This window comes from Brachionichthys hirsutus, unplaced genomic scaffold, assembly GCF_040956055.1.
Source record: "Brachionichthys hirsutus isolate HB-005 unplaced genomic scaffold, CSIRO-AGI_Bhir_v1 contig_200, whole genome shotgun sequence".
Lineage (NCBI taxonomy): Eukaryota > Metazoa > Chordata > Actinopteri > Lophiiformes > Brachionichthyidae > Brachionichthys > Brachionichthys hirsutus.
In genome coordinates this window covers 282258-570615 of record NW_027180317.1, presented here as the reverse complement: position 1 = coordinate 570615, position 288358 = coordinate 282258, and the positions used below count along the sequence as shown (strand labels likewise).

At 39.9% G+C, this 288358-nt stretch overlaps 5 protein-coding genes and 1 non-coding gene across 6 annotated transcripts; 4 read left to right on the top strand and 2 right to left on the bottom strand.

Moving 5' to 3' along the window:
* Window positions 1-17714: 17714 nt before the first annotated feature.
* Window positions 17715-19644, top strand: LOC137912602 (prepronociceptin-like). Its single transcript, XM_068756740.1, has 2 exons — window positions 17715-17834; window positions 19036-19644. The coding sequence occupies exons 1-2, from the start codon at window positions 17715-17717 to the stop codon at window positions 19642-19644; spliced, it is 729 nt and encodes a 242-aa protein (XP_068612841.1).
* A 1831-nt stretch (window positions 19645-21475) lies between these two features.
* LOC137912585 (pyruvate dehydrogenase phosphatase regulatory subunit, mitochondrial-like) lies at window positions 21476-29778 on the top strand. Its single transcript, XM_068756723.1, has 18 exons — window positions 21476-21562; window positions 22011-22272; window positions 22361-22494; window positions 22833-22914; window positions 23359-23522; window positions 23710-23831; window positions 23930-24047; window positions 24385-24534; window positions 26096-26288; window positions 26515-26639; window positions 26748-26903; window positions 27063-27196; window positions 27480-27628; window positions 27708-27820; window positions 28246-28340; window positions 28471-28560; window positions 28694-28876; window positions 29370-29778. Exons 2-18 carry the CDS (start codon window positions 22022-22024, stop codon window positions 29775-29777), a joined length of 2667 nt encoding a protein of 888 aa, XP_068612824.1. The 5' UTR covers window positions 21476-21562; window positions 22011-22021; the 3' UTR covers window position 29778.
* Window positions 29779-31200: 1422 nt separating this feature from the next.
* Window positions 31201-34277, bottom strand: LOC137912586 (small ribosomal subunit protein uS11m-like). Its single transcript, XM_068756724.1, has 6 exons — window positions 34119-34277; window positions 33757-33909; window positions 33539-33637; window positions 32918-33047; window positions 31996-32061; window positions 31201-31375 (listed from the first exon to the last, which is right to left on the bottom strand). The coding sequence occupies exons 1-6, from the start codon at window positions 34205-34207 to the stop codon at window positions 31268-31270; spliced, it is 645 nt and encodes a 214-aa protein (XP_068612825.1). The 5' UTR covers window positions 34208-34277; the 3' UTR covers window positions 31201-31267.
* Window positions 34278-34761: 484 nt separating this feature from the next.
* On the top strand, window positions 34762-39157 carry LOC137912599 (large ribosomal subunit protein mL46-like). Its single transcript, XM_068756736.1, has 4 exons — window positions 34762-35022; window positions 36383-36584; window positions 36940-37110; window positions 38871-39157. Exons 1-4 carry the CDS (start codon window positions 34762-34764, stop codon window positions 39116-39118), a joined length of 882 nt encoding a protein of 293 aa, XP_068612837.1. The 3' UTR covers window positions 39119-39157.
* A 56502-nt stretch (window positions 39158-95659) lies between these two features.
* On the top strand, window positions 95660-213292 carry LOC137912584 (NT-3 growth factor receptor-like). Its single transcript, XM_068756722.1, has 16 exons — window positions 95660-95901; window positions 118354-118428; window positions 120060-120131; window positions 139498-139566; window positions 147746-147900; window positions 153914-154056; window positions 155687-155828; window positions 158955-159260; window positions 163588-163643; window positions 165086-165188; window positions 186172-186360; window positions 195624-195754; window positions 198524-198696; window positions 200173-200416; window positions 210388-210546; window positions 213107-213292. Exons 1-16 carry the CDS (start codon window positions 95660-95662, stop codon window positions 213290-213292), a joined length of 2445 nt encoding a protein of 814 aa, XP_068612823.1.
* Window positions 213293-275838: 62546 nt separating this feature from the next.
* trnae-cuc (transfer RNA glutamic acid (anticodon CUC)) lies at window positions 275839-275910 on the bottom strand. The gene has a single exon. It is a non-coding gene; the product is annotated as a tRNA-Glu (tRNA).
* Window positions 275911-288358: the final 12448 nt, after the last annotated feature.

Below are 288358 nucleotides of genomic sequence, written 5' to 3'. Positions count from 1 at the left end.
GTTCCACGGCCAGGACGAAAACCACATTGCTCCTCCTGAATCCGAGGTTCGACTATCCGGCGGACCCTCCTCTCCAGTACCCCTGAATAGACCTTACCAGGGAGGCTGAGGAGTGTGATCCCTCTGTAGTTGGAACACACCCTCCGGTCCCCCTTCTTATAAAGAGGGACCACCACCCCGGTCTGCCAATCCAGAGGCACTGCCCCCGATGTCCATGCAATGTTGCAGAGTCGTGTCAACCATGACAGCCCTACAACATCCAGAGCCTTAAGGGACTCCGGGCGGATCTCATCCACCCCCGGGGCCCTGCCACCGAGGAGCTTTTTGACTACCTCGGCAACCTCGGCCCCAGAGATAGAGGAGCTCACCCCCGAGTCCCCAGGCCCTGCTTCCTCACTGGAAGGCATGTCGGTGGGATTGAGGAGGTCTTCAAAGTAGTCCCTCCACCGATCTACGACGTCTCGAGTCGAGGTCAGCAGCGCACCATCCCCACAATACACAGTGTTGACCGTGCACTGCTTCCCCCTCCTGAGATGCCGGATGGTGGCCCAGAACCTCTTCGAAGCCGTCCGGAAGTCGTTTTCCATGGCCTCACCGAACTCCTCCCATGCCCGGGTTTTTGCCTCAGCAACCACGGTAGCTGCACTCCGCTTGGTCTGTCGGTACCTGTCAGCTGCCTCCGGAGTCCCACAGGCCAAAAGGGCCTGGTAGGACTCCTTCTTCAGCTTGACGGCATCCCTCACCACCGGTGTCCACCAAGAGGTCTTGGGATTGCCGCCACGACAGGCACCGACCACCTTACGGCCACAGCACCGATCGGCCGCTTCAACAATGGAGGCACGAAACATAGTCCACTCGGACTCGATGTCCCCTGCCTCCCCCGGTACATGGTCGAAGTTCTCCCGGAGGTGGGAGTTAAAACTCCTTCTGACAGGAGATTCTGCCAGACGTTCCCAACAGACCCTCACAATACGTTTGGGCCTGCCAGGTCTGTCCGGCATCCTCCCCCACCATCTGAGTTGGCTCACCACCAGGTGATGGTCGGTTGACAGCTTCGCCCCTCTCTTCACCCGAGTGTCCAAGACATGCGGCCGCAAGTCCGGTGAGACGACTACAAAGTCGATCATCGAACTGCGGCCTAGGGTGTCCTGGTGCCAAGTGCACATATGGACACCCTTATGCTTGAACATGGTGTTTGTTATGGACAATCTGTGACGAGCACAGAAGTCCAATAACAAAACATTAATGAATGTTAATGAACATCAATACAGACAAATCTAATAGATGTAAATATGCCGGATTTTAGCAGAAATGCTCATTTACATCCGTAGTCCCTAGGCAGGTAAAAGAAAGACACAACAAGACTTAAAAAAGAAGAGATTACAGTGAAAACACGGCGTAATACAGTAAATTACTAAAAGGTTTAGAGCTAGTGGTTACAGGACTGGTTTACTTTCAACCACTGTGCTTGAGGTGAGTTTTGAAGGTTTGTAATGTGGGACGCTCCCTGATGGCGAGTGGAAGACTGTTCCAGATCTTACTGGCCTTTACAGAAAGAGCATTTTGTCCAAAGGCTGTTTTTCCGAGTGGGACCTCACAGTCCCCTCTAGAGGAGGCTCTGGTCCTGGAACCGCTGTGAGCCCTTTTTTTAAAAAGTCCGACATGGGTGGCGGGCCAAGTCCATGTAACACCTTGTACATTAGACAAGCCATTTTAAAACTTTTAAAATTCTCAAGGCTCAATAAATTGTACTTTTTAAAAATGTTACAAACATGGAATGACATTGGTTTTCTATCAAAGACCTTGAATAGAGTGATTCTATGATTTTGCATGTATTTACACCTGCCAGCGACCAACATGTAATGAACACTTGACTCAGAGATATAAGACAGCACCCCAAGGGATGAGGAAAAAATTTACTTGACATCGCTAAAGAGTAATAATGATAGAAAACAGGCACATGTAGAGTCACACACCACAAGAGGATCGATAAGTGATGACGGAGTCCTTCGCTTTTGACATAATTAACCTTTGGACATATTCAACTTGGATAGCAGTTGCCACTTTGACATATGTATTATGTCAAAGTGCATTTAAACTGGGTTGGTCAAAAGGTGACATTCTGATTAATCGTGGATGGGTGGAGACTAGGTCAAGCACTATGAGGATTCATAGTGCTTAATATCATGAATTCTTCAAATCAAATTCACCGCAGCAGATATGGTGTAAGTGTGGGACATGTCCCATACGCTTCCTGTATCTGTGACATGTATGTTTTTGCATGCATGCTAAAGAGATAACTAGTTATTAAGGAACTATGATCGAAAAGATAGAAGCAAATTTGAGATTAATTTCCACAGTTATTACATAACCTACTTCTTAATTTCTACTTTAAATATCTAATTTCTTTACAGTTCTGAAATCATAGCTACGCCCCATCTAAAGGTCACACACAGTCCAGGTTCATTCAGTGACATAGTTTGGGGCATGGTGGCCGTCTTTCTGAGGAACATTAATTACTACAGTGTCTTATTTTTGAATGCTGCAGGGACATTACTATGGATAAAAAAAAATTCATTGAAAACATATATTTTTAAGTACCGGTAATCTAAAGCATGGATTTCGACATCAAGTGATCCCAATTGAGAAATATATCTGTATTTAACAAAATTATTTCCTTCAGTGATTGACATAACAAAATTAAGTAGCATTTTTCTTTCAGTGTATATTAAATCTTTGGGTACATCTGGATATCTGTGGGAGGCTTAATCCTGTATTTATTTTGCTTTGCTCTGAGTGCGTGTGTGTGTGTGTGTGTGTGTGTGGATGTGGTAATGTGAGAGATAAGGATTGAGGGTGGAGAGGGACTACTGATTTCTTATCTGCTCCTTCATTGAGATGACATGATTACCGTAATTGTTCCGGCCAGTAATCAGACCAAATAAGGAGATAGTGTCCGTGTGTGTGTGAGTGCTGATTAGCTGAAAGATGGGTCTTGAGGATTCTCAATATTATCAGAGTAGGTCTACATGACAGGTAGTTTTATTTGAGCAACCTGATTGGTCAAGGCTGTCTGTATTATACTAAAATAAACCTTTAATAAACTGGTTTGATCCCCTTTCTTTCAATTAAAGTCAATTCATACTGTATGTTTCTATTTGAATAAGTTCAGTTCTTTTATTGATTTATTTTACTGCCTTTGTTCAGATCTTGTGTGCTTTGCTCAAAGACATGCTGACAGTTAAAACAAGGGATCAGGTTACAAAGGCATGTTTTTCTCTCTGTGCAGGTAGTGATAATGCGATATATTAAATACTCCACATGCAGTGCACATTAAGCAGCATTTCTTATTTCCTGGTCTGTCTACAGACAGGTAGACAGCACTCACTGCAGCGGTGCAGTTGAAGTACAAATAGCTAGTATTCCGTCCTTGTTTGACATGGGTGTAGTTCCACCTGCGTCATCCATATTGGAAAGCAGCAGTATTCAGTGAGGTTTAACATCTAAACGAGTGGTCCACATGGTCATGACCTGAGTGATGTGATGCCATCCTGTCCGTTACAGAAGCCAAAGCAATGCATCAAACCTACCGCATATCCCAAACCTGAAGCACCAGCCGACTAAACCTTAATGGCATCCCAAATGGTTGCTTAATATAATTGTCTTTATTGCCTAGATTGCCTCTGCATAGGGCATAGTGGGGAATGGGACTGCATTTAGTGTTGGGCGAGTGCATGCAGAGAGGGGAGGGGGGTTGGAGGTATGAAGCTAAAAGCAGAGCCAGAGGAGATTGCGCTTTATAGCCTCAGTGACAGAAGCCAAACTGCCGTCCATTGCAGCAGACTCTATAAGGTTAATAACTTTAGCAGTTTTATGGCCATGAGCTCAATACTTAGACAGGCCAATCTAATCAGCATCTACGCAGGTGACCACTGACAAAACAAGATGGTGTGTGGGTAAAAATATCCCTGATAGTTTCCCTGTGCTGAAATGGGGACACAGATTTACATTCATATACATTTTTTCCAAACCACATACTGTACTTGTAGTGACTTTTAATGACAGGAGGGGAGGACTGTATTTCCACCTGATGACTCAAATATATTTTGATGCACATGTTCTGACAAAATTGTAAAGTTTGCTGAAATATCTGGCATAACATCTGAGTGTGTTTGACGATATGCATGCTTATACAGTATGCAAGATTCTGTGGGTAAATTTTTTGTAGACACAGAATCTGTAGGCCCCACAAACAGGCCGTGATGGAAAACAGCAGCAGTGGCGTAATTGACTTTTCCAATATAAATTCATCAGCCTGCCGTGTGTTGGGGCTTCCTGGGTCTGCAGTGTTCAGCTGGGAGATGCAAGTGGTTCGTCTCACACATTCCCCTCCGTATTCCAAAAATCAGCATTGTTAATTCAGGCAGTTTTCAGGCCAAGGGTGTCAGCAGCTCAAGTGAATCATTGCTAACATACTCCCGTTGGAGAGTAGATTTTCCAACATGCACATTGTTCCTTTGCTTCATTGTGCTATGCTCAATTATGGGAGTTCAATGAGTTGGTTATAAGAAAATGTTTCACCTGACAAAATGTAATTCAGCCCCATCAAAAGTCTTGTCACATTTCAGATGATCAGTGTTTCGATGTTTGACTATTCACTGCAGTCAGCAAGAAGGTTTAAATCCTCCTACAATCCCGCAAAGGATGATTTAAGAGAATACAAATGATTAATTTAAAAGAAGATCAAAGAAAGATGCATATTAAGTGTGCAGCGAATGGAAATAAAAAAAACATGCATCAAGGCTCTGCTCACTATTATACCCGCCCTACACACAATGTTAAATGATAATGAGCTTTAAACCCTCCCACGGTGTAACTGTCAGACCCTCATCAAAGATGGCCGGTTCCACCCGATGATCGGTCAATCTGCCCGATTAATGCTGTTCTCTTTAGCAACAGTAAGTGCAGCAAGGTAGACACGTATCATCTCCACTCAACTTTCTGCTAATTTGAAAAACCTTTGTGGTTTTGATATTATTATTAATCTTTTTCTTGTCTTCCATCTTCATCTTTGACAGAAATACCAGTCAAAAAGCAGAATTGGTTCTCTTTGTTCCAGTTCTGAAACTCCTCTCTGTCTTATATTTTAGCCCGCCTTCACACTTTCAAGAGAATTTAAACTTAAATGAAACGCTCAGTGCAACTTGAAAGGTTTGACTACTGCTGCACCTCTGTGTATGTGTGTGTGTCTGTGTGTGTGTCGGACATGCCAGTAGAACCAAAGCTCCCTGGGAATACTGGCAGATAACAGAGTGTTTCTGTTCTCTGCTCTGCTGAACACCAATCAAATCCTCTTTCGCCCAGAGCACTTGGGAATGAAAATAGATAGGGAGTGTGTGTGCTTCAAGTGTTTTATGGAGGGGTGTGTGACAATGAACCTTCTATTGTCTTAGAGGACATGTATTAAATATTTCTGCAGTTTTGCAGATCTGCCTATTCTTGAGCATCTTATGTGGGGGGGGACCAAAGTGCCATGGACCTCTCTATCCCTGATGCTTTGGCCTGCTGTCCGCTTCCAGATTTCCTAGCTAATGGCTCTAACCTCTATTAGTGCCCTTTTTCCATCACAGACTCACCTCTTCTATCCTCCTCCGTGTGTCATGGCTTCCAGACCTCCCGTTTCTGAAGTGCACTCTTTCCTTCTCATCTGTCCTCACCTAATCCAAATCAGAATTATGAAGAAGAATGCTACATTTTGGGCACTAACAATTCTCCAGGTGGCATGTGCAGGTCACACATGATATAAATAATTTATATCATTAACACCAGTTCAGTAGTTTATAAATATTCAGGGTTGTTTATACATTTTTCCATTGGATCCCTCCTATAAATGTCACAATACCAAATTAGTATTTATGAAACATTCAGAATTTCTTTTTTTTTTTAAAGAAGAATGTGCTGTCACCTAACATTTCCCAAATTGGCCTTGTGGCTTCTCTCATTTGCCCAATTTGAGAATTGTTGTTGCTGGCCAACCTCTTCCCCAAACCTTCACCTCAACCGATTAATAGAGACCTTAAACTCTATTAATCCGCTGCCTCTCCTCCAGATAAAGGAGCTCTGTGGGCCGGGGGAGGGAACAAATCAATTCATTTGACGTAGGAAGCCCAGATGTGTCATTGCGGCCCGTTTATCTTGTAAATAAGGTGAGTGTTGAAACCCTTTTCCTTTTCTGTCTGTTCTCTCCAATGCCATTCTATTGAACAACGGTTGGCGACATTATTGACGCTCTCAGTATTTCCCAGTTGATGACTTCCTGCAATGAATAATGTGAATTGCATTGAATTTACAGCGCCACACCAGACATCATTAAATTCCCTATAGATGCAACAGGCCATCCCAGGAAAGCAATGGAGAAATATATTCATCCAATCATTTGCTTATGAGTTCTTGCTGATGTAGCCATCATGGCGTGGCTTTTACAGGCCGATAAATCAGCCATTGAGATGGAGGTGGGATTAAAGCCTAATTGGCTCCAGGCTCTACGTGTGCTGTTAAATGAAGCAGGGAATGGCGAAGGCTATCGTCACCACAAGCATCAGTCAAGACTATAACGATTAGGCAGCAAGGTTCCTTACTGGTCATATCGGCTTTGATGTCACTGACTGTTCAGATGAATGAGCTGTCACCACCTTCTGTGTGTATTGACATGTTTTTCCCGGGTCATTGGGGTTCCTCTGTGAGCTCTGGTGTAAATGTGAGAGAAGTTAGAACACTGGCCCTAAGGAAGGCTTGTTGGATTTTCCATGTTTTTTGGAACTAGTGTAGAGGAGGAAACGTTGGCTGTAGTATTTTGCAATCTTTCATTGGGCCTACTACTTTAGTTTCTCAGTGTGGCAGCCATGTTATTTCTAAGACCAGTGGGCACATCACAGTCATTTCATGTTACAAATAGTATCCTCATGGTGGAAGGGCATTGCAGAGTTAACAGTCACCTCAACAGCTTGCTTTGCATTGAATTTGAAAAATAGTTCAGTCATTGAACCAAACTAGGGAGTACACAGTTTATTCTCATGCAGTGTCTGATATAGTGCATCAGATGAGAAACTGTACCTTGTTTCTTTTAAATAAAATAAACTTGCACCTGAGATATCCCATAAGCCAATAGCAGTTGTTACTAGAACTTACCACTACCACTACTCCTCATAGATTAATCACGGACAACTATTTTTAATACATGGACCAAATTATGTGTGGGGGCCCGCAAGGTTTGGGGGAAAGTTAAGCCTGTGTCCCCCCGGGAACACAGGCTTCCCAGCGCAAACTCTCCCACATTTCACACACTAAAATACCATTTCAACGTAACAGAGCTTAAAAAGAGCAATTCACACCATCAGCATCTTTGTTTTTCTACTACTTTATATTGAGGATTTAGTTTGAAAGTCAATGAATTCCTTTAAACAGCTCACGATTGGATCAGGCCTCTCAGCATCTGGCTGGAAGAAGATAAGACCTGTTATCTCTTCCAACAAACCTGCAACCTCCCTCTGTCCTCCCCGTGATGGAAACAGAGGAAGATGAAATGAGAATCAAAGAGAGGAAAGACAAAAACATGAGCTAAGACTGATATTAAAAAAACAATAGTGGTAATAATGTTTATAAAAGACAACATAAAGTAGAATGTAGAAAGAGTTTCTAAAATATCTGGACTTCTGTTTTTGCTGTCACAACAGTAGTGTTGACAGTAGTACTGTATTTATTAACTAACTAACTTCAGCATTGAAAATGGGCAATATTCATTAGCAAAGGCAACAGATCACAGGAAGTGGCATAATGCGGTAACAATTGATAACTTTAACTGGCAAAACCAGTCCCCAACACACTCTCTTACTGTAATATGTGTGTAAAAATGACATGGTAATGTTGGAAAGTACACTATTGGCCAGCTGTCTAACGACCATGATGAACCATAGTGAAAGGGGGCATTGTCCCAATTCACACAAGAGGGTAATTAATCCTCGTAAAATTGTCCTCCATCCATTCAGATTAAGGCTCATACTTTCCTGTGTTTATATAAGCCTGGTGGAGACAGACAGCAATCATTGTAGTGGAGTATCGACAGAAACAAAGAAGAAGAAGGCACTACATGTGCATGATTCTGTGTCTATGTGGGCGCGCACACACTTACCAAAATGAAAGAAACAAAGGAGAGGAGGTAAACATGCTGAAAGAAAAGAAAAGGTAAAAAAAACTTCTAAGATGCAGGATTGTGGTTGGTGCCGAGACATTTTATGACTCAACTAGTTTTACTACATTCAAGACGTTTCAGAGTTTGTCCAGGGAGAGAACTTGCCTAGTAGCCTCCAAACGGACATCTGTTTCACTATTAGTTTTACTGGCGAGCTTGGATAACCAATCTCAAAAGGCTGCTTATCACCAGGCTGTATCTGGTAACTGCTACAGAATAATACAGCATATAAGCAAAATACCTGTGCTCAAGAATTTCCAAATGAAAGCTACTCTGCTTCTTTATTACATTCTGTCCTCCGATGGGTTTGAAGTGGGACAAAATTAGCATTCATTGTGGTTTTATCTAATTTATTGTTTAGCTATCAGCCATTTCCCCCAGGAAAAATCTTAATGAGTATTTAATTGAAGACATTGATTCATTTGTTGGAGGAAAATATGCTTCATGGATCAGACACTGAAATCAGACAGAGCAATGTGTCTCACTCTCGCTCATTCTGTCTCAGGCATTCACACGGTTTGACACACACTTCTTTAACTCTCTTTATTGGATTATACTGCTTTCAGCCTGTCTTGTTTGTAGAAGCCCAATGTTTTTGTTTTGTTGTTTGGCTCAGTTAGTGATCAGTGAACTCCATTTGACTCCACAATACAACCTAATTGCTCATTTACCATTTAATTGTTCTTCCCAGTTTGCCAAAATACTAGAATGTGTAATCAAGGGCGGGCACGAGTTGCAATAAGCAAAATAAGTTACCATTGAAAGCCGTCATTACTGTGTGGGTGATCATGTGATGCCACAAAGATCTGTTTCCTAAATTTAATTTGGTCTCTGGTGATGGAGTGTAACTTTGAGCTGAAGCAGATATGCATCCAATGACTCTATCTTTGCTCTCATTATTACGCACTATCTGCTGGCTGTTAATTTGATTTTTGTGTGAGCTAATTCCATATTATTTGATCTGAGCTGAGACGAGTCAAATTGTTTAATTACAGTATTTTGGGTAGTGTTACATGGTGTACCATAAATTTGTACTTTTTCTAATTCTGGAGAATTTCTTGTTCATCTTGTGATCAACTGAGTTCTGGTGAGGTAGTGAAAATCTTAGTCAAAGCTGGATAACAAGGATTTCAACATTTTAAATGACAATGACTGAGACATTTATATTATTCTACGTAATATGCAAATATTACCCACGCAGAAGCACACATTGTTGTATACATTTATCATCAGTGTATGCAGGTAACTAGCCATGCAAATTCACCCAGATCAGTTCAATTAGGATTGATGGAAGCTTTGCCTATTTGCCCTTGATTTTTAGTACGCTGTATTGAAATATGCAAATACACATGAGATATTTCTCAGTTTTAATGATTTAATGATTTAGCATCATAGGAATGATTATATCATCTGGCTCACTAAAAGGAAATGACGAAAGATACACAATAATGACAATGTTCAGAGATGTGAAGCGTGAATTTCAGGGTTGCTCTTAAACAGCTGCTTTTATGATTTATACATACAGTGTATCAATGTGGTTCATTTATTATAAGGTAAATTAATTTACTCATAGGTTTGAATCATACACTTTACATGCATGTCAGTGAATGTGCGCGTCTGTTTTGACCCCTACTGTACTAAATATATAGTTTGCCAGAAGATCAGTGAATATTTTGTCTTAAGATACTGAATTTACTGTTATCCACAAATAATGACACTCTTTTGCATCTTTAAAGTCTGTCTAGGTACATAAAAGTAATTCTTAGGAATGACAGAACCCACAGAATGTCTATCTCCAATCAAAACAATGGATTTATAGCTACCAGCATAATCTGCCCTCTAGGATTGAAATTAGTGTCAGACAAAATACAGAGTTTATTATTTTTCGGTGCTGATTTGTATCTGTGAGCAAAATGACAGTAATACAGTCCTGCAGCTGAGTGAAGAGAGGTTGGAGGACATCAGACTGTCACTCCCACAACATAGTGGAAGAATGTCAGCCAAATGTCCTCCAACCTCTCCTCAAACAAGCGTAAGAATGACGTTCTGTCTTAACAGCATCGACATGTGATTTTGTTATCATATGAATTATAATTAGTTTAAAGAAACAGTAAAAAAAAAGGAACATTGGGCCGTCTGGAGCAGACTATATCGTGTCACATCAACAATCCTTCCCCACATATTTGTTATTTTTGTGGCTGCCATTTGGTTTTAAGTGACCCTGAAACGTGCTCATTTTGACAAGAGCATATCTTCCGAAATACAAATTCTAGCTTCCCCAACCTTCACACAGAAATGAACTATGTCATGCAGCTTCTTACTTTCACCAAATGTACGACACATACACACACACACGTAACCAATGTACTAGCTTGTTTTGTCTCGTGAAACACATCCTGGACCAATCACAAGATGATCTGGATATCACTTCTAAATCCACACTGAATATGGAATAAAGGTCAGCTGATGAATTTAAACATCTTATCAAATGTGATTGCGCAGGTCCAGAGAAACTTCCACTAGTTTGATGTGGAAACATGTTCAGAATACTGAATAAAGAATAACGTATATCTTTTGTCTTACAGTTACATTTTGACATTAACAATATTTCTAAAATATATTTTTCGAAACATGGCTGAAGATCTTTAATTTAAATTTTGTGCTTTTTATTTTGTTCTTACCTGACCTTTAAAACCCTTTACAAAATGTTTAATCAATTTTCTTTCTCCTAACGCAATCCCTCTACCTCCTCCTCCATTTGTTTTTCACCTTCCAGCTTCTTCTTTTTATATGTTTAACTAACCCCCACGTCTCACTCGCCATCTCTCACTGCTTCACACCATTTCCTTGCTCTCCCCCATCTTCTTTCTCCTCCCTCCATCACTTTCTGTCTGTGATGAAGGTAGGGAGTTATGAGAGAAAGAGAGAGAGAGAACCAGAGGAGGAGGTTTGAGGGGAGGGGTGGAACTCTATAAGAGCAGCTGCCTTCAGTCTCCATGAAGCCAGAAAAACCACACTGAGACCGAGGGAGGGAAACATACACCGACGAACCCCAACCTGTTTCTGAGGGACCCCGAGAGGCGACTACAATCTCACGCCAACACAGGTAAGAAGATAAAAGAAAAAGGGAGGGAAATGGTGGAGGCTTGACCTCTGACCTTTGATGCAAATCCTTTGGATTCCCCCCCCCCCCCCTCCCATAATAAATATTTGATTAACAGGCATGAAGAATGTAATGAATTGTAAAAAAAAAAAAAAAGAAAACTGTCAAAATTACCTTTTTAGAAAGGACATACTTTAACATTTACTTTCTCTCCTAGTGGTGCTTCTCCTTCCAGCCGTAATCAGACTCTAATATTTATAAGATTAACTGGAACAATCAGACGCAACGATGAGATGTTTGTAATATCTAGTGAATCCCTTATTTCCCCATCATCAGCGGATGCCAGGTGTTTCTGGTCTCAGATTAAGCGCTGCAACTACTGTTGCAATACTGACCTTCTGACCTTTGACCTCTGCACAGCGGATTTCTTACGACACTAATCAAATACTTTAAGTTGGCCTCAGTGATAGACAAGGTGACGTCTCATCAACTGCTGACGCTTGATGTCATAGAATGAATGGTTTGCCTCTATCAGCGCTATTACAGTCTGTCATGTCCATTAACTACTTGCCCTAGGTTAAATACTGCACACTTGAGTGAGTTAAAAGCATAAGGATGCAGGGATGTCCACACTACTGAGAGCTGCAGGCGACACATGCAGTTCGTTTTTTCAGTGTGTTGGTAAAGAAGGAAATGAGAAACATCGTTCTTTCTGATTACTCATTAATCTTGAAGGCCTGATTTAGCGCTGTGCTCACCTGAGTTCTGACTGAAAGGGTCGTCTTTGCAGAGAAATGCTGTCACTTGGTGTTTACACAATATAACTTGAGACAAATGAATGACGGACAATTTATTTAATTGCATGTTGAGTTAATCATTTAAAAAAAAAAAAAATTCATCACCGATTACAATCCTCCTCCAAGCAGCTCATTCCCCTCGTGATTGGATTTACACCAAAAATGATTTGTATTTTATTTACATTTTTAGATTCAATGACAATAAAGCATACCTTTAGAAATTATATTCACTTAGACCTCATTATTTCAGTAGTTAATCTTAACCTACTTGGCAGAGGTAAAGCTATATCAAATGCATGTATTAAATAAAATTCCTGGAGCCACATGGTGATCCGGATCATCACTAAAAGGTTCTAAATTGTTCTTGGTATCTTTATACACCAACCATGAAAAGCAAAAGTGAATCAGACTTGATGTGTATTTTGAAAAGATTTTTTAATCCATAAATAGGGTTTTCAGTGCTAAAATGTTATAGTTTTTTCCTAACCTCATTCTGGATCAGATCCAGAAGAGATTTTGCATGATTGGCATATTGGCTGTGATTTTTGGTGAATAATTTGTATACATATTTTACAAGAAATGGTCCCCCCCCCAAAAAAAAGCCTCATTTATAAGTAATTAGGAAAGTCCAGATTTTTTAATTTGTTGTGTATCTAGACGGGTATCCGGATCACTGCGGATCAAAATTTAATGGGATCAAAGTTAGACCAAGACCCTTCTTCAGATCTTTTCCGTCCAGCGGTTTTTCTATAATCATGCTAACAAAAAAAACAACAACCGAACAGACACACAAACACAGTCAAAAACATAAACTCCTTGGCAGAGGTAAAAACATTATTAACTTTTAATCTAAGTTTTTTAAAGATAAAAATGAACGCCTGTCGATTGGCTTCAGAATGTTGGAAATTAGATGTTGGAGCATAAACCTTCAAATGTGAAGGTGAAAAATAAATGTATTAAAATATATTTACGTCTCTTGTTGTTAACATTTGGACTAAAATAGGAAGATGTCCAGTACATGAGTGGAGGGAAAAGATTACACAAAACATTTAAAACTTTTCTGCAATTACATGTCCAAAATATTGTTTTCAATCGTTCTCCTCCACATCAGTAAAGCCTGTACTGAGAAGCAGATTTAATGTTTAGCAGAGAAAATGATCCTGCACATCGAACATGGTGTTTGAGATAACACATAGAATCATTTAAAGCACCTGCTTACTCACCATTCAATTCTCTGGAAAAAGTCATTATCATTTAAATAGCTGATTGGTGCATGCATCACGTTTCCTCAATCCAGTTTTTCCCTATTGGCTGCAGGCCCTGCCAAAGTCATTTTATTATTATTTTATTAAGCTTCTGTAGGCTGATATCTGCCTCCAACAGAGACTGACTGAAGCTCTAAAGCTGTGCACTTGTTTTACATGTAAGCTTCAAAATCACTGCTTTCAATTTGTTTCAAGAATGGTCTTTTATTTGTTGCCAAGACCAATTTCAGTTGAGACCCATTTCAGTTGAAAGAATGAGGATACATACACACAAACCTTCGTAGAATATTAAACTTGCTCTGTAAAGGCAACAGGGACAAAGCATTTATTTTATTTTCTCTCGTCTTTTGTCTATGGTAGTAGGAGTTATGTTTAGGATTATTTAGGTTTAGGAAAGTCAGATAAGGAAACTTTGGTGAACTTGTTTTCGTACCTCTTTGATCTTCCTTCAAGCTCCTTTTTGTATTCTCTGTAATCTGGCATTTGAAAAAAATATATATTTTAGAATAGAATTATGACAGCAGACTAAATTTGATGCAATTTGTCACACTACTGACTGTACTGCAACAAAGCATTCCCATAGCTGAACACCATTAAAGAAACTCAGTATATAAACCTATGAAATAATTAATACTAATCACAAATGATGGCTTTTTCAAACATCACGGAGCTCACATAAAGAGATACTGTACAAATGCAATCTAATATCCATCCATTCAATTTCTACAAAAATAAAAAGATATACAGTGAGCAACTAATTTTGCACGTTTACACATGCAATAGTCCTCCAATAAGATTTTTAATTCCTTACATTTATATTTGTTACATCCACCTAAATGGAATGCAGGTGTCAGAAATGTTGTTAGATGGTTATTGAAACTGTTTTTTAAAGACTTTTTCTTAATATCCTAAAACATGTGTTTACATAAATAAAATTGCATATTAATATATTATTATGTATCATATGTAATATGACACTTAATAAAAGTAATGACTGTAGTAGTTGTTTTGTTACTGTCTGGACATTTTTCTGATGCTTTCTCTGATGAAAATTAACCCCAGTAAAAAAAAAAAAAAAAAAAACTAGAAATATAAAGTAGATGTGAAAGTATCAAGTCACAGGTCAGACAATCCCGTTGTATTTTAGGAATGGATTTTGTGAATAGATTAATTTCTGTGACATAACTGGTGACCTCTTCGGCATGTTACATGCTACAGCTTTGTTCCATTTATGTGTGAAATACATCAAATATGACAGAGGAGGAAAGAAAAGAAGAGGTGAGTGGGTAAGACTTAAAGAGGCAGAGATGATGGTAGTGGTGAGGAATCAGGAGGTAGATAGTTTATGTAGGTAGTGACAGACAATTGATATTATAGATTAGATATTTTCAGTCAACCTGAATGGAAGTATAGATTTAGTGTCCTGAAATGTGTCACATCAATGACCAGCTATCAGCATTAAAACAAAGCGCACAATGTGTTTTGAGTGGGTTTGGGACAAGCTTTCAATCACACTGACTTTTCTGACAGATAAAGTAGCCTGTAATCTGGCTCTAGGCAAATAGCATTTAATTACCTGTCAAACTGATCCATCAAATAACAAAACCAACATCACGAACACACTTACTTATTTTTACATGTTAACCATGGCCCTTCTCAGGAGAAGTGATTGTTCCTCATTTTAATTATTATATCATATTTAATCCTACAATGTTTAATAATGTTCAGTACTATTTAATCTCCTTCATTGTTTTAAGCGTATTTCATACCTTTATATATTAAGATTCAGCAAAAGGTTACAACGTAATTAAAATAAAATAATTGGATATTTCAATTGGATATTAATATCGACTGGATTTGAACTACATTGAACTGTTAAATTAGATTTAAATTGAGAAATGAAGGAACTTGCGATGCAAATACCAAACGACAGAATAAGAAGCACCCATACAAGAGAATTAGCCACCCAGGGGCATAGCGTACTAAAAAAAACACTTTAAAGAGATCAAAAGCACAAGATGGAAGTCCAGTGCTGCACCGTTCATCCAAGCGTGAATAATCCAGCGTTAAGTCGCTGTCCAGGCTGGAAGTAATTTATTTTGTACTTCCTGTTCTTGATGGGAAAATGTAAATAAAGGAGGAAAATAATGGCAGAAACAGTTGATAACGGTGTGAGGCAACTTGAATATATTTTTACTTAGAGTGAGTCATGAGTTGTGCAATGACAAGACTTTGACTGGAATATACAGTCTGTTTCATATCGTCTGTTAACGTGTACTCATGGTTCAGATTCAAATGTGCCACAATATTTAGAATTATACCATTATTAAAAAAGACAGGCCACATCTCCTATGCTGATATTTCCACTCATAGAAGTGCTATTAATATTTTGATTGTCTGCAGGGTCTTGAAAAGTATTTCTACTTTCTATAAAAGGCCAAAAGTTATATGTTGATGAAAAATACATCTAAATCTGTTACATGTTTTGATAGGAATCATATTTTTCATATCTGTCCAATAATAAAAGCAACATCCGATATAGTGTTATGTTTCCAGTGCCAATAATTTCGTTGGTGTTATTTTACTTGACACAGGGAGCAAAGTGATGCCATTGTGATGACATCACCATACTGTATGCCCTGGGCACAGTAATACAATAACTGATAAATAAAAAATGTTGTCTTCATGTGAACAAACCTTTTTAACTGTATAATGCTTATTATTGTAATTATTGATAAAAACTGATTATAGAGGATTTGTTTTTACATTATCTAGTACAATGTTTTTGCTCCTGTTGTATTATCAGAGATGTTGTTTCTATGATTTGTCTGAATACTCGAGTATTAGAACATATTAACAAAACAAATCACCATAGGATTTATGTAGCAAAATGCTAATCTTCCAGCACCAGCTCCTGGTATTTGGAGTCAGATATAAAATATCTGACTCCAGAGGTTTCTTTCATCTTCTATATTTGTTATCTGCGGGACTTCAGCACAGTGCCAAACAGTAATCCCTTAATTAATTGGTTAATTTAATGGTTAATCAGGTAATTAAAGAGTAATTGGGCCTTCAGGGCTGTCAAGAAAGTCATCACTGTAAGGCCTCACTGGTCTGATATATGAGGGAATTAAGAAATGTATTTAGAAATCACTCCTTGACTAGTTAGTTATAAAATGATCTAATTCTTACCAAAGAAATTTCATTCTCATTCTCATCAGCCTCAGCCAGTCAACATACTAAGATGAACATACATGACACTAAGAAAGAAACTCAATTTTCAATACATTCACCGGGATTCTCTATCAGGTTTGACATGGTCTGGCATAGAACTCAGGTTTTATCTCCACTATGGCCACAGCTCAGTAGAGATGAGGAGGAGTGAAGTCTCCTTAATGTATTATCGCTAATGATGGCAGCTTATTTCTGGAGGCAGGGTCAGTGAGACGAGGATGGCAGATACGATCTACGGTGGCCAAATGAACATGCCCGAGCTGTTCGTCTAAATCTGAATGCCATCTGCCAGCCTTGTCCCACCCTTATCTGCTCTACAATATCACCGCCTATTGCTGCTCTGCTCCAGTGCCCTTCACTGAAAAACCCATTTTATCCCTGTCAGGCTAGAAATTTGTTCTTTTCTTTATCTCAATGACAGAGAAGTGAATACTTTTGATATATATATATTTTTTAAAGCTGCCACACTTTACAGCCTTTCAACTATAGTAATTTAAAAAAAAATCAAAGCTTTCATAAAATAGTGCTTGATGGAAGACAAACTAATTCTACTTACTGTTTCATAAATAGATAATAACTTCCTATAGTTAAAAGAACAGAAAAGGTACTGTGTGGGTGAATTTTTATTTGACTGTGTCAATCAAGGTACTATGTAATGAATTTCTGTATGCATAATACAGAGAATACATAATATGTGTATGCATCTTAAAAGCTTGAGTATTCATGTACCGGTATCTGTGTGTCGCGTACTTGTGTGACTATTACGTGTGTTTTGTGTGTGCTTGCCATGGTCGTCATAGTAATGTGGAAATAAATGTATAGCGCTTTATATCTTCAACAGGCACTTCATTAAAATATGTACATTTATAACTTTAAACATACATGTTAGGTTAATAATACAATTTCTTATCAAATACAGTTTCTTCAACACAGTGGCTTACATATATGCTGAGCATAAAAATTACAATTTCCAAGAAATTTGTGAAAAGTGAGAAAGGTTGTATCAAATTGTTGTTATGAAATTGTGTGTTTGTTCTGTCCTTTGTTGTGCAGCCGACGCTGGGACCATGAGGACTGTGGTGGCTCTACTGCTCCTTTTTTTATGTGATTCTGGACAGGCTGACTGCCGGACAGACTGCCTGTCCTGCAGCAACATCCTTTCCAAACCGCTCGATTTCAACACCATGGTGAGAAAACATTTTTGGAACGTTCCAGATTAAAAAAAATAAATGAAAAATATCCACATTTGAATGGCTTAATGGGACATTTGAAAAAAACAATGACTGTTATCAGTGATGTCTGTGCTTTTCCAATGTCCAATAGCAAATCTAGCTGTTGTATTTTTATTTTGCAATAGAGGAACATAATAATAATATAAAACATAACATAATATAAAATAAATTAAATGAAGGTTCATTTAAAAGTTATAATCTGGCAAATCTTCCATCTAAAAGAAATCTGGACTGCACCGTCACTCCAAAATAGCCCCTCAAACAGAAGCAAAACAAAAGAAATAAAAATGAAAATGAAAACAAAAAAACAACTCAAAACACTAAAAACTTCCACAGGGCTCTTATAATTTAAAAAAGAAACGCCCTCTTCATCCCAGCCTCCCTTCCCTTCTGTACTGTCTGTGACTCTGTGACTTTTAATTTGTTGTGCCTAATTGATTCCTGGGGAACGATGTGTGTTTATCCTCTCAGTGCTTTTGCCTGGTGGTTGTTTCACTTGATGGCATGTTTGTGTCTCTCAAAGGAAAAGACATCGCAGAGCACGCGACTTCAAACACGAAACACTGCATTGTGTTGCTTAAAGACAGTTGTCAAAGGAGGATGTAATTTGAAAGGTTGCATGTGACCAGCAACCAGCAACCTTTTGAATTACATCCTCCTTTAAAGAATCAAAATTTGCTCCTTATTTCCATCACACTTTTCTGGGTGTTACTTGTAAATTGATAAGGGATCAGAACATGAAAACAACAGCGGATGAACTCAAAGTAATGCAGCATTTCATGCATAGAAAAAGACTTCAGACTTATTCTTTGAGATATGTCCCCCATAATAACAATCTGCACACTCAGCCACTGAAGTGGAAGATATAAGTGACAAATGACATTGAGATCAAATCAATACCCTTCTGTCATTTTGATTTTTGTTGTTAAGGTCTTTCCACTTTCCACACAAATAAAGGTTTTTCATTTATTTACCGGTATGTATTTATTTGTGCATCTATTGTTTTCTACATTCCCCAAGGACATCTATATCTTCCTCAATTTAATTAAGAAAAAAAAAATGCAATCCCCAAGGTTTCATTTCCATTTCCAGTCTTTAATGACTGAGCTGACCTGACCTAAATAAATATATAAGGACGACTTGTTGTCTTTGCCAGGTGTGTCTTGCTGAGTGCCACAACAACATCTCCCCATCCTCCTACTGGGACTTTTGTCGTAAGGTGCTCTCCTCACAAATTTCCTCACTTAGTGGTACCGTGTGGAAAAGATCTCAAGAGGAGGTGGAGGCCATTTATCCTGAGGAGAAGGAACAATTGGATGGAGGTCTGCTGCTCCCAATTGCTTTGCAGCGGTTCGATCATGTGACCGGGCCTCTTGGTGTGAATGAAGGGGCTCTGGGCACCAGGGGCAGCCAACTGAATACTGCCTATAACTCTCAGAATACCCTGTCTCTTGAGGATGAGGATGAGGATGAGGATGAGGAAGGGCTAGGAAAAGGGGCTGATAGAGAGGGCGATGCCGATCTGAAGCTTTCCAAGAGGTTTGGCGGCTTTGTCAAAGGGAGGCACGGTTACAGGAAGCTGTTGTATCCAGGAAGATCTTACCAAAAGAGGTATGGCGGCTTCATCGGCATTCGGAAATCAGCCCGCAAGTGGAGCAACCAAAAACGGTTCAGTGAGTTCCTGAAGCAGTACCTCGGGATGAGCAGTCGGGCCACTGAGTTCAACAGCGTGTCAGCGGACCTGACCCAACAGAATGAAGTTTAGCAGAGGGCACCTCTAAATCATAAAACTAGTTCCTGTTGTATTTTCACTGATTTTATTTTACTGAGTACAAACAAGAGTTAAACAAATTCAAAAATAAAATATAACTAAACCCTTCCTCTTAGATTATCAATCAATTTTACTGATATACAAACAATTTACCTTGTTGCATAAAATCAGACCATTTTAAGGCTCCCTGACCACTAGTTTGTCCTCTTAAGGGTTAGGGTTAGGGTTCTGTGAGACTACAGGCCCCCTGTTCAGCTCTGGATACTATGAGTCAGACCTCACTGCCCTTATGGGATGCACTGTTTAAAAAGTCATGCTTCATTTATTCAGACACCCACAAACTTGACATCAAGAGCTATGAAGAGAGCTCTCATTCAGGGGATTCCTAGAAGTGTAGTTCCAAAGTGATTTGCAGTCAGTTATAGAATATACTTTCCATATTAATGTTATTTGTGATTACTTTGGCAGCGTTATTGCTTTTCTAATCACCTGTACATTTTTGCATATTAAGCCCTGTGTCGGGTCGTCTGTAAGAGTGATAAATCTTGTTCAGTGGTTACCTTTGTTTCTTTTTGAAGGGTGGTCGTACTTTATCTTGAAATTGTGTGAGAATCTGTTCTTCTCTGATGGGACCACTGGGTTTATTATACTACCATCTTTTGGCAAGAAAATGCATAACCCACTCTCTTCTAAAGGACAAAACCATTGTTTGCTCATGAATTGTCATTATGGGTCGGGCAGTGATCTAAAATGTATATGATTTGTGGTAATTAAATGAAAGCATGTAAAATACAACCAAAAGTCTGTGTCAAAAGACATCTGAGTCAGGAAGAAAGATGAAGTGAAGGACTACACAACCCTCAGTATGCATGCATATATGCTACTAATCTCTGCCAAACTGATGTGATTTACAATGTAAAAACTGCGTGTGCTATTATCTTCTTCAGCTTGTTATGGCGTGCTCAGTATGAAAACTTGTAAATAGCTGGACTTAAATATGCCATTAAAAAATAGTTTACTTTTCTTTTCTTTGTGGTTTCTAATGCAGCAACTGATTCTGTGTCATGAAGTGTTTTGTTCTTATTATATAGAAATGCAGGTGAGTTTCTTGAATTTCTGCTTTTTGTAGATCAGTTGTTAAAAGACAGTAAGGCCTATGCCAGTCAGATCCGAGCACCCCTCAGTGGTCAGTCCCGCATGTCTGACAGATTAAAAATAAAGCAATACAGGGGTAAAAGTGGCCCTGTGATGAGCTGGTGTCCTGACCGGGGTGTATGTGACTGTTAATGATATCGCAGGCATTCTAATTTCCCTCCTTATAAAATAAAAGAAGTAATCTAAAATGGCACATAAGCAACTATCTGGGAAAAAATCTGCGACACAAAAAAGAATAATATTTTCTATAAATGTTACCACTATATAGGATTATGGGAAAACATAGTCAGGCTTTTTAACAAATTTATTTGGAAGTCAGAAACATTATTTTATATTGTTAATTTAGCAATTATATTATAATGTAATCTTGTCTGGTCACTCACAGCGAGAAAACCGACTCACATCGAGGAAAAGTAGCCACCTTTTGTTTTTACCAGACATTGGGTGCCAACCTAAAGCTACCCTGATGTTTATTTATTTATTTATTCATTTATTTGATGTACAATTAAATGGAATACAATGGTAAATATGTAAATGCGACATTGCTATGTAATGTGAATTCAAACATAGCTTTATTAATTGGCCTTTAATAGCTAGCGAAGGATTTTATTTTGAAAGTTGCCGCCGGATGTGTCTGTCGATGACGTGTTTCGACGTACTGCCTGCTGTAGCCAAACAAGACTTCTGTCATATCACCGAGCTGCTGGGATTCACCTCTAGCCTTTTAATAACGCAACAACTGGACCCGGTTGATTCGGTGAGTTTGAAGTTGTTGCGAACAAGAAACGTCAGGGAAAAAGACAGCAAGGTTGATGTTTGTTTACAGCGAAAGATAATCAGCATTAACTAGGCCAAGCTATGCTCGCTAGCTACCAGTGCTACTGTCGCTAAAACCCTCGAAGCTAAAAACAAACAAACAGGACAATGGGTTTTTTTAATCGCTTTTGCCCAAATGTGTAGGTTAACAAGTTTTATTATTATGTCAAATAAAAAGTTTATGAAAATATGAATACTTTACATTGTTAGGCAAAGCTAGACAAGTGGCTTTTCTTGATAACCTCAGCGGTGCTTCTGCGCTAACAGACAACGCTAACGCTGCAAATGTCGTTCTTCAAAATCTACAACTTAAGATTTGCGCTATGACTTCGCATTTTGTAGCCTTGACTTCTTGAACGTGTGTGTGTGTCTGGGGGGGGGGGTCTCAGAAAGCACAGCTATGTGCAGCTGTGTGCTGCGCTCCAGGGCTCTGTCCCCAAGGCTGCTGCTACCCCCCAGTAGCTACAGACTGAGAGACAGAGGCTTCTTGACCTCTGGCCATTGTATGGCCGTCAGCGGAGACCCCCAGATGCTGCCATTACCCAGCCAGGCCCGTGTGGTGATCTGTGGAGGAGGCATCGTAGGGACATCGGTCGCCTACCACCTGGCCAAACTGGGCTGGACTGATGTGGTGCTGCTGGAGCAGGGCAGGTGAGACAAATACATACATTTCCACTCATAGTTGGATTCATCTTGCTCTGCCAATGCTGTATTTCCTGCCCTGTTATCCTCTTGGCAGACTTGGAGCAGGAACAACCAGACTGTGTGCTGGTATTGTCAGTGTGGCCAAGCCTATTTCCATTGAATGTCAAATGGCAAACTATTCTATCAGTCTTTACCAACAACTTGAGGAGGAGACGGGAGTCAAAACAGGTCAGCCCATTCGATAAACAATTCCACTCATTTAATTGACCCCATTCATGACGGTTTATGATATAACTAAGTATTAATAGCGCTGGTATAATTTGCTCCAAACATTTTCAGATGCTTTTTATTTTATTTATATTATCTAGTTTACTTCAATTTATAATTTTGTCTTCCTATGATGATAATATTTCAGGCAATAAAGTAAACAGTCACTGAATACAAATTATTTTGGATTTATAATTCTCTTCAAATGAATATATTTGAATTATTAGTATTTTGACATTACTTTTTATTTGAGTGGTGCCTCGAGTTCTTGGTTTTTGTGTCTTTTCTGTGTGTTCTAGGTTACGTGAAGACGGGATCTCTGTGTCTGGCCCAAAATCATGATCGCTTCATCTCTCTGAAGCGCCTGGCATCCCGACTAAAGTAAGACTCAAAAACCTCATCAGTACTCAGTCGCAGTTCCTTGGCATCATCTACAGCTTTTAATCACAATTCAACTCGCGCTCCAAGTTTCACAAGGACATTGAATAAATTTTAATGTCCAGCCACAAATTCTTGACTGAGGTCTTGACTCTATTTTGGCCACTAAGGGACATAAACGTTTTGCTTGGTGGTTGCACCATATTCCAAGTATAGAGCTTAAATATATTAAAAAGGAAGATTATTTTTACACTTTGTATATTTTTATTACTGGTACAAAATCACATCTAAATACAGATATGTGCTTGTCATCTATACTTGAGTTGAACATTCACATCCTAACTAAAGGAGATTAACAGTTTATTGTTTTCATGATGTTGTTTAGGATGAAGTACAATAAACTCCAGCCTGATTTACCCTCATCTTTCTTGTTTTGTCCATCCTTAGAGTTATGGGAATCAGTTCAAACATCATTAAGCCAAAAGAGGTGACCAAACTCCACCCCCTTGTTAATATTCATGACCTGCTGGGGGCCCTCCACCTGCCTGACGATGCTGTGGTGTCACCGCCTGATGTTAACCATGCCATGGCTGTGGCTGCTGCTGGTCATGGTGAGAGAGTCAAACTCACAACTGTCCTTTTTTATTTTTTTTGGTGGATCATAAATAAACCTTCACAGCAAAATGGTTTATAAGCCAGATGTGAAACTCATCGTTTAGTTTAGTCGTCATACATATAATAAAACAAGGATTTTACGTTTGACGTCTCTTACGTCTCTGTTTTTCACATCCTATTCAGGAGTTCAGATTCTAGAACGAACCGGCGTTCAGCAGGTCCTGATAGAGAGGGGTCAGGTGGTGGCCGTGGAGACCGACCGTGGCACCATTGAGTGTGAACGCTTCATCAACTGTGCTGGACAGGTAAAAGTAATGTTGGGATTTGGCATACAACAAGTCACGATACCGCCTCACACTCAGGTGTCTGTGATGATTGAGTCTGACACATGTCTCTGCTTCAGTGGGCTTATGAGCTTGGCCAGGCCAGTGAGAAGAAGGTGTCTATTCCTCTTCACGGCTGTGAACACTTCTACCTCCTCACTAAACCGCTCCAGGAGCCTCTTCCACTCAACACTCCAGGTTTTACAATCAAACCCTTTCTATTGTTACAGGGGGTGTCGATCATTGATTTGTGATTCATTTGCAACTTAATTGACTTTTGCTATTTTGCTACAAGAGAATGATGGAGAAGAATAAAATGCAAACCTGGATTCATTGAGTTCATTAATTTGAAAGTGTTTGGCACTGAAATTATTTACTCGCCTGGTCCTTTTGGTAAAACAGTCTGAACATGGACAATGAAAATAATTGTTTACATTCAAAGTGATTATTTCTGTTGTTGCTCTGTCACATGAGGCAACAGGGTGATTAGAAACAACCACAGGGCAGATGTGCTCATGCTGTGTTTCGTGTTCAGTGGTGGTGGATATGGACGGCAGGATATACGCTCGGCCGTGGCAGGGAGGCCTTCTGTCCGGGGGCTTTGAGAAGAACCCCAAACCCATCTTCACCGAGGGCCGCAATCAGCAGGAGATCCAGAACATGCAGGAGGACTGGGACCACTTTGGTAATGGAGGGGAGGGAGGAGGCTAGCTTCAAAATGAGACTTAGTACAGTGTGATAGAAGTTAGCTTCTGTTTTGTTTTTTAAAGTTGATATTTGATCAAACTAAACTGTCACAAGGTTGTAAAATGTTGGTATTCACCATTTGAGAGAGACCATTAAACACTTCAATTTGAGGAAGAAAAAAATGCTCGTGAATTCTGATCTCAATTCTATGTTTTCCAGATTTGTGTAGCACCAGTTAAGTATTTAATTCTACGTTTTGGTCTGAATCTCTTGGAATCAAATTGTAGTTGACTCCTTAACATCACTATTCTAAATGCGGATTATTCAGCCTCTAATCCTAATGCGTTATTAGAAATGATTGTCTGTCCACCCATCCATTTGCTTGTAGACGAGACGACCTCAATCAACATGGAGAATGGATCCTAAACTTTATAAAGGAACAGGTCACAGATTTATTGGAACACTGAGTATCTTTATTTCACGCTGATATATACGGTTCTGTCTCGCTTAACTTCAAATATTCATTTTGGATTTTATATTGTGATTTGTGACTTATATTTAGTCCAATCTTATTTTCACTCGCCAAAAAGATATCATTTTGGTACTGATGACCTTGGACATCTTTTTATTTTTTATGTGGAAATGAACAAGGCCCTGTCGGCCTTCATTGTTGTGGGAGATTTTGGGTCTTGTGCCAGACAACATTTCTTTTTATAAAAAGGGGTTATGTGGAGCCAGTCCAAATGTAGATGAAAACAGCTTTCTATAACTTATACATTGTTATTATAATGATGCATTGCAGTAAAGAACAACATTTGCTTGTTGCCAGCATAATGGGTCAAAAGGAAAAGGGGCCAGTTTGGGTTTGTTGGTCGAGCAGTTGTTTCAGTACAGGCATGTTCTTGAATGTCACCTACCCTCATATAGCTGCAGACACTCGTGCACACTGTTGGCCTTGACGTTACGCAAGTAATCTGAGAATGCTCATGAAGCCGTGAAGACAGCGGTATATCTCTTTAAAGTACATCAACACACAGTCACCCTCAGCTGACATCACTTGTTACAGTTCTGTTTTTGCTGTTCAAGCGACATGCATTTGAGGGTTGTATTTTATAAGTTGTACTTGACAAAGTTGTTTGTGTCGGTATAAATGAACTTGGTTGGACTCAATACCAGCTCAGTTTACACGAATGACTAGAAGCTTCAATAAGAAGCAAAAACAGGGACGTCTCAGGTTTTTCTCCTCACTTGGTGGATCACATCTGTGAATAAAGATAAATAAGCGTTTCACGTCCGGTGAATCGGTTTGGTGTAGAAATGTCAATAATTAGGGGTTTTTTAACCTAATATTTTAATTCCTGATCATCTGGGTTATAAACATAAATAGTGAAATATAACCATAATATTCTTAATTAAACTACTTCTTGTGTTTTTAGACTGATTTGTCAAAACAGTCGGGGATCGCTTTAACAGAATTATTTGAATAATCATGTGTGCCTGGCAGGTATTCATTTTGGAGAATATCTTAACATAGCAAATTTACTGTCCTTTACCTGCAGAGCCAATGTTGACTGCCCTGCTGAGAAGAATGCCGGGACTTGAGACTGCAGAGATCAATCAGCTGGTCAACTGTCCAGAGTCCTTCACTCCTGATATGCGCTGTCTGATGGGCGAGACGGCGGGTATCTCTGGCTACTACGTGCTGGCAGGGATGAACTCCTCTGGCCTGGCCTTTGCTGGTGGAGCTGGCAAGTAAGCACGGAAATGAGAGGAAAACCTCTCTGGATCTGTGAGGACACGCATGATAAACCAATTTATTGTCAAGACGAGTCTGCATTTTATTCTACAATTGAAGCTCTTTTATGTGCATATAAACCAGCCTCAGTTTTTTTTTTTTTATGCCATTGTTTAGCACTGTGAGCAGAATATGTGTATTTGTGCAAATCGCAAACAAAATCTTTGGTGGGTTTGATATCAGGTACCTGTCAGAGTGGATAACCTTTGGCTACTCCACTGCCAACGTCTGGCCACTGGACGTCAAACGCTTCGGCAACCTGCAGAGCAGCAGAACCTTCCTGAGGCACAGAGTGATGGAAGTCGTGCGTGAGTGAGGAGCTCTTTTTATACTTGATGTGTCCAGTGTGACCAAATGATTTAGGAATAAAGACTTTTTCAGTATCATTTGTCCTGTCATTGTATGTTTGTGTCCAGCTCTGCTGTTTGAACTGAAGGTTCCTCGCTGGGACTTTCAGACTGGCCGCCAGCTGAGGACCAGCCCGCTGTATGACCGTTTAGACACCCAGGGAGCTCGCTGGATGGAGAAACATGGCTTCGAAAGACCTAAATACTTTGTTCCTACAGGGAAAGGTACAGATTTCAAAGCAGAAGGTGGAGCTTTGTGACTTTGGCTTATGATTTAAGGTAGCCGAGTCAAATCAAACGTCTGTACTTTAGTTGAGTATTCTCAACATTTCATTGCATGCGACTGACTGGTATTTCCCTGCTCTGCTGTATACGTGAGTGTAGATCTGCTCTCTCTGGACCAAAGTAAGACGTTCTACAAGCCTGATTGGTTTGACATTGTTGGCGCAGAAGTGAAATGCTGCAAAGAAGCCGTCTGTGTCATTGACATGTCCTCCTTCACCAAGTTTGAACTAACTGTAAGTTTTGGTGCGCCACTTATGAAGTCGAATTAACTGGCAATTCCTCTTGCTTTTCCCCTAATGAGTTCAAATGTAACAGTTTATTGGTTTCAAAACAAAATGTTTATAAAATGATCTGTATTTTGCCAAATAATTCCAACATATTATCAAAAGGTTCTTTCCAGGGAAGGTATCAGTTCTTTGTTACTGATGCAGCAGTAAATTTTAAACGAAGGAACTTGCTTGCCTGTGATGTTAAAGTGATGGAAGTCTAACCCTCTGGTCTGTTCTGATATGCCAGTCAGCAAACGACCAAGCTCTGGACCTGCTTCAACATCTGTGTGCCAACGACCTGGATGTCCCTGTTGGACATATTGTCCACACTGGCATGCTAAATGAGAGAGGGGGGTACGAGAACGACTGCAGTGTGGTCCGCATCAGCAAGAATAGGTCTGCAACCCTACAGACAGTAATTCTAGTCCCTCTGTTTACATATACCATTTAACTAACATACTGGTCTCCTTTCCAGCTTCTTCATCATTTCTCCAACCGACCAGCAGGTGCACTGTTGGTCGTGGATAAAGAAACACATGCCGAACGACCCAAACCTCCACCTAGAGGACGTCAGCTGGAAGTACACTGGTAAGGACACGCACAAATGTTGCTGAGGACCTGAAGTGGTGTCGCCATCTAGTGGTCAGATCTTATTAAAGGGTCGGTGGACGGGTTCAGCATCAAACCTGTTAAGAGAGAGGATCTGACGTCAGCAAGCAGGTGGATTATTAATCTCAACAATGTAATATGAAGGGTTTGCAACAGCCAGCCTATATTCTGTGTTCTACACATGAAACAAAAACTTGAGATCTTGATCCCAGAATCTACCTGTGTCATTGTACAGGATTTACGACCCCCAATATTCTTTTTATATTTCAATGGAAATTCATAGTTTTATGTTTTGTTTTTATTAATATTAGGCTTTAAATGGTAAAAAGAAAAACTCACGGGTTGAATTTTGTTCATTCGAGGGTCTTTCTGCAGCATTTATTGCTCTGCTCCTTTACCCACAGCTTTAAATCTGATTGGACCCCGGGCAACGGACGTTCTAGCTGAGCTGTCGTATGTGTCTATGACGCCAGACCACTTCCCCTCCATGTTCTGTAAGGTAGGAAACCAAGGCTAGATGCAGACTCTCACCAATAATAATGCCTATAATGGTGATATTATGCGTTGAAGTACGTTGAGTGTTGCTAACAGTAGCACAAGTGTTTGACAGTGACCGTCTGTGTTCACAGGAGATGAGTGTTGGCTATGCCAACGGCATCAGAGTGATGAGTATGACTCACACTGGGGAACCGGGCTTCATGCTCTATATACCTATAGAGGTGGGTTCACATCTGCACTCCCATATTAATACATACAAATGTCATCAATATTGTACGGGACGGTTGATAACCGATTTTCAGAAATACAGTTCATGAAGTCTAAAACAGTATTTTCCACTCCTCCTCCTGACAGTATGCTCTGCATGTGTACAACGAGGTGATGTCAGTGGGTCAGAAGTATGGAATCCGTAATGCAGGGTACTACGCACTGCGCAGCCTCCGCATCGAGAAGTTCTTTGCTTTCTGGGGTCAGGACCTCAACACCTTCACCACCCCGCTGGAGTGTGGACGAGAGTTCAGGGTGAAGTTTGACAAGGTTTGTCCGGCGGTCAACAATCGCTGCAATATCAGTGTGGATTATGTTTCTGCTCTTTGAAGATGAGAGGCTGGCTGTAGAATAATAATCAGTAAAATGCCATCTGCTTTGCTAAACCATGAAACATCTGTGTTGTGCTGGAAAAATGATCACCAAGCTGCACCTGCAGGCACAACAGGTGGCGCTTCGCACAAGCGGTGGTAAAGTTCATTCTGAAAATGGGGAAGCGTCAAGTCGGCTTTCTGCTTCACACAGCAAGAATGTCGGAGCAGTATTAATGAACCGGTTTCCCAGAATCCCTTCAGATGATTAGTCACCTGCCGAATCTGTACCTGCACTGTGAAGATGTAGGGAAAGAAAAGTTGTTTACTGGTGCCCTCAACAGAGCTATGCAGTATTAGCATTTATCTTTAATAGTTTTTAGGTCACATCCCATAATAACTGATGCTGCTCTTCCTTTATTTCCACTTCTGAACTCCCCCATTCCCCACAGGACACAGATTTCCTCGGTTGCAGGGCGTTGCTGCAGCAGCGTCAGGACGGCGTGTTCCGCAGGTTCGTCATGCTGATTCTAGAGGACCACGACACAGAGCTCGATCTGTGGCCCTGGTGGGGCGAGCCCATCTACTGTAACGGTCAGCTAGCTGGCGCAACCACCAGCAGCGCCTACAGCTACACTCTGGAGCGCCACGTCTGCCTTGGCTTTGTGTCTCCTCCACCAAGCCCAGAGGGGCTCCCCACACCCATCACTCCAGACTTCATCAATCGTGGGGACTACGAATTGGACATTGCTGGCCAGCGCTACTCAGCCAAAGCCAAACTTTACCCCTTCAGCTCCCTCTTCACCCAGCAAAAGCGTCGCAAGGGTGACATGGAGCTCAACAACCTCCAGGGCAAGTAAAGTAATGGACTGCCTCGCCGTGGTGACGGGCTTGTGACCGACACTCCTTCAGTTCACCAAATCCACTCCTGCACTTGCCTTGCAGTCCTGTTTTCTAGCTCCTAATCCGGGGGCTTTACGCACAATCACTCCTTTCCCGCTAATATTTAACTTCCACTGTGTTTCTCCCTCCTTTTAAAGTGCAATATTTAAGAGGCGTTCAGCTGTATGAAACGCAGAGGGCCTGCATTATTCTGCAGTTCTTCTTCAGCACTCACAATCAGACTCCAGGCAGTGTTGACGACTTGTGCACTGGGACAGCCTGCAGTTTAGTGTCGTCGTCAGGGCAACGTCGACGTGTTGAGGATTCTTTGTGTTGTTCACTTGAAATCTTCCAGGAAGGATCTGGACTGACAATCTTCTCTAGTGGTGCTGCAGTCACTATAAATAGGCATTAATTCTAATGCGCAAATGCCGACAGTCAATGTAATAGATTACTAATCCTACAAATGGTGTATTTGCTACCGTGAAGAATAAAAGTGATGCCATATTTGGATACTCAATACTCCCGACGACGACCATCGCTGCTGTATTGTCTCTAAAAATGAAGGGCTAGCACCTCACAGAATTCCCTTCTCATTCTAGTGTTGAGGCGTGGAAAGATTGTGGAACTCATTACCATTATTATCACAAGTAACACTTTGTGTGCGCTGCCCAGTTCTCCCGAGTCATGTTGAAATGACTTTCCAGGCTCTCGAAATCAAAGCAAAGCAAAAATGACTCTTTTCCTTTGGGAACGTCTTTATCATCAACGTTCAGCTGTCCTGCTGTTATTCAGCCGTGAGCTGAGTTTCTAATGTATTCAATTAAACCAGTTGTGTTTTGTGGTTGTTCTGAAGTAGAATTGTTCTTGATGCCCAGATTGATGCATTCCTGAGTGTTTAGCGAATGCTGAAGGAAGACTGGGAATTTTGCGACTGGATCATATCTCCCATTGATTATTCGTCTGATCCAGAGTTGACGTGTTTGTATAAAGGAGGGACTTCATTTCTATTTGAAATAAAGTGATGTATATTTTGTATAAAAGCTCTATTTTCAGACCTGGGCTTGTTTCCAGTCATTGACTGAATTATCTGTACTCTGGTGTAGTTTTGACTTGTATTTTTTTTGTGCATAATCTCAAATGTCAATATTATCTGTCAGCAGCCGTTTCATGTTTTCCTGCTGGTACAAAGTAAAGTCCTTCAGTCAGAGCTTTAATATGTGGGTGCATATTGTTTTACTCTATCTTATTTATTAGAAGTGTGCTTTAGGAGGGAGGGAAAGCTAAGAGGAAAGTACGAAAAGCACAATTCACACACTGCTGCAGGAACATCAGGAACTCCCAAGTCAATTAAATTAAATCCAGACTATGAATTTAAAATAAAAACAGGAATTTGATACACAAAACACTTTATTAGAATATTATAACAGCCATTTCCTCCTCTGCAGTGCTTTCCAGTTTGCAGAGGTCAAAGTCTTCTAGCTTTCCGTGGGCGGCATCCATTGTGTGGCACGGGGGTGGTGTCAGTGATTGATACAACCTCCAGGCCTCCCATAACCAGGCCTTGGATTGCTGACTGCACAAAAGAGAAAAACACATTCATTAAAAAAATCTAAAAGAAACAGATCGAGGAGTCTAAAACTCTCAAACTCATCCTCGATATAAAAATACATTTGAGGTCTTATTTCTTCAGGGAGAGCCAGGATTATTTTAGTTCCTGTCCCACTGTTACGCCAGTACAGTGGACACTTCATTGCTATGGGCCCATTAGACTTATTTATGGTTTCTAAATTTCTAGACTGGCATTACTTCTGAAGTTACAATGCATTTATTAAAATAATAATAATAAATGGATACCACTAGTTATCAGATAAAACTATAGTCGGTCGATGTAATAAATTAAAGAATAACATTTTATAATTCTAGGTTTTCAATTGTGTGCATTTGCTTCTTGAATTTGTTTTACATCATTAAAATCGTGAACAATTACAAAAAACAATGTAAATTTTCTTTGTTTTGTTCATTTTATTGACTAAATCATTTCAATGACAAATAATCAGTACATTAAAATGAAATTATTTGCTATTTGAATAGTTTGATATTAAATATTTATGACTTTATTAATCCTACAGATAAAGTGAAATGGGCTCCCCAACCAAGAATGCACAATAATAACAGTTTCCTCTGTACACTGACCAGACGTCCGAGACCAAGACCTTGGACCACAACTCGGACAAATTTCACTCCCTTTACTTTGGCTTTCTGTGCAGGAGAGAAAAACAGATCAGCAAACACCGTTTAATAAGAACAGCTACTTAAATTGTATATGGCAGAGCTCATTATGACAAATAAATGATGTGAAAGTTAAAGGTCTAAATAGTCAATGAATGGCGAACTGTAACAAAAAAAACTCAATGTTTTGAGTGCATCTTGTTTCTACTGGCCTGCAGTAACTGGTCTATCCTGAGACTGGCTTGTCTCCTACACGCTTTGAATTGAGCGCAGACGCCATTCAAAGCAGAGCGAAAGTAAATACTCTGTTCATGTAAAACACGCTACTTAAAGCTTTGTAACTGTGCGGACTATTCCCCCCCCCCAGAGCATTTCCTGCAGAATAGTGTGACGTTAACCTTGTTATAGCCAACACTGTTCAAAGGAAAGTACAGATCAACTGCAGCCTATCAGAGTCATAAAGAAGGCAGCTTGTTGAGATATTCCGGTCTCTGTCTTCATGCCTCACATGCTCATGCTGTCCATGCAGCAAATTCACTTCCCATCTGTGCCCCCATGGGGGTGTTGGCCTTAACGTGAGGTGTGGCTCAAGCAGACTGTCGATGGCGTTATTTGAAATGTAAAAAAAAAGTTACTGATCGTCACTGACAAAAATAAATAAATAATCTAAAGTGATGAAAATGACTGATGCTGTGATTTTCAAACTGTTAATAAGGCACTTCAGATAAGATAAATCTGCATCGGCAGCTGAATACACCCTAAAGGAACTGGAGTTTTCATTATTTATGTACTCAGTTTTAAAGAGACAGATCTCAAGATGTAAACACGGGACCTGATCTCTCATTATGGAATTATAGGTTCAACACGGAGCATATGTGGACCTTACCGCCCCAGCAGAGATGCCGGTAGTCTGAGCAGCGATGGGTGTAGATTTCTTAACATTCTTAAAGCCTTCTGTTCCACAAGACACCCTGGTAATTGGCAGTCCTGCGCTGTCAGTCACCTGGATGTGTGTGCTGGCACAGGACAAGACACATTTTCATCTTTCAACAAAAACATATATTTGACACTCATTCACACTGATTGCAAGTTACATATCACGCGCAACTGGTTTGACTGGAGTCGCAGAGCAACTGATATGTGGCACAGCTTAGGATCTGAGTGAAGTGTTCTGTAGTTGCCTGCTTGTCTTCCACAAGCATTTTGTGCTTCATGGAGCTGCACAAATTCCCTTTTACTTAACTCATCAGTCACTAGATCCCCCCCAGAACATTCTAAATATATATTAGATTCATTTGTACTCAACAGTTTCTTCATTAGATCACTTTAGGATACACTGACCTAACTTATGTTGTTTTAACAAAGATTTACTTTCATTAATCTCATTTAATATCTCCACATATCTAAAACTCACGGATGCAGGTTTACACAATGCAAATGATGCTATAATGGAGTGAGAGCACGAGTAAAACTTCACACTGTAGTTTTACAAGCAGGTTCTACTTACTTGTTGAATGTGGCTTTAATGTGTGCGATTGGTAACTCTTCAAAGGTCTTGCCATCCCATCTCAATAAACTTTTCTCACCAGGCATTGGAGGAAAGTAGCTGAGGGACGAAAGACGCGATACCATCTCATCAGACTTACTTTACTGTAGAGAATCCTCTTGTCAGCTGACAGATAGTGGCCAGGGTTTTAACAAGAACTGTTTGTGGACGTGACTGACCTGAATTCCCCGGATGTTTCCTCAGTGGTGGGAGCTGCAGCATCAAGTCTCACAGCAGTGGTGCATAATGTTTCCTCAGTGGTAGGAGCTGCAGCATCCGCAAGTCTGACAGCAGTGGTGCATATAGCTCTGTGCAGCCCATTGCTTCCACATCTAACGACAGGCACAAAACAGTTTATTAGCACCACTGTAAAAAACAAACAAAAAACAGTGTCCGCCGCTAACACGGACATGATTGCCATAAGTGTTATATGAACATCAGCTGATGCTACACAAGTCCCAACATGCAGCAGAATGACTTAATCAGAATTAGCCGTTAGCTGATAAGGATGCTAAAAAGGTATACCCAAAATGACACTTACAGCGAGTTCACATTTGAGTTTAGGGAGGCGCTTAGCTGTCGGTATATGTTATTCGCTGAACTAACCAATATACAATTTAATTTATACATGTTTGACACGTTTAAAAACAATTGTATTGCTAGGTCAGCTATGCGACACACGAAAAACGTGACATTGAAAAAGCTGCAAATCCAGACGAAGTCAGTAATATCTTCGAGGGGTGGAGTGTATAATAAAATTATATATACTTTTACGGTCGAAATATTGGGGTAGAAGTTTTAATGTTTTGTGTTGGTTTTTTGATATTAAACACTCTTTAATTGTGGTAGTATATATACTGATATATAAGTGTATATTTCAAAGTATTTATATTACAATTCCCCCCATGTTTGCCTTAATAGATCATTCGTTGTCCTGCACAGGATTGTGGGTAAAAGAAAATAACTTTGCTGCCTTCACAAAACCTCGGTAACATAACTATCCACACAGGGTTAGCGTCCTCAAGCAACAATCGATGCGGTCTCATAATTCATATGAATTAAAAAGACCATTTAAATTGAGTTACTGATTGTATGTATGTTTTATTTTGCGATCACCTGAGGAACGGTGGGTCTGAAATTCATTCTTATACTGTTACGAGTTTTCGTGAACGTCTCGGGAGAAGATGGCGGCGCCCTGTAGGAGAGTGGCGACTCGGTCTGTCCTACGCTTTCTTTCTTGTTGTAGCGGGACAGCAGTCCGGAACACGGGCTGTCGTCCGTTTTTCAGCGCTTCTGTTTGTGCGGCTACTTGTCAGACTAAAGATGGAGTAGAAAGAGCGACTGCTCCGTGGACTTTGGTGGCAGCGGTGTGCCTGCAACGCCTCCCGGTCGTTTCAGCGGACTGCACCTTAATGGAGCAGCGCTTCAAAGATTTGATGTGTCAGGTGTGTTTATTCAAAACGAAACAAGCATAAACAGTCATATTCTTATCAGCAAAACAGTCTCGTATTCATGTATCAAAACTGGCCATCTAAAGCTGCCCAATCGCCGGTGTTCCCGTGGAACCTGCGCACCGTCATAGTAGGAGAAGCTAAACACCGAAATATTGAAGACCCAGCAGACCTGTGCTAAAAACACGCAATGGCTGACTATTGACATTTCCATCTCTATTAGTACCAGAAAAGCGCACATTTTGTTTACAGTTATACAATTATCATATGTCGACGCTTTAATGACCCGCATAGTTAAATAATACGACTCATTATTAGTGAGATGTGCTTTTTAAAACAATGTTTAATTGTTAAATGACAATTAAACATACTGTAATGAAGATAAGAGTTCTAGACAGTATGTTCAGCCCACAGAATAAATTATTATCTTGAAATGTCATAGTCAGGGGCATTTCAATGTATGGCTCTATAGGTCCATGAAGGGCCCTTGCTTACTGTAGGCCCTTATGGCATGCCGTTCAGGAACTTATTATATATATATATCAAAAGTGAGGTCTGAGAATATGGACCGAACTCCGGAATATATATATGAAACCATGCACACGGAATATATATATGAAACCATGCACCGAATATATATTTGAAAATAGTACACATTCACCAGGGCGTTCATTATCTCCTCATTATTGAGGATTGCCGGCACTAGATTTCGAGCTGACTCGCTCAGTGATACTCGTCTATTAATGACACAAGATCGCAGCAGCGCCGTGATGAAGATGATGAATATATTTATTAGATAGAATGTTATATATATTCCGGAGTTTGGTCCATATTCTCAGACCTCACTTTTGATATATATATAAAATAAGTTCCTGAACGGCATGCCATAAGCCCTTTATTGTAAGATGTATTGTGAACATTCTCAACGTGGTTTATGGTGTAAAAGTCTTACTCTGCAATGTCGATATGAATACCAAAGATGATTATATAATAATTAATTAATAATCAGCACAGATCAACCCACAGCCAAATTATGACATGATGAATAATACTAGCTCAGCATTCTAGAAATGCTTTTGATGCTGAGGTGAATGTTAATGGTTAGTCAGGAAATATTTACGGTAGGATCATCAAAATAAAATAATTTTCCCCATTTAAATCCCATCACGCTATGACACTTCAACACGCATGTCTTTATTAGAGAGACACAGGAATGTGGGTTAGATCATGATGATCTTGATCTGCCTCGATTAGTAGATAGATGGCAAACAAAACTTTCAAAAATCAGGTCGGTAGATTGGTTTGCAAAGGATCCAACAGTTTGAGATGGCGACCTCGTCTGACCTTATTTCAGATGGAGCTGGAGAAGAGCGTGATGTCAGACCACGAGCTGCGGATTCTGGAGGATGCAGAGAGGAGGCTCCGTCAACAGGCAAACGATTATGACTCGGATGAAGAGGACGGCCATGGGGACCAGGATATTCTTTTGGCTCAAGACCTGGATGACATGTGGGAGCAGAAGCTGAAGAGCTTCCAGCCAGCTTTGAGAGTCAGAGGTCAGTTTAGGAAATTGATCCAATTTTTCACCGGCAAAGACACTGAAGACATATGGGATTATTACAGATATGTGCCTAATGAAACAGAAAATGCTATTCAGCGGTTTGTCTTTCTGCAGTCATTTATCATCATGTCATAGAGTAAAACAGAATGGAGAAAAGAATTTAGTATTCTGTGTGCAACTTGAATTTAATATAAATAACCAGGAAGGGAAGAAACTGACGGTACTCCCTTTGCCTGCTTCATTCAAAGTTTATTTGCTCCAGCGCTCCAAATTTGCATTTTCTTCCTTGTGACATTTACAAAGTTTATGTGGATTTTGCTCAATAGCTGACGGCCTTTTCTCTTCTTTAGCTGATGTAGATAAGGACTTGACCTCACCGGAGCGCTGCCTGGCTGACTCGCTGCTTCTACTGGCTGAACAGCAGGTTGGCAGTGAGAAACTGTGGCTGCTGCCTCAGACTCAGTGGCAAGAAGGAGAAACGTTGCGGCAGACGGCAGAGAGAGCCCTGACTTCCCTGCCAGGTAATATGAACACGAGTTTTTAATGGGCTGATACAATCAGGTATCAGGTATTGGCTGCTTATATTTTATGCCGAAAATGAATGAATCGTTTCCTTGAATTTTATTGAATTCTGTTGAGTTCCGGAAACTCTGCAGAAACATTTAAACATCTAAAAATATAGATAAAATAAATTTAGGGTCATTGTTTGGTGTAAATCACAATATAAGGAGACTGAGGTGCTCGGCGGAGGTCTGCGCTCTGCAAGTGCTTTTCTAGTTAAACTATATCCCCTGCAGGTATCACAGATTGTATTCTCCCTGAATTAGAATTATTTTCCTGTTGTTTTTTTACATCTTAAACATGTTGCAGTAAAATATTTACCTGTTCTTAAATTGGTCTGAAGTCTATAGCTGCCATTTGAATCTCTAAAATATAGCAAATAATGGCCCTCTGAAATACTTATTGCAAGTTTGTGCATTCAGAAACTGCTATTTCCAATATTCATGGCACGGCAGCGGTTAGCGACGTGCCTCTATTATCAATGCACTTTGAAAACTGGCAATAGACAAGTGTTTTTTTTTTTAACATATCATCATGAAGTAAATGTTGATTGCGCAACATAATGGCTTCAGAATAATGACACCATCTGCTTCTAGTCAGGCAGCCTGACTGGATGATCTGACTTTTTTTGTCTGTGCGATAGCGGAGCCAACAGTAAAACCACATGGAAATGCCGGAGCTCCTTACCCTTTTGTCAGTGCCGCTTAAATTGCATTTACTTTATGGTGGACAATGTTTTTTTTTTTTTTTATGTTTTTTTTATCTGTTTTGTTAAATTCTTTAATGCCTCATTTATTGTTGGTTCTGGGCTCTCTTTAGGGCAAAACCAGCCATAAACAAAATACAAATGGGGGGGGGGGGGAGGGACAGACACAGGCGAGTGAAGAGGGCAAGTGGGAAAATGTTTATGATGTATTTCAATTGCTCTGAAACCCATAGCTTGAGGCTTCATGTACGGTGCCGTTACAGCTCGCATTATTGTTAACACGCTCCATTTGCTTTGTTTTTTTTTTTTTTACTGTAGTTACAGCCGAATCCTGGACGCTGCAATGACCCAGTTTTATCCTTCCATTCATTTAAGTTTAATGTGGTCTTATCTAAAATAGCTGTGTATGTTCAGTATAATCTCCCATATTATCCAGCCATCCTCAAATGAAATTAATGCATGAGACATTATGTATTATAATATACCATCAGAATGTCGTATTGCAGCAGTTGGCTGCAGGCTGTGGTGCCCACTTATCAGTCAGCTGTAGGTCAGGGAAAATCTCATTGATCAGCAACAGATATGATAATGCCGGGCGGGGATCACGGCCATCACGCTTCAGTGATGCTGTTACGAACAGTCAACGTATTTAACATATTTCTTCTTCTCTCCATTTAATGGGAACAAAAAGGCATTGACCAAGAATGCTAAACTGTTTCCTCACCACTTGATCTTTTATTGTGCAAACTCCATCAATCTTTGCCCATTAAGATTTTCCACTTGACATGAGTGTGTGTCGTGTGTTTGAGTCTTAGCTCAGACTCGGTGGGAAGTGAACACTCCAACATGGGCGTGCTGCTGCATATTGAGCCAAGAGGGAGAACATGGTTTTTATATGAGACTGGATTAATGCAGAATATTGTGTGATACATCCACACAGTGTATAAATCTGCTCTTCAGCTGAACTTTATTGTCTTCAGCTGAATGAACTCACCGCCTCCTCTATCCTTACAGTTGCTGGTATCCAGGGAACCTTTCTTAGCAACGCCCCCTGCGGAGTATACAAGTACAAACTGCCCAGCGCTGTTCGGACGGAGGACTCTGCCGGAACAAAAGTCTTCTTCTTCAAAGCCTTTCTGTCAGGCCAGGCTCCCCTTGCAAACACGCACGCTTCGTTTCAGTGGGTGAAGAAAAGTGAACTGCAGGGCTACCTGAAACCAGCGTACATGCAGAAGGTCAACCGCTTCATTCTCTGTCTGTGACGTGCATTTCATTGTATAAATAAATTGCTTTTCAACGCACGCATCATGTTTTCTTTTAATTATTTTACTCTCAGAACTGACCTATATGTTTAATGCCACTAAGTTGGATTCATGCTGGCATCTTAAAATAAGACCCGTTCTCAACTTTGGCTTATAAGAAGTAGAAAGTCGATGCAAAGTAATTTTTTTTGTGTGTTTTTACGCAAAGTGTGGCTCAGGGAATCAATGCTAGTGATAGGAAGTCTTCATTTATTATTGATCCTAGATTATTAGGACTGGTGCAAAAATAATTCTCCAGAATTCCCGCACATTCAAACAAGTGAATACATTAGTAAAAGAAATTGGCAAAAAGAAAGGCCTCATGGTGTTTTTCATGAGTAGCCTAATGAAAGATAATTCACTAGATGACATTTTGACATTGACGATAGACAAATATGAGGAAAATAAATGAATAACACAAGTCAGAAAGAGGGCTCATAAGTGAACATTAACAAAATACCAGCTTCTAAAGTAAGGCTCAAATCAAGGACATAAAAGAAAAGTGTAATATAAACCATGAAAATATTTCAAATATTTGGTCAGAAAGTTATTATATACTGTCTTGGATTCTCCCAGGTAAAGTACCGGTGTTTGATCGAAAAGCAGTTAAATATGCAAGCTTCCCGCTTGAATGCCCCAACATTCTCTAAATGATGCTGGAGCGATAATCCTCACCATGTCCTCATGGTTGATATGAGAGTGAGTGCATTTCGGGAAATGCTATTAATTCTGACGGATAAATCCAAGCCTAGGACCATTCATGCACATTTCCTAAAATCTGTAATCTTACCATAAACACATTGTGTCTGGCCAGAGGATTATTAGCTTAAATGGCAATCATTAACTTAATAGCATGTGTCTTGCTGGAAGTGTTTTGGCTTTTGAGAGCTGCTGCATTTAATGACTTAATATTGAGCTCTGAATACTGAGCACCAAACGGCATCGCTGCCGGTTGGAGTTCCCACTGAATGCTGATCTGTGTGGGCCTGCTGGGGCTCCCGGTGGTGAACTACTGAGCCCCGGACGAAGGCAGATTGTCAGTGTCTAACGATAGATGGCAGTGTTTACACACCAGCTGCAGAGCAGCCCTGTCAGGAGATGCATAATTATGCCTGTGTGGTGACCTGAGAGAGGGACTGCAGAGAGCTTTTCTGTTCAACTTGGCTTCTGCTCACTCATACTGAAAATATCCATCGTAGCAGGCTAATGTTCCTGTGGAATAGCTACGATAATTTGTCTGAGGTAAGAGCATTGTGATGTTCCCAATCCACTCCCAGAGATCAGCCCATTCTTTCCATTTGAATCTGCAGGGACAAAGAGTTAATGACTTTAGTGTCTGATTTTTCTATCTTTACTTTCACAGCTTTCAGCTCTGATCGGTATCACAGGAGTTGCTGGAGTCTATCCCAGTTTGCTATGGGCAAAATAATAACAGGATAGATAAATGCTAAAAAAACAAACAAAATGCTGCCAAGGTACAACCCTCCAAACTCCAGCATGATCGGGACATCAAAAAGACTTGAGCATTGAGCATTAAAAATAAACTATGAAGCACCCTGCAGGGTGAATATAGACAGGCTATCACAAGCTGCCAATATCATTAATGATGAGCAAAATCAGTGAAGCACTTATATAAAAAGTGTTTCTAATTTTTGTGTAACAATCGATACATTTTCTATTACCAAATAATATTGAAACAGAAAGATTTGTACAGTCTGTCGGTTTATTTTATGGTGTTGGTATCATACAAAAGTTCAAGCTCGCCCAAACACCCCAACAGGCATAGAGAGGCAGAGGCAGGGGCTCATGAACGCCTCACCCCCCTTTCTGCTGGAGGCTGACTCACAATCTACCTCTACATCCAATTAGATAACACGTGATGGCAACAGGATAGCAAATGTCAACAGAAAGGTCTTGAAGTTTTTTTTTGGCACTGAAAAGGGTAAAAGAAAGGCGGTAAATGCTGAGGATGAGGCGCCTTGGAGACGGCTGATGCTTTCTCAAGCTGTGCTGCAGCTTTAGAAACGGTGGCACACAAACAGAGCCACACGGTCGCCTTCACACCAGTCTGAGTCGCACTCGGGATTTCAAACTGATTTTAAAGTAAATGCTGATTTTTTTTCTGTCCACCTTATTCTTGTGATCCTTTGAAGTTCACAGTCAGACTGAGGGACTCGGCTTCATTTGGGTGACCTGAGATAATATCATCAGTGTCTCCTCTTCTGTAATGCTGATAGCAGATCAGCACTACATGTACATGTATTATTTGCTATTTTTGTGTACATGAACTTTGGTGTTTGCTTTGGACATATCTTTTGGCAGAACCTTGGCCAGCCAGTGATAGTGGGCTCAGACAGACAGGCAGACAGACACTAGGACTTATCAGTGTCATTTGCAGTTAATGAACAAAGCTTGACTCCAGAGGACAGCAACCATCTGTAGGAAACAGACGAGTGCTGTGTAGAGTCAACTTGAATCAATCTCTGCTCACATAAAAAAAATGCAGGCGAACACAACCCTCAGAGCTGCGTTCACACACGCAAGATGTTTTTTATTTTATGCAAATGAATTGACTGAGAGCAGGCCAGTCATTTGCTGCAGCTTACCTAAAACATTTGATAAAGAAGGTTATTTAGACTTTATGGATGACACAATAAAGCACACAAACATGCCGGTAAGGCGCGTGGCTCAGAGGAAGACGTGGAGCCCGACTGAGTTGGACCACATTAAGCGCCTTAACCACCACCCTGCTTAGTTCCACGCTCCCATCCTGCAGTGCAAACAGCACCGCATCAATTTCATACCCATAATCATTCTGGAACAGACACACTTTCAGTCCCATTTTGTTCTGCTCTTACGTAGCTGTCAAGTTCTGACAAGGGAGTTTTGCCTTTTTGTTAACCGGTGGTGAGAGAATGCTCACCAGCGTTCCTAAACACCTAACAATACCTTAGGTTAGATTAAATGTCATTGTCATTACACATGCACACATTACAAAGCAGCAGAATGTGAGAAATTACGTGATAAGTGATATCTTAGCTGAATTAAAGTCCTTAAAAACATAGGTGGGTGACTAATAAGCATAAACACTCATTTCAGAAAGCACATTAAGTCGTCTAATCTACTTCAGAAACAGGCAACTCCTCAACCATTTAGTGTTTCCAAGTATGGGACATATTTTCCTTCCAACCATTACCCGCCTTAAAGCAGTGGTAACACCCATAAAATATAAATTACCCACATGAAATAACGAGAACAGTATTCATGTAGGATCTCATGTCTCGCAGTAACAGATGTGTTTTTGGGGCCTTTAATATATTAAGCCAGGGCTGAAGAAAAGGATGAGGAAACCTTGAAAGAAGACATTAATACTTTGTGCTGCACCAGGGAGATATTCAAGCTACTGGTATCTTGCATTTTCTGTGTTGTCAGTGCACGACTATAAGATACGCTGAGTAACAAACTGCAAAAATCCGATCTTACAACCTCAGAACACTGGATTTCTACCACACGAGTATCCATAACTGTATCAGAGACATGTATCAGAGGTCAGAGGCATGCAACAAATGCAGCACCTATTGTGTGGCTGGCTGCTTTCACACAGCCAGGGTGGTGGACTGGTCTGTTACCAAAATTCCCCCGTTTAATTCATTGTTATTATAAGAATCTCTAGTAAATCAATTAGCACAAGGCAATCTCGGGAAATCTGAGCAGATTCAATGACCCGGTACAACTTGCGGCTACAGCGTTAGCAAATTACAGCTGTGAAGGAAACTATGTGAGGAGGTGAGGAGGCAGTCACAGCATTGACCCAGCGCTCCAAACAGAAAAGATAATGCAGCCCTGAGCGAGAGATGAATGGAAGGTTTTTTTTTTTTCTGTAGCATATTTTTTCCCTACAAAATGCTCATTTTTATTCCGAATGGTGAGGCCTAATGATGAAAAATGAAAATGTGTGAATTTATGAGAGATCGTTTCTGTACGACAGATAGTGCAGTGTGATGCTGTATCAACCTCGAAAATCATCAGATCAAATCTTTCATTATTTACTGCTGGCTGTTCCGGCTTTGTGTAAGTCTGGCTCGAGCGACTCTGCATCCATTAGGATGGAGCAAGAGCCTGTGTGCGATGAACAGTTGGAGACGGCAGACGCTACTCCTGCCTCCTCCTCCTCCTGTCCCAGTCTGCAGTAGACATCTTCATTCCTCCAGACCATTCCATTCCTATCTTCTTTATGAATAAAGCAGGGTGTCAGTTATTTTGCTGGTAATAAAGCATTTGTGATGTTATATATGATTTATTACATATATAGGTATATCAGATTTAAATTTGTATAGTTGTATCTGTATACTGCCCCTTCTTTTTATGTTTTACACACACACATTCACATACAGACACACACACACACACACACACACGTTCATACTGTGTCTGCCAGTCAGACCTCTACCCTGCGGAGTGACTCCTCCTGACTGGAGCTGCCACCTCCTTCGTATCGCCCCGGATCCTTCCCCCCTTCCCAGGGATCTGTCAATCCAAAACAGACTGTTGTGTGGGTTGGGTGGCGGAGGTGGAGGATGGATGGATGGATGACAAATGAGGTGTCAGGAAGGATAGTAAAACAGTGTGAATGGACAGCAAGAAGGTAAGATCATACCCTTACAGAGCAGCATGATGACATTTTGTCAGGACAGACTATCCCTTTAATGACCCCGACTTCCACCATCACCACCGTCCAGCACAGTCCAGCACTGTTTCAAACCAATATTCTATCTGATAGGCTGCTGGAGTTGGAGGTTCACCACCAACCCCCAGCTGGATGGAAGCATTGTGACATCTCTAGGTCACTGGCAGCATATGGGAGGAAGGCTGGAGCGAGTTCACTGGTTCAATACTGTATAATAATGTCTAAAGAGCGGAGACAGAAGTGTTTGATTTCAACCTGAACTAAAAGTTACAAATCTAGAACAACTGCCAACCTGCAAATGTGCAGAATCAGATGAGAGGTGTTTGGATGCATAGATGCATAGATGCCGATTGTTCTAGATGAATTGTTGGCAGCGGCTTGTGAAGGGTCGGGTCCCATTCCAAAAACCTTTCCGATGATGGGCAACGGTCGCTGAGGGATTTCCGAATGGCTCTGCTTTGGCAATGTTTCCCATCGGAGTCCTCTGAGATCTGAGGGACAACAGCTGCTGCAGCAGACCCACACATCTGGCCGGAAGGTAGGAAAGTCACAGCCTGATCGAGAAGGTTATTAGCAGATATGGTGGAACTGACGAGCCCGTATGACGGCGCTATCATCGTTAACAGACTGTGAACCAAACATACTCTGCAGAACATTTGTGCAATGACAAAAGCAGCTTTTGAATGGAAGGCCCAGGGGACTGTGCTACACTGTGTTGTATATAGTGCATGTAGAAGAGCCATTTAAATACTGTCTGCTGGTTGAACTACAATGCACTGCAGCATCTTTCCCATGAGGCATTACAAAGAATGTCTTTAATCTCTGTAAATGACTTCTACCTTTAAGAACATGTTCGAGTCAGCCATTGATAGACCTTTATGTACATTTTTTAGTGTGACATCTAAGAAGGCACCGCAGAAAGAGTTTGAAATGTTTATTATAATAACAGTGGAGCATAGAATAGTTTGTGTTTTTCATCTGGGGTCCAACTTCATGAACCCCCTGGAGTTTACAGGTGGGTGCTGGTGGGGTGAAAGTGCAGGCAGCGTTACGCATGCAAGGGCAGCAGTAGCATTGACAAGCAGCGGGAGAGCTGGGAAACCGTTGCATCATTGGTCAGCTGTGTCTGATGGCATTTGAGGTGAAAGAATGGCATCATGTAATCATTGTGTGCACACAGCTCAAGGTTCATAGGCTTCACTTTATTGATGCGGTTCAATAGGGATAAAAAGTGCTAACACTCATGTAATTACTCGGCTGTTTCCTGTTCAAGTGAGCAAAGAGGCTCTATCTGCTGTTATATCTGCTTAGTTTGTTCTCCGAAGTTCCTATAATAGTTGCAATCACTGTATTTCTTTGTTTCCACGCAGCATCACATATGGCCAATATTTGTTGAAATGACAGAATCATGGCAACTTGTGTACATTTTTCTCTCAATTCTTCTTCTTTTAGGTATACTGATGGTTGGCAATCTTGTTTTGTCTACAGGTACAGCCTGTACTTTATACCTGCTATTTATTACACTCACACATATGTAGCTTGTAATATAATAATAATAGTAATACCATAAAAATGATAATAATAATAATACAATCTTTATTTTTACACAAGAAACACGGCTTTACTCTGCTGTTTTTTCAATAATTGATTCACATTTTTTTCCAGTAGGATACATTTTAGCAGAATCTTTTAGAGAATCAGGAATGATCATAACAAACTGAGTTCCAGCAGGGACGTGCTAGTTTCTCTCAGCTCAGCAGAACTTTAATCCTCCGAGGTGAAGCAATGCCTCGCGCAAGACATCTGCTAGTAAAAACATTCTGACTACAAAAAAAATCAGCTTTGATCATTTTTTTCTAAAATCATTTCTGCATCGCTGTCTTATGTAGTTCATTCCATTATGCTCTATAGTCTATACTTTATTACAGCCAGTCAATGCTCTTTCAGCCATTTTTATTTCATTTGCCCTTGTCTGTGAATACCCCTCTTCACTCTGATGGAGACATTCCACAGGAAGTTGCTGAGCATACATTCTTAACAGAATCCCTTTTCAAATTAAATTTAAATGACCCCCTCAGCTCATGAGCAGAGGTCTCCTGACAACTTAATTCATAATTCAATGCTGAGCCAGGGCCTTGAGGGCCGTAATGATGGCCTAAATGGAGAAGACATGCTACTAAATGGGCTGTTTGTTTGCACCTAAACCTCTTTACGGGCCCCAAGTCCACAGCTCAGCACTGTGGGGGTGAGGAGGAGATGGGCTGCTGTGGAGAGGACGTGGAGGGCTACGGCAAATGCTGACCAGTAGCTTTCATGTTTCAGGTCACCGAGCTCCACTTGGCCACAGTGAGGTTTTGGCTTTTTTTTTTTTAAAGCAAGTATTGTGTGAATTAATAGTCATGGTTTATTTGTGTGTTGGTGGAGAGACAAAAATATGTTTATGAGATACTCATGTCAAAGAGAGGATGGTGAAAACTAGATAGCAAAGTCTCCAAACTAGGCCAAATAAGAAGAAGGTAAAAGGAGGAGAATATTTAAAAATAGCCTGGTGAGGTGTTCAGGGCACGTCCCACCGGGAGGAGACCACGGGGAAGACCCAGGACACGCTGGAGAGACTATGTCTCTTGGCTGGCCTGGGAACGCCTCGGGATCCCACCGGAAGAGCTAGAAGAATGGCCGGGGAGAGGGAAGTCTGGGCTTCCCTGCTTGGGCTGCTGCCCCCGTGACCCAGCCCCGGATAAGCGGATGAAAATGGATGGATGGATGGGTGTAAATGGGTGCAGGACAGAGGTGGCGAAAAATAAAGAAGCGAGAACAGTGGCTACCACAACAGCAACACAATGAGAAAGTACAATACTGGATAGGATCCAAATACAGCACAACTCAAGCGTATGAAATTCACAATTATAGTAGTCTTTCACAGGAATGGGCATGGGCAGGTAAGCATTATCAAGGGCTTGCACACACGTATAGGAAGTCTCTCGAGTGGGGGTGAATGGCAGGGTTCTCTGCAGGTAGGTTTCAAGGGGAGACCAGGTAAGCGGGTGGGGGAGGAGAAACCTACACTTACAGGGAAGAATCCGTAGGAACGTGTCACACCTGCGCAAGAGGACACCAAACAGTAACTGGAATAGACAGACAGGAACCAAGAGGGGCAGAGGCTAAACTCGTGGTCTGGGATCAGGCGTTTACCAGGGATTCTTCGACAGAGTAGGAATGTCAGAATCAGGCAGTCAGCAAAAGGAGTGCTGGAAAGTTTTGCATTAAAGTGAAGAAAACAATCTGGAAATGAGCGTGGTAATTGATGAGTGGAACTTAAATCCAATAGAGTAAAATAAATAAATACTGAAACAGCGAAAGATGAGCGGGCACATCGTGGCGAATACACATTTTATTTGAGTAGGAGCACAGGAAATGTAAGTGTCTATTATTTTATTATTATTGAGCAGGCGCTTGTAAAAATTATGGCTCAGAGAAAGCTAAAATCATTCTAGCTGGGCTTAAAATACCCATTTGGTTACATAAGGCCAATGTTTGCAACAGCCACAATTGTGATTGGTATTATTATTTTTCCATATTTGCAAATTGTTTTTTTTTAATGTCATCTTCAAATTAATAAAAAGTTGTTTTTTATTTTCTTCGCAACCAGCAGAGTTGTCGCCTGCTGGTCAACAGAGAGAATGCAGTTTTGACGCACCACTGTATAGCTTAGTGTTTCAGCTTGGTTGGTACGCCCACTATTCACACTGCCTATTGAAAAAAAAACGTACTCAGAAATCCACCAGAGATCTGGCTGCTGCTCAGCAAGAATATCTCCTGCCTACTCCAGCTGGTGGCAGAGTCTCCATCCCAACCTGCTGAAGCACAACAAGGTCATCTCACTCAGTGTTGACAAGATGTGATGATTCGACAAAGGAGCCATTCATTCCACTGCTGGAATTCAGTGCTTCACTCTCTTGTGACTCACACCATGCATCAACCTCAAACAAAAGCTCAGTTTCTGTTGTACACAGACTAAAAACAAAACAAAAATTTGGAGGTGTGGGTATTTGGATGCTTTGTGGACAGAAAGTGGCCAAACAGGTCCAGAGGCAGCTGCAGTGCCTCTGGCCCAAGTTGCTTCCAAATGCAAGTGTCAAGTGAGATAGCAGAATGGTTATATTGGTCGCTTATCCAGTGTGAACGTATGAATATATGGATTTCAAGTATCTAAGTTTACTTTTAAACAATGAATCCTCTCTCTAGATTTAGCCAAGAGTGAGATTCACATAAAAAAAAAAAACTTAAATAACACAGTGACGCAGCATTTTAGGTTGATTCATTTTTTTGGCCTTTCTACAAAAACTACAGAATTACCTCTGCTCTCGGATTGCATTTAAATGCATTACTTACAATGTCGGGTGGAAGAATATTTTCCTATTAATTTAAACTGTTATTCACACTGGATTTGGAAGAAATAGGATCAAATACAAAATGATACATACAAATGGCCTTATCTCGAACAAATATCAAGTTAAATGTTCTTAATTTATTAAAATCCTCTTTATTTGGAGATCTTCTCACAAAGTAAAAGGTCAGCGGGGATGCAACCACTACCAAACTGGGTAATTACAGTGACTGTTCTGACATTTTTTAGCCCTTATTGTAACATCTGAATGGCAAACCAGAATATTTTTCAGCCATTTCTGAGGCAACTCAAGCAGACATTTAGAACAAGAGGTGGCACTTACACTTGATAAGCCTGGCCCATCCATGTCCGACTGCGTCAGTGCTTTCTTTAACAGCAACGATTTGTCGGTGACTCTCACTGGCGCTGTGTGATGTGGGTTTGGGAGTGAGCTCTATTAAAAAGTCATTAAAGCTAAGAGAAAGCATGGTGGGCTCAACCCTCTTGGAAAAAGGCACCTCTGGAAATTACTCCATCCATCATAATTACACCAACTGGACACTGGCACACAGAGACCAAGGGACACAAGATCTTTCATGACCTCACTGAAACAGACTGTACAGAGAGGAGGGAAGTAAGGGTGGATAAAGAGAGGGAATGATCAAAACTATAAAGTCGAAAGAAAGAAAGCTGTAGGATCTGAGAGGAGAAAGGCAGAATTGAAAGGGACAGTAGGGAGGGAGCAAAGTTTCAAGGATGGGTAAGAAGAAAAGTAAGAAAAAAGACACTTGAGAGCAGTTTTACTATGAGAAAGGGCTGCTGTCATAAAACAGAAGAAAAAAGAAGGGCATGTTTCTTTGGTAACATTGTTTGGTCTGTTTCTGGATTAAGGGATGTGCGTAAACAGGGTGTGGCAACGTCATTTCTTTTTAATAATGTGGCCAGAGGCAAACAGTAGAGCTTGAAATTAGGTTGGATTCAGAGAAATGCATTATCTGTGTGCCTGGCTTTGGTCATGACCAATCAGATAAGCCCTTTTCCTTCCTTTTAAAGTTTTATAATTTTGTGATGCAAGTCTACAGTGTCACAAAAGCCTCTGTTGAATTGAAACTAATGCCATTGTGTGGGAGGTGCACATTGCCGCAAGTGAATATATGGAACCATAAATAAACTACGGGTACTTAGGGATGGTGATGGTGTTTGCTGCCGTGGCCTTAGGGGAACTGTTGTCCAGGCAGGAAATGATATTAGACAAAGAGACAATCACAACTGGCAACAAATCGCCGTGTTAGCCCACACTATTGACTCCAGACTGTCCCAGAGCACATTGTTGAGAGAAAATAAAAACACCCTCCATGACCTGTCAGTTCATTATGGGACTAACAAATACAAAAACACATACATATTCAAATTGAGATGGGAATAGCACTGTCCTCTCGTGGGTTGGAGTTTGATTTTTGATTTATTTATTTCAATCCAGTATCCAAACCTTCATTGAATCTAATTAATTCAACATTTGTATGTCATCAAGTGACTAAGATGTAATAAGAAGTCATCAGCTTTTGTCAACTGATAGTTGAGAAATAATAGTTTTAATTGGAATTTATGTGACTCTTCAAAACCTGGAGCTACAGATTAAAATGGGAGACTATAGGTCAGAACAATGAAATAACAGGCGTAGGCCACCTCGTTGTTCTTTATCTATCTGAAACAAGTAATGGAGGTTCTTGCATATTGATTAGTTTAGATGCTCATCACAAAAAGCACGCTTTCAGTAATGGTGGATTTCTTCTGCATTTAGATCCAGAGCCAAGGCCAGCGAAAACAGAACCTCCTTTGTGGAGGTAAGATATATTACTGTCCAAAAACATAATCATTCTGTTGTGAAAGTTTACACCAATTTCAACTGGATCTGTTTCCTCAGGTATTAAAGATAGAACTAGGGAATATAGGGTGACACATAGAACACAGAGAGGATATTCTGGCAGAGAACTGTGCAGAGATTCTGGTCCATAGAGGCAGCAGTTGATTAGGTGAGATGTGTAACATGTGCGTCTCGTTCAGTTCAACAAAGCCTCTGCAGCTGTGCAGGGGCAGAAATCAACCTGCAGCAAAAGTCAACATGTCAACCGTCACATTCCTGACCTCGTTCTGGATCAGATCCAGAAGACATTGTGCATGATAGTTCATATCTGAAAACTCTGATTTTTGGTGAGTGAATTGAATGCTTATTTTACAAGATATATTTTTTTGAAAAAGCCTCAATTATAAGTAAATGGGAAAATCCGGATCGTGGTAGTATCCGCATGCGATACAGATGCAATTCGGTGGTAAGATAGAGGACGCGACCCTTTATGACTGTGTCAAATTGCATAAACATCGGCCAATAATCAACCAAGATATTGATTCCATTGTCTGCAATATTACCAAACATTTCAAAGTGGTCCAGGATCCAGGATCTCTTGTGGATCATCACCAAAATATAACTGTTCCTGGTAAGATTCCCAACATTTCCTGAACCTTTCATCAAGAGTTATTGTGCGAAAAGTCAAACAGACAGACAGACAAACCAACACAGGTGAAAACATAACCTCCTCTGCGGAGGTAATGATTGTCAAACGAACCCCAACATAATATATACATAAACCTTTTCTTTCCAAGTTCACTAAATTATATGTGAGACTAGCATCATATAATTTTGCACTTCCTCCTCTGTGCAGCTTGGATTTAGCTTCCTATGTATCTGGGTTGATATAACTCCTCCACCTCTCTCTGCACTGGAGGCGCTGAGCCTAGCACTGCCAACAGGCTGCAGGAAACATCAGACTGGAGACAGGAACAGGTAACGAGAGCGACTGGGGCTATTAAGGATGACCGCTGGAACTTGGTAGAATGACAATACAGGGGAATACACACCTGTTTGCTGCATGAGATCTGGAAAGGGATTGAATGAGAAGGTGAATACTATAAAGACAATGAGGAGGCACGCTGTAGAGATTATGGAAAGCTAGTGGTGCAGAGAAGAAGAGTCTTGTAGAGGTAAAAGAATGAGGATGATGAAAATGCTGTTCTGGAAATGGAAGGGTGACTTGCACAAGAGGATGCTAGAGGAGGTGCAGAACAGAAGACTTAAAGAGCTGGAGGGAGGGAGCTATGCGAGAGGTGAAGGAAGTCTCAGTAGAGGGTGGATGGTGTGTGGAATCCTACAGTGAGAGGAGAGGAGAGGAGAGGGGAGTACAGACTACAAAAGGGAAAACTGAGCTGTGTAATAGTGTTGCAGAGCAGGAGTAGGTGGAGGAAGAGAAGGCTGCAGAGAAGGCTGCGTTCAGCTGTGTGCGGCGGAGTCAGGTCTGCTGGGTATGAGAGAAAAAATATGGAGAGACAGTGAAAAGAGAGTGATATTTTAAATCACATTTCTATTACTATGTGGTGTCAGTGGTCAGTGTGTGAGGTTTCCTGTTGCTTAGTTACTGTATTGCAACGGCGGCGTCAGAGCCTGTCTTTGTCTGTGTCATCCTCCCAGTGGTGGGTGCCTGCACGACTCTCCCTCTGCTGCCGCCAAACTCTGCTGTTAACAAGAATTGCTCTTTTGACAGAGAACTCACCCATGGCTGTTCCTGGAGGTGCAACTTTGCTACATGTTCCGCTCCAGACAGTTGCTGCTGCAGAGGGAATAACAGTGCCCGGCTGATGTTGAGGAGCCAACATGCCCCACAAATGAGATGTGTGCATTGGCCCAGCTGCCCTGTCATCACCCTGCCGATCAATCACCATTGGCTGACAGCCCCAGCCATGTCTGCCCTAAGGAAACCTGACCCCCCCCCCCTTCAGAATGATGGATGAGGATAGATTGTTGGGCCCTAAGGGCTTTGGACTCCATGGAGTATGAAGCTGCATGTAGGGTTATGAGGGTGTGAGGGATGGTGGAGGGGGTGCAACCTAATGAGTTATGAAAAAAGAAAAAATACTTGTATATATTACAGGTCCAGCATTGCTGTGATGCCTCTTCCTGCCACAGTCCACAGACCTATAAAAAAATAATAATCTTGAACAGTGTAACATTGAAATCGTTTTGTTGATGATGGCACCTGAGTTATAAAGAAAAGAAATAATCACGCCTCGTGTCTAAGTAGAAGAAGGATCCAATGAGAAGCCGGTGATGAGACGATTGTCTTTTCTACAAGAAAATGGATGGATGGATGGTTTTAAGGAATGCTCTCTGTAGCGTACAGATAAGGATGCACTCATCATGATGACTACTTCTTCTATTGTATACTTGGCTGCCCATGTTCTTTAACAAATAAGTAACAAAAAAGACATTTTCAAGACAACTCATACAACCTGAACACATTACTGTGCATACCGAATCCTCCTAGAACAGGATGCCTCTACAGGCTCTACTAAATACTCACATTACTCATTTACATTTCATGTGAACTCTTAATTCCAAACGTAATGAAACACTCATTAAAACACAACTTGAAAGGAATAATAGATCTGATACAGGCAGGACAAACATCCTAACCCTAACCCCGCAGCTGCGCTGGACCAGCTGGTGATCCTGCCGGTTTAAGACGCGCGTGCTGCAGTCGTCCTTCGCCTTGCGCCTCTGCACTCTTCTGTGATATGGCTGAAGAGAAAACTGTGACTGTGATCGGAGAAAGCCTGATTTTATTATTGAGTGATAGTTAGTGATGGGAAAAATGAAGCGCATGAACCGATGGGGCCTCAGTCATTTGCGCCTTGAAATGCTGGCCCCTCTGCTGTTGGGTTTATTACCGGTATATTACAAACACGAATAAAATGCTTGCAGGCTAAATGCCACCACTGTAAACGTGTTGACCAGACTGTGTGATGGAGCAAAGCCTTTGAGTAGTCTATACTTAAAAAAAAATGAATCACAGGCTAATTTGTATTTCAAACAAAGTGAGCCTGGAGAACATTGATAGCGACCTCATCACTCAGCATGAGGAGAGAGAGATGATGCAGCAGAACCTGGAGAAGACCCCGCGATTCACTGGCGACGCATTCGGGGTGTACCCTCAGGTTACTACCCTGCCTCTCGCCCACAGCAAGCTGGGATAGGCTCCAGCAACTCCTGTGACCGGCAAAGCGGAAGAAAATGGATGGATGGATGGATGGATGAAACACAGTGTTACACAAATTAAGTAATGTTAAGCGTGCACATCAGATAATAACTAGCGTACATTGCGCCCGTAACCCGCAAGGTAGATAAAGTCGCTGAAGACGAGATAATTGACGTTGTTTTGTCTACAAGAAAATGGACGATTGGCTCAATATTAATGTAAATGTAAATATGTAAATTGTGTCAAATTCTCATCCACAACAGTTTCTTTGGTAAACAAAAAGCCTTTATTTTTAACCCTTTGCACCGTGGATTACTGTGCCAGATCTAGGAAATGTGCTTTTATGTTTTTGTGACATTAATGCACCTCTTTGCAAAAAAAAACAAAAAACGCACTCTAGGGAGCCTTGTCTCACCTTATCTAAAAGGTTGCTTCTGCACTACAGTCAGCCTGTGGTGTTTCATGGCCAATGGTTGCTAACGCGCTCATAAAACAACATATGATGTCTCTCCCAGAAGACTCACTGAACGGTGGCAGCTGAGCGACTCAGAGGATGCAGTCATGCTAATAAATGTAAAAGAGATGAATGGTTGATTTTAGCTGCTCCTCTTTTAGTAGAGAAATGATAAGAGTGGAATTAGGGCCCATATGAGCTGATGTTATTGCGGGCCAGCTGCAGTACTGCTCAGATTATGCAAATGTATTTAATGCTTTATCCTGCAAATAAATAGGTGCCGCCAATATTTTTTTCCCAACTGGTGTTGGGATGTGCTCAGAACCGTAGTTCCACTTTATTCCAAGCACGTTCAAAAATGAGAAACGTTGTGAATATCATATTTCTACGAACACAACCCCACATCTAGAGAGCTGATGAACACATTAACTGCTTTAGAAATGGGCCAACTTCATTTGGACCATATTAGACACGTCAGCAGCCTCATTTAGATGTAGTGTAACTCTTTGTAGTGAAATGAGATACAATGGATGATGTTAAATATGGAGGACCTCACCAGAGAACTAATTTCTATCAAGTGATCCGTAATATTTGAAACTGTAATGACACTAAATATTTCTACTCTAAACATCCCTGTTTGGCATCAGTCTGTGGTATTGCTGCTTGCAGTTGAGAAACAGTTTAAGACCTTCTGCTTCCTTGGGCTCTCAACACTATGCCTACCATGATATAATTACCTTATCTAAGGATGTAGACCTCTACTTTTGATGTTCATGCCATAGCTGATATCAAAGGTGAGCTGCAGTCGTCAGGTAATTAACTTAATACTTTCCAGCATCCGGCAACAAAATTGATGTGCAAGTCAATCAGCAGCTTTGTGGACCGAATATGACACAGTATTTTGATATATCATGCTGTGCTGAGACATTTCTAATCTACGCACCACATCCTTTGTTTGCCATGTTTGACCAGTGATATTGCTGATTGTGGGGGTCGTGCTCTGTGTTCTCCAAAGACGGGAGTGGTATTTAAAGTTCTTGTCATAGCCACGCTAGGGAGCCTATGCTTTCGTACCTCCCTCCCTCGAGCTCGTCATCTAATCATCCACGCATCTTAAATACCCTGGTTATCCAGTCATTCTCTGCCGGATCACCACAGTTCACTGAGTGGAATCCTCCAGCTCCTGCTCTGCCGCTGCCTCCCTGGATCCGTTCCAACCCCAGCTCCCTCGTCTCAGCTGTTCACCTCCTGCCTCCATTCACTCACACCTTGTTTCCTCTGCCTTCCCTGGACCTTCACTGCCTCACCACCTGGATTTCCTCCTCGCTTCCTTCCTCCTCATTCATCTACACCTTTCCAATTGGCCCTGTGATTAAACTTGTCACCTCTGCTCAGCTGAGTCTGTGTTTAGTCCTCTTTCTCGGGTGTCACAGTTCTTTCAAATACTAAGCATTGATTTTTATTTTTGGCAAATTATATAAATTCTTTATGCACGTTCCATCGACTTCGTTTTAATAGATGCACTGCCGCAGTCTAATAAACTTAGTATAATGAAACATTTCCAAAAAGGAACTTAGTAGTTTAAATTCTTCCTCCTAAATGAGGGGTTTAAATCGTTAAATAATTCTAGCGCTTTCCCGTCCTTGAACTCACCATCATCTGACTCTGAGACTTGCTCATAGAACCAAGAGTCTCCTTCATGTGTTGCAGACAGGGAAATGTCTCATGCACACATTGTGGCATGCTGCAGAAAAGGAAATGTGGAAAAATTGGAACTGACAGCAAACTCCTTGACTGAAGGCATGCTGGATAGGATTTTATAGCGCAGTGCCTTGGTGTTCCAGTTCCACCGGTTCTCGGGTGAACAGCATCGGTGTCATGTGTAGAGAAGATGCTTTGTTCTGATTTTAAGCGCGGCCATATTCATTATATATCAACTTCAATTATTCAAGCCTTAATAACGTGGACAACTTACAATGTCTTGCAAGAGTGCTTTTACAAAAAACTCAGTTGTGCTACTGAGCTGCATGACTGTTGAGAACACGTTTAAAGCAGGAAAACAGTCTGCTTTGTTACAGAACAGGAAAAAGAATCAGCTGCGGTAGCACCTCTGCTCTTCCTCTCCCACGTAACTAATGATTTTCCTCAACTGTAGGAGGATGAGTGCTTAAGCATACGGTTGTGAATAAAATGTTTTACAATGTGCACCTGAAATGTCAACATGAAAGCTATCTTTAGAGGAAGCGCTGCTGGCCAGAGGGATGCTAAAATAACCTTTATCGGTTAATAACTGCATTTCCAAACAGAGCAGTTTGGGCCATTCCTCACAGTCATGCCACGAGAGGTCAACAGGGCAGATTAGGTAGAGGGCCTGCAAAATATATTTATATGTAAAAAAACAGATATAGAACATAAACAAAGTCATGGTTTATTCACCAAATGTCTGTTTTGGTTCTCACTCATCCAGCGTGAGGTAAATCAAGAATCAAATGAACTTGTTTCAGCTTGGTTGAAGTCTTTTCAATGTTTTTTTGGGGGGATCTCCATGAAGAGGAAAAGGAAGGTGTTTCAGTAATAACAGAACATGTGGTTGGATATGGAAACTCTGACTGTTAAGTGGGCCAAATGTGATGTTACAATTAGAATTGTTTAATCCACTTGGTCGTTCTGGTGCCTGGTGGAGAGATCTGTATGCTGAGCTGACAGTCCTGATTTGTTCTCGCTGGTGCAGTAATGTATTTTGGAATGTCTACCTAACTCAGATGACTCTATTCAGCATGCCGGCTCTGCTCCATTGCCTCATCTCCTATCTCATCCCAACCAGCATCTCCTCAGATTTCTTTTCTGTGTGCTTGTTTTCTCATTACATTCCTGGCACTCCAAAGGAAATAATACAGTTTCTCTTTTGGTCTCTGAGGAAAAATGCATTTCCTTTAATCTAATCGTATGTGTACGTGTGTGTGCAGGATTCACATACAGAGTCTAGCTGTCCTATCCCAGTGCGTATGTGGTCCCCCCCCCCCCCCAGACCTCTAAATAGGCTATTTTCTCATCTAATGTTGTTTCCCCTCTTCTGTCTCTGTATTGATTGGACAACATCGCTGGATCAATAGATTGCTGTAGATCAGAGCGGTTTCTGCTCTGACGGACTACCATCTCCCAGCATTCAACACGGTCTCTCTATAAACCGCTCAGCGGCTCTCATTTTTGCATCACGTTTATGAAATTAGGGCTTGATATAAGTTGGTGGGGAGGCTTGTTTCTTTTGACCGATGAATAGGTTAACTGCTCTGACATTGCAGCAAGCCTTTTGTAAGCGCTCTGGGTCTCACCTCATTGTGGACCAAATTACCTTGAATCTATGGTCTCTTTATTGCACTCACAAATCCTGAAAGTTGTTAGTGCCACAGGGCTGAAAAACAGGGAGGGAGATTCTATACTAATGGCCACATGATGCTTGTGTTTTTTTATTTGTACTTTTCAGTTGAGATATCAAACCATCTATTAAACCAGAAGTTCATCCTTTCCCCTGTTTCAAATGGTTTTATTTTGATTTATTCTTTTGATATTTGTCTGAAAATTAATTATAGTCAGAGCTACTGCCTCAATTCTGAATATTTAGTAAACATTTCTTTAATGAGCGTAATGACATGCCTTTTCAACCAAGCTAAGGGTGGAAATTATTTTGCTGTTGTTTCCTGCAGAGCTATATACCTTAAATACGGGTGGATTGAATTGCTGTGCAATTACATTTATGGTTAGCGGATGAATAACTTTGGAGGAAACCACTGATTTTACCTCCCGTACTACCAACAGGGGGACATTTCCATTAACCCCGGGAGATATTTCAACATGTGAGTGATGAATCAACATACATTTCTGTTACAGCATAGATAGATGGTTCCCCCTGACTTACAGTTTGAGTTATGTGTTGACAACTATTGGATGGACTGCCTTGAAATGTGGGTAATTCCATCATAATCAGCTTGGATTCAGAGCCAGGTTTACACAGGTAGGCTGGTAGAAATAATAGATGGGCAACTTGGGCGATAGGTAGGTTAGATGGGTAGGCTTGTAGCCCAAAAGCCTCATCCAGGGAGACACTCGCTGTGAGGGTTGCTATGGTGACTTTGGCTGCAGGTTGATTTCTGCCCTGCACAGCTGTGGAGACATTGTTGAACTGAACGAGGCACACCTGTTACACATCTCACCTAATCAGCTCCTGCCTATTAGACCTGACTCTCTGGTTTGTTACGGACGGTTTGAGAGAGGACATAAAGAAGCCATTTTTGTCAACCATCCCTGAACAGAGGAGGATGTTTAAGACACCATCTATCAGCAACATTCAATGCAGTTTTGCCCTCTGTCCCCAAAATCCACAACCCCCAACCACACCTGGGCGCATCTCAATAGAGCAGAGGGTGGGCAATGCCCCCCCTCCTTTTGAAAGTTAATGCAACCTAAGGAGTATTACTTATTGTCTTGGTGGTTTTGGTGCTTTATTTGTTTTCTGCTCTGTATCTGGACTCTCTTCCAGTCATTTACTGAAGAAGCCTCTTGGATCAGAGGTGAAACACCTTCAACCAAACTTATGCAAGTCCAGCTGATTCTTTTTGTTGTTGTTGCTCCTCTTGATTTCTTTAGATCATGCTCTTCATGATTTAAGTGGTGGGCACCTAATGAGGCTGGCTATTGGTGACCACTGATTACATGACAGGAATGATACAGTATATTCCATAACATATATTCAAACAATAGTTGGCCCCATTTATTTCTCTACTGTATAGAGCACATCCTCCTTTTAGCTGCTTTTGCAGTGGACGTGCAGCAAATACTTTCACACTATAGCCACTTGTCATGCCATCTGTGTGTGCTCTTCAAACACACATATGGACTCTTTAAAACCCTGGACTTAGCTGGATGATGAAAATACAAATCTAAGTGTTGCTTGAGGTTGCTCAGTTTTGATTTCTGCAGCAGAGGAACTTTGATAAAATAATGTCTTTAAATCCTTATGCAGACCTTGAGGCACTTTTATCCCACCTTGTTTACATACTGCAAATAAACTATACTTTTGGTTAAATCAAAGATGGCTTTCAATGCTGCAGCTTGTCCAAAATGTCAGCAAAGATGCAAGGATTTCCTACAAGCTTTAAAGAGATTAAAGAGAGACTTTTTTCTACACCTGACAGCCTCTGAACCAAGACTTTCACTAAACTGTTTTTCTTTTTACAGCTTCTGTCTTGTTTTATTTTTCTCGTATCTGTTATTTGAATGTTCATTACATTTTAGTGTATTTTATGCCATTGCAGCTAACGTGTGATGTAACCCTCTCGAAACATGTAAAATGATGCCGTGGAAGAGAATTTAGTCTGCTCACTCCATCAATGCGACAAGTAGTGAGGCTAATCATGGGGGGGCAGCAGAGATGACTGCCACATTAGACTGGATGCAACCCATCAAGAGGGACAATGATGGCCCTGCACATCTTTGTCAGCAAACGTGATTTCATTTCTGCTGTTGACTTTTAATGACGCGTTTTGCTCTCAGATTAGTTTTAATGCCAGTAGTTGCAACTCTTTCAAAAGGAGTACTCTAAGAAGCAGGATGGTTTAAATGTGAGAATTAGAAGACTTTATTATTGGTGTAATGAAAGACATTTGTTTATTTATAATGGTTGGCTGCACATAACAGATGGGTTCTTCATACAGACTTGTCCATCTTCCCTGCTACACGGCCTGCATCCATAGAGTCTTGCACAGAAAGGTGTGAACTGAAGCCTGGAGCATTTTAAATGACTGTCTTCTTCACCTGTGTGACACACACTGGGATATGCAAATGTTCCATTCCATTGCCAGTATAACCCTATGCTCTCTTCCGGCAATCACACATGATTGTGCATTATTTGCTGCAAATGCTTCCTCAGCAAATGCGTTCACAATGACCATCATCATCATATCCTGAGTCAGGTGAAATCAGGATGTGTGATGGTGCGGTGTATCCAAAGGTTTCCAACAATCCATTCAAACAAATACATGTTTGGTTATGTTTTGGATGTGGTGGGAAAATGCCAGATGAAGGAATTGAGCTGAAGAGTGGGTTTAATCATAGGCATGAATAAATTATACAAATTGCTCACATTTTTTTAGGAGCTCCACTCAGCAAAGTAGAGAATGTTGCTTTTCCTTCAGCAACAAGACTGTAGTGAACCTGCCTTCAAACCACAATCCAGTACAAATGACATTTATGTTTGGTGTTAAGTAAATCCTTGTGTTCCTGTCTTCACGAGCCCCCACCTTGTTAAACTGAACAGACTCTGCTCTGATGAAACCCTTTAGTCATGAGAAATATCTGGTTCAATATTCCAGATATTCCAATATCTGTTGACAACTGAAAATCGAAATGACACTGGACTGTAGTTCCCACAAACTCACCAACACAATATCTTTATCTTTTCTTTATCTTTATCATCTGATTTATCTCATCCAGTATAGGTTAAGGTTCCTATTGGCCATTTGCTTTTTTATCTCTTCATTTATTCGATTGAAAGTTTCAGGTCTGATCAATTGTATTAATTCAAAATTGGCATTGATAATGACTTTAATGGTCTTCCACTTGTAAATGTTCTTAATGAGGGCGTCAGCCAAATCCTCCATCTAAGTAAAGGAGGGGTCTATTTCTCTTGCATACAAATATTCATCATAAAATGGAGCAGACACATAATCATTCATTAATAATAATAATTACTTTTTAATTGGGTACCTGCAGTTTAATCACCAACCATTCACAAGACACTCAATTTATAGGACAGGTCAACTTTGAAGCATTTAGTTTTTCTTGTGACACTTCCTTTTTGAAAACACCCTCGTGTGTCATTTCCTTTACTTGTTCCACCCTTTGATCAATTAGTCAGAACATGAGCAATGCACTAATTTGGAAAATTAATAGTGACAAGGCTGTCTTAATAGCATAGACTTGCTTGCAATTAAAATCATGACAGTTTTGTTGTTGTTTTTTTTTACAAAGTCTGTGCATTTCAATAGAATGTTCTCAATTAGGCTATGGTGATCAAACTCAAATTTGGTGAACTTTGACATGCATATTTAAAGCTTCTACAAATAACAATGAAATAATTATCTTGGAAGGGTGTAAGGGACAAATGTTTCAATAATTGTGCTTTTTTATCTGTCTATCTTGACATATTTTCATAGAATAATGCTGATTAAATTGTTATTAATATGCCAGAGTACTCTACTGTCGTTTCTGTTGTCCAACTGTGAATTGCTGAGTTACAACACCTAACAAATATATACCGTAATTCTATTTTTCTACATTCCTTATTTTAAAAGTTATTTATAAAACATTTTGGAAGAAGATTGCAATTATCAAATGTTGCAGCGGTCACCAGCCTCTGGTCATATAAGCTGTGGCTGACTAATATTAATTTATTGAGCAAACTGAAAACCAGTGTTTTTACTTTTTCTTTAGTTTCCACAAGTAAAACATGTTCATGTTGCATTAATTATCTACATTGATTAACTGTTTGCCCTGGAATTCAGATCTTTAATGATTGGATAAAAACACATGTAAAAAAAATAAAGCAAGAGTGGATTGCATGGAAGGAGTAGCCCAGTTTACCACCATGTGGTAATTCACTCACCAAAAATTACAGTCATAAAGGGCTCCAATATGCACTGTCCATGCAAGATGTCTTCTGGATCTGATCCTGAATGAGGTTAGGAAAATGTATTCACTTTTCTACTTAGGTTCTGTTTTCTGATTTTGCCTGCTAATAAAAGCCCCACCCCATCCTGCAGTCCAGGAGACAGACGCATTGAGTCACAACCCTTACAACCAACTCTGCAGCATGACTAGCAGGTTGTAGCAGGTCATAATGTTGGTTGTCAGGGTGAATTGTTGAAAAACATGCTGAAGTTCTTCCGAACTAGGTCAGCAAACCCATGAATCACCACGCTGCATCTCATATCCCCACCCACGTCTTCCTCGGCTCAAACTCCCTCAAGAAGTTTCCAAAGTACCCTTTTCCTCTGCTCTTTGTTACTTTTTTTATTCGGACAATCATTAGGCTAGTTAATACTCCATCTCTTCCAACATGTTATACTGGTGATTTTAAAGTTGCAATTACATCTGGGTAACAATTAAATGTGTAAAATCTAAACAACAAACTGCCTGTTTGGATCATTGTAACAGCTGTGTAATCTACATAAAGTAATCGCGACATAATCACAGTATTTACATGTATCATAAACTGTGGCTCATAATAAAACGCAACAACCTTTCGAACTGTGTAGTTTTAAAGCTTCTAGCTGAACACCTAGCTGCAGTCGTCCAGTGAAGCAGAATAAACTTGGGGCTCCCCAACGGAGTGAGACTGTGGAATGTAATTTTTCTCTAAATGGTATTTTCTCTCCACAAATAATACATTTGGATTGTCCAAAATCTCAAGTTAGTTTTTTTTTTATAGTTTGTAAGCTTCTGTCTTACAAACACAGGATATGATGTTATTACCCAAAGTGCACTGGACTCTGCACGGCAGGGGCATCCTCATCCCTGAGCCAAACTTGTCTGACTGCATACCGGAATATAATAAATATATAATAAACAGTAAAAGAATGAACAAGAGAATGATTTTCAAATAGCTTTGATCAATGAGTGGGGTTTGTTGACAATAACAAAAATATGACATATTACGAGCATTATCATTTAATGGAAGTTTGAGGAAGTGACATTTTCACAAAAGAAACAGGAGGAAGGAGGGTGAGATAGAGAAAGTGGCACTAAGTGCTGCCAATTATGTTGTTTCAAAGTTTTAAGCAGCAGGTTTGCAGGATAAACAGCAGTCTCACTCCAGAGGCTGTCAGGGAAGTCGAGCAGGGCTGCAGATGATCGATGGACCTGCATATGGCGAATGTTTGACCCGCTAAAGCAAGCTCATCAACTGCAAAACACATTGCAGGTTCTTACCCATTGCCTTGCTTGCACAGATAACATCGCTTGGAATCGACAGTAGCCTCTGACATTTTAATAGCTAAAATGCTAACAGAAATGCTGCGAGCTGATTTTTGTGGCCGTAAACGCGCCAATTTGAGAGCTGTTCTCAATGGATCAACAAAGATGCAGGTTTATTTGTCTATATGTTCATTGACAGCCATGATATCAGGCATGCAATCAATCACTAATGGATGATTGGTTATTACCATTTATTGTTTTAGTCACCACCAGCAACCAGATGGTTCTTAGAGCAGCAGCCTTTTTCATTCAGTTAAAGAGAGGGATGGTGTTCGTCTTTTGTTTGCAGCTTTAAGCCATCTGTGTAAATCTGTAAGTATGGGCAGAGTTCTACATGGGTGGCTATTACACTGTCGCTCTAAAGGGCAGAGACTTATTTCATTCAATACATTGCAGGGAGGTTAAGGAGAAACCAAACAGATGGCCACTACATAGCCCACTGGCCTAGAGCAGCACCTGTAGCTGGTTACAGCATAGGTGCAATTGATTTAGAGTGGTGTTTAAGAACATGTTTCAAGAGACAGAACAGTTGGTTTTAATCTGAGGATTAAAAGCCAAAGTCTTACCATATGGGAGAAATCTATTTCAAGTTGCTGTACGTATTTGGAGGTATTTGATATGGCAAGGTGTAGATCATAATGTGGTATCACCGCAGCATACTTTGTAGTGCAGAGGGGAGTCTTTTATCATGTTAATGTTCATCACGTTGCTGATGGAGGTGGCATGGGTACTCAAGTACTGGGAGAGACACACATCTGTCACTGCTGCCCTGTTCTTTATCAAATTATATTTGCTGTATAACATTTTGCCACATTAAACTCAAATAGCTCAAAAAACGTGCCGTCGGATTCAGCTGCAAGTGCCTTTCTGTGGTTAAAAAAAAATTAAATCAATTTCAATCAGTATTTATTGCCATGGAAACCAACGCCCCCCATCCGCACCCACCCAACCCATCGCAGAGCTCGGGCAACCCCCAAACCCAGCGAACCAGCGTCTGGGGAATGGGAGGCGACAGCGCAGGGGCTTCAGCCAAGGCCCCACATGCCGCGCCAAGGCCAAAAAAATAAATAAATTGTGAACCCCCCCATACCCTGTTAATATAGTTCCCCAGATCCCAGACTGGGGAACTTTCCCAACACCGTGGATCAGTGAACTCCCCGGTGCTATATACAAATGTATGTGGTGCGTTAAAATTGGGTGCAGGTGGGGCCGGACGGGGGATGCGGAGGAGGGCAACGGCGCACTCCTGCCCCGCGCCCTATCCTTTATCTCCCCGCCTGGCACCCACACGACCCCATGTGGTGCATTAAAATTGAGGGGGGGTTGCAGAGGGACGCTCAGTGAACACAGTCGTCAAGAAACCGTATTTTCCTGAGAAGGGTGCCATTGAGACTTGATGAAAAAAAAAGGGTCTCCAATTATACTAAAACATGAAAAGAAATATGTCTATGAAATCAAGTAAATAAGGATCTAAAATCCATTAAAAAATAAAATAAAAAAAGCTGTCTGGCTGTTTACTGAGTCATCTACAAAAACGTAATGGTCTGTACAGGTTCAGTTTGTATTCAGAACCAAACAATTTCATAATTAACAATGGGCATTTGTCAAACTTCAAATGTTCCTGAAACATTCTTTGACAGATGCAGCTTTATGAGGCTAGACAGGGTGGATGGATAATTCAGACGACTCCTCCAGATAGCTTCTTCAAGCAAGGCGGAAATAAACAGTTGGTTTTGATGTTTAAAGGTGCAAGTTTTTTCTAATAATCACTAATTGCAAATTAATTTAACATTTTTATTCATGATTTCACTTCTTTCAAGACACAAATAATTGCTAGAAACTGCTCGATATTTGTTTGCGTTGAGTCACATGAGACGTTTACTGTACATACATTAATAACATGATAATAACTGTCAGTCATTAGAACGGTAAACATTTCTTGCTGCTTCATCCCAAAGTACCAAATCCCAGAAAAACGAAACAAAATGTGGCCGTTGACAATAAGATGATAGGTGGCTGTGGGTGATGAACGTACAGTATATGTTTTGTTTTGTTTTGTTGTTAAAGCTGGTTACATTAGTGATGTGATTTGATAAACTACACATACAAAGCTGTAGAATTTAAATATTTAAAGATGGGCAATTTTGGCCCCAAGACATTAACAATGTGAAATGATTTGCTTTGGAAATAGAAGCTATATCTTGGTGCAAAAGACAGTTGATGAAAGAAATAAAAAGCAACACAACCGACCTCAGTTCAGCAGCGATTAAGCCGTCGTTCACATGTTAACAGAAATGAATGTGGGGGATTGCAATAAACCACAATGTTTCTGTGTTAGATGGAGACACAGCATACTTCTCCTGTGCAGGCGCTGCATTTAGTCACATCGGAATTATATTCACTCCTCTGCAATCTTCATGTCACATCACATCACATCAAAACCTTATCTTTCTTTTAATCTTTTGCTGCTTTCTGAGAATTGTTTTTGATAATGTAAGAGTTTGATTGTTAAAGTGTTTGACACGTGCCAGGAGGGTGAGAGCTGTCAACCATGTATGCCCTGTCTGTGAACCTTATTTCACAGACAGGAGAAAAAAAGAAAAAGAAGCTCAATCTCTTAAATTATTTATGCCTTCATGATAAAAAAAAGACTTCTTCATTTACAGTGTTTGAAAGAACAGAACATTTTCATTGCTGTAAGTGTAAATGTTCTCTCCTTATTTGACATCTGCTTGAGAGAGTGATTTGGGAATGCTGTAAACATGCTTTGAAAACCATGTCAGGCACACATTTTTTTATGTATGCCTTAATACAATGGTACAAGGGAACTTTAAAGCTGCATAGAGCAACTATAAAACAAGAGCTAAATAATCATTTAGAAAATGCACTGACTTGTAATAGGAAGGAATGTTTCTTCTGTCCTTCCCACTCTGTGCCCTGAATGCTTGTTCTTGCACTTGGCGGGTATGATCTCTACTGAGAATTGCATAATGCTTTAAGGCACCATGTAACACACCATGTCGATGAAACCGGATCATATTTTATGGAGGAAATGTTATCTGGTTCTTCTCTGTCCTCTGGCTGCTCTGCCTTAAGTCTCTGTAATTCATGGAGGTCCCTGTTGGACACACAGCTTTATTTGTTGCTAAATGACTGTTACAGTTGCTAGTTTTCACAGTTAGCTAGATTTTGTCCCTACCAAACTGAAAGCCTTGACCTCCAGGGAATGTCGATGTTTTCCACTGCTAGCACAAGAGCTTTGGATTGCTGGAAGGCGGGAGGCTTTCAGGCCCAGAGTGCCTGGGGCATGCTAGTGGTGAGTGGTGCTGGGATGGGCAACCGGATCAGAGCCAGTGGGTAAGGGAACTGGAGGGACGTCATGACAGAAGTGAAGAGACTGAAGAGGATGTTAATGGAAACCCATGGTAAAAGAGTAAACGTTTCAATTAGTTGCTGATCTGAAAGAAATAGCCAAACTAGATCATACAGGACAAGTGTAATCTTAAAGTATTATCGCTGCATCAGCTAATACTAAACACCTCATTTTCTCCACCGGAAGCGTACCCTAGATGACGCTTCATGTGCTCTCCAATAGAAAGGCAGCCTAGGGGTTACATTGGAAAAGCACTCTCAAGGGATTGTAAAAACATTTGCCCCAATGGAATGGTGCCCCCAGATCAGGCGTCGGCAACCTGCGGCTCCGGAGCTGCTTGCGGCTCTTTCATCCTTCTGTCGTGGCTCCCTGTGACTTTGTAAAATAAATAAGGACTGTTTAATGAACTCATTCAGTGCCGTGATGAATATATTCATCCAAGTATTTCCATCCCTTCGCTGCTATGCCAATTATATTTGTCATGTATGTTTTTTCATGTGGGGCATGGGGATGGTTTTGAGCCGGTTTACAGTGAATATCAGACCTCTCCTCGATTGTAATGAAGACATACACCCCTGACATACAGCAATACACGGCAGCATTGCTGTATTTGGGTGGCTGAGTGGATGCTCGCTGCATATTACAATGTAATGGGAAGAAGTGGAAGTGATGATCCTCGTTATCAAGATGGTGAACCAAATAACTGCGAACATGTTAAGCCGACGACAGTTGTGTTCATTGTTAGAAGAAGTCGACAATGCATTTTCAGATCTCCTACAGAGTCCGGTGGCTGTCCAGGGGAGAGGTGCTGAAATGCTTCACTACCTGTCTGGAGCATGTGAAAAGCTTCTTGGAAAGAAAAGGGCTCAGCTATCCCGAACTGGATTACCTCGATTGGCTGGAAAAGTTTTACTTCATGGTGGAGATGACAAGTCATTTGAACACGCTGAATAAAATTCTCCAAGGAAAGGGAAGCATGGCCCTGCAGATGACAGTGTTTGCCAGAGATGCACAGCAACTTCAGGTGCTTCTGTCGATTGCTGACTGAGCAAAAAACCCCCAAAGAAGACGAGGGCACACTGACATGGACTTGTCACAGACACTCCTAATTTCATGTGTCATTTTAAAGCTGCTAAGCTGCAGCTAGATGTTTTGCTTATATTAGTGAGCTTGTTTTAATTTTAATTTTACAAAAATATAGGAGGGCTCAAATGGGCTTGCATATAGTTCAGTGTAATTTATTTAAAAGTCGGCCTACAAATTAACGAACACACTTGATAACAAACTAGAAGAATGTCACACATTCTGCTATGCATAGATGAAAAGCAGCCATGCCAATCATTTTGTTTAGCAGGACTAACAATGGGCCCATCTTTTTTAACATTATGTCAAAATGCTGGATGGACCACAGTCGTCATTCAGTCATTTGGTGATCCCTGCTCCAGAGGGAACTTTATCGTGTTTTGTCCACTGGAGAGGAACCCATCATTATGTTTCATTTACCGTAGATGCATCCAAGAGGACGTGTTTATGGTATTTTCTTCAGTCCAGCATTAATGGGCACGGTATCAGGAAAAGCTTTGCAACGTCATAGCACAGCCTGTTCTCTCGCTACACCATCTAAATGTTCCGACAGAAAGACTTGTGGACTCATATAAGTAATTCACTTAAACTCAGGCAACCTTAGTGAAAAGATCCGGTAAACGGGAATCTGATTACTGCCCACATGACGGTGAAGTGACCAGTTTGAAATCCTAATCCTGATAGGGATTATTTGGTGCATGACCGTATCGTCTTTCAAATTATTATTATTATTTTTAATGTCCGTATCAGACTATATCAAATAAACCAGTAAGCAGCCAGACAACAAAACAATCCGGAGACTGGTTTTCATTATAACCAGAAGCAACACAGCTTTTTTACAGCTATGTTATTCTCAGTGTGACAAACAGGTCCTGTCCAACTGTCAGGCTGACTTTTTGCAATAAACAATGACAAATAGGTTTCACACTTGTACTGCCCCCACCACACATATAAAAATAAATTATATGTGACTGCCTTTGAACATTACAATGACTCTTTTAACTGCAAATCATCACCGCAACAGTCTACTGCAGTCGAGAAATAGAGGTGAGCGTCTTGATACACACCGAGTAGCTGGTTTATGATAGACTTCAAGTACCTGGGAAAAAAACTCTAGAAAGTGCGTTGCTAGTGCAATGCATAGTGATGTAAGTGCTTTTGAGTGCTCAAAGCATAAACCTTTTAACATAAGAATAGGTTGTTTAGAGTTGTGTTTTGCTGAGTTCGCTCATTGCAAATGATGATAAACAACTGATAGCATTTCCAAAAGGCTTCTGGTAAATCAACTACCATGTGGACTGTGAGTTATCCAACCACAAAATGTCTGCTTTGGTGCTAACATGGTCGAATTATGTAATTAATATTGAGCTGCAACAGAGCCTCAAGGCCTCCAAACATCTCCTCATATGAATGGGCAGCATTTCAGCTTCGCAAATGACTCTGTAATTGGCAAAACATGCTGATATGCATTTTTGGAGGAGTGTGGAAGAGCTTTAGTGGTTTGGTTCAGCCAATAGGAGGGTGGGGCGTGTGGTCAGGGAGATTGGTGATTTGCAGTAATTACATAAAGAAAGTGATACTGTCTGACTTAAAATGGAATAAAGATGAGTGCTTAATTTACCCCTACATTACGCTGCCCACCCCCAGCATTATACTTAAGAAATTAGGCTTCTGAGCCTTCTTAATTGCTTGTTTTACTCTTGGCTGAGTCTAAGAAAGATTTGTGCTTCTCTCTCTGTTATTGCGGTAGTGCTGTGTATGCCAATATCTTGGATACTTATCACAGAAACACATCCCATAAAGGGGAACTCATGGATACAGCGCTACTCTGCCTAATTTGTCAGCGTCAAATGTAATATCTCGACTCTGTTCAGACATTCTGGACAACTGAAGGCCAGAGGAAGCCTCTAAATGAGACAATTAAATGGAGAAAACATCAGAAAATAAATGGTGCAGAAAAACATGAGCTTATGATGACTCTAAAGAAAAATGGCTCTGTGCTTTTTTGATATCAGTTTGAATTAGAATGTTCACATTGATTTTTGCACCAGTGGCCTGACAACACGCCTGTGGCCAGTCCTCAGAGAGTGAGGAGACAGAAAAGCGAAGAGACAGAAGGAAGCATGGAAGGAGATAAAAAGGCAGAGGCAGAGGAAAACAGATACAGAACAGGGAGGAACAAGGAACACCAAGATAGAGAAAATGAGTGAGGGTCTGCTTGCAGAAATATACTCATCTCGCCGATCAGCTGTACATCAGCGACCATCCAGTGAGACTACAGCAAGAGCACATAAAAGGCGGGGTCGTAGTAGGCCAATACATTAGATAATTGGCATTTACTGCTATGGAAACGACTCCAAGCTGGCTGGAGGTTACCCACCGAGCTGGCAGCAGGCTTGTATTTATAGTTCTCTTCTGCACCTCATTGGGTAATATATCTGAAACTTCACTACCAATAATTCACACAAACACAAATACTCCACCTCCTCCCGCCTTGTGTTGTCTATCCATCTTCAACTCCTTTGGTACTCGTGATGCTACATCCGATTTCCTGTCACCCACGTATCCAGCTGGCCTTCCTTTCCTACAACTGATTCCTGACATTCATGGTGTTCCAGGATGTAGCTGTTGGCAACAAAAAACTTCTCAAGTAGCATCTGTGCTACTTGAGATGAGGAGTAGTCATGAGGGGCGAAGATGAAACAAGTCAAGATTGTACAGTACTTTTCCAAATTTGTGTTGACCCACTTTCAGAGTAATTCATCCTCTCGTTTATTAATTTTTAATCAGTAATTAGGTCGTGATAGCTGCACTTTTTGGCTACAATTTTTGCAGCGGCTTTAAGGAATACTGAAGAGTTGTAATGAGGACCTAACAGAGAATCATCACCCAACACTGCAAATCTCCTCACCTGTACTGATGTAGCATTTTTCAGCTGATTGTTGTGGCATTGCGGCCTACAACGTTACCGCTTCTTAGTGCTTTGCACTACAACTTGTTTCCAGCACCAAGCAGCTAATTACGAAAGACTAATTAAGGGGCCATCTGGTGAAAAAAAGCCACTGCATTTAAAAAAAAAAAAATATTTTTGCTAAAACGTTCCATGCTTTCAGGAGTCGGAAGAGAACAGCCTTAGCAATTACAGATAATTGGTCATACAGCAATATTTCCAACTTGTCTTATTTCGATTCTCTTCTGGAGTGAAAATAATATAGCAAATGAATTCAGCAATCCCTGCTAATTAAAAGAAATGAAAATAAAATGTTGTTTCTGACTGCAGGTGAGATAAAGTAACAGTTATCAATTGAAATGATATCAAATCTCAATGCAGAAAAAAAAATCTTGTTTCCTCCATACCAACACTTTTATTGCAATCCCACGACAGACATTTTAATTGGTGCTTGATCAGTAAATTGGATTTTAAATTAAATTGTGATGATAATGACGTTTCTGCATGTGATTTCAGTCTCTCTGTTATTGCTGTTCATTTGGGACAATGTGTTTTAAAAGTGTACAGATTCAGGGAGATTTAGGAGAGACTGCCGATGGCATCTCCACATTCTGGTGAAATAATTCATGTGCAAAACAGCCAACAGTTGTCAGGAGAATTAATTTGATGATGATCATTGTCACTGAAGGAAAGGGGAAAACAATAACATGGCTTCTTACACACAGCAGCTTTAATTTCCAGGGCTGGGTTTGATTTAGTCAGTAATACAAGGACATTTTCATTTAAAATAAAGATGCTCATGTGTTTGTTTCTCTTGTTTCCATTTATCATTGCACCTACATTTTAGTTTTACCGTTTCTTAGAGCCTATTGTGTATAAAAACACCTTCTTCTTCTTCTGCATTGGAGGATGAATAATTATCCTCTCTTCCTTTTTCAAAGGAAAAGGGCAAGCAGACTCACAGCTTTGTCTGTGAACAGGTACTTATAACCCACAGACCATTGTCATGTTCATGTCCCCCAGGAGAGCAATTCCCACACAATTTATAGAGCATGACCATTAGACTGTCAGAAGCAGGCCAGGGCGCATGATGCTAGCACAGCAACGATGGTCAACTAATGCACAGGGGATGAGGAGACATTTGGGAAGGCTTTGCATTCAGATAATGGCTCTCTTAGTGAGGACTATTCATTAAACAGAGTGTCTGAACAATAGAGCTCTATGTAATGCATCTGCTTTACACATCCTGCATTATGTATGAGCGTAGAACAGCTTTATATTCAGATTGGGTTAAAAGCTTAAAGGTTGTTGAGGGACTGAACTCCTTAAATGACAAATCCTATAATACCAAACTTCACAATAAACTAACAAATAATATGTGTATATTGTTACGCTGTCATTCTTTGCACGGCTCTGTTTGTGGGTCGGCTTTTTCCTGTTCTGTAACTGTGTCAGTATTCTCAATATGAACCATTTGTGTTTATAGCTGTCCTGAATGGTCACAGTGGAATGCTGGGTAAAAAGCCTCTCATAAAAGACATCAGAGGCTTCGTTGTGATTTCAGAAGTGAGGGGATCAGATTGTTTACGAGTAAGATATCATCATCTGTCTCTCTCGTTAGATTATCTGCTCAAGATTCCAGCTCTTCCTGTTTCTGTTAATTTGATACCACGGCATCCAGAGGATTTCTTTTTTAAAGTGGTCAACTGAAAAGGGAGATTCATGTGCTGCAGCGTAGGCACCCAAACAATTGCAAAAAGATTTGACATTTAGAATAGAAATTAAGATGCGTAGTTCTTTAACAGCTGTGGGAATTAAGCTCAAATTGTGTGTGTGTGTGTGTGCCCGCGTGCACATGTGTTAGCGGGGTGATAGTAGGGGTAATTATCAACCTCCTTGTGTCTTCTGTAACCTCACACTTCCTTCCTTTATCATCACAGCTTCCACCTTAGTGTCATATGTATGTGTTTGACAGTGTTAATGAAATGTCAGGCAGGATTTTGTAGAGATGGAAGAAGAAAAGAAGCTCCTTCTCCAGGTTTGTATGGTAGGTATGGTTTCCCTGTTCCAGACTAAGTACTGCTGTTAAACTATACTACTATTGCAATACTAATTTGTACTGTGTTATAAGGTTATTGCAAGTATAGCCTGGCGTTAAAAATGGACACACAAAAATCTGGACCCAAAAGCACAACCCCAGGAAGTGACTTGGTAAAAATTGCCAATACATTGAATAAGTTTGCAATACAGAATAATACATGCAAAGATGAAGACAAAAAGGTGCAACATGAGTTTGCACAGAGGCGAAGATAAACACAGAAAATTCAGTTGGAGGTAGCAATTAACCTGATACAGGTGAGGACAATCAGGACAGTCAGGCCAGCAGACACCTGACGAGCTGGCATGTGAGTCATAAGACTAAATCAGGAAAAGAGTCATGAACAGACTGACGGAATGGAAACATCACCTGGTTGACAGGACGGAATGCGACAGTTGGGTGATAATGAAAACATGACAAAGCCATTTGACTCTCTTGTTCATAAACGATGGTGTTAAGACTTCTCATTTTGATGACACTGGCAGCTTCATTGACACAAAGACTTGCTTTTGAGGAATGGACTATCAATTTTGAGCCAGTGACTTGCTTTTTCAGGTTATCCACTAGGTTATGCAATTTGCACTAAATGTTTTGAGAAATGCACCAACTGCCGTGCAAATGTTAGTGACGTGAGAAAAGCACCAAAGCCACTGAGAAAAACTGTATAATGCGTCTTTTGTACTGTTGTGCCTCACACATGCACGTGCATGTTTACAGTGCAAACACCAAACCAAACCTGAGCCACCCTTTAAGACATTCCTCCACAGTGTTAGAAACTGAGGATATTCTAATAAGATCAGGAGAGGCCAAAATTGTTTCACTTGAGGTGCTGAACAAAAGTAGAACATTACTTGTAAACTGTCGGACATTGTAAAAAGGCAGCAGACTTAAATAATGAAATTGCTCATAAAACCTAATAAGCAGTGCCACTAATTACTGCTTCAATTAGAAATCATATCTGATTCATCCTGTGGGAGAAGTAAACACACTTTTCTCCCTCACTCGTTAGTCTCCAGCTCATGGATGTTGTCCAGCAGCAATGCCGCTGCTGCCTCTCGCACCAGATGCCAAGTTTTATGAGAGCATTGCGGCTCCATTTGGAATTATTGCTCCTGTCATTTAAAGCAGCAGGGAAAATTTACATCACAGAATTCCATTCCTGAAAAGGCCTGAAGAATTCAAAGGTGATCGTATGTGGCAGATGTTGCCCTGCATTTAGGTTCTGGACATATCCATATAAAAAGTGTCATATATCGTAGTGAATGAATGACACTGATGAGTGCGTTTCATCGCTAGATATTTATAGACAGTATGATTATCTGAAAGAATGTTTTTAATGGCTGACAAGTAAATGCAATAGTGAACTACACATAACTCAAATATGCAATCTTATGTTATTGATCATCCATTTTATATGACCCTACTTAGCTCATGACTGTGAAAAATAAGGAATAATTAATTATTCCTTGCTGGGAGTGTGCTCTTTAGTTGGCATTCCATTTTACACTTTTTAACACTTTTTGTGTTTTCTGTCATTGCAGTATTTTTTAACTAAATATTTTCAAAACTCAGCAGTGGCCGTAAATAGAGAGTGAAGCCATTTAAAATACCATATATGGTAGTGTAAACTGTGACAGAGTATAGCAGCTGTAAGTCCTGGTGAATTCAAAGATTTGTAATCATTTTTATTTGCACACAAACACATTAACTACAGTGTTTGACAAAAGATGGGTCTAAAAATGAGTAATGTTGAGTGCTAACCGCAGATGATGCACATCCTCATCTCTGTTTGCATGGTGCTGTAGGACGATGAATAATTGAAAGTGTAGATGTACAGACACAAAATGTAACATTGGGCTGGCTGTGATCGAGCCTGGCTGAACAAACCGAGAACAGCAGGAGTGTTTTAGCAGGCTGGCTGCCACTCTGTGATGCCACCTCTAGTCTGGCAGGGACAGATCGCTGCGTAACGAGCCTCATTAGGACTCAACTCCAATGCCGTCTCAAAGTCTTTCCTTTTCATACCAGGAGTGGGATCACAATCATGGGAAATTTCAGCACCTACTCCATCTCCAAGCCTTCACATCTCCTACTCTATGAGTAGGAGGAGGCACAGTTTTGGGTCATTTTTAGATCCTTGCAGCTGATGGTAGGAGGTGGTGCTGATTAATACACTGTTATGCTAATGATCTGGAATATGGGAAAAGGTGAAATGATTTTTTTTTATTATCTCCCCCACTCAGGTGATGATGAATCTAAGCTCTGCTCCTCTCTGACATCGGGAGGGGACAGACAAAGAAGGTTCTTATTTTGTCAAGTCAGCGAGCCTAAAATCAGGACATTGTTTTTCTTTCTTTCCCTGGGCTGATGCATCCAACAATTCTTTGGTCATGGCATTCATAGCAGGTTGTAAATATCAGGGAGGAGAGAGTGACCTTGTTTCCACCTGATCTCCCCCACAGACAGACATACACACACACACAGCTCTGCATTACTTTAATTGGAGCTCAGGATATACAGGCATAGCCAAGCACCCCTGTCTGTCTGTTTGTCTTCAGTCTCTGGGTCTCCATGTAGAAATGTGACTTTGACATTTCCATGTCAAAGTCACATTTCTGTTCTCGTGTTTAGGATTTTTGAATAGTGCTAGTTTTTCTCTGTACTTTAAATTTAGTGGTATGTAGAATTTCCATTTCCTTGACTGAAATATGAAGCAACATAAAAAATATGATTGAGTTTAAACTGAGATTGTCAATGCGAGTCTAATAATAGTTTTATCTGACAGTTTTAAACACTTTCATGGCTTATACCATACAAACTGTAATATGAGCATGTTAAACACTGAAATAATTTAAAATAATTCAATTTAATAGGGAAAACACGTACAAGTAGTGAAAATATTTCTAAAACAAATCACACTTTTAACCATTGACACCTTTCTACACTATGCTTCTCTCTCTTTGCAGATCAAAGTGGCTGCCGAAGTCATTTCTGTGCTGTTTAATGAACATATTTCCAGTCCACCCACCTACTTATTCCGAGCCACCCACATCAAAGAACCAAGAGGATCCTTGACTGTTGCTGTGATGAAGACTAGGCCTACTGCTGAATTATTCCTGCTCGAGGATTGGCTCTTTGAATTTATTGACAACATTCCCACGGATGACGTGATGGATCACAGAGGGCAAATGACGCATGTTAAAGAGGAAATGTGTCTCAAAGTCAAGACTACAACATTTTAATTGGATTTGCGGGATGTAAAAGCGCACACAAAAGAAAGGAGACTAAAAAGCTTCAGACGCGGTTGTCATTCAGTTCAAGACAACCTGATTAATCAATCAGAAAGAAACACTGACTCAAAAATGGATTTGCTCATTGTGAGCCTCCCCATGCTGACATATATTCACTAAATCAAAAGCCATCCGCTGCAATGATGTCTTTTGCCCCAATAATACATATTTAATAGTATGCTGGCTTGTAACTTTGCCGCAGATTTGATGGCTGTCAGAGTTGTCATCAGAGCAGCTCAGGATTTAAAGTGAGGAGGTGGGGAGAAACTCACACATTCTAGAGGAAGCTGTCATGCCGTTGGATCTCAGAAATAGCCATATTATACCGTCTGAGTAATGCACAAGAGGGGCACATGACTTTTTTCCCCGAGTGACCTTTCATCAGGTTTACAACCAGATAGTCTAGTGGCTCAGAAAAATCTACAACAGAAAAGTGCTCAAGATTCATTGTTATTCTTTTTGTGCATGTTTGCCTAAAATGCAGTGATGTGGGTGCGTGGCGAGTGCACTGTCTCAGTCAGCCTGTCTGTTTGTTTAATAAATGATAGGGAGGATGAGAGAAATGAATGATCCTGTCATATTGGATAAGAAAATGGAAATATAACTCACCACATGCTGTTCAAAAAAATAAAAATACAATCTGTTAGTAGGAAGCTGCTACTGTATTTCCTGTTGTAAACACATCCATTTGCAGACTGTCAGATCCACCTTATATTCAATAAGACAGCAGAGTTTCATGTTTCAGATGATTTCAGCTCTGTTGCCAAGTCGGCTTGATGCATAGAATTATCTAAGCCAATTTTTAAAGCTATAGTTCAGTGGTTTGTTTACCGAGGGTTAAATGTGATGAGGAAAAACAATAAATCAAATCTTAAATACCAACATTTTAAATGGTTGCACAAATAAAACTTGAGAAAAAGATGAATAAGTGTCAAAAAACTTGGTTAAGGTTTTGAATGGGGGTCCCACCATGTAATGTTCATATTTAAGTTTCAGCTTTGTTTCAGTTAAATTGTCCGATATCTTTTTTTCCCCATCATATTCTTGGCAAAACAAAACAAAAAAACACGAAGTTCCCACAAATGTGTTAGCGAACATCGCAACATTCAGGCACAGAACAATGTCGCTATTCATTTGGAGTTGTTTGTGTTCAAAAGGAATTTAACGGAAGTCTGATATTTATTCTCGGCTAACTTTGTGTCTGTAATTTGTTGCTGAAACAAAATCTTATAATTCCCATTATTAATCACAAGTTTTACTCAAGCACTTAACTTGTTAGTTGTGGTCAAATCAGAATGCTCTTTTTCACAGAGAAGTATTTGGAACTCTACTTGGAACGCAATGATAGCAATGACCTTGTGTGCCAGAGTGGAGGTAGCAGGGCCGGCCCTCTCAGCCTTGGCAGGAGATGACTCTCCACCACCCGCGGGATGACCATGATGCCCTCTCGGAATTTCTTTTCTTTTTTCTTTTTTGATGGACACTGTGATAATAGCACTCACAGCTTGTTTTCCTGACACCCTCTATGCCTCGGCTGCTCAGCGAGCAGGTCTACGGTATGAGTGAGACCTGTCTTTTGCTACCATCATCATGAATGACACATTCAAACGTGTGTTGCATTACTATGTAGAGATTAATGATCGACGGAGACGACGGTGGCACAGGTGGTCCTATGATCGAGAGGTTGGCGGTTTGATTCCCGGCAGATGTGTACACTGTTGTTGTGTCCTTGGCCAAGACACTTCACCCTCATTGCCTATGTGAATGTAGTGAGCGAGTGAATGTTGGTGGTTGTCAGGAGGGCCGATGGCGCAAATTGGCAGCCTCGCTCCTCTCAGTCTGTCCCAGGGCAGCTGTGGCTAGTAGCTTACCACCACCAAGTATGGTGTGAATGAATAATGCGTCTTTGAGTGTCCAGAAAAGCGCTATATAAAAAAACCCAACACATTTCTACAACCTGCTACATGTTGTCCACACAGTTTGCAAACCCTGCCAGCACCACAGGAGGAAATACAGGGCAGACCAAGACCTTGTGACAGTAATAAATGATGACATTTTTAAGAAGGTGTGAAAAATCTCCGAAAACAATGGCAAGTGTAACAACCTAATAAAGATGCTCAAATCAATTTCCAGTGACCGATAGTTAAGTGGTTTGAATTTCAGCTATGACTGTCCACATGTCCAGGGTGCCCTTGGGCAAGACGGTGAACACTAAATCGCCCCCTGTTGGGCCTGGCAGTGCCTCACATGGCAGGAGTCACCAACTGGTGTGAATGTGTGAGTGAATGGGTGAATGTGAGGCTTTGTAAACCCCCTTTGGGCACCACGGCGGTGTAGACAGTGCTATAAGTGCAGTCCATTTGCCATTTACTGTTGACAAACAATTAATCCCCTCGAATGACCCTGAGGATGAGAAGGAGTTAAAGTTGATAAGTAATGGGCAGATTTGGGCCAGAGCTGTAATTTCACGAGAGCCAGGTGCCTTCAATCCCCCCCACCCCCACCTTATGGGACTTTCAGTGGCTATTGCTTGAGAGAAAGTAGCACTGTGCAGAAATCTCATATATGTTTTTTGTTTTATGTGATAAAAATAAATTTTATTTTCATTGCAATTCTTCAGTGTATTCTGTGAGATTTTAGAATCAGGGCTCCTTCATTTGTGTAGGAATTCTTTGTGCTTGGATTATTCCTCCCACCTTCCAAGTCAAATGAGAGCATGATGAAGCAAGCTGCTTTACAAAGTATGAGCAAACATATACCCTGTATTTGTGCAATTTTAACACTTTACAATTAAATGTCACAAATCAGTAGCATGAAGTAGATCAACTTCACACTGTGAAGTTCCTTTGACTCCACAGATGTCATTCAAATTGAACTCCATCTCAACCAATACTTATCTTATATAGAATACTGAATGGTGTTTCTGAAACACAAATCACATTATTAATCTGTAACTTTTAAAGTCTTTTGTCATTTAGTGTTTGAAAATGCTGAAAACACTGCATGGTTTTATAGGCAGCCTATTCAGGTTCAAATCATCCAACAAGGAAAACGACTAAATCTTTGGTCAGGCATTGCAGAAACAGCAGAGATTTGTTGTACAAGGAAGTATGAGTTTTGCAGTAAAATATTCAGGGATTGTTTTTGTGTGTACAGTGTATATGTACCCATTCTGATCTGTGACTTGTCATGCTGGCACACAACTGTATGTATAAAATCAATAAACACTTTCAGTTCAAAAAAAATAAAAAAATAAAAAAATAAACACTTTGTTATAAAAAAAGAAATATTCAGGGAGTCATGTATTCCCATAGCAATCAGAATGTTTTATCTATGCCTTGGATGAAGTAGCCAGCTGTGCCCTTATAATAACTTAGCACTTTGCACAAATGAAAGGACATCTGATGTTAATTGAACAACAGCTGAATGAACAATAACAATATTCATTTGTGAAATAAAAGTTGCACAGCTTTTTACATGGTGCCTGCGCATTCAGTGCCCTTTGCATTAAAGATGATCGGATTATTTCGCTGTAATGGACTGTTTTCACTGAAATATGTTTATCTGTCAGTGTGTGTGTGTGTGCACGAGCCACTACATGTTAAAGAACAATCACTGTTTTACGCTTACAATCACATTGTGCTGAACTGAGATATGTTTTATTTCAAGCTTGCGTCTGTGAGGTTATTCTCTCATTAACAGCTGCTTTCCATTAAGCTTGTCCTCGGAGAACAACCTGTTGGGGACTGAAAACTATTGTCGCCTTTAGACATGATGGAACTGATAGCGCTGAAATCAACTGGGTCGGATCAACAGCTGAGCTGATAGCATCCACCGACAGTCATCACAACCACAGTAATAATATATAGAAAAAAAATCAAACTCTCTGCATTCATTTTGCAGTTATCAGGCATGCATTAAAGTGGTTTGCAAGTACTTTTCCATGATGGTGCAAATTAGAGTTATGAGGTCTCCATATGTGAGTCAGCAGTGCTGTACACACTTCAGCCCAAGTAGCCCTACTGAGTTGGCTCCCATGCAATCTGTCCTAATATAATAGAAACCAATTAACTGAGTGGGTGGCTTTACCCAAATCTTGATTTAAAATGGAGCTTTATTAAAAAGAGTTACAATGTGGCTGCATACTTAACCTGACTGGTGGCGGAGATATGATAAGGAATGTAATCCCTGAGGCAAGAGCTGATTAGCTTATCCAGTCAGTCACAGAGCTTTTGCAGAATGAAAATGACTGCTGTATTGGAGGGCAGGAGGGCTGGGGGAAAGTTATTTAAATACAGAAAATATATATTTTGTTTTTCTTGTAAAGAAAGTTCAGCTTAGCTGAATTCTCTCTCTCTCTCTCTCGCTCACTGTCTCTCTCTCCCTCTCTACCATCTATCTATCTAGCATCGTGCTTGTTGCTATGGAACGTGCTCTTGCTCCTCACAGTGTGGGCTCAGCGTCAATCAAACAGTGAATATGAAGCACATGTAAATGGTCGTGTAGTAGCTGCCTGGATTGATTTGACTGGCCAGTGATGTGTGTTGTAGGCAGAAACATCTTCTGCTCCTGCAGGCATCCTGCTTCCCGGTTCCTTGTCAGTCTTTATCTATGGATTACACCTTGTCTGCATGTCACACTCCGATTGCCGCCTTGTCTTTTTGCTGAACAAGCATCTCCCTCGGATGGGCACTGTGGTGCAAATGAGGAGGCAGCATCTTTTTACACAAAACAGCATTTATGGTCATGGTGATTGGGATTTAGTTCCTTTTTTTTATCTCTCAAAAACTATAATTGCACTCCCAAAATATTGGACATATTACATTAAACCTGTTCTTTCAAGCTATCCAACTGTAGTGCTTAGTTTTCTCTCATACCAGATAAGGAAAGTGGGTGGGCTTGTCTCTTAGAGGAGACTTGCTCTAACCTGCCTATTCGGTATTTCTTAAAAGGTTTGAAAACTCCAGCAACATTTGCAGTATCCAGAATAACTTTATAAGGTGACCATTGTATTTAAACCTGTGACCTTCAACAGGGTATTTTTACTATTCAACATTTTCAACATTTTTGTTTACAGTAAGTAAGATAATTCATATTAACTGTAATCATGTTAGCTAAGGATTTGTTTAAGACATATGGTTGAAGTTTGCAATATTTACTAAATATAATATACAAAAATTAGTAGAGCCGAGTAGAATTCCGAGCCCAGCTTCAATTCCACCTGGGACAATACTATATCAATTAATAAATAAAGAATGACCTCCTTTTGCTCAAGTACTTCCATAGATTCTCCACAGGACACTACAGTTGCTAATTGTCAATGATAAGACAAGCATTATTTTGATGGTTGGCAACAATTTATATAAATATATATATATATATATATGAGGACACAATCGCACATTTTCAATGCAAATCCCATTAAAATGTATTTCAAATATAATGTATACTACAGAAGAGGAAACTTATTATATCAGTCAGAGAACAAAAGGCCAATCATTTCAGTTTTTGGGTTTGTTGTCACTCTTTCTGCATGCTGATGTATCTTCTTCCTGGTTGGTAAGTAGATTCTGAACACATTATGTCAAGTCTCTATTGGATTCTAATTTTATTTATCTTCATAAGAAATCATGTGACCTCAGAAATAATATTCTCTTCATTCTTTTGGTTCAGGTCAAGCTTATTTCACAAGTATCCCCACACACACAGCATGTCTGCACTGAATAATTGATCTGTGTGTGATCCTGGGACGGGTAATGACGGGTACTTTTTTTCATCCTGGTACTTTTCTGATTGGAATCTACTAACATTGTCTGGTTGGTAGAGATAAAGCAGGCAAAAGATCACGAAGAAAAAAATAAATAAAACAGAATCACGCAGTCAGATAATAGTTTACACTTTTAGATTGACAGGCCATTACCTGATGAAACATCTACTTGACAGAAGCTGTCTGTGGCTAACATGCACCTCGACACACAGGGGGCTAATTGCAGAGAAGTAGGGTGGGATGCTGTTCAACTCCTGCTGTGAAGCAAATATACAGAAGTGTCAGATGACAGACTACTGGAGATGCAGGCTGAGAAAGAACCAGGTCACTGGTTAAATTATCATCAGAGACAGCCTTCAATGATTAGGTGTACAAATGTATTTGTTTGATCTGGAGTCGTGGGAAAACATTTAAGATTTAATTTTGGACAATGATTACTTGACCTAAGTGAAGAGCGCAAAATGAAAGAAGAATATTTAATCTGGCAATCAGCACAAAAGAAAAACCACAACAGGATTGGGGTTCTAATGCATATTGTGGAAAGATAGACTTAATACGCAGTTTAAATGTATTCCAGGTGGGCTCAGGAGCCGTCACTTAAAGGTCACCACAATGTCCATTTGAAGCACTTCCTGAAAAGACTGAAATTAGGTCTGAATTAAACACTTGGTCTTCGGTCTTGACTTGATAAAACCGAACCGTCGCTCAATTAACTGAAAGTGCAAAAGCAGAGTATTCAGATGGATTGAATTTTAGAATTAATTATAGCAGGCCGCTATCAACTAATAAGAATTGAAGATGAAAAACAAATGAAGAAAGTTAGAAATATAGACATATAATCATACCAGCACTGCTTTGACACTGGTGAATGAACTCGTTTGTTGTAAAATTTCATTTAAGCCTTTCATTTATAGAGACTTTATTGAATATCTTAAGACACGATTTGGAAAACGCAATATAATGTTAGATGGGCTAAAAGACATGATTTTATCATGATGGACTCCGTTATATTTAGTTTATCGTTACTGTACTTTCAAATTCGGATCTTTATTCAAATATTGTTTTCAATGTAGATATTTTGGGTGTTTATGACAGTCGAGACATGGATAGAAAATATATAATATAGAACAGCAGAATTGGGGAGAATGAAGGGAATGAGAACCAACAGGAGGTAACAAAAGTTAGGGGCAGAGGCAACAATAAAAAAATAAAGTGACAGTTTTATGCAGTGGGGCATCAGTGTAGAGAAAATCTGCATACTCTTTCATTCTCCCACCACTTAATGTTTTTTTTTCTTCAATGAAGACTCTAAAAGGGCACATTTGCTGCACCAGAGAGATACAGATAAAGTCAAACCACAGACAATGCAGTTGTTTAGTATGAGATAAAATTACTATCTGATTTTTGTCTTTTCTTTTGTTACATGTGTTTATGATTTTTTTTGCCTTCTATAAAACAAGAATCACCTCTTTCTTAATAATGCTATATAGTGTAAATATTTAAACTTGCCTCACCTTAACCCAAACTACTGCCGTAACGCATTTTCCATCAGTCAATCACAAGACAGTCTGTAATGACTATTCTTTCATTTTTTTAATTTTATTGGAGTAAATGATAGTTTCGTAGCATTTGGATAAAGTACACATTAAAACTTAAAACCAATAGAATCTAATTCTGCCCTCAAAGGCTAACAAGGCTAAAATAAGTTGTCACATTTCTGACAACTTATTGAAGCACTTACGTTAGTAAGTGCAATGATGGGCATTTGAAGAACTGATGAGCATTTTGAGAACTGATGAGCATTTGTTTGACAGCTAAGAAAACATGTAATATAAATGGGTTTAAAAAAAATCTGGGGCCCTGACTGACATGACAGCTGTCATACTTCAAAATAAGGTGTCATATTTGTAAAAGTGATGGACATTTCATCTTGGAGCATTTCTGTTTCTAAGCTTCCTGCACTTGTCTGTTTTGTCCTCTTCCTCTTTGTGTGTTGAAGTGTCATGAAGGTAACAGAAAACATATCCTAACCTTTACACCGTCCTTATTAAAGACTCGAAAGTTGCTGTCTCACATTCCTGCTTTCTGCCCTCAGTTTTCAGGTGGCTGCCCTTAATCACACTTTTTGAGTTTCTACTTTCTGTTACTAGATTTTTTTCACTTTTCGCCAACTTTGGTTTATTAACCACACCTATAATACATGTTTTATAGACCATACACATACAGTCATCCATCCATCTCCTTGTAGATGAGATGATTGTAGTCTTTTTGTTTTACAGCTTCTTACCCGCTTTGCGGGTCACGGGTGTTGCTGAAGCCTATAACCCAACTGTCTCATCCGGATACTCCCCGGATGAGACGCCAGCTCATCGGCGAGCCACAAACACACACGCTCACATTCACACCTATGGACAACTTGGTGTTGGTTATGGCGGAGAAAACCCATGTCGACACGGGGAGAACATACAAACTCCTCACGGAAAGGAATTGAACCTGGAATATTCTTGCTGTGAGACAACAGCGCTACCCACTGCGCCACCATGCCGCCCAGCAGACAGTCATTCAACAGAAATGATCTGACATTTGTCAGCTCATAAAGGAACAGCTCTATATTTTCAATAAATGCATACATTCAAACAAATCGCAAACACTCATGCAGCCAATTTCTCGCTTCCTAAATAGAAAGAGCCCTTTTCTTAGTTTTTGGCCTTCATAATGCTCCCCCTCATTTCTCCACAGAGCTGTTTGTCCTCTCGGCTGACTCGCTGCCAGCCAGCACTGCTTCTCCCACTCCCCTGCTCCTTCTGTCATTCTGACCAAGCTAAGCCACAACTGTCCCACATGCCATGTCTCCTGGATGCGTGAACAAAGCTCGGAAGGACCGAGGTGAAAACGGACCTCTTAAGTTGAACCCAGTCAGGCGGGACAGCAGGAAATGTCTTTCCCTTTGATTCCCTAGGGAACAGAGATGGAAAACAAATGGAGTCGGACTCCCTTATGTTCTCAAGGTCCTGGAAATGGCCTGATGATACTGCTGGAACGCTGATATTCACTCCCCAGCAGCTGTATACTGGCCAGCAGCCTGTCACCCAGACACAATGAACCGGCCCCTCAACCCTTCCCGATTCCTCATCCACATTCAATCCCAGCCCCGGACCACAGAGCAGCCTGTTCAGTGGCGCTGCTGACAACTCAGTCGGCCTGCTCACATGGTACTGACCCGGTGAGTCATTGGTTGATAGAAGTCGGCAGGCATTGACTTGTGAGGCTTTGCTGCTGTTGATGACTCATCGTGCGTTCGGCATCACCCGTTATCCTGTGGACATACAGCACATGGCAACCCAAGAAGAAAAAAACAATGAAATCCTGAGGGATAAAATGGATTTTCACACAATAAAAACAACCAATGAATAATTAATGCAACAATAACGACACACATCCACTCACATTAATCTACTCACCCCGCAGTGGGAAAGTGTACAGTGTAAGAATATGATCTGCAGTGTAGCTGCCAGCAAGCTCAGCGTTTGGCTTCTAGTTATCACTCCGCTGTATCTCAGCAACTGGATCATTCTGGCAGATGAATACAGGATGTCAATCTTAACACATTGAACCATTAGTCATTAAGTTGTGCATTTTGTTAATGAGCCAGACGTTAAGAGAGATAGAGAGGGAGGTAAGGAGAGTTACGGAGAGTGACTATATGTTTTTCCTATACACATGAACACATGCATATGATTTATGCAGAATTGCTTCTTTACAAGCTTTCGCCTACACACCCTGCGGGGTGATGAAACACGGATACTGTAAGTCCTCTGTTCTCTTCAAACCAGGCGAGAGTGTGAGATGCAAGATACTGGGAATGCTGATGGCAAAACGTGATTTTTATCAAACCAGAATCTTGATTCACACTTTATTGTGTCATAATGACAGAAACTGGGTGTGCTGCAGAAATGAGTCAGTATTTGAAATTAGTTGGAAAGGAGGAATTACATATCTTTGCCTCCTTATCAACATGTCAGAAGAGGAATGTGTAGATACAAGCCTGTCTCCTAAAAATGACATGCACATTTCCAACAGCAATGCAATGCTGTCCTATTATAATAACCAGATATGTTGCTACAAAAGACAGGCACAGTGATTAAATATATGTAAACTGTAGATTGCTACTATTATTCATTTAACATGCTTTAAGGTTGATTTGAAGAAACATATTTGCTTTTTCTGTAGTATAGCAAATGCAGCATGAAGAGTGCTTCTTTATGGCTGTATTCAGATGCTCAAAGCAATTTAATTTCAATTCAGTTAAATTCATTTTTATTTCTATAGTAAAAGATCATAATATAAAGTTATATCAGTCTTGACCGGTGAGAGAGAGAGAGAGAGAGAATTTACACTACATCCAATGCTTCACAACATATAATTACTGTACACAATATTTTATACTTATATAGCACACATTACGGTAGCACCAGTAAAAGCTCATGTACAATGTTTTTTGTGCATCATATTGAAGGTTGCGTTACCCACTATTCTCTTTTCTAACCCTTATTTTGGCAAAACAATTCTACCCACAGCTGAGTCATCTAGTTGTTAAACACACTGCTGAATACCTGCAACAAATATGTGGCGATGACTTTATATTTAGTTTATATTTGTCAACCCAAATTATCCCATCAGGTCACAGATTTAACAACCTTTTCCGTACAGACTCATCTTTAAAGCATTTCCAGAAGCTCTCTCCACAAACCTCACAAGCTAATTATGACCCATCTGGAAATATCTTTCTTATAATGAAATTTATTAACTTTCTTTTCAACCGCCATGAAAAGTGCAGAGAAACAGAGTGAACGTGGATAATTTTGACTCCAGCACCAGTAATACTGAAAGCATCACCACAAAGACTCAACAAATATCAAGAATCAAGTGAATTTTTTAAAGATTTCCCATGTTACTACTTTCTTTCTTTTCCACACTGTTTTCCACAGAGAGGAGTTATTTTGAAAATTCACAAAGCATTTAAAATGAGCTGGTTTTTTTTTAACATTGTGCCGATTATGTTTCTAAGATTTAACCAAGCTCCTAATGTCAGGACAAAATGAACAGCGTAGTGCTCGGAATAATCTCTTAAACATTTGTAAATTGTATCTCATTTTTCTCCAATCAAATGTTCAAACTTGTTTCCATTTTTCTATATTTGTGGTTACATTTTGTAACAATATAATTGGTGAGCCCGTTGCACCACCATTAAAATTCCCAGTTGTTCATAAGCACAGGTGAAACAGAGAACTCTTTCTTCGCATGTCCTATGGAGAACCCATTGTGGTTAGAAGACGGTTTACATTTTTGTCTTTAATGTGTGCCGTTTTACCTTTATAAACTTTAATCAATGTATAAATTCTAGCTACATCCTTTTCTGTTAATGTTAGTGAGCATCAGTAGCTTTCATTTGTCTGCATTTGACCCAAACAGAATAATTTCAATGAGTTATTTTACATGTTAAAATTATATATATATATCTGTGTGTGTGTATGCCCCTCCAAGGCTGTCAAACGGCAGGCCTTGCAAGGACTTTGATGCAGCGCCCAGAGTGAATGACGCTGCAGTGTCAGGGTTATGCTAATTTAAAACATCTGAAAACCTTTGTGCCTTGTTCAGATCTATCAGCGCTTGTGATGTAATTACATTTTAAATAGGCACAGGGTGATAAATTGAATCTCTATACTGTTCTGCCCCGAACCAAACTTGATGAATCCATTTTTAATCAGCTGGTGGCCGACTGGTGCCTTGCTGTTTCATTTAGCTGAGATTGATGGCCGAGACGATGGCGCCTTTGTCAGATGAGTCCTGGTCAACTTCTAAATGATCTGATCATTTCAAAGCCAATGTGATCACCTATATTTTACTAGCATTTGGAAAAAGTGATGTGATCTTAAGAAGAAGCACTGTAAAGCATTCAGGTCTCTTCTTGTTGTATGTTAGCAAGATAACAGTCAATCTAAGGAGAATTGCTTCTAATTATAGATGACAGGCAGAGGCTCGTTCCCTCAGTGTCTTCCCCCTCCCAGTGGCCATGCTGGGAAAAGAAACACATTTGAATATAAGAATCTTTGGCCTCTCATGTTGCATACTAAGTGGCAAGTGATAGTGTGAACTGAATATGGCAATAGTTGCTCTATTCATAAAGCAAAAGACTTTGGTGAGTTACTATCGGACTCCTTTACACATTTGCACACATCATTTGCAACCATAAGCTATTGGTTACATGCAAATTCATGCTGTAACAGTAAAACTGCTAGTCTGTAAAGTTTCTAGGACGTATTAGGAAGTTTTTTTTAACATTTTTATTCAAAGGTAGATACATTTCCTTCATGCATGAGAAAACTACAAATGTCACTTTTTTAAAAAGTACCCAATTTGCTTGTTTGGCTAGTTTAATGTGAAAATAACTAATCTTATTATCTTCATTTAATCAGTACCAAAAACCAAATGTCACAACAACAAAAATGAGCCCCTTAGGTAAGCAATGAAGAGGCACACAAATGACATGCAAATCAATTTCTTCACTGGGTAAGACAAGGCTGGTCACTGAAAGACAGAGAGCCAAGCGGTTAAAAAGCAGCAGTAGAGGCAAGAGAAGCTGGGAGGAAGCAGTGAACACATTCGGCAACACCCTATGGCAGGGCGTCAGAGCAGCCGCTGCACACACACTGCACACACACGCTGCACACACACGCTGCACAGGATTAACGAAGCAGCAGCATTCCTGTGCTATATATCCAGAGATTTCATCCAAGGGCCCCGATTGACTAGCATCCGACTGATGAGGAATAAACCATCCGGCTCTGCACTGTTCCTGTGGCAAAGGAAACTCCAATAGAGTGCCAGTGATAAAAAACAAAACAAAACAAAAAACAGGACCACGGTGGTTCACTAAAACACACACCTTGTTATGGAGGCCAATGAGTGCTAAACACAAAGCTGCAGACACCGTGCACAAGGAGTGGAGTAGGAAACGGCCGGCCAGGCTGAGAGCAGGCCTTTGATGCAACGACTGAGAGATCGGGGAAAGGGAGAAAGCCTCCTTTTATCCCTTCGACTCACATACTGATAGGATAATGAGCCAGGTAGTGTGTAGAGCAGTACCCCTTCATACATTACGTAACAGTGGCATATCACACTGCTACAGCTGTCTGAGATGCACTTTTGAGGAAAGGTGAGCATTCACCTACGAGGTCACTTAACTCGCCTGGGAATTTATTGCAGATGAGAAATGTGTGACTAAATTGATAAAGACATTGTGACCATTTCTCACACAACTGTGTCTTCAGACTACTCAGATGTCTGAGTTCACACTGGGAACACGTTGTTTGTAGTCAATGCTCATTTACCACTGGGGTTAGCAAACGAGTTAGTTGAACAGCATTTGCACAGTTCTAAGCAGTGCTGCGAGGGCTAAGCTGCATTCACTCTGCCTGAAAGCATAGACGGTAATGCTGATCGCAGGTCAGGCATCTATCCTGGTTAGACTTTTGAACCCAAAATGTCATTTTTTTTTCTCAGTGACTTACCGCTTATTAAGAAGAGGGCAGAGACATCAGATTTGGTTGCTCTATAAATGCATCTTATTTTAAGATAACAGCTGCTCCATGCGAGTTCACTGTAGTTAACAATATAAATCCCCCAAAAGAAAAATCATAGAATTCACAAAACCCACCAAGAAACATGAACTGTCATCAGTTCTAAGAGGATTACATTCTTCTGCTGTGCAGCAGAGGCACTGAGGGGTATAAATCTCAGGTCAGGATGACAATGTGTAATGCACCTTGACTAATTGACTGTAGGATTTTGAATGACAGGAGCTGAATGGATGGGAAAACCAAAGAGATATGAGTCTGCTTTGACGGAAGATGGGGTGTATTTGCTGTAACATCTTGACTGCTGGGCGTGTTTGGCTGCAGCCTCGACAGAGCTGGGATGGCTCGAGAATCACATTGCTGGATGACGGATGAAACATTCCTCCCATCCTGCCTGTGAAGCCTTTATTTCCAGATCCTCCTTGTACTCTGTCATTTTCATCTCGTTTTCCCCTCCCATGCTTCTCTGTTTTGTGTCGCATCTGTTGCATTTCTTTCTATTATTGCCTCTCTCCTGCTTCGTCTGCTTTCAATCTTCATTAAAACAATTATGTAATGTTTTTTTTTCTTTTTTAAATATTATAATATAAACACAGTTGTCATTTATTCAACAAACAGATTATACAGAATACATTCATATATTTGCGTAGATTCCAAGAAACATTGTGTACATTAAAACAGATACTAACCTTTACTCTCTTTCAAACGTGTATTTTTATTGAATGATCATGACTAGTTTCTCCATTAGTCTTGAGAACCCCAAAAGGAAATGGATTATTTAATCTCTCAGATCAAGTTTTGATCTTGCTTATTACACTGCCTTAATTGACAGCATCTATAATGGAAAGCGGATGATGATGATGAATATATTTATTAGATAGAATGTTAGAGTACAAGTACAGTCACACAGTAGCATGTATTACAGTACAAATAACGTCAAACATCCTGTCTAAGAGGAGCATTTCAAAAAAGCCCTTGCGGGCTTGTTTCCGTTGAAAGTCCTTCGTACCAGATGGAACTATGACATAATTTCCGACGAGCAAATGTACACATGTTGTTCATGTAACTGGTGCTATGGCTTATTTGTCACTTTGGTGTTTGATTGATTTGACTATCCCAGAAGTTTAAAGTGTGTTCAGCCTCATCAAGCTGCTATGTACTGTCAGTCTTGAGCCGTCAGCCAGTGGCAGCAGTTTGTATCAGCAGTTGTCTTTTGTTCGAGACCGCAGAGATCTACAATCAGTAGCAGCTCCAGAAGCAAAAGCCTCTCTGGTGGGAAGTGTTAACTCTGCCAAAAGAGTTGCAGGCAATCATGTAATCAACTCTGCAAGACATCTAAACAAAAACAAAGTTGTCCACAAATTTGGATCACAAATCATGTGAGGATGGAGCCAAGGAAGACTTGATTAAAATGTTGAAGCGGATTACTTTATGAATGCCTATTCTGGATTACGTTTTCAGTGTTTCAGCATTTTGAGATTAGGAGTTTTCTGAAATGCATCCTACAAATGAAAAAGGGCCAAAGTAAAAAAAAAAAAAACTCTGCACAGACAAGTCATTTGTCCCCCCTTGACGTGTTACTGGATCTGAATATGAGAGATTAGATAATATAATTAGAGTGGAAAATGCTTTAATTATTTGTTAATGTATGGTGACAGAATTTATTAACAGAATTTAATTTGGCCTGAGGCACATTTGAGTCATCAGAATCAGAATACTTTATTCTGGCATTAGTCTGGTGGTCTGGGATCAAAGGCAGATGCCAAGCCAAAGTGGCGCAAGAACAAACTCATTCTCGAGTCTGTATTCTGCTAACAACATATTCATCCACTCAGTTTCAAGGCTTGATTTTTAGAGATCCCACAGAAAAGCCCACACAAGTTGTCATGGACACACCACTCATTTAAAGAACACATTTACAACAGTGTGGTTTTAAACTGTTGTTTGACTGGTGGTCAAGAATCTTTATTTTAGACACATTTCAGAATCAGAATCAGAATAATGTATTAATCCCAGAGGGAAATTCAATCAGCAACATTGCTCCACTCAACAATACTCAGGAATAAGAAATTGACAGTATGCACATACTGCATGAATAGAAAAATAAAAGTAGAATATAAAAAATATTAAAATATCAACAGAGAGTTACAATGATGCATTGTTTATTTTAATTGCCACAGGAAGGAAGGACTTTCTATGGTGTTCAGTTTTTGAGGGGGTGGGTCTCGGTCTCCTTGTCCGAGTGCTCCTTTGTTGTACCAGGAGCTGATGGAGGGGGTGGGCGGTGTTATCCAGGATGCTTTGTAGTTTCTGAAGCATCCTTCTCTCCATCACTGTCTCCAAGGAGTCCAGTTTCATCCCGATAACATCACCTGCTTTACGGATGAGCGTACATGTTATAATGTAAATCAAGATCTGAATAGTGGAGTAGGTAATAGAGCAGAAATTAAAGAGCTGTGAAGGAGCATAGCAGTAGGGTTTGGTGCTGAAAGGTATTCAGAGATTACAGAAATACTTGTGCAAGTCAAATTACTATTTTCCACAGATTTCACTATTGATATGAAAAGTGTGATTTTGTTTGTATATCCCTACTGAGTGATCAATAAAGTGTAATGAATGCAATGCTGCGTTTTAGGTGTGTGAGCATGAGCTCTCTGTATTGACTGTACTGTGCTACAGAAGCCAATAAAGCATAACTCCTTGCCAAAAAACGGAATCTGATTTGTTTCCATGCTTCTGTAATGCTGACTTGTCTAATTTGTATTTCACTGGTGGAGAAGAGATCTATGAATGGCTTGCCTTTTAAGTTGCTCAGTTTGAAAAGATGGCAGTGCGCTCATTCTTTTTTTTAATTAGTCCTTAACAACTCCATGCTCTGCTCATGCAGACCTTCATCTTCCGCTGGAAGCTTTTAAGGCGGTGCAGTTATACCGAGCGTTCCTGATTGATTTCTAGCTGACTAGTTGAGCTGGTAAAAAAAAAAACTGATGGGCGGTGGATCTCATAGCAAAAAGACATTTTAAGAATGTTAAGCCTTGGTGCGTGGTTGATGAGCAGCAAACGATGAAAAGTGTTTGAGCGGGAGGAAGTAAGATGTAAGCTTCAGATGGTTGAGCTTCAGGGTGACCAGGAGAGAGGCTTACTGACGGGTCACGATTAGCGTGATGACAGTCTGTCTAAAGGGGAACTGAAGATAACCTGAGATTTTTTTAAATCTGGTGATGCCTCAGAGAACTTCAACAGAAGAGTGACAGCCTCGCTGGTTCTCATTTGATTCGTAATGGAAAGGCGTCATGCGCTTGATGAGGTCTTTAGTGAGTTCTTCAAACCCCATTAATGGAAATATCAAAGACAAGGACAAACAGACGTTTGACATGGGATAAAGGGGCTGAATAGCATCTGAGGAACATTCACATTGGATAGAGATCCACACACGGCACTTGAAAAGACCTTTCGCAGAGGCTTTTAAGTCTGTATAGGTTCTCAAAAATGAAGCTTCATGAGGTTATGAGGAAGATGGCAGGTCGATGTCACTATCAGCCAGGTCTGAAATATTTTCAGAACAGAAAAACATTTTTTTTTTTTTTACAAATCTGTCTGACGGACTCAAGAGAAAAGTAAAGGTAAGAATTTTAAATCACTTAAACAATTGAAACAAATAAATAAGTCAGCTGCAAGAAATAGCCAACATGAAAAAAAGAATGACATTTCGTAGAAAATAATTAAAAAGGAGACATTCAATATTTGCATAATACAGCACTACTACGGTAATAAAGTCATGAATATATGAATGTATTGAGCAGGCAGGCTGGAACGGGTGGAGGAAAGTATCAGGTGTGCTCTGTGATAGGAGAGCGTCAGCGAGGATGAAAGGAAAGGTCTACAAGACAGTGCTGAGGACAGCCATGATGTACGGCTTAGAGACAGCGGCTCTGAGGAAAAGACAGGAGGTGGAGCTAGAAGTGGTGGAGATGAAGATGCTGAGGTTCTCCTTGGGAGTAAGCAGGTTGGATAGGATTAGAAATTAGGCAATAATAATAATGCATTGGTTTCATCTCCGACATACACAATAAGCTCCCTGACATTTGTAGGGCTCAACAATGGATGTATAGCTTCGAACTGGATCTTAAAATGCAATTTAAATATTATAAAACTCCAAACTGAAGAGGCCTTCTAAATACATGGCAATGACTCAAATCCACTCCAGCGGCCGCCATCTGCTATTGGAAATCTTTCAGAGTTCATTGGCTCTCAGATTGTATAAGCTTTATTGCTAATTTAGTCAATTTAAGTTATCATGATTTACGAAGCTAACGCAGAAATCTAGTACAAAGGTTGAGACGGGATTGGAGAACTACAACTGTTTTTTCTAATACAACTAATTCACAATGTTTAAATGTCTCTCAATCAGGTTTTTGAATGAAAACCTAAACGGAAGCCTCTTGCTCTAATCATTTGTCTTGTTCATTACGGCGCCCTTTCCTGACGCTCCTCTAATGCAGGGGATGAAACCTGCAATCTAAAGTCGGAACAAATGTCTATTCTTAAGGTTTCAGCTGACAAGCCTTCAGCAGGTTGTCCAGTTAGTCAAATAAAGTGATATTTATTATCGACAAATTGATGAAAAGCACCCTCTCCATTATTTTAATGGCGGAGGGTGCTGTTATATAAAAATAAATTTTATTCAGAATACTAAACAGCACTCAGAGCACAGACATCAGTTTCCCGATTATGTCTCATTGTTATGAATTTACTGTGAACCCTGTAAATTTAAACATTCAAGATAACCAGATCTGGAATACTATATGGATCCAGATCAGACTTGATGTGTGCTGGATATGATCATTGTGTGAATTTAGTTCAGACATTGTAGGCATTCTCGTAAAATTATGGGCAAAACTAAATATTGTTAAAGAATCCTATAAACCAACCGAGCACTAGACGATGAACTGGGCACCACCATGATCTAAATGGTTGCTTATTGGGCCAAGTCATACCATTCAAAACAAATGATCAAGAGCCACTCATAACTTTTTAATTAACAAACCAATGCTGCTAAATACATTATCTCGTTGGGGGAGATATTGAGAGCATCAGTGCAATTGTATCATCATGCTGCTTTGCTGGGCTCTCTCAGATACATGCATGCATGCACAGCATCAATTTAATTTGATGCCATCTAATCTTAAAAGTGCCTCACTAATTACATTTGAACATTAAATTGTTTTCTTGGAGACTGACAACTGAAACTTTGTCTGAACCTTAAACCCAGAGAGTACCTGAAAAAGCCATGATGTGGTAACTCTTCTAAACCCAGATCACTCTTTAACCAGTTTAAGTGTCAACATGATCAAATATTGAAAATGATTGCTGGTATTTCTGAGCTGCTTTTAATTTCACACTTTCACCAAGACTTTGACTTGTGTCACTTTTTTTTTTTTGTCCTAGATGTTGTGACTTGTGTCACAACATCTAGGACAAGGGTGTCGAACTCATTTCTCCGAGGGCCACATCAACATTATGGTTGCCCTCAAAGGGCCAGTTGTAACGGTAACGCAGTGTAAATGTAACTAAATGTAATGTAAATAAAATGTAACTACTCCTTAACATGCTGCTAAATAACTGTATTTATTACTACTACATACTTAATTAAGTTACAAACATTACATATGCAATTGCATAGTTCTACAAACATATGAATACCTTACTGCTGTAAAAATCTCACCCGAGGTTATGTAATGGCCATCTGTCTGTCTGTCTGTAATTTGTTCCTCAATATCTCGGTTGATTATTGACCGATGTTTAGGGAATTTGACACAGTCATGTAGGGTGGAGACCTATCTCACCACCGAATTTCTAACTACGCACAGATGATCTCAGTTTAATTATGTTCCTTTAAAATTTCAATATTTCAATTTTTTAAATGTGTCCTATGGGTGACACTCTTTGATTCTCCCTCTTTGTGGAATGAGTTCAAAAAGTCACACATTCCACGTTTAATCTACTTTGATTCAATGTATGAAAACAATAATCCACATTATTGTCTTTTATGATCATATTTGATCATTAATTACATTGAAGACTGTTTTTATTTAGGCTTCCATAGATGACCATCTTACTGTTGTGTTTTCATCTTATAAAGCACACATGTTGCTGTTGAGTTCAGCACAGAGAGATGGAAAGCCTGGTTTGAGCGCTGCTGATTTCATGCAGCCTCTGCAGGTGTCAGTATGACTGTAGTCGGAGGAGGGACTTGATGCTCCAACTTTTCATTTTGTCTCTCTCTCTTCTCCAGCCAGTCGTCCTGGTCCTGCTTGGGGAGACAGACGACATCAGTAGCGCGTCATTCCGGGGGAACACCATGCATATGAAGCTCAAAGGACGATTCGAGCCTCGCTTTATTTCACCTTATTTTTGATTTTTTTTTTTTTTTTTCGTTTTTTCTTTCTGTCCCCCCCCCCCCCCCCCCCCTCTCTCCTTCTGACGCGCAAGGACACCACATCATACAGCCGCGGCAGGGACGCGCAAATAGTGCATCCTCTGTGCAGACGCGCCACCATCCTCCTCCTTCCTTCCTCCCTACCTCCTCTTCCTCCTCTCTCCTGTCGTGCTTTAACCCAAAGGACACCGGGACCTCTTCTCCCTCTTTACCCGGAGACATGGATCTATGGTTTCACTCGATCCGGATTTGTTGGTGGAAGCTTTTGTTTCTGATGACCATTTTCCAGGACTATCTGAGCTCCATGCTGGACTGCCCGCCGACCTGCAGCTGCTCGCAAACAGAAATCTATTGCAATAAGTCCGATAACGGCAGGTTTTTCCCTTTACTCGCACTGCAAGACACCGGGACCAATGGCACCAGCGTCGACATAGCAGAGTTATTCAAAAACATCAGCTCTATGTAAGTAAATGCAGATTATTCCGCGCGTTCTCCATCATGTTAGCGTTCATCATTAATTGCTGTCATCGGCGTAAGACGTCTGGGCTTTCGGGCTTTCTTCGTTTCATCTCATTTGTTGACTATTTCTTATTTTGACACTTTCCAGTGCGTTAATTGGCTTTTGCTGATAATCACGTTTGGTCAGCGGCTATGCGCGCAGAATTAATGCCCTGATTGTGTCTCCTCTGCGCATTCTGTGCAGCCTGAGACGTGACAGCAAACTACTTGATGCTGAACCTCCGTGTAGAGGCGGTGGTTTTTTTTTTTTTTTTTGGGGATGTGCGTGTGCATCCCTTTATAAAGTTGTTCCCCCCGCAACGTCTCTATCTCAAATAACAGAGATGTGCTGCGGGGAACCTCGCATCATCCATCCCGATGACTCGTGTGCAGCAACGGCTCCGACACATCGTGCCAGATGAAACAGAAATAAATGGTGCAGTAAGGTCAACCGGCTGCATTTGAGCCCGCATCCTCTGAGGCCGATGCGACCCGACAAACTTTATCATGTCCAGATGATGCGGCCGAAAACGTCACTTGTGGCTGCTTCCATTTCTCCCCACAAAGAGACGCACGGCGTGGCAGGATGCGCGTATTTTAAAGGATTCATGCAGCCTAAAAAGAGGAGATGTGATGACGGCAGACTCGCAACCCCCTCCACACACACGCACACACCGTCAGTACATTTTCATCCTGCATCCTCTCTCCCTGCCCCCCCCCCCCCCCTCGCTCTCTCATTCTCTTTCTTCTCTTCCCCTGGCATCGATCCTTCCTGCCAAGATCAAACGCTTCTTTCTTGAAAAGTCGGGGAAAAAGATGCCGTAAAAAAGACCTCTGGTGTCAGTAAGGCGAATTTGCATATAAAGTAAACATCTCTCCGTAACGCGCTGGGACTCCCCTTCTTCCAAATCGCCTTACGCCACAAAGGACTTTTCCTCCCATCGGTTTTTGGGATCCGGTAAACGCTTTATCCGTGAGGCAGAGAGCAACTTATTTTGTGTCACGGCTCGTCGCTTTCCTGCGCCACTAGAGGGTAGCCTGACACCCTGAAAATCAAAAGACTGAAGTCATTTACGTGGCTGTTTTCTTATTTTTATTTTTTTTAGTCAAATCAAACATCATAAATCTCAAGGGTAAATGATGTAAAATAGTAATATATTAGATGATTTGTGTGACCTGATAAATATTTCCTCCTCATGGTCATCCATCTCTTCTTCCATCCACTCAGATCAACAGCAGAATCAACCACCTCTTGGGTATTCGCTTTAAAATGCCGTAATTTATTTTATTGATAGGCTTTTTGCCTTTGAGAAGCCATAATACAATTGACCCAGCACTAATTGTGCAGTGGATGGCGCCGCGCCAGTGGGCCTGTTGTTCTCTTGCTGCTCAGCGTGGACAGCGACCTCCACCAAAACACCACCAGCAAGTCAATGACAGCCTATCAACACGCCTCCCAATGTCTCATCATCTAACAATTAATCGACATGGACACAAAGGATTCATCATTTGTTGGTTTTGCGTAACATCTGACAATTTTGTTTCTTTTCAACTCAACATAGTAATTCTAGAATTAAAACGCACAAGTCTAGTGCAGCTTTAATTCTAAACATATATTACACGGTCACTCACAACATATCTATAAATGCGTTGACTGAAACATATAAATGATAAGGCAATTGCTTGTGCTAATAGACGGCCAGAAAACATGCTCTTTAAAAATAGCAACCAGTATTCATGCACAGCAGTCAGCGAGGAGTCTGCCTACAGTACAAAACGTCCTTTGTCTTCTGTCTCATTGGAACATGTTAGATGTATGGCTGGAGAAGTTGACGGTCATCATGAAGGAATCAGAGGTGTAGGTGCCCTTTATTGAAATGGAAATATTAAGCCGACACTCCTATACGGAAAATTGTTGTAGTTAACCATCTAAAAAAGATTCCCGTAATGGTTTTCCAGTTCTCTCACATTAGAAATCCATTTTAAAAGGCTTCAGTGGTTCAAGCGGTCCAGATCAGGTCAAGCTGTGATACTTGAAGAGAAAATGATGTTCTGATAGCAGCTGATGCATTTGACAGGTTGGTGAGAACACATCTCGGAGGATCCTTGCTACTGCTCATGATGAACTTTTGCCCCATTTTGTTCTTCCTCTTTTGTACCTGAGTTGAGTGAGTCAGTATTTTCACAGCGACTGTGTCGACTTTAGTATAATGCAGAATAATGTCCTATTCAAATGTATACACACTGTATGTCAGTGTACATTGGAGGAACAATGACACAGAACTGCATGACCCATATGTTGTGTATCTCATTGTGATGTCAAATAATCCTGAATATCAACTCATATTTAAGGTGCGCATAGAAAAACATCAGCCTATGCATCATTCCGCACAGATTAGAATTTTCAAAATATGAGTTAAAGTGACCCCTGAACAAAAAAACCCCAGAACAAAACAAAAAAAAAAGCAAAACCTCAACACATTTCATGTTGAGCAACAATGCTTTATCAGAAACTCAACAAGTTCACATTTAACAGCCAGCCAATAAAGTCCAATAAATCCTCCTTCCCTATGATTTAATTCACGTGTCCTATGCTGTATGGCATTTGATTAGCAATTAAATTCACTATGAAATACGGCGCTCCTTAAAATAGATGTCAAAATGAGGAGGCTTCTTTTTGCCTTTGGAAGAAAAAGCTCTTCCAGCAGCATCACATTTTAGACTTCTTTAATGTTGAGGCTTTCCTCACTCAAATGTGCCATTTGTTTATCAGCAGACACAGACTTTCACACTTAAGTCTTTTACAGTTTATCTGCTTTGCCAAGTACAGCTGGCAGGTTGGTGTTTAATATTTTTAAACTCCTGATCATCCCATGTACATAGGTATGTGATTTCTCACTTCCAAATATTCAAGGTATCCTTTAAAATGCATACTATTATTGTAGTTTCATGATTTATTTCTTACTTGTTACTTATGGAAGATGTTCAGTTCGAATGAAAGAAGTCACATTGGGAATGCTTTGGTTTAATTTCCATAACATTAAACTACATGTAATCTTTACAGCATAGCAGCATTGCCTCTGGTGGCTCGACCCGATCTCTGATCTCCATGTAGAAAACACATTTTCACTTGATATATACTAGGATAATAGTAGACTATATGGTCCAAAAAAGAGCCAAATGAAAATAAAGCTGCCACATCCATCCATCCACTGCTCTACTGACTATATATTTCAACGGCCATTACATCCATTGCCAGTAACTTCCATAAAAAGTTGCTTGGAAAGATTTTCTTCTCTTTTCTTTTTAAAATTTCAAAAGAGCCCAGCTCGGCTTGAAACTATCGATTGTTAGACACCTTCAACTGCACATTTTATATGAAACTTGCCAGCTTGCTGATGTTGCCAAAGAAACCTTTTTCAAATGGGAATCTTTCCAAGGTCTGCTTATCGGCGACTTGTGTGGGAAGCTATTCCCCGGTTTCAGGCACCAAGCATTAATGCGTTACATAAATTCTCTACCTTTTACAACTCCTGTGCAGCCCACAGCATGTGACTGTGGCCAACACAACTTCAAGTCCAGATATCTGCTGTGCAATTTGTGCATATGTTTTCTCAATGATCATTGATAAGTTAAACTCCTAAATCACTGGAGCACTTGTTGACCCCTCTTACAGAGGCTTCCTGATTGCCCAGTTTGAGTTGGGGGGGGGGGGGGGGGGAATTGCAGGAATCAAATTTAAAAGAAGATTAAGCAGCAAAATTACAAGATTAATTATAGCTCCTATAAAACATAACCTTTGCAGGGTCACAAAGTGGTTGAGACCTGTCCAGTTGACATTGCTTTGAGAGGCGAGGTACAGCACACAGCTTGTCACATCAAGTTACAAAGTAGGTCGTGCTCATAAGCAATTTGGAGTCACCAATTCACCTTTAAACTGCATGTCTTTGGACTCTGAGACAGGAACGGGATGCAAACACCACATATATAGACCCAGATGTGGATTCAGAAAAACCTTCTAACTGAGAAACAAAGGTGCTTATTTGTGGCCAACAAACGGCCCCTTTAATGTCTGAATGCAGGAAAACTGGTTTTAGGATTAATTAACGGAAAAGATTATACAGTTGTGGGAAAATGTGCTGCTACATATATTTATTTCTCAGCCTTGGGGCAGGTTTAATAAGCATTCATTACTGCCATGCTTAAATTCAATTTGAAGAATAAAGGTGCTGGACTCCGGAAGCATCAGTGGGGACCTGGAGAATGAAAGAGATGCTTGAGACATCATGAGACACAACTAAAAATCAATAACACATTTTGTGGACAGATTATAATATAATCTGCTTTACTTGTTAATAACCCACTTGTTGACTAGATGGAATTAATTTCAAATGTTAGATATGAATTCAGATATGAATATTATTACAAGGCCTTGGGTTTCGCAGGTTCAGTGAGCTGGAACCCAGTCATAAGGTTTTGTTCCGCTTCCTCCAGACTGGGATGTCAGATGAGCAATGAGCCCCCCTCCATCAGTACGCACCAACCAACTTTCATTCTTCCTGAAACACTCCAGCGATGCCACCTCAACCCCCTTGCATTAATTTTACCAACACCTCCCTTCATCACCTGTATTTATTTATTATGTGTGTTCTGCTCGATGTCTCGGTTTTTGATACCCAGTTCACTTATATCTGCTGATAATCTTGATTTACACGTGTCTATTTCATCACCCTGGTATTTCTTTCAGGTGGGCTGAAATGTTTTTATATAACTATCCAAGTTTCTTTGTGTGATCTTCGGTTTTCGGTTTTCATTTGAGGACAAATAAACGATATTCAAACTTAACTCACCCTCTGTTAGCTGCTCACAAATGAAATCTCAGAGCTTGTCTCAAGCCAGCCTTGGATGTTGAATTTATATCTGAAGGTATGACGAAAAAAACTATCGAAATATATATTTTAGGTGAGCTGTGATTACCTTCTGAGGAATTATTTTGAAATTGTTAATTGAATGACTAATAATCTATCTGAAATATATTATTTTATTTATACAATATTAAATTGTTTTTCTTTTTTCATGTTTCTTTAAAAAGAATGTCCTAGAGTTGTACATAGTATTTACTTAAATAAAATATCTTCTGAAATTTGCTAAATTTGTCATTTGAATCACAAAATGTTGTCAAAGAATAAAAATGCAAAATTAAATTTGGATTTTGACAGGACACAACTTTCTGTTCTGAGCAATTTCCATTCTCAAAATATTTTAATATAGGTGAACACCATCAGTGATTAATCTTTCAAGTTGGTTACACCATCCGTCTGTCCTTTTGTCCCATTATAATAAGCTTGGGGAGATTTTCTTCAATTTTGATTCAACCGCTTACTTGCATACAGACAACCTGGAAATGTTGTGGCCAAAGGTTACTGCGACTTCTTAAAACACATTTCCAACCATAAGTCAATAATTTATCTTGTTCTGACAGAATTTCATACAAACATATAGCAGCATAGAATGATGCCATTTTACGACTGAAAGGTCAAAAAGCTGTGAAATCACAGTCTTCAAAAGCCATGTTTTTGTCCATTCTTCATTGCCAGGGCTCAGAAACAGAAGGGAAAATGGAGAACATATTTCATATTTACTTGAACACAGACTGGCGACACTAATCACGGTGCCCAACTTGAAACTTGGAGATCACACAGATCTCCTGTGTTCAGGTTGGGAGCGGTTGTGGTTTGTAGATGCTTCAGATTTAGAATATGTAGCTTTCTTGATGCAGGATCCATATTGAAGCTTATGTTCACAGCTGCAGTGTCTGTATACTCTTCGTGTCTGCTAATTAAGTTTCATTAGAGAGATATTAATTAAATTAACTATCAGCCAATTGTTTGATATCAAATGAATGATGGCAGCAAGGTGGTGTCGGGGTAGTGCTGTTGCTTCACAGGTTCGACTCCTCTCTGTGGGGAGTTTTTCATGTTCTCCCCGTGTCTGCGTGGGTGTTTGTCCGGAGTCTCCTGGTTTCCTCCCACCGCCATAAACATGCAGATTAGGTAAATTGATCACTCCAACTTGTCCGTAATGAGTGTGTGCATGAGAGTACTTGTCTCTATGTGTGGCCTCATGATGCGCTGGCGGTCCGGGGTTACCCGCCTCTCACCTGTGGTCAGCTGGGATAAGCCAGCACCCGTGACCCGCACGGCTGTAGACGAGACGATTGAAGTCATCTCGTCTACAAGACAATGGACGGATGGATGAATCATGTGGTTAAGGGTCTACAGGGGCTTTTGACAACCTGTAAAACCCTTGATGTGTCCTTTTTGCCAGGCTGTTTCAGCGTCACATCCCCAAATGCCATCTAGCCCATCAGGACAGAGTTGCTAACACACGTCTTGCCCTTTTGCCTTTACCATACAGACCCCCCTGCTGCTACCGCATTGCAAAACTCACCTCAGGCAGCGCAAGATGGGCTCCTCTGTTATAAGCATCTTGTCAAGTTTGCATGAGCCTGCCTTTGTGGAAAGTAGGTCATGGCTGCCATCTGAGAATTAGGAGGAGAGAGCGGCGGTTTGCTTAAGATCCTCTGCATGCAGGGATGTTGCGAGAAGTCCTGGCCATTAGATCGAACCAGTATCTCCCACGCCCCCGCCACCTCATCTCTCGCATCTGCAGGCAGCCTTCATGTCTTAAAAGATGCATACCAATGAAGCACCCCCTGCTTTAACAATCAAAAGATGCATTGAAGACCCTGTGTTTTAACCCGGATAAGTGAAATCCTTCAAAGACTTGTGGTCATGTTCCATGGTCTTAGTGATGACATTTAGTTGTGCTGCTGCTTTCACACAACAGATTATGAGTCAGTGTCATCATTGAATGCAGTGGTTTAACACCTCAGAAGATTGATGGATGCAGCCAAAAAAAATTGTGTTTTAATAAAGTACCATGTACTTTCTTGAATACTTAGTCAGGCCAAAATGTATTGGCTTTGTAAAGTCACACTGACAGCATATTTACAAATCCATCCTTCCTTTAAGTCTCCATTCTCGGTGCTTCGATCAAGCTTTCTTTTCACACTATTATACGTTTGTTTCTGCTTTGTGTTTCTCTCCGTCCGCCCATCCCCAACTCTCCTATTGTCATTCATTTTACCCAGGTGAGGAAACGTGTTCAACCCCCATAGTGTCAATCATAAGGCATCACAACCCGAAACCAGCCCATTGCTAATAAAGCTTACTTACTCATTATCTTGTGGGAGATTTTTCTGTTGCAAAAAAACACAAATCATTATGTATTATTGAGACACTTCCCTCTGTGTCAGATGTGACTGACACTTAAAACTGTATGAACAACGCTGCTCATTTAGTTTTTTTTATGAAGGTCCTCATCTTTTTTTGACATACTGGCTTTTAAATAAAATTCTGCTTCAGAAAAGAACTGTGCACATTCTCTGTAATTCTTTCTCACGTCTGCACCAGATATGGGCTGAATATAGTTTGCATGACTCCAAATGTCATTGCTCAGGACCACATGGAGGTTTGAGTTTATCTTTGCCTTTGAGTAGATTATTATTATTTTTTCTTTCTAATTTTATCACTTTTAGGGCCACATCCCTTTCCTAAGTTCTTAACTAAAGACAGACTTTGTGTTTTTGCCTTGCTCTGTTCTGACAAAACAAAGCAGCCATTACCCGTGGTGAGCTGTCCTCCCCTGCCCGTCCATCAGTCCTCCATCTGTACAAATAACAGTGCTGCTGTTTGAGTGGCAAACACTGATAATAAATGAATGGCTCAATAATTCTGTCTGTTTAGCTTTGATTTAAACATCATCAGCCGCAAGGACAGAATACAGCATGGCAGCACACGTGTACCTTTCAGTTTTCCAGGAAGCAGATATATATATATATATATATATATATGTATATATATAAGATATATATACATATATTGGCCCTGAGCACCACAACAGTCTCTATTTATGTATAGCTACATATGCTCTGATATCTGTATTTGCTCTGTTCTGTGGACTATTGGTGTATATTGTACTACATCAAAACATTATGGAGCTGGCAGGCCATTCAGCTATGCTCACTGATCACTCTCAGGGAGCCGAGGACTCGGTGGCCGTACAAGCCAAGAGCACCAGGAGGGCTTTTTAAGACCCTGACAGAGCTTTGTGTGGAGGCAAATGAGAACACATTAAAACTAAATGGCCCGCAGGGACTCGGCTCTCCTTCCTACTGCTTTCCTGTTGTTTCACTGACCTTGCTGCTTCACTCGAAATATCACAGTTGCTTTCTATCTTCTTTCACAGGCTAAAAAAGCTCATCTTTTTAAGAAGCACCTGACATCAGTCACTTCTTGCTGAATCATATCCTCCTCTCTCAGAGCTCCCTCTTCTAATCTGCTCTCCCTGAATTAAAAATAAGAGGCTTTTCCACCCTCACGTTTTCTACGATTGTGTCACAGTGGAGCCTTTATTTTATTTTTAGAATTTATTATTATTTTTACAATTATGGCTCCTCCTCTATTTTACTGTCATCGCCTCTCCATTTACATTCAACCTCCATTACCACTTACTTTTGCAATTGTTTGATATCATTGCTTTAATTTTTGTTGTGTGTCCAGTTTACTTTGTAAGTTTAGGTGTGTTACAGGTTTTGTGTTTCTTTTTTATTTTCAAAATTATTTGTCTATATGTCATCACTATCAAACCAGTGCTGGTATCCTCCCCTTCCTCTGTTTATATATTCTCCACACCATGCTAGTTTACCGATTAATCTTTTTTTTGTTTTTTTGGAGTCAATAGCTGTCAGGGTGTGGCACCTCCGGCAATGTTTTGGTTCTTTCAATAATTATACTCCATGTGGAAAAACTGGTATTTGTTCTTTGACAAGGCTTTGATGGAGAAGCTGGCTGGCATGCCATTCAGGAGAAGCTACTTGCAGTGGCAGCTGTCTGCATTTGACACAGAGAACTGCAGGGGCTTCTTATTTCCAGAGGAAGCCATCACCTGTCAAGCATCACTAATGTGTTTATTGTTACTCCAAAGACCAACTTGTTCCTATCTGGTTATTTTAGAGAGGAAAAAAACAAGTTGGTAGAAACAAGAAATGTGTTCTTTTAGGAACAACCTTTCCTTAATACTAAATCTAATTTACAGTACATTCTACTCACTAGATGTCTATTATGGGCAGATTACGAGTCACTGTGTGAGGCTCCTAATCTTGCCAACAAAATATCCACACTGAAAGAAACACAATCTTATTAGTGTCATTTTGTGGCTCTACGATGCATTTTATGTCCTTTTTAAGTCAATATGCATTCATTTATGGATTTGCATATTTCTGTGTTAGTTTTACATTGCTTTGCAGCCACTTGAGTGACTTTGTAACAAATGAAAGGTTCTGTACTGGGAGTCCCCTAATCCTTCTGAACACAGGCAAATATGAAGATGTGATGACCAAAGAGCACAGCTTTATGTTCTGTGGTAGACGTGCTCTAGTCTAAAGGTAATCCTGTCTGACTGTTTATATTAGGACTCACTCACTGGCCATCATTTTGATAGAATAGTGTCCGTGTGTCATGTGTGTGTAAGATGAAGATAGGGCGTGCATCAAGGAGAAGCAGTTATTTAAATGAAAGCAAGGGAAATATGACAAACAAATCACATTTTCATCAACCTTGAGCTCAATCTCCCCCCAAAGTCCCTTCTTTCCTACTGTAGGTAATTGGTCGACTCTGAAGACCTGAGAGAACTGCGGCATGCGTGGTATTTGATTTATTTATTGTTGTCATTATAAAATGAATTGCACAATGAAGTTATGATATAAGATTGGAGAGTCAGTCCTGAGTTACAGCAACTTGAGCTCTTGACTTCTGTAAGTTCATAATCATGAAATTCTTAAAATAAATAAAAGCCACTGAAAATTCTGCACAGTGGTAAGATCAATTTGGAATAAATACATTAAAAATAATCTCCGTACAAATACATTTACCTGTGTTCAACCAACAAATTGATGCAGCTTTAATTGACTATCTCTCAGATTAGATGTCAAATAAACCTTGACACACACAAAAAGTGTATTTTATCATCTGTTCAGAAGACACAATTGTGCCCTCTCGTACACCTCAGTGCATTTTAGTCCCCGAAACAGGACGTTTTCTCATTGCCAACCATGTTATCCAGCTCCTGTGTTCTTGCAAAAATAGAATCCTGTTATTTTGACACCTGGCTAAATATCACCGCGGCTGAGTCTAATTCCAACTGTGAGCCTTGTTCCTTTACTGCTGGTGTAAATTCCCTTTGTCACTTCGTCAACATGGAAATCCTAATTTATCTGGCGCTCCAATTAGCATGAGGACTCAGGTGCTGAAGTGTCACACATGTGATTCAATATAACCATTTGCTTTGATTTCCCTTAAGCCTGGTTTCTGTTATTAACAGGAAAACAAGAGCTTCCCTCTCGCTATTGTCACATGACTGCATTTTGTATTTTCAAATTGAGCTCTGCTGCTTTCCACATATTCTTATTCGTATTCTTCAAATTATGTTGTACTTCTACATTTGTATACTGGGATCCTAATTATTGTGTAGTGTAGGTGTGTACTCTGTTGTTGCTTTGCTGTGATGGTTCTGTACTCCTACTTCTGAACTGATCTTACAAAACCTTCATTTAAATAAAATAATCACACAAATCTGCTCACATCAACTCTTCATGCTTCTTTCTTCCACTCTTTATTGGTACTCATCCAAATTTTCTCTTAAAATGATGACAAAAAAACTCCAATGACAATACAACATTAACAAGCGACAGAGCTTGACTGTAATAAATAAAAAATAATTACAGTTCTGAATACAGAGGTGAAAGTGATGTGTGGTATGTTAAAATATAAAATGGGAAGACGCCCCTGAAGTTTTTAGCCAGCATAGATTAAATCATGTGTAGGAAGGTGGAACTGGATTCATTTGAGGACTATTATTTGTCTATGGGTTTACCTCATGTCACAAACCTGCAAAAGGTTTTGTCATGCAAAGACATAACATTACTATAATTTTATACTTTTCCAGAATCTTTCAATCTTCAGGTTTCCTCTCGTGTGACAACTTAAAGGTCAGCATTTCTACCTTTACATTTATATTTGTATTACTTTTTATTCCTGTGTGGAGAGGAATGCACGAGGTGTGTCATAATATTCCAGAATGTACAATAACCAATATATTTAATAATAAAATATTTATATTACGGTAAATCAATATGTATATGATAATATTGAATACATAGTTCAGATTAGATGTTAGGATTTTGGATCTTTTTCTTAATCAGTTCATAAATGTAACTGCTCTATCAGTTTATCACTCAGGTGGAGTTTCATTTCACTGCAGACTTTCTTACACTTGGCACAGTTTTTGTTCTCCAACCAGACACTCTGTGGAATAGACAAACCTGACATGACATCCAATTGGGCTTCAAGACCTCCATTATCTCGGTCCCCATAAAACCGAGGACTACAGGATTTAATGACTTTCCGCTCTGCTCTTCTCTCTGCTGCACCTGCAGTCTGTCAGCCTCCTGAAGTTTGTAGATGACACCGCCCTCATTAGTGTCATCTCTTACGGTCGGCCTACAGGTTGGGATATCGTCCATTCAGTGCTCAGTGCTGCGAACGCAGCCGAGATCGGCAATCGGTTTCAGGGAGGACTCAGCCCCTCAAGCACTTATATATAAACCAGCAATAAAGTAATTCCTGTTGTATATAAATGTGTTCTAGGAGGTACAATTGTCTTCTAATAAACTCATAAGATCCTGGCTGAGAATGTCATCACAACAATTCATTTACATTTAGTGATCACTTTGCTGTTTGCTGCTTGACCATTTCATCTCAAAGCATTTGCTACAACGGTGCTAATGTCTCCTCCCAGTCGGATATGTGTGACGTAGTCCAATTCTGTTTGGTGATGCGTTTTCTATGATAAAGTGAGGAGGAGATAATTAAATTGATAAATGAAAAAATATGAATGAATAATTTTTGAAGAGCTGCAAAAGAGGGCACTGAACAGAAAGACCCCCAAAAAGGGCCATTACAGATTCATTGGGACATGTAATTTTAGTGCTCAACAATAAAGTTTCTAGGAGTAATGCTCTAATTTTATAGTTTGTAAATAAAGATGGCCAATAGAGATGGACCTGCTGCAATGGAGTGCAGCGAAGTGTATTGTAGCGATCACGGGGGCCGGTCACTGTGTGTGTGTAAAGCACAACCCAGTCACTCCCATGATGCATTGCGCCTCACACACACACAGTGACCGGCCCCCGTGATCGCTTGAGCTCGCTACAGTATCACAACCCAAACCAAGTCATTTTCCATTAGATGAAGTCACATGGATAAGGAAGATTACTTTTTATCGTTGATAATGATTGTGGTTTAAATACTAAAATGGTTGCATTTCAGACTTGAGTACCGGTACATTGATGTGGATTTCTCTCATATCTAGGTCTAAAAATTATTGACTGGGTCAAACCATGTTGAGTATATTGACCTGAGTATCACCAGTTGCGATAAATAAGTAGTAAAAATTTCAAATCTTGGTATATCTGTTCATTAATTTCTGCTCTGAAGAGCTAAATCAATGTTGGAGATATTTTGAAGAACATTTGACCCAGGCGATTCTTTGAATTCATCATTGTGATAATAGCTGTGCCTTTGACACATAATCTCATAAAGAGATTCTTATCAGATCCTAATAATGCTAATTACACTACTTTTACCCGCACAATTAGGTACATCCTTGAGAATCATTTCTAAAACTGTGATCTAATCTCAATGGCAGAATTGATATACAATAAATTCACTATAATATGCATACAATACTGTACTAGCCAGTTGCAAGACGTATAATTTCTAATAGAGCAACTTAAGCCAAAACTATACGTAGACGCAATTCACATGGTCTAGTGTTCATGAATAAATTCCATTCACACAGACAAAAAATCAGATACGGGTCTTACCAAACGATAATCGAGTTGTGAAGTAATTATAGAGCAGAATTAATGATCACGGCTGAGTTGAAGGAAAGATTTGCCGGTTCTGAAAAGATCAAAGTTCCTTAAGGGAATCTGCACCATAAAGGCTCGATACGTGCTTGATCCTTGGTCCAAACCGTCATTTGTATTTCAAGCATCTCCCCATCACTATGATGCCAGACCTTTTGAGAGCGATTCTAAAAAGAGGGTGAACTCTGAGCTCAGCTCGTCAAATCAATCTAGTCACAGTGGGGGGGGGGGGGGGGGGGTTCATTACTGGAAGGGCTGAGAAGGGCTGAGGAGCTATATGATCAGCTCTCTTATATCACTGTGAACCTCCACTCTTTTTACCTAATTGAATTCTCCAGAAGAGATACCCCCAGCTGCAGATTTATCATATCCCAAAATTGGACGTGGCTAGTTCTGTGATGGACATGCGCAGAATCTTTAATCCTCTCCTTATGCTGTAAAATGAGCACTGTGGTTTCTGCCAGGCTTTGACTTGCCCCACTGTAGACAACCGGCCCCCAGGCATGAGTCTTTTCCTGTACCAGCAGGAGGTGCACACATCATATTTCAAATATGCTGCCTCTCATGTACAGTAAGAACATCGTTCAAAACAGATGGCATCATAATCTGTAATCAAACCTACTTAAATGCAGCTCACTGCACAATATGTCTCTTCTCAAAATCTTTCATTATCTTCACCTGTTAACTCTCTCTCTCGTGGTGACAACGTCGCATTGCCAGGATGGGTCAAGTGCAGAGTAAATGTCACATCATTGTGGAATAAATAATTTAATGTAATTGTATTGTGTATGATTGCACTCCATGTATAGCTCATTTCTGTTCAAGACTAAATTCTTTGATGGTGATTTTGTCTCTTGCTGTATCATTACCGGTTAATTTAAGTCAGATACATGCACGTAAATGTGTCCTAAAATCACATTCATCTGGTTTGAGTCTATGATTAAATGAAACACGAACCATATTTATACCAAGCGCTTGGTCTGGGCTTTGTCTGCAGAGAAAAGCGAGGTCAGTTTATGTCTTTCAGAGATTAGGTTTAATAATTTAAAATTTATAATGATCTGAAATGAATATTTCCTAGATAATGGACGGTACTCCTAACTAAAAGCGGTCTGGGACTAAAAATTAAGCCTGCTCTTATCCTGTCCAAACCTATCCTATCCTACTCCATCCTATATCCTGTAATTCTACAATACAAAGTAGTAAAACAAGAAGTAATATCCTATTAATCTTATGATATTCTGTTCTATCCTATCTCACCTTTTACTGTAATCTATCCCACTTTGTCCTGTCCTTTTCGCTCCTCACCCGTTCTCGTTTTCCTCACTTCATGGACTCTAGTACAGCATGTGGTGAAGATGGGAAGCAGGAACAAGAAAGCATGTAATTATATGTTTCTCCAGATAAAGTACACTTTATGTCTCTGGCTTAAGGCCACCCATGTTTGCATATAATATGAACATTCTGGCAGAAATCCAGTGCTATATGGTCACTTGAACATCTAATGGTTAGCAGGACAATGGACACTCAAGAGCACTAGAGGTATAACTGCTGACAGCAGCAGAACGCCTTATGGATATTATGGTTGGTTGTGGCTGTGAATGGAAAAATCATCTTGCTATATGGTTTCTTATCAGCAAGAAACTTGAGCCGAGTGAAGCCATCGTATCCATGCTCAGGAATCATTATTTTTTGTTTTGTGTTTTTGTCAGTATTTTCTTTAGCTATTAATGTTGTCTTTTTTCAATTTCATTCTCTGTCTACCAGATGTTAACATAAAAAGTGATGCGCAGTTGATCGCCTCGTTTGTGATTCTCCTTGTTCACAGTGGAAACAGACAATCCTTGAATAGCTCAGACTATTTTTATTTGACTAAAGAGCTCCACAGCTGAGGAACGCACTCCAATGTGAGAAATACAAAGCTTCATCCAAATATTTAACCGCAGCATTGCCTCAAAGAATGCATGCAAGGAGTCGTCTGTGACAAAACAATAATTGCTACCCAAATTGTGTTGATTCCTCTCAGCTCGACAGAGCATTTTAGCATCTGTACCAGAATGTTTTATTTTAATGTCTGACAACTTTATGATATTCAGTTGCTGTAACACCCTATACAATGTTTGGTGTGGCAGGGAATCTGTTTGCAGCAAGAAAGAATAAAAACACTCTGTACACACGACACTACACTAGATTAGATTTACTTCATGCCAAGCTGGTTAGCAGCTCGAGAAGTTGGTGAAGATCACCTTCAGTTAAGTACTTCTCTAATCAGTCATGTAAATGCATCATAGTGTGTTGCATTTACTTCATTCTTGCAAATTCCCCATATGCACAAGACACACACTGTGTAGTGTGGAAGAGTGCACACATTAACAGCAAGCCAAACACCTTTCTTAATGGATATGGAAGTCTGGATTTAACTAAGGAAATAGGTAAGAGCCTTCATTGGATAAACTAAATGGTTAGTTAAAACAAATAATCTAAAATCAACAGTACAACTCATGGCTGTGTTTAATAGTGAAAGTTAAATAATTTCTACACACAGTACAGTAATGCAAAGAGAACCCAAGGGATTGGGACTCAACAGCTGTGTAACCTTAAGAAAACAACTTAGTCAGGATAATCACAGAATAGGCTTCAATATAAGATTGTACTCTGGAGTGGTGGAAAATATAACAATGCCATAATTCATTGGGATCAGATAATCATTACTAACGAAATAGAAAAATGTATTGTTCAGCATAATTTATTCCATACTATGATCAAAATGCAGTAACAAGCCACACAGTGTGTGTGTGTTGTTTTGTAAAGATTATATGTTGTACCTTGAGTAATGGCCAGGTCCACTGAGACAAACGTTTAGTAGAAATAACTGTTTGGCTGATCAGCCCATAATCAGGGCCATCCCTCCCCAAGAGGATCAGGAAAACTCTGGCAGCCAAAACAATCAATAGAAATCTCATTCGTGTTATTTTCTTTTCATCTTCTGTGTCCTTAAGTGTTTCACTATTTTCTCTCTGTCCCACTATTTGTCTATCCCCATGGATTTTTCAGTTGCAGTTGCTCAAAAAATTGGGCTGTGTCCTCAGTGCTGAATCCATTGTTTCCATGCAGGGGAATCGTTTTTAATAAAGCTATAATTTGGTCAATTTGGTCTGTCACTTTTATGTCAATATCATATTCTCCAGATCACTGTCTCTGCTGTAAATGTAATTGAGACAAATTGGCACAATTTGCTCGGTTTTCATATTTTCCCAGTGAGAGTGCAGCGGAGGAGTGAAGTGGGTCCATTTGTTTTATGATGTTCTGTCTGCCAATGTGAAATCAGAATCATGTTTTTTTAATTTTAGACTTTAGCAGACTCACTGAGCATGCATGCTCATTTTGTATCTTGTGACCGACATGGGAATGAAATTAGAGAGGAAAGTGAGTAATAAATTCCTGTCACTTTAAATGCCCTGTACAGCGCCTGCTGTAGTGTTCACTTGGAAAACACTTCATTGTCACTTCCTTTGGTAAAAATTGACAGTGACATGACGTAGAGTAGGGATGGGAATCGAAAACAGCTTCTTGTTGAGTAGCCGTTCCCAGTCTTTCATTTCCTTGGAATCGTTTGCCATTTTTGCAACTAACTGGACCGTTCCACGGAATCTGAAATGGAATCGTATGAATCTTATCAATTCTCACACCTAATGTAGAGGATAAAATATGTCAGATCCTGACCAAAAGAAGGAAGGCAGATATTTTCATAGGCTTATACATTAACAACGAGAAGCCGACATCTGTCAGTGTGTGATTACATTTGCATGAAGGAAAGGGTTTTGTGGGATACCTCACTGAGCAAAAATGGAGCAATCATACTCAACAATACTCAATTCCCACTTATACGCTTTGAATGCTAAATGTCCCTCATGATTGGTTCAGAGGCTGTCTTACTCCAGCCGACAAGTTGCAGTAGACGTTCAGAGAACAGACGTTCTGATCGTCATCATCTTGACTTCCTCCGTGTCCCTTTAATTTGTCTCCCGACCCCCGTCTTTAATGCTGCTCGCATGCATTTGCACACAAAAAATGCAAAGACAAACAGTTTATCTGATTGATGTTGGGTATTTGTTTTAATCTAGATAAGTGCCACTTCACCACTGTGTTACCCCCTCTGAAGTGTTTGCGCTATAGAGGAGTGCTTCTCTGTCTCTGTGAAAACAGGGGAGGGAGGCACATTGTAGATCAATATCCCTGGAACACACCAGGGACATTCTATTTTATTAAACATTTTCCCATTAAGGCTGCGGTGCGGGCTTTGTAGTTCCTTCCAACAAAGTTGTAAATCACAGACAGACAGCAGTATTGGAAACAATTGGTGGAATCAGAGGAGATTACTGAGAAGTACCAGATATCTGGTGGTTGTGCTACTAGGGACCTCATGTCTCATCTTCTTGTATTATCATGCATTTGACACGATGGTTTGGTTCAGTGATACCATAGCAACAAAATCTTATTGTGTTCATCCCAGCACACATCTTCATGTTGCAGCCACAAATCAAGTAAATAACCTGTTATCCTGCATGGAAACCTTTTTATTTACAAACAGAATTTGCAACCACAAGCAATGTGGAGTAAAGTTGCGAAGTGTCTCGCTAAATATAACTTAAAATATGTTCTTAGATGACAAAGCAAAACCACTCAGAGAGTGGAAACCTTTGCCAAGTCTGTAGCATTTGGAAGGGTTTGTGGAAGAGGTTAATCTCAATTGTGGTCGCATAGTCCTAACGTTGTAAGTCATAAAATATGATGAAAACTGTCCAACATCACAATGTTAAAGATGCTCTATAAAATTCCAGGAACCAGATCCTGATTATCACCAAATTGTAATCACCACTGGGATATTGTATGGCTGACTTAATCTGGGGAAAGGTTTGTGCAAACCCTTTCATAAATCTTTGTGTTGTTTTGCTAGCAGATAAAAAAAAAATCACATAGCCTCCTTGATGGAGGCAACCACTCTTTCTTTATTTCCTTCATCCCGATTGGATCCGGAATGTGGATACTGTCGCTATCCAGATTTTCCCATTTACTTATAATAGATGCTTTATAAAGAAATATAGTAAAATATGCTTGAAATTCACTCACAATTGAATTGTGGATAAAAATCACAGTCATAAAGGGGTCCGATATGCACTATCATGCAAAATATCTTCTAGATCTGATCCAGGAAATAAATATGAAATTTTAACATTAAAACCCCATTTGTGAGGGTTGCTATGGTGATGCTATGGTTTGCTGCAGGTTGATTTCTGCCCCTGCACAGCTGAGGTGGCATTGTTGAACTGAACGAGACGCACCTGTTACACTCATCTCACCGAATCAGCGCCTGACTCTCTGGACAGTTCTCTGCCAGAATATTCTCTCTCTGTTGTCAGTATTTCAGGATCTCCTGTTCTATGTGTTGTCTTGTATTCCCTAGTTCTATCTTTAATACCTGAGGAAACAGATCCAGTTGAAACTTTCACAACGGAACAATTATGTTTTTGGACACTTTCAATAATATCTCTCTTATTAAACTCCACAAAGGAGGTTCTGTTTTTGCTGGCTTTTACCAAGACGCTGTGGAATTAGTAGTGGACAGATGGATTTGTTGTATCTTCAAAAGCTCTGGATCTAGATGCAGAAGAATCTACAAATCCTGAAGGTGTGCTTTTTGTGAATAACTTCTAGATGAATAATGATATCAATGTGAATCCAATTGCTAAACGGTTTGTTTTCGTGGTTAGGGAATCCAAAAATACCAATAAAATAAATGTAGGGTCATTATGTTTGTTGTAAATCACAATATGAGACTGAGGGGCTCGGCGGAGGTCTGCACTCTCCCAGTGCTTTCCCAGCTGCATCTTACTTCTCATGTCCTTTTGCCACATGTTTTGGCTTTAGGGAGGAGGATTTAGCTGCATTAGGTAGAAGTTTGCATAATGACGAAATGACCTCTGGGGAAAAGCAAATGACATGGAGCAACAAAGGCAGATATGGTGGACATATCTTATTTTGCTCATTTTTTAGATTGTCATCCTGCTTAATGTTGTTGCTCTGCTTGTGAACCTGACTGTGTTCATGCTACTATGGCTATTACTATGGTTCCCCATTACTGTTAATTGGAGTATTAACTTCATTTGAATATTCTTAAATTCCATTTATCTTGTTCTCAGTCCTCAAGTTCATTATATTAATCAAAACTACAACAATCTGATAAGAGTCAATTCACAGGACAATCAGACGCCATCATTTATCCGTAAAGTAATTGATCTTCACAGATCAGTTCTCTCAAGTCATAAATACTGTCCCTCATCTTGAACACATTTTTGATACTTTGTGGTAAAAAAGAAAAATTGTGCATGATTTGCATTATGTTGTAATCTACAATGTTGTTAAACTTAAATTATGTTGCCTCTATATTTTAACTTCTCAATTAGCACTTTGATTTCTGCTAAGATTTGTTCCATGCTAACTCAGTAATTTTGTCATTGGTAAAAAATACAATATTTCCGGAGATCTGGAATTTTTTAAAATCCTACTCATGCTTTAAATCCTGCCAACATTGTCATTTTTTGTTTTCACCTATTATGAAATGAGAAGCAGGATGTTCACTGAAGCCCAGAACATGATAACACGTCGGGTTTGAGTGTGGAGCCCAGGGCCTCGCAACACAACAGATGGCTGTTGCTGGGATCGAATCTGTTACTGTTTGGTTCCAGGGTGTTCTCCTCAAGCGCCAGACCACCCTGCCACCCAGTTCAGATTGTACTTTGTTGGAGACCATTATCTTAAGCAGATGGAACGTGGTTCTAATTTCATAGTCTTGCATGTTAGAGAAAAGGCTAATAGATCTTACTGAACAATTTGTTCTGATAGCATCATGCTCGTTTCCTCTGTGCTTCCCAGTTATTAATCAAAGTCATGTCAGGGTAAATTTATTTAGAAAGTGCTTGTCATGAAATGCTGAACAGAGAACAAATAATTTAAAGACAGACGAGAGGAGGGAAAGAAGAGAGCCAGACTTTCATTCTAATCATGTTGTCAAGAAAACGGACCTCATGTCCCCCGTCTTCCTTTGTTTGAATGTCCTTTCTTTCCTTTGGTATTAATTTTGACAAAGCACCGTTTTAAAGATTGTTGTAGTGTCTGACTCATCAGTCTTCCTGAAATATAAAATGTTAGCATCTCATTACTTTTCAAATTATGTAGATTTATATTTTCTGTAGCATTTCCATTTGTGCGTGCTCGAAAGAGCCGGGAATAACGGGATATAGATTTAATTGTCCCTGTATTATCATAGCATCTTTGTTATTCATAACAATCGTTCTTCTCACAGCAGTCTAATCCACATGCACATTCAATGTTCTGTGGACAAGCCGAGGTTCCATACAAAGGTCCTTTCTCATTCCTCTCTACTGTTTGGGATTGTGCTCAATTATATCATAAATAATGAATAAATAAATGTTTTGCCTGGATATATTATGATTTTTATTTTTTTGTATTATGCAATATTGGATCATTTTCATATTATGGTGTACAATAATGCTTAAATGATATACCTGTTGTCCGGACCTGTTAGTCCTTTGTCAACGATGACAGAAAGCTAATGATACAACGACTCATTCAGTGTTGGCATGGCTGCAAAACTGATGCGTACCTCGAAAACACATAAAAAAAAAGCTTGCTATTTGTTTCCATTTGTCTAACCATTGAAATATGGTTTTCATGGAAAACAAACTCTTGCATGTTTTTACGCGCGATTGTGCTTTAGCTTCTTCAGCAGGTGTTAACGTAGCAGAAGTTAGGATGCTATGGTTTATACAGCAGCTCTCAGACCAACGTTGAGTACCTACCACAGTTTATATTTAGGCTTCCGGGTTTACGTTATTTACAGAGAATTATATGATTTACGACGACGGCCTTGCTTCCAGACAATTTTTTTTCCTCCGTTTCCTTTTTCTTCAAGCCTAGCAGATTAAACTGATGCTTCCAGCAAACAATGCTCAAATACTGCATTTGGAGAAGATAATTATGGGGGAGGTCACCAGGTGGAGGTGACTGGTACAATCTGGTTGGAAGTAAATCAAACCAGCCTATATCATCAATCAATGTGTCACACAATAGAAATTAGTTTTAGTTTGGGCTGAGTTTTAATATCCCAACCTAGTTGGCAAATCCTAACTCAATTTCCAGAGCTCACAGTTGAATCCAAATTATGACTATTCTGCAAGGAAAACAAATGACCTAAATTATTTCTTGGACAAACACCAAATAATATCAATTTTAACTGGTCCCAGCCGCCAGTCTTAGTATTATTGGAAAACCAATAGCCAACAATTAAGGCTGCCTCTCCCAAAAGTGTGTGAATGTGTAAATGTGGGCAGTGCTGTGTTGTGCTTTCAGGACCGTTTAATTTATCATTTACCATTGTAATTCTTAATGCAGATGGGTTTGATCAGTGATGGTCTCATTTTGCAGACCTGTACGCTAGTCTCATCTCTACCGAAACAGATGATGCTTCCCAGAGTGCATTGCTCACATGAACATAATTTTTTAGATGCTGCATCATTATTGCACACCAGATGCACAAAAACGTGAACAAATGCTACAGGAGCACAACCATTTGATTAGACACTTATTTCTTGCTGTTGTAATGAACACAGGCTAAAAGCTCAGCATAAAACTCAGTGAAATATGATTCAAATTGGCAAACATTCAATTAGCCGTCTGTGTCTCATAGTTTGTTGTGCTAGCGTTGATTTGAAACCTGATATTCAGGGTGAAGGTTCTTTTAGTGTTTAATCATTGTGCTGTCTTTCCTGAACAAAACTGCAGTGCCGGTCTTGTCTGCAACATCTAATTTCCCTGGCTTAATTGACACGAGTGTGGCGTTTTGTGTTTTACCCATTACTTTTCCAACCCATGAAAGCAAAGCATTTATAAATAATATTTTAAAATGTTAATGTAAATCCTGGAGCACTATTAACTTTAACCACCATATAAAAAAGTAAAGTAAAAATAAAGTCTAGTGACATTATTTAGTAGAAATAAAGTAATCCGGACTACCTATTTAGTTGATCCCTCTCGCAAACAAGACTAAGCTTCAGATGCTGCTTTATGGCATCTATCAGAGACCAGCAGAGAGCACGCTGTCAGAACTGTTCCAATAATTGCAAAATAAATGCATTTATATTTAAAAACTTTGACAAGAGACAGTTATTTTGCAGCTGGGGACTAAAAAAAATGCTTTCATCTGTCATTTCTCCTGGAACGTTTTGCCTTTTTCCTCAGATGAAGAGGCACTTCTCATTTAGCTTTGTGTTTCTCTCTGTTTACAGACACATAGAGAACTGGACAGGACTGCAGATGCTGAGAGACGTTGATATGGAGCTCTACACTGGACTGCAGAGATTGTAAGTGTTGATGCCATAATCTGGAGGGGACCTGTGGGAGACAAGTGTCTGACACTTCAGTGTCCTACTGTGTTGTAGACTGTTAATCCTTATTTTGCATCAGATTGTCAGTATAATCTCTGCTCTGCTGGATGCAGATGTATAATACTTGTCTTATTTTGACATATTACCCAATTCTGATTCAGAAATAATAATCTATTCAGGTCTGTGCAGAGCAGAAGGAATACAGGTTGGGCCTCTTATTCTAACAGAAGATGAGGTTTAAACAAGCTTTCAATTCTCATGCTGGTGTTAACAACCCCTTTGCGTCCTTAGTCACTGATCAAATAATGCTAAAAATCAGCAGGGAAAATTGAATTAGGAGTCCCTGTTGTTCTACTGTTTTTTTGTTTTTCTTTAAACCAATGCTAGACTTTTTCTCCCTTCTTTGCTACCCTCCTCCATAAAGCCCCGTCCTTTACAGTCTCTCAGCCTGACAATCCTCCCTCAGTTGCTGCCTTTTCTTCCTTTTCATTTCTCTCTTTCTCATCAGAAAATAGTATTCTCCTTTGCCCTCCGAAGTCAGAACTGGTCCCTCCTGTGATCCTCTTGATCCTTCATCAAGAAGGCCAAGTGCAATATCTCCAGCACTAAATTAGCATTTTTCTCATTACTGCCGTCTGTCTCCTGCTGTCCGTCTTGCTTGGCTGGGGATGCCGGTTCCTCCGTGGGCTTTCCCAGGGAATGTTCTTACCTTGTGTTGTGCTTGCTGCCTAGTGGCAGCATCACACAGGGTAAGAAACTCATCTGTGCTGTGCGGTAAATTTTTTACCCAACTTACTTAATTCACTAAGTTTATTGTTTCACTCTACAACTCTGATTTTAATTAAAATACAACTAAAAGGAAAAATCTAGCCCAATCAGAATTGTCTGTCCTCCCCATCCTGTCTTGAACATTCGTATCCAAGTCCACCGGTTCCTACTGAAGAAAGTAGCTGGATGATTTTGTTCAACGTTCCTCAAATAGGAGTAAATACTGCACTTTAGTAAATACTTAGTTACTAAAAACTTTATTAAATTATAAAAAGACCATTCACACTCACACCTACAGACAATTTTGGAGCGATCAATTCACCTACGTCGCATGCTTTTGTTGGTCGGCGAAAAAAGCCGGAGACCCTGGAGAGAATACGCGCTGACACAGGGAGAACGGACGCACTCCTCACATAAGAGTACTAGGCGGAATCGAACCCAAGACTGTGTTTGTTTTGATGCGACAGTGGTACCCACTGCGCTACCATGCTGCTCACACAAAGATTATACAAAGACAGACACATCTAAAGGCCGTGGATCCCCACCTCCAGGCTAAGCCACTTTATTCTGAAAAAAACAAAACATGCATGATCAGATTTCTAGAAGGTAACTTGTAAAGTAAGAATGTGTCATTGACTTCTTTGTCACCTGTGATTAACAAATTAGAATTCAGTACCAATGCTTGATTGGTTTCCTGATTATCCGACCAGCATTGCGAGCCGTTAAAACTGGTTTATCTGCAAAGAGGCGAGGAGCATGTTAACATGCCCAGGTTAGGAGAAAAAGAAAGATATTTGTTTGGAGGGCTATTCAGTTATATTTGTATTTTATCATTTCAGAACTATCATGAATTGCAACCTGAAGGTGATCCAGCCTCGTGCATTCGCTCAGAACCCACACCTACGCTACATGTGAGTAAATATTAAATCCTAAAAATGTGTATATATTTATATGCAATGCTTGTCGTATGTGATTAAAGATGAATTAGTGACTTCCAACATGGTGATGCAGTTGATGGCGACTGGCTTTGGGAAATTTGTGGCTGCGTATCTTAACTGAGACATCCATTATTTGCCATGGGTAATTGGATTCTTATCTGCCCTGGCTATTTGTGCTTCGGCAGAGCAACATTCCAAAAGAAGCAGTTAGTCTGCAATTGCCAAAAGGACAATTTTCCAGGCGTAAACACGGTTGAAGAACTTAGTCACTGTCTTTTTTACCTGAATACATTGCCATATTTGCAATTTCCGGGAAGCAGATTTGCTTCTCTTTTACTTCTATGTGTTACTGTTGTTAGACATGAATGTCTGTGCTACACTCTGTATGCATGCATGTGTGTGTGTGTGTTTGTCTTTCAGAAAAAACAAAGTATGAATGAATGAATGAATATATTTATTAGATATAATGTTAGAGTACACAGTATTTGAGAACTTAATCTTGCCCTGGTAGTGAAGCAGAAAAGTCAGTCTAATTATCAAATTTGTGTTGAGTTATGAGCTGAGTTTTGGTAATCACAGGGCACACACTTAGATGCACGTGTGGTGAATTCTTCAAGTGATGAATTTGTGATGGTAATCAAGCTAATCAACTTTTAATTAAAGTTATTTAAATCTCTTCACTTCATTTTTCGCTTTGGATTTCCATCTTCAGATGGAATTGCTAACTCAAGGCTGAAAGATTTATTGTGGCCTTCTTTCCTCTTCCTCCATTCCCTAATGAGAAAAAAAGGCCTGTGTGGTACGGATCTGTATGTATGACCTTCAGCTCACCTACCTTTATCTTGCACACAAAGTGTCAGGTAGAAATGAAGTCCACAAAGGCACCAATACTTATTTTCACCACCTCTCAGTCCAGTGTGTTACGTGTGATGTGCTTGTCCCTGCTTGTGTCAAATTAAAGGTCAGCATCTCGAACCTTCCCACCTAGATGGTAAAAAAAAGATTTTTTTGATTGCAAAATGTCACTTTCAAAAATGGGTCACCTGGCTTGCTTGCCATCTTTGTTTTAAAGTCTGATTATTTTGTTTACCTCAGCAATATCGTTTAAATTTTAAATCCACACATTCTTTTTTTAGTTACTTCGCTTGTTTCCATCCGGTTGTGTGACATTTGTGTGATAACAACTGAAGCATTGCAGCATGCGTGATAAGCTGGGTGTTGGTGAATACATTTTTTTCAAAAATCAACACGACAGACTCCCACATGTTATATGTATTGCCCCTAGAATCAAAATATAGTAGCCATGTTCAAAGTGGGGATGCCCATAAAATGTTCTGATTTTTTTTTTTTCTTTTTTACAGTTTATCTGACAATAGTGTCAGATAAATCGGGGGATTGGTTTTTAAATGTTTCAACACTCTGAATCTTTGTCAGGTAAATGAACAGCGATACCACAAATCTGGTTTCAGATTTTTGCAAGAAGTATTGTTGTGTACGGTTTCTTGGATTATCCAGATGACACCTGCAGTCTTTGTGGTCCATATGGTGCATCAATAGCCAAACAAAAATGGAGCCGTGATCTCCTAAGTGGAGATGAATGCTTAAACTTGATATAGAGTTCAGTGACATATTTGATCTTTACACTATGTTGTAGCACACATTCAAACTCAGAGAAAGCAAAAAGGGCCCAGTGTTGAACTGGGACATCTTGTTCAGTCATTGGTAGAGGAAACGGCTGAACTTCCACTTAATATAATAACGATTAACATGGTGCTTCTCTGATATGAGCAGAAAGACGAACTCTTATGTTTCCACGAAAAGTTGTCTTTTTTTTTTTTTACCTATAGCCTTACAGAAAGTACAAGCTAATTTACCTGTATCAAAGCATTCCGGATAAATTGTAAGTATATATGAAATAAAAATTGCAACCATTTATTAAAAGGAACAGAACGGTTGTTTATTGCGGAAAGCTTCCTCCTACACTCAGGCTATATACTTTGAAAACCAGCAGTATTCATTTCCGTGATCGGCTATTTCTCCTTCATGTAATTTATTAAGTTGAATAAATGCCTTTTTATTTCAAGGCGGAGAATACCAATATTTTTTGTTACTCTGCATAAACACACTCACCCTTGAACTGACAGCGCCTTCCTTGAAATCATTTGGTTCTTGCCCGCTGAGCTCTGTATAGTCTTGTTGGTCCTGCTTTGTAAGTGTGTGCAAATCGGAGGTTGGTATTGCTTGGAATAAGGATTGTGTGGATCTGATTTCCTCTCACAGGCTGATCTACTGCTCTGATGAGGCAAAAGCCATGTTATGGGGAGGCAAAGGGTGCTTTAGGATCTCCCTCTAATGAGATTTTGTGGCATGCCACCCCCTCATTTTTTATAAAACTCACCACCCACAATGCAGTACTTGAATTCACTCCTCAGTGAGGGAAACTGTAGTAGTTGTGCTAGTTGCGTTTATTCAGTAGAGAAATAATGCTGTTGTTTGATAATACAAACTGGATAGTTGTTGTTTTTGTTTGTTTTTTGCTGGGGAAAAAAATATGTTTACAGTATAGTATGAAGATAATTTTTCATTAAAATATGAAAGAACAAAAAGGAACATATCATGGGCACAATTTAATTAATTTAATTTCAGTGTCTTTATGAAGGATAATTTCTCAGACATGGAGGTTTGAGAGCAAATAAGCAATTCACATTGAATCAGTACATTTATATATGTAAACTGAACGCAGGTTTACCTTCGGTCATCATGCTTGAATGCTTGCTTGGGTGTGCATGCAGATAGTCACTGGAAACAAAGACTGATAATAGTATGCCATGGGGAATGAAATCTCCCATGGCTGGAAGGTCTTCAGGGAGAAACAGCCTGCTGCTCAACGATCAACTATCTACTTTGAGCCGACCACTTGATCAATTACTAATTGTGAATGGAGTAGTAGTAGTAGTAGTAGTAGTAATTTTATTTCAGTCAGTATCTTAAATGAGAACAAGGAATTTAAAAAAAAAGAAAAAATCAACAACATAACAATGACTGAAAAGGTATTGGCGGAAGTGAAACACTTATTTATGCCAAACCCTTAGTGAGTCAGTCCATGCTTTAGGTCTATAGTGGTTTTAATTGTTTAGAGAACGAGGCCTCTGTGCAAGCTGGGATAGTGCAGCTTCTTTAAAAAAATGCATTCACACGAGATCACGACTGTTATTTAAGAGGCACTTGTTAATTGCATTGCAAAATGTTTATTTTTTTTAAATAAACATTAAAATGTTGAGATCCATGATGACAAGTACTCTTGGTACTCGAAAGGATACCAGGGACGGGGCCTGCTAGCGAGCGCCTGGTGACTGGGCCTTCACCCATGAGGTCCGGTTGGGCTCAGCCCAAAACGGGTTCATGGCATGGGTCTATCCTCCCATGAGTCCACCACCCACAGCAGTGAAAGGCAGGCACCATGGCGGTCCAATCCGCGGTTGTAGCAGCTTACAACAGGGACATGGCATGTTACCTCTCTGGTGGGTAAGGAGCCAAGGAGCCCAAGCTTGTGTGGGAGGTTAAGAAGTTCTGAATAGATTTAGTGTAGCCTGAGCTGTCTTGATGGGGGGCTGGACCCTCTATTTTGCTGGAGTTGCACTGGGCGAGATGTGGAAGGTGGGATGGGCTTACTCGTAACTCCCAAGCTCAAGCTCTCTGCTTATGAATTAGTTTACCCCGGTATATGTGAACGGGTTGCTCCCCTGTGCCTTATGGTTGGGGAAAGGGTTCAGTGCATATGCCATACCTGTCAACTAATGCGGTTTTTCCATATTTTTGTACAGGAAAATCTGATTTTTGAGCAGTACAGAATTAGTTACAGGGAAATCTGTAAAGCAGGAATTCTGAAAATGCCGGGGCAAAATGATAAACGAATCCGCAAAAGGAAATGTGATTGAATCTATTCGCAGTTAGCAGACAAAGCTCTCACTTTACACTTCCGAAAACAAGAACGAGATGTTAAAATGCTTAAAACCTCTCATACAAAGGTATAAAATGGTAGAGTTGGTTTCTGCAGCAGCATTCCTCCCTAAACACAGTGACTCGAACTGTGTGATGGCTGATGCTGAAGCTGAATGAGGTTTGATAATAACTTTACTGTTCACCTTTCTTGTCGCTTTCAAATAACCCTGGCATGCAGAGATACAGATCCAAATATAGAAACTGTTTATCAAAGGCTGCAGGTAGGAAATGATGCAGGAGGGAGAAAGCAATTAGGAAAGAAAACACCAAGGCAGGCAAAGAGAAACCAGGCATTGTGGGTGATCTTTACAATCATAATCACAGGACTCTAGGGCAGCTTAATACTTTTTGACAGGACTGTGCTGGTCCTCAGATGATGCTGGGTGGTAGTGGGTCACAGCGAGGCAAATAATGGCTTCAGTTAATCTGAAGTACAGGACATTTAGTCTCAAGGCATGCCAACCAGCACCACTGGATCAGTACCATCTGCAACAGAGTTTTCTCCTACCGCCTCAAGTTCAAACCTCCCACTGACAGTTCATGCATCCTCACCTTGCTGCCTTTGCTTTCTTGATGTCGCATTTAGTCTCTTGAGTGTTGAACAACAAACAGGGGGGGGGGGGGGGGAAATGATACAGGCAAGAGAAAATTCTCCTCAGCCGACAGAGCAGCTAAAAATAAGTTACTTTCATCTGAGTGAATGATTGGTCTTAAGCAGTTTGCAGAAGCTTGTCTGCTCTTGGATAGGATGAGTGCTTTCAAGTTGCGGTGCAGGGGTCGAACATCCAATGTCATCATGCTCCACTCTCACACTGTTAACTGTGTGCTTGTGAGCCTGACAGTAAAAGCTGAAGCAGCAGCAGCAGCAGCTCTTGTCTGATGCAACTAAATCCTGCAGGCCAATTCTTTTGTTGTGGCCAACCTCCCCTCCTCTTCATTCTGCCTTCTTCCAACCTCACACAACACTGACTCTGCAACCTGTGCACTGACAGACAGTTGGCTGGGAGAAGCCTGGCATTCAGTGTACACAGTGCAAAGCCCTTCACCACAGGCACTGCCAATCAGATGACACTGACAAGGCACCCTCAAATGTGTTTGGACAAAAGGATGAGGATTTCTGCTGCCCAGATTGGTATTTACTGTTCCACAAGGGAGGGTATCAGCACTGTGACTCCACAGCCTGGCCTGGCCTCACACTGTACATATATGCTGTTTGGTGCCATGGCAGTGCAGCAGTGGACTGATGTCCCATCGATAGAGGCAGATACAGGTGATTGAGTTCGATAATGTGAAAAAGGAAATTTCCCCCCATTTGTGTATGATAAGATGTTTGGTCAGAAAAATGTTGTGAGTTTCCATCCTTGAGTTTCTTTCTTCAAGGTGAAAAATAAAATAATTAAAAATAGAAGGAGCAACAATATTCATATGCTGCGACTTTGCAACAAGAAGGTGTTGGGTTAAAATCAACCAACATGACCAGGATTTTTTTTTGTGTTGTGTGAGTTTCCAAAAAATGAAAGCCGAGGGGTGATGTTCCCTTAAGGCTTAAGGGAACATCAGGCTTAAGCAGTTACAATGCAGGGAACCATAGGAGTTTTTCATTATTGCTGTGGACTGGTTAGAGGAGAATGTCATCAATATGGTACAAAGTAGACACATTAATACTGTCTCTGAATGTGTTGCTGGTAATCACAGGTTCAATAACAACTGTAATATTGGTCAGAAAAGCAGAGATGTGATTACATTTTCTCCTCATCATTCAACTCCAGTTTGTGTTATGTTTCTAATATGGAATAAAACGGTCACATATGGTTTCAAAGTGTTAGTTTGTTGTTTGTTTAACCACAATTGGTAATTAATAGTCTGCATGTTATGGATTATTGCACCTCCACCTGAAATGGCTTTATTCCTGATGGCTATTGATCTTCACAGTTAGTCAGACATTTTGCAGCCTCAGATCCTAGCCATAGAGATTAAACAGCTTGATTGAATTATGATTTTCAGAAGCACGGATTCCCTTCCTCTCTCCAGATGTCTAAACAACTGAAGTGATGTTAACAATCATATCTTAAGACTCAGTGTACCCTTTGGTAATCACTAAATATCACACATGTGTATTCTGCTGCGCACACTCACATTCTGCTGTCATTATCATGGTCTACATCAAACTTTTTTATTTCATTTTCTTAATTTCTCTTTCATTATCCTTTTTTAAGTGGCATGCATCTGTCCGAGTCAGAGAATTCAATTTATTTAATCAGTGGTTGGATTAAAAAAAGAAAAAAAGACTGGGATGAATTTCTGGCAAGCTAAATTATACAATCAGTGTCATTAAACAAACTTCAGATTTTCCTCTCAGTTTTAATGTACGACTAAAACAGAAATGTCTGAAAATTCTGACTGTTGCCATACAAGCAGTAATCTACATAGTCAGCGATACAGCAGTTTCTCCCCAAGCATGGAATACTGCAAACGTGTCATATTTAATGTATTCCTTTAAACTGCGGTGGCGCATGTTGAGGGGCAGCATGGTGGCAGAGTGGCTACCGTTGTTGCCTGCCACACATGTCCTCACTGCAATGCTTCTGTGAAAGGAAATGGGGCCATGCAATTTTCTGCAACTGTTTTGATTGGTTCACCCACCCCAATTGAAATACTTCACAGCTTCTGTCAGTGCACATAATATTCTACTACAGCGGTGAGGATTTAGGACTTACACATGTATTTCTGCAGCGCACGGTGGCACAGTGGGTAGCACTGTTGCCTCACACCATGAAGATCTTTGGTTCAAATTGGGTCCTTTCGATGCAGAGTTTACATGTTTGACCCATTTCTGTGTGTGTTCTCCAGCTTCCTCTCACCACCAAAAACACGCAACATAGCTGACTTGGTCACTCTAAATTGAGCGTAGGCATGACCGAGCGTGAATGAGAATATCTCCATGTGGCCCTCCGATAAACAGCCGATTGATCCAGGGTGTACCTGGCCTTCCCTGATCCAGATAAGAGGTTGAAGACAAGCTGATTACTGATTGTCTTGCCTTCGAGAAAATGAATGAATAAAGTATATTTCTTGTGTAGCTGTGCCTTTTAGGACTGCATTATTCAATGGGAAGTATTTAGAGAGTGTTATTGTACACATTAGTCCCTTCAACACAGGTGTTTTTGTGGCATATTGAGGTAGGTAAGTGATTGGAGATTGTATTTAGCTAGGAAGAGACATGTGGGTCACACATATCCATGCAAATACACTAGAAGTGAAAATCATGGTTCACTTAGGTTCGGCTTAGATTAACCCAGCAGCTGTGTTTCAGAAAAACATCCAACTTCCTGGAGATAACTCAGAATCCTGACCAAGCAGATTAATAAAGACTTTCAAGTCACCTAGCATTTTTTACTTTTTAATTGGTTGTTTGGCTGAGTCCTTGCCATTGACCTTATGGCCTTCTGGGAGTCCAGTTTATGACCTGCCTTCAACGTTTCTGAATCTACATGGCCCCACGCACAGCCCTCTATCTCAAATCTGTTAATGGGAATTAAGTTCTGGCAGACCGAGCTGGGTCAAGGTGCTTTCCCGCTGTCTGCGACTTGTAGGGTTGCCCGGCTCAATGCCAGCCACGTTACCACTGCCAGTTTAACAGTACCATATGCCCCTGCTCCTCCTTCTACTCAGCCAGCCTCATCAAAACAAGGCAAGATGGCAGCCCCAGGTGTCTGTATTTGACAGCTACAGCAGAGGGAAGCAGCGAGATGCAGAAATATTGCAATGGTAGTGATCCTTGAGCCAGGCCCACAATATAACCACCTAAATATCCTCACAGCTTCCAGGCGGCATTGTAGAAATCTTCTGCCCCCTCCACCAGAACCTTATTTGGGCATTTTAACTTATCTTTGATCAGTTCAAAGGGCTGCTGCTTTTCTATTACTCTGTTTCTCTTTGTAATTTTTTAAGTATTTATTTCTGGAAGAACATCTATGGTCCGTCCGTGTTTGTATCCATCAAAATGTGATTCCTTGGATAATCTATTTATATGTGAACCACCAATAAAAATATCGTTGTGTTTTTCTTAAACGCTTTCTTTTACATTGTGCAGTGGCTGTAGAAAGCACCATTCTTCTATATGCTTCTTTCAAAGCCGCTGTATGTAAGCTCATACAGAAGCTTGATTGGTTTCTCCATATATTGAGTTAAAGTGGTGCTGGCAAGGTTGGTGTGTGGTCTTTAAATATACTAATGCAATTGTCTGAAATGCACTGAGAATGGTCTGACAGTGTGCCGTTTAATCTATTGTATGCGTTTGGATTGTGTGGATTATTGCGAGCAATCAGAAAAAAATAAGGGAAGAGAGGGCTGAAATGTTAGAATGCCGCAGGGCCATGTTGCCTCCCGTGATCAGACAGCTGGTGCAATGAGGAATGGTGGCTGAGCTGAGGAAGGCACAGTCGCACGCAGTTGCCTGGATTCTAAATGCTTGAATATAATAACAATTGTTCAAAATCAAGTGAGATGTGGAAATGTAGTTATTTGCAAAAAAAACCCAGCAGCTCATCGGTGTGTTTAGCTCTGTCTGTAGACCATGTGGCCCCATGTACAGTCATCTAGTGGCTCCACGGTGAAGCCGTTTTCTGCTTGTCTTCTTTCCACTTTCTCTCCCACGTTTCCTGTCATGTCTTCTGCTGTGTCGATCAATCAAATGATGCCCAAAAAAGCAATGCAATGAACCCAACAGACAATTGGGAGTTCAGTCTAAAGGAGCTACCGCTGACGAGAAGAACAGATGGGGACTGTGGCTTCGACTCGGTTACACACACACAATGGGCCTTGACTTGAAATTCAATGTGAAGCCGGCCACCATTGGCTGCAAAAGACACTGCAACTATAACTCCATGAGTAAGCACTCCTGCAGCCCCCCTCCCTCCGCCATCAAAGAATGATGAATCAGGAGCCAACCATCACCAGTCAGTCTTCACAGCTCCATCAACTTCAGTGTTTCATCAGCTTCAGCAGATTCATCAGCCGCCACCACCGCCATCGCCAGTGTAATCCCTCACAGTAATCACATGGTGGGGTGTTTATTTTGCCGGTTCCATCATGATGCCCCTGAAAAGCCTAAGAACCAAATACTTTCTGACAGACTAATTATCTCACATCACATGTTGTCATAAATAGTTATCCTGACTTCACTCACTTCTCTCTTTTGATCGAAATGGCTAAAGGGTTGTAGGTAATACAGTACATGATTTGGTGTCCTTGGAAATCGCGACACATTGTTCTAAGTAGAAAGCTCCACATTAGATAATGCACTACTTATTAAAACCACGAGCCACTTAAGAATTGAGACTTGTCCAAAAACATTTACATTTTCAGCGCTAATGGTAAAAAGAAAAGAAAAATCCCCTCATACATATTTTTACACTTTGAAGCTCAATCATTCAACTGTTGGAAGAAGAGAAACACGTTCATTCCTGGAGAGGGGTTGTTCTTTTGATAATGTGGATTCGGTGGAGTCTGGAAGGTTCGATTAGTTTCATATTCCTTCAGTGTTTTATTCAGTATGTGTTTTTGCTAAAATCTGAAGCAGCACTGTCTTCTTACTGATTTTTACTGACATGTTATCTTGAGAATGCTGGTGAAGCAAATGAAATTCAGTGTCGGGCTAATCAAAGAAAAAGGAAAGCTAAACCCACAAACAATCTCTGTTGATTGTTGCATATTATTGATGAATGTCATCACCACTGTTGTTTCAAACCTTTGCATTATGTGAAAAATGAGAACGCTTTAATTTAGGAGAAAGTTGAGATGCCTGAAACTTGAACACTATTTCAATAATCAGTTTTATCTGTGACATTTTCTCTTCTGTATCGCGTACATTGACCTTCATGGTGAAGTGCTGCAATATATTTGGAACACATGACAAAAGAAAAGCTCCAGAATTCAAAGGATTTTTCCAAAGATGGTAAAGCATAAGATTTCTGCAAGAATAAGAGTGTCAATGTCTTTAACACCTTTTTTTTTACTAAAGCTTATAATCTTTTTTTGGTGTGATAATTTGACTTTCTGCAGCTCTCGTCTGCACAAAAGGTGTGAGAAGTCAATGGTTTGAAGTGTGAGATAAAAAGCCTAGAATTCTGAATTTCCTCACAGGTGAAGTCATTGCTGTTGTCTCTTTTCATCTGAGGTTCCTCCATCTTTAACCTGTTTTGCTCCCCTAATTCTCAGGAGGAGCTTAAACCCCGTGTATCTGAATTGATATGATTAGCTCTGCTTTCCAAATCTTTAAACCATTACTGAATACTGGGAGCACTGAGGAACCGTCACTTAGCCAAAGTGGCTCTGATGTCTGATGCATAGCAAGGTGGATGGTGTTTGTCGCATGAGTGCAGCGTGATGAAAGGATAAAAGGATCCTGTGGGCTAAAGGAGGGAGGTGGCCCAAGCTGCAGCCCAATGAGTGGAGCCAGCTGCAGCCCAGAGCTGCAAGGAATCTCTTCAGCTGGGTGCCAAAGCCGTTTTTCATGTTCTGAATGTCACCATGCTCGTTTCTGATGGCAAGAGTGGGGTTGATTTGGACCACCAGCTAAGGTTATGTCTCTTACACAATAACAATCCACCTGAATCGGTCATTGTCATTCAGCTCAGTCTCTGCGTTACCTCAAAGAAAGCCGACTGGCGGTGAAGACGTAAAACATGACAACCGGGAATGAGCTGAGAGACGCCAAACCGCCGCTTACATTTACTGACCAGCAAGAATGAGGCCCGTTCTTTGAGAATATATTCACTCCTTGGCAGATACCATTCAACAGATGATGATGATATAGCTGCCATCCGTTCAGTAATGCGATTATTCTTTCCACTCTGCATTTCTAACACCTTTTCTGGCATCAGGCAGGCTGTGACTGAATACACATTTATTGGTACTATTTATATCTGCTCTTAAATGTGTTTAGTAGCAATTCTCAGCTTTATTGTTGTAGTTGGTCAAGCAATTACTTCCAGTTGACTGCCCCTGGAATATTATTCATTTCAAGGCAATTCTGCAATGGATTTTAGAAAACAATGTTAATAAGACATGATTCTTTCCTTTAAATAAGAGACCTGAAGTGCTGCCATGCTTGACATAATTTATAGTAGAGTATTTTCAACAGGTTCTGTTTTTTTTAAATGGTCTTTTTTGCTAACAAGCGGCCTCATAGTTTGCTCTAAGAATACGACCGTTGGATGATTTTATTAGAATGTGAAAGAAAAATTTTGACAATGAAAATGTGGACTTTGAGCTTGCTGTTCATTCTAACCACAAATTGCGTTTTAAAATATGAGTGGACCACATGATTCACAGAAAATCCAAGTTAGTTGATCATATTTGGATAATAACGACCTTTTATCCTTTTTTTTGTCAATTACTCATAAAGGTATTCATGTATTATAATAAACTGGCTGGTTATGTAATGCATTTGCAAAGGAAAAATACTTCCCATAGAGGGGATCCAAACTAATATCCATGAAGGAGTAAAAAAACAAACAAAATAAATAACTGTGATGATGAATATATTTATTAGATAGAATGTTAATCTAATCTAATTTCATGTTAGATCATACTGATAATACTAATTTGGTTTGGGGTTTAATTTATTTAAAAGACCATACTGAACCTTGGTATTGATATACATTGCAGTATATTGGATGCCCCTTTTAATATGTTTAAGTACACTATTTATTGGTAGCACAGAGACACAAACACCAGTAAAGCCATAACAGCTGGCTGATGCTTTATGCAGTCTTATAATATAACATAAGTTCAGTTTATTTCACCTAAATGTAGAAATAAACGTAAATGTGTGCTTTCATTGACAATGGCAATAAACTGACTTTACTGTCTGAAGAGTATGACAATAACAATTGATTAATTATAATTTAATGCCGTATCACAAGGTGAGGCATTGTAAAGTCTTTGGGCACCATGGAGGTGTAGAAAGCACAATATAAATGCGGTTAATTTACCATTTACAACACATGCTTTTTGTCATCTATAAATTAGAGATACAACAAAAAGCAATCAGGTCACTTTTGCCTTTCTACACCAGAACAGTCAGTCATTTTGTCATCGTCATGTCTGTCATGCATGAGTGACCTTATGTTGAGCTTCCATACATCTCCATGTTATGTCTAAGCAATTGCTGTCCAGGTGTGAGTGACAGAACAACACATTATGGAAAGATGCTGCGTACAATTTTCATTCTCCACGCGCTTACCCTCATTTCCAGAAATTAGCATTGTTTATTTTTTTGTCAGTGAGGGAAGAATTGGAAAGTTGAGCGTCCTTAAGGACGGCATGTTTGAGCTTCCAAGGATAAACTTTCAATCATTTTTTCCATTTCTTTCTTTTAATGAAACAGGATGCAGTGGAACGTCCTCATTTCCACATGGATCAGATTAAGTCACCTGAATGTTAACATTTTACAAATTACATTGCCGTCGCTCTCCTTCTTGCACGTTGTATTTAGTTAACAAGCTGTTTAGGCTTCCTAACACGGGAAGGGTGGATGGTGTACTGTAAGTGCTTTATTAGACAAATGTAGGCTTTTGTGTACTTGGTTGAAAAAATCCATTGAAATCCATAAGTGATAAGAATAGGAAGTGTATTTCATGATCCATCCCTTCATGTGATGTGCAGCATCTTAGTTATATAATGCCTGTCTCTCTCATGCAGTAATTGATGTTTTGTCTCCTAAGAACCAAGAGCCTTGGTTTCCACGGTAACCAATATGCACACAGTGTTCCGAGAAGCACACGGAGAGGCGAAGATGCACTTTAGTCAACAAGTGCAGGCTTCCTCTGAAATCAGTGAAACCTTATCCATTGCTTGAAAATGTTGGTATTATGGTCTGTTGGGAATGTGTTACACGAGTGTGACATTATCATGAGAGCAATCACGTAGATTTATTGATATATGGATGATTGCATTTATAAAGTGGTGAAGCAAGGCTTGTATTTCAGCCTGACATACTCCGCAAAAGAAGATCATCTTTAACCTGCTTATGTGGAACATGGTGGATTATATGGAAGTAAAACATAAGCAGTGCTCCTGGAAGGTACACAACAAATGGGATGTCATTTTTGAAATATTTGACAATGATATTTACATTTTCTTCACTGGTAATCGGGGTCACTGCATTTCAGAGGAAAACTGTGTTTAATTTTATGGCACTGGAATCATTCACCCTGGATGAGACGACGGCTCATACCAAATAGCAGCTCACTGGGACACTTTATATGCTTTTTATCCTTTTTTTTAATGGAAGCACTGTTGTGTAAACAGCCTCACGAGGTTGATCGTATGGCTGTGAACTTCATGTTACTTGTGACTTACCATAATAACTTTACAGTATAGGTTAGTTGCTTCAAGTTAAGGAAGCAAACTCGGCATATCTAAAATCAAAAACAGACAGTGAATTGTGTAGCACATCCAATGCAATTTCAAGATAATACATGTATTTTGTTCTAATGTTGTACAGCCCTAGTCTAGTTTTAGAGATTAATACCACATCCAATAACCCCTGGTGTGAAAGGTTGGAATATCAGGGGTTAAATTACTACTTCAAACTATTTCTTTTGAGGTTTGAAGTTCTTTTTTAGGAGTTCACCAAGTGTGTGGTTAAAAGTGTGATTCGCATCGAGATAATAAGAACTTTGATTACACAAGCCATCAATGCTCTCAGGATTTGTGTTTGTTTTCTTGCAGCTCCCAAGGCTGTTTTTTATATTGTTGGGAAAACAATTATCGTGGCAAAAACAGAAAAAAGGGCTATGCCTATGGCCCAGTAGACATTTTTAATTAACTGAAGCGATATTTAATCCACTCCTTGAGACAGAGAAATTATAAATGGGCACAGCCAAAGCCCAGTGTTGCACTCTGGTCTGGCTGTCTCCTTCAGTTACTAGTGGATTTGGATACAAGTCTGCCTGGAAAGAAGGCCTCAAATACTTTTCTGAAATCTTAAGATTATAACTAAAATGCATTCAGCTGGTTGGGCTCACAGCAAGAGATTTATGGAGTCATGATTTGGGAAAATGCGGCTAAAATTCACAGCCTGCTTGCAGTTCTTCCCCTTGACCTCCATCATGAACTTTCAAGTATCTTTTATTTCATCGTACGAGGACTGCGAAGACAAGTAATTTCAAATTGTTGTTTTTGTTCTTGATTGACGTTACTGGAAGCAAATACTATTTGAAACAGAAAAAAATAAAAATAAATCCTGAGCTGAATTCTACCTCATGACTCTGACCTTTAATTAGAGACATTGATGTTTCATGATATTGAAAACAAATAAATATGGAATGCAGCTATCCGTAATCCTGCTCTGTTGACCGTCTTGCGTCCTGGAAAAAAAGGATAAAGCCCAGAAGAACGGTTGAAAATGTTGTTTGACGAAAAATACTCCCCAGTGTGTTTACTGGCGTTTTAATCAACTCTAACATTTTATCGATTTCAGCGAGGCATTTCATAAAGCAGCAGGGCCAGAACAGCCTGGCATTGTGTACCTTCAGCTGAACAAGCAACACATTTCTCTCCATGGGGGCCCTGAGCTCAGGGTAACGACCAGAAAGCTCCACTAAAACACCCACGATCACTTGTCTTCTCACTGTTTGCCCCCCCCCCCCTAACAAATACATGCTTGTGCTATTCGGTCTGATGGTCTGCATATTTCATCTCTTTAATTAACAAGCACAGTCAGAATGGTTTGGTTTGAACCTTACCTATGGCAAGGCTGTCTGCCCAGTGGCAAATTGTCTCCGCTTGTCTCATTAGACTGGATACGATTTTTATTATATCCCTAAGTCTGTATTACATCTCCATCCCAATCTGGTAAATAATCAGAATTGTGGCTTACAGGCTTGGTTCTCCTGTGTCTTAGAATGTTGGCTCACATCTCTCTCTCTCTCTCTCTCTAATCAGCAGTGGTGAAGGATGACTGTTCACATTATTGTCTTAAATTAAAAACACCAACAACTGAAACCTGGAGTCATATTTTAAGGGTATATATCACTTACAAGCACCTTAAATATAATCATCCTAGCGAGTAAAATCTGATCCTGATTTTCATCATTCTTTTCTGGGAACTGGATTTTGTCATCGTGCTCAGTGCAGATGCTTGTTCTAACCGCACCCTGATGACCAATGATTTTGGGGTGATACTTGGGGTTAAATCAAAGCAATCACGGATGTGAGGTGTCATTCCTTTCATGCTGGTGTATAAATTTTTTTTCACTCCAGCTCCTTTTTCATTTATCTAACAATACTTTGCTATCAACTAATGCAGAAATAACACAATTATGTTGTTAAGAGATTAAAAATCAGCAAAAAATGCCACCTCACAGAGACTAATTCATTGGGGCTGTTAATGCTATAGCAGGATTTGTAAAAAAGATACAAGAAAGGCATGACGAGATGAGATTTAAGCTTAATTAATCCCAGAATTGGTAAATTCAATTGTTGCAGTGGCAAAAAGGTGCAAAATAGTGCAGTTGTGCAGTACTGGTGCAAAAGAAAATTTATATATATAAAAAGTTACATTAAAGACAGGTGACTAGTATAAAAAAAAAAGAGGCTGTAGGTCATGTGCACTATATGCATGCATTGTGTGCAAAAAAAAAAGAGTCAATGTGTACTAAGTGGGCTCAGACATTTCAAATGGACACTTTCAGCCTGTGACAGCATATTTCAGGCATGGTTTAATATGCATGCCAATATACATTGAATACTCTATGACTATCTGCATTCTGTCAGGATACATGCATTAGGTTTCAGAGGATGGAGCATTGGACCAGTGGACCATGCGATGCACTGTAACATTGGTTGGGATGAGAAGCATTAAATAAGCTCTGAGCTTTATCAGGCAGATGCATGCAGGTGGGCACAGAGGCAAAAACTGGAGTCATTATTTATACCTGCACCGTTCACTGTGGATGTGACTTTTTCTACCCAACTTTGGGTCAAACTTGAATTGTCGTATGTCGAATCCACACCTGAGGTGAAGTATTAATATTATATATATTTAGCCAACACCCCAACCTTGCAAGTTTTCAAAATGATGACACATCCCTCCCCCATCTGAGATACTCAAATAAAGTAAATATAATCATAATCAGAGACCCAACATTGTCGGATTACCGAAAAACTGCTGGATGGGTCTTGATGGAAAAACAAGAACATCTGAAGAGTGGTCTTGTTCTAATTTAGATTAGATCCGGATACCTGTCTGGATCTAAAAAGTTTTCCCATTTACTTATAATGGAGGTTTTAAAAATAATGTTTTAAAATATGCATTCAATTCACTTAGTGCACATCAGACCCTTGTCTGTGATCTTTGGTATCGTGTAAAATGTCTTCTGGATCTGTTCCAGAATGAGGTCAGGAACAATTACTAAATGTTAACATTGAAAATTCCATTGTCAAAAAATCAGATGAAAATACATAATCTTCAATTCACTTTTACTTTTCATGGTTAGTGTATAAAGATACTAAGAACAATTTAGAACCATTTGGTGATAATCCGGATCACCACGTGGATGGTGTAAATCCAATCAGATTGCTTTTCTAGTTAAATGTGGAATATCTGCAGCCTGAATCACCGTAAATTGCATCAGAAAAATAAAAATAAAACATGACTGTTGTACCAGGCAAACGTTTCTTCTCGTAAATGTCAGCTTTTCAGAACTGAGGAAAACAACTTTCTTGAATGATTGACAGCCAAAATAAAACATTTAAAAGCTATGTTTTTGCAGTTTAGAGTCATCGGCGCTCTTCACAAAGGGTTGGGAGGCATTTGACGAAAAAGAAAGCCTCTTCAGAAGTGAAAAAAGACGGTACTTAAGAATTTAAAATTAAAGAGGAGACAATTATTTTGAAGTCCTGCAGCAAATATTAGCAGCTTCTCGTCAGCATGACAGATGATGACGAGATTACACAATGTCCAAACTGATGTTCTGATGTCACACCTCCCTCAGTGGCTGTCTGTCTCCTCTGTGCTGCTCTGAATGTCAATCTGCAGAGCTCCTCCACGCTCAGACAGTAGCTACCAGCGATGCTGCACTAATTAGTCAACCCTCTCAAGTAACCAAGCCCTCCCAATGGCATCTGAGCCAAACAGAATTATTAAAGAGGAAGAGACGGAGGAGTTCACCTCCTCTGCAGAGGAGAAAACATCCAGGTCCATCTGAGAATTCCTTCTGCCACCCTCTGGCATGGTAACCAACAATGACAAATATTTACAGCTAATCTAACACAAATCTTTTACCCCAACATAATAAAGGTTAATGTGAATTACATAATTATAATTCTTTATTCAAATGAGGAGTGTGAGTGGAGATGTATGTATGTATGGTGGAAGGTGTTCTTCATGGACATCGAAAACACAGTTTTGACTTCTACAGTACAAGGATTAATTTTGCACACTGCTAATTTTGTAATTTAATAATCATTGCTTGCCCTCTTTAAAGCAATTGGCCTTCCTCACCTCCTGTCTTTTGTCATTCAGTCCACTTTGATGGGCTATTTGCTGATTTATTTATATATTTATTAATTCATTTACGCCCCTCAATCCAATTTTATCTGACATTTCTTGCTGTGATACGAAGGATGACCTTTGAAAGCAGAACACTTCCTCCTCTCCTCTCCTCTCCTCTCTGAAGTAAATGATTTGTGTAAAAAGTAGTAACTATCATTTGTTTTCACAGATAAAGTTGTGAAATGAAATCAATATTTTATATATTTTTTACACATAGGCTAAATTTCATATCGAGCGGCACACTGAAATTAGATTTTGTATTAGATTAGAAATTATAGCTACAGTTTAAAGAAAGCACAATGGCAAATAGCTAGCCTGACTTTAATTAATATGATGCAATACCTGTTTACCAAGTTTTCTAAAAGCTTTCTAATTAACATGCTATATCATGTTTGTTTGATCTATGCATCGAAATATTTGTAGTTTTACACTCCTGTTGCTTTAAGCTTGCAGCAAATAATATCTAGCAGTAGTTTCCATTTGAGATGGAAACTCAATACCTCATAGTACTCAAATGAGCCCATTCAGTCACCATCATCCACTGAGGCCGCTCAGTTTCCTCATTATTATATTATTGCAACTTCTTCCAGGCAGTTTCACGGTAACATGTATAGTTTATGTGCAGTTAACAAAAATATTCAGAAAATTTATTTTTTCCCGATGCACTACAATCTGCTATGGGTAACTTGTTTCTATACAGTATGTTTAACCGATTTACCAGATTTCACTAAATTCCTTCAGGTGCTTTATGTTTATGGGAAAATTTGAAAAATATGATGATAAAGTTTAAAACCTAAATCCGAGCTATATGGCTTGCTGCTGTTGGATGTTTATTATCTTTGTTAAGATGTTTTTCTTATAATATATATATTAGTATACTTTATAACTTTATGCTTGTGTCAGTTCACTTTGCGTTATTCATTTTGCTGCCCTTATAGACACTAGGGTCTTTTTAATTATTTGTTTTAATTATTTATTTCCATTTAAAGTCAGAATAATACATCAGTACAAAGATTGTTAATGAAACCTTCAAACCATCAAATAAAACTAACAGATGAAAACATGCTTACATTTTTCATTACACATACTGATGGATAACACGATTTCATTGTGCACTTAATGACAAATTGCTCTATTAATTCCCTTTCAGATTTGTTTTATATCCCATTCACTCTAAAGACAGATGCCTGATGGCCAAACATATTCAAAGTTCAGGTCAAATCACTTCTTCTTTTCTGGCTACTTCTTATTGAATTTCGTGGCATCCTGAGCTGGAGGAGTTTCTTAAGTCAATTGAATTATTTGACTTTAAAGCGGTTGACTTTCTTTTATTGAGTTGGGTTTTCCCTGAAGCTCCACACAGCCGGACCTGTTTCCCTTTCATTGTCAATAATACTGTGCCTTATTTTCAGCCTTGCATCACTGCAGGCCTGCATGTCTGGTTCCTCACTTGCATACTTTGTATTACTTTATTTATTTTAACCCATTTTATTTCATTTTACTGATTGTACTCTTTCAGACCCTCGGGATCCAGATCCTAATACTGTAGATGTAAGAGGATGATGTGGATTTTTAAAAAGAAAAAGAAAACATTTCAAAAGAAATACAGCAGAATGCCAGAAAGACCCACAGAAACACATGTTGATTGTTATTCTGAATACAGAAAAGCATCTTCAAAGTGAGGAAATGGTACGAAAAAAAGCACAGAATGACATCAAGGAAAAGAGGTGAACTGGTGCTTGAATTTTCCCTTTGTTTGTCTTTCCTCCACAGAAACCTGTCAAAGAATCCTCTCACCACGCTGTCATGGCAACTCTTTCAGCACCTCCAACTCTCAGAGCTGTAAGTCTTCTCACCTTATCTGATCTCTCTCGTTGGCTTTTATTTGTGTTTTACTAGAGACAATTTATCATTGCTCCCTATGCACTATCTGGCTCAATACAAATTGTTGTCACTGCCATTGTAACTCCTGTCCTTGTATTTGTCTGAGCACATGTAGAGGATTGAACCAATAAGCCGTACGGTAGCAGTATGAGTGTATAAGCCATTTGTTAACTTAATTAACCTATTAAAAAGAAATGTAATGGTCCTGAGGGAGGAGGGACTCCAACCCCATTTTCTTGTTTGTCATGAATATTTTAGTGATCATTGTGTTTATGAAATGAGCTCACTCTTTCGCCACCAGGGAGAATATTGCAATGCCGACCCACTTGTAATTTACACATAATTACGCCTGTCAGCGCTGTCCATCATTTGAACCTTGACTGGGCTCCAAACATCAAGCGCCTCCTGCACTTCCTAAATCTGACATATAGCAGGATATGATACAAGTCTATTTCAAGCAGGCCTCCTTATTCTTCTATTTTCAGAGGTATAAAGCAGGGCAGGCCCTCAGAGAGCACAGCACAATACTGATCCGGTGGAGTCCTGCTTCAGTACACAACAGAACGAAGGGAGAGCACTGCATTCGACTGAAGATATAGATTTACATTCTAGGCATAGCTTATATGATCATCCTGAGGGCAATGCCCACTTCGTGCATCCTGGATCACCATTATTACTGTGTGCACACTCTTATCCATCCTGTGTAGGAAGCAATTATCACCAGGCCCCAGACCAGTGGTAAAAAAGTGTTATTTCACTGTGGGTCCTCAGAGAGGCAGATGGGTCTCTCAGTCCCCCATTGTGCATGCTATTTGGTTGTGAATTTTATCACTAACTGGACTGTAGAAGTTCTAAATGTTTTTTGTCTCACCAGCTGTCTATTTCCCCCTTTTTTGAATCTAAGTAAGATATATATTGTCTCTAATTTCTGATGCTCAGATTTTCATCTCATTCTTCCGTGGTACAATACACTGAAGATTAATTGGTGGATAATGGGTATGGTATGATAATGGTACAACCTTGTGGTTGAGTAGAGGTTCTAATGGCATGTCCTCAGATTCAATCAGAACAGAGACTTACAAATGTGTATCCTCCAGAGCGCCGCTGTCTTATCCAAAACTGGGCACTTCTGGCTCCAAACATCCAAGATGGTGAATCTTTTTAACTACGTACACACAAAGCAGTGCCGAGCAATCACATTGCCTTACATTCCTAGACAGACTGAATAACATGCCACAAATTAAAACAACACATCTTCCTTGCTCGAATCACCATTACAGCTCACGGAGCACGATTTGCTCTGATGTGCAATCCGATTTCTTCTCAAGCAACCATATTAGATCAGTACAAATGGTGTCTTTGTTGTTCTACATGAAAAGCAGGGCCAGGGTGATGCCCCTGCTTCCAGTGAATACTGATGAGGAGAGAGGGATTCTGTCGCTTCCATTTGGCGTGTTTGGTTAAGAGGTGTCAGTTGGAGTGGCGTGGCGGCACAGACGTAGGCTGAGCCGTTATGCAAGAAGGAAGCCAAGTGGAATCAGGCCTTGCTAATGGGAAATGAGTCACTCCATAATGTGCACAGTCTGAAATGTGGACCTGAAATTATTACCTTCTTCACTGTGTCCACATCCTCACCCAAACTGCGTTAGAGCCAATCGGGCAATCACAACACATTCACCAGGTGGCGTGTCCATTCATTATTAGGATAAAACACAATGCAGTACCAATGACAAGTAGTAACCTGTCCTGCTGAACCACACTTACGTTATGTTAATAGCGAGAGATCAAATCAGCTGAAATAATTTCCGTGTTATGTGATGAAAGGAGAGCATGGCCCTTTGCCATGTTGTTGCACAGTGTTATCTCTGTCTCTAGGCAGTCTCTGTTACGCTGATCATTTCAGGTTTCAGAAAATGACAAGTACCAAGTGACCTGCATGGATAGGAAATACAGAACTATACTTTGGCAAGCAGGGGAGTCGAGCATTAAAATATATAAACATATATAAAATGGTTATTTACGATGGAAAAAAAGAGTTGATTCACACACATCAAAAAAATGTAACCAGAAATGTAATAAAACAAAAACTGACAAAAGATAATGGCGTCATTCTAAATTCACCTTTAAACAACACAGTAACATTAAAATGGTTTGATTGGCCAAGTTTTGAATTACATTTCCTGCATTAATCGCTACTTCGCTCATAATTGAATTTTTATCATAGATTGTTTGTTAATTTATTCAGCCACTTTAACTTAAACACAGGCCACTCAAGTGGGTGCACGCCACAGCTTGATCACTGGATCATTTCTCATTGACTCCACGATTAAAATCAGAAAAAAACAAAAAAAGCCAACCTGAAGGGAGGTTTAAAGCAAAGAGGAAAAATACTTCCTGTCAGTCAATGCACTTTAAGTCTGTTTTTCCTTATCAGACACTCCTTATCGAGACGAGTGAAGTGTAACTGCAAAACAATTGCTTTGTTGTGCAGGTTGGTTGCACAGATAATTCACACTCCTTGCAATATCTTAATATTGGTGACAATTACAATGCTATCAGTACAATCTGAATAATCTCAAGTCTATTGTGGCCCCTATGAAAAGGCCCCATCACATTGAAGCTTTACAATAGATGTCTGCTCTGTGCTGCATCAGGATGAGACACAGATAATTGGCTCTGTCTCTTTGTCTGCCCTTTAGCCAACGGACAGAAGCTACCGCAGTGCAAAGCGCAGCTAAGCCAATCACTAGCCTGAAAACAGCAACAGGGTGAAAGGGATGGTTAAATGCTAAATCTGCAGCTGTAGCTTCCAGGATGATATTATTGGAGATTATTTATAGGGGTGTTATTGGCAGTCACCGATACCACTGTGTGTGAGGAAGCTCATTCTGTCGTCCATAAAAAGAGGAAGGTATTCTTCGTCTATTGCAACCGAAGGGATCTGCCTGAGGCAACGTGCTTCCCGAATCCCTTTATCCTGTTAGTGGTTCTTTAATCCGGGCTTTCCTAGAAGCAGGGGCTGGCCGACGCAAAGTCAAACACTCATGCCTCTTACTCTAAAATGCATTTTTCTTTCAGTATGGATGAAATATGAAAAGATCAAACCTGTAAGCTTCTGCCACTGGATTAGAATTAATTAAACATTACATTTTCACAGGCTGCATGACAGGTGCATTACTCGGTTATAACCTTCATATCATTAGGGCCCAAATGGATTCATGACAAAGTCTTAGTGAAATAAGTGACATTTCCACTGACACCCATAAATCATCAGAGGAAAAGCAAGTACTAAAATACCCAATGTAATTTGGAGGCATTGGGTATGACCTAGACATGAAACAGGTCACCAGCTTGCAACACAGTTATGACTGGAAAATAACAACCAAAAAAAGAAACATGTGGAACTGCCTTCATGAAACTAGAAGTGTTTTCTGCACATGAATTGATCCCATGTCTTAAAGATGGAACATGTTTAGTGTCTTAATTAGAGGCATCCAAATGATGTTATCAGTCAGTGTTATTCAGGTTTTGGTCACTGTGACTGTATATATGGTAATTATATAATAATTGTAGACCAAACTGTGAATGATTTGCAAAGTTTCTGCCTTTTTGTCTAATACATTTTTATGTACATTTTTAATACATAATTCACAAATATTTTTTTGATGAAATAATCATGTTGATCAGTATGATAATCTTTCCATGTGCACACTTATTACATTTACTACTTATTGTCAGAAGCAGCATTTATATAATTGCATAACGTTACAGCTTATAAATAACAGAATAAATACAGAATAAATAATGATCATTTCATTTCAGTAGCCATAAATTATTTCATTAACCAGCAAAAATGTTGTTATTGTGCAGAACTTTAGGCATGCACAACACAGAAGAGTAAAGAGTCTCATATCCCTTATAATATATTAGCAGCAGGGATTTAATCATATGAACAGTAGTAAATTAATTTATGACCAGGATTCACCCATTATTTTAACCTAACTCTACCTTCTCCCCTTTAATATTCTCTTTTACAGGGTTTCCTTGAGCAAAACAACTCTGTGATTTGGGTATCTTAAAGGTATCCAAATATATTGCCAAATCAGTTTTGATTTTTGTTTTTTTATCGACAATAGATCGACAATAGATAATGATCTAATAGTAGATACTGTAGATTTCATTGATTTTGAAAGCATGGCAAGCTAAAACCAAAATGAATATGAAGTGTTATCAAACTGGTAAAGATATGAATCCTATATTCTGTGAATGAGCATAGCTTTACAGTCAAGCATTTGTGTCTACCTGATAAATGTAAGTTTATGATTCATTCTCCTTTTAAATACATTTTAGTTGCTCACAGTGACTGATAAATGTGAGTGTCTGTATAGCAGGTGTATCTGTCCAACTCGCAATAAACGGTGGCTTCTGCAGTGAACATTTAAAAATGTTGCTGAGAAGTTGAAATGATATTGAAGTAACAGCCATCTCTTAAACACAATAAAAATTCACAGCCCACTATAAAACCATGACTTTTCTCTCATGTTATATTTGTCAATAGATATCATCACTATAGCATTCATCTTGCATATTTGGTAGGGACATAATGCACAATTTAAAAACCACCATCCTCTAAGAGAATCTGAAGGGACCCTGCTGAAATATGGTACTCGGGGAAACTACCTTATGCTCCTGCTCACTTTGTCCCTTTCCCATACCTGCAGCGTTCCCTGACCTGACTCGGGTATCTCCTTTCCTCTACATGATTGCAGTGCAGGTGGCGCTGTCGATAAGCGATAAACCAAATCAGGTCTGGCTCCTCTGAAAGAAAAGAAAAAGTCGTTGCTTTTTGCAAGTGGTTTGAAGAAAAAACACTCGGGTAGTTACAAAGCCGGCAGGTATGCTGACTGGCCAAGCGACTGCAACCTTACAAGAAAGTAAGGAGGGGACAAAGCAGTGATTTATTATTATGTGCAACACACTAGTTTATCCATGACATAAGCTAAAGATAGTGTTAGAACCATGCAGCCGATACAACAACAACCAGGAGTGTGGTAAAGCAATGATGCACAGTGTGTTGCAGTAAAAGCAATTTTCTTCAGGATAAGGCTGAAATGCTGATATCGTAACAGCCCTTCCTGACAAGAAGTGCATTAAATTTATTGTAAATCCGTTTATTTTCCACATTTGTTCCCCTGAGTGATCCATCTCAAATCTTTCCACATCCACCCTCTTGAGCAATACAAACTTTAAATTTTTTAACATTTTTAATGGAAGAGCAACAATGAATGAACTCATGATGTAGCAAACATGCTAAAAAAAAATTGGTTCCAATTCATGGCTTCATCTGTTCAACTACAGCCTTTGAATAAATTGCTGTCAATCTGTAAATCAACTACCTCATTGGAAAAAGTCCAATCATCTGCTTCAAGACAAGTCAATCTGCTGGTATGTGACAGCTAGATTATCTGTTTCCACACAACAACAGCAATGGCAGTACTGGCCACACTGTGTGATTGACAAGTGATCTATGGGAAGAGACTTTGGTGAAGAGTGATAATTATCAAAGATGGAGTCAGAGTCTCCTTAAATACAAGAAACCGCATGCATCAATGTGTCCAATGGAAGCAATGACCTGTTAACTAAGCATTGTTGCTGTTGCGTCAGTCCAATGCACGTAACACTTAACATTGATTGTAGTTTTTCACGTAAATGCACAGTGACTTTATTTTTTAAAATAGCTTTCTAATTTCACTAATTTCTTTGCCAACGATTATTAATATTGTCAACTAAAACGATGGCTGCCACCATACAAGTAGCCTGTGAATTCTACTGCAGAAGATGGCAATTCTCCCCAGCTGGTGGGGGGGGGGGGAATTGCCGTCTTCTGCAAAATTTTCCCTGTCTTTCCTGCAGTTGCCTTTTGACCCTGGACCATTCTGCCTTGTGGAATAGAGGCTAATGTCCCGAGGTGATAGTTCTTATTAACAATTAACATAATTAAGGAATAAAGGGGGAATGTTTGGTCCATCCCACGCCGGCGAGCTTTGTTCCTTTGTGATTTGACTTGTTCTACATTAAATAAAACAGCGAAATTCTCTTCTGCACCGACATTTGCGGAGATGACTGTCTATGAGTGAACTCCTCCATGTAGTCCACATGAAGTTAATAGTTTTTTTCTCTGACATGTTGCTGAAAATGCATTTATTTAAGAATTCTAAATGTTATGTTAGTAATATTTGATATCCAACTATTACCAGTATTAATGAGAAGTGATGGATCGGTGCATAAACAACTGTTTTTTTTTTTTTAAGCAACTAAAGATTTTTTTATAAAGTATAACATGCAGAGAAGAAACAGTTTAACAGCTAACCATATGTGTTTAATAGAAGCTTGGATTCAAATCTGCTGAGACTGATACCCTGAAGTCTACTTTGACCTCCGACATCCTCACATGTCAATGGTTCAGACCTTCATTGCTTTCCTCGTCTCTGTGTGAATAAATTACATTCTGACAACACAGTCACACATATGTGGAGACTGTCATGTACAATATTTAGTGTGAGCAGTCATTTAACAACATTGCTGATTTTTATTATTAAATACTGTCAATCATTGTTGTTATTGACGGTGAGAAGAATCTTGCTAATTAGAAGTCATGTCAATAATGGTGGTTTTTGTGCTTCTAAAGATTGTTATTGCTTCCTCTCACTGCTCATAGGGGGGGAGGGGGGGGGGGGGGGTGCAGAGCTTGGTGGAAGTGGCATGCAGGCAAAAGCTTCAATAAAAATTGGAGCTTTTCTGCGACTTTATAATTGTAACCTTCCAGAAACGTTCAACTCTGCTGGTGAATTTGAATTGATTTCAAAGACTGAACTCTTTAAAGCAAAACAGTTGATTACAACTGATTAACAAAAAAACCCCTCTGGTTGTTAGCATATAGCACATAATTGAACCGTTTTCCATAAGGGGATTTATGTGGCTGCCATCCTCTGTGAGTTCCCTCCAACGACAGGAGTGACGCCACTTCTGCTATTTGTGTGTTTTGTTAAAAGAAACTGATTCCACAAAGAGGGAGAAACTATTTTCATTTATCTCCTTGTAGACGAGACGCTCACTGCAGCCACTTATCCGAAGTAGGGGTTGCAGGTGTTGCTGGAGCTTATCCCAGCTGGCTATGGGGCGAGAGGCGTGGCACACCCCAGATGAGACACCAGTTCATCGCAGGGACACATTCATACAGAGGGACCATTTGTAGTGATAAATTCACCTAACTTGCATGTTTTTGGTGATGAGAGAAAGACGGAGGACCAGGAGAGATCCGACGCAGACACAGGGAGAACATGCAAAGTCTGCACTAAAGAGCCCCAGGTGGAATTGAACCTGGGACCTTCTTGCTGTGAGGCAACAGCGTTAACCAGTGCGACACTATACCATCCAGACATTATTTTGAAACAAATTTTGCACTTTGAATCGAAGTAATAAGTTACTCTTTTCCCAAATTACACACTTTATCTCAAACATCAGAGCACTTACCACAAATTCCAGAGCTTCGTTCTTAATAGCCTGTACAATGCAAACAAGAACTGCCAGAAGCCATAGCAGCACAACTTTCCATGCGTTTGCTAAAATGTAGAAGCCAAATCAATGGAGGTGTTTGAAATTTGATAATCAACATGAATTGTTATTATATTTTTTTCTTGATTGACATTAGTTAAGCCATCCTTAAGAGAAGGTAGAGCACACAAAACAACAGTCTTACAGCAGTAAAAGCACAACACAAACCAGCAACATTCACTCACTGCTGCTACAAATGTGCTTTTCTGCCTGTGAGGATTGTTTGTCTGATAAAGATCAGAATGTACATTCATGATAACGACAAGCTCAGGACACAGACCCTGATTCTAGCAATCTCAAAAATGTAAAGTTGCCAAGAGAACTTTGTCAAAACATGTATTTTATTTCTTCTTCACATACACCCCAGACCAGCTCTCTTTGCATTCGCACCATCACCCACTCTGCAAGGCATCATGTTTAATTATGCAGCACTGCCAGTAACCTGGCTTGGCCAATGTTTTGACATGTTTTTCATGGACAGTGCAGATTTGCTGACCATGTTGTTTGTTAATTGTATCTCCAGGCATCTTGACGGCGTGGTGTTTGACTGTGGCTGTGATATCCGCTGGATCCAGCTGTGGCAGCAGAGAGGAGAGGCTGAGCTCCACACACAGCAGCTATACTGCAACAACGGAGCCTCCAAGTTACGGTTGCACAACATGCACATCAACAACTGTGGTAAGAGAAGAAGGGGGGGGGGGGGGGGGTACACTGCATTTTAAAAAGGAGGACATAAAAAAGCAGAAAGACGAGAGGGAGGGAAAGGACCAAAAGGATGCAAATTGGGGAGGGGGGGGGGGGGGGGCGGTGGAGTGAGGAGTGGAGATTTGCTGACAGAAGAAGACAGGAAAAGCAGGAGAAGAAAGAGAAGGGTTAAAGGTGAAATGGAAAGAGGAGAAGGAAGATGGGAGGAGGTGTAACAGAGATCAGAGGGTGAATCTGATGTGAGAGGCTGCGAGGTGATTCTGACAGACGCTGTAGAACTGCAGTATTATCTCCTGGTGTGACTCATCCATTGGAAAACTAATCCGTGTGTGTGTGTGTGTACTATTTTATTTTTGTACTTTGTTACATTAATGAAAAGTAATTGACTGATTGTAGGGGTTATTCCCCGACACACTGTGTAAGAAATAATTAAACGCACACAAAATGAATCAGGCAGACAAACTTCGATACTTTACCGGTAAGGAGGGACCCTGCTCGCCCAGCGGCTGCGAACAGAAGAACCTCTCCCCCGAGACCTCTCGGCCTTTTTATTCACACGGTGAAAGTAGGTTGTCCCAGGTATTTACATAGATCCCTACCCCCTAGAGACAAAGGAATCTCTACCTAGAGAAACGCTCATGGTCACCTCCATCTTAAAAAACTCTACAATGAAACAATGAAAATACAACTCTACTCTAACATTTCCCTCCTGGAATTTTCATTTCACATGGCCTAATACTTATACTGTAACATCCTTATCTCTATGGTTACTACAAAACATTCGGTGATAACTAAACATGCTTCAAAACACTATCAGAAAACAATCACAGAACAAAATCAATACAATCAAAATCAATACCTGAGTTATTACATTCATGATCTGAGTTCTTACATTCAAGATCTGAGTTCTTACATTCAAGATCTGACCTGAATCAGGGAGGAAGGCGAAAAACCCGTAGTTTGCAGATTCCATCTTCATATAGCATACATCTTTCAAACGGGAAAATTCCTTCCACAATCCAGCTGCACCTGCGATTATCTTAACGACCCCCAATTCAGGCATTTTAACAATCCTCCTAATACAATGTCAAACATCTCATTCCTCGTCAACAAGGAAAACAAACATGAAAAAACATAAAATCAAATCAGTACAAAAACAAACAACATTCATTTCCACAATCTAAATGTTACTGTCAAACCCTTTATTCACAAATCCTACGTTAGAGCATTACCGATATTTCTCCTAGTTTGAATTACTTTAATATTTTACCAGCATTATCTTCTCTACACTGAAATTTGAAAACAGTGACATGATTATTTTATCTTTATTGCTCCAAAGTTTTAACACATCTGGAACATTCTGAACTCTAAATTAAATTATTACAATGTCTATCTTATGTTATGGATGGATAATCATAACAATCTTTTACTGTCTTATTAACTCAACTTGTCACTAGAATTTAGCTACTTTTACTTACTCTAATGCTATCAAAAGTCATATGCCTAGACACTTTTACGTTGTTGTAGACTTATTACTTCTATTTTAGTATAATTGTTAACCTATCTTTCTATTAGCAATTGTTTAGTTAAATTTAGTTTATGAATTTAAATCTACATCCTGCTCATTAGTGTTATTTGATCTATTTTAGGATTCTAATTGCATCGTACGCTTCTCCACTTAATCATAAATTACTGACAGTTGCTATTAATACAGTATAACGATACCAGGTGTTAGTTAACCACTCCTATGAAACGCTCCTAATCTGCATAGATTACTTTATGACGTTCTTCTAGTCAGAAATCTCTAGACAAACATTCAAACAGATTACACTTTGGAATATGCAAACTGTTCTCGGTGTTAAGTCAGTCTCGTTGTTCTCGTTCCTTGTCCATCAGCAAATCTTTTTGAAGAATGATTCAGCTTCACTGTCAGTGTTTTTGTCCTGCGTTACACTGTGAGGGTCTCTTCCTCACGGATCTTAAAATGAGTGTGATTCAATCTCTCACCACCTCTCTCTGATCAGACTTCCTGTCTGCATCTCTGGATCAGTTTGGCAAGAGACGTTTCCTCCTACAGTGCAACGGATGGATTCAGGAAGAACTCCGGATGTTCACGTCTCGTTGGTGTCGTCAGCATGACCCTGAGTGGTCCTCCGTTCCTCGGTCCGGACCGTCTGCTGCTTCCCGATGGTTTCCATGAAGACGCCGACACCAAACACGCTCTGTAGATTCGCCCTCCTGTCGGGACAAAGAAAAACTTCGGCAGATCATTTGCTCTCTGGACATCGTTCAGAAAGAGTGTGCTTCATCTATTCCCTCAACGCTTCCTCTTCACCAAATCGATGTACTGCATGCAGGCTTTTGGTTTCTTCCGTGCATTGGCCAAACCTCATTTTAGCCTTCTCTACACTAGCCTAGCGCTCTGATATGCAGTGACATCTGATCTGCATGTTGTTTCACATCTTACCACCTGATTCACAAAATCATCACCGTTATAACTAGTTATTATGGCTACTGGAACAGGATTTAGTGATTCTACACATATATACAGCAAACAATTTTTTTTTTAGTATTATTTTTATTCTTCCAGAGTAATTATTGATTTAATTACTGCTGTGCAATCCCTCCTGTTTGAACTATGAACGTAGTCCATGGTTCAAACTTGCTTCCATTAGTAAATCTAGTCTACTCTATCAGCATTAGTCTAACTTGTTTAATACAATGTCTCAAAATAATTCCTACTCTTACATCACATTCACAACATATTATATACATCACTCAATTTGGGATGAAATAAGTTCAAAAGAGTTTCCATGTGCCTCTCACCCTATGCTTGTCTGAGATGCTCCTATTGAGGTTGCCATGTGTTGGCTGGAAGGTTCATCGCCTCCAGTCCGTCAGGCTTCTCCTCTGCTGTTACTTGTCTGAGATGTTCCTTCGACCGTACAGCGCTCCCGTTGGCTGTCGTTTCTGCATCACAGCTTAGCAGTCTCTCCTGGTGTTCCTGGAGCTGTTATCGGCGTTTGCAACTCAGAACAAAACACATTTCTTTATTGACACACGATAAAATCTTTGAACCTCTTCCTTCCTTCATTTCACGTTTCACTATTGAGAACCCATGTGTTGGCAGAGTTTATCTGCTCCCAGTCCAGTCCGGGATCCCTCCTGCTATGGTAGAAAAAGCATTAAATTTACATGTTATATTCACAAATGTCAAGTTCCCAATTCACATCTGAATTGATTCAAGTCTGTCTCTAGTCGTCTCATCTTCCTTCAGTCTGAAGTCAGTCTCTAACCTCCTTATCTGTCTTGTACCGTAGTCAAAAGTCCCTTTAGATGTGTGCGTGTGTTTGTGCAATTACCTGTCCGCCGTTGAATCATCACCAATTATTTTAGATTTTATTTAGATCCTGAGATTACTTTAGTTTTTAATCTATCAACAAACTCTGAACTCCTGCTACGTGTCTCCATGGATTCAGCCTTTGTTTCAGAAGACCTTTTGTGGCTATGCATTCCACAAACCATGGACATGGGTCTGCAACCAGCCGGTCTCTCCCAAACAAAAGGTGTCTCCAGAAAAATTTGCATATCAATGACTGTGCCGTAGAGTTAGCTACTCTCTCACAGCACAGACATGGATGGTTCTGTCATGCTAATTTGGAATTCACAAAGACTTTTTCTGCTTAAAGTCTCCATTTTGTAGTTGTCCTGGCCTCCATCTTGGAGGTGCCATGTGGTCTCTTTCTCCATGCTGCTCCTTTGTCCCTTCTGAAACGCTCAGAACAATCTTTACACATCATATTTCTTACGTTACATTTCCAACACTTACCACATTCAGGTTTCTTTTCCTCAACTTAGCTGTTCCTCCACACATTCTCAATACTTTCCGTATACTCACCAGTTCCTGCTTCTCCCTCCTGGCGTTCTTCTCCACTCCTCCATCTAAGCGACCTTCTCAATCCTTCTTAAATCTCCTCCATCATTAAACATCCTCTTGTACCTTAATTACTAAAACATCACTTTTTCCTTCTTCTTTGCTAGAAATAATCTATTTACAAACAAACAGTCTACCTTCCTAGATGTCTATTTTCAACAGGGAAGGATATCCCCCCTCGCACGAATGTCCAGTCGAGGCCTGCAGAACTGGTCGCCATTTTGGAGTTGTTGTCTGCATGAGGTTTCTGTGCAGCGTCCATCTTCAATTCACCATGCGGCGTGTCTTTGTCTGCTTCTGAAACATTCTTGTTCTTTCTCCCATACTTACTGGTTGCCTTCTTGTTCCTTATTCTTTGGCGTTCTTCTTCCACCTCTCCATCCAAATCGTGCCAAAATACTTCACCTTTTCCTTTTGTTGCATTCTCCATTCCTGCATCAATTCTTACCAACCAACAATCCACTCCTGCTTTGCCACTCTGCTCATTTAATTTTAACATGTTGTGTGTTCTTTCTATCTCCTCTTTAATCCACAACTGGTGTAAACCTTCAACTTCCTCCTTCACTGGTTCATTTTCTGTTCTGACTCTCATATGGATATGCATCCCCCTCAATGGTTCTACTTTCAAATGACCAGTGAATCCATAATTTGCTTCCCAAGGGTTTACATTCTCAGAAGAATCTGGGTAGCGATATTTCATATATTTTTTGTCCCCTGTTGGGATCTGTTGCTCACTAACAGGCTCTTTTTTCTTTTTCCCGTTACAAATCCCCATTATGCTAAATACAGAGTGTGGTTTATCAAAATACAAAGTTCTCACGGACCAATATTCAGATTCTGAACAGCAAGCTAGCCAGATGAGGCCTCAAATTCAACCTTTCACCGGAGCTTTTGCTCAGAACTAATATTGTTTTCGATGCAATTGATAGCCACCTAGATTCCTCATAAGCCAAAACAATATCAAGCCAAAATGATCTTCAGCCGTTAACGGACCGTCAGCCAGATGACCAATAATGCTCAGACTTCATTCACGCAATACGCATTCAAAACACAGACACACTCCCCACGTGGCTAACCGCTTGCTCGCTCTCTCTCTCTCTCTCTCTCCCTCCTCCTCTGGCCAGACTAGTTCTCACTTATTTTTTTTAAGGTAAACATTGTAATAATGATTCCTTCTTGCGCGTAACTTTTCATGCACACGACCGGCGTGCACGTAACTCATACGCGTGAACCCGCACGCGCGTAACTATTCATGCACACGGCCGGCGTGCGCGTAACTCATACACGTGAACCCGCACGCGCGTAACTATTCATGCACACGGCCGGCGTGTGCGTAACCCATACACGTGAACCCGCACGCGCGTAACTATTTGCGCGACCAGCGCGGGTTAAAGCAGCTGCAGTACTTTAACACAAGTTTGTCTTACCTTCTTTAAAACGTGTGTAGGATCGCTGTTCGGGCTCGTCAAACCGTCCGTCGGCGAACCGAAAGAGGAAGGCTGGCCAGTGAAGAAGTTGCTCCACTGGACTTTAGATCCGCTCCGTCGGAGCGCGTGCACGTTCAGCTTCCTCACCGCGGCTCGGAGACGTCGGTTATATTGAGCGCCGGCACTTCGAAGGACCAACTTATGTAGGGGTTATTCCCCGACACACTGTGTAAGAAATAATTAAACGCACACAAAATGAATCAGGCAGACAAACTTCGATACTTTACCGGTAAGGAGGGACCCTGCTCGCCCAGCGGCTGCGAACAGAAGAACCTCTCCCCCGAGACCTCTCGGCCTTTTTATTCACACGGTGAAAGTAGGTTGTCCCAGGTATTTACATAGATCCCTACCCCCTAGAGACAAAGGAATCTCTACCTAGAGAAACGCTCATGGTCACCTCCATCTTAAAAAACTCTACAATGAAACAATGAAAATACAACTCTACTCTAACACTGATTCGGTGTGAAAATATGTAAACGCAGGTTGTCACAGGTGCCTGTTCGTATTAACACAACTGTGCATTGTGTGCGTGTATGTGTGTATATTTGAATGTGTGTGTTTTCAGACTTGCCAGAGATCAGTGTGAGCCACAGCAGTGTGTTGGTGATGGAGGGAGACAATGTGACAGTGAGCTGCAATGGATCCGGATTACCACTACCTGAAGTGGACTGGACTGTCAGCGGCCTCCACTCCATAAACACACACTTGGTTAGAAAAAAGCACGCTGAAGTTACCAAAGTCTCCGAATTATTCATGAAATATGTGTCTTTCTTTGTATACATTTGGTGATATTAAATACAATAAATATTTATTAGTTGTGTATGACGGCGTGCCGTCTTCGTTGATATAAAGGCAACATGATTAGAGGATTAAAGATCAATTTCTCGGTTGTGATCATGTCTGTTCTCAAATGAGTATGCCTGATGGAAAAGCTCACGTCATGCATGTGGAGACTAGATTTTATGCGTGCTCATTCATTGTTCTAGTCATTACTGCGCTGTGTTGTGCATTTGCCCATGTTTCTCACTTTTTCCAGGCCAGTTCGATTTCGTTTATGGAGATAATTTAGTAAAAAAAAATTGTTTCAAGCCAAACTGCATAAACACCATTTACTTATAAATGCAAGTACATTACATACATTTTAAAGTATGTGACCTGAGACAACACTTGGGATTTAAACATTTTATTGTGTGGTTTGTCAGTTTTGAAGTAACAAACGTTCTAAAATGATCACGTAAACCAATCATGATATCAACTTTAAATTAATAACTCGGAATCACCATTAAGACTGTAAATTGGAATGGATAGATGCATATTTGGGATTTAGAATGTGCTGCTCATCTTTCCCATATGGAATACAAGTCCTTGGCCTGGGATTAGTAGCTCTGTGCAGGATAGGTTACAATGGTGATTTACCTCTGCTCAAATTAAGCTACTTTTGTGAGACTGAGAGGCCTGGGCTGAACCCACTGTGAGCCAGCTAACCAACTAATCTGGCCCCCTGAGACAAACCCAAGGGATGGCAGAGCAGCAGGAACGGTGGAGATAAACAGCAAGAGGCAGAGAATGTTCATTCATTCGTTCATTTTCCGAACAGCTTTGTCCGGTCATACTGGAGCGTATCCCAGCAGTCAACAAGCGAGAGGCGAGGTACACCCTGGACAATATGCCAGTTCATTGCAGGGCCACACAGAGACAGACAATCATGCACACACTCACTCACACTTATGGATAATTTCGTGTAAGGAAGCCAGAGAACCTACACAAACACGGGCAAAACATGCAAATTCCTCACAGAAAGGCCGCAAGTCGGATTCGAACCTTCGACCTTCTTGCTCTGAGGCTTACAATTGCACCACCGTGCCACCCGTTGGAAGAGAACAGCCGTTTCTAAAATTACTATGTGGATATGTTTGCCATCTACTGCATGTCCTTAATGCGCACAGCGATTTTAAAGATTAAATGGACATGAGCCCCAGGCTTGATTTTATCAGAGGAGACCGATATTGTAACTCATCAGGATGAAGAAAAAGTTTAGTAACCACAACTGGCTAAAAGAAGACAACTGGGAAGCGTAAAATGATGTGAACGACTTGGACCAATAACTTTACATTTTAGCTGCAGTTCTTCCCCAAACAGTAGAAAACATTAATTCTTGTGGGCAGTCTGTTGTACTCCTCTCTTTTTTTTATTTATTTAATTAGTCAATAATGCACCTCAAATTTAATTAACTAATTGAATATTTATGCAAAAATAATATGACTATATACATAATAAAATTTCACATGAATTAATAACCCTCTTCCCACTATCTGTGTGCTTCACTCTCTTTCCCTAGTCAAATGTTTACTGGCCCAATATACACTCCATCAACCTGACTCTTGTCAACATCAGCCGAGATGACAACAACTTCCAGCTTACCTGCATTGCAGAAAATGTGGTGGGGATGACCAACTCATCTATCCAGCTCAACGTACAATGTGAGTTGAATCCTTTTTTTTCCTTTTATTATTTTTTTAGGCCTTTATTGATCCCAGCTTGCTACGAACGAGAGGCGGGGTAACACCCTTGATGAGACACCAGCTCATCACAGGGTCACACTAAAGACAAACAACCATGTCATACTCACACCTACGGGCAATTTGGTGTGACCAAGTCACCTTAGGTGCATGTTTTTGGAGGTGGGAGGAAGCCAGACAGACACGGGCCGAAGGGAATCAAACCTGGAACCTTCTTGCTCTGAGCCAACAGTAACCACCCTCAAATGAAACATGCAGCTATATTTATTATACTGCAGTGAGCACTCTGAACTAAAATACAATAGCAGTATTTACAGCATCCTGTGATCATTTCTCACTGAATTATCTTCTCTCACAACACACAGATCACAAACTCTGAGAAACGATTTGATCACATCCATTTCAAGCTTGTCTCAGTTGGGAATGAACAAAATCAAATACATTCAAATCAAACTGTGGTCTTGTTCATCACAATGCTGTCCTCTTACAGCTGACAGCCTTGTCCTTGGAGTGAGTGTTTCTATCCATCTATCCATCATCTAATTTACCCCTCACAAATGATATATTCCTGTAATACCCAGAACATGAAAAACAGCACCCAGTACCTCAGCTCTTAAATAAGTTTACCCTGTGGATTGGCCCTGCCTAGAAATAGGACAGACTATATATTCAAAGCCAATATTTATCAAAGGTGACATTTTCTCTTTGTGCAATACAACAGCAAGCTTTCTACAATCTATTGTGGCTGTTTGCAATACATCACACTACAGGACAGGGGAGATTTGTCACCAATTCAAACACTACCTACTGGAACAGAGTTTCTCAGGACCTTAGTAGAATGACGGATTGACTCTGTAACATCTCGTCTTTAGAGCTGCCACCACATGGACTGTGCATTTCTATGCATTTTTCTTTCTGTTGACACTCTCTGTTGGTGCTGCAAATTAACTTATTAATTTTTCACCACATGCTCTGAAGGTAATTACATTTCCTCCCCTCTGCAGCCTATTGTCTCTGGAAATGTCATGAAATTGCTTCAACTGCTGCTCTGATTAGGGAGTAATCTGACTGACAGTGAAATTACCAGCCATCAAGTGACATTCTCTGCATCCAAAAATTAGCTTCCTATTATAGCTGAAGTGTGATTTCCCACAATGCAAGTTCTGCAGTGCTATCGCCCTACTGCTATCAGCATTGTCAGTTACATACATATATTTTTTTAATGGTCCTGTAGCTACAATGTAGCTCTACATGTGGAGCAATACATAGACTCATATCACAAGCAATTAATGAGGGAATTAGGTCATTGTATCCCTCCAGACACCATTTTATATCTCTTTCCTGCTTGCGACAGGTTAAAATCCTAATCACAATATGGTCCAACCCAAATGGGATTGCGTGTCAATATCCACCCCGTATGACTATTGCCAGCTACAATGTGCAATCTGTAGTCTTGCAGGAACATGACATTTGAAAAGTAACAGGAGATAACTTTGCACAACTATCCTTGTGTTCAGTGTCTCGGCGTTCAAAGGTATGCATTTATCATGCTTGGCATCGACATGAGTGCCACAAGGACAATATGCTGTATCGAACTACATGATGATTTTTATTGTATTGACCAAACTGGGTTAACAGCCACATTGAAAGAAAATGTAATATCTCCTAACTGTACACCAACAAGAGAACCAAGTTTCTCTCTCTCTCTCTCTCTCACTCTCTGTCATTGGGCTTCACAACTACCACCCTCACTTCATGCTTCTTCCTCCCTCCCGCTTTCTTTCTATTCTCTTTTATGTACTGTAAATCACAGCTTTGCACACTCCCCCGTACCAACACATGCACATGCCTCAGCCTTTAGAGCAGTTGAATGACTCTATTGTCACTATTGTCTAGCAGGAACAAAATCACCATAGTCATTTATGAAATGACAGCTTTCAAACACGAATAAGTCTTAACAATGGTTTGAAATGAATCAACCATGGTTCATCACTGCATGTTATAAAGAGAATGGCAGTAGAAAACCAGTAGAACGCACACCTCCATCAAGACCTAACACTTTTCTTTAATTAATCCAATTGTGATCCACAATTAAATCAAAATCTAAGGTCACTGAATTTGTGAAAATCCGTTATTTAAATCTGGTGAATTCAAATTGTTAGTTGCTTCTGTGCCAAATTGCAGATCCATGTTTCATAGATACTATACTGACCCCAAAAATATGGCTCAAATGTGAAAAATTAGCATGAAAAAAGGGACAATTCTGAATTCAGCACTACATTTTCAGGATCCAAACTCACACTGAATTCAATAGAAATATGTTCTACAGGTTTTTTTCCACAAATCGTCTGACCAACCAAAACCTCATATATACATCTACTGTATTTCCAAGTATGTTTTTTTATATTACAATGAGTGACTCATTGCAAACACAAATCTATGGATGCATTTTTAATGAAATTCCTGTGTTGGTATAAAGGTGATGAAACTGCCTCTTCTTGGTGGATCCAGAGGTGTGTTGTTGCATGTCCGTGAAAAATAAGATATGTGCCAGTTTATGCAGAGGAGATTCCAGCAATTGGAGTACCTCTGTTTTCTTTTTTGAGCTTGTACAATGTGCAACAATTTAACACAGCCAAGGTAAAAGTAGAGTACAATCCTCATATGATGACATATAGTGTTTTGTGATAAAAAGCAGAGATCTGTTTTCCTCATGTCCCCTGTGTTGTAATATGTAGCACACTGTAGGAAACGGGCTGCCGCCATAAGACAAAAACCTGCCAAAATGTTGTGTTCCTCAGAATAAATCAGAATAGCTTTGTGTCTGCCGTTGAATTTTTTTAGGCGATTCAAACGTTTATCTCAGATTTTCACCTGCCAAATCTTTGTGGAACTTTCTCAACATTTAAAGGTCTTGATAATACTGTATATCCAAACACAACTCAGACAAACTGACAGAGGTTTCAAGAGAGAACAACTCAACTTGAGTGACCTAAAAAACATTTATTATGCTCTCTCTTGAGCATTTGTGTGCCTGAAAGGTTTTCTGTTTGGTAAACGACATGTTTATTTCGTAATTCCTTACAGTTCCTCCTGTTATCCTGAGACTGGTTGAGCCTGAGCAACGCCATGACACTTGTATTGAGTTCACGGTTCGCGGATACCCTCACCCAAAGCTACGATGGTTCCACAAGCAGAAAGAAATTCTCCAGAATGAGTACATTAGAACTGAGATGGACTTCTATCAGGATTACTTGGAGGGCTGTCTCACCTTCCAGAACCCAACGCACATCAACAATGGCAACTACACACTGGAGGCCAGCAATCCTCTGGGGACAGTCGTAAAGACAGTGTATGGTCACTTCCTCATGGCTCCGGACATTGATGATGATGGTGAGTGGGTCGTTTCTGTCTAATCGCTCTTCTCTCTGTACTTGTGATTGATGAGCAATAGAGCAGCTTGCATCACAATCATGGGTAAAATGGAATTCTGGAAATGTTATTAACTCATTTTTACTGGCTGAATATAAAACTTATTTTTCCGTATACAAATAAAGAATGAAATCACAGGAGACTAGTAGAAATACTCCCTGAATTCTTCAAGTGGTAGCATGGCCCACGTTTTTGCAATGAGCATCATGAGTGCTTGAATAAGTGATAACTTCTATAGTAAAATACCTGTTGTATTAAACACAGGTTCTGATCTGCTGCAGCCGGATGTACTACTGGGAGCTCTTAAATGTATGTAAATCCCCCTTCACAGTGTAGAGTCCGTCAATCTGATACTTGCTGGCTGGATTGCAGCCAGGGTTCATCCACAGTTCAGCCAGGTAGATTGTTTGCGGGAAGCTCATCCTAAATTCACAGGGATGGGAAATGTACCCACAAAGAATGGCAAATTTCTCCCCATGGTCAATATTCCAAGGTCAATTTATTGAAATAGCGTGACTTTCTCCGTCTTCTCTTTTGCAGACATGGTGGAAATTGGTGAGTGTTTCTATTTATGCTTAACCCTGCTATTTTTTTTTTAGTTTTGTTTTTACTTGTTTGGTATCGTTATGTTCACACACATATTTATTGATAGGGTACTATCATTATTAGCATTAAGGTGTTAACCATGGAGAAATTTGCTCGATCTTTTGTAGTTCATTAGGAGCTGTCAGAATTGCTGCTCGGTTATCTGGCCAGTGAAAAATTGGAAAGTTGCCAAAAATGGCAAATGATGGTAAGATTTTGCTCAGGGACATCTCTGGTGGGTGAGAGTTGGGGAGGCATTTTTTTTTAGGATGTTGCAATCATAATCACAGGAAAAATATTTATCAGCTTTTGCGGGGGGGTCGTCGACTTACGACCTCTTCGACCTCTTCAAATTTACGCCCGCACTCAACTGATCTTTTTGTCTATATACGAGGTGTTTTTAAGATGTACCGGGAAGCAGAGCGAGCGAATCAAGTGTACAGCAGTGGTCTCAACCACGATGTCTACCAAGAGGAAATTGCCTCTTTATACTCCTCATTTACAGTATTGTGATGCAGCATAATATATTTACGGTAATTTAACATGGCGCAACTTACGACCAAGTCGGCATGCGACAAAGCCCTCTGAACCAATTGTGGTACTAAGCCGACGACCCCCTGTATTTACATTTGAACAAAAGGTTGTATGTCCAAAATTATTCATAGACTTTTCAATAATCAATAGAAAATCCTCGGTCGACTATTACAGAAATCAAACGCTTCCAATAATTCCTGACCATCTTTTTGCATGTCTCTGGTGTTTTTGTCCATTCATCTTTGGCGATGAGCTCCAACTCTTTTAGGTTGAAGGGTCTTCTTACCATCAACCTGATCTTCAGCTCCCTTCTCAGATCCTCGATTCAAGTCAGGACTGGCTGGGATATTGCAGTACACTAATGTTTTTGTCTGCTCACCATTTCTCCATCATTTCTGCAATGTGTTTTGGGTCGTTGTCGTGCTGAAACCTACTCTGGTGCCTGAGGCCAAGTTTCTCTGCTGACTGCCTGATGTTGTGTTGATAATCTTGATATATTGCTCTTTTTTCATGATATTGTTGAAGCAACCGCAAAGCTTTAGGTTCCCACCACCATGTTTGTTCTCAGATCATTGTGACCAAGTCTTCTTTTTTTGTCCAGATGAGACCCACGTTCTCAGGCAGACAAGATTTAGCTTGTTTGATCCGTACCAGAGTTCGGATTACCTTTCACAACTGCCCAAGCGAAGCGGACTATCCGAGAAATCGAACTCTGGTCCGTTTAAAGCGGACCAAACAGCTCTGGTGTGAAAGCGGCCATAAACAGTGACAGTTTGCAAAGGCTGTGCTGAAAAATGTCTTCTCCTCCGCAGTGATATTTCAGATGATGAGCAATATCCTCTTTTACTGTCACCCATTTCCATAGTATATGAGGTGCCCTGCACAAAGTGTGCTTCTGTTAGTTTGTAAGCTGCCACTTGAGCAGATGGGCTTTCATGGCTTGGTCGAGTGTTTGCTAAGTGCTGCTCTCCTTAGTTACTGTTGCAACACCTGTTGATAATGGCAGCAGATTATGCTTGAAACAATGTATGTGATGTTGCAGAGAAAGGTGCAAGGCAGCAGCTTTCTCTTTATAGCACAGAACTCTTCATTTCTCGTCTGAAATGTGAGGAAAAACTTCCCCGCATCTACAACTGGTATGCTCCGTGGGCTTGGAAGTAATGCTGGATTATACGGAGGGCAGAAAGATACCTAAAGCCATGTTTCCACTACTTGACTCAACTAAACTTTGGTATGAGATATTTTTCCAGAGGTTGATTTCCGTTAGAGCATAGAACCACCTCAGTGGAGATGAGGAACATTTGCACCTCCTAAATATAATATAATTAAATTGCTTTTTGGGTGTTTAAAGTGGTGGGGATGGGATTGGGCTGTGAGGGGATAGTTGGGGGGATAGTGCAGTTTACCAACGATATGAGACAGGGATGATTCTCTCAGCTCAGTGTGTCATGCCACATTTCATTACCGAGTCAGCTTTTTGTTTATGCTGCTTTCTGTCAGGTCATGTCAGGTTTCAGTTCCTCTATTCAATGAAAATAGTTTATTTGTAATATACATGTTAATATTAACTCTGAGTGCACAACCCTACTATTATTTAACCAGAATCCAGCTACCAATGCTTTCAGCTGGTGATTTATGCACGTTTGTGAAGCAGAGTGGATCACATACATCATGTACCCAAAGCACTGGAACAATGCTTTGGTTTGCTCACCCGCTCCTCTGTAAGTCTCTCTTCTGTGATGTGTTTTGATCCCAGGCCGCTATGACAGACTCACAGGTGATGACAAAGTAGGATGATCTCTGACCTTCACCGGAGTCTTCTATCTCCATCATCTTCCATATGAGGTCATTTGTTCTAATCAGCCATGGATTAAAAAGCTGCAGCACGGCCTGGGATAGAGACGGATTGTTGACGAGGTTGTGGCGAGCCAGAGTTTTGGGTTGCCACACATACACTCACACAGTTTCTGGAAGTGAGGCGGAAGAGATGCTTGGGCGATGAGGGTGTGACATATTACAGCAGCTGTGTGTGGAGGGGGGGGGGGGACTTCAGGTTTAAATGGAAGACTGACTGATCATTTAATTGTTAAATGGTAAATGGACTGCACTTATACGGCGCTTTTCCACCGTTTCGCGGTGCTCAAAGCGCTTTACATGAGGCCTCACATTCACCCATTCACACACACATTCACACTCCAGTGGGCGACTGCTGCCACGCAACATGCTGCCAACCCCACTGGGATTCAGTGGGGTTCAGTGTCTAGCCCAAGGACACTTCGACATCCCAGTCAGAGCTGGGATTTGAACCACCGACTCTCTGATCACTGGGCGACCCTCTCTACCAGCTGAGCCACAGCCGGAGAGAGAAGGGCAGAGGTAGGAGAGGAGAGGGGATGAGGGCTGGGATGGAGAGATGGAGACATGGTAGTTCTGACACAGTCACACACAGTACTGTGTGTCTGAGCCAGTGGCAGCATGTCTACCATGTGGCCATTAATTTGACCACAATTACTCTCTGATGTCCTGCCTGGAGGCCTCTGACTGGCGTTTCCCTGACACCAGCTCATTTCGTTTCATGGCGTCTCCGTCCTTCTTTCCTTATATTCCCCAGATTTGTGATGTTTGCCAAAATTCATGTTTTTGCTGGCATGTACATTTCATTTTATTGGATTACAGGAAATGTTAACACATTAGTATCACTGCTACAGAATTTACATGACTTCAGCAAGGAGTTTCGAGAATTTGTCCTGCATGTTTAAATATTGAGATGTTCAATTTCAGTTGTTATGGTGAAGTTCACGTTTACCTCATTTAACATTGACACTTTAGGCTGGATGAGCTGTTTCTCCTTTGTGCTTGTTTAATTGTGTATAATGCTAAAGCAGCTTGTTTGTTATTTCAGTCTGTGTCTCTCTTTTGAATGCACGAGAGAAAGCATGCATCTTTGCGATTATTAAAATTCCACAAAGTCTTCTCTGTTGAGTCTGTTGAAAATGTCAGAAATGTAACACTTTATAATCAACCTTGTCCTTGTGACAGGTGACAGCATTTGTGTGTTCAAAGCATTGAAGATTTCTAAGTGAAAGTGTTTTATCGACTTTTTAAAATAAAATGCATTGTTCATCAACATCATAACTATTCATGCCTGTTTTGGGTTTTTATCTTGCAGTTCCTACAACACCGTCGGACAGTGAGGCAGGCCGACCAGATGAGGACACATTTGGGGTACGTTTTCTCCTTAATGATGTCAATGAAACGCCAACTCAAACATGTTGCCGTTAGACTCTACTCAGAGTTTCTGTGAGTTTCAACAGAAATTGCTTTATATTTGTCAAAGGACCCTCGCAGGGGTTTTTATTATGTGTAGACATGTAATATATATATATCAAACCCAAGTTGCTGTCAATTTTCAAAGTTGTAAATTGAGTTTTGAAGTCCTATTGATATTGAACATAGTAACCCTATCATGCTGTGTGCACAGCTGTTTTGAAATACATACCGGTAATATAGAAATTGGGGAATGATGGTGGTATATTTACTGTAGACAGGGATGACAGTGCTGCCATATTTATTTTTTAAAGACACCTATTTTGACACAAAACCTTAAGTATGCATGTATTTATTGAGATCATAACCGTGGTTGTGCTTTAAGTTAATGAAGTTTGAAAGTTTGAACTTTTCTTATTACGTACCATCTTTGGTCTCCGGCAGGGCTTCCTGAGTCATTGTTGATGTAATTTGTGTTTTTCTTAACATTCCATTACAGGAAACATACAGGTGACACAAATGTTGCCAAATATTGCTTAGTTCTCTCAAGCATCCCCACTTAGCCCTTTGAGTTAGCGAGTATGTACAGTACCAGGACCATGAAACCAGCTCAACAAAAAGGAATGCAGTTATTTTGCATGTCAAAATATGCAGTTAAAAAACCCCAAAATGCTTCTAATTCATCATTGACGGAAGTTGTGCTGTGTGCCATTCATTCACACATCAACAGCTTTTTTGGGGGCATGGATTTTCTAAATCTTTGCTCATGTGATTTACTGTTCCAACCCTCCAGAGATTATATCAACAGTAGAACAGCAAACAATGCTGCACTGTCCTCTTTTGTTTGGCCTTATTCTGTGATGGTGATTGAAAGGAAACACCAGCAGCTGCTGCCCAGGAATGCATAGTATAGATTTTTGCACAACAGTGTGTAGCGGATCCTTTTGAAAAGGTTGGTGTAAACAGGGCCTAAACTAAGATTGGAAAATGTAAATTTTTTGGGAGGAATGGCTTGGCCAATCCTCCCAAAAACAGCCCGTTGTTCAAATATCAGAATTTGATGTCTTAGTCAGGGTCATTGAACTTTCAGAAGGTAACAAATTCAGTCAAATGAGTGGCTGTTATGGCAACAAACCAGGCTTGTGACTCTAAAATACCTTTAAACATTTTTCCCAAAATGCACTGTAGGTTGAAATCAATAAAAAAGAAAAACTGACATATTTTAATGACATGCTTTCAAACAGACAAAACTGTTAACATTTATTTGCTGTTATCTTTGTGAAAACGGGAGTCACAATCTAAATGTATAAACTCTTATTTTCACAGTTATAAATCTGGAAAGGACATCAAAGTGAACACGGCTTTCTGATCACAGCCTGACTCTGTCACTTTCCTCTCAGGTTTCCATTGCTGTGGGCTTGGCGGGCTTTGCTTGCGTCCTCCTTCTCGTCCTTTTTGTTCTCATCAACAAATACGGCCGCCGCTCTAAATTCGGTATGAAAGGTAAGTCTACACAAATAGTCATACAAACAGAAAGTTAGGAGAGTTACCTTGATTTTCCATAAAAAATAAATAAATAAAACAAATATATATCCAAAATATTTATCCAGTGAACATTATTTTCTAAACATTTGTTCAATAGAAAATATACATATGCAGCTGCAATAGAACCATGAACCATGTGTTCATGCTTACAGCCTCACTACTTTACTGGGTATCACCAATAAGACACATTTTGTCATGGACAGGTAATGGCTTGCTGTCTGCTGCATGATACATGTCTTACAAGGTCTTACATACATTTTGAGCATATACTGTGTCTGCTATGTTGAGCAATCTCAGAAGGGATTCTAAATTAATTAGTGGGCTTGGCGCTGTCGATCACTCTGAGGAATTCAATAGGATTAATTTGGCTTTTGTGCATGCTGAGCTTTCATGTTGTGTCAGCTCCAGGTTTTGCTTGTTTCTCTGCCATGTGTGAGAAGCAAAATCAGTCGTAGTTCTGATCTGTGGAACAGAAAGCAGAACAAGTGGAAAGGAATGGGTGAAGGACAGACTAAGCTGCAATTCTTATTTGTTTTGCTAGCTGGTGAGTGGTATCCACTTGTGTTCCGCATATGCATCACAGAAAAAACAAACAAACAGTTTTTGAGGTGTGCATAACTCTGTTATTAGTCTCCATTGTATAACCCACATTTCTTCTGTGGTCTGACTGTCGCTGTGAGGATTAGAATGTGTCTAAGACTTAAAGAGAGGTGATGTGGTGGTGGACTCTTTCTGGACTGCTCTTATCAAAGGGCTGATTTGTCCACTGTGTGTGTGTGTGTGTGTGCACGTGTTATTGCTGCCTTCACTTATTCTGGAGAATCAGCTGGAGGGCCTGAAGAAGTCATTACCTTTGGATGGAGCCGTAATGGATTTTTGCTGCACTAAATCACTGTGGCTCTTTTGGCTGTTGGAGTTTGATCACCGACCATTTCTGGGCATCCAATAAGAACTCTGTTTTTATTTTATTTTTTCCTTTTATGTGGCTTGAGTGTGTCTGTGTGCATATCTCTGTTTTGTGTGTTAAAGATATTTTCAGCTACATCCTTTCCCTGCCTTGCCTTTAAGACTATGAGTGATACACACCAGCTGACTTTATGTGGATATAATTGCACATTTATGAAAGAGACTTTGTTTTTCTGTGTTTGTGTGTGTGTGTGCACATGAAAGTGTGATGATAATGTCGATAACCTGTTGCTCTGATCGATATCTTGTCAGTGTAGCTTCCAGATAAACTGTCTTGCAGTCTATGCAGTGGTCTCATCTTTCACTTTGTGATTCACTCCAGTGGATTCTGAAGTGGTTTTCATATAATCTTTAGTAGTGGGGAATCAATAGTGTTTCTTTTTCTAAAGAAGATACTCAGCATGTCTGTAATATAAAGTATTATTCTCCCCTGTCTTTGTGCTCAGCTCAATAATTTCACTATTATATCATTGCACCTGAGAGCGATAGTGGTAAGTTTGAAAATCAAAATCCTTTCGAAATTTGGAATAATATTGTACCATTTCTATTTTGTAATTCGAGAGATAATATATTTCAGAATAGCAGTTTTCTTCAGGAGCTATCACCAAAATGTGATTGCTTTGGTTGCTTCCTCCCAGTTTCACTGTAATTAATGAAGCAATTAAAGTGTTTTTGGCAAAAAATATGATTTTGAGTAGCTCTGCAAACAGTTTCAGTTGTGTGCATTGTTTGTTTGTGTGTGTGTGTGTGTGTGTGTGCATAGGTTCGTGAGTGTTGTGTGTGTCCAGGGTTATCTGAGTGGGACTTTGGATATATTTATATTTGTGTGTATTTCATCTAAAGTGACTCTTTGTTGTACGCTTCATGTTAGGGAAGTAATGATTTATTCCTCAGCGCTCCCACAGCGACGGCATCAACACGGATAAAACTTCCTAACGAGGAAGAATGCTCATGACCTTACTCAAGCATTCTGTGTATTTCTGGAGCTCATCCATGATCAATGTGTGCAACAGCCGAATGTTTTTATATTTGGAGTAGATGATAAAGGAGCTATTTTTGGCTAAATGGGTTAAATGATTTATAGATTGTAGAAGAAAAGTTTTTCCTTAATTTTTGTTGACCATCGTTTTATCTGTGCAAAATTATGTAGCGTTACAGTATTTACTACCACCGACCCTTGAAAGGCTGGTTAGCTAAAGTAAACTCTGCAGTGGAAAAACTTGCCATATCTAAGAATGTTTTTGCAAGACCCACTTTTAGATGCTTAGTTTGTGATTTTAACTTTTTATTCCCCCTGATCGATAAACCAGTAAAACTACAGTATGTGAATGAAAACACTTCCCCAAGCAAATAACTGATTCCTAAATGCTGAGAAGTCAGGATCAGATGAAGGAAAGGTTAGCGGGTCCAGCTGCTCTCTGTCCAGTATCTGCCTGTCTAGCGCTATGGGTCAGAATTCACAGGCCGGTTCCTCTTCCAGCGATCAGTAAAGCATGTACTGAGACACTAACCAATCTAGTCTCATTACAATTTTTGACTTGGTACAGTCAATTTTCTCACTTTTAAACATGCATTTAGACACAGATTACAGAGATACCCACAAACACACTTGGGTACACTGGCACACACACACACCTACAAATACTCACACACATACCATACCCTGCGGTGACGTGCAAGCCTCTCTGATCCAGACGTGTGTGTCAGAGCAGCTTACCCTCCTCTTCGCTACATTACCTGAACCAGGCCCAGGGGTGATCAGCCCACACACACACTCTCTCTCTCACACACACACACACACACACACACACACACACACTCTCTCTCACACACACAGTAGCAGTAGCATTTACTGCATCACTGCTTCTCTTGGCCTCCGGTGATCAGTGAGCTATGATGCAAAGCAGTGAGACAGAAACATAGCCAGACAGACACTCTTGTGTCTTTTCAAATGTCAAACATATAAGATATAAAATCTTATTAATACACATTCCTAAACTGTTGTTATGGAGACTGAACTCAAAACTTATTTTAGGTACTGAGAACGAAAACTGTAGTGGTTAGTTAGTTTACATAGATGTTATTTAGATACTATTTTCTATTTACTAAACTAAAAAGTCAAATCAAAAATACTTAATACTTTAGTAATCCCAAGTGTAAATGTGGTATTCAGCAGTCATTCTATTTAAATTCTTCTCTACATGTCGGACACATATTATACTTTATTAACTGTATGCTTATTTCATACATTAGATATGTAATATTTAATATTTACTTTAATATTGTGCTCCAGTTCAGCCAGCTGCAATACTAAACACACAATGAATCTGACAACATCAATCTTACAGAAATCATTGCATTGGGAACCAGAGGGTCAACGGTTCAAGGTTACTTGGTGAAGACGTAATTTTGTTGTGTGTGTGTGTGTGTCCAATGATGCTAACAATGATAACAATAAAGCTTTCTTTATTCTTAAATTGTAACGGAGGGCAGAACACTGTTGACACTTCAGCTGTGGGCAGACTTTCAAATGTAGAAAACAAAATGTTTGGCTTTGCTCATTCTGTCCAGATTCTTCAAGGACATTCAGACCACTTTTGAACTATGGCATAAAAGTTTGCTCCTGTAACAGGAGACAGTTTTTAGGACGTAAAGTTCATCTTCAGTCATACGTGACCCTCTCATCATTCCATCATGTCATTATTTTGTGTTATTTTACGCTGATGCCATGAACCATGCAGTGCTGTTTTTAAACCCTAAAAGGTTTTGGATGTGCTCTGCAACCTCTCAAATTCAGCCTGAACTTGCATGTCCTTACTTGGTTCTATTTAGAGCTTGTATTGAAAATGAAAATACAATAAAAGTCTATTTACTTATTTATCTTACTTAAAAATTGCATCAGCGCCTTTCCTGAGTTTTTTTTTGACTGCACTTGGATGGATGTCGAATGTGGATTCTTTGGACTTGTTCCTGTGGACATGACTTTCCTGGTGAAAATGGCAGTTCTATTATTTATTTTATTTTATTTTTATTCAGGACATTGGCCTTTCACCATGAGAATGAGCCTGGTAATGGCTAAGTGCTCCCTGTCCTCCCCTGTGTCTTCCTACACAGGTGTTCACATCTGTGCCTCACATTTTAGAGAAACTCCCAGTAGACAACCACGCTTGCAAAATGGCCTTGTTGAGTGCACTTCAAATAGGTGTCCAGTAGACGTTTCCCATTTAAGTATTTCCTATCAATAGTTCAGATGTCCACTCCCCTTTGAGTTTAATAATAGTTCAATAAAGCATCTTTACATTTTCAGGCTCTGGCAGAGCACAAATGTAGGAGTATAGCAAGAGGCTCAGTTTTCTATCACAGGCTGTTTCGCCTGCCGCAGCAATTTAGCACCATCGCCACGGGGAGTTGTTCAGAAAATATAAGGCTTGTGCCTTTTTTACAAGCCAGAAAGTGAAAGTCATAATAATTTAGTTTCATAATACACACAAATGCAGTTTATGGTGCAATCCATTTAAGAGACAGGAATATCTCAATATTATCTCACTTGGTAGATCTTGAAAACTACCCATATATATATATATATTGCATTGTCTTGATCTTGTAAACACTAAATAATTAACACTTGTGAATCTTACATTTCAGTGCTTTTGTTACGATACCAGTCCGGATGATTTTATAGGTGCTTTTTTATTTTTTATAATTCTCAGTTTGACTTTTATTTAGCTGTCAGCACATTTTTTTATGTTTATCCTGCAGAAAAAAAGTCTTTTGTCAGCCTTTTTCTGTTGCCTATATTTCTTTTGAGGACCTCACTGTTGCATGAATTCAGATTTGCCCTTGGCTTGCAAAGGAGACATTTGCGTAATTAATGTTGTCCCTAAAGTACCATGACTGAAATTGAAACACTTTTCATACCACTGAGATGCTGCTTCACCATGTAAATCAAATGAGTGGTATCTACACAGATTGCCTTCATGGAGTATTAGTTTTTTTGTGAGAGGCCAGAGAATGTCTGTCAGCTCTGTAAGTAAGCATAAGCACATATATTTCTGCCTTGAACTTTCATTCAACCGCCCAACTATACACCGTGTTCCCTGTATCCTAGAGGACTCAGCTAATGATTATTACTCTCATATTTTCTGCCTTGAAATAAATGTACTGCATGCAGCATTGTACTGATGATTTTCTTCCAAGTTAATGAACATTAAGGGACCGAATCTCAACAGACAGCTTTCTTGGAATACAGTGAACTCAGCTTCAACAGCACGCCTATTATACACAAATGACTCTTCCCTGTTGGCCACACAGTACCAACAGGAGGCTTTTAAAAGTGCAACCCTTGATTTTCCATAAAAATAAATCAATTTTATTTTCTGATTAGTTAAAGACTGGTGGTTGGAATAAATAAATTAATAAATGAATATATGTGTAGCTCTCATCTTTTTACATGACTCCATTTGCGATTTTGTTCTTGTGGAGAGTGTTGATTTGCTAATCATGAACAGGAAAGAGCATCCTGTCAGAGGTGGGAAGATTATTTTCAGGGTCTGAGATGATATCCCGACCTAGTGTTTTTTCCCTTTTCCTGAAAACCTTCTTTATAACCAGTGGTTAATTTAGTGTGAATTTTTAACCACCAGCCCAGCAAATAGCTCACATTATGTAACAAGCAAATACAGGGTGCTGCATGCTCACTCCTGCGCAGCAGAGAGCTGTACTTCATTTAAACCGACAGAAAGTACAGGCTGCATTGAAATTAATTTATTTGCTAAATCAGCGATGATAAAATAGTTACATTTTGAAAGAGCTTCACATTGACTGTCCATTATTCATTAGCAGAATAGTAAGTAGAATTTCGTTCAGTTACAGGACAAGAGAGGACAGAACTAGAGCATGTTTTTATTTTTGCTTAATATACAATACAATCAGTGCACAAATTAAAATAAATTTTGGGACTTTTGTCTAAAGGTACCCTTTAGCTCCACTCACTCCCACTAAGTTTGCTAAGAGCTGTTATGCGAGTGCCTTATTGTGGAACTATTTTGATACAATTGAAATAACGTCAAGTTAAAAAGTCTGTGTTGTTGAAGGGCTGTGTTATAACCCTTTACAGTGTTACATATTCCGTAACACCGTAACGTAATATTTACAGTCTAATATTACACATATTTAATTTGTGAGTATCAAACTATTACCTGCTTATTACATTGGTAATAACATTGTATTACCTAATTATTACATTAAACTTTGACCCCCATTAATTACAACATTATAACAGAAGCAGTAACACAAATTCATTCCATAATTACCATTTGTGAAATACTGATGTCCGGGAGCTTTGACATAGAGCACATCGGGCGTAACCATCCCTCTGGATCTTGTCCACATGGAGCTGTCTTTCCATCAGCCACTCATTCCATGTCCCCATATGCCCATCGCCTCATGTTCCTATTAACTTCTCCCCAGTTACCATTAACACACTTCTGGGGCGGGCAGACCTCAGCATCTGCAGTATAGATAGAGAACGAGCCCCCATCCTTTGTAAGGATGGTTAGCTCAGAGAATAATTGTTGTGTAATCACAACTAGGGGACTAATTATTCATAGAGACATGCACATACACAGAACGCAACCGCACAGGGCACATTCTGCATCCCGCTGTTTGTGTGTCTCTATGCTGTTATCCTCTATTAGCATCTCTCTCTCTCTCTCTCTCTCCTTGTATCTTGCTTTCCTTATGTCTCCCCATCATCTTGTAAACTCTTCATGTCTTTCCACACTAATGGTGTTAGTGATCACTGAGGATAAATCAATTAAAACAAAATAAATTTGAATGAATTAAAAAGCAGGGAGCTGCAATAGCTGACACTTCTGTGGCAAGACAAATTATACTGCATGACTGGTTGAGTAAGATTTTACAGTGGCCCAGTCCCACCTCATTAACTTGTGTATTAACCCATAGAAAATCATAGTTAGCAAACAATAATGCCAAATAGATGGGATTATATGTATGTGAAAAACGCTCTGTGTTATCCGGATCCTTCTGGTGGACTTGTTTGTAATATACATCCGTTACCTAAGAGCTAAGAAGGATGTGTGGTGAATAACAACTCACCTTGCCGTCATCTTCATGCATCTTCCAATGTTTCGAGCAAGGAGCAACAGGAAAAAAAAGATTTGTAGCCTGAATTACAAAAGTCTTCAGGGGCTGTTAGGGAAATGCCAAGGCCATCTGTGCTGCTCTAAGAGGGTGTGAAATGAAGACGGAGAGTGTGTCACACTGCGATGAGAGGTCATTACTGGCTTCTCAAAGGTAGCAGATTATGTTAATTTTACAGGTCACAGTCTTTTAGGTCACAACATTTTTTATCCTTTTCGTCTCATTGACAACTTTACATTTATTAATGAGTCCAGAATTGTCTTGAGTTCAAATATGCATTAGAGGTGTGATGCAAAGCAACAGCAGCTAAAAGTTGAAGCCAGGCGAGAGCAGGTTGTGGCTTCCTATTGCTCCAACAATCGCTCTCCACTCCAGCCTGGCTGATTTTCATGTTTCGCTTTTATGTGGTTTAATGATTGAAAACACTCTGCATGCACGTCTTACGTTAGCTGGCTCACTAGCACCATTTTGATCTGATGCCAGTGATTCAGTGAAGCTCACGGTATTGACGAAATGCGTTTGTAATTTGTAGCCTTACTGGAATATTCTTAAGCAAGACAGTGAAAACTTGTTTCAGCTCATGTTGCTGCTAACCTGGCCCTCTCAGGCATGGGAAAAATTGATTTTGCTGCGGGGAGCCATTCATGTATAGTTTGACCGAGTCAGGCCTGCATAAAAATAGCTCTGTGGGATCATTCGGTGGGGGAGACATATTTAAGGCTCTACTGTGAATAGCTTGATCAATGCATTTAAATGCTTCAGATGGTAAAACACATGGCCGTGAAAAACACTCAAATATATATTTTCTGTCTTGTGTAATGCATAATGCAGCATTGGCATTGCAAGGCTGACTCTTCGTTTGTGTTTACAGTAATTAAAAAATACCATATGTCCACCTGAAGCCCAATTTCAATAAGCTTCGATATTTTCTTAATGCTGCACCAAAATCTTCTTTAACTCTTCTTCTTTTCTTCAAAAATGAAAAAGAAAACCAAAAAAATGGGTTCTTGACTCCTTTTAACTTAATTCTACATGCAGCAATTCTCATTAAAATAAAGTTAACAATAGTAAAACTGAAACTGTGATGTCTCTGATAGATGAACAGTGAAGTCTTTTCAGCAGTCATTTTGTTTTACACACACAAAAAAAGTAGATTAAATAAATAAATACAATTCACAGTGTAATATAAGTATTTTCTTCTTTTGCGAGCATTCTGAATATTCAATATGTGCTCTAATATTGTATTGACGCTGTAATGTTGTGTTTCAGCTGCATGGCAAAGTGTCATATTTCTGTATTTGGGTATCGTGGTATCCAACTGGCAGGGAGATAAACTTCATGTAGCCCAAGGGAGGGTGGTGATGATGAGCTAACCTAACATGCTGCAGTGCAACGGAGGCTGCAAAACACACCATGTTATTTACACTTATAGAGGAGACAGAAAGAGGAGGTGATGTGAAACTGGAAAGGAGAGGAGGAACAATGGAAGAAAAAAAAGAAAATTAAGAAGGAAGTGTAAAGGGAGTTTCAACAAGCTGGCTCAGCTGCGTTTCAGCTAATGGGTGTATAGTATTGGTTACTCTGATGACTTTCCTCTGTGCCCGTTGGGCCAAACATTTTGCTGTAGGTTTTCCAGAATTAGCGGAGAGTCTTTAACATAACTCTATCCAGTCCTGTAAGGTTAGTTGGTCACATCTTGAACAACTTTTTTATGCATACTGTAGTAACATACACATTAAATCAACCTGATGCCTTAAGATACATAATTTTAATTTCATCAGGCTGTACAAGAGATAAACTGTGACCTTCCAGTCATATCCATGCTGTGTATAATGGCACATCATGTCTACAGACTGCACCATATGCACAGCCCTAGAGATGGGTTGTGGTGCATAGTTATCCCTGTGTGTGTGTGTGCGTGTTTGCCTTTGTCCTGTCAAGAGTAAAACAGAGTTGAAGCCTATTTCCACTGAGAGGAGCGCAGCAATATCTTTGGACCATTGCTGCAGGTAAGATAAGATCCATGCTTCTGCAGAACACAATCTGATCCAACCACTGTGCCAGAGGAAGAAAACCAATTTCCTTTAGACTGCGGAAAAAGAAAAATGCTAAACTAGAAACTAGAAACGCAAAACATTTTTGTATCAATGTTTCATCCTTTGCAGAACTATCAGAATTGGTAGGACAGAATGAAGCAGAAAATATGTAGTTTGATTTTGGGGTGGAGTAATCGGATAATAAGAACTGGTATGTCTTTAAACAGCGCTTTTGTCCATCCCTTGCATTATTTCACCAGGTCTTCTTTGCCTTCTCGCAACATGACATTTGGTGGGCAAATTGTCTGGCCTTTAGCTGGCCTAGCTCGTACTGACAAGACAGACAAAGCAGTCTCTCGGATAACTGTTCAATCCTCAATTATGTGACTACCTTGAAGTGAGTGTTCCCAGCTCTGAGTCAATCGTACATGTGCTGAAAGATAAGCGGTGGGCTCACAGCACAGCTATAACTGCTGTTGATTTGACACTGGACTTTGTCACGGTATCACTCTGGGTAAGGAGACGAATTGGGTACGGAGTCGGCATGAGATGATCAAACAAAATCATTGTGCCTTACAAACAAATAGCTATGTGCTAAGCCAAATGTCTGGATGGTGAGTGTCCAATCTTAAAAGCCATCAGCCCACAATATTTAACCCCTTTAGGTCAAACTCAGCATTACTTTATGGTCTGAAGCAATGCACATGGGTCTATACAGTAGTAACTATATGTGGGCCTGTACAGAGAATGTAGGCGTAGATTCCAATCACATGAGAAATGTAAGGACTGCTCAGAAGGCTACAAACACATCACATATATCATTTGTAACAATTGTAAAAGTAATTTACAAACTCAAGTGCTGCAATTGAGCAAATGGTGCCAATTAAGTACAGATGCTAATGTGGACAGAAACGGGGAAAACGCAAAACCCAACCCACATTACTGTGAGTAGGATATGGCTAGGAAGATGTCTTCTGATTGTCTGTCCTCCAGGGAGGAAATGGTAGGCGATGCACATTTTTGGAAAGGGCTTTTCAACCTTGTTGCAGAATAACAATATAAGCACATGTTTTTGAAAGAAAAACATCTAGATTTTCAGCTGAAATGAAAAAGGACTGTTCACCAGAAAGGGCATCTCTGTCACAGCTTGCTATGATAATGTACAGTATGTCGTTGCACATTATTGGCCTCGTACATGATCACTGGTTGAAAGTCTTGCATATAAACAGAAAGTTATCAGCTGAAATGATTAATAACGTATGGCACAGAGTATCCGACTCAGCCCAGTGAGATGATTTGTGGTGCAAAACTTCTTATTTTATTTAAATCATCAACTAATTTATAATTGCAGCCTCCAGGCTCCCTCTTTTAATGATTTAAGTACAGTCTGGAAATGGAAAACAGGAACAGTTTTGCTTTAAGTTTCCAAGTTTGACCATTTGATACATTTTCACTTTCCATTAGCAGGTTATAAACTGAAATAAATTACTGTTGTAGTATTTTGACTTTGTGACAGCACATTACTCTCTTTTGGCTTCTTTTTTTGGCTTCATTGTCATAATCTCCGTATTGTACTCCTGTGCAGTTGAGACACGCATATTAATGGTGGTTATGGTTATGTCAATCCCCTCGTGTTTTCCAGGACAGGGACACTAGGGGATCATGGTCCATGCAATAAGAGCAGATTGCAGGAACCAAATATGTCAAACAGTTGGGAAGACTATAAAAAAAAAATATTGTCCACAATGGTCCTCACCACAGCTGGGAAGCATTTGCTAATGCTTAGGGGTAACTTTTGAGCAGCGACAAAGTGTTGCTGCGTTTCCTTTTCTCAATTGCGTTTATCTCAGGTTGTGTTTCTCCTGCGACGGGATCAGATAAATCAGCTTTGCTGGGTGTTTGAGTCTCAGTATTTAGCTTTCATGCCTGAGTGTGCATGATGGTGCATGGAGTGAACAAATGTATCTCTAATAAGGAGTCCTCTTGATTAAATTGTGTTGGAGTTGAATCTAATATTTCGAGCACTAGAGTGACTCCCCTCCCCACGGAGTCATTACCCATTACTGTGGTAATACCACTGAGAAGTGTGAGCAGAGAAAAATTTGAGCGAGTTTGGGCTACACAGACCAAGCAATGCAATGGATGTGAAACAAAGCCTAACTCCACACCCAGTGCTGTTCTGTCAATGTCAGCACATTTGTAGAGCAACATGCTGCAAGCCATGTCGTGTAAAATCTGAATTGGATGATATCCACTTAATTTGCCAGTTAGCAATATTAACCCCGAAAAGAAGAAGGGCTTAAAGTCAGGGTCTTGCATTTTGTCAGTGGGCTAATATATTTTTGGGTGGTCTAGATTTAATTAAACGTATGTGTTTTGGTGGTAGCAGGCTCAGACATAGAGCCTGAAGTTTAGAGAGGCAGGTACATAATGAGTTTTGGATGTACGGTAGAACCTTATGCATTCACACAATTAGCTACTAAACACACAGGCTTTTAGTCTCTGGGAACAATTGACATGACTTTTTTCACTCTGAGTGATCCTAACATGTGTTTTATTATTTTAACTGCTCTGTTTTGATTCCTCTCCTCTCCTGATTAAAACAAGAACTGTATTCCCATTCTGTCAGTCACATCAGTGCCTTCGTGGCCTCCATCGATGTAAACAGAAGCAAGAAGCAGTGCTTGGTGTTTCCTCCAGTGTGAAAACCTCTGTTTGGTGTCTTTTTGGTACCAGGTGCTGGGATAGTAATTGTGATATCTGTGATCAAACAAAATGACCAGATATGCCAATAGCTTAGCTTGGCTAGAGATCTTGGAGATGCAGTTATCTTAGTTTTTTGGTTGATTAGGATTGCCATGACATTTTCTGCTTAAATGGTAATAATCCTCAAGAATAATAATCCTCAAGAATATTTTGTGTCTTCAAATGCAATTGTAATCTTACTCAAGGAGGGAATGAGAAACACAGAAAATTGATCCGCTACGCTTTTCATGGGAAGCTTGCTTTCCTAATTTTCCAATTATTAAATAACAAAGAAAATCAAACAAAAAAGAAAGGCATGTGTCTGTGTGTGTGAACACTGAAAAATAATTATGCATTAAGAGCTCTTCCAGGTGAGCAGTAAGATGACCATACTGGCAGTTGGAGTCGGCGCTTTCTTGCTTATGTAACATGAATGCAGCCGAGGCAGTGATGGCTCGATGCTGGCTATGCACACAGAATACAGAACGGGTGAAATGAAGAGCCTGGCTGGCCCCTTTTTCTTCTTTAAAGCTGTGAAAGTGGATAAGCCTCTGGTGTTATTCACAGGCTCCTTCTGACATCTTTCTGTTGATGTTTTTTAAATGATGTTCAGATCGGTGTGGAAATCTTCCCATTGCGAATGCCCAGTAGGACACAAAACAGCTGCGCTCTGAAAGGGAAACAGGGGAAAGTAAAGATATTTTTCTTCTTCTTAAAGGACAGCTGAAGAGCGAAACCTAAACGTTTTATGTAAAAGAAGGGATTTTGTTTGAAATGTATTTTGTGTAATGAGATGATTTGGCTCTTTGAAATAGATTTACCTGCAGATAGAAAATAAAAATGTCTCATTTGGGGTGTCCCTCATGGAGCAAACTGTTCTTAGTCTACACTGGGACTTTCTCATTTCACAAAAACACATCAGCTCTGTATTATTTTAGATTTCTTTGTCAATCAAGCATTCTATTTCAAAGCTCCTGCTGGGAGATTGCTCCATCTGCTAGGACCTGGGGAGATGGACTGCTAATATTGTAGCCCTCCTTTCATACCCCTCACATACACTGCCATTGACCCTATTGCCCATCATGCTGGGAATTTCTGCAGAATTTGGTTTGCCTCTGTGTGGTCGTTGTTGGGCAGTCATTTCACAACACTGAAAAGCTGTTTTCTCAGTGTGATGAGCCTCATTTGACAGTCCCCTGCCCCCCGCCTGTCCACCCCCTGCCTCAGCATCTAAGCCCATTTACAGCCATCTTCTTCACTTTATTACTATTTGCTGATGGCAGCACTTTGAAGGATTTCCTGGGGAGGAGGGTAAGGGGTGGTACGGGGCTAGTGGAAGTTTAATTGGCTGCATTAGTTAGTTTGCTTCTTTCCCCCTCCCCTTCCCAACCCACCCCCATCTTTATTCTTCATATTGTCTTTTTTTTTTTACTGTGAATTATCCCAGTTCATCCTACCACCTGCTTCCAAAATGAGATTCTTGTTTGATGTGCACAGAAATCAGGCAATGAAATACCTACAAGTGCCAGTCCACAGTGTTTATACTGGCTTGGACGTCTTCTCACGGACTACAGGGAAAGTTATATTTAGCAGCATTGTCTCCTTGCAGATGGAACTGATTGACAGCCCACTGTGGGTAATGATGTGTACTGTTTCACAGGGTGTCGCTCACAGCAGTCACCCTCTGAGAATGTTTGATGTTTGCTTTGTTTGAAATGCCTATATTTGTTTGTATTTTCAGCCTGACATATCCTGCAGTATGTTTAGGCTGCATAAAACCTAAATGTGGAGAAAGGCGAATCAGTCAAATGATTAAAATGACATGAAATGAAAAAAAGTTGTTCACCCCTCCCAGAACTATTTCATTATTTTTGAAAACATACTACTTGAAATGCATAGAAGAAATTAACATTGACAATCTTTGTGTGTAGATATGTGATACATGTCTATTAAATGTTTTGGATGTTACTAATTTGTCCTCTGGATGCTATTAAAAAAAACAGACTATCAAATGTAAAAATGGCATTTAATTTAAAGCAGTCGTATCATACATATATATTATATATAAAACCCAGTTGCATTCAGGACAACACTTAAGGTCATTCTCTAAGCAGCACACATATAATGATTAAATGATTCTATACATTCCTTATGGTGCTATACGTATTCCTTGGTAAAGACCCAATTAATGCCATCTAAATTATCAGCATTAAATGAGACAGGATTCACCGATTCAGAGCATAAACCTTGAACAAGGCTGCTCAGTATATCCTTTACTTGCATCTTTGCACCTGAAAGCAACAATCCATTGATAGTTTGGCCCTCATAATATGAATCATTGATTAAGAAACTACAACTACACACAACTAGAATGTAGATTATATACATTAAATCATGTTCCCTGCACTCCACCAAGTCTTCATTTTTCTGAACATATAACAAAATTCAAGTTCAAGCAGGCTATCTCTGGCTACACGACATACAGGGAGTCTGGCAAAACTATATCAAATACTATATAACGCCTGTATGCACCTAAGTAAAGAGTATTCACTGAGTATGTGGAACAACATTTGATATATTTACAGTAGATATGTGATGGATGAGAACTGAGATGCAACAAGAGCAGATTGTTTGATGACACTTGAGTTACCATCAATTGTCTGATATATTTGTCTATACACTCAGAACTAACAGTCAGTTATTCTTCTTGTTGTTACTAGAGTAAAATAAAAAATAACAGCGAGGGTATAAATACATCATGTGATTATGAAAGTGAAGATGGATGCTACAGCTGCTGTCGTAGATCACTTTGCAGCAGCCTCCATTCCTGATGCTCTGTCACCGATCTCGGATAGGAGCACTGAAGTATTTCTAAGGATTACAATCTTACTTGAAATTTATATAGCCAAGTTTTGTGTGTAAATCAACAGTATTATCAAAAGATCGCTTTCAGCATAAGACTTGCACCAAAGTACAGAAAAGATTGTTAATACTCAATTGAATTTAATTACTCCAATTCATTCTAAGCCCACATAGAGCGCTCTCCTATTTGTCAACGAGCTGCTCTGATTAAAAATGTATCAGCTATGCGCTGGTGTATTCTAACCATGTCATTGTCTTGAGCACATCAGCAATATAATGGTTTACTGCTTGTCGTCTGGGGTAGTAGTCATTTTGCTGGTTGAATGGCTAGTAGTTATTCTGCTGCTATCATTCTGACTAAATCACCTTCGGAACTATCAGATCGTTACGATGGAATGTATTGCCATTAATTTGTAACCTATATTTATGGTGTTCAAAATAGAAACTCTGTTGACTTTTGGTAATCCCTGGTCACCATCACCAATAGAGTGATAGTTGTGTTTTTGTGTGTGATGTGTGTACTACTGTACTGAACATCTTGCGCATGGAACACTTCAGAGGTTACATGTGTATGCATGTCTGTCATTTGTGTTTACACTGTGTAGTTCTATAACTGTGTTGGCCATGATTCCCTCGCAAAAGAGGCTCGTAATCTCAATTGAATATTTACTGGTAAAATAAATGAATGTGTTCCTGATACCCATATGTATCCTGTTAACCTTAATAATCCTCTGACTAATGCCTCACTTCAGACATGATACTCTCATTTGTGGTTTTGATTGAAATCTTTATTCAGTTATTGGATAGACTGCCAATACATTTATTACAGATGCATGGTAATATGTTTTCTTCTTTATTTTTTTCCTCTAACATCGTCATCAAATCAAAATTTACAATTGCACTTTTACTTGGCAGCTTTAGTTCAGGCTTAAATGCCTTGAGTCTTCTTGTGATTAGACCTGTATTGGTGCTTTACTTGTACACTTACATAAACGTAGACATAATAGTTCTACCTTTGGAAGGCTTTGTGTTGTTGATAGCGTCCTTCTGTTTGAGGATTGTACATATCGTCGATGTACTCTGCTCGTGCTGGCATGCTAAATCACTTACAGACACCACGATCACGTTGATTGATCATTTCATGCTTTATCTCCATCGGCATCATGAGTCTTTTCTTGTCACTGCCATCCTTACCACTCCCTTTCTATCGACCTATCACTTCTAAAGAATACTCAGATACAGTCAAAATCACGTCAATAATGGAAACACAACGAGTACGTAAGGTGGTGAATACCTAAACTGAACGAGTGAAGCGCGCTCGGCCGTTTAGCGGCAGCATCTGGAAGTTGCTCGTGTCTCAAAGGAAAATATTGCTTGCAGGTTTGCTCGTGTCTTGGAACACTCGCGTGTCGAGGTATAATTGTCTAAGTATCTAGACTCTCCAGTGAGTTTGAACTAGAGCAGCCTCTGGGATGTGTTTGACCTTCTTGATTTACCTGGATGTCTGAGAAACATTTTTACACTTTACCTCAACTTAGATTTGTGTAGAAATCAAATCTTGCCAGCATGACAGTAATCAATTACGCACTTAACCAGTATTAGACAAGTGTTGGGGTCCAGTAGAATCGTGGGACACATGAGCATGTAGTTTCAACGGCGGCTGTGATATGCACAACCTCCGATCCTTTTAGTGAGATTATAGTGAGTTTCTTTTGTGGTTAAATGCACGTAAAGGTGCAGTTTAATATTATAATGCCATGAGAGTAAATATAGCCATTGAGTGTGTGGATGCGGCTTTGCATATGTTTGCACTGCATGCGCAAGCGTTCACTGTTGGCATTGCTTCTGAGTATATGGTGCAAACTACTCTCCCTGACAATGCCCCCAACACGTTTTACCTTTTGCCTTTTCTGATTGCATTGCTGTAAAAGAAAAATGAAACCTAAATAGATTGGAGGCTTGTGTGGCTCCGACGATATTCTCAAATCACTGTGTGTTTTGTTTTCAATATGTGTTTGTGCCCATAACGCATAATGAAATGCAGGTAAGTAGTTTTGTTAAAGATCCTTACTCTGTTGAAGTCATAAATCAAGGAACTGGGTCCAGACTGCTCTACTGTTGTATGATGTCATTTCCCATATCTTTTCAGACTCGTATAAAATTGCGTTGTCTGTCCTTAGGGAGTTGACAGGGTAATGTGTGTGTGTTGTTAAAGATATAAAGGCCCACAGGCCACTGTGGGAACAGAGTCAGAATAGCAATTTCAAGTTTGTTTATTATCATTCTGGGCATCACGACCAAAGATATACAGCAACATAAATTGTCATTGGTTTTACACTGTCATTGCAGATGATGTGTAGCATGGTGTAAATGATTGATTTTAGATGACAAGTTGCCACAGATCCAGTGATTGATAGGTTACAGCACATTTTAATTGCACCTTTATTTCTGTCTTGACTCAGCCGTCCTTCCCCTCAGTATTTCGTATTGTTTATACGATCACAAAGAGAAGCCACATTGTGGCGTGCTGGGCAACTGTAAATTGTTGATAGGCTACAATGCAGAGGACCATAAACAAGAACCATCTGAGTGCTCAATAGTCACAGCTGATCACAATCAGCTTTGAAGAAAACAGCACACACTGCAGAGGCATATCACTCTGCAGGCTGATTTTTGAATACAGTGAGAAATGGGGTTTTGTCTGGGTTTTGCCAACAAAACCTCCCACTCAAAGACATTTTGTGTGGGAGGTTGGGTGAGCAGGTTAGGCCATTAGACAGAGGAGATATGTGAATGTCTTCTTCAGAACAAAGTGGGGAGTTCTCATCTCGCTTTAACTGTAAAACACAAGGCTTCTTCAGAGCTAGCTAGTAGCACCAACATCTTAATCTTTATTCTGCATCACATTTTCTTGAGAATAGATTGTGTGGAGTTGTTGTGTTCTGAAGACGGACCCGTACCAAGAAGTCCATCCATCCATTTTCTTCCATGTGTCCGGGACAAGTTGCAGTAGCTGCAGTCTAATCAGTGTTTTCCAGATCTCCCTCTCCCTTGTAACACTTTCCAGCTCCTTCTGGGTAATTTGGAGGTATCCCCTGGGTAGATAAGATATGTAATCTCTTCATTGAGTTCTGGGTCTACCCTGCAAAGCCGCCAAAGGGAGTTGGCCTATGAAGAATGCTGAACTAATTTGCTTCAACCCTCTCCTTTCATACTCAGGTGCTGCATAATAAAGTTCCTGTTTTAAATTACAGAAATGCATTGGTGAAATGAACTGTTTGACAGCTACTGCACTAAACAGCAAAATGCCATATTTGAAAGATTTATTAAATTAGCTTACAGCTCTACGAAATTTGGTTAATATTTCTGTCTTGCAGTCCTTCACAACCAAGATGTCTGGCATTATTTCAGTTTTTCTTATGGCTTTAATTTGTTGTAAATCCTTTAGAACTAGAAGCATGGCTTTGCCTCACCAAGCTGTCCTTCCTGTGTTCTTTTGCTCATTCTACATGTCCTGCAGTTAATTACAATCCTAATTAACTACCTTTGAAAGGAATCTGTGCAATAATTACCACAAGGAGGTGGAACGGAAGCAATCACACTTCACAATTTATTCTGCACTATAGAGAAAACCCTACAGTCACCCATCATATTGTTTTCATGTTTTTTGTTTTAATCCTGAGAATCACCTTCACCCCTTTCTTTCAAAAAAATAATAAAAAAAATCACACCCCTGCTGGATTTTAGCTCATTGTGGTTTATTTGCACAAATAATTATGATAATCAAAACACTGTTAACAAGGAATGAAAAGTGGAATAAATAAGTTCCGCAGGAGAGACCAGAAACACCTACACGCTGTGGTAATAAATACTGTAGCTCCTGCACAAGAAAGCATAAACCAAAATGAATTGCATCTAATGACACTAATAATGTGCATAAATAAGGGAACACGGTTAAATTGATTGAGAGCACTTATAAACAGACTGGCTCACGGTGGACATGACATATCAGATTCAGGTGAAGGATGAAGATATTACTAGTGATGTTCCACATTTATATTACTTTAAAAGGATAAACAGTCTGATATTTTTTTCGAAGTTCCTTCTTGTGTTTGTGGTAAATGCATTTACCACAAACACAGAGGGCCATCGGTTGTTTGATAGATATTCAGAAGGAAAGATAAATGATTCTACAATATTAATACATATACACATTATCACAAAAGTAAATAAATAAATAAATAAAGAAACAGTAGTAAATTATTTCAAAATTTAGAAGTACAAGAGCTTTCTTTCTAAGTATTAAAAAAAAAAAAAGTTTCTATTTATAGGAAGTGTATAGCTCCAGTTCAGCAACGGCATGTGTGGATGACTGAGAATCTGATTTGAAAGACTCGCTGTGAAAGAATGTATTATGGAAAACAGAAACTTTGATTATCCCTACAAGGTGAAAAGCCTGTAAGATAAAAGACAACTTGCCTCTTTTTTGATTGGTATTATAATCCGTCACTGGAGCCTGGTCCACTGATAGACCTGCTGGCCCAATATCTTAATGAACCAGTCCATTTACAAACCCAGGGGGAGACAGAAATGCTGCCTCTGCTCCTGTTAGTGAATGAGATTGACTTCTTTAAGTTCAGAAACATGATCCATATATCACATTTGACCAATTGATTTTGCTAAATTAGCTAATGCACCTGCAAACTACACCTCACATCAAACATCTGCTGCACTAAGGTTACACCCTGCGAGGGGAATTGCATAAATCCAAGTGGAGTGACGGATCTCCAAAAAACAATCAGGGGAATTCAGCTCGAGTGAGGTATTTCCCACCTCTCCGTCAGAAATACACGGTTGTGAGCAATGAGTTTTTAATCAAATTTCCTCCTTCAATACCTTTCTGTAAGAAAAAGCTGATCTCGCTGCTGTCTATCCTTCTATACATCTGATTAATAAGTTTAGTCCAGTCATGGCTTGTTCTTTGATGACTAATTACATTCTTATGTGTGAGGATGTACCTGTGTGCGAGGATGAGGAACAGTCGAGTAATGACAAATGTGTGTGTGACTATTTCGGTCATAGCCATTTATCAGATGGGGGACCTTCAAATAGGATCCAGTCAAATTATGTTCTTTGCTCTATTTAACGTCATTTTGAGGATCCTCAAGAAGTATTTTGGTTACCTCTTACCTAGATGACTTTTGCGCCATATCTACTGTCTCAAATGTTGATGTTTGCCGTTGTGCCAGGAAGTTTTGATTATAGTGTGTGCAGGTGATTGACAGGCAAGTGTAGGACTTTGTAGTTCTTACAGAATTATTAAACCATTAAAACATGACAGAGGGTACAGAATCTGAGTACGGAATCTGATAAACATAAACACTGTTGAGGCTGACGGAGGATGTGTTGCGGGAGACGGACCCAACTGGAGATTATCAGGGAGGAAACAGGACAACTTCGGGTATTTATTAAAGACATGGTTTTCAGGGAGGCAGACGAGCAAGTAGGCAGACCTGTACTGTAACAAGCTCAGGCAATAGCAACAAATCCAATGAAGTGGTTGTGTCGCTTGTAATGGGTTATATAGATATGCCAAGGACTGGTTTGGTAACAACACAAACAGTACACACTTTGGAAAGATTGACTGTTATTGTGATAATAACATGTATTAGTCTTATCATCTAAATACTGAAATCAAATAAATATAAATATATTTTTTTTAAATATGTTTTATTTCATACGGAAGTTGCCTGTGCTTGCCATGAAAGCGATAGAAGTGGAGCTGTCCGAGTCGTCCACTTTGCAGAATGGCGCGGTTCGTGTACAAAGACTTTGATTTAAAGCCCAGCACCTTTTGCTGCATTCCACTCTCAGCCTGTCCATCTAAAATTATTGAATGAAGAGAACCCCTCAAAAGAACAGAAATATACTTGATTTAGATGAATGCAGACTCTGATATGAGTGTAAGAATATCTGTTGAGAAAGATTATCTAAGTGTGCGTGTTTGTGTAAATGTATTAATCATGTCCAGACATTTTTAAAGACATATCAAGTGGCGGACAGCTTGAACTGGGTGACAAATTAACAATGACACTTAACCAACAGTATTAAAAGTCTGAGAAAACTTAATTTACTATTAAATAATGGAACATTCTTCTCACTCTTCCCAGGTCCAGTGGCTGTGATCAGTGGTGAGGAAGACTCAGCCAGCCCTCTTCATCATGTTAACCATGGTATTATTACCCCCTGTACCCTGGACGCAGGGCCTGATGCCGTTGTCATAGGGATGACTCGTATTCCTGTTGTGGAAAATCCTCAGTACTTCAGGCATGGACACAACTGCAACAAGCCAGCCACGCGTGAGTCACACTAAACTATCATCTGTCACCGTTATGCTGGTGTGAGCCGCATCACTACTGGTGACCATTGTTACACTCGTTCACCTTATTTTTTGAACTTTTGAACAGTTGTTCAAGCAAGAGGCTTCGCAAATCTTTGAGTAACTCTTTAGGAAACACTCCGGATGCTGCTCTGTAATGAAGAGTTCAGCATCTGGTCAGAAAGCCTAACCATCAAACAAACCTCTTTACGAGATCATTCCGACCGTTGCATCTCTATTGTAATCTGCTTTGTCTTTACAATGAGTAGCCCGGGACCCTCGGGGCAATAGTTGTATTTAGTGCAATCTACAGAGTCGGTGTGATCATATGGCGAAAGCATCTGGTTTGCACAGTTCCAGGCGCTTCATATAGGATCTGTTTAGAGGAAGCAGCCTTCTGTATTACAGCTACTGGTGTCAAGAGCCCCCCCCCCCCCCCCCCCCCCAAGAGTGAACTCCCTTATTCTCCCTCGGGACACATATTCTAGGTTGGGAGAGAGATGAGACCATTTGAAGGTCGAATTACTCACAATTATATAATGAGCAGAAAACAATTGAGCTGGCAGCCTAGCTAGCAGTGCTACCGGTCAACCCAATCAGCTTTAGAAAAGGAGCCCCACCTGTGTGAAAAGCAGCACAGTGGCCATTTGCTCTCAAAATGGCCACTGGTCACGCTAACGTAAGCTGACTTCTGCGTCAGCGCCAATGAGAGGGAAAGAAATTACATTTAGAGGTGATAAATAAATAAATGGCCGGTCTCATGTATTATGAATTACATGAATTGTTAATGACCAGCTGGTGACTGATTTATAACATCTCATACCCTGCGCAGGAGCTCTGATTGCTAGCTAATGAATAAATGACAGTGGGTGCAAATGAAACTTTCTCCCAGTTACTGCACACCTGGAAATGAAAGTCAGGCCATGGATGTGCATGATGGTGGCTTTTATGGGTTCTTCCTCTCTAGGAGTTGCATCCTTTATATTTAATCCTATGTGCTTCTATAAAAAGGAACTGCAGGAAATGAAAGAACCCTGAATTCATCATGAGGTCCTAATAGGAACAGCTTTCTAGCATCGGCTGGAAAACAAATTGGCTCACTGCATATGAATGTATTCTCTGCCCTAAAGATGCAAACACAGGGAAAGGATTAGCGGTGCAGCCATGTGTAAATGCACACGTGTGGGTGTATCCTTGTTCGTTTAGACGAGGTACTTTCTTCCATCACCTCCATGGTTTGACATGTCTTCAGTCTGGGGTCCCTTGCGTTCCCGTTATTCTGCAGGCCTCAGTCAGCATGTTTGTTCTACAGATTTACGTGTCCAACAAGGTGCTTCACTCTGCTCAGACACATTATGGCTGCTTTATTGATGCTTGGCCAATAATCCATTAATTACATTAATTTACTTGAAAGCTTCTTGTTCAGGAGAAAAGCTTGGTGCAAGGTCTTTCTCACACACACATACACACACACACTGTCATAGTTAGGCCCGTCAGGGGTTCATGTGGGTGATTTAGAGCATCCCTCTGTGTACTTCAAACTCAGCTCCAACTAGAATAGGAAAATAGCAGGAGAGACAGTTGTAAAAGGATAAATAGTTTGTCGCTGCTCTCTGACTTCTGTTAACAGTTATATGAGATGGGAAATCACCTGCTGCAGAGCTTACACCAGTGATTCCAGTGCGCCTCGTCAGATGTATTATTCATGAATGGTTGATATTCAAGTCAATTCAGGGAAATTATACACATATTGTACAATGAGTTTAAATGTTCCAGAGGAAACACACACTATACTGGCCGTCAGGAAAACAGTTTGGAAGAGAAAAAAAGCATCTGCTGTCGATCTCTGCAGGAAAAAACCCTGAACAAATATCATAAATATTAACATCTGAAATTGCCCTCTACTTGAACCTGAGCACAGGCAGTTGTAAAGTGTTCAAAAAAATGGAGGGCATCAGGAGAAAAGTGTTGGCATAGTTAGCGTTCTGTTAGGGATTATGATTGGTTCATCTTCCAGATGAAATGGTGGCCTCGACTTTCACTGCGGTAAACACGCGAGCTGTGACTGATTAGAACTTTAGTTGAGATCAGCTTTTATTTTCTCCACGCCAAGCTGAAAAAAGGCCAATCCTGGGGAAATGTAGCCGCATTAGGGAGATAAGGGTAGAAAAGGCAAAGGACAATTCTTTAGCCTAATGACAGATCTATATCTAACCGCATCCTCTGTCTCCCAGCAAGTGGCTTTGTTTTATCACTCAGCTTGCTATTTTAATTACGGATTTGTCACATCCCTGCGGCTAAATTTTCACAATAGCTTTTGATGTTGGAATATAATGTGTAGCCTTTCATTATGTACGTGTTATTAGGAATATCACATCTGGGTGCCGCTCGGACAAACTCCCACTCTGGCCCATCTCCATTTGGTGTAACAGAGACTTACCTACCGCAATTACGCTCAAGGTGATGTTTTTGTAGATTAAAATGTTTCCAGCAGAGACAAAAGAAAGTGATTAATTTGGCTGCTTGAAAGCTCAACAAATGAATCCAAATGTAGCGCAGATTGATTGAAGGTCAGTTTCGTGTTGCACGACTATGATTCCATGAAGTCTAAAACAGAAAAGCCACACAAACTAGCCAGTTGTGAATTCAAACACCATACCTGGTAAGATAGGTAAGCTTCAGCTCATTTCCGAAAGGAGGATGCTCCAAATATGCTAGTTGATGCCATGTGCTGTCTTATCAAACTACATCCCCATAGACAGAAAACCCATCTAAATGAGCAGAATATTCCATCAAGCAAACCCCTAAAATAGAGTGAAGATAAATAAAAGCTCTAACTTCCTGCGGAGATTAATTTGGTTTATGGATAATTTGCAAATTTGAGAGAAGGCGAAATTCTAAGACATTTCTTAATATGTAAACTAACACCTGTAACCATGTAATTGTGTCATTTCATGACAAATATGGGGTAAAAGGCATGTAATGTGTAAAAAACAAACATGAAATTAACACTGGAACAAAGAGCTGCCCATGAACCCGGATGTTAAACAACACATTCTCAATTATGTGGTCACTACTCTGAGAATCAATAGTTAATTCCCATCACTGAGGACACAGCCGCAGGGTAGTTGTGCAGTAAATAAAACAAACATTGACTATTAATATTTTTTTTAAGCAAACGTACACACTTGCATTTGATTCTGTTTCAGTAGAGATACAAATCTCAGGGGGAGCAGATGGCACATATTACCATGTTGCTTTGATAGAAGGGCAGCACGCTGGTGCAGTGGGTGGAGCTGTTACCTCACAGCAAGACGTTTCCAGGTTTGATTCCTATCTGTGCAGAGTTTGTATGTTCTCCCTGTGTCCATGCGGGTTCTGTCCAGGTTCTCCGGTTTCCTCCCACCACCAAAACCATGCATCTTATGTGAATTGGTTACTCTAAATTTTCCGTGAGTGTGAGCGTGGGTGGTTCTTTCTCTTTTGTGTGGACCTGTAATGAGATGGCGTCTCATCCGGGGTGTACCCGCCTCTAACCCGTAGTCAGGTTAGGAGGAGATTCATGCGAGTCAGCTGCTAATGCCGTTCATGTCACAGCAGCTCAGCCACAGAGCCCCTGTGCTCCAGTGATTCTAATGGCACAGAGAGGTTTGCAAGCTATTAGCTCCTGCATGACTACCTCTCACCTCAGCACTAACTTCCTCGAGTGTCCTTTTATACTGACCAGCTGAACAATGCATTCAGTATTTATATGTCTCTATGCTAACCAGACATTAACATTTACTAGATGTCTTGATGTTATTGTGTTATCGTCTATGAGCCACCATCTTGTTTTGTTCTTAGAAATCTGCCACCCAAAATTGTAATTCCAGTCGAGTAACAGTGTGTTCAAATTGACCCATGAGGACCACGAGTTGAAAATTTGGAAGGATGCCCTCATTGATTTTGATTGAGCTCCTGCATCTTAATGTTAAAGCATACATGCTGCAAAAGACATGTCGTCAATGACCAGGAGCCATGCATCAATCCACCCACCACACACACGCACTCAAGGCAGCTGTCAAACAGAAACGTGCTCTCACACACATCTGTGAGGTACACACACGCATGAATGCACAGTTAGCAGGTAGCTGGACTAAAACACGCCCTCACACAAACAGCAATACACACAGCTTAAACTGGTGACAGTTGCACACACACACACACACACATACAGAGCAAACCCAAAACCTCAAAATATCTACGCTTCCCCGGGCAGCCTGACCTGACTATCTCAGTAAATGTTGGTGCAGCGTTGTCTATCAACCTTCAGGGAGAATGTTTGCTGCCGTTGAGGCCTCAGGTGAGCCAGGACAAATGAATGAAGCTGAGTGCCGGGATGGAGATTTAATCTCAGGGCTTTCCGGCGTGCCACTCGGGGTAAATAGGCCTGCAGGATGCTGCCTGAGTCTGCCTGCAGAGAAAGCTGAAGGTTAACGTACATTTTCCTCACCATTGTCTGTAGGGATGCTCCATAACAACTCCCCATCAGTGGGGAGGAAGAAGGTGGCCACCAAGTATTTAGCTCCTATAAACAACCCCGGATTGAATATTTACACACAGACACAAAAAGAAAAGAAAACGGGCCCAAGTTGTACAAATAGAACATTAAACTGTTTTTGATGTTGCAGCTTTATTGATGGGGACTATGATATTCTCTGGAGAACTCATTTTATTGCATTAATTTGCTGCAGCTTTGCAGACAAAGTTTAAATATTCTACATTTCTGTCCCAGTTGATCGCAAAATAAATCTGACATTGTTTCACCAATTTACCCTGATATTATGATAATATACTGTTTATATTTCGGTATTATGAATGTGATGTATTTGTAAAAATAATTAAGTTCTTTACACCTATTTTAAAGTGGAGATGTCTTATACTAAGGAATTTAATCAAATCTTTGCAGCTCTTGATGAGTACTGCTGCCACATATACTGCTACTTCTACTACTACGTGGAATCATGTCGAAAGAGTATTTGCAGCTCTCGGGAGTTGTATGAAATTCAATACATGTCATCTGGCTCTGAAGAACATAATAGCAATGCAGACACCAAGATAAGGAATGCATGGAAGAGAATAGGAACAACTGTTCTACTTGAACTGCCCTTCTTTGGTGCAACAGTGTTATTGGCATGCCAGACTAAACCAACACACTGATTGGATTGGATTGGATTATTCCTTCCAATAAATTGCTGACTAAATAATTATCAACTCAATTAAAGAAACAATAAGGGTTGCGGATTCTTAAAACTCTAATTTTAAATCATACTGTTTGGGTTTTATAAAGAGTTTTTATCGACACTCAACGACACTTTACATTGCGCATTATTCATGCGCAATGTAAAGTATGTTGCCCAATGACACAACAACCTCTCAATCATAGGAGGACCCGCTCAAACACCACTTCAAGCCACTCAGGTCCTCACTGAGCTGCGCGCAAACCACGGCATGTATGTATGCAGCAGATCAGCACCTTGGAGAGCTCCTCAGACCTGACACTATGTTTGTGCAATATAATGCACCATGGTTTGTAGATCAGTTCTGGACTGGTACATTTGTAGGTTATGTGCTATCATTATCCTGCATTACGTGCAACAAAACAAATCTGCAATTTTGCATTATGAAACACAGACAATTAAAAATGGAAACGTGTCTTGGAAACATTGGGAGACAATGGCAGATTAATTATAGAGAAATTCATTTCATTATAAAAATTAAGTGAAATTAAGAATTGCTGCATCTCATTTTAGACAAAGATACGAGTAATGATCTTTAGATAAAACTGATTAAAACAGATGTGAATTTGCACATTTGAGATAAGAAATCCATCTATGAAATTTCACTCCACATTACTGCGAAGGAGAAGATAAGTCAATTAAAAATGACGATAACGATCAGACACTAACTTCTGGGGGAAAGTTAGACAAATATATTATACTACATTCAGCATGTGGTTTAAAGAGTTTGTCGGCCGTTATCTACTGATCTATTGATAGATGACCTCCTTCACATTTTCCCATTTTTGATATTTCACCTACAAGAGACTTTAGGGAATCTGAATGATGGGTGAAATAATAGAATGAGATTCAATAGCTAGGTCTCCAGCCTTAATAGGTGATAGTAAGGCCAACACTGAGTCTCAAGTGAATATAATGATGTGCGAGTGCACTGAAAAGACTTTAAGTAAAAGATTAGGACAAAGATCATTCATATTTTGCAAAGAGAATGTAACAGTGAAAGGATTAAGTGGGGAGAAGTCAAAGCGCTTCACAACTGAAAATTACTCTTCTGTTATCAGTTGAAAATGTGTCTGACAGCACATCCTAATTTGCATTAAATAACGTATGTGTGTTGTATTTATTATGCCTGAGGGCAAGTCATTTACAAGTTGTATAGATTGATCTCGGGTGGTAAGGGCTGTGCAGGCAGTGCAGAGGGAAAGGCTCAAATACAATTACTGTGACCCGAGGAGAGAGGAAAGCATACCGGTAAGCTAATCAGAACTTAGATAAGCTATGCATGAATTAAAGTGTCTGTTTGGTAAACCTAACAACAGGCTCTTTTTTCTTTTTCCCGTTACAAATCCCCATTATGCTAAATACAGAGTGTGGTTTATCAAAATACAAAGTTCTCACGGACCAATATTCAGATTCTGAACAGCAAGCTAGCCAGATGAGGCCTCAAATTCAGCCTTTCACCGGAGCTTTTGCTCAGAACTAATACTGTTTTCGATGCAATTGATAACCACCTAGATTCCTCATAAGCCAAAACAATATCAATCCAAAATGATCTTCAGCCGTTAACGGACCGTCAGCCAGATGACCAATAATGCTCAGACTTCATTCACGCAATACGCATTCAAAACACAGACACACTCCCCACGTGGCTAACCGCTCGCTCGCTCGCTCGCTCTCTCTCTCTCTCCCCCTCCCCCTCTGGCCAGACTAGTTCTCACTTATTTTTAAGGTAAACATTGTAATAATGATTCCTTCTTGCGCGTAACTTTTCATGCACACGACCGGCGTGCGCGAAACTCATACGCGTGAACCCGCACGCGCGCAACCATTCATGCACGCGTCCAGCACGGCGAAATCTCATACACGTGAACCCGCACGCGCGTAGCTATTCATGCACACGACCGGCGTGTGCGAAACCCATACACGTGAACCCGCACGCGCGTAACCTAATTTGCGCGACCAGCGCGGGTTAAAGCAGCTGCAGTACTTTAACACAAGTTTGTCTTACCTTCTTTAAAACGTGCGTAGGATCGCTGTTCGGCCTCGTCAAACCATCCGTCGGCGAACCGAAAGAGAAAGGCTGGCCAGTGAAGAAGTTGCTCCACTGGACTTTAGATCCGCTCCGTCGGAGCGCGTGCACGTTCAGCTTCCTCACCGCGGCTCGGAGACGTCGGTTATATTGAGCGCCGGCACTTCGAAGGACCAACTTATGTAGGGGTAATTCCCCGACACACTGTGTAAGAAATAATTAAACGCACACAAAATGAATCAGGCAGACAAACTTCGATACTTTACCGGTAAGGAGGGACCCTGCTCGCCCAGCGGCTGCGACCAAAAGACCCCCCCCCGAAACCTTGCGGCCTTTTTATTTGCACGGTGAAAGTAGGTTGTCCCAGGTATTTACATAGATCCCTACCCCCTAGAGACAAAGGGATCTCTACCTAGAGAAACACTCGTGGTCACCTCCATCTTAAAAAACTCTACAATGAAACAATGAAAATACAACTCTACTCTAACAACCTCTCCCTGGTTGTCCAATTGTTTTGGACAACAAAATTGTGAGTTGCTATTTATTGCTGTTCTTTACTTCACTCTGAAATCAATAATCTGCTGTTTTTAAAAGAGCAGAGAATTTCAAATAAAAATTCTGTTACTTTTGTCATCAATAATGTACATTTGGCAAACAAACACCTAACTCTTAATTAGCCTAAGGGCTTGTCAGCAAAAAAAATGCACTTACCTCCTTTATTTGACGGAAAACAAAAAACAAATCATGTCTTGAGATGTACGTTGAAGACTGGCCAGGGTTTCAGGACATCCTTTTTACATTCGCAGATGATATCTGTTACAGGAACATCTATGTGCACAATCACCAATTGTTATTTGAAAGGAGTAAATATCACACAGATGTATAAAGGATGGATAAATATATTTTCTGTTTACATGTCTAGTGGGGACACATTAGATTTGGTGAGATATTTAACATAAATATTAATGGAAAGCCTGAAGATATACTGCAGAAATAATGCATCATGTCCCAGCAGCATCACAGATGATAAATCAGGAGCTAGCACTGTACATGGCAGCACATAATTAAACACTGCAGAGGCAGAACTTTGAATTAGTGATGTCACTACCAATTATGTCCTGTTGTACACCATTGCTGTGAATTGTTAAATAATTGAAGGTTTTGGACGGATTAAAAGAAAATGGATTCAGGGCCATAAAAGTATACCTAATGGCTTTTTAAATCATTGTATTTCTCATTGTGCACTGTTTATTGCTTGAAGATATTTGGCAATTATTGCAACCATTACATTTTTGCTTTATTATGTTTCACTTTCATTGCTGAAGTGCATTTGCTACTTTTCATTACATTTGTTTTTTGCAAACATTTCAACATGCTGGGTAATTTCCTTTATGCTTTAAAAACATGTTTCAAAGCAAGAAGGCTCGATCTTCTGACCATTTGGAGATTTTTACTCGTGCTGGAACACCCGCAAATGTTACTGTTCACCCTTTTTTAGCATGTAAATGTCATGACGTTATAACATTGGTGTTGCATAACAAGATCACACTGCAGTGCCCTGATGTGCAAATCACAAGTATGTATTGTGGGTTGTTGTGTTTTCATATTATGAACAGTTGCTGTTCACTCTGTTGATTTATTTTCCTTACAAAATGACCATTTTAAAATTTTGTAGTTGTGTCAAAATGCCCTCTTGTTTATTTCAATGCCAGTAAAACCAATTAATCCACTTAAAAGATTTGCAGCTCAGCAGTGCCAATGTCAAGTGGCTGTTTGTTTGCACTTTGTGCAAATCTTGCACAAGATTTAAGCCACTCGAACATCTAACAGATCATTTTAAATGTCTTTCACATCATTCAGTACACAGTTTTCAGTCCTGTTAATGAGTTGAAAAATACTCATTGCCTCTTTTCTGCCTTTTCTTTGTTTGTTTAGTTGTCCAGCATATAAAGCGGAGGGACATCATCCTGAAAAGAGAGCTGGGTGAAGGAGCATTTGGGAAAGTTTTTCTGGCAGAGTGCTATAATCTGAGCCCAACAAAGGACAAGATGCTGGTGGCTGTCAAGGTATCCCTTTACTGTGTGGTCCTGTATGTGTTTTAAACAGTACTAAATGAATAATTTGGCCTTGATTTGGTAAAACTGCTATTCCTTTGTTTGAGTAATTTGGATTTATTGAATTATTATATGTGTGCAACAACGCTGAAAATAGAAAAATCTATCTGGTTCTGTCTGTCTGAATTCATCAAAATCCTCATGCCAGCCGCTAAATTCATTTTGTAATTTATCCAATTGTACAAAGAGAACAGCATTTTTATGACTAGTGTATTTATTGAGTTTCTTCAGTTCAAAAGTACCCATTTATTCAAAATCTTGTGCACGCAAGATTTTAAACAGTAAAAACACAATATGTGTCTACTTGTACTGATGTGGGAACTACTGCTATGTGCCGCTACAGTTCATACCAGGCTGATCTGGTCCTTTTGACTACTTATACCATCATCTGACCTAATCTTTCAGTCGTCTTTAATTCTGAACCTGGGAGATACATTTCATATTGCCATCACATGATGAAGCTTTCTCTTCAAATTTCAAGTGATTTCTTCTCTTAAACTTTTTCTGGTGATCCCATCAACCATACAAGAAATTGGCATTATATCCATATTGTGCATAATTTAAACCACTGCCACCTTACGGGTAATTTGCAATTTCATGGGAAGGCAGTGGCTGATCAGTTGTTCTGTTCCAATCTATACACCGAACCTACTACCCACGCATCATACAATTACTGACTTGAACCAAAAATACAAGAAAAAGAAAATCATCAGTGTGATGAAAACTACCGGTACCTAAAATCACACAGCCCAGGCTTTTAGCCCAAGCATCATCTGCTCACATCCTCCTAACAGGGAGCTATCAAGTCATCTATAGTTATATGCATGCATCCAGTTATCGTTTCCCAGTGGACAGTAATTATGGACAGTAAATTTAACTCTACTTCTGTCCCATAACACAAAATGATCATTACAATTAGAAAGTGTCCAAAAGCGCAAAATGTTCCTCACTATGGAATATGGAGTATATAAACCACTTAGTGTCATGTCATGAGTAGCGACTGGAATGATGAGCAGCTGACACATGTTAGTTACAGTGAAATGCCTCATGATTATTGCTTTATAGTAGATAATGAGTACATCAGAATGAAAGTGTCACCAATCTTTTTGTCTAATTCCCAAATAGTAGATGGATTGAGCATTTCTTCTACATTTCTCAAGGTTTTCTTCTGAAGGACATTGGAGGAGCACAGGATTTATTTTTTCTTTAGGCTTCTAAATTAAGTTGTCGCAGGTTTCAGTTGTGTGATAAACATGGGTAAACAAATACAAATAAATAACGCTGTTATGATCACAATTTTGATTAAAAACAATGAATGCGTGTTGATTTTGTTAGATGAGGGCCCCTACACTGACGATGCATCAACCATCTGAATATGAAACAGGAGTCTGTTCAATATGGGGCTGCAGACTCAGCAAACCTATACCCAAGAAAAACAGCCTGACCTTGACATCTTGAGAAGTTAGAGCTAAGATGATAACAATGGAGTCTATGTCTGTCTCTTTTTTTCCTGTGAGTAAGAAAGATGGTTAGAGAATGTTCAAATAATAAGAGTCCTCTACAGTGTGTTTTACCTCTTATACACAATTCAGTGTACTCTACAGTGTATTTTTGTTGAAACATTCTTGTTCATGAGGAAGCAGAGAGATACTACGTATACAACTAAAGGACAATGAGTGAAAATACATTGCAACACTTTCCCTTAATTCATTGCAGTTGAGCATTTGAAGGGACAAGAACTGTTTCCATTAGATTGCAGCTGTATTTAATGGATACAATTTAGCAGCTATTTTAATTATCCTGCTTCACATCTCAATCATCATCTAGCACACAACAAATATGTTTCCATCCTAAGGTTTTTTCCATGTGCAGGAATGCTAGTGATGATCTGGGAAAGCAATAGTGAAAGCTAAATACTTCAAGATGGGCAACTTTCCTTTATTCTTTTCTTACGTATGAAGTGGAAAGTCTGTCCCCCCCGTAGTAGCAAGGGCTTCAAGAGACATTACAAATAAATGTTGTATTTCATGTGTGCTCACATTCAAAAATGTTAAACTCACAACCATCAACCACTGATCACTTACCATTACCATTCATTTATTTTTGTACTAAACCTTCACTGTTCTACAAGGTACACTTGTACTTCCTATACCTCACTATCTTAGTGATGACTTGCCACCGTGTACATGAATATTAAGAGGATGCAATATGGAGTAGCATGCATACATATTCATACATGAAAAAAGACAACAGTGGTGAACAGACAACATGTAAAGCATTCGTGTTGGATTTAAAGAAATCTGATCTGAGTTTGGTTCAGACTCATTGTTATATTGACGACTGAGTGGTTGCAATAACCAAACATCAAACTTCTATGTCCACTCAACCTTGTCCAGGCTTTGCTATGGCTGATTTCTACACAGAAAAAAGATGGACAAATAAGCAAATTAAAACATGAACTAGATGCTATAACAAACAGGGGTTTAAAAGAAGCTGAGACTGTAGTGCTTCGATCCGTCTTGCCCCAGACATGAAGACGAATCACCTGTTAGTGCAGAATCAGACAAAACCTGGTGGAGTGAATCATGAGCTCTGGCAGGATAGCGCCAAGTTGTTTTCAACTTCCATCTTCGGACTGCGTGTTTTGTAGCAAAATCTGTTCTTGAGAGATTTCTTGCCTCCACAGAAAGAGACTTTTCTCTTATTTATTTTCCGTTTCAGACACTAAAAGATCCAAACCTGTCTGCAAGAAAGGATTTCCAGAGAGAGGCAGAGCTACTGACCAATCTGCAGCACGACCACATTGTTAAATTCTATGGGGTGTGTGTAGATGGGGACCCCCTCATCATGGTGTTTGAATACATGAAGCATGGAGACCTCAACAAATTCCTCAGGTCGGTTCTTTACCAACAGTTAATTATATTAAATGCATTATTCAAGCAAACAAGAACCTCATCACATTGCCTATTTGTGTATTCCTATACTCATGCTCACTTTAGTCCTTGGTGCTGGTGTACAATTATAATTTAATTCCAAAGAAATAGAATATTAGTGATTTTGTGCTTTATTTCCATAATGTCAACCTGAGAAAATATCTGGAAGGATGACATGTTACTAATTAGTGAGTGTATGAAGAGAAATGAAATGAAAAGAAATGTTGGGAATAATGAAATTATTTCAGAAACGGTGCAAGACATGCCTGATCAGTCCTGCTGGTCAGATTTAACAACTGAGAGACGATGATAATCTGTTGTATTTCATATGAAGGTTCACTTCAACCTACAGATAATCAAGGGCAGCCTCCACCCAGCCATTAGATGGCTGTGAAGTAAAATAGAAGTAGATGTAGAAGTAGAAGTAGAAGATGCACACATTTAAAACAGAGCTTGTTGAGTTGCTCTATAATTGAGCTGTTTAGAGGAAGACTTATTTCTGCAAGACGAGAATGCAGATCAAAAACCTCCACACATTTATATTCACAGCTAATATGACAGCCACAGATTTAATCTAATAGCTTGTCTTTGCAATTAAAGCCACTTGTAGGTTACAGTTATTTTTTTGTGTTTCTGAGAGTTTACTGAGTGAAAAGAGCACATCTACTGCAACAATAGCATTAATTATAAGCTTTAGTTTAGTAATCAAGTGGACATTGAGGATACTGTCTGACATACAGAAAATACACTAAGGGTTTGTGTATCCAGTTTATAAATATGTTAAAAGTGCAAATGATAAAAATATCTTCTCACAAAAAAGTTAGTTTGATAGAAAAGCAATTAGACCTTGAATAATTGAGTGCACTCAATTGTGTTTTTTTTACTGGATCTGTCCACAAGTGCAGATTTCATGAGCTCCCTAGTGTTAGATCAGCCATCGAGGCGGTTGAGCACCCTTAGGGAAGACTGACCAGAACAATTATATATTAATTAGACTGCTGAGGACTGTGTGCTGGTATGGTAAAGCCTCTTAAATTGAAAGCCGATAAGTGATGCATTTTGCTGTGGCTTGTGTCTTCATTTATTATACAACCCTATGCTATGAATCATGTATTACTCTTCTCGACCTCTTTGGATTTAAGGACAATTTTTCGAAAATTGTGCGGCATCTGGTCACAGTGACCACTTCAAAAATAGGAAGCACTCTAACAGCATAAACAACATTTCTTAATGCTATATATGGCTACACTTCATTCTCCCTGTTGGACACCTTCCTCTGCTAAACTGGATTGTTATTTGGGCCCTAACCCCACTAAAAGATTAGCAAACAAAAAAAAAAAGAAAATTGGGAAAACATTGTCAGATGAAACAAATGACTAGAGAACGCTGCCATCTATATCATTTCATTATATTGTTGCCATTTTTTTTATTACCCAGAGCTCACGGTCCAGATGCTATGATCCTGGTGGATGGCCAGCCGCTGCAGTCTAATGGAGAGCTGGGTCTATCCCAGATGCTGCACATCGCCACCCAAATTGCCTCTGGCATGGTTTACCTGGCCTCCCAGCACTTTGTACACAGAGATTTGGCAACCCGCAACTGTCTGGTGGGTAATGGCCTGCTGGTCAAGATTGGAGATTTCGGCATGTCCAGGGACATCTACAGCAGTGACTACTACAGGGTAAGGCTTCACCTGGACCTTCCGGCTATCCTCATGTGCATCCCATTGTTGTCTTGCCTAATTAGCAAAATACTAAGTCTCGTTCCTTTAAATTAGCAGTTGGAAATCGGTATGTTTGTTCCTGTGCTGTTTAATGAAATACATTTATGATGCGGATATTAGTTTATTCCACCGCACACAAAAAATAATAAATTTTTTTTAGCTTTAGTTGTTTAAAATAGTTTGTTTACAACTGGGTTCAAAACAAGCTTAGATAAATACCCCCGGGCTGCTTCTAAAGCAGCATTTTAAATCTGTGAAGACGGCTGATCTCGCCTGGGCTTTTTATATATTTCTTTTATATGTTTTGATTTGCATCTTTTGGAAGGAGTGAACACCTCTCCCTCCCCAGTGCAGCTCCCTACATAGTCACATGAGGATGGAGAGGTTTAGCAGTATGGCAAGGAGATGAGCTTTCTGAGCCTCTAGCTTAATGCTTCGAGGCTTGTTTATATTGCTTCCAATTCATGTCCTTTGCACTGTTTAACGTGATTAGCAACTCTGAATGGGGCAAACCAGGCAGCAATTGCTGCTGCTGAAGAATTTGGCATTTTGCTGAATAAATAAGTGGATATCATAGCTTGGTGGCTGCTACAGATCTGGATCCCTCTCAAAGCCGGGTCTGGTGAAATGACTTTTGTTGTGCCGGCTTCTGTTTTCCAAGCGTGACAGCTGGGCCAGTTTGGACTTTACGGGGGGAAGCCAACATTTATGAAATACTTGCCTGCTAGGTGAGCAGCTCTGCATACATTAAACAATTGAGGAAGCACATTTGAATGAGATGTTGTTTCTGTTTGGTACATGGTTCCACTATTTGCACCATCTGTGTGGTGTGTATATTATTCAAATCTGTATATTCAATTTGGGTTACTGCTGCTTGGTGCAAGCTTTGAATATGATTGTGGGTTGGTGTAAAAAATCTTACTGTTTTGGCATTCAGTCAATCACCAGAACACCGTCAGTTTAAAATGAGCAAATTTTAGTACAAACAAAATCAGTAGTGCATAATTCTGATCCCTGATCAGTTTAGTGAAATGATGCTGAATACAGATGAGATGAAACAACATAATCCATAACAACAGAAGCACTTTCACAGTTCACATAAAATTACTTTCAATGTTAAAATGAATTTTCTTTGCGCTTGGGAAATTGCAGAATATCAAAGCACTTTCTTATCTTCTGTGACATAATATCATCAGTCACCCTTTAGATCAAGCTGAGACACACACAAAATCCATGAACAAAGGATTTTGTATTGGTTTTGTTTTCATTTTTGACATTTAAGGTTTTTGCCCACTGCTTTAGCCTTAGTGTCTTAAATTGCAGGTTGTTTTCTTTTTCTGATCCGATATGATTTTAAATCTATTATAGAAGGAAAACGAGCACTAATGTTTGGAAAATATGACAATAGTACTGCAGAATTTTTACATACTGTTGCAGACAATCTCCTTTAACTATTATGCATTGCTGTACTTTCTCAAATGCATCATGTCGCAGAGACGTGATAATAATTTTAAATTATGTAGAATGTAGAAACTATTATTTAATTTGGTGAAATTTGAAATATTTTATTTTACAGAGATATATTTAGGTTGTTTTGAATATTTAGGCATTAATCTCTCATTACTGATTGATACAAATATTATCAGTATATCAGTAGACAAGTGTATTTGTCATAACAGTATAAATAGTTAAAATTGAGACAACAACATATAGTCAGAAACAATCCCACACATATATATTATATTTATGTATCATTGCTAATCCCACCTAGATATCCATATACTCGAATGTATATAATTACTGAACAAGGACTACTACTACATAGTTCAGTTCAGTTTATTTGCCATTTGCAGTATAAACCACATTGGAAAAGTGTGCAAAAAAGCTCAACGTGCATTTACAGGACAAGACAGACAAAACATACTTACTGATAAAATAATACAATAAAAACAACACAATGAATAGGATGCTAATGACAACCAGTATGACTGTGGGTGGACTGGGCAGCATTCCTTTGGAGGAATAAAGGACCAAACTGTTTGTTTCCTTGTTGTAGCCTGAATAACAGTTTGTCTAATTGTCTTTGAAGAACAGGTCACAGTTGATTTGGCAGGCAGATACCGCCCAGCTTAAAGATTAAATGGTTCTACTGATTGTTCTTGTCTGAACAATTATAAGCCTATTATGTAGGTGCTGTGAGTTAACGGTTCAAGACAGACAGAGAGTAGCTGTACCAGATGTAAGACCTAACAGGGAAACAAGGGGCTGTATGAGTTGGCTTTTTTGCTGTAGTCGGATTAGGCTCCCATACATGAGCAGAAGATGTAGTTTAGCCTAAAGGGAATGGTGTGGGATAAAAAATAAAAAAAATCCCTCATTGACTTAACATGAATCCTTGACTACATTTCCCAGGCAATGTTCATAAATGATAAGCCAGAGAGAGAGTAGTTGTGGAGACGGTACAAACTGAGATCAGGAAGATGCAGGCTGATCATGATGTCTATGGGGGCGGGGGGGCACATAAAGAGCGGCAGCTGGTGACTTTATGTGCATCCTCACTTCGCCGCCGCGTGCGATGCTATTTATCAAATGTGTATATGTTCTGCAAAGGTCTTTGGCAAATTTATTAAGCAAGTCTTATGTAGTTGAATAATTTATTGAATGATTTAGTGAGTGAGCACACACACACAAACTGCAAGTATAGGGAGGGTGAACGGTTCGAGCAAATCTCTGTTGGTTCTGGAAACATGAGAAATGGTGTGTTTAAAAAGAATTGACCGGTGTCAATTCAGGATGGTGGATATATTTATTTGTGTGTGGCATCCTTTGTATGAAGCTGCTGTTTGCAGCGTTGTGATATCACCACTGGCCGCCGACACAGAGGAATATTGACAGACCCGGAGATAAGGTGCTCCTCACCGTATTGGACGCTTTGCCTGTGTTGAGTGAGTATAAATGGAAGCGTCCTGCCAAGCAGACAATCCTCCCATCATTCACTCGTCATATTGACGCTTGCTGCCCTCTGGGACGTGAGAGACACGTTACAGCAGAAAAGAGCAACTTCAGAAAGAGATGAATATTGTCCTAGTTCACGTACATCTGTCATATCCTGCCGCACTAAAGATACGTTTGTGTTTTCATTTGGACAACCTGCTTAGATCGACGGTAGTACTGGTAACTCCATGAAGGTGTTTTATACTGCTACTTCAAAATGCATGGTGCAATGTTTCAGTGAATTAAGCACTGAATTATGCATGCAATGTGTTAACATCATCTAGAGGAGCGATTAAGGAGTAGGCAGGAGAGGCAGGGTACTGACAGTTTTCATGCACCGCATGTCTTCTTTAATACAGGAGGATAGAGTAACTAGTATATGCATTGTATTAACCTTAATGGCAATGTACAGCTATTGATGCAATTGTATTTGTAAGAATTCATAGATTCTGGCAGGAGTTCAAGAAATCTGCTCCTCAAGTTTATTTGTGTGAAATTCAGTTCCCGTTGGCATGAGAAAAAGTTGTGCTCTAGTTTCCTGTAATCTGAAAGCTGCAGGTAGACTGCAATTTTAGATGCTGGTTCTTCTGGACAAGGAGAGAAATGGCTTCAAAAGACCCTATTACAGTCGAATTATGAACACTGACATCTCAGTTCCTGTCAGGAGATAAGATGCAGAGGCTTCCAGCTTTTACTTTTATACTTTGTACTTTTTTGACGGCAAATATAAGAGGTTCTTTGGACTTTCCTCCAGAGTATTGCTTGCAGGTTAAGGTTTGGTTTTCATTTTGCTAGTGAAGAGATTTATAGTTAATTTCAAACGACATCTTTGCCACATTGTCTGAGCGCAAACATGAATGGTGTTCCAGAAAACTAAAATGTTACTTAATAGAAGGCAACAACAAATACAATGTTGCCCTTAATAATTGAAAATGATTGATTAGGGAATAATTGGCCAGCTGCAGCTCGAGTAGTGTCCCTGGTCCCCCCCATGTGTACATGTCAAAGCATAAGGATGCTTCCTGGGCATGGTAATAGCTTCCCACTGGCCCCAAGGGATGGGTCACATGCAGAGAGAGAGTTTCCCCTTGAGTGATTAATATAGGATCAAATAAAAAAGTAATATCTTTATAAAGCCAGAATCCTCATCAAATTATTTTCAATCAAATGAATATCAAACACTGTAGTGAGGTTTTGGTGTAATGACTCATTTTCAAGGCGTTAGTGTTGATTGGTTCTCCACCAGTAAGCCTCTGCATTTCTTAAATGTTTTTGATCAAATAAAAATAGTCACTTGGTCTTTGCTGTTTTATGGATCAAATACACAATCCTCAGCTCCATTATTTAACAAGCACAACCTCGTCGAAGCCTTTGGCAGTTTAGTGCTAATGAGTAGGCAGCCCATATTTATCATCACTGCATGAATATTTAGGTGAATTTGTTACTCCAAATTGTCCGTAGAGTATGAGTGTGTACGCGAGTGGTTGTCTGTCTCTGTGTGGCCCGTGATGCGCTGGCGACTCATTCAGGGTGCACCCCGCCTCTCACCCATAGCAGGCTGGGATAGGCTCCAGGAACTCCCGTGACTAGCAAAGCGGAAAAGCAGAAGAAAATGCATGAATGGATGAGGTACCCTGTTCCCCCTCTTTTCTTGGGATTTATGTTTTTTTCTTAGTTGACATAATTTAAGAGATGCCACTGTTGACCACAGAAGAGATCTGGCCCAAGAAATAAAGTATCCTGCATTATTTAGAGTTTGTTCATGTTTATGTAAGACCTGATGCTTTCCTGTTGCAATTTAGATGAGAAGACTGATTCCACCCGAGCACTTGCTAAGACCTGAAAGTAGAGTCTGGAGACCTGAAATGATCATTAGCTAATTGTTTTAATATCATAATTGAACCCAATGCTATTAAGCTGCATTCACACTGGGTTATTTCTTTCTGCTCAACTGTGCAACCCCAATTATACACACATTGTATTCAAGATATTTGAAAGTAGTCAAGTTGGGCGTAAGTTGTTGCTTTGTGGAGCTTTGTGGAGTGTGTATACACAACCACATTCTGCTCTGATCTAGAACTGCCTACCAGCAAGAGCAGTAACTTGCTTTCTTATACTTCTTGGTTGAAAATGTGGTTTTATCTTCACTCCTGTTTCTCAACCTGTCAGCAGCAGTGAGCTGTGATGTAATGGACTGTAATCGCCTGCTGACCAGAGGCAAAGTGTCCATGAACATACAGAGAATAGATGAGAAAAGGAATAGACTCTTGGGAAATAACTACTGTCGGAGTGAGTTCAGTCAGTGACTGAACTGAACAAAGATATGCACGCACGCACACACACACCCGTGTCACTTGCTTGTGGTAGCATACAATGAGGGGCTCTGGTTGTATATGGTGAATATGTCCATTTGTCTGGGACAAATCTTCTAGGACAGATGGAGTGGCACCATTATTATCTAACGTAAACTCTGGCTTTAGCTGTATATTGTGTTTTGTACCGGTGACCAAGGAAAACATCAAACCAGAAAAAACTATTAGAAATGTATTGTGTTATTTTTGTCTTGCTATTTATTTTACCCCAAATGTGAGTCATGTAGCAGCTCTCCAGTGCACACTGCTACAGAGGATACGTGTGTGAACAGCATCACAAGGCTGCAATAATCATTTCATAGACGGTGTGCTGAAAGACACTTCAGCAGCGACACGAAGAAATTACCTGTCTACATATTGCATTGCACAAGTTAGTCTATAGAGATAAACACTGAAAATGCAAATGTAAAATTGCATGATAAAAAATAGTGCAGTGGGTGTTTGTGTTTTTGTGCGTGTGTGTTTTTTCTTTAATCTCTTCAGAAGCTTTAACCACCCAGCAGCCAGAATGGACACCACTTTATCTCCACTTGGCAGCAGCGCAGCAGGTAGACACCTAATGGGCATCACAGCCTCTAAATGTGAACTTGTGTTCACTGCTGTATCAGGTGGGAGACCACAGATAGCAGCGCAGAGAGAGGGAGAGACTGTATAGATGCTTATCAGGGCCCTTTAAGATGTCTGGGGCCTCCCATGACTCCCCGCATGGCATAGAGCGCCCTCCGAAGACCCCAACTGGGCTAGTAATCTATCCCCCTGCTATGCTTCTATGCTCTCTATGCCATTAATCCAATCACTCCCCTGCCACAGTGGGACAGGCAGAGCACTAATCCAGTTTAGACAGCAACAACAACAAAAAGCTCCAGACTCATTCCTCACTCCCCACAAAATGTTGCCAGCTTCTCGATGTGACATTGAGTGAGAAAGATGAGGGTAATTACAGGGGCAATTATTTCATTTTTATTATGTGTTCTGGATTTTTTTCCCTTTTCCCCTATGTTCCAAGCTAATTGCCATGGTGTTGTCTCAAAAACCCAAGGAGATGGAATACAATCATTTGGGAAGCAGAGTCAGCCAATTTTAATGGCCCTCGCCACAGCAGTAGCGGTTTAATCATTAGCATGCATCTGATGAGGTTTAGCCTTGCATGCAATGGCCTAGGTGGACCTCAGATAACTCATTTAGACTAACAGGATCTTAATTAATTTTATTTAATCTTTCTAAAACTCCACAGGGGCACAGATTGGTATACAACCCCTTGTAGATGCCTTCACCTCACTCTTAGCCCGGAGGTTAAATAAATGGGGTGACTAGTAGGTGCATCAATATTATAAAATGTGGTATACAAAACTGAAATGAGGCATGTCTAATGAGAGCAGGTAGAGTGAAAGGTGGCCTTCATTTGGCCATGTGGTTGCAGTTGAAGCCTAAGTCTGAAAATGCATGAAAATGAAATGACTCAATATATAGAGAAGTACCACCTTATTTATAACAACTCTAAAATGTATGTTCACCTTAAATGCTATTTTCTTTGTGGTACTATGAATACATTGATTGTCTTCCAGGGGTTAGTGAATAATCTTTGTGGAGTCTGGGATATAGCCAGACAGTGAGTTAAAGAGTGAAGAACATGTCTGTCTTTGACATTCTGCTAATACCTCGGATGCCCATGGGCAAGATAAACAGAAGCAGACTTGTGACTGGAGGATCTGGGAAAAATGACAAAAAGCCTTTTGCGTCTCACTTAAAAGCCAGACACGGTTGAGCAGAGCACATAACCCCCTGGTGAGATTAGTAGAAGACGGTGGTTGCACTGGGCAGCTCTAAGGTGTAAATATGTATAAATGTAAGATGAGAAAGAAACTGAAAAATAAGTCTGTGCAATGCAAAAAGTTTTCAAACTTTTGGAAACAATGTGTCAATATAAAAACGTAAAAGCAAAAAAGTTTTATTTTGGAAAGAAATGGAAGTGAAATTCTGCCCTTCATTTGTTTTGCTGAGACGCATCTAAGACCAGGAAGGAGTTGGACATTCTCCAGGTTAATGGGGTGTGATTTTGAATCAGTCAGCATATAGTTACTATTGAGGGCAACCTGCCCTAATGGTCTTGTTGATCTTCAGGCCATGTGTGCAGCGATTGCGCAGCATTAACCATATATCAGTTATCTACTTCCTGAAAAAACTCCAAGCAAAGTGGTTCAAGGTCCGAAACGTAGGCACACTGTGATTCTAATATCTCGAGGACACACATACTCTAATGTTCTTGTGAGATGGTGTACATTCTTGTAGTACGTTTGATTTATGGAAGTGATTTATGCCATCCTGATTTATCATTTATGGCACACGTCAAGGAAGACTCGAGTTATCTGAGCATCATAACAACATGTACTATAGAAGTTATTTAATGCGCCTCTTTTGAGACAGATCACACCTTACATTAAATCATTGTCCTCGGGAGCCTGTTGCATCACCTGCTCTTTAAGTGGACCGGTCATCATTAACGGATAACATTTCCTTCACAAAATGTCCTTGAATGAGTTGCTTTACGGACACCACATTAAGGGTATATGGCTGAAAAGCGGAGGCTACTGGCAGCCTGTGATAAGGAAGGAACTCTGGCAATGGTGCATGTTATTGATTATGAATTGAACATTTCATTTTATTCTTTCAGTAGTTTTTTCAAACTACTCAACTACTACTGATGTTTTAAGAGTATGTTACATGTTTTTACCAGAATAAAAACAGTTTGTTCAGGATTGTATCATCCTAGTAATGGAGTATGCTTGAGACATCTCACAGAACATTTGATGATTTGTGATAGCACAATCCAATATGTCCCAGTCTTTGTGAACTAGTCTATTATTCTCGTACAATCCGTGAAAAAAGACATTTCTCATGCATTCACAAGCTTACATATTTGAGGAATTGTGCAATCTGATTCTATAAATCACCACTTTGAAAATAGCTATTTGTTATCCAGAACTTTGAGAGGATTGATGCTTCAAGGGTGGATGTAGGCCATTTGCAACCCATTCAGGGCCAGGAGGTTATCGATGAAGGACAAGTAAAGACAAACAAACATGAGGCCTCATACTCAGCAGCTAAATTTGATGAAGAGTGCATGCTAAAGGACACTATGAATAAATAAAGGAACATTTTGCCATAGACTAATCTCATGTTTCTTTACATTCAGAAGATTCATCACCACCATCAAGGTGACATTGTGTTTTACTTTCAAAGGGAAAATGTGACGAGCATGCTACAGAATCAGGAGATAATTAATAGGGCGGGACTGAGTTGTTGTTTTTTGTTTTTTATTATACCAAAGAGAGCTCACAACTGAGGACACACAGATGTTGGAGCTGGTGAATGGAGTTTAGTGAAGAGCTTATTATGGCTAAATTCATCTACCGGTAATTGTTTTGTACAGAGGAAGCATGTGAGGATAATTGTAATTAAGGATGTTTTCATAATGATTTCAGTATTGCATACATATTACTGTGTATTAATTTTGTTTCGGCCTTAAGACCAAAGTTAATTCAATGTCATGAATGCATGCATGACAGCCAAGGATCCAGTACATTGTAAGATCATGTAGAGATAAAAACAGAGCAGCCTTATTTAGAATCTAACTGATGCAAACAAGTGACTGTGATTTGCAGGTGAACCCCGCCTCTCACCGGGTGTAATGGCTCCTGTATCCAGTGGTCGCAGGAAATTGACAGATGTGTTTCTGTAGGCAGACGATTGTTGTTAAACATATGATTGTTCTGGTCAGTGGATTAGACTTTTTTTACCAAATATATTTGAGGATTGAATCCGGCTGGCTGATATGACCGCAAATCACGAACACAATTATTTCAATTGTTTCCTTCAAAAAACTTCAAAAAGCTCTGTCCAAAATGTGACAAAAAGATGGAAAATACATCTCCCACAAATGTGCATATATAGTGGCTGCGCACTGGGGCTGTACTTTAAATTCCAGACCACTTTGCCTGCATATTTTTGAACATGGACTAATGATGGTTGGGCAGGTCAGAGTCACAAGACTGAGCATTGCAAAGTGTGATTTGAGTCGTGAGCTTCACAATAATCATTGTAATTAATGCTTCAATGGCATCCTGATGAAACTTGCAGCTTGTTCTTGTGTTAGTCTTGTCCAGCTCATCATCACAATGATTAAAACACAGCCACTGACATGAATGTGAAATAGATTTTAATACAATGCCTACTAATGGAAGCTGTGAGCAAGGATGATTAATGGATGATTGCTTAATTGATTAATAGCTTGTCTCACAGGATTTATAGGCAGGGAGACTTCAAACATCAAATATTGTGCAGCTGATCCCTCCACTGCCTCTTCCTTACTTTACTTCATGGAAACCCAGCTATCCTTACGAAGAGAAAATGCATTTAAATCACATTTACATTAGAAACCATATTAACTTTGTAATCAAATCCACTCAGCAGTGTTTACCAACTTTTTTGTATTTTCTTTAAAACCAATTGCATTTTTGCCATTTCCTTTAGAATAAAGATCTGTTTTTTCATGTCTTCTTTCAGGTTGGAGGACATACCATGCTCCCTATTCGCTGGATGCCCCCAGAGAGTATAATGTACAGGAAATTCTCCACGGAAAGTGATGTCTGGAGCTTCGGCGTCATCTTATGGGAGATCTTTACCTATGGAAAGCAGCCTTGGTTTCAACTGGGTAACAATGAGGTAAAAAAAAAAAAAAAAGCACTTTAAAAGAACCTCCACCAAATTGTGGGTAATTTAATTTACCTCTCTGGTTTATGTAATCGGAAATGCTGAAATCTTATTGTTCATTGTTTGCACATGGTAAGGAGGATATTTTTGTTGAACACATTTTTAAAAAGGCCCTGTGATAGACTGGTAACTTGTCCAGCAGAAGCTGGGTACACCCTGGTCAGGTCACCCGAGTCAGCTGGTCACCGGATCCAGACAAGTGGATGAAGACGAGACGATTACTTTCTTTAAGAAAATGAATGAAAAAAAAGAAAGGAAAAAAAAAACAGCAAATATGAAATCATAGCTCTGCCTCTACCCTAAAGTGAAACCATGAGCATTCTAATAGCAGATCAAGACTGTCATTTTGACTCTTAATCTACCACCTCATTATCATATCTGTTCTCTTCCTGAGGCATTTATTCTGAGACTCATCGAGGTGATAAATTTATGTGGTGCTGTATTACATAATACCCATGATGTGTGTTTTTTTATCGGAAGCTCTGTCTTGAGTCGATCAAATTCCTTTTGTAAAGTGAAAGAATAACCTGATCAGATTAAATAGGAGCCATCAAATTAGGATTTCCTCATTTTAATGTATCTTGTTGATAAAGGTTTTTGAAGGACTCCACATAAAACACTGCATGATCTGTAAGTATTTGAATGTTTTATGTTGTATTTATTCAAAACTACCAAACATTGTGCAGGTGCACAAGCGATCCCAGAGGAAACTGAGCAGCAGTACACAAATGTGTTTAATCAAAATTACTAACCCTCTCAAAGATGCCAAACAGAGCATCAGGGGACATTTGGGGTAAATGCGTATTAAGCTCAAGACGCTTGATGGAATGGGGGCTTAGCATTGCTTTGGATGAGACTATAGCTGTCAGAGGGATGGACTCTGTCTGTCTCTATTCAGCATTGCCCCTCCTGCTTTCTTGGTAGCAGCTGATCCTCATCCTGCCTGCTACACCTCCCTGCAGCTGAAACTCCCGCTGCTAATGAATTGCGTGTTAGGTTGGAGGACTGGTGCTACATTTGTCACAAACCCTCTAATCAGTGTTGGAACGATAGCGCTCGGTTGACTAATTTTTATTGAATACAAGCAACCACTTTGATTTTTATTGCGCCTTCACTTAGTTTGAATCCAAGTAATATACTCTGAAATCAGGAATCACAGGGAATTTTCACCCAATAATTATTTTTTCTTTCATCAGGATCACATGTACAGATATCTCACAATATGTCGCCCTTGTGTTGGTGATGTTAATTCTCTTTGGACAGGAAAAATGTTTCTCCCTGGTTCCTTGGGCCTCCCTCACTGTCCACATCTCACTGGGAGAATCACTGGTTTTAAATTTCTGCTTGAAATGTTTTGGTCATTTTTCCTTGATAAATAATGTACTTCAATCTAGTAAAGCTACAAGATTACTGATGGGAAAAACATATATACACTACCGTTCAAAAGTTTGGGATCAGTTGTGGAGTTTTTATTTGCTGCACACCACCATAGCCAGCATTATAGCTGGAAAATCCTGATTACTGTCAGCATCTCTGAAATTGTCTTGTGTTTGGCTGGGCACTGTTGCCATGACCACTGCAGCCTATACACAATTGTTTGTCTGCAATCATTCTGATCTGGGAAATTATGCAAAGAGGTTCCAATGTATGATTTATGCAGGAGATGATGCTCCAGCAGCTCGGTCTCAGGACACTCTGCCCGCTAGACTTTTCATCCTGTTGTACATGAGAAAATAATGAGAGAGAGAGAGAAAAAACTGTGTTAATTGGGTATACATATGCAACAGGAAGGATAATAGAACAGGATCTCCCTGTTTTTGTTATAATATTTTGCTTGAATCCAGTAGTTTACTGTTGTTTATAGTAATAAATGTCAGTAGAATCATGTTTAAACAGAGATGAGGTTTTACATTTATTCCCTTAAGAGAAAAAAAAGGGCTTCGGATAGTATTAAATAATCAGATGCAAAGCATCTGTGCTGTTTTGCTGTATTTTGCAAAGCATGAAATTATGTGACACTGTAAGGCGTCTTACATACTTTTCAGCTGCCTGGGCATTTTTTAATTTCCTTTAACACTGAAAAGCATAAGAAGAGAACAAACACTGAACTGTATCAGTACCTATGTTTGAAGTTTAAAATAATTGCATGTCGAGGCAATGCTAAGGGGAAGAAATACATAACGTAAACGTAAACAGTAAAGAGTCGTCTGGCTAATCCGCTCACAAGTCCAACAAAGAAACACATTCAGCACAAAGGCACGCACACACACAAATATTAGGGATTATTAAAGTTTGTGGTTTGGTACAAAACAATAAAAAATCTTGTTTCCCTTTAATATTGGACAAAATTAAGACTGAATACATATTGTTTACTTCTTTCATCTCAGTTCCATTGGCTCAAAGCTCAAAGGGACCGTCTGCTCAATGTTGGCAGTTTCTCATTAGTAACACAGCAAAGCAATCAGTCAGTGAAAATCGTCTGTCTCACTCCACTGCCCTCTTTCCTCTGCAGGTTATTGAGTGCATAACCCAGGGCCGGGTTCTAGAGAGGCCACGGATTTGTCCTAAAGAAGTCTATGACATCATGCTTGGCTGTTGGCAGCGGGAACCGCAGCAGCGACTGAACATTAAGGACATTCAGAAGGTCCTCTTCGCCATGGGAAAGGCCACTCCGGTCTACCTGGACATCCTGGGCTAGCAGCAACCCCGTTCCTCTCCAGGCAGACGGATCAAGACAGACAGAATAACCCACAAGAATCCAGGAATAACCAAACCAACCTGCTCCACTGTCGAAAAACACCTACAACAATATTTGGAAAGGACTTAAGTGCCTGCAACACTTTTGGATATAGTGGATTAAACATATTCAAAAAATGCACTTTTACATTTTGTTTACTTGTGTATGAGATGTACAGGTTTGAAGAAGAATACCTTTTTTCCCCTTGAAAAACTGCAAAAACAAAAAAAAACCTAAAACAAGAATGGAGATGAAATGGGAAGTAAAGTGGACTGACATCTTGAAAATGGCTTCCATTCGATTATATTATGGAGAGACCACGCCAACGTCAAAATTTGTCCTGGGTTTGGGCTTATGAATATATATATATAGAAATATTATATATATTTTATTTTTATTTCTTTTCCTGACAGTGTTGAAGGGCCTGCCATGAGTGTTGCTGAGGGCTCGGCCCTGTCTGATGACATCAGCCCACTAACGTTTGGCAGAGACTTAATGATGGTAGCCTTACTTGCACTGTAATTGACTGGCGCTGAGGTTTCACTGGGAACTCTTCTGTGGATTTACACTGGATGGTCGAAAAGAGCGAGCACTCTGTAGAGGACCTACTCAATCAGACAACTGACAAATATATTTTAACTTAAAAAACAATGTACATATTGTAAAATTATATGTGTCAAAATTATGTTATGTTAACTTATTTTTTTCTGGTGTTATTTTAGTTCCTTATCTGACTGTGATATGGGTGGCTAAAGTATAAAGCTTTGCTATTTGTTGTCATCCTAAACTTGAGGAGATTTCTGGAATGACTTGCGCCAGTGCTGGGACGTTGTCTAATATTGTGAAAGTGAATGACAGTGAATCTGGTATACAAAGTCTGCTGACGCTGAATGAAAGAGATGCTAAAGAATGGGTGACAACTCGGAGCCATCGACACAAGCCAGAGTGGTGAAACTGGATTCACTTTCCAGTTTCTTTGCTTTTTATGGCAGTATTAATGAATTTCTAAGTAATATCTAACACCACACTTTAAAACATATACTCACTCTATGAGAAAGTGATCTGTCATTTTCAGGCTTTTTGAAACTGCTTTTCCACTCTCAAGAAAACATTTTTGTAACTAAAAGCATAAATAATTTGATAGTTGCAGGCGTGTGATTGCACACAGCCTAAGAAAATTTCTAATTCAAATAAATAGTCAGACATTTTGAGGAATACACTTACTGTGATGGTGTTTTGCTGCATCGCTTGGAATTGAGATTGAAAACTTTTTTAAATAGCTGGCCTGCTTTTGTCCAGATCCTCTAGAATTCACAAATTAACATGTTTAAACATCATTACAAATCATACTGAGATTTAAACATTCAAAATTCCCGCCATGGAACAAAGCCTTACTTGACTGCAAGTGGTGAGTTTCACAAGTTTGGCCAGATTTTATTTTACACATATTTTTCACATGTATATGCTGCATGTATTAAAGCAATGCAGGACGGAGCTGCAGGTTGCATGTTGTTTTCGCATTTGCAAGGTGCATCTCTTTCCTCATTGCATGTACATTCATGGGAGAATTAGTCGTATGACACTCGGAAGAGTGCATGCCTCCACCAAGGTCATACACATGCACAATCTAGTTTTGTGGTAATCTGTAATTCTTAAATTATTTTTTCCAGTAGAGCCCCTAAAAGCTACGGACTGGCTTTTAATGACAATAATGTGTCCTCAGCCAAGAGAAATAAAACCTGCCATGGTGGTTTCTTCCCGTGCACTTCGTTTATAACATCAAAAGCATATTATAATTCTTTTTTTTAACAAATGTACATGACACGCAGTCACTGTTTTCTTCCTTGCACTCTTGGCCTTTGCATGTTTAACAAAGTAGAGATTTTACATCTGTCTCTTGCTTTGACGAAAGCCTCCCCTGTCACATTAAGAGGAGATAATGAGGCAGGTGGACACTTGTGTTAATTTATGGACAGTATATCAAAAGTAGTAATGATCATTCCAGTGGATCCACTAATTGTGTGGTATTGTGTGTTCTATATTTTTTGATGATTGCAGAATATTTCATCAGATTGAAAACACAATGGAGATTATGTTCCAAAATTTGACAGGAAACACTTTCCCCCCCTGCCCAAAAGCAGCAAAAACTAAATAAAAAAATAAAGCCAAACAATATTACTTTCAGAGAATGAAGTGATCAGTTTATAAATTGAAATCATTTTGACAGAGGAACCTGAACATTTCTCCCAGACCGAATGATAAACCTCAGGCAACAATATAATTTTGTGTAGTGTAAGGATACAGAGTCTTTGGATTGGGACTCTCGGGATCTCCACTTTCCTGTCTCAATGAGAATATTTGCAGTATGGAAGTGGTATCTCCATCTTGGGACTGTGCAAATAATTAATGAGCATTCCCTTATTTCAAATATTTTACATTACAGGCAGATTGAAAATCAACAAAAGCGTTGCGTTCATGTGGTGAAGATAAACGCTTGAAAGAGATGATGACACAGACCGTGAGCATTTGCAGGGTATTGTAATCCTTTCATGGTGAGTTGAATATTGTTTAAAAAAATATTTTTTTTATTTTCTTGGATGAACTAACTGAAGAACTTTTGAAGCAAAGTAGACATATTACCATGTACACATGTTGCAGAATATAAAAATGTGGTATAACAACTACAGTATATACAATACTGGTAGTCCATGATAGATCTTTGTATTAATGTGACTCTTAAGAAAATGTCTTCAATCAATCAGATCTTCTTTTCCATTTTGTCCTGTCTTATAAAGATGTGTAAATTTGACAAAATCTTGTTGTCATCTAAATCTCTCTACTCCTGAAATGATTACAAGCACGTTTTGTCTCTCAGGTCAGAGATTGGGTCTCATCACAAGCTACAGATTTACTGTCTTTCTACTTCAGTCGCACCGCTTTTCATAATACTCAAAAATGTATCTCACTATTTGAGTATAACAAAAAAACTGATTTGTTTGTCTGTGGCACAACAATATATGTCTGCACATCTTTGTGTTTTCTTTCATTGTTTATTGTAGTTGGTCAAGTAAAACATAGCCATAATACTAAAATCAGCACATGATGAATATGGCCTGTACAGCTTCAGCCTTCAAATTATCTGGGCTGTTATGTCTGCATAACAGGAACTCATGCAATGACTTTTCATAAGCCAGGCTGAGCAAAATGTGAACAGATTTAGGATATATATTTCCCGAAAGAATAGCAGATGAGATGAAGTACACGGTCATAAAAGTACTCTCATGTTGAAAGATAATTATTTTAATAAGTATTTTACATGAATTAGTTCACTCTGTAATATGCTGAACTTTAATACTAATTAATGAGAAGGTAGTAAAGAATGGGGCACTTTAAAATATATATTTTAAAGTGCAATAGGATCATTAAAGACAGAGGTAAATATCTTGCACAAATGGGTTGGGGCAATGTTTGTACATATATTCAGTGCATGAAACAGGTGGGTATTCCCCAGTGCCAGTATTTTTAGTTTCTGTGTACATGAGAACTCTTACTAATTTGAAAGTACCCTGCCCTGAACGCACAAACAAGTGCATAAATCAATCTGCAAGCCAGTCACTTTCACAAGAACAGAATATATTTCAAGAGGCCAAAAAATAATATGAATTCAGGAATCTTCAGCAACAATTACACATTTCTTTCTAAATAAACGCTGTTAGTGACTACTTTCAGTGCAAATGTCCATGAAGCTGCAGCACCAGCATCCAGGGGCAATTCTAGAATCAGACCTTTCAGCATACAGAGACTTGGAAAAGTCTTTTTACCATATGATAATTTAGTTTACTACAGGAATGCGTCTAATGAATTCTTGCCCCTAAGGACATAAGTGTATAGTTTGTAATTACAACGGATCAGAAGGATCAATTTAAATTATCAATATTAATTCATGTTAGTTTGTAAAATGGGAGTGAATGTGGCAAAGAATCAATCATATAATGGCCAGGATTGTCCAGACACAGTTTGAGGCTCTAAACAACATGATGACTGTGCATCATACCATCAAGCAGTGACAGATGCTGCCAAATGGAGTAACCCGTCCAATGTGTGCATTGAGACAAGGAGCAAACTGTTAACCATCTGAGGCCATCAACAAACATTTAGTGGCAGGGACAATAGAAATAATGCACGAGTCACATTTTCTGAATGCATTTCCTGGTCTATGTGTCATAACGGCAGCAAATGAGCCTTTGCCTTTTCTTAAAAAATCAAATAAAAAATCAAATCAATATTTTGCAAAGTCATATTTTCGCTAAAGGTCTGATGTAGAATAACCAACAGCAAGATGTGTGGAATGATTTATGGCGCATAACCGACTGCAGCAGCCTGCACCGGTTTAGGTGTGTGAATTCCGCCGGGAGACACACCCCGAAAACAGAATACCTCGGAGAGAAGGTTGAAAGGTCGAAACACCAAATTAGAGTAGGAAGTTGGAAAAGTAAAAATGCTGAAGCAGAGAAGAGAGGAATGAAGAGTGCATGGTTGTTTTGATGAAAATGAGATTGAAACTTTCTGTCCACCGTTCTACTCAAGGGAAGAGACATTGATTGTTCTGACCATGTTTCACAGCTCTAAGACTACCCACCAGGACAGAGCAGCCATCAGAGAACAAGTTATAATGATCAACATTCCCCTCAAGGTGATTCCTGTTTTCATGTCTGGATACAAACATTTATGAATCAAGTGAAATAATAATCAGAAATGAGTCATAATCAAGGGCTGGAAGCCCAGTAAGATTACTTTTTTGAAGTAATTTTCAAACTCAATCTACTGCAACATATAATAAATGCCATGCTCCTATCTTTAATGGCTTTCGGGAAAACCTAGTCAGTTTGCCAGTTGTGAATACAGTTCTTTGGCAGCCATTTTCAAACTCATTCTGCTGCCGTGCATATTAAAGCGCTTCATAAAATTTAACTTGCCTATCTCTAAAGTAAAACTTATTCATTCTGAAGTAAGACACACACTTACCCAGACACAGGCAGATGGAAAGAACCCATTCCTATACTCCTTACCCACATGGCAAACAATAAAAAGCATACTTGTTTGTGTTATTGTTTGCATGCTGCAAGACACTTTACCCAGATAAGCATGTGCTGTGAGAATTTGGTTCATACTGAAATGCGATTTGAATATGTGGCAGCAGAATTTGAACCAGAACACTCTTTCATTCTATTACTCAAATGTATATTTATCATTTGCAAAACAGCAACCGAGTAATTTCATATTGAATAACATCATCTTGACACAACATGCACATAATTAAGATCAAATAAATATTAGCATATTCCTGGTGTGTTGATCTTCAATTTAATCCAGAGATGATGCATCACTGAAAAGTAACTTCACAGACTGACATTGCACGTAAAGAAACGGTGAAGGTGGTGATGGTTTATCATTGCTGTGTGCATCATCGGCATTTACCCACATATTAGCTCTAAATGGTCCCATTAAGAAGGGAAGAAGGAGACACAGGCAGCGCCAAGACATTTGAGGTCACTAAGTAGTGTGTCATGTTGCTGATACCTTAAGTGTTTATTGATCTACATCTGTATTGTTTGTGAGTGTGTGTGTGTGTGTGTGTGTGTGTGTGTGTGTGTGTGTCAATAGTTGTGGGTTGGTCTGTAGTGTCTCATGTGTCCATCCTTGCGGTCTATCTACAGTTTTGCAGCATCATCTTGAGAAATGCACACAGAGAGGATAAAATGTGATTTCACATATTCAAACTATATGTCTTTTAGAATTACACAATTGCCAGAAAGTGTAACTGTAGCCACACTGGAACAGTACATATAGTATATCCATGGTAATGCCTGTTTAAAATGTTCAGTACAAGACTAGCTAATCTCAAGGAAGATAATTGCGCCAAAACTCCAAATCATACAAGAGAAAAAACAAACAAAGAAACAAAGCATAATGTATTCATGTATTCGCGGTTTAATCAATCAGTCAACAGCATCGTTGTTTTTCATTCACGATCCTCCACCTCTTCGCCTAGTTTCTGGATAAGTTGGTCCTACAGGTACTTTCATAAATAAAACCCATAAATATCGAAATTATGAGAACTGCAGTTCCAAAGTTTCACACATGGTTTTGCCAAAGATAAAAGACACAGCAAAACGATGATTGTTTCTATGTCACCTTTAAAATTTAATAAAAAATAAATAAATAGAAAAGCACTCAGAGAGCGGATACCTCCGCTAAGAAGCTCATTCCCCTCATCTCTCCATCTATATGGTGATGTGGATCATCATCAAAAGGTTTTAAATTGTTCTTGGTATCTTTATACACCAACCATGAAGTGAATTGGAGTTTGTTTATTTTTAATCCGCAAATGGGGTTTTAATAAAAAAAAATATTTTTTCCTAACATCATTCTGGATCCGATCCAGATGAAATTTGGTGGTGAGATAGAGGCGCCCACCCTACACGACTGTCAAATTCCATTAACATCGGTCAATAATCAACCGAGATATTGAGGAATAGATTTTGAAGCTCCATTGACTGCAATGTTACCGAAATTTCCTGGTAACATTCCCAACATTTCCTGAAAAATTAATCATTCAACATTCTGAGTTATGTTGCTAACAGGCAGTCAGACAGAAAAACCAACACTGGCGATTACATAACCACCGAGGCATATCTGTAAACTCCAGCAATGTGCCATTTTTGTGAAAAAGGTGCAAACAAAAAGAAAAGCTACACTGAGGCTAATCCAAGACCTCATTGTTTTCTTACCTGCAAATGTGCATGCACCGACCTTGAATACCAAAGTGTTTACTGTTGTTGAAACATAAATGGTTCCTTCCATGATAAGTTGGAAAATCATAATCTTCTGTTCTGCTTCAAAGCACTCTGCAGAGCTCTTTCACTGTAAAAAGTGTTTTTGTTGAGTACCTGAACCCAGGGCTGTCTTTCCACCTCCTCGGGAGAATGCCTTTGACTAATCTGCAAGGCTTTCTTATCAACTTTGATTGAATAGAGCCTTCAGTCCCCTTAGGACCAGCTAACCTTTATCTTTCTGATTTTCTATTTCTGCTTCTCTTTCCTTTCTCTCTACAATGTGTTTGTAGCAAAAGGAGACCTGTTAACTGTTTACACTATCCAATATGCATATTGTTTCCCTGTGGGCATACGATTGAAACATGAAAGCCTCTGAACAAAATGGAAAAATTCCACCCCATTAACCATGCAGCCAATCAGTGCTCAGTGACCCAGATAACAAGTGCTATATTGATGATGACAGCAATAAAGATGTATTTTTAACACATGCCTTCCCTCTAATTAGGCTGATCTGCAGAGAAAATTAATGCATTTTGACAAATTGTGAAGGAAGTGGTGTGCTAGAATGATTTGACATGAGCATGGTGGTGGTGTGGCAGGGGCAGGGGTGGGGGGGGTGCACTTAAGATAGCCATGACAGCCATCGCAAGCATGCAGTTATTGCGGTTATTGTGTCCGAGCAAATGTGACTTTCTATCAGTGGGAAACCTGAGCATGAGAGGATGCACACAACCATCCTATTCTGGTAGCAGTGGACAGAAATGTAGCTCCTGGTCAACAGCCCTCAGTCACCACCTGTAATTGTTGTAACATTTGAAAAGCTCATTTCACACATATGTTGATAAATCATTGCAGAATTGAAGTGAGACTACTTTAGCCAATTGAGTACTCCTCCAGTGATATCCAAAATATTTTTAAATATTGGTTGTTTTTTTAATGTGCAGTCTTCCCTGATCTTTTGTTGTCACTCCTGTTTCATCAGTGGAAAGTATTTTGAACATGCTAGTGAGCAGGAAATGTAGTGATTAAACATGTTGAGATTTTTCAGATTCAGAGAAATAAGGTCAAAAAGTGTGTAGGAACACATTTTTTCTAGACATATGTTGATGTTGTGATATGGGTAAAGGTTAAGAGAAATCTATTCTGATGACACATGGGTTGCTTAATAGTCTGATTTTTCATTAAATATTTTTGTTTGCATTGCTTTGTAAAAGTAATTGCTAGAAATAGTAACATAAATGTGATTTTTCATTCATTGCATTGCCTTAAAGCAATAACGTACAACTATCTAACAATTCTATATTTGATGTATTATATTATATGTTGTACAGTAATTGTGACAGCTGATTTGAGTTCTGAAACAACGAAGGCAGAGGCAGACGCAGGGTGGAAGCTTTAGAGTGCTCACTGTAGAAAGTTAAACAGAAAGCACAGGGGTACATGTAAAGAGGAAAGAGATGGGTAGAAACAATCCAGCACACAAAGGAGAAACTCTGGTGGCTGATACTGGCAGCCATGCAAACCCAAAGAGAACCGAATCGTCTGGCACAGAGCAGGCTATGTAAAGGTGATTGATTGAGATTGTAACCAGGTGTGCTTTGTCTGCCGAATCTCAGGAGGAGGGATGAAAACCAGCCACGCCTCCTGCCACACCCTGCAGGGAGAGTAAACTAGAACGGGGAGAAGAAAAGAGAGAGAGAGAGAAACCAACACAAAGCAAGACCACAAAAGTAATGTTGGTTCCTTTGGGATATCACAGCTATTTAAATGTTAGTAACTGTGCGAAAGAAGTTTTAAGTCAACATTTTCTGTGATTTGATTGGGCTGTAGTGACTGCTGGAGTCAACGGGACCATGCGACCCTTCTGTTTCACAATAAATAGATAAATGTGCTTGCTCCTTGAGTAATGTACTGTTATATCTTTACTGGATCTTTTCCTTTAGGAATTGGTTCAATGTCGATAATCCGAATAATGTTCAAGAAATGAAGCCCATTTTTATGGCATTCATTCAGGAAGCATCCATCCATCCATCCATCATTTTCTTATAGATGAGATGATCTTCATTTTCTGCATTGCAGGTCACGGGTCTGCTGAAGCCTATCCCAGCTTGCTATGGGCGAAAGGCAGGGTACACCTCGGACTTGTGGCCAGCTCATCACTGGGCCAGACAGAGACAGATAATCACACACACACACTCACCAAAGTTTAGTGTTTTTGGAGGTAGGAAGGAACATTACCATCGTGCAGCAAAATTAATATAATTAAGACAAATCTAAAATATCAGCCCAAAACTGGAAAACTCCTATTTTATATTATTTTAATGTTTCTTGATTTTACTTAACAAGGTATAAACATGGGATGATTGATCAGTTATGTAACATGTGTTAGCTACTCCAAATAGATCATTTGTGAAATATAACAGTGTACATTGTTAAATGCACAGTTTTTTAATGTTTTAAATAAATGTACAACTTATTTAAAACAATAAGTTGTCCTGTCATAATTTTCTATATATATTTTCAGTGAGAAATTAAAGAATAAACCACAGGTAATGTTCCTGTTTTCCAAATATAATTAATTCAGTATGTTAAAAATAAATTTATTTTCACATGCTTTTGAGAATATAAATGAGGATGAAAGTGCAGCTAGACTAAATAAGAAGAAATCAAGCATGCAAGAAGTTCAGCAGCAAAAGTGCCCGGAGGAACAGTTATGCATGGTAGCACTGAAATTCCAACCTACACTTCCTGGAGGGTGGAATCAGTTGCCACATTAAGTGTTCACAGTGGAGGAGAACACGGGGACGCCACCCCACAGCAATCTGCTGCACACTCAGCAGGTGTTGACATCTAGATTAACCTTGGACTGCTGTGAGTCCAATTCCTCTGGAAGGCAAGGTCCTATTGAAATGCACATAGACAGTTTGTATCCAATCCCTGGCTTTACTGCTCCCAGGTACTGCCCCTCATTTGTTGGCATGTCAGTCACAGGGTCACCAGAGGACTGCTGCAGGGGTGCTGGAAACTTGGAGGGGGCTTGGGACTTTTCACCAACAATGACTAAGCCTCTTCTAATTTATTCTACTTTGACTGATCTTGTAGGAGGCTGACAAGTCCCTAAATGGAGAAGCTTGTTAAGGCAATGTAAGTATGCAGTATCTACAATGTATCTAATACATGTTAGGGTAAGGATCCTTTTTTGAATGTTTCAGAATCTCACGTTAGACAACCTCACCATGTGGTTCTCTTGCTTTGTACATTTTTTGCTTATGCCTCTGTATTGACTGATCTGCCAAAGAACTCAAAGAAACACGATGAGTGCAACTTCTCAGTCACAAGGGGGCTACACCCTAACTGTAATTGTATGCCCAATTTTCTTTAAATGTCAAAAAATGTCATAAAATTAAAAGCATGTTGTATTTAATAAGCCTTGAATGCGTAAGACAAGAAGCTTGTCGGGTCATTTTTTTCATAGAGTTATACACAATCACACTGCAAGTTTAAGGTCACCCAGGAAGCCCTGTGCCATTTAAAAAGGGTGGTTTGTTCATACCGTGGTGCATAATCTGACAAAAAATAAAATAAAATCTCAAGCTACTTCTTCTGCACAGTAACTGTATGTTAGGCACTGTCTCCCTGTCCATACTACACATTCAGTTTACAGTTAAGGTCACCAAATTTCAAGTTGGCATATTCACTTCTTGGCAGGTGGAGGCGGAGGTGCAGGAGTTGTCCATTTATCAGACGGTTGGTGCACATGTCAACGTGCCCTTGGGCAAGATACTGAGCCCAGTGGCTGTTCTATGGGAGCGTGAGTGATTATGTGAAGTGTAACCCAATATAATGAGCAGGACTGATATTCAGATTCTGATCATTTTCATTCAAATGCTGCCTCTACATCAACATTTCATCAGTGTTTTTGTGCAAATTTGAAAATCTGTTGAAATTTAAAACTAAGCGAATGTCATGAAAAGCTCATGCAAAAGGCTCTGAACTGTGGTGAATGTAGGGAAACCTTGACGCTGCTCATAAAACAGCGAGTCGTCCTGGTCAGTGGGATGTTTCCTCCACTATAGGAGCTTTTCTGTGCCTGCAGTTCCACTCGAGTGATGATGGTAAAGAGGAGAGGGTAACTCAGGTTAGAAAATTGAGAGGCATTCAAAACAGACCGAGGACTAAATGATCAAACAGTAAAGACAAATGTTTAAAGATGAGGGTAAAAGACAGCACACTCCAACACCAAATAATTTAGACTGCCGAAAAGAAAGATTAAGACCAAGAGCAGCTGCACTCAAGCTGATGCTTCATGAGTGACATCCTGCAGTTCATTTATGTTGTTCATATTGTGCACAAATAAAACATGCATGGTGACTGGCAACTCAACCTGCCCTAAGCTGACAGATGATTTTAAATTTTATGAAAAATGTTCTATTCTCTTTATTTAGGCCCTCTAATACATGGACCTGCAGCAGACCAGGAAGTTTGGAGTCTAATGACATGGACCTTGACAGTCGGTGCAACTTTACTGGTGCGTGGAAGTATAGGCCTACAACCGATAAAGGTATCTTGATCTGGCATTAAAGCTGTATGATGGCGTGATTAAGCCCCAATTACCTCAAGAGCTGTGAATAACGATGATGTCTGATGACTATACTTCTCTTTCTTCATCTTCTCTGGAGCAGAGTACCACTGCCAGTCTGCCTTCGTAAAAATATTTTCAAGATTTATCATCCATTAATTGTTGAGTTTCTTATAAATCATTTCAAAGTCATTTAAGATATGCTGTCGTGTGTGTGTGTCTATTAGTGCATTTTGTTTTGTCTGTGCATTTGTATTTTATACACTACAAACTGCATGTTGTACAGATTTTTTTGAGGACTCTTAGATGAGATTGTGACATATTGTGAATCCTTCAACAGCAAAACAACAGGAGTGAATCAAAGTCAGCTGCCCTCCTCTCCCTCTTAATCTTTCATGCTCTCTCGCTCTCTCTCTCTCACACACATATAATATATATATATATATATATATATATATGAAGTTATTTCATCCTCAAGTGAATATCCATCTTTCTTCAATGGCCAAAGTTAGCCAAATAAGAAAACAAGAAAAACAGCCCGATGAGAACTTACGTGGCACAAAATAGTATTTTTTTTTCATTTTTAGATTGAATTATGTATCAAGGCACAGTCAACACTCACTGGCCAATATGATATTAGACCCCATTAGCATTGTCGAAGTCGAGCTATTTCCGCAGATCTTTATGTTCAAACACAGGAACCACATTGAGTAAGAGGGTGGAATTCCACTGTGGGCCTCAAGTGTTCTTTCTCCCTGTCTGTATGATCTGTGTCCTGGTCTGCCCTCCTTGGTCAACTTAAGACAAGAATTCAAAGCCTTTAGATTTCCTTTTATCAGCAACAGCAACAGATCATGTTTATTTCTCTGAAATGTGTAATGCTCCAGCTGTCACCTGGATGAGCTGATTTGTATTCATCACCGCTGCACATATTAAGTATAAAACCTTGAGTGTTCACTTCATATTACAATTCCAAGCATTGTAAAAAAAAGAATAGTTGATTTTTTGATTTTTTTTTTATTCCTCTGTGTCTGTCTGTCTGTCTCTGACATTTTGTCAGTGTGCAAATCTGCAGTCCTCTGCAACTCTTTCTCCGGCAACCACTTGATATGCCAAAGTGCGAGTCGTGTCATGAATAAACATGCTGAGGGACGCCCGCTGGTTCCAGATGAGATAGACAGTTTACATGTGTTTGAACAGAAGAGTCTGCAGATTGAGGAGTGACAGGGTCATAAAACCCAAATGAAATGCCAAGCTGCAGTCACAAAGACTTGTTTGCTATTTGATTGTCAAACAGGTGGCAAGGTGGCACATTGGGTAGAGCTGTTGCCTCACACCAAGAAGGTTCCGGGTTTGATTCCTTTCTGTGTGGATTTTGTATGCTCTCCCCATGTCTGTGTGGGTTCTCTCCGGGTTCTCTGGTTTTATTCCACCTCCTGAAACATGCAGCTTAGGTGAAATGGGTCTACATCAAATTGTCGGTAGGTGTGAGTGTGCCTGATTGTTTGACTTATGTGCGGTCCTGCGATGAGCTGGTGTCTCATCTGGGGTGTACCCAAACTCCCGGAAACATGAAGACAGAGCTAGGCTCCAGCAGAGCACGGGAAAAAAGAATGAATGAATGAATGTCTAGCAATGGTTAACATGTCTCACAGACAACATAGTTGTGAGAAATTGTTTTTGACACCTAAAGGCAACATTTAGCCAACACAGTAGGAAGTATCTACAGAGTTTTCAGGATCTAAACTGCATATATCCTTGGCCTCTATTGATCCGGGTTCTACCACACCAGGCAGGACCCCAGGAGCAGGCTGTGTAACGAAGCCCCTGAGACAGTGCAGCAAATCAAACCAGGGTGTAAGATGCAGGCAGGCAAGACATGCATGGAACTACATAACCAGGTAGCGGGTATAGTGTACAGGAACATCTGTACCCCAAAGTCAAGATCAAGGACACCTCCAAAGGTAGTCGAGAACAATCGAGCCAAGATCCTGTGGGACTTCCAGATCCAGACGGATAAACTAGTGATGACCAACCAGCCTGACATAGTGGTGGTGAATAAACATAGAAAGCAGCGGGAGTGATAGATGTAGCAATCCCAAGCGATGGCAACATCGGGAAGAAAGAACACGAAAAGCTTGAGCAATATCAAGGGCTGAAGGAAGAGCTGGAGAAAATGTGGGGAGTGAAGGCAACAGGGGTGCAAGTAGTGATCGAGGCACTAGGGGCAGTAATCCCCCAAGCTGGGTGAATGGCTCCATCAGATTCTAGGAACAACGTCCGACATCTCCGTGCAGAAGAGCGCAGTCCTAGGGCCAGCTAAGATCCTGTACAGAACCCTCAAGCTCATCGTCATCGGTTGTTAAATGAGCAGGAAAGAGTGCTGAATGACAGCTCCTTAATGCTGTAATGGCTGACAAAGCTGGAAGGAGACGTTATCAGTATGGGTGAAATGGTCTCTCCTGGTTGATTTTCGAGTCATACAGTCTGCTGGTCTGACTGGAAAGCAGACTGTGTCATGGGCAAATCAGAAGAGGCCTATAAGGAATTGACCAGTAATAGATCTGCCCGGAAAACAAGTTACCAATGACCTGCTGTGTGTATGGGGGAACGCGGGTTGTTTTCACATACAATGACATGTATGTACAGATGCGTAGATGTGCATATTCAATCAAAGGTTTGATGTCTAAAAGAGAAACAAAATGCTGAAACCTGTGGCTGAAATGCTTTGGATTTATGCTGTTTGCCTCAATTTAATTCAGATGTGGACATTCATACACATGGAAATCTGCTCCCACAGGAAGTGACATTCAGTAATTTAGAGTAGAATGCAAACAGTATTCTAATCAGTAGGGAGTCAGCTATCTAAAAATCTGAAAATGTTTTTCTTACAAAAGTGAGTTGCTGTTCCCTTTCCTCCCCCTGATTGGCTGGGTTGGTAAATGCCAATGAAATTATTCTAATGAAAATGTGTTACAACATTTTGGGCATTGACATTCTTATGCAGCTTTAGGTATGTGACATTGCATCAAAAGTTTGTCCCTGCATTCAGTGAGATCGGACGCATACATAGGATTATGACATTTGCACTCTTAGAGACAAACACACACACACACACACAAAATAAATGCAGAAGACCAACTCAGTCCTAGCTGAGATGAGATATCATTCTGTGGTATTCAATGTTCAAATTATTTTTTGTTTCTACAATATCCACACATATTTTCTGAAAAGACAACATGAATTGTACCTGAAGTCTCTTTTGTGATTAAAACGCCAGTTTCATTTGCAAAACAAGTCACACTACGTCCCTGACCTCTGCACCAGTATTTCCTGCCTTGCTGCATTTAAAAGGGACGGGACTGGACATAAATTCTTAGGTAGAATATAATTCAGTCTGAATATAATTGGGGTGTTTTTCATTCTTGTCTCAGTGACACCTGTGAAATATGCAGGACTGACAGACAGTACAATATGAAAAAAGAAAGCGACATGATTTTAACCACAACAGGAAGGGAGTACAGGCAAGTCCAATCCATAATTATACAACACAGTGAATGCGAAACAGTTTCCTTACTGTTTAGGGCAGGGGTCGGGAACCTTTTTGGCTGGGAGAGCCATTAACACCAAATATTTTTCAATGTAATTCCGTGAGAGCCATAAAATATGTTTAAAACTAAATACAAGTAAATGTGTGCATTTTATGTTACACATTTAAAGTACAATAAGTCTCTGAATTCTTTTTAATAACATTGTTATGCTGTTTCTAACCAATGCTGGCTATTTATTACCATTAATGTAACTTCTGGTGCTGCGTGGTTTTGCTGATGGCTTCGTGACTACAAAGTGAAAAGTACGATTCTCCTCGTCTTTATTTCTTTCAGCCATCTTCTCAAAAGGGTTTCTAAAATTAGCGGGCCGACAACGCGATTAAAACGAGGGAAGTTTACTTCCTGATCTCACAACAGGCCGTTGGACGGACCCTTTTGCACGTGCTCACATTGACCGCTATTTTCGACAGCAAAATACAGAAACCCCACTTGAACAGTGTCTCTGCCTCACCTGCGTTGCCTAGGCGATAGATAGATAGACACAACGACATGTATGTTTGCCACTTTCCCACTGATTACTGGTTTGACACTGTTTTTGAACACAGATCGACCCGCTATCAATAGCCGTTTGTCCCTTTCCCAGTGAGCAGAACGCCATATAAGCCGGACTTCCTCTGATCGCTGCCTCGTAGCGAACCGGCTTTCTTTTTCATTATATTGATTCAGTATGAACTTAATGAGGCCAAATTTAATGAATTTTTTAGCTATGGAATGAAGTTATTTGGGACCTGTGACATAATTTTTATTTTTACATTGTTCCCTTAACTTAATATGAAATAACTGAAGAAACACACGTTGGGGTGAAGTACGTATTAATTTGATTTAGTCACTTGATTACGTAATTTATTTGCATTCTCTTAACATAATGAAAAAAAATAGCGTTAGATAGAAACTGTACATTAAATAGTACAGTCAATAAAAATATTCAAAGTTGTGCTTTACAAATTTTGCACGTGGCAACTTGTAAAGAGATGAGAAATAAGAGTTTTTTCAATTTGTGGAAACAACTCTAAGACCTCCTTTTATAAAAATATGATTTGCATGAATCTGTGCAAAAGGCTTCTTAAAATGTTTTGTTTGTTCCATGAAAATTTACTTTCAAGAGTCCACCTGGACTCCTTTGAAACCTTCCGTCGAAAGTCTACTGCTGATTTCAAATTATACTGAAGCTTCTTGAGGAACCCTCAATTAGCTCTTGAGTTTCAGTCCAGTGCCTGCCATACCCCCCAGAGAACAGCAGTTTAAAGTCTAAGGAATATAACCGCTTTGCACACATCTTAACTCGTGTCTCCAAAGAAACTACTGGGATAACGTATTTGGAATATGCATTTTACGCATAGCTTTACATGTATTGGTTGTAGTTTGAGGGTTTCATAGGAAGTGACTTGGGTTCCATTTCTAGTTGATGCAAACTTGATGAATTCTTGGTCTTCAACAAAGTTTGGTCCAACGCAGACATTTCTCACAGTTGGTTTAGGAAAGGGAATAAGGCGTATACCCCCTCCCAGTCGTTCAGAATAGCGGTGGTTTCTGTTACACAAGCCGTGACGACAACGTTTCACCACATTCACCAATCAAAGCGGCAGCATGTTTGTTTGTCTGAGGCAGTGTTTTAATACAAAAATGAGACAATTGACCTACTAAGTCATGTGGGCGTGTTTTACAGAAAGGCCAATTGTGGTCATGTGACCATGCCTTTGATGTGATGTGGTCATGTGACCATGGCTTTGATGTGATGGTGGTCATGTGACCATGGATTTGATGTGATGTCTTTGATCTATTGAGTCTCTGAAGTGTTCAAAGCCAGGCCAGTACATATATTAGAGGTGAAGTAAGAACAAGCAACAGTTTACTGTTTCAGAAGACTAACAGTGGAAAGCAACAGAGTGTCAAGAGCATGACTTGTGTCCAGTGTGTCCAGTGTGTCCGGTCACCATCAATGACTGACATGTCCCCTGTGGACCAGGACACCATTCTGGAGTCATTTAAGACACCTGTAACTCCTTTTGAACAGGATACAGAAGAGGATCCTACCCTGAGCAGCACCTTCTCTGCAGCCATCCAGGCCATCAAAAACATTCTGGACGAAATGGCAAGCCACGTCTGTGAGGCCAGCACGGAGGAATTGCCAGCAGAGGAGATGAGGCGCATAAAATCAATCCCCTCCTTCAACACAGAGGTGATAGCTAAACAGATTGTAGCTATCATAGCGGAGGGGCAAGACCTGGAACCAGAAGGCAAAAATGCCATTTGGGAGAATGTGATGTCAAATCTCAAGACCGTTTTTGTTCATATATTCATGAAGGAGTCAATCCTTAAAATTGTGAACAAAATGAAGAAAGAGTTTGCATCTACGTCATTGCCCCAAATGCATAGTCCACTGTCTTCATTACTTGAAGGGGTGGAATATGTGGCAGAGGGCATAATCCATAAAGGAAAAGACGTGACCGGGGGCGCCAAAGAGGTCTGCTTCTACACTAAAGTAGCAGAAGAATTGAGTGATCCTAACTCAAACGTCGTGAAGCAGCTGGCTAGTCTGGTGTACCACCGTCTGCCTCATGATGGAACAAGGCCGGACATCAGGCAGGAAATCACCGGTGAAGTGGGCATATTCACCAGGATGATGGGGAACGCTCTCAATGTGCAGGTTCAGCAAGGACAAAAGGAAAAGGACCTTGTGAGCCTTGCAGTACAAGACATAAAGAGAGTAGTGGTTGTCCCCCCAGCTCTACCAGAGGCCTCCACCATTATGAAAGGGGAGACTTTGGCACCTGAAAAAGTGAAAGATTTTACCAGCGATGAGCAGGTAGTCTGCAATGAAGCCGACAAGGCAGGTGATGAACAACCTACAGCGCCTCAGGAAGTCTGCAATGAAGCCGACAAGGCAGGTGATGAACAACCTACAGCGCCTCAGGAAGTGTGCAATGAAGCCGACAAGGACGCAGGTGATGAACAACCTACAGCGTCTCAGGAAGTCTGCAATGAAGCCGACAAGGACGCAGGTGATGAACAACCTACAGCGTCTCAGGAAGTCTGCAATGAAGCCGACAAGGACGCAGGTGATGAACAACCTACAGCGTCTCAGGATTTGATATACCTGTGTCGGAGGCTTGCGTTAGCGATTGTTGGACAGATTTTCCTGGGCGACTTCTCACAGGTAGAAAATCTGTCGGACATCATAAAAGTGCTAACAAATACCCTTGTCATAAAAATCCAAGGGTCGAAAACTACCTTGAAGCTGAAAGGTTGCCGAGTCCAAAAGATTGCCAAAGCTGTCCAGAAGGTGTTGCTCAAACAGATGGGCAACGGGACAGTACAAGAACAACTATTGGACAACAGGACATCCATTTATGAAATGGTTGCTGAGATTGTGACGAGACGTCTGGAGAAGAAGCCCAACATATTTGTTCGGATCTTCAGATCTCTATGCGTGTGTCACAGATCAAAGAGTGATCAGTCAGAGTGACGGTCATCAAGGGCGTCCCCGGTAGCTTAGTTTTAAGTTCCCAAAACGGAGCTACCCGAGCCGAACCTCATAGCAGAGGTTTGGCTATGACACAAGGCGTCATAGCCGAACCTCGGATTCAGGTTTCCGTCCTGGTCGTGGAACTGTGGACCAGCTCTACACCCTCGGCAGGGTCTTTGAGGGTGCATGGGAGTTTGCCCAACCAGTCCACTTTTTTTGTGGATTTGGAGAAAGCATTCGACCGTGTCCATCGGGAGTCCTGTGGGGGGAGTGCTCCGGGAGTATGGGGTGTAAAAGAGTGCACCTTTTACACCCCATAATGCACCCCAGAGTGCACCCTCCAGGTCGGGGAGGAGATCCTACCCCAAGTGGAGGAGTTCAAGTACCTTGGGATCTTGTTCACGAGTGAGGGAAGGATGGAGCGGGAGATCGACAGACATGGATTGGTGCAGCGTCTGCAATGATGCGGACTCTGCACAGATCTGTCATGGGAAGAAAGAGCTGAGCCGAAAGGCAAAGCTCTCGATTTACCGGTCGATCTTCGTTCTCCTACCCTCACCTATGGTCACGAGCTTTGGGCAGTGACCGAAAGAACAAGATCGCGGGTACCAGCGGCTGAAATGAGCTTCCTCCGTAGGGTGGCTGGGCTCTCCCTTAGAGATAGGGTGAGAAGCTCAGTCATCCGGGAGGAGCTCGGAGTAGAGCCGCTGCTCCTCCGCGTTGAGAGGAGCCAGATGAGGTGGCTCCAGGCAACCTATTCAGGTTGCCTCCCGGACGCCTCCCTGGTGAGGTGTTCAGGGAACGTCCCACCGGTAGAAGACCACGGGGGAAGACCCAGGACACGCTGGAGAGACTATGTCTCTCGCCTGGCCTGGGAACCATCTTTTGCCGACCTGCCATTCTCTCTCTCTCTTTCTGTCTCGCTCTCTCTCTCTCTCAACCCAGCCGGTCAGACAGATGGCCGTCCACCATGAGCCTAGGTTCTGTCCAAGGTTTCTGCCTGTTAAAGGGAAGTTTTTCCTTGCCTCCATTGCCAGAGTGCTTGCTCTTGTGGGTCAAGTTGGGTTCTGTGTTTGGGTGGTGTGCACTCATAGTTCATTCTAGTTTCATGTATGTTATTTAATTGTTGCATTTTTTTCCAATAAATATAGTTAAGTGAACCATAAAGCAATGTTTGTTACTGACCCACCCTTGATGATATAGGTAGCATCACTGATTCAATGTTATAAAATATTTCTAACGAATTTTCCAACAATTCCTGCAAGCTGATCGATGTAACAAAAATCATCTGAAATCCATTGATCATATGAAGCCTCATAATCAATCATGTATTTAAATGCATTGCCTACTTTGTATTGCCACTACTAAATAACAATAATAATAATTGAGATTTCTTTTTCTTTTTTCACATTAGTCTGTGCCGCTGCAATCCTTAATCACAGAGCTCTGATGATGCAAATGATGATTGCTGGCCTGCTTTCATAAATCATTCATGCCACATACATTTCTAGTCAGACGGGTAACATTTTACAGAAGCACTTGACGTTTATTTATGCGGCCCACTCCAATATACTGATCAATGAATGGATCCATCAATTTAATACATGACCCGTTTCACTAAGAGACTACATTCCACATAGATAAAGATCTATTAGCTGATATATATCAATAATTAATAGATATTTAGTGTTTTCATGGGACATTTTGCCTTTGACATCTCGATGAGAAGCCTCATATTATTTGCAAAGTGAATGTTCTTATACAGGCCATGGAGCATTGTTCGTGTTGTGAGACTGTTCTAAAATACCTGAGATGCAGCAGCCACTAGCATGACAGGGATCCCATTTACTGAGTGCGGAACATGAATACAGAGAGGTGTAAGTTCTGTTATAATTGGGTGGCTTTGATCCATGAACCCTGCAGGGAAGCTGCTTGTGATCCATTCCTGTGGAAAGCTCCTCTGTGGGCCTCACTACCAATTCAGTCGCCGAGTGGTTCTCATCGTTTTCCTGAACCAGAGCACTAACACTTGGCAGTTCAGTCTGATGTAAGGATTTCACTGATATTTGAACTATGTTTTGAACTAGAGTACCACTGCTGATTTTTTACCAGTATGTTTCCTTAGACTATTAGATAGAAAGTTCTTGCATTAAACTAGAACATTTCATTTCCCATTATGTTTCTTCTTGCAGCTGTTTTCATTTATATTTTTCCCACATCTTCACTGTTTGGTCTTGGGAGTGACTAAGAAACTGTTTGCTAATTACTAAAAAACTTTATAAATACCAATACAGTTTTTTCATTCCACTGCTGTTACTGACAAAATTAACACTGGGTGTCTGATCAAAATAAGCAGCGTGCCTGTCAGTTCCACAGAACCTTTCTGCTGGCTCGACAACAGGGTCACCGGAAATCTATCATCTTTCAGATATTGAATTGTAATACGAACAAAAAGATGTGAATGTGACATATCGTAGAACATAAGATAGAATAACTAAAATGTGTATGTACAAATAAATGTGCAACAAGAAGATCGGCTATGGGCAGCTGTCATGAACATAGAACACGAACAACATGCTCATGAATGTTTCGTTTTGACAGAATGGTTTATTAAAGCTGTTGAGTGTTTAAAAATCCTTGCGTTAACCCCTGTGAAACACAAGTCACATGACCTGAAGGGTACGCCACCCAGAAACGATAAGCAGCCCGTGACCATGGTTTGGCTTCATTATAGATTTATGCTAAATAAAATGTTTAATTTTAATTAGCTGAAACTTAATATGTTTGCCTATTATGGTCTTCCAAACATAAATGTAACTGTTGTGAAATAGTTATCAATATAAAAATAAATAAATAATGAAAACAAAAAAATAGTAGCCGCAAAGTAAGGTCTTAAACTTTTAAAGTCACCGACTAACAAATAACTGAAGTCAAAATTAATTCTAGTTGTGCTGCTTCTCCGGAGTAAATTATAAAGCATATTAGGATGCAAACAAACTGTCACATATCTGCTCTGATTCTGACCATAGCATCTACCCGTTGGTGGATATCCTATTTAGTGCAAGTCCAGTGGAAGACGTAACTTCTTGCTGTGTGCACTTGTTTGTTCTTTGGACTTAGTCCTGCAAACGAAACTTTGCAGGATTAAGTCCAAAGAACAAACAAGTGCCATTCACAGGCAAATTGTTTATTTTTTGACCTTTGTACATTCAGTCCGTCCTTTGTTGAATTTGTGAGTCGAGCTTTGTCCTCAGAGGGAAGGCAAGGAGGACGTTATGAAAGATTCATAGAGGCACATTGGGTGTGAGGAGAGGAAGAGGGAGATCTGCACCAGCGAGAGTTAATTAGGATCTCCCGTATCCAGGCAATCACTCTGCGCTTGACATTTCATCTCACTTTTTCCTGAACAAATCTCCCTTCAACTTGATGACACAGGCAGGGAGAAGCAAAGAAAGTGCTTGACCTTGGTAAGGTGTTGTGATGCATTGGTAGTTTCAGCCCACATCAGCCTGCCTGCCCATGATAACGTTCAACATGAAACAGTGGAACAATTCCACAGCTCTCCAAGGAAGCTGTCTCTCACTGCCTCCGTCATTTCACCTGGAAGGAAGACCCCTTTCTTTTGTAGTCGCTGTGCAAATCCATCATTTTGTTAAAGAAGCATACCTTTGCATATTCCACGCAGGCCCATTTCAGAGAGCCCAGGGTCTTCCTGCTGTAAAACTGAAATGGTGCAACAGAAAAACGTATTCATATACAAATCAGCGGAGAGGGTAAAGAGTGCAGCAATACAATAAAAGAACAAAACAGGCCAGCAACACTATTTTCTATTATTGCGGCAGTATAAATAGGAAACATAATTATAGCTCGAGTAAATTGAAAATCTACAGTGTTCAATATGAAATAGACAGATCTGATTATTAATCCCGAAAAAGGGAAAATCTCGAGAGTTAGAGTGTTTGTGAGGAGGTAAAATGTGTTTATTGTCCCCATCTCCTCCTCGTCTGTCATTTGAAATTGGAGAAAGCAGACTGTATTATTGGACACTAGTCCCAGTCCCAACCAATCTGGCTCCATGATAGATATCTTTATGCACAGTCTATAGCTGGCAATCTCTTGCCAAGGGTTGTTCTGAAAGCGGACAAAGAGGATATACATAACCTGCTCACGAAGAAAGGGAAACTCATTCCTTTGAAATTACCCCAGCTCAAAGCAACAGCATGTCTCAGCCCTCAGAAGCGTTTTGGCTGGACTGACATTTCCTCACCTCTCACAGATTTCATCATGATTGGAACAAGAAAAAGGAGAGACGAGTGGATATGTTTGTGACAAAACACGACCTCATGGAGAAATGCTACTCAGTGCTGATCCTGCAACACTCAGACTTCACCGTCACAGCTGCAGATGCTTGTCAGACTGGATCACCAAATGCTAATATGCTCTCTGTGGTTCATTGAAAGAATATCTAAACTGTGCAGTAAATACTGAAATTAAATTTATATTAATACATTAAATATGTGTTTTGTCTAATTGCACCTATGTAGAATAATAAAGGTAAAATCCTTTGTTTTAGAGAATCAGACTTCAGGTTATTTTGATCACAACCTGATAATTGTAGGAGTATTACTGTGAGAAGATCACATGACTAAAGATCTGAAGGGTCATCCAATCCAAAAGGGTTGTCAGCAGCTCTTGGCCAAGGTTGACCACATTATGGATTCTCTAATTAAAAACCTTTGAATGGGTGAAGGTTGTCCGTGTTCTGATAGGTGACTGTGAGATGAATGTCTCATCAAGAAGCACACGGAGTCACACACTCCCAACCTGACCACCCGCTTGGGGCAACTGCTGCCAGCAGGAATAGTAGTGAGGGAAATGAGTGCCGCTGACCCTGCCATACTTAATTCATAAATCTGCTGCTATGAATGATTATGACTGTGTTTATCCACAGTTTTACAAAGACATTATTACATAAACAGTAATGATATTAACGAGGGTTTCTTTCATTAATACACTGTATTCTGCATTTGTACAATATATACAGCCAGATTTTTCTCGTTTAACATATATTTAAACGACAGCAGGAAAAAGGGTACCATTTGTTGACAGAGTTCACAATTTTAACCTTTGACATTACACATTACTGTTCTGTATACTCAAAGCTGGGCTGTGTTGACTGTGTTACATTTCAGTTAGTGCAATACGAATTTCTGTAACTCTGTCTTGGAAACGTGGATCAATATAGATCTTTACAATGTCTATCCATCAATCCACTTTCTTGTAGACGTCTGCAGCCGCTTTATCTGCCTTGTGGGTTACGGGTGTTGCTGGAGCTCACCCCAGCTGACCAAGGGCGAGAGGCTGAGTACATCCCGGTACTTCATAGGGAAAGTCTAACATTAGAGGAAAAATTAGATAGTGATAACTAAAGATCTGTTTTATGCAAACTGAAGGTACTGTAACTTTCATATTTAGCATACAGATAGGAGTGTTTCATATAAGTCTTGGTAAAACAATGTATGTGCCACATTGTGTCACTGTTCTCTTAAATACATTGGTCTTAATATTAAAGCTAAAACAGCAGCACCAATGTGGTTAAAGCTGATTTGTTCTGTGTTGCTTCATAGAGCAGGAAATGTTTTAAGCCAAAGCCTAACTTATTTTTTGTCCACATTCTGTACCCATTGAGCACTACCACATCACTCAGTACAAGGGTTTTAAAGTCACTGAAACCAGGTGTGCAGTACAGATCCTGTGGAAGCTCCCCTGAGACCTGTACTCAGCTGATTGAGCTTGTTGATTCAGGGTCACACACACATGTCTGTGGCTGGCAGGAATGCACAGAAATATGCTAAATGATGGGGAAAGTTTGTCAGTCAGAAGATCCTATTTGGCCAGAGTAATATAGACTTTAAATGTTTTAAAGTCATATCCGAGAGTCCATGGCTCATCCGTCAAGTTAAAAATAAATTGGTCTCTGCATGACTGAGATATTAATGTTGGTCAGCCTAACTGAGGGGTTTAGCGAGAAAGTGGAATTTGCTTCATCTCTACATCAAGAACAAAAGGGATATAAGTTCATAACACATTCCACTATTGCCAGGTACTGAGGCTTGTGGACGAAGGGGGAAGTTCCAGAAAAAGTTAATGAAAAAAAGAAAAGAAAATTGAACTACTGAGAAAGGATTTCTTCTGCTCAGATAAGATCATATTAGAATGAGTAGAAGAAGAAGATAAGGGGATATGACTCATTGTGTGGAGGGGAGCGAGGTTGATGTGAGTTTATACATCCAAGAAAAGATCTGATGTCTTCAACCTGGAGGTGACAAGTCGTTTAAGGTCAATTCAATTTCAGCAGTGACAAAAGAAGGAAAATAATATGATTTTGAAAACCCAAGTTCAATTTAAAGTAATGATCATTCCCCCATAACACAATTAAAATGAATGTTGTACTAAATCCTTCAATTAAAGATCCCCTTCTCTTTGATACCACTTTCTCACAATTTACTTCATCCCTATAATTAGCTGCTCTTTCATCACCACACAATGGATTCTTTTCAACCATGAAGCTCCGAATCTTGATAAGACATCAAACGCTTGTCCGGAGACATTTCAAACAATCTCAGTCTTGAATGGGACAAATTATTGTTATCAGCTTGGCTGCAATTAATAAGGATGCCATTTGTAACGAAATGGACTCAAAGAAAAAGAACTGAGACATTATAACTAGCTAATTGTTTGAGATAATGCTGGGCTAATGCATTAGTTTTTATGTATTTCCCTGCGGCGTTTGTCTATCATCAGCCATTTATGTAATGTTATGGCAGATTGCCCTCGAGCAAGACACTCCCCTTGTCTGCTCGCTGTAAGCTCACGTATTGGAGCTTACTTTCCCTCTGCTGATATAAATCACACTGAATTTCGGGGAAGTGTCTGATGTCTTAGCTGCTTGCTATATTTTGTCAGTCCCACTCTTCTTTCCCACATTCTCACTTTTTTAGTGTATCCACAGTCTTTTAAAGAAAGAACATATCACCCTTTTGATTTGTCTAAATATTATTTATATTGTGACCTCCGATCCATAACCTTAGAATGTATTATTAATAGCAACTGAGACCGGTTCTCCCTTAGATTGAATGGATATTAGCTTTGGATGCATATCTAGTCACAGTCTGGCTCTGGTAAGGGCTTCCCATACCTCACTGCTCCCTGTTTACCTGTATGGTGAAAAATGCCAAAGCAAAATCACATGCTACCATTCTATTCTAATGTCATTGGTCAAACCTTTAAGAATAAGTCCTCATTAAAATGGTTTCACACATCCTAAAGCAAAACCCCAGCTACTTCCTGAAATCATAATTCATTTTTTTATTTCCATTTGAAAGGTGACTGTAGAACCAAATGCAGAAGTTACAACACACATGTTGAAGCCCAGAGATCATGTATCTGTAGAACAGAGATTTTGATCTACTGAATCCTGTGGTGACATAATTCAGTGTGTCCGGTCCGCTATCAAACCCACCAATGTGCTGTCTGAACCAGTTATCACTTTTTAATCAAGTAAATTACTTTACAGTAATAAACAAGTTGGGTGTGAACAAACAACCAGCGGCAATTATTGATAAAAGCTACAACGCGTCTGTAATCTGCCCATACGTGTGGTTAGATTAACTAAATTATGACCATTTCACATTTTTGCTATGGCTTTAACTCTACTTCCTGGCGACTGTAATGCTGTATTTCTTGTAGCTTTCTTTTTGTGTTCATGTGGTTGATTGATATTCATTTACTGCTCTGGTGTGCATACAGGCTGCAGAAACAAATTTCCCCAGAGATTGAGAATGAATGAAATGACTTGGGTGATCCCATTCCTTTTCCTCAAGTACCAATATTTTTGGTTTGAATTCTTATTTCAGAGTAACAACAGATGGATTGATTGTTGGAGTTTGGTGCAAAATCCAGTTTTTCATCTGCATGGATTGAAATAACTTGTGTTGCTACTTTTGCTGCTGCACATGCACAGATCAAAATTCCAGTTTGTTGAAAACTTTCTTTTATAAAGAAATATCTGCAAAAGAACATTCCCATCAGAATCATTCGTCTTTTGCCTTTAGTGCTTATTTGCAAATGTTAGCAAGATTATTATAAATATGTACGTAGACGTAAGCAATGCATTGTGAAAACATCAGCATCAGGCTCAAGGAAAGACTGTGCCCAAATTAGGACCCTGTTTCATCGCCGTAGACCTTTGGTCTTGTTTCAGGCTATTTTTGTGTATTCATGCACACAGTGTGTGACTGTTGCCAGAAATCTTACACACACACCTTATATTGATTACCATATTGTGCAAAGGGTGGGTAGTTAATATTCTGCGCTTACAAAGCTGGAGGGAAGTATTAAATACACCATGCAGTGTATAGGGCCAGTGACTCATGGCAATCTGTAATTCCATTTAAATGTTGAAACTGTAACCCCTTGAACAATTTCCTTCCTCATTTAATCATTTTGAAATGATAAATGTTACATATAATTGTAAAATGTATGGTTTATGTCTGTGAATTAAAAAAAATAGTTTGCCAGAAATTATTGAAACTTACCAGAATATTCCATCATGTGGTCCCGATCAAAAAACCCAATCGTAACCATGTCGTTGTTTTTACGGTGTTACTATGGTAATGGCCGAAGTTCCCCATGTTAGTCTATGACGAACGACACGATATTATCCCTTTATATTTAAAAAGACATATTACCGTGGAAACGTCACAAATTTTGCCACATACAATCTGACCCGCATGCCGGTCGGAAAAGTAAATCGTAACCATGTTGTTATATTTACCGTGTTGCCGTAGCAATGGCATAGCATAGCATTCTCCATGTTAATCAAATGAGTGCCACACAAAAAATCTCCAATGTTCTGAAAATGACATATTAGCATGGAAACGTCCCAAATTTGCCACATACATTCTCACACACATGCCTGTTGAAAAGGCAATGACACCCAGGCTGCATTTTTTTATGCTGTTGCCATGGCGATGGACACCGCATGGGGAGGGGTCCGACGCCAACTTTGTCGGACAGCCCCGAAATTCGGTACAGACATGCGTCATGTCAGGGTAAAAAAAAAAATATTCTTATGGCCACGCCCCCAGACACACAGGAAGGCGGCCATATTGGATTGAAACTTAAAGAATCCTGATGGCAGATGGCCATATAATCCAAATAACGATTTGACTAAACTGTGAGCTACTAATGCAGCTCAAATCTAAACACTTGTGAAGCACTCAGGACAAAAGCGGCGTGCGTCAGCGGGTCAGCTCATCGGCCTGTCGGCCGGCGAGGGCCTACGATGCCGCTTGTGGCTTTAATTTGTTTTTGTTTTTAAGTGTTTTTACTTTTCTTTACATTGAAAAGTGTCCTTGACCAATGTATTATCATCACCATCATCAGCATCATCCAAAGTCCACACATTACACTGGGCAGTGAGTACCATAAGTGCCATAATTTTATTGTTATCTCTCCTACAGTTTCTCTGGATATGAATATCAAATTGTTGATGATAATTTAGCACTATGCCATGCCCTAATGATAATTGATGTTTATTATCATTGAATACAATGTGCTTAGTGTGCTTGAAATTAAATTGGGAGCCATGCATTTTCTTTCATGCTACAGGGCAAACACTACGAGTAATTAGATGTGCTCCTCAGATAAAAATGTAGAATTTCTTCCGTTGCAGATTAAGGTCCCCCTGGCTGATGGAGAGTCTTATTAAGAAAATATGGTCTGATTTGTTGTTTCATTTTGCTGCTATACAGTTCTAAGAATACAAGAAACAAAACACACACAAAAATAAAAACGCTGAGAGCAGCTTCAAGACAGAATGAGAGGTTGTCAGAGCTTTCTAAACAATCACACTTTCCTGTGTGTGACTGTCAGTTCAATCACTGGAACATTAGATTTCACATCCCTCACCTAATTTTCCATAAATTTAAATAAAACAAAAGTATTCAAAATTGAGGAACACCATTGCTGGATTGCTACAGAGAAGACTCTTTCAGTTTGTTTTTCCTGCTGGAACTGCCTTATAAAAATATCACATTAAATCTTTTCGTGGATGATGTTGCTGTGTATATACCCTCTGTTTTTATTTTACGGCATTTGTTAATGGTTATTGCTCTTTATCTGGCGAGTGCAAAAAAAAATAATTAAATTACATAAAGGAGATGCATTCATGCAGCTCATCGACTTGGTTTCAATCCACTAAATATACTTCATCAAACTCTCTATGCAGCAGATGCTTGAACTAACATAGAAGTTGTATTATTACTATCGGGGTGTGACTTCTTTTTTTCCTATTATAGTACCTCCATCAACTGAGATCATTAGGATTCCATCTTAAAAATGAATCTTGTCTGATGACATTGTGAAGTGCAAGACCTGATTTTGTGAGACTAGTCTCTTCTATTAGAGTCTTTCTACCTCACCCTGCAAAACATTAGCATGCTCCACTGCTGGCATCTCTCTTGTTGACCACATATGACCTCATCATTTCTCAAATCCCAGGTGAACCGGCGTCGCTGACAAACTCCATGGACTGTCAAGCTAAATATCTTATTGCTCCTGATAGATAAGCTTGCATGACAAGCAACAAACTCCAAACCAGAATAAAATACAGAAAGAGCATGTGTCTGATTGTGGAGGTCAGACTGCCTTACATCATCGACAGCGTAGCTCTTATTGCAGCAACAGAAATCCACGGCCTGGCCACTTTCTGTTTGCTTGAATGGATTGTTCATCATTGTATTCATGATGATGTTGACATGGACAGCCTGCAGTTTGCACTATTTGTTTGTTCATAGCCTTGCTGTAGATTGCCCTTCACATCTGTAATGTGTTTTTTTGGTGGGGTTTGGGAAAGGGCTATGAACTGGGTTACGGGCAAAACAAACAAACACAAAGATAATGCAAACATCCATCCACTCAAACACTAGATGAATAGAGTGCAAATGTAGCTTAACACATTCACATGCAGTCATGCATGTCTTTTATTTATTCGAGGGCTGCTGTGGCTCAAGACATGGAGGAGTCATCTATTGTGGTTCGACCCTCGACGCCAAAGTATTCTTGAGCAAGATGCAAAATAATCCGTTCTTTCATCTATTATGTTCTCCCAGTTCAAACAGCCAGCATAAAGATTCATGTGAATGGATGTCGTGCTGAAAATGTACTGTGCTCTCTCATTTTACCTCAGTTATCTCGGTCTGCAGTGAACACAACATTTGCTGCAGTGGAGTGGAGTTTGGGTAGAGCTCAGTGACTGGAGGGATAGTTAATTATCGTGGTGTTTGCTGTTGAACTGATTGCTCTCCACATCGCAGCGTACTGGATCTGGACAGGGCTGACCAGGAAGAGCCCAACAGAAACAGTCAAGACTCAAGGACTTTTGGAATGTGCCCTTTTTATCTTTCATTTGGGCTTTATACATTTTTTTCAAAATAAATACTGTAACAAGGTGTACCTCTGCAAATTTATTTTAACCATTTTGCATATGATGGCTGAAAGGATGTCTGAATTTATTTTTGAACAATTTAATTTAATTATTTTGTGGATATGTTGGTACATTGTCAAAAACATTCTGTTGAAAAGAGCCCTTGTATTTTTTGTCCTTGTTGTTTTAATGCTCTTCGTGTAGGCGTACTGTGAAAGCCCAAGACAGTGTAGTAGAGCCCTGCTCTGATTATAGGCACTACACTTTGAGCAGATTCCTATTTAGAAAACTCCAAAGCCTGACAAAGATCGCAGAGATCTAAATGTTGCACAAATAACCTCCTGGGAGCCCCCGCTGCATTGTGCACATACATATTTTATCTTCTCTTGTGTGGATGTGAGTCTACTTGCCTTTATTCCACACAGATGCTGAAACCCATACAATCTAAGTGGATGACTGAAATTCAAATATGTTGCGATCAAAGTAATTGCTGTGTTGATTGTTTTTATTAAAAAAGACAAGACATTTTTGACCAATTAAAGTAATTGATTAATCTGCTATTGCTTCAGGTACATTTAGCCTTTGTGTACTCCTTCAGAGATGAGCGATCAGCACTTTTGCTGTTGGATACTACTTATAATGTAAACAGAGCTAAGTTCATAAATACCAAACAGGGTCTATAAATAGATAATATAATTTAAACTTTGAAAACATGTCTGTAAATGTACTGACGGAAGTGTGAGGATGTATTGTTCTATTCTCTATGTGTAGGCAGAGGTTAATTTTTATTTACTAGGTTTTCCGTAATCCAAACTATATTTCTGTATTCTACAATTACACACACCTCCACTGGTGTGTGTTTGTCTTCATCCGACCTGACTATCTATAGCCACCTTTGTGCAGAAACACACCGGTTTGGGTCTGTCACTTAGAAATAACTGGTTGCATAAACAAGAGCATTAGTCATCACTGGTTGATAGCAGGACACACCAAAAATAGCTGCAGACGGAAGGGATATTAACGGCATTTGTTTTGCAGCAGTAAACAATGTGTGGCTCAATAAGCCCAGCCACCATCACAATCAGAATATTTTTATTGATTAACTGTTTTTTTATATTAAGATTTATTGATTTTACAGAGTAAGAACGAGATATTTAGTTTTCCGAGCGAGTTTTTGAGCTCAGCAAAAGTATGATGAAGCAGCCCTGCTTCACGCATGCCTAGTACAGTTCGTGGAGGCTTTTTTCTTATTTTTGCATAAACAGCATGCTTTTGCCAGAAGAACAACAAAAACATAACATTGTGGTTTTGTTTATTCTGCACACCATTGAGATTATGAATGCTCCATTCTTGATCTGCATCACCAGTGTGATCTTATTCTCTAATGTTGATTTTGAAAAGTTACACCAACTTCCACCTTGACACACACACCACATCAACGTTTTTTGCGTATATATGTTTAGTAGGGATTGTTTTGAAAACAACAGCCCAACAATTAAAAAATGCTAAGAAAACAACTTTTACATTTTCAGCAAAAAAAGAGAAACATTTATTAATATACTGCTATTATAGCCAAGTTTTCGATTTATAACTGATATCTGGGATATAATTTGACAAACAGCTGAAATTTGGACATCATGGATGTGACTGCTTTCTCTGCTTCTTCATAATGACGATGGTGGAAATGCAGCCTGGATACATCACTCGTTCTGGAGTCTGTGGCGCTCATCAGTTGTATTGTGGCAGGACGTTACAGCTCAGCATAAGAAGACTCATATTTGTAGAATGTGTCCCAAATATTCAGCCTCTGAACAAGGACACAGCTTAAACACAGGTTAATTTGAGCTGTGGTGTCAAGAGGAGAGAAAACTCAGACTCAACTTGAGAGAATGAATAACTAATAAAGCAAAGAAAATAAGATATGTTTGCTGTGCATTATATGTGAGTCCACAGTATACTAATGCATAGACTACATTTATGACTTAGAATATAGAATTTATGCAGGGGACTGTAAAATATTGTTTCAAGTGATGTGATGTCAGGTACAAAGACTGTAATGTTTTGTGTGTGATCTCCATTACTCTGTGAGTCATAAAGGATATTGGTGGCCAGAAAGGTCCACAGACGAAGTATCTAATTTTAAACCTAAAAGGTTTTCAATTTTTCATTGACATTGATGCACATATTACAGAAGCATAGGTTTTAAAGCTGAAGGTTTCATCTGTGTAATGAGTGAAGCAGAGCGCTCCCTGGAAATAGGAACAGAGGCACATGCTCTTGGTTTATTCAGCTTTCATAAGAAATTAATGAGGACTCAAAATTGTTTTTGTTTGTGTGTTTATTTGCTTGTTCAGCCTTACCTCATCAAAGTTGTTAGCCAGTGACTTCTGGAGGATTCTGATTTTAATTCACTTGTTAAAAGTAACATGAATTCACTTTGATACTTCCACAACAATCACACACTGTTAATTGTTGGTGAGCTCAGAGACCCAGCCTCGCATTGCAGACCCTCCTCACTCCCAGCAGTTTGATTGGTAATAACAGTGATGCTCCGGTGAGAAGAGAGACTCTGAATGAGGGACTAATTAAGAAATGAAGTCATGTGTGAACATGGCCATGCTCGTAGCATCCAGATTAATTCACCGCTACCTGGATGCCCCCCCCCCCCCCCCCCCCCCTGCCCGCAAGATGACGCATTGTAGCTAAAAGGATTGTGCTATTTACAGCACAAATAGACATAAAAGTAATACGTCCTTGAAGGATGCACCCACAATGTTTTATGGAGAACATAGATTATTTATTTTTTCAAACAGATATGCTATTTCGTCTTTGGGCAGGTACACACAACTTTAAATGGCAGCATTTTGTGCCTGTCTTTCTTTTCTTTTAAGAAGTGTTTAACTTGGTGAACTATTGGATGTGCTAATCAGATTATGCTGCATCATGATTCTGTAAATGATGAGTAGAAAGAGGCAGTTTCCTCTTGGTAGACATCGTGGGTGAGATTGCAGAAACTACTGTACAATCGATTCGGTTGCTCGCTTTCCAGCATGTCGTAAAGACACGTCGTAAAGTCCGGTCCTAAAGTCTCATAGGTCGCACGTCGACGGCCCCTTGTATAGTATTCTATTAGACTCATTAGATTCATATTAGACTGAATAGATCAGACTGTATCGGCAATGTTTAATGAACATGATGGAGCCACATATGTTTGGCACATACAATATGTTTGATCTACTATTACTAACCAATTTATTGCAGTTTAAATGTCAAGGGTTACTATACTATTACACTAAAAACACAAATGACATGTAGTCCTTAATATGCCATAATTCATCCCTTCTACTCAATAGATACCATATCTTAATATGGACACGTTAAATATTTTATTTGTTTAGTATGTTTAGTAGCAAAAGCCACCTCTACTTTAAGTACACAATGCACTCTGGGCGGATGAGGTGCATACCCGGAAATTGTAAACGTTCCTCTGCTGCTCATGAATGACCCCCCCCACCACATCACTAATGGTTCCTTGTCCGGTGACGCTCCCGTGATGGCTCATTCCCTTTATGCAGTCTCTACTACTTCTGCCAGCTGAGAAGTGGAACAACACAGACACCCCTTTATCCTTATTTAATATAGAATGGAGTGCAGTGAAGGTGCCACAGTCCCACCTTTAACAGGCTGTATAAAAGGGGCTTAAATTGAACTGTCCCACCCCTCTAATTATAGTGATGGAGGATGATTATGGATAATAAGTATGAGTATTGAAAAGAACAGGATTGATTGTGTGAAAAATACAAGACTAAAGCGGTTTCATTTAGAGGAGAAAAGGACATCCCATATTTAGTAAAGAAATGCCTATTCTAGGTTATGATGGAAGATGAGAGCTCTGCTGCCCGAGGAGAATTTTAAAGATCAAACATCTGCCAGACAGACACTTGACTATGAATGATGAGATTCATAATAACGGAGACTTAATATCGGTGAGCAGGTTCATTGTTTTGCTTAAGGACACTCAGACATATCGCAGCTGAAAGACTCCTGTGGGACATGAACTTTTGACCTTTTCAGGATTCTTCTTATGACAGATAACCACGTGCTGTGTTCATTCATAGATGTATGACCCTGAAAGTTCATTTTTGTAATTTAGTAGCTTTCTAAGGTGTTTCCATACATATTATTTTCTCCTAACCAGCAGTTATCTCACCTATAATTGTAGCCAAGATTGATAAACTAAATTACTGATAATACCGTAATGCATTTTATTTTTTTATTTATGGAGAATCAAGTGGACTTTTAGGCTGAGCTCAGTAATCACTCAAAGATGGAAGCACAAATGTATTATCTTTAAAAAATGACAACAAATTTAACATTAATTTGCACACACACATGCATTAATTTTCATTTCAAAATTTAGTTGGGGAAAATAGGCATCAGCCTTTCCTGCTGGAGATGTTGATGGGGTGAGAATGCCCTGAGAAACTTTCATCACTATATTCATAACAGCTGCATGCTCTTCTGCATAGTGGAGCGCAGGCCAATCTGATAAATAATGCAGTGATATATATGAGGCAGAGTCTTGGTTGTCTTCTTTCATTGGAGTGACTGGTCCTTTTCTTTTCTATCACAGAAGGAGCTCCATCCGCGGTGACAGACACAGCATTTTTCAGGGTGATTCATTTCTGGATTTTGGTATGGTGAGCTCTTCCCTTCTACTGTGTGATGTTAAGTAATGTAATGACTAAGAGACCTCACATAAATCTATCCTCTCGTCATGGTAAAATCTGATATTCATCGACTGGTAAAGCTATGCTAGGTGCTACTTTTTGTGGCTGTTGTAACTGTAAGATGTATTTATTTATGTCAACGGTTTCAGACATACTCTCCATACACTCCATTCTCAATGTATAAAGGGCTTTTTATGTTTCACTAAAATCAGACATTTATTTTTATTTTGTGATAACCACAACATCCTCAATACGTTTTATACTCCTAATGATGTCTCACAGCCCTGTAGACCTCATTGCAGAGCATGTTATTAGCTACTTTCCTGTTCCATCATCCCAAAAGACTGTCAACTTTCCCACTTCTTTTGGTTTGCCGATTTGATGTTCAGTTGTACATTAATATACATAATTATTCTTGTTAGTAGATAAAGTTTTTGCCATTTTTTTGGCATTCATCCATCCATACATACATTCAGATTATTCCATATCACACCAAATGCATTTAGTATTTTTTTTAAACTGCTCTGGTGCTTTTCCTACATCATTATGTCCGATGTAACAACCCACTTTCATCCCAAGGATTATTATTTCATCTATTTATCAGTGAGGCGCTGCAACATAATCGACTGGGCTTTTTCCATTGTATTTTCAGAGTTTTAGGAGGTGTTTGATCCATTGGTCTCCAGGTGTTCAGTATATCATTACAAAGCCAGTCAGCAATGAGTGCTCCAACAGACCTCAGCCGTATGGTTTAGCAGGGCTTCTCTCTGTTTGGCTGTTTCATGAGGCAGAAAATGTGTCCACAATGTAACTGTTTTATGATGCATTTCAAGTTTGGCAATGATATGAGAGTCATCGTATTGGGTGGTTGTAAAATCGATGTGCCAGGCCAGACTGGAGCCAGAGCTGATGTTTAGCTGCTCTCTTTGGCCCTTTGAGATCGATAGAATAAAAGATTGTTCATCTAGCAATGCTTTGGTTCACCTACTTAATGTGACTTTAAGTGCAATAAGGAGTCACACTTTCACTGCATGAGGAAATCAAACCCTGTCACCTTTCCTGACATATGGAAGCTGCTATAGATCTATTACTGAAGAGGTTCATACACACACAAAGGATCAATACTACTTGTTCACAGGAAGACACAGCATCATTTGTGTGACCTCTGCGATCAACTCTGAGTTTGATTGGCGAATTTTCATGCTGGTCAATTGTTAATTTGTTCATTCATGCCTTCAGACAGATTAATGGAGATATTGATGTATCTGCCGGTGATTCTTTGAGTTATTAAATGACTGCTTGAGATTTACACTCACACACATCTGTGCAGCATTGAAATTATCCTCCAAACTGCAGCGAGTACCGTGAGCATGTTTGGATTTGAAATCACGCACTGAACGATTGCTTGCACTGAATGCTTCGCTGAACAGAGTGGTCCGGTGAGGAGGCTGAGTCTAAAGCTAAGCTGCAATTGAATATCAACTGGAATGATGTTTCCACGCCAGACCTCTGAAGGACGATCTGACCTTGAGATGCTGCTGCTGATAGACAGGCAACACGAAGAGCTGCCTGGCTAATTAGATTAAAAACATGGATCCCAAGGGATGGAGATGTGACAAGCACATTGATTCACTACATCTCCTCAATTTCCATATTTCCTCCTCTCACCACATTTCTCATTTCATCCTTCTCACCGTGCTGTACATGTCAGCTTACCGTCATTCTTTTATTTATTTCTTTGTGACAGCTCATTTCGTAAACTTTAATAATATTGAAGAAATTATGTGAATTATGACATAACGGTAACCAGTGGAACTGACAGATTATTTTTTTGTTTTTTATAAAAATAATTCGATGAATAATGATGGATACATAGGCCATCCCTCATTGGGTGTCATTTCGACTTGTGCGAAGCACGAATGCATCTGGTAAATTGCCAATCTCATTGTCAGTAGAATAGTGATGCATCTTGACCCTTTCAAATGTCATTTCTGAATGTCTCCTCTATCTTTAAGGCCAAGATGTTGTTGAATGGATATTAATTATCAAATTATAATGCTGACATGGGCTTCTTGCCCTTACACTGCTACAGTAAAGATATGCTCAACATTCATTTCCTAGACCAGACTGGAGCCAGAGCTGATGTTTGGCTGCTGTCTTTCATTTCAGTGCACTGTCATAGCTTTTGCATTCGTTTTCAACAGCAGGTATTGATTCATGTTTATTTTAGCATTGTCAATCACATTTAAAAAAAATAAGGTTACAAACAATAACATACTGTGATTACTATGATTAATTATGATTGTAAAAGAATGATATTTATTTGTACTTGTTGTAAGTAAAACAAATTTACAACAAATATACATATAGGAAGGATTTTATTTTTTATCTATAGCATTACTTCTATCATTTATGATTTTTCTTCACATTTATAGTAAATAGCAGACTTCGCAGATAACCTAAAAAAAACTTGATTCTGTCGCAGTTCTAGCATCAAGATGTGCTTTTGCCCAGACATGATACTTCAGACGTCTTTATTGCAGTATATGCACTCAAGTGTAATATTTCAACTTCCTTCTGGAAGCCATTCAAAGTCAGCATGGGAGTCTCCTCAAGCAGTATAATTACTTGTGTTCACAGCTCGTGGCAGCAATGCTCACCGCTGAAGATCTGTGCTGAAATTACAAAAGGAACTTGGTATCAAACTGTTTGTTTGGTGTAAAACAAATATCAGTGTTTTAAGGTTTCTAGATTGCGCTAAGAGCATACATGTTATTATTTTACATTTAGCAGCTTCAATACTGGACCCAGAATGATACTTTCAGGTTTCATTATGGCCTCCATGATGAAGGAAAGTAAAAATAGCACAAATAATTAAATGTCACCGGTATTATCCATGTAGTAGTTGGCACAAGACACGCACATTCCATAACTAAATCCCACAAAGCCCAAACCATAAAGTTTAGCCTCCATTCAGAGTAGAGCACTGCAAAGGGCAGATGCATTAATTTGAGAGTTGAGGCAGAGATAAGAGCTAAAAAGAATTTAAATGCATAATGATCACATCCCCTCCCTGATACTGCTGTCTAATTAAGACATATCCTGTTAACAAGGCTTCAGGCCCAGCACTGTTTGGAGGGACAGATTAAAAGGACACATTGTAAATGCCTGACAGTTAATCACTATAATCCTATGCATCGATTTCAGACCAAAGAGAAATGTCAATGAGCAACTGAACAGGCATATGCTTGCTTTTGCGACTATACGAATGAGCTTGATGAATCTATTGAGGATCCTTTTATGTATTCCATTTATTCCAAGTATTTTGCTGAAGGAGTAACCATGTAGGCAGTCGCTTAAAGAATATAAGGAATATAATCCTGATTAGACAAGTGCATTCAGTGTGTGTGCTTATTGTATTGAGATGAATGCAATCATCTCATCTTAGAGCATGCAGCGTTCCTATGCATACAGAAGGGAGGGGAGTGGGAGATATTCATCTGTCTGATTAAGAACTTCAGTCAATGTCTTCTTTAATTATAACAAAGCCAACAGTTCCATTGCACGCCCTCCTCTCTGTCTGTCTTACTTGATTGTGATATTGGAACAAAGCTGGGGCTTCTTCTCATCTGTAGACCAGTGAGAAGGTTTACCCCCACGCTAGAACACAATCAGCATTCACACGAAGGCAAGGAATGGAGACGTCCAGCCGAAGCATGTGTCTATGGCAACCTGATGATAATTTGTTTTCCTTCTGATAATTGGACTCAGTTCTCTAGTGGAGGAACCGCTGCTCTACTTGAAATTGATTTACTTGGCATCAAGGCTGAAGTCGACCAGCAGCCAGTCGACTGGGAAACCAGTCAGTCAGTGTCAGTTCAACCATTCAGTAAGACAGCAAGTAGGGGAGCATTATCTGTCAGACCATGAAGGTATTTCGTTTTTAAAAAATTGCCAGCTGTTCAGAAAATAAACAAGGTAGTCAGTCAGTTGGACAGCGTTCCAGTCAGGTGGTCGGGCCGACTGCCCGACATCTGCATGCCGGCCAGTCCGTCAGACAGAGGGTGATTTATGAAAGTCAGGCAGGCATCTCCTTGTCTTTTGTGAAAGTGTCCATTCTGAAACCGGTACAGTCTAGACTGATGCTGTGTGGCTCCGTGAAGGCTCTGACTGATGAGATAAGTGTAACAAATGATGCAGTTCTAATCCAACGAGTTACTGCTTGTCATTAATGACTGACATTTGACAACAGCCATAATATCATCCAGTAGTGTGATGAAGACAATAGTGACAATTTACTTCATGTTTACAACCAGCAGGGGGCAATTATGAAATTTATGTTAAATCAAAACTGGGACAGTGGAGATTTGAGGAGTGAGTTTATGATTGGAAGATCAAAGGTTTGCTTGAGGAATACCGGATGGGATAATCTGACGTCAATTCCCAGCATCAAAATTTCCCAGGCGCAAAATCTTTCAAGTTCCAATTCCAATCTGATTCATGCATACACCTCTGTTTACAACCACTGGTCGTGTGTGTGTGTGACTGGTGTTACACAGTAAATATCTTATAATCTTTTGAGGAAGCAAAAAGAGAGATGGTGGTTTGTCTTATTTTAGGAATCTGCAAAAGCATTTAACCCTAAACCGGTCAAGCACAAGATTATTTAAGAGTGAAACTGCTGCAGGATGGCAAACGCTACATTTAATAGCATAAATGAAATAAATTTCTTCTACCGTCAGGACACCTGCTCTGATTTGCTAAAATATTGTCAAATATTATTTTTGAGAAATGTTACATCACTGCAGCTCTGTGGGCGAGTCAGACAGCAAATACAGGTGATTTTATAGTTTAGCTGACATTTCAATCCATTTGTTTTTCTCAAATACAAAATATACATAGATTATCAGTGATTATTTGATATTTTTAGGCCGTATCATTTCATTTTTTTCTCTATTAATTCCCAGGAGGGAAAGAGCATACACTCAGACCGCCAACGTAAATGATTGTTAATATAAACACAAAGCAGCCCAGTATCATAATCACACTGCATGTAAGTTGAAAATAGGTGTCGCCGTCAAATGTCTGCTTTTAGCTTTGGTTTTGAATGTAATCCAGTAATTTGTCTCTTGGTTGAGTGGAGAGACATATTCAGACCATAAACAGAAGTCCAGTTGCTTCTGATTCAACCTCAGAGGGATTACGTGACCTGAATGAAGGAGAATCCACACAAGCATATTCCTTCTATTATGTATAATCTACTTACCGGTAATTGGTTTTGATGAAATTTGTAGATTGGTTGGCAATGGACTAAGGAAGAACCTGATAAATGTTGGAATGGTTCTCACAAAAAGTATGTAAATTCATACATGTTTTGCAGTGAAATTTTTGATTAGCTTTTACTTTAATTATCAGGAATTTTTGGCCTCCTACTGAGTGCCATTAAAGCCGGTCCTTTAGCTAAGTAAAATCCATGGTTCTGTCAGATGCTGTTCTCAAACTAAAGCAGGCTGCTGTTCAATAATAAAGAGGTGGCACTGAGTTATGTGAAATATGTTTTTGAAATTTTGTTTGTGCATCTGGTTTGGCAGTGTGAATTGGCTCTCATATCAGGCCCATTGATGCGAGGACTGCAAAGCCCTCACTCCACAAATAACATTCCAACTAATTTGGAATGAACCAAGTGACTAGAAATGCTATCAATCATCAATTAATTAAGACGTAGCAAGCTATGTTTATCACTTTCATTAGCAATCATTTTTATGGAACATCATTGTATGGTATGTTTCTCTCTGCAAATGTAACAGATCCCATTACATTTAGAGAGCGATCCGGATACCGGCCTCGGCAGTCTGCATATTAAAACTAAATAAATTGTAAATTGTTCCACATAAATTAATGTAAGGCAGCTTCAGTTCAGTTTTCTTAACACCATGGTTAAACAGAATCAAGATACTGATTTAGCAGATATGATCCAATGATAAACCAATATACGACTACATTCTTTAGAAAGTTGAGAAATAGTCAAAACATATCACTGGTCAAAAGTTAATTTACTGGCAATCCAACAAATCCTCATTTGCGCAACCTGTTCCAAGGCGGGGACTGGTGTGCCTTTATTCCGCCCCATTGCTCTGTATAATGAAGGCTTAATGGGGGGGCTTGTGCTGTTCCGCCTCTGTGATGGCAGTGGAGGTAGTAGCAATGTTGAATCCGACATATTTATAAAGGCGGATAGGAAGGATGGGTCTATGATGTTTTGATCAGTATTATGTGCACACAAATGGAAAACGTCAAGCAGGTCCCAGTCTCCACACCTGGGAGACAGCACAATGTCATATAGGTCCTTTCCCTCCAAGCAGATAATGACAGCAACTGTCAATCCATAGAGTGAAGGTAAGGGATTATGATTGGTCAGCTGAAAGTGCTGAATTATTAACATCAGATATGTAACGAAGAAGGACTTTGGTCGATTGGTGGCTGTTGTTTAAGCATTTCAGTCACAAACGTGGGGGGGGGGCAGGCCAATTAACTGACTGATGGTGACATCTGGTGTTGCTTTCGTCATCATTTCAACTGGTAATAATATGGGTCAGACATAGTGATGGAATTACTTGGATGATTTAGTTGCTACAGAGCAGAGCATTTCTTCACTGGTTCTGTCACTACTCAGTCTTTGATGAGTGCTATGTTATGTCATGTTACATTAACTTATGCATTATGCAGATACGCAAACTATGTTGAGCCATTTGAATCAGATATGTTGAAGGAAGGATGTTTGTCTTGTAGTTACATTATGTAGGATGCACAATTGTAAATTACAATAATTGTATGCCCACAATAATTCTGTTACACTTCTGACCATGCTCTTTTTTTATTAGAATGCATGATTTCATTATCAGAAGTGTAGATTAGTTCAGAATAAAGGTTAAAAAAATAGTATAGTAATAGATAGTAATAATAAAACAAGCTTGTCAATGTAGAGGAAATATCAGATCGCTTTGGCGTAGGAGGGAGAGTGGCTATCCATAGGATGGTGGGTGGTCTGATCCTGCACCCTGCGGATCCCACATGGTGAAGGGTCCTTGTAAGATACAGCACTCCAATTTGCTGCCAATGGCTGTTCCACTGATGTTTGAATGCTGATGTGAATGGATATTGCTCCTGATGAGCATAATCAGCCCGGCATGGTAGCCTCTGCCACCTCTGGATGAATGTGTGCATGAATGGGTTAGTGCTGGCTTGTGTTTTGCAGCACTCATAGTGGTCAGTCACTCTAGAAGGGAGTTTAATAAGTACAGTCCATTTGCCACCGTGGTGCAAAGTTAATACAGTATGATATGATTTTCCATCATCAACACAGAAGCTCTCTCAGAAACAAGGGGTACATATAATGTGTTATAGAATCCAACCCTAAACCTTTACGAATTTGACACGTGTGATTCTTTGGATATATTGGAATGCTGCACTAACGTGTCATTTCAGATTTACAGTATATGCAGCCATCATTTTCCCTTCTAACACTTTTACTGTATTTGACCCTTTGTTGAATCTGGATTGATTTTGTTGCTTTATTTGTTCTTATTAAATGTGGATTTAAATGTGACTAGCAAAAATACATCAGTTATTGGTGATGATATTGCAGAAAAGGGACTGTGTATAAAACATTGAGGGCTAGAATTCAATACTTACTCACCTCTGTATATCCATTTAGTGAGCAGAGTATTCATTATAATCTCAGAAAAAGACCATTTATCTTTGGATGGCTGCAGTGGATCCTGTTTAATGGATGCAAGCTTGCTTACCTTGAAGTCATGAAGCAACTCATCTGTAAAGGCACTGACGTGTCAATTCTGCCTGCAGCAAAGTGTCCATATTCAATAGGTGCAGACATACAGCAGAGGCATTTTCATGTGTCAGTAATGACAGCTTTGATGAGCATATATGGCAGTTGCAGACATAATGCCATTTCCAGTTCTTTTTTTGTTTTTGTTCTTTTTTAGTAATATCTATATTTCAAGTACGGCTTACAGTTCATAAAAAATAAATATCAAAGTATTTAAAACATTTCATAAGATAAGTAAAAAATAGAGTCAATGAAAAGTTAGTTCATTTATGCAATTAATAGTTAGATTCTTTTTTGCATGAATTAGGTGGCTTTTATAAAGACCTCCAGCTCATCTTCCACTTGATGATGCGCCACAGATTATCTATAGGCCAGGGTAACACCACGGTCGGCAAACCAGTTCCCAGTAGCTTTGGGGGATGGAAGGTGGGCTGGAGCCTATCCCAGCTGACATTGGGTGTGAAGCAGGGTATTGCACCACCACATGAAAGACCTATAACCACTGACACTCACATTCATGCCTTTTAACAATTTCAACTTACAAATTCACGTACGGGACATTGCATGATTTTGGTGGTGGGGGAAGCTGTAGAACCATCCAAAAAAGTGCTTTCACATTGGAAACAAGCTGAATCCTAATTTAGTAGGTATGAATGCACCATAAGATTCAGCTTTGACACATTATTCATTGTTTGGTTCAAACACAGATTGATTGATATGATTCTTTCAGGTACATAATGTGAAATCAATCTTCTATATGTTGATTGTATGAACATGTAATATGCAAAATGTAAAATGTGTATGCAGAGAAACAAAATCTGTACAGCAATTAAAATCTGAAAACATTTTCAAATAGTAGTTTTGAGTCAGACTCAGTTCACTTGGTATTGTGACACAAAATAACAGCAATTTGAACAACGATTGGAAACCACCACAGCTGTAGAGTGCAAAAGATGAAAATGCAGGAGGAAAGGAAAATCGTCTCTTTCAATCTCTGTTTGTGGCAAACTGAACATTTCCCAACACTTCCAGGTGCAGTTTGAGCAGATGACTCTTATCCGTATGCGCTGGGAGGGGAGGAGTTCATCTACAACCTCAGGGACGGTAGTTTGCACAGGTCTGGTTTCATCTCAGCTCATTTTAATTGACTATATGAGCAAGGGTAAAAAATGGATTTCATACTGCTGTGATTGTATACATTTATGGCTTAGTAAACATGGATGGAGTCTACGAAAGCAGGTGCAGTTAATCCAGCCCAAATACATCTTGAGACTTTTTGTGTTAAGCTCATGTTCTTATCCAAGGAGAATTCCAGAGAGTGTACACTAAAATAATGCTCCATTTCTTACAACCAAGAAGGAAGGAGCCCTTAGAGAGGGGTGTAAGGAGCTTTTAAGAACGTTACAAGTCATATAATGAAATTAAATTGTTTTATATCCAGTGTGAAGCTGAGTAACTTGAGTTTCCCTGAAGGACAAACAGTGTTATTAGGTACAGAGCATTCTGAGTGAGTAATAATGGATTACATAACTTTTATTTAAATTGGATTGTTTGTGTGCAGATTTTTATAGTGAGGCAAATTACTAATTCAATTTCTTGGAATTTTCCATCATCCCATTAGCGAGAAAGTCTTTGTTCATCCTCTTACATTTGGCAGTCCCTATTTTAAGCCCTACATGGCATGTATCCTTCATTTAAAATTAGGTTTTGATGAATATTGTATGAAAAGGAACCGTGCAAAGAGACTGACCTTCACAGTTACTCTGCTGCAGTGTTTGAAGTATTGTCAAGTCGTGTCTGCATATAAAGGCACTCAGACTAACAGCAGTAGAGAGAAAAGGACTGCAAAATATTACCTAGCATTATCTTGATTTGAAAAGGCTGGCCGTGAGGATCAACAGGCACGAGCTCAATCACCCGGATGGTGGTATTTGAAATGTCACCATAAATGCCCTTTCTCCTTGTTCTGTATTGGTGAGCTGTCTAAACTTGAACATTACGGCTCCGTAGCTGTGATGAAGGTTAATCTGTCCGTGTCTGATATCACAGTGTAATGTCTGTTTTTGGATTAAAATAACAAACCAGAATAAACCCAAGTCACACACACACACACACACACACTACACAGTGAGACGATAATGGTGACTATCTCGTATCTTGATGTTTGATCACTATCCTTTCTTGAGAAAAGTCACCTGTTCAATAAAGGTTTTTCATAAAAACAACTTTCTTTTATGTATTTAATTTAATATGATGTTTAGTTTTTCCCTTTAACAAACTGATGGTCTACCGCACTGCCAGCCGCCTGAAGAGTTTTGAGTAAATAACTACTGACTTTTTAATCAAAGACGCTGCGACTTATCCACCTGAATACTCATGCCTGAAACATCTGCGTAACCAGCTGTTCCTTCGCTAATCCAATCCATCCTTAATGCTCTCTGAGAACATCTGGCAGTGCCCCGGCTCTTTGATTCATCTCACCTGGCAGAACCTTGCTGTTTGGCCTTTACCTTGCTTGGTAAGCATTTTAAAAACACGATCTGAAAAATGTCAACATTCCACACCAGAGTCTGTTGACCCTGACCCTGCATGTCTAAATCAAATTTGTGTACACAATTACCTTTCAAAAGAGCATATGAGCCATATTTGGAATGTCTTAAAGAATAGCTTTTTACTTATTGGCAACCTTTGTCAATGAAGTATGAGTAATATATTTACAGTTACAATTCCAGTATGTCCTTGCCACTGTTATAATTTCTAAACTGGTGATGATACAGAACCTAATAATAACATGTTGTGTGTTCCAATAAAGTATCTGTGTGTTATTCAAATCGGTTTCAAGGCCATTATCTGATGATATTAAGCCGTAAACTAAACCAATAATTATAGACAAATATCAAATAGAGTGAGATTTTTGTCTGAAAGGTCTGCAGAGAACGCTACACAATGTTTACCCGCGTCCTGTTCGAAACCTGGGCTGCTGATTGTCTGTTGAGGTGGCTGGCCAAACTGCATCTTTATGAGGTACTGTGCCAACTTTCTGCAATTTCACCCTCAAGCTGTCAAGCCCAAGAATAACCTGGCACTGTTGTGGGTGGGTGAAACATTTGTCTTGGTAAATTTAGATGCAGTGACATGGAGATCAGCGATATACATGCTGCATGCTGTCTCTCAGAGTAGCCGCTCAGTATTTAAAGATACTTGTCCCAAAAGCTTCACATCTCAGTCTGAAGACATCCCTGGTGGCGTGTCTTTCAAACATCTTTCTTTAAGCATCTCCTCCGCTCTCACCTCATTCATGATTCACTGTTAAATGCCCTCCCCAAACTTGAAAAGCACTCGGATAACGCAAACCTCCGCTAAGCAATTTATTCCACTCGTAATTGGATTTACACCATCCACATGGTGATCTGGATCATCATCAAAATGTTATAAATTGTTCTTGGCATCTTTATACACCAACCAGGAAAAGAGAAAGTGAATCGGGGTTGATGTGTATTTTTAACTGATTTTTTAATCCATGAATGTAGTTTTCATCATTAATATTTCATATTTTTTTCCAGACCTCATTCTGGATCAAACCCAGAAGACATTTTGTACGATAGTGCATATTGGACCCCTTTATGACTGTGATTTTTGGTGAGTGAAATGAATACGTATTTTACAAGATATGATTTTTTCTTTTTTTTTTAAGTAAATGGGAAAATCAGGATTTTGTTTTTTTCATTTTGTTTTGTTTTTATCCAAATGGGTGAATTACTCTCAAAATTTGAGATCTAAATTAGACCAAGACCCATTTTAAGATTTCTTTTTTTTTCATCAAGATCCATCCAGCAGTTTTTCCGTACTTGGATACCGTGCTCTATTCTAGGTTGTGTGGAAGATGAGTTTGTTGTTTCACCCAGACCTTATGGCTCAATCGCCGCTGTATTCGTTTTACCGGTTGGGTAGCAGGCTCTTAAGTAACAGTGCTGGCTAATACACACAACAAGGCGTCTGATTGCTCCCTTGTGGAGATATAACCGGGTACCCTGTGATAAATATTGATTGTTAGCTCTCTGCTTTGGAGAGATTCTGAGAAGATCACAATGTGGGAAGAATTAATCAATAATGTGAGTGGCCTGATTACCCCTAGGGGGCTTATGCAATTATTGTACAGTGTCACATTTTTAATTCAATAAGCCACATGGTCATTGCTTTCCCCTGCACACTTTCTGTGCCAGAGCTTCTTCTTGTAAGAATCCATTTTATAACTCCAAATTTAAACAACGCGCTGCCATCGCCAAACAAAAATTTACATTACAAAGCAAAACACATGTAAAACCCACGACCAAATAGAGCTGTAACTTCAAACTTAAACTTCAATACTGACATTCACCTTCACTTCCACAGAACACTTGTTCAAATGGAGATTTCCTGCAGGATAAAGATGTTTCACAAAAGTGACAGTAACTATGCTTTGGTCTCTGCATCTAAATGGGAGCGAGCTCCTTTGGGATCAGGTAGAACAAGATGCTCACAGCATGAACTTGCTGCCAAAAAATCTCCTGCAACTGTGTCATATGACTGAGCCAAAATGGAGCAGCTTGCTGAATTCATGTCTTCAACATTTTATATAGTGTCTATATTCGGTATATGCATACATTCACTGTGACAATATGTTTGCCATGCATCAGGTACTGTTTTGCATGCCATCTAAACAACTCAGACGTGCTTTACAGAAACAAAGAGACGTATACACAGCAGCGGAAAAGTGAAAAGGCAGTGAAGGAAATCTAAACACAAAGACAATGCTTCAGCTTGTTTTGTTTTTTTGTCATGCTCAGTGAACAGCACTCACATAATTTGCTTTTGCCTAATTATGTAGCACACGCAACAATGGTAGCGTGCTGTCGTACGGGACTGTAATGGTCTGTCACCTTATATGCTGAGAGCCTGGTGTAGATCTGATTAACTGTGACACTTCCTTTGGTAGATAACCTTCAAGCAGGGAGGGGTAAGCTTTCAAACTATTTTAGAATGATCACTCATAACTATTTCTGATCATTTATGAATCAGAGCTTTATTACCTAATCTGTGTTCCAAGAAGTAATACTCATTTATTCATCTTGGCTATACATTCGAAGATGCCGTCCCTTCCTTCTTTAATACCTGGAAGAATCCTTTTCTTTCAGTGCAATCCAATTTCGTTCTCAGTTATGTTTTGTCTTTTCACTGGTCCTTCTATAGCAGCCCTAAAATGTAACAATTCAATGACTGCTTCAGAAACAATCTCTCAATAACCTTGTTTGACAACATTTTAGATCCATTTCAGGGCTACCATTTGAATTTTAAATGGAGGAAAAGAGTATTTTGTTCTCAGTTGTGTTCTTTCATAAATAAAAAAATATTTTGGACGGTTTCTGTGCTCACCACAGCACCGAAAGTACTCATTTTTAATCTTAGGTTACAGTCGAAAGCTCAGCTTCAATCAATCATTTAGAGGGCTGGATTAACATCAGGGACTCAACATTAGAATGATGCTGCCCCTATCTCAATGAAAGTGCCATGCAAGAAAAGAAAACAGGTGTAACAGCAACCCAAAGTGAGAGGACATGACAAACAATCAGGACTATACTTGTGCATGCATAGATCAAAACGTGATACCAGAATGGAACACAGGGTGCAACAATAAAATCAATCTAACCTAAGGCTGTATATGCTATCAGGGGCTATTTGAAACCACAGGCCATGGTCAATCTTTCATCTCTTTTTAGAAAAAAAAACATCTAATGGTGAAAAAACCTCAGCAAAAGCTACCTGCTGCGGCATCTCAAAGATGGACCTGAATGGCTGCTGTATCACACTGGGATTAAGAGATCACTGGTGATCTGTCATTGGAGGCAGAGTTTCTTCAGAGCAGCATCTCTTTTCTTCTATATGCAACTGCAACTGTCTTTTTGTGTCCATTTTGCCGGAAACAATCCAACTCAACAACAAGGAAACAGTCACACCTGAGTACAAGCGTTTTTTAAATAGACGACTTCAGACCTTTAAGCAGGTGGTCTTTACTGTAGGGATGTTTGAAAGATGGGGAATCATGGCAGTAGTGCTTGGACGAGCACAGGAACAATTAGTTGCAGAAGAGGAGAGTGAGAAGTGTCTATGCTTGTGAATATGCATGCCCGGGTTCTCCTGGTTATAGGGACTTAATAGAAAATCCAAGCTCAAGAAGGAGGACTGCACACAAAGATTAAACTGTGCTAAACCACCAAACCTGCAGCTCTTGAATTTCACATCTTGTGGGTCTCGAGGCAGTCTCATCCCGCCATGTTCTCCTGGTCTTCCAGGCAGATCTGAATCCATGTACCAGGGTCTCTGAAGTGATACATGAAGGCCTCGCCAATCTCCTCTCCAATAGACTGGAACAAGGCCAGTACAGCTCTGCATCGCTTCTCTTTATCTGGACCGACCGCAGACAAGGACCACAGTGACAAAAACGATTCTTGATATGGGTCAGCCTTGCAGCCGTAGATCCGCAGGCCGACACAGAGGATGACTAAACGTTCTTCTCAGCCTTGCAGGCAGCAGCAGGTGGTGATTGTACACACTGGCAGGAAGACGCAACATCAACAACTTTAATATTTGAACAAAATTGTAAGTAAACTAAAGTGATTGCAGTAAAATTCATTTAATGTTATAATATATTCCAAACGGAAGTTTCCAATTCCATCTTTTGGACATTACTCAGTGTCAAACTAAAATTCCAAGAACAGGCATGGATAGATTACAAAAAGATTAACCTGGACAAGGTGCCCGCTTACAATTGATGCATTTTACAATACAAAGTTTTCCTGTTTAAATACGTTTTATTTAGTGACTGTGGGCAGACCTAGTTTATTTGGGCAAATAACACAGGTGTATAATTACATAATGTTATGTATTATAATTTCAATTTTAATCCTATATAATCTTTCATGACCTTGACAATGAGAGAATACATGTTTATCCTTGTCCTGTTACTTGATTTATGGTTTATGCTTTGTTATCTAGGTTTGTGTCCTTATTTGTCAAGCTTATGTGATATATTTCCTAAAAAAATGTTTTGCTTTAATTGCTGACTCTTTTCTCACTGCCCATTTGTTATTGTAAATGTCCCTGGCTGTAAATGTCCCTGTTCCTTACTCTATCATTTTTCCCATCTATCTTCCGCACCACTGTCTCTGTCCCCATTTATCTCCTTATTTTTCGCTATAATAATCTAACTCTAATCTCTCTTTCACACCATCTATCTCCCAATATTTCCCTTTTTCTCACCTCAACTGGTCAACGCAGAAGACTTGTCTCGTTATTCTATAACAATTTCCAAATATGTATCAGCAAAAATCACAGATGGTACGAAGGGTGAAATTCAGAAAGAACTTTCAAAACCAGGAGTTGCAGTTTTTGTGAATACTGATTTCCCCTTCTCTCCCTCCATCACATGTTGGATATAATCTGTCTATTTGCAGGATAGGCTACCATCTGCCCCGCTTTGTCATTCATTGGGCATCATCATAGCAGTCAGGAAAGAGGGATACCTCACATCGCCCAGCCATATGTATTCATCAGAAGGAGAGAGTATGTACTTGATATTCAGAAACCAGCCACACTGTCAACATACAAGGTCTAATTTTAGGACTCTTTGTAAGACTCTGATTTTCTTCCACTTTCTTTCCAGCTCATCGCTTCTTTGTCATCTCTTTGAATACATTTGCTCTGTCACTAATTTGTAGGAGAGTGAAACGGACTGTGGTTCCCTCTTTGACCTGAATCCAGCATGTCTAATTATGCTGTCTACCTATTTTTAGGTCACACACAGCACCACACTTAAGTGTGGGATTTCTGCTATGGGTTGGAAAAAACAAAAACAAAAACAAGGACTGGCATAGACTACTCCATATTAGGGGTCATAAAAATCATAAGATTTATTTCAATATGACAGAAACATCCTGCATGACATGCTTTACAAAGTGTGTACATCTTTGGCTTTGAATTATGTGGTCAATTTCATATCTGAATTATTAAATATCTGTTTGAGGACTGGAGATATTAGTAATAAAGTAATGACCACATAGACAGTTCCCGATATTGTTCCAGTTGCATAGCAAGTTGAATGAGAGTAATACTGAGGTTACAGAGCTACCCGGACCTTTAAGTTGTTACAGAGCTTGTGAAAGTCAGAACCAGATCCTGCTTCCTTTAATCATGTGTGTCTAATTTAGCAGAGATATGCAGGAGGTGTGGATAATTCTAAAAGTATTCAAATGATATGGCATGGTAATAAGTGCTGTGAGCAAGGTGAACTAGCTTCCACATTTTACGTAGGCTAGCTAACCTGACTAGCTCAGTGTGAATGCTGATGTGCGATGGGGCCTCCCGAGAGTTAAATGCATTATGGGATACTTTAATTCAGTTTAGGTGTCAATGCAAAGGTGGGACACTGTGTGGTGTTGTGACCCTTTACTAAGCAGATCGCAGAACATAGATGAATGGATCCTAAGTAGAATCGCTCTTGATATGTCGAGGAACGCATCTTTTTCTTTGGAAAAATTGAAAAATATGGGCTATAGTTCAGGTTATTATTAGAATATATTATAATTTCCATCCATTTTCTTGTAACCTTAATTGTCTCGACAGTCACTTTATCCGCCTTGCGGGTCTCAGGTGTTGCTGGAGCCTATTACAGCTCACTACAGCCAAGAGGCAGGGTACACCCTAGCTGGATGCGTCGTCAGAGCATCGCAGGGCCACACAGAGACAAACAACCACTCAAGCACACCTACAGACAATTTGGAATGATCGATTCACATGAGCTTCACCCCACCTGAGAGGTGGGAGAAAACAGGAACACCCGGAGAGAGCCCAGACAGACACGGGGATAGCAAACTCCACACAGATTGGAATCGAACCCATGCAGTACCTTCTTGCTGTGAGTCAACAGCTCTACTCACGCCACCACCTTGCTGCCATATTCCAATTTAGGTAAGGGAAATTCAACTTAAAGTTTGACTGGTAGACTAACACTTGATAAAGCTTGAATGACAGCTGAAATGCTTTGGAGCAATACATTTAACCCCTCCCTAATTTAGCATGGGCATTTTGACCAACAGAGAAAGACTCTATGTACAGGATAACTGTCCGCATAAACACATGGAGCGTGTTTATCAGTAATAGGAACAGATTAAAATAAGGGTTTTATTCTAGTGATACAACTAATTTAATTTCATATAAAAAAGTTGTCAAGCTACTCCAATCAAAAGGTAAGTAAACTGAGTTTGGATTGGGTTAATCCTCGTATTCATCCCTGTTGCAAAATGTATTCCAGTCGATCTCCCCTGACACTGAGGTCTTGCTTAACAGGAGCTGAGACAGAAAGCCCAAGGCATTGATAATGAAGGACTGTTAAATGTTTTTTGTCAGATAGGGCATCAGCCTTGGATTTAAGCAGACAGGTTTTCAGCTCAATACAAGGGATGGTCCTGTGGGGAAAAGTGTGTGTCTTGCTCAACATCTTCACAGCCAATTCTGATCCAGCGACGCTGATAGTCAGATGTAGGACTGAATCCAGAATGATGTACCCACACATGCATGCACGCACGCACACACACACAGGCACATGTCTCAACCGGTGACGTGCTCTGAGGATCATGGCTGGTGAGGCACTGACTTCATCACAATGAGATTCACAAATGTATGAGCCCTACAGAGGAGCGTATTCACCATTTGATTGGCAGCAGTTAACAGGTTATATTAAAAATCTAATATCATCATTTTTACACTTACAAACCGTAACACACAAAAAAGCACATTTAATTAAAAAAAAAAGTTATTAAGGTATTACCTTTAGTAGATGACATACAAGTAGCAACAAAGGCCGTATATAGAGGAGGTTAAACTGGATGAATAAAGCCAGATGTTTTACCCCATAGACAGCTGTTTATGCCTGGTCTGAAGGGACCATTCTATTAAATTACTTTAAAATTATCTTTTTCTACTTCAGTCGGTGTAATGGGAAAAGAAACAAATGTTTCAATCAAATTACAAAAATGAATAAAGTTAACCCGCCATTCAGCATCACAGCATTCAAAATGCTGACAAAAATGTGTTTCGGCCTCACAGACTTCATCAAACTGGTTTCATACGTGTCTTTACCACGTCTTTAACGAGTCAACGAGGCGAGAAGCTGCAGCAGCCTCAGACAAAGCCTTGCAACTCAGCACTGAGAAGAAGAAAAACGCACAACAGAAACATGCTCTTCTTTCCCCACTGGCCTGCATAGAATCACAGTCTGACTCTCTTCTCAGTGTCTGTTTTGAAGGTTTTGTTACTGTGACCCTTCCAACCATCCATTTACCCTTTGAAAGCACGAAAGGCTTTATCTTGTTTTCTCTGCAATTTTCACCTTTTGTCACAACTGCAATCGTCCTTTGTATTGGACAAGAATTTCTCCATATTTCTGCTCCTGGAACAACAACACCACTTGGCCAAATAGGAGCAAGTCAAAAGGTCCTTTATTCCAGGTGATTGCTTATTTTTTCTATGGTCCAAAAACAAGCAAAGATCACTTAGTCAACATAGGTGAACCTACTGCCTTAAATGGGATAGTCCTCTTCTTTATAGACCCAATTGTCCCTACTGCAGCTTCAAGGAGAATGCATGCCACTTTTGGATGTTTTTCATTTCCTCTGTGCGGCCACAATGCATTGCCACTTACCTTGCCTTTTCTAAAACAGCAGTGTGTCCTGTGTGTTTATTATAGTCAACAACAAAGGTTAAAGTATGCAGCATTGCACATTTTTGTGCCTGTGAAAGTATGATCCATTGGGGAGAAAGCATTGTAAAACTATTATAAATGAAAAGAGGCCCTCGATAGAAGTCCCTAAACACCGCGTCTGCTCTCCTACTATCTGTAATCATGGAAAAATGGTGCAAAGCATCCAAACAAAATACACTTGGTGACATGAACATCTAATTTCATCTTTCCAAGATAAATATTAGCTGTGTCATTTAGAGGAGAAGGAAGCAGGGTGTGAAATTTGTCCTACTGCATGGCATTAGTGGGTATTTATTTTTCCTGAAGAGAAAACGGAACATTTTCAAACAAGAAGCTGCTATTTTTCAGTTCAATGTCATGCTGTATGTGCATATTCTGCACACTCATTATTTACAAGAGGTGTCATTTGCTCTTTGTTACAAGATTTCTGATTGTCTTCCTTTTCATAAATGTTCCTTTTTCTGTTTTGTCACTAAATTGTGCTGCTGGTATTTATAACACTGTCATAATGATTTATCATGCATTCTAATCCTCGGTTAAGGATTTGAAGGCTCATTTGAGTAATTAGGGCAGCTCCACAGGGTCTGAAAAGCCAGATGGAATGCTTTATTTTGTCATTGGGCCAATGAGTGCAATGTCATATAAAAACACACATTGTGCATCCTTTACTGTTGAAATTGTTTTTGCATTAGGCCTATAATGTGTGCTCTATATTTCCTTGTCAAATGTTCGATTAATGTTGTTTACTACTTGAACAATACTATGGTGAGTAAAAATGCCCATGTGTAGGACAGACAAAAAAAATATTATTATATTGATTCACAGATTCATTCATGAGTTCACGCTCATTATTTCTCTAGTAGAAGGTTCTGCCTCCAGAAATAGCAACATATTCACATACTGACAAATGTTCTACAGCTTTGTGTGTGTGACCAAACCAACTGCGAACCATATAAATGGAAGCACTGCACTGTTTTTCAGTCCAGTTGGTTAATTCAAGCCCTTGATAAACTGCTTTTTGCAGCGGAGAATAGAAATCCATTAAATATTGAGTATGATTACAGTTGAAGGAGCACAGTGTTTGATTGCTGATTGGCTGTAATTATGTGATTGAGCTGTGGGAGACTGGCTTTAAAGGTGACTACCAGGCCAGTCTGCGGTCCTAGCAGGAACAGTCCAAGCTGCAGATGTATAACAGATGTTGGCGGACAGGCAAGGCCTGTCCACCAACAGGATGGATGGTGTCGATATCCATCAATGTGACAGGTTTGGATCCAAGGAATGGATCCAAATGATTCAATAATGTTTAATCCCTCTTAGTTTTCTACCACTTTTCTGTCAAAGCAAACACCATGGTTCACAGTGACCTGCTGAGTGTTTGCTCTGCCACCCCGCATTGCAGATAATTACTCTTCTTCCATGATCCTGATAAATGTCTGGACGACTCATAAATCTGGAGGAATGTCCAAAACTGAATTAATGGACTTTGTTGATCATTTCTTGCATTAGACCAGAGTTGGTTTAGACTGCCTGTTTCATCATCTGATCAATTGTGGTATTAAAATTGATTTTATTTTTTGGTCTGCTACACAGTTCACCTTTGTCACTATGACTGCAGTAGATTGCTTTTAATAATATCAGTGTCACTTTGCCATTACTTCCTGTCACCAGGAGAAAAGGAGAATAAGCCAGGCTCAGTAGACAGGATGACGCAGCTTTGAAGGGTGCACAGATTTTTACTGTGTTTTCGAGCAGTTGGTTTTACAGCATAGAGATTTACACCAGCATTTTAAGGAATTGAAATGGAACCATAATCGTAAATTACGATATTTTACTAGCGTGAAATGATTATGTAGTTAAATCAAACAGCATTATGTGCATTCTTTCACAGCCCCTACCTCTAATACACAGCTGCACTGTCTGGAGGTAATTTAGGGATACAGCAAATTACAAATTGACCATTAATGGCCAGTAATAATAAAAAGCTTTGTTGTCTCATGATGAACTGTATTTGGACCCTTTCATTGACATTGTGTCATATACGTCAAATACCTCATACCAGACCACAGCTTGGAAATGCATGCATCTCTGGGCGGTTCATTACTCCAAATCTTTTGTGTATTGGCTCAGTTGTGGCATTGTTTTTGATTTTCCGCAGAGAATGATGGCTTCTTTTTATTGCTAGACAACAACATTGCTCATGTTGACAGGACTCCATATTCACCTCAGTGCTCAGGGGGGGCTTGGCATGGCCATTTTTTCCAGAGCTCATTTAAAGGTCACAATCTCCACTCACACAAAAGCTTTTTTCCAGTTGTTTTGTGCAACTACATTCAAATGCACTACACTATATTTGGACCCCCCCTCCCTCAGAGGACGGTTGCATGTGTCACTTTTGTGTCACTGTCGTAAAGATGACTTTGAATAACCGTGGAAAAAATCCAACCGGAAAAAAGCAACAAGAAATCACGCTAGAGAAGCCATGATTAAAAAACCAGCCGCATCCCTACAAGATACTACCATATACCCTGCAGCCACACAAACCACCACATCAAATGCCTCACAGCTAAATCAAACCACCCCTCTCCTATATCCCTATGAATCCCAGCCCACTCTGCAAAAATGAAAAATGAAGAATATTATCACTTCACACACAGCTGAAAGCAAAAAGGATATTAATAGAATTCAATTGCAGAGGAGATTGCACACAGAGATCCTGTTGTGTGCAGTTAATAAGAAGCAGTCTATGTCCAGAAGGCCAGCTGTACAGCGGTTTTAGGATGGGGAATGCAAAAGAGAAAGTGTAATAGAGACAGACTATCACAGTTTGGACATTGAGCTGACAACATTGTTCAGGGTGACACAATGAAAACGGAGCAGGACAAAGGCTGAGTGAGAGAGAGTGATGGAGAGATGACAGGATAGCGAAGGTTAAAAACAACTTTAATTTAAGAGAGAAAATGAGAGAAAGAGAAAAACCTCAACAGAACAAATTTCCATCAGACAAACTGGTGAACTGGGAGGGTAGATAAAGTAACACGGGGGTTACTTAAGCTGCTGGCAGTAAATACAACAGGGATGGATGGACATTTGTTCATGCATATTTTCATCATGAATGGTAAGGTCTGCTGTCTCACACATGTCCAATGTTCAGTGTTCTTACACCTGTAAATTGTCCTTTGCAAATATAAACCATTTAGCAGTAGCTGCCACAAAGTTAAACCGTGCGTTCAAGTTCTACTCACCCACAGAGGTATATTTAACACTTGTCTTTGTAAACCTGCTACTTCCCAAAATTTGTCTTCTTCAATCTGTTTTGAAACCATAACAGACTAACATGAAATGCCGTTAGATTTAGCAGCTTTATGTTCATTCGTAGTTTCGTACACAGCCTCCACCTCGATTAAACATCTGTGCTGCCTGGAGGTGTTTTTGGAGCCACAGCATAATTTCACATCGTGTCAAATTATATTTATCATTTCTCAGAATGATTGTCCCTCGTTTAGTATAAGTGTGCATTTCACTCGTTGAGTTGAGTCATGCCCTGGAGCCCCTCCCCACTGCTGTTCCTTTGATTATACCAAGTTTCCAATGACAAACATCTATATGTTTTTATTACTTAGGGGTGAAAAAAGTTTACAGATATTTGTCAAATTCAGTCAGTGTGATATTGTGTTGTACTGTGCAGTCTGTGAGGTAACAATATTTCTTTCACAAATTACTTTAATATCACTCAATAAATTGCTAATAAATTACCATGACCAACAAAAAAAAACGTGCTGATTCAGTGTCTCCAGTTCACCTATACTGCAAATGTTTGGTTGTTGGAGTACGCTGGAGAACCTGGAGAAAACCCATGCAGACACAAGGAGAACAAGAAAACTCCAGACAGGATTTGAACCCAGGACCTCTTACTGTGAAGAAACAGTCCTACACAGTTTGCCAGTACATGTTACATGATATAAGATTTTGAGGTTGTAAACTTTTATTGAACACAAATAAAATATCTACATCTACAAGTCCTCGTCTTAAAGGACAGTCTGTGTCAATATATATTATTCAAGAATCTTGATTATTCTTCTATCTCTTGACTTCCAAAGTTGAAGCATCATTCTACCAGGCTGCCTTGGATTTCACTGTTGCTCTTTTCTTTTTTTCAGTGATTCAGTGGTAATTTCATTTCAGCGATGGATCATCCTTTGGAGATTTTTCAAAATGGGATACAGTTTTTTTGTCATTGGTTCCAGAAATGGGAGGTACTAAGGCAGAGAGCATCTTCTTGTATTATTATTTCTTCCCAAATTAAGGGACAACACTCTGTCCAAGTTCCAACGACACATGGTCCTGTTTGACGTGGTGAATCATTTTTGTAATACGTTATGTCATCTTCTCTTCTAATGTGACGACATTTGGTAGAGACCCTTGTTGTTTGTAACCAAAAGTCATCCTGTCAGTCCCTAATTGATCGCTTATTTGATGTACTTGATGTATCTGGATGATGAGAGCCTGACTGTGTCTCGTCATGACCGCAACATAATTTCCCACAAGTAGCAGCAAAGGTGTCTGTTTGCTGCAGTGCTCTGCTTGCATTTGTGATGTTTGCATTGTCCTCATATTAGCAATGCAATCAGCCTTGCATTCTTACTAAATAGTGACTATCAAACATGGAAAAGCATCCAAGTAGAGGTTTACCAGAAACAATGGTGAAAAGACTCTCATCCAATGCATATACTCATAAACAAAACCACTACATGTTTAAAATAGATTATATATTTAATTATCAGAGGCATGTACTGACAATACCGTGTTATAATGACAAAGTTAGTAGAGGTTGGAAAGCGTTAACATTTTGTTAACTTGACTTGATACAGATGTCATCGGAAAAATTCAACTGCAGTCAGTGGTTCTATGGTTAGAAACACAATTTCCAGCAACGAAAGTAACACTCATTTATAATGTATTTATGTATGAAAACAAATATGGTGAAACCAGTGGTGTTTGTGATATCATTCCTAGTAAATACAAAGAAGCAAATGCAGAGCGAGCGATAGCTCATCCGTGCATGAGGAGTGACACTTTTTCAGGTATTTACATATATAATCTCAATTCACATTATTTTTCTTCCTTATTTACAAACACGTTTGACATGCTTTGCTTGAATTGTTGATACACTGTCTCCAGCATTTCTGGTGGTATTGCTCTGTTTCAGCAGATCCCGCATCTGCACCCTGTTGCTTTACAGAGCCCTGTTTTCCTGTTTGTTCCAAATGCATTAATATTGAATATCTTGTATAACCGCCTTGCAACGAAATCAAAGGAATGTCTTCTCTGTCACCCCAGCAGCGCTCATGTCATGAAGTAGATCAAATGAAAGGCTTTCATGACAAGCAAATTACAGACAGACATACAGACAAAGATTCTTCAAATGACAATATAATTGAACACGGTGCTTGTCTAAATAACACCGCTGCTTTTTGTTCGAAATTCAAACATTATACATAATGACAGGAATTTTGAATGCAGTTGAATCAGCCGACCCAATCACCCTAGTCCCTGTGAGTCAGACATGCAGTCTAAAAATGCAATATATTATTTTAGCATTAGTTTGCCCTGTGAGATTCCCCAATCGAATGTCAAGTTGACTTCAGTAAACCAAGCTAATAAAGAAGAATGGGGGGTGCTGCCATGCTGATGAGATAATCACGACATAGACAGATCTGGGAAACAGCTTGCAGAACACTCAACAACGTAGAGGGCAAAATGACCAACAAACACAAGGTTGTCTGCCAGTTTTGCAAAAATCAACATCCTTACTCTAAATCTAAGATAGTCAGTGTGTAAATGTTTATTCACTTTGAAGGTTGGATGCTAAGACTTCTAGCCCACAGCATTCAGAGTAACCTCTCATCCTTCTTACTGCCTTTTTATATATGGTATAAAATTACTACTTTATATTGGTATATTTATCTGGTTATTAAAGGTGAAAACTGAAATAATAATACTTTCATATAATATAATATAATCATGACAGAATCATGAACCTAAGACAAAAAGAATTTGCTGACAAAAGAAAATAATTCAGTGTAAGTAAGTAAGAAAGAAAATGTATTTGAATTAGCTTTATTTGTTAAATCATTATATTAGGAAAGGTAGATATATGCTTATTTTTCATTATTAATTAAGAAAGTTTAATTATTATAATAATAAAAAATATGATCTCTTTGAGAATAATGTTTATTTGTTTGCCCTCCCTCTCAGGGAATCTCAGAACCACACCCAACAATTAGCTTCATGTTCCACAAAGGCTCCCGACTCACTGTTAATGTTCTGCTTGTTGAATTATGTGAAACGAGATTGCCATCGGCACCTGGTAAATAGCATGGCAGCTAACATATTGATGGGACAGATGAACAAATCAGAAGTGTGCTTGATTCTTATTTCATATATTGAGAGCTGATTGGTGATGGCTTCTCTCAGCGTGGCTCCAGCATCATCATGTCACTTGAGGCAGGTGGTGTTTGGGATTGAATCAGCCAACAGTGCTGCGGTCTAACTGGACAACATGAATTGTCTGTATAAATTGACTTTATAAAAATTTCCCTTGAATAGTAATTGTAAGAATTATTTGAAAAAAATGCAAGATTCAATGCGCTTTCAGCTCTGCCGGGTGCGTGGCAGATGAGAGCAGTGATTGATTTCCCTTTCTACTGGAAGGAAAGTAATGAAATATGTGATTTCTTAAAAATGCTTCCATAATAGGGGATGCTTCCTTTTTCTCCATTTCCCAGGTGTCGGTAAGTGGTTTTCTGCCCTGGGGGAGCTATCCATGACTCTCATTAGAGACACGGATGTGACCCTGTCTTAAGCACATCATCTGAAACCATGCTTTACTTACAGGACTCACTGATTGCAAGCAAAATCGCTAAGCCTCTGACAGTCATCCGGGCTGATGAATAATACAGCGGTCTCGGGACATCCACCGACTCCACCAGCATGCTACTAATTCCCTCTGTATCAGAGCGCCAGTCGATATGCTCTATGCCAATAGTTTGCTGGTCAGCGACAAATCGGTTTTCATCACTTAAACAACCTGCTGCTGAGAGCAGTCAAAGAAAACATGAAGATTACAACACCATGATAACAGACTACACTGGACACAGCAAACTTCAGCTCACAAAGATGTGGCACAACCACGTTTTCCATTAGACGGGGGTGCAACTACCGCCGGTGACAGGTCGATGATAGCGATTGTATAAGCGATCGATTCCCACAGATTGTGAGCAGGCTAACAGTAGCCCACCAGTTAACAAGATAAGAGACTGTACACAGGCCCAGCTTGCTATTTTCTTTTTGGTCCGCCCTTGAGTGTGGAAAATATGTTCTTTTAACTGCACACTCATGGCTTCCTCTGAACTCACCTCAGGTTAAAAGTGCAGGGATTATTAAAAAAAATGTAATAGGAGATAAATAATTCAATAGTATGGATGGGGAGCATGGGGCAATTGATTGAAAGAATGCCCCACTGATGGAGAATGGGCCTGCTGCTAAGATAAAATAAAAATGTAGCCATGAATATCTCGTCAGTCCCAGCCACGGGATTTAATTTTCATCAATGAGCATTTCTGCTTCAGCTTGAGAAATGTATCATTTATATTCCCATACCAGGTGTAAACGCTGGTGTGCACAACAGAGTGTGTGCGTGTCTGTGTGTGATTGCGTGTTAAATTTGATGTGCAATGTGACTGGGGGGGGGGGGTCTGCTGGAGCGAGAGAATGCATGAAGGCATAACTAACCACACCAAGCCCTGAGCAACTATTCAGGGCTCCAATACAGTTGTTAATCGGTTAAATGACTCATCAGTAACAGGATGAACAGAAAAACAAAACAAATATTTAAGCAACAGTTGGCGTCTAGTCATGGAGAAAAAAAACAACCACAAAGCTGACAAGTAGATTAACACTCTCCCAGTGGCCGTTTAGCTCCACAGAGCAACACAACCCTATTAATCACAGCTTTTGATTGATGACCGCTCCATAGCAGGCATCTCATATTGTATAGCGCACACACACACACACACGCGTATCACATCACTCCAGCCACAGTGCAAGTTCCATCATTGCCTCGGCTCAGCTATCATGTCTTTCTGCAAAACAATACGGCTTTTGCACGCAGTGCAGCAGAGACACATGTAGGGCCCCAGACAGTGTGTCGTTGTCAGCTTGTTACTCATAAATACACTGTGTGTAGCTCTGTAGAGAACAATCTCTTCAGCCACAGAGTGACATTAAGACAACAACACACAAATACTCCCACAAGGCTGTACATGAAAGCATTTGCATCGACCCAACAACACTGTTGTAATACCTTTGAAAGCTTTAGAGCGCTACAGGGAGGCGCAAGTGCTCAGTGTAGGTTTGAGATAATGACCTTGTTTCAGTTGTGATTTCAAACAATTTTACTGCAATGTTTGCGGGGTTATTCCCATTTTGGACTACACAGACAGCGCATGAACATATTTATTGCAACACCTGGAAAACATTAGGTTGTCTCCAACTGTTATTGTGGCAACTATAACATATTAATGGAAGCTGGAAGCAGTAGGTCACAGTCCCAACTAAACAGCTATAGACGAGAGAGGAGGTTCACCTCTGAGGTGAGTTTGGAGGAAGATAATTTATAAAAACACAACTTTTTTATTTTTTATTTACAAAAAGAAGATTCCACAACAAGTGATGCCCTAAGTGGTGACTCCCATGAGAGAAGCTCCCCGGGAGCTGGGCTAATAAGATTAGCTCATTCATTCTAAATTAAATCTTGAGGGAATAAATGTCCAATCAAATTGAAACCACTGAGTGTGTTTCTCCCAACACGAGCAACAAAGAAGAGTCCCCCTGAAGCACGACTCCAGTTGGACCACCTTTTCTGCAGGTCAGAACTGTCTTATCTTGTCCTGGGAATGTTCTTGCTACACTTCTGTTCTATTTAACCGCTTAGAACACACTCCTGTCTTATCAGGCAAGAACAGGGTAGGGTCCCACATCTCCAGGTGTAAACCAGTATCAGCTGACTATCTTGACATCGGCACTGTGCAACCAGCTACCTCATCATAGATAGAATTTATCGCCAAGGAAATTCTGTAAAAGAGTAGACAACAGTTCCCATACCGGGAGTCGAACCCAGGCCGCCTGGGTGAGAACCAGGAATCCTAACCACTAGACCATATGGGACCACATGAGCCCACCTGAACCAGGTGGTCGTTGTCAATAAGTTGTCCTCGATTGATCTTACCTGGAAAAAATAAAGGATCAATAAAGTATTGCCTCCATTGACTTTACCAGCTGTGTGGATTTAAAATAATCCCCTATCAGCAAACAACTGAGAGTGACGACTCAGAAAGATGAGCCCAAAAAGAAGCTGCGGTTCAGGTGAGGGGATCGAACCCAGAACCATCCGAACCATCCGTTTCCTGCGGGCGCCTCCTCTGGAGCGCCCTTCCTCTCTCCGGTCGTCAGCACTCACCGGCGCCGAAGACGGCTCGGCGGATAAAGACAATGTTCAGTGTGCAGGAACGGGGAATCGTAGACCTCACCTTAATGTTGTATCGCTGTTGCTCACCTTAATGTCGTAGTGCTTACCTTACTGTTGTATTGCTTATCTTAATATTGCAGTTTTTTTTTATTTGTTGTAGCGCTTTTTAATTTGTTGTAATGCTTCTATTTGTTGTAGTGGTCTGTACTTCACGGCCACCATACAAAGGACCTTCAAAGTCAAAATAAACGAACCAGGCAGGTTTTGGGGTTACATTATTGGATCTAAATGCATTATATATAACTCGTGGCGTGAATGGCATCATTAATATTCTGTCGAGATTCACAAGTAAGAGCAGCAGTTAAACCTCATCAGCCATGTCTGACCGATGATTTCACGCTTCCGTGTTGAGGTCCAAAAACAAAATGAAAAGCTGCCAACTCACTAAAATCTCCATGGTCGGCAGTTTTTCTTCAAAAGCATGCAAAGTCATATTCATTGTCTAGTAAATTGCCGCTCGTTTCCTTAATAGTGAAATTACATTGAGCTGATTTTATTAACGGAGGTATGAATATCTTATAAAAGTTTCTGTGCATCATTAGAATGGTGTTCAATTTGGTCTGCTACCATACAAACATGTTTTTGACTTAGGTATTAGGAACCATACATCTTCCTGTATTCTGCATGAAAAACACCGATAGTCTTTCCAGTCACAGATCCATACATTTAATCAGCAGCCATTCTGTCTATGTGGGATAAAGTAAGGTTACAAAAATAGCCATTAAATGTGTTTTGCCCACTTGAGCCCAGCTAAACAACCTGTAATACTGACGGATTATGTACAGTGGACAAACCTAGTTTGTTGGCTAACAGCTGTGTATTTACATTCAGCAGTTATGAAGCAAACGTAGCCTTCAATTCTTGTCTGGCTACCTGGTGAACACAATATTCTCTCTCTTTTAGCACTATTTTGGTCTCCACTAAGTCTGGAAAAAAAAATTAAGCTACATTTTATATTATGCTCTGAAACCATGGTCTAACCTTACTGTCAGATCTGTGGCAGAAGGCAGGGACCATAAACGGGAGGTTACTAGAGCGTCACTATGGATTTGTGCCCAATGTGGCTAATGTCAGAGTTTGAAGACACAAAACTAAGAATATAAAAACAAATCATCCCCATGGAGTTGAAGACTTCATTCAATTTCCCTTATTTGTCTCTGTTTTTCCCGCAGATTGTTCGTTTCCATGTCATCCACTTCTTCCTCTGTGGCACCAACCACCAGCGTGTCTTCCTTCACCACATCTATAAGCCTCCTTTTTGGGCTCCTCCTCTCTTGCCTTGCAGCTCAATCCACTTCATGCTGTTTCCCTCAATCTCCATCCTCATGATTCCCAATGCTAATCGCAGCATTTTCAGCTCCGCCACCTCCAGCTGGACAGTTCATCCCCAGTTTATGAAATGAAATTGCAATCTTCACAAAACACTATCTGAATCAAGTGATTCTTTTTTTCCGGACAACAGACTAGTGCATTTATTTATGGGTCTAAAATTCACCAAGTATCACATTGAACAGCATTACTCTATAAGCTTTATCTATTTGTGGAGAATGAAATTCAGAAAACCACTGACATGCCACTGATATGCTTCTCTGACCATATGACGTCCCTGCCGCCTCATCGCCACAAGATTTCCCAGTCTTGCACATCTACGGCCACCAACTGCTGAGTTTCTGAGCATAAGGTTAGGGCAATGCCTCAGAGGCTACAGACATAAACATCTGGGAAATTGTCCTAGCTGTTCTGTGCATAATTTACATCAGGAACGATGAGAGGACAGACGATGAAGTCATGAAGATAAAAAAGTCTAGCAGCACTCACGCAGTCTCTCACACACACACCACAGTCTCATAGTGAACAGTGCTTCTCAGAATCAGCTCGAGTACCCTGATCCTCATAATTCTTGCTTTTTTTCAGAATCAGTGGCTACGATGCTCCTTCCCTTGAGTGCTCAAGGGAAACCAGGTTTGATATGATAATTCTGCAGCTCAAGCCCATATGCCTGACCTCTCTCTGGGGAGAGGAATGCAGCTGGCTCTTCTCACTATTAATCAGCCTGATGGGGGAGGTGGAATTAGGATGGGGAGGAAGGTGCTTCGACTGGATGCTGGCCAACATATTACAAACACGCAACCACATTCTGTATGTGTGAAATCAGCTGGTTCAGCATTCTCCTGCACTGCTTCCTCACCTTCTTCCCTTCTCGCTACATCCTTTGTTCCTTCTCCCCGTGTTTCCTCATTTTCTTACTCTGTTCATCCATCCTCATCCCCTTTCTTATTCCATTTAAAGCCTGTGACATCCATCACCCATTCACCAAGATGCACTCAGCACAGAGAGCTGTGGTGAGGCCCCAGCAGGGCAAATTTACTAGGGACAAAATATGAAGATATCAGGAGCCTCTAGTGTCTCCATCAATCATGCTGTTCAGGTGAATCCAGGTGAAACCTCTGATCCCTGATTGATTTTCTTGTTAAATCCACTTTGGTCATGAAAGAGAGATAGAGATGAAGGAGACCAGACAGAGTAAAGAGAGCGATGTAAACCTTGAGAAAACTGAAATATGGATTGTGCAGCGATGACTCACACAGAGGCATGAGGCTATAAAAGCTAATTCAGTTAATGTGAGGGGGGTGAAATATATATATATAAACATTATAAACAACAGCAGCTCATGATTTTGTCATGTGAGTGATGGTAGGAAGGAAGACCTTCATCCTCCACCGCCTGATCACTACACCCGAGTCTGGCTCCAAGTCCACCAGAGCAAGATGGGAATGGACAAAGCAATGCACTCAGTGAGAGCACCCAACATTGTCCTTTAATATACATTATAGTTGCATCATAGCATGTTTGTATTTTTCTTTGACAAAACCTTCTTAAACAATGAGACATGTAATCTGTGCATCATCCAGATTTGTCTGGCAGTCACAGGTGCTGTGGCAGAATGTTCATGAAATACCCGCATAGCACCCAGCCTGCTGTTACGTGACTTGTGTATCCTCACAGCAGGCTTCAATAGCAATGTCAACATCACTTCAGCACCTCGGGGAGTGAGTGCATCCCACAAGTCTGAATTTCTAAGCATTTTATTTTGCTTTGCTTTGGAAGTTCAACAACACTCAAAACTAGTCTGAGAGAAACACACACACAAAAGAAAACATTTTAAACTACAAAAATGTTGTACAAAAAAGTACAAGTTGACATTTTAGATGTACATCCTCTGTTTTACGTAGACAATTAGTGGTACACCCACTTCCCTCTCCCCGGCCGCTTCTTCCAGCTCTTCCACGTTCCCCAGGCCAGCTGAGAGACATCGTCTCTCCAGCATGTCCCGTGTCTTCCCCCGTGGTGTCCTCCCAGTGGGACGTGCCCAGAACACCTCCCCAGGGAGGCGCCCCCCCCGGACACCTCATCTAGACGCCCAATCATCCGATCTAAGCCTACGGAGGAAGCTCATGTCAGCCGCTCGTACACGGGACCTTGTTCTTTCGGTCACTACCCAAAGCTCATGACCACAGGTGAGGGTAGAAACGGAGATCGACCGGTAAAGAGAGCCTCGCCTTTTGGCTCAGCTTCCTCGACACCATGGCGGTGAAGAGAGCGCAGACACGCACATCTTGTTCACATTCCCCCTGCTTGACGTCAAGCCTAGAGGGATTTCTTCCAGACGCATTTCAGGAGGTGATTACAGACCTATGAGTGAGTTTTTCATAATATGGGACCTTTAATATCTGAAAAGGTCATGTTATTTATGTTGTTTCCAGCTTATTTTAGTTTCCTTCCCCCCCACTGGTTTAAGAAGTCACCAACTGAATACTGATTAAATGCGTGTTTAAACTAGTCTCACATTCTCTGTTCGTATTTGTCACAACCAGTTTGATGCCTGATTTTCTGTGTACAGGCAGCTCTCCAGAGGCCACCCATGAGCTATAGCTGTAAAGCAGCTGCACAGCTTCCATATGGCTGACAGAGAGACGCAGAACAACGGGGATAGCCTATTAATGCAGAGTACGAGAAGCTTGGTTTCAAACTGATGGGAATTTAATGGAAAATTGCATTTGAAGTCCCTTGCTGCATTTTCAGTTTTGTTTAATTCAGCTCCCCCACAGCCACACGAGGCCACTGGCTCAATGCTTTGGTCTCCGCTTCGGTCTTTATCTGACAGCGTCAAAGCGTCAAAATGGATTCAGCCGACTCTCCGGTTCACATTGTTCAGACAGACAGGAGACAGAGGGACAGTACATTTGGATGTGTGCCACAGGCTTTTAGAAACACTCCCCTGTGTTTTACTATTGGAAATATTTGCTTTGGGAAGGTGGTTTCAAACAGGAGGACAGAGTGGCAGCCTCCGGCTACAGGATGCTGACAAACAGATGGTCCTGTGTGATTTGTGTCTTGGCTGCTGGTGTGGATATACCATATATTTAATGGAATATGATAGGAGAGGAGGAGGCGGTCCAAACAGAGCAACACATTTATTTTTGTACTTCAGGTTTTACACTACATCCAAAGTTTGATTAAAGCTGAAAATGTACGATTCTCACTCTTGCACCTCCCCAGTACTTACTGAAATGTTTTTAGGCAGAAAGCAAATCAACTTCTTAAGGGTTATACGCACATAATGGATTGATTGATTGATTGTGTTTTTGGATCATTTAAATTTTTCCCAAACATATTAGGGATGTGCATTGATTTTTGAATATTCAAGTATACATTAATTATTTTAAAAGTATTTGCATTTCTTCTCCTTCTTTCCACTTGTCCCGGGGGGATCGCCACAGAAAATCAACCTGCAGGTGTGGAGGCCCTCTGCTGCATGTGTTCCTCTTTCGCCTCAAATTCTCCCACGACTTCCGTCTTCTCTTCAGATGTCCTATCCAAAACAATAATGACCAAAAGTATCATTAAAAAGAAGAAATGCAGAACTTGTGCTGCCATGGCTGTGTTTGCTCTCGCTACAGATATTAAGAACCCATACAATGCCCTCATGCATATTTGAAATCACCTTCATGAATGTCGTCTGCTAAAGAAGGTGGCAGGTAGCTGTGAAGCCAACCTAAAGAGGCACATTCCCTCTTTAGGATTCCTCTGGATTCCTCTCATGGAATAAGACATGAAATATTAACCTTGTTTTTGGTCCTAATTGGCTGGAGCTTCTGAGAAGGTGAAAGGGTGAGGTTGAGAAAGTGCTTTGAACACTGCAAGAGAGAAAATAGAAGGTGGCATTGCTCATCAGCTCAGAGGGCGCGATAAAGGTTGAACACTGCTCTGTGACTATGAGAGGTCACAATGAATTAATTGTATTTTCTACTCAAGTTTCCACTCTTCATTCCACAGTACTACAGTACTTCAGTATTGTTAGGCTGCTGTACCTACTGTGTCTGAGCAGAGGCTTACTAACTAATTTGTGAACACAAGAACATTATGAATAAGTGATATCTGAATTTTACTCACTAGAATCTGATCAGCTGATCTGTAGTCTAAAAGGTTTGCCTTTTCTCTTTTTTACTCTGCGACTGTGTTTTGGATTAGATCCTGTTTCATTGATAATCAATGAAAAGCATATCCATCTTTTTCCTTTAGGACCTTCTGGTTTGAACATTTATTCAGAAGTCAAACACTTTGCAAGTATGACTGTACCTGTCGCTCTTCAGCTATTACTTTATTTCAGAATGCACATGCACACACACACCTATACGCACCTATTTGTACTACAAGGACCGTCAAACCCGAACCTGTTTTTTCTGTATTAGATGGCCACCCCATTTCACTCGTGCTAGAAAGAAGTGGACAACATCAAAAAATGTATTTATTTATTTTATTTATTTGGTTCATTAATTTACCATTATATTCCTTCTCCCACATCAAGTTTAAATCGTATGCCACTCTCCTTTATAGTTACTTATTTATTATTAATTTTGCCAAATCTTTACAAATCTCCTTTTCTTCTTAATTTTATTTTTTCTGTTCTTTTTGCAACAGCCTTCAGCCTCGTCTTTCTCTGTCTACCCGAGGATTTTCTTCACTTTGACTCTCCCAACGTTTTCTGTCATTTAGAAAGAAAGAAAAAACAAGATAATGAAGCTATGACTAAAAGTTTATCTTTAAATATCCAAGCACGCTTTTGACAGCACAAAGACGAAGGACCTCTGCCTGACAGCAAGCAGTCTGACTCTAAGAAACATTTTCGTTGAGGTGGAGATAAGAACTTCATGGGTAAATATGGGATCAAAGCCTCACCTTTAATTGAATCCTTCCTCCTCCAGGCAAAAAAAACCCCTCACCATCGCAGTCGCAATTATTTATTGTCCTTCATTGTGAATTATTACAGGGGAGGAAGAAGGCAGCCATTAATTAGACAGGGATGTAAGATGTCACAATGCCAGCCATTTGTCTTGCAAGTAATTACTTAGAGGAAAGCTTTTTCTTTGATATGTGGCTGAAAGCCACAGTTTTCTCCGTGATTTGTACAGGAATGAAGATAAATGGAGGGCACCAATCAAAAACACACAAGCCCAAGGCCATGCTTTGTTTAGATACACTGACCACTGGCTTATCACCAAAGGAAACTCACAATAACCAGGCACCAAAACATCATTGGGTGTAATGTATTATTGTTCAGTCCCTCCAGAAAACTGTGAACTCATCACATGGGGCTGCTATTTTTAGATAAACTTGTGGAAAACTACAGCAGTAGATCAAATTTGCAGATAATATGAACACATTTGCAAGTTTGTGCAGGATGTACAGGGATCGGTCTAATGAGACGGACTGACTGATTCATGCTTTTGCAAAAAGATGTTTCTCCAAATAGACAAACTTTGAATCTCTGTGTATGAAGCTCTAGCTGAAGATGGCGTAGGGATGATTCTGTAAAGACAGAAAGCTGTAGTTGTTCTCATTCTGTATTCCGATGATCTAAACATGTGTGAGTGTGTGTGTGTCATTTTGATGAAAACCACAAACTCGTTATAGAAAAGTGGCACACTGCCAGCGTGTTATCTGTATTTTTACAGCCATTTTTGGTAGTTTGAAACTGTAACAAACAAATGTAATTAAAAATAGAATTATGTTAAATCCAGTAAATAGGATGAGAAATAATCACGATTAATGGAAAGTTTGTAATACTAGTGATTGGTCATAAATTTGGTGGAAAACTGAAACAAATGCATGATAGCTTGGTTATGATGATTTTTTAATAGCATTTCAATCTCATCCAAATGCTTTTGCCAGCAGCTCTGCTTGTCTTTGTCTGATGTCTTAATGTCTCTGCTTGTGTTGCACTGGAAGTATGACCTAACGTTTGGACTAATATCCAGATCACCTCTGGCAGAAGGTGAGACAGGCTGACTCAAACTCCTGAATAGGAGCAGCTTGGTCCATTTCCCTGCAGGCCAGTCAACACCTTTTCTTGAAAGCTTAATAATGATGATAAATAGGACAGCTTTGTTATTTTTGGGACCATCTTCTCACACTGAAGGCCTCAGTTTAATAAATATTGTCAACAAGAAACTCTGATCTGTGAAGACCCATCTTAGATTCATTTGCTGACTTTGGTTCCTTCTGGTTATGGGGGAGTTTTGAATTTCATAGAAACTTTCAAAAATAAAACCTTTCAACTATAGGTCTAGAAATAACTACTACCAAGTACTTTCAACTTGTCCCGTCAGGGCCACAGTAAATCAACCTTCTCCACTTCACCCTGTCCTTTGCATCGTCCTCCCTCACTACGTCCATGTATCTTCTATATGTATCTAGTAAATAAGAGCTATTTGTGCAAGAGAGATTGCAGCTCTAGATTTCCTTTGTTTAAGTGATTATATTAATAAAATCTGACATTATATGTATCTTATTCATTCAGTTCAGTAATGCGATCTTATTGCTCCATTATTTTATATGCATTTACCTGCATATTCAATGAAATATATATATATACCGGGTAAATTAAATATTTTCTGATTCCTCTTCCTGAATACTGCTATTTTTAACTGTGATAGTGCAACATCTGCTGAAGTACAAAAGGTCCTTATCACTTCACTGGGATGCAAATGTCCGATGGGAATAAAATACCAGCAAAATAATACATACACCAAGGGTTATTAAATTTACATGATTAACGGTATATCAAAATGTAGAGGAGATGCAGTACACAACAGTGTTCAGTAATAGTTTTATATCAAATGTGTTTAATTTCTAAATACATAAACAACTATACTGCTCAAATACTGATTTGACTTTATATACCGTACTGTCTTGTGCTTACATGAATAGATGTAAATCTCTCTATCTGCCTGGAAATGCCTTTCCGGCGATGATTAAGCTTGGGCTTTACGACAGTGCAGGGAAGTTTCAACTATGCTAATACATTCAAAAGCTGGATTTGGTATTGCTTTCTCGCACAGATAAAATGAGTGGTACACAGTAAGGCTGAGAAACGGTGCAGAGTCGGCTGTATTGTGTGATATTTGAGCTAGCTGGCAGTATGTGCTCCATTCTTCCACAGCATGAGTTCTTCTTTTAAAGAAAAATATTTACTGTATATACTTACTGCTCCTTGTGTCCCTCACAGTATGTCTATACAAGGTTATTTCTCTCACTGTCTTGCTTTTTCCGTGTGGTTGCAGTATAGCTATCAAGTCAGAAATGTTCCTGCTAGTGATGCACACCAGTGTGCAGCGTCTGACAGGCGCAGACAGCATGAAAAGAGAAGCTGCTCAAATAAATACATATGCAATGAGGGAGAAGGGGACTGCCAAATGGCTTACCGATTTGTGTTTGTCAAAGGCTGAGCTGGGGTTGTACTGACACGGATCTGTAATGGGTCTGCTTCTTCAATCATTTCTAGTCGTCCATACACAATATCATACTCATCTACACAGACTCTTGTACATGTCAATAATATCAAAATGGCCAGTGCAGCCAAGGTTGGAAAATGATTCCCAAAGTTCTTATTTCTCACAGCTCTTAAGTTCTCTTTCATAATTATTCAGACCCTTTTAACTTTAGAGATGGTCATAATAGACTTAACAACTCAGTTCACCACTAGGCTTTTTGTTATCCTTGTGATTAAAGGTCCCATATTATACCCTTTTTCAACAAGTTAACGCAGTTCCAAGACACTTATATGAAATACCTGTGACAGTCTTTGGTCAAAATAACAAACAGATGTTGCAGGACAGTGTCCGCCAATTCTGTCTCAAACAGCTCTGTCAGAAACGCCTCGGAAAATGAATGACCCTCTGTGGTTTCCGCTCATCCTGCAGCAGCTGGCAAGTTACAACATGCAGTTACCCACAGCTAACCAGCCTCATGACCAGACAGAACAAATAACATTAAAATACTCACATTTGCCACCTCATCCCCCCTCCTGTCACAGACAGTTGCTGGTGCGCCTTCTTTGAGATAAAGTTTCTTAACTAGTCCAGCGTCATATTGGCCGAGGACCTTATTAAAGCAGTCAGGCTCGGAGTATCGCGCACACTAAAACATTTAGGTAATTTTTTGCCGGAACAATGCCACCAAAAATAAACTTTATCGACTGACTCAGTTCATCTGTCCTCTGAAGCTGGTAGCAGGGTGGCTGGGCACACTCTTGGGGTCAGGGTGAGGAACTCGGAGTAGAGCCGCTGCTCCTCCACATTGAGAGGAGTCAGCTGAGGTGGCTGGGGCATCCTGGACGCCTGGCCTCGGGGAAGACCTAGGACACGCTGGACAGACTATGAAGAGCTGGAGGACGTGTCTTGGGAGAGGGAAGTCTGGAAATCCCTGCTGAGACTGTTGCCTCTGCGACCCGACGCCGGATAGGCATTTGAAGATGGATGGATACTAATCTATTTATGATTTCAGTGACATTCATAATTCCTTTCATTCTAATTTAATGACATGTTTTGCAGTCTTTATCACCATTTTCTTTTTCTCGTATCGAAAAATGGATAATTGTTTTCAGCCACTTAACTTCAATTTATTCAAGATTTCTAAACATTAAAATCCCAGTAAATTAAATAATTTGTCTCCTTTCATTGTTTGTCTTGAAATAGAATTACATACATCATAACATAGGCCATTAATACCAGCCAAGGTGAGAATTATTGCATTTTCTTGCTTGTATGTGATTCAACATTTCAGGGTTGCACTGCTTATTTGTAACATCAATTTTAATGAATCAAGAATTATCTCGGCTACTTTATTACTCTATTTATTACTCTATGTGCTAAACAACGCCCGTAAGGTGATGTTAGCCTTTTCAAATATTGAATTACAGTATAGGTACATACTGAATATTGAACAACACTAAGAATTAATGTTGCTTCTGCAGCAGCTGCATCCTCCACATTATTGGAAATTTTGAATTTCACATTGAAGCGAATTTGACCTTTTATTAAACCAGGATTTGATATCATCTCATGTGATGCTTTCGAGTATCATCTGACACGGTTTTAATAGTCTTATCATCTACCTGTATTTCCACCTTTAACACATGCAGAATGTGCACAGTGTGATGTATAAGACTGTATTACAATATTACAATAGACATGCATTGAGGAACGATGGAGTAGGGAATGGACAATAGAAGTTCCTGATGGTCCCAGGTGGTCTTCATGCCTGCAACAAGACTTGTTTTGTATCAAGATCCTCACAAATTCTCTCAAAGCCTATTTTTGTTAATTGTCAATATTCACAACAGATGAAACGTTTGTCATAAACATTGACCCATTTAAATGAGCTGACAGTGGAGTTGCCAGTACCACGGTAATAGTTGACAGAAGAACCAAGAGTCACAAAATCAGGAAGCAGCTTACCTTGTACTGTATATGCTCTACAAAGACTTCCCTCCTAATCCGCCCACAGAGTCTGCATAACTATTACATTGCGTGCTAGCTTATTGTTCTTGGAGCGGATGGTAATTGCAGAGTAAATAGTGAAAAACACCATATGTTTAATTCTTGATCATCTGTGAGATACATTTCACACTTTTGCACTGCAGCACAGTCCATCAGTAGAGATTTAAAACGGCATGCTTTACAAACAGCTAGCACTTTGCTTCCGTGGAGATTGAATCAGCTCCCTGAGGACTGAATGAAAGAAAAAACATGCGTTCACTAACTTCATATTACATACAAGAATGTCTTGCACTTTCTTCTTTTCTTTCTGCTTGCAAGACAAGGTTATCAAAAAAACCCAACAGCATTTGCTGCTATGGGTATCACTGCCCCCTTGCTCTCTCTCTCTCTCTCTCTCTCTCTCCATCTTTCCATGATCTACCTCGTCTATTCTGGAAGACACAGGAAGACCGCAGCTTCACTACAAAGCCTTGTGATGATGCTCACTGACGAGATCTCATGCTCGTGCTCTCATCACGTAAAAAAAGACCCTGTCAACCCACATATGCAACCACATGCACTCCTGGTGATGTGTACATATGCTTTACACGACCTCTGTTGCCCACAGCGTTGTCAGGCCATCCATCTTGTACAGGAGCACAAAGTGTACAGTAGAGGGAGCATGGTAGGAACTGTGGGACTGAACCGTCTTCGCTTATTTCCCCTCAGCCTGCCGGTGAATCTATGGATGCTGGTGAGCCTTCCTCTATGCATGTCTTATTCCCGAATGTATCTCTTCCCTTCATGCTAATGTGTCATTGCAAGTCAATGAATTATAGGAGCGACCTCTTCAAGCGACCATAGCACTTATGACAGCAGAGGTCTTCATCAGGTAGGCAAACAGCATCTTCCCTCCTTAGCTGCCCCAGGCTACGGTGCGTACACATACTGTAAATCTTACTAATACACTCAAAGACAAAGGGCAAAAGAATTTCATTTAGAATTAGCTTGCAAATACAAGGCAAGTTTTTTTTGTCTTTCTTTGTTTCTCCTTCTTCCTCACCATGCAGCACCTTGCATATTAAAATGAATAAAAAACCATGATTTTCATTATGGTGGTCAATAACTCAAAAAATAAATATGTTTGATGATGATGAGCAGAGACCCAGCCTGTACATCGCACGGTACAATATTGCAACTTCCATTCAAATGTAGATGTGGCAGGCCAAAATGATTGGCTCTTTAATTAATTGCATTATCATCAGCA

Coding starts and splice junctions, on each gene's coding strand:
- LOC137912584 (XM_068756722.1), top strand. CDS start 95,660: ATGGATCTATGGTTTCACTCGATCCGGATTTGTTGGTGGAAGCTTTTG. Junction 118,429..120,059: donor TACACTGGACTGCAGAGATT/GTAAGTGTTGAT, acceptor TTATCATTTCAG/AACTATCATGAATTGCAACC. Junction 154,057..155,686: donor ACTCCATAAACACACACTTG/GTTAGAAAAAAG, acceptor CTCTTTCCCTAG/TCAAATGTTTACTGGCCCAA.
- LOC137912585 (XM_068756723.1), top strand. CDS start 22,022: ATGTGCAGCTGTGTGCTGCGCTCCAGGGCTCTGTCCCCAAGGCTGCTG. Junction 22,495..22,832: donor GGAGACGGGAGTCAAAACAG/GTCAGCCCATTC, acceptor TGTGTGTTCTAG/GTTACGTGAAGACGGGATCT. Junction 27,821..28,245: donor CGTCAGCTGGAAGTACACTG/GTAAGGACACGC, acceptor CTTTACCCACAG/CTTTAAATCTGATTGGACCC.
- LOC137912586 (XM_068756724.1), bottom strand. CDS start 34,207: ATGTATAAATTAAATTGTATATTGGTTAGTTCAGCGAATAACATATAC. Junction 33,048..33,538: donor ATTAAAGCCACATTCAACAA/GTAAGTAGAACC, acceptor GTCCTGTGCCAG/CACACACATCCAGGTGACTG. Junction 32,062..32,917: donor CCGGCATCTCTGCTGGGGCG/GTAAGGTCCACA, acceptor TCTCCTGCACAG/AAAGCCAAAGTAAAGGGAGT.
- LOC137912602 (XM_068756740.1), top strand. CDS start 17,715: ATGAGGACTGTGGTGGCTCTACTGCTCCTTTTTTTATGTGATTCTGGA. Junction 17,835..19,035: donor CGCTCGATTTCAACACCATG/GTGAGAAAACAT, acceptor TGTCTTTGCCAG/GTGTGTCTTGCTGAGTGCCA.
- LOC137912599 (XM_068756736.1), top strand. CDS start 34,762: ATGGCGGCGCCCTGTAGGAGAGTGGCGACTCGGTCTGTCCTACGCTTT. Junction 35,023..36,382: donor TCAAAGATTTGATGTGTCAG/GTGTGTTTATTC, acceptor ACCTTATTTCAG/ATGGAGCTGGAGAAGAGCGT. Junction 36,585..36,939: donor GCCAGCTTTGAGAGTCAGAG/GTCAGTTTAGGA, acceptor TCTCTTCTTTAG/CTGATGTAGATAAGGACTTG.